Genomic DNA, 288,358 nt, shown 5'->3' with positions numbered 1-288,358 from the left:
CAGTACTATAAAGTCAGCACAGACGGTGTAATGTTTAGTGTTACTGCCTCACAGCAGTGAGCTCATGGGTTCGATACCCACTATGGCCCTAACTGTGTGGAGTTTGTATATTCTCCCTGTGCTTGCGTGGGTTTCCTCCGGGTACTCCGGTTTCCTCCCACACTCCAAAAAAAAATATACTGGTAGGTTAATTGGCTATCCCACAAAATTGACCATAGTGTGTATGTGTGTGAGCATGTGGTAGGGAATATAGATTGTAAGCTCCACTGGGGCAGGGACAGATGTGAATGGTAAGATATTCTCTGTAAAGCGCTGTGGAATATGTGTGCGCTATATAAATAACTGTTAATAAAATAAATAATAAAGTCTATAGGTCAATTATTTTGTATCAGAAATCATTTCATTGTTCCATTAGGATGTGTAATGTTTATTCAGAGCACTTTTACTCCTGGTGACACTCTCCCTTTCTGTAAATGTTGCACCTTGTTTTGTCAGGATTTGGAAAGGGAGCTCATCTACCATAGAGAGGGAACCTACCTACCATAGAGGAATCTGCCCTCTATGTAACAAATGCTATTACTCTTTTCCCAAGCTCTGTTGCTGATCACTAACACCTGCAGCAATTGTCTAAGAACATTGGGGGGAGATGTATTATAGTGGCACAGAGCGGGTGAGTGTCAACTCCCCCCTCCAGCGATCCCTGCCTGAGTACACAGCGCATCAGCCTAGTCATCCAAAACAGTTATTGTAAGGAGTAAGCTGTATTTAGACCTGCTGTATGTACCAAACATTGTACTGTGGGTAATGAAGTCTTGTTAGAAAAGGTCCTAATTAAGTTATGCTAAACATATACCTTACATGCATACCTGCCTAATCTTCTAGGGGGCTCCCTAAATTCTGGTGTCACTCCCGACTGCCCGAAACAGTGGATGGGTCACCTGGAGCCATTTGCCACCTGGGTGCAGCCACCTGTAAACTAGGTGAAGTTGATGATACTGTCGACTGATGATGCGATTTGTATTCCTTTGTGTTACCATGGCCTGCCCCCTGCTTCACAATGTCTGTATTTGCGCGTTCTCCAGTGGGGGTGGGGCAACAATGATGTGATCACATTACCATACCCCCAGCACCTCCTATCACTGCTGTGATACTCCCAACCCCACAGTGCCAACCTGGCTGCCTCCTCCCTAAAGGTCGGCAAGTATGCTTACATATTAGATGTTTAATCAGAAGTGTATATTAATTACTGTCCTAGACTCCTCAGTTCCAACAAGAGTAAAATTGTTCTTATTATAGCAGGGAAACCATCTAAGAGAGTCTTTCCCTGACTATCCTATAAAGACAATTCAACAGGCTCCACTGTAAATGGGCTACCCATATGTCAGTGCTCCTGAATTGGTGTTTATTTGTAACTTAGTCACTAAGGAGATGGTTCAGTCTTACAAGAACTTTTTAATTTATTCAATTACACAGTGAAAAGCCAAATGATATCTGACATCTCTTTTATGCTATATGTGAATAATAATAATGTGGTTATATTTAATGTAGAAAAACTTCTGAAGCCCAGAGAGGAGCTTTCCAGGAGACCAGCTCTGAGTGTGGAGAAGACACGTACCCTAGCGCCTGCAAAGACCACCCAAGCACGGCCTAGGTGTACCACACAAGGCACAGTTAGAGCAGGAGGTATGTAAAGTTGGGAGAATGCCTTTCACCTGGCCAGTGGGTGTCTATAGGTCAATTGTTTTGTATCAGAAATCAATTCATTGTTCCATTAGGATGTATAATGTTTATTCAGAACCCTTTTACCCCTGGTGACAGGACCACTAAATGTAAAGGAGATTACACTCTCCCTTTCTGTAAATGTTGAACCATGTTTTGTCAGGCTTTGATACTATTTGATACTTTGAGAGACAGATCTGACCATAGGTGAAGCATTATTTGATGTGTACATCAGGTGACAGCATTGCAGGAAGCGTTTCTGATTATAAATCTAAGAACATTCTTGTCACTTGGTAACACAAGAAGCATTCATGTAATAGCAGCAATTATTGTATCTGTGTGACTGTGGGACATTTCACATGTTTGTGATTAAAAAATACATTATAAATTGTGTTGACTAGTATTTTAGGTTTACTGGTTGTAACCAATGTGAAGCCAAAGTCATCCAAAACAGTTATTGTAAGGAGTAAGCTATAGTTAGGCTTTCTGTATGTACCAAACATTGTACTGTAGGTAATGAAGTCTTGTTAGATAAGGTCCTAATTAAGTTATGCTAAACATATACCGTACATGCACACAAACTTGGACCCTATTACATTCTGCCCTTTAAGTCCTGTAAATTGCCTAATCTCCAAGGGGGCTCCCTAAAATCAGGTGTCACTCCCGATCGTCTGGAAGAGTGGATGGGTCACTTGGAGCCATTTACTACCTGGGTGCGGCCACCTGTATACTAAGTGAAGTTGATGATACTGTCGACTGCTGATGCGATTTGTATTCAATTGTGTTATCATGGCCCCACCCCCTGTTTGACAATGTCTGTAATTGTGCATTATCCAGTGGGGGTGGGGCCGCAATGACATGATCACATCACCATACCCCCAGCACCACCTATGACTGCTGTGATACTCCCCACCCCACAGTGCCAACCTGGTTGCCCCCTCCCTAAAGGTCGGCAATTATGCTTACATATTAGATGTTTAATCAGAAGTGGGTATCAAGTACGGTCCTAGACTGCTGAGTTCCAACAAGAGTAAAATAGTTCTTATTATAGCAGGGAAACCATCTAAGAGAGTCTTTTCCTGACTATCCTATAAGGTAAACTCAACAGGCTCCACTGTAAATGTGTTACCTAGATGTCAGTGCTCCTGAATTGGTGATGTTAATTTGTAATTTGGTCACTAAGGAGATGGTAACGTATCACATAAATTTTTTAATTTATTAAATTACACAGTGAAAAGCCAAATGATATCTGACATCTCTTTTATTCTATACGTGAATAATAATAATGTGATTATATTAATGTAGAGAAACTTCTGAAGCCCAGAGAGGAGCTTTCCAGGAGACCAGCTCTGAATGTGGAGAAGACACGTACCCTAGTGCCTGCAAAGACCACCCAAGCACAGCCTAGGAGTACCACACAAGGCACAGTTAGAGCAGGAGGTGTGTAAAGTTGGGAGTATGCCTTTCACCTGGCCAGTAGGCGACCTATGAAATGGTACATCAGGGCCCAAAAGACAATATCTGTATATCCAGGGTGACTTCATAGCATCAGAACTATAAAGTTCATAGGTCAATTATTTTGTATTAGAAATCATATTCATTATGTTAATTACCAGGGTTTGAACGGACCTCGATAATTAACATTCCCACTTGCCGCGAGCGCCGGTGCAATTTATCATTCAGCTAAACCAAAAATCAATTGTCTCCCTGAATCTTTTTGCTTTTCCTTTTAGAGCAGTGAAACTAGTACACCTAAGTGAACTAGAGTTCACGCAGGCTGCTGGTAGCACCAAATTGGTTGTTACTGATTTATGTTAAGCGCCGTACACACTGTAGGATCTATTTGAATTATATGAACTATAACGATTTCTTTGAGTGATATATCATTAAAATCGTCCAGTGTGTAAGCACTTACCGACAAACGATGCATGCTCCTGCGGGTCGATAACAATATCCCCAGTTGTCTGAACATGCAGTCCAATCTGGGGATATGGTCAGCGATGCCATGGCTGCCGAATGCAGCATGGCCTCGCTCCCCCACTGTTTTTTGTCATTGCCGGCATCGGCAAGTGTGTATGCACTTGCCGATGCTGGCACCTCCACTCGGCCCACTGCATCTGACATCGCTCTGTATACACATCATCCAGTATGTATGGGGCTTTATTCAACCTAGGCTAAGAATACTATTGGATGACTATACCTTGTTAAATGTAATACTACCTAGGCCTTATATACAATGATACTATAGTTTGTCTGTATAACTTCATATTTACATGGGTCAATTATATTGTATTTTTTTTTTGTAATATCTTTTATATTAATAAATTTAAAATTGAAATATAAAAAAAAGGCCCAGCGGTAGGACTTCTTCCCGCGAGCAGGAGCAAATGCCATCTGAAGATGGTGAATACTCCCGCAGTTAATGCTCTGAAAATATTGTATTTCCGGAGCTTGATGAATTCCTGTCCCAATACTAGTGTATGGGAACAGCGGACCACATCAGGAGAAAAAGGTATCTGTGATATCTCATACATTAGCTTTTTGATAAATGGCACGAAAACCTAATTTCTACAAAAGCAGGTGAAAATGCTAATTTTCACCTGCCTTTGTAGAAACTAAGTGATAATGAATAGAGAGCCTGATTCAGGGAGGATCGCAATTGCAAAGCTGGGGCAGCCCAAAGGTCGGCAAGTATGCTTACATGTTAGATGTTTAATCAGAAGTGGGTATCAAATACCGTCTTAGGGCCGTATTCATATAGAGGCGAAAAGCTGTAAGAACTTTTTAATTGATTCAATTACACAGTGAAAAACCAAATGACATCTGACATCTCTTTTATGCTATATGTGAATAATAATAATGTGGTTATGTTTAATGTAGAAAAACTTCTGAAGCCCAGAGAGGAGCTTTCCAGGAGACCAGCTCTGAGTGTGGAGAAGACACGTACCTTAGCACCTGCAAAGACCACCCAAGCACGGCCTAGGAGTACCATACAAGGCACAGTTAGAGCAGGAGGTATGTAAAGTTGGGAGTATGTCTTTCACCTGGCCAGTGGGTGACCTATGAAATGCTACATCAGGGCCCAAACGACAATACCTGTATATCCAGGGTGACTTCATAGCATCAGTACTATAAAGTCTATAGGTCAATTGTTTTGTATCAGAAATCATTTCATTGTCCCATTAGGATGTATAATGTTTATGTAGAGCCCTTTTAACCCTGATGACAGGACCACTAAATGTAAAGGAGATTATACTCTCCCTTTCTGTAAATGTTGAACCTTGTTTTGTCAGGATTTGGAAAAGGAGCTCATCTACCATACAGAGGGAACCTACCTACCATAGGGGGATCTGCCCTCTATGTAACAAATGCTATTACTCTTTTTCCAAGCTCTGTTGCCGATCACTAACACCTGCAGCAATTGTCATTTACATAAAGGAATTCTGTAGAATCACAATAAACTACAATGGGTTTTATATAAAAGAAATACAGTAGTAGTAGCAGTCACACATATATATGGAAATATTTGGAAAACTACTATTTGATACTTTGAGAGACAGATCTGACCATAGGTGAAGCATTATTTGCAGTGTACATCAGGTGACAGCATTGCAGGAAGCGTTTCTGATTATAAATCAGAACATTCTTGTCCCTTGGTAACACAACAAGCATTCATGTAATCGCAGCAATTATTGTATCTGTGTGACTGTGGGACATTTCACATGTTTGTGATAAAAAAATACATTATAAATTGTGTTGACTAGTATTTTAGGTTTACTGGTTGTAACCAATGTGAAGCCAAAGTCATCCAAAACAGTTATTGTAAGGCGTAAGCTATATTTAGACTTTCTGTATGTACCAAACATTGTACTGTGGGTAATGAAGTCTTGTTAGATAAGGTCCTAATTAAGTTATGCTAAACATATACCTTACATGCATATAAACTTGGACCCTATTACATTCTGCCCTTTAAGTCCTGTAAATTGCCTAATCTCCAAGGGGGCTCCCTAAAATCAGGTGTCACTCCCGACCTTCTGGAAGAGTGGATGGGTCACCTGGAGCCATTTGCTACCTGGGTGCGGCCACCTGTATACTAAGTGAAGTTGATGATACTGTCGACTGATGATGCGATTTGCATTCAATTGTGTTATCATGGCCCCACCCCCTGCTTCACAATGTCTGTAATTGTGCATTATCCAGCGGGGGTGGGGCCACAATAACATGATCACATCACCAAACCCCCAGCACCTCCTATCACTGCCGTGATACTCCCCGTCCTGCAGTGCCAACCTGGCTGCCCCCTCCCTAAAGGTCAGCAAGTATGCTTACATATTAGATGTTTAATCAGAAGTGGGTATCAATTACTGTCCTAGACTGCTGAGTTCCAACAAGAGTAAAATAGTTCTTATTATAGCAGGGAAACCATCTAAGAGAGTCTTTTCCTCACTATCCTATAAAGAATACTCAACAGGCTCCACTGTAAATGGGCTACCTAGATGTCAGTGCTCCTGAATTGGTGATGTTAATTTGTAATTTGGTCACTAAGGAGATGGTAAAGTCTCACATGAATTTTTTAAATTTATTAAATTACACAGTGAAAAGCCAAATGATATCTGACATCTCTTTTATTCTATACGTGAATAATAATAATGTGATTATATTAATGTAGAGAAACTTCTGAAGCCCAGAGAGGAGCTTTCCAGGAGACCAGCACTGAATGTGGAGAAGACACGTACCCTAGTGCCTGCAAAGACCACCCAAGCACAGCCTAGGAGTACCACACAAGGCACAGTTAGAGCAGGAGGTATGTAAAGTTGGGAGAATGCCTTCGCTACATCAGGGCCCAAAAGACAATATCTGTATATCCAGGGTGACTTCATAGCATCAGAACTATAAAGTCCAATTATTTTGTATCAGAAATCATATTCAATATGTTAATTACCAGGGTTTGAACGGACCTCGATAATTAACATTCCCACTTGCCGCGAGCGCCGGTGCAATTTATCATTGCTCTGGTGCGGAGACAGCTGAACCAAAAATCAATTGTCTCCCTGAATCTTTTTGCTTTTCCTTTTGGAGCAGTGAAACTAGTGCATCTAAGTGAACTAGAGTTCATTCAGGCTGCTGGTAGCACCAAATTGGTTGTTATTGATTTATGTTAAGCACCGTACACACTGGAGGATCTATTTGAATGATATATCACTCAAAGATATCGTTATAGTTCATATCAATAAAATCGTCCAGTGTGTAAGCACTTACCAACAAACGATGCATGCTCCTGCGGGTCGATAACGATATCCCCAGTTGTCTGAACATGCAGTCCAATCTGGGGATATGGTTAGCGATGCCATGGCTGCCGAATGCAGCATGGCCTCGCCCCCCCACTCTTTTTTGTCGTTGCCGGCATCGTCAAGTGTGTATGCACTTGCCGATGCTGGCACCTCCACTAGGCCCACCGCATCTGACATCGCTCTGTATACACATCATCCAGTATGTATGGGGCTTTATTCAACCTAGGCTAAGAATACTATTGGATGACTATACCTTGTTAAATGTAATACTACCTAGACCTTATATACAATGATATTATAGTTTGTCTGTATAACTTCATATTTACATGGGTCAATTATATTGTATTGTTTTTTGTAATATCTTTTATATTAATAAATTTAAAATTGAAATATAAAAAAATAGGTCCGGCGGTAGGACTTCTTCCCGCGAGCAGGAGCAAATGCCATCTGAAGATGGTGAATACTCCCGCAGTTAATGCTCTGAAAATATTGTATTTCCGGAGCTTGATGAATTCCTGTCCCAATACTAGTGTATGGGAACAGCGGACCACATCAGGAGAAAAAGGCATCTGTGATATCTCATACATTAGCTTTTTGATAAATGGCACGAAAACCTAATTTCTACAAAAGCAGGTGAAAATGTTAATTTTCACCAGCCTTTGTAGAAATTAAGTGATAATGAATAGAGAGCCTGATTCAGGGAGGATCGCAATTGCAAAGGTGGGGGCAGCCCAAAGGTCGGCAAGTATGCTTACATGTTAGATGTTTAATCAGAAGTGGGTATCAAATACCGTCTTAGGGCCGTATTCATATAGAGGCGAAAAGCTGTTGTTGGGAGATAATTTCACCTGAAAATTTATCTCCTTATTCAATTCGTCATATTTGCCTAAGCGAAAAGTCAATATACTGAAATAGGCGAAACATTTTCTCTACAGAATGGCAGGAGAAAAAAAGTGCAAAATCTATATTTTGGGGTGCAGATCTTGGGAAACCACCCAGAACCCTTGGTACACCCCTCCAAAGGACAATTCACCCAAAAAAAGGAAAAAAAGATCCCGGAACACCCGAAAAAACGCCTTAGAAATTTGAGGTGAAAATTAAAAAAACTGGGGGGACAACTTCAAAAACTGGTGAAATAAGCTTCTGGGGGTGCTCTTAGAAGGGGCCAAGTGTTTTTGGGATTGCAGGTGCTTGTATGACGGAGGAATTTCACTTTTCAAAAACTACACTTTAGAGACATAAAAATATGCTAGTACCCATTACAAGCACCCCAAATTTGATGGGACTACTTATTCTCTGCAAAAAACACTGCTTAATGCCATTCTTCACCACTTTTACCTAGACGCTAATAGCAGGGCCGTAACTAGGGTAGTGCGACCTGTGCCGTGGCCCTTTTTTGGGTGCGTTTCTTATGTCCCTATTTGAAAAATATTGGGGACGGGGCGCCAATGCTCTTTCTGGCACAGGGCAACAAAGAGTCTATTTACAGCTCTGGCTAATAGCAAGCAATTACCACCACATAAGTACCCTAACTAGTTCAATTAGGGTTAATACTAAACTACCATAATGATTTCCGGAGTCAGCCCATCTTTTTCTGGGGTACAGAGTGAGTCCCCCAATTCATCCTGCACTTTTCACCTGGTTCACATTCGCCGGGTCCCGTTTTTGTCTGTTTGGGAATTGAATACGGAGTAAATCGGGAGCGCGCACGAAAAGTTTTCGCATCCAAAACAGGCGAAGGCGGCGAAACCTTTCGTAGGCGGAACTTTTTTGCTGAGGCAAAACTAATTTAATATGGCCCTTAGACTGCTTAGTTCCAACAAGAGTAAAACAGCTCTTATTATAGCAGGGAAACTATCTAAGAGAATCTTTCCCTGACTGTCCTATAAGGAAAATTCAACAGGCTCCACTGTAAATTTGCTACCTAGATGTCAGTGCTCCAGAATTGGTGTTTATTTGTAATTTGGTCACTAAGGAGATGGTAAAGTCTCACAAGAACTTTTTAATTGATTCAATTACACAGTGAAAAACCAAATGATATCTGACATATTTTTTATTCTATACATGAATAATAATAATGTGGTTATATTTACTATAGCAAAACTTCTGAAGCCCAGAGAGGAGCTTTCCAGGAGACCAGCTCTGACTGTAGAGAAGACATGTACCCTAGCACCTGCAAAGACCACCCAAGCACGGCCTAGGAGTACCATACAAGGCACAGTTAGAACAGGAGGTATGTAAAGTTGGATGAATGCCTTTCCCCTGGCCTGTGGGTGACATGAGAAATACTACATCAGGGCCCACAGGAGTTCCAACAAGAGTAAAACAGTTCTTATTATAGCAGGGAAACTATCTAATACCCCTTTTACACCAGAGCAAAAACCTGGGTCGCAGCTCAGTGTAAAAGGGTTCCTGAAAAATAACCTGGGTCAAGTGACCCTGCAATCCAACCCAGGTAGCAACCAGGGTTGGACCCAGGATGGACCCAGGTAATGGTGCAGTGTAAACGGTGCAACCCGGGTTATCTGACCTGGATCATGCCTAAAATTAGCGGATTGGTGGTTGTGGAGCATTCACCTCCCACTTTTTATGACCTCACAGGTTTAGCAGGGCAGACCTGAGTTCAGTGTGAACAGGGCTGACCTGGGAGTAACCCAGATCAAAGGTGCAGTGTAAATGGGTCTGACCAGGGTTGGAACCATGTCCAAGAACCCAGGTCGGACCTGGGTTATTGGTAGAAAAGAGGTATTAGAGAGTATTTCCCTGACTATCCTATAAGGAAAACTTAACAGGCTCGACTGTAAATGGGCTACCCAGATGTCAGTGTTCCACAATTAGTGAAGTTTTTTGAAATTTGGACATTAAGGAGAGGGTTCATCTCACAAGAACTTTCTAATTTATTAAATTACACAGCGAAAATACAAAATATATCTGACATCTTTTTTAATCTGTGCATGAATAACATTATTGTGATTATATTTAATATAGAAACACTGCAGAAGCCCAGTGAGGAGCATTCAAAGAAATCAGTTCTGAGTGTGGAGAAGGCAAGTACCGTAGCACCTGCAAAGACCACCCAAGCACAGCCTAGGAGTGTCATACAAGGTGCAGTTAGAGCAGGAACCAGCCGCCACACCAGCTTGCTCCCTCCAAACCAAGCTTCCTCACATAACACCACCTTATGTGCAAACAGGAGCAGTTCCAGTTATAACTGTGAAACTAGAGAGACCAGTGGTAATTGTCCACAGGGCATCTTGGCATCAGGAAATAAATTAGCATTGGCATACCAGATCGTGAAAAAGCCAGACTTGCCAAATCCAACTAGAGACAAGGACCGTGATGTCACTAAGACACCAGCAAAAGACATCTCAGGGAAAGAACAATGTATTTTTAATGCTGTGAAACCAACAAATATTGATCAAGAAAAATCTAGGTTTTTCAAGTCAGCATTCAGGTACAACCCTCAGTTTGAGTATGCCAGTCCTGCATTGCCAGATGTCTTAGCAGAGTACAGCATTGCCTCAGACAGATTTCTTACACAGGTACAGTTTATAGCATTTGTTTTTAGAATTAGTTCTTCTTTCCCCTATAAATTAGCATAAAGATGCATCACTTTAAGACACCAAGGATATGGTGGTTGGGACTGAGTGAATACTTATGTACACGCTCATTAAGGTACCAGTAGTATATATTTTGCTAGACTGTGCATCTAACCAAAGATGAGCTATAATAGGGCTTATATACAGTGGAGTATCTATAATGGGTGCAGGGTGTACAGTGCACACAGGCCCCTAGGTCCAGGGGGCCACACCACACACCCTGCACCCATTTCTTCAGTACTCACCTCTTTGGAGTTCCACATTCACAGCATCATTGCTGCATAAATAACCAGGAACATGGTGCGGTGGGCATTTTCTGTGCCATTTCCCCGTAGACCTGCGCATGCACAGTAGACTGGCACAGCGCCAGAGTCTACTAGTGCTCACTAATGCACTGTCGACTAGAGAGGAGGGGTCCCGGACAGAGACTGTACACTGACCCCCTCCTCTCTTAGTATACCCATCCTTATTTCAATTCTCCTTACTTAAGTATTTCTGTATTAGGAAACTGCAAAGGGCAAGGAAGCCTCCCTAGCCAACCAATTTATGTAACTACCCAAACCTTTGCATCCCAAAGGGTAACATACAGCAAGCTAACCTGCCAATACCCCCCAGGGTACACTCCCCTCCTCCTTCTTACATGCAATCTATATTTCCTGGGTGCACATATATTATTGTGATAAAATAGTCTTCCATTCATTTTTATGGACTTATATTTCAGCTCTCTATAAATAAAGCTTAGACATGTCCATATTTTAAAGTTTCTAAAATAAAAATATAATAAAAATGTATATAAAATATATATTATTTAATTGTTGTCTTCTTGTACAGGCTATTGGTATAATGCAGAGAACACTTATGAAATATGGCAGCTATGACAACTTTGAGAAAACAACAGGAGGCCGGCTGCTGCCAAAGAGTCAGGTTCTGCGCCAAATTCACAGCTACATGGAGAAAGAACGCTGTATGGGTGAGGTAAGTGGCCTAAAGCATTTGTTATTTACCCCTTAATGATCTAGTTACTCTGTAGCTTTCTTATAAGACACATCTTATATGTTTGCTATGTGCTAATTAGAAGACAATCTGTTTTTTTGTTTGTTAGAGAGTAAATTTTATATTGCTTATTTATGACACATTTTATATCTTATTTGTTTGGATTATAAATTAAATGGAGAAAGTAAAAATAATACACATTTTATGATTATGGCCACAATTATTTTCTAACAAATATCGCACCACTAAAAATATGATGTTAAATGATTTCCCTTATTTTGCCCATATAATTTGATAGCACACACACATTATTTCTAGTTTAATGACTAGAAAGGAGTGTATGAAGTTATTGCTATTTTTGTTACATATAATAGATTACTACTTATATTACAATGTCCCATGGTAGGACAGAATAGACCATATAGGTCACTACAGATATTGCTACATCAGCTGTTTATGTGCTACATCTTATATACCGTTCCTGCCCATGTGATTGGGGTACTGTGAACTGTACTCTGTATCCTGTACACATTACACAGCATTCTGTACACTGCACAGAAACAAACAGCAACCGTTCAGAACTGTTATAGGCTGTCTCTCTGGAATCTTAGATGATCATTAATAGTTTGGCTCCAGTTGTGAGGACACATAGCATGTGGCTGCTATTCTTATAAATGCAGAGCATAGATTAAAAAGCCCATTCCCATCAGACCTAAAAAGTACTGGGTAGTTGCTGAATGGTTAATCAGTTGCTTTATCCTCCAATATAGTCACATTTTTCATAGATCTAAATCACATACATTTTGTGATGTCAGTATGGTTATCTCATCAGATTGCACCTCAATGTAACTCTAACAATAACCCTACAAGGCTCTACAGTGTATACATGGCTTCTATTGTCACTCCAGTGGCTGACACCAGAGGTGCCCTGTACTGTATATATACAGTGCATCCAGAAAGTATTCACAGCGTGTCACTTTTTCCACATTTTGTTATGTTACACCCTTATTCCAAAATTGAATAAATTCATTTTTCTCCTCAAACTTCTACACACAATACCCCATAATGATAACGTGTAAAAAGGTTTTAGAGATTTTTGCAAATTTAATAAAAAAAACCACTAAGAAATCACATGTACATAAGTATTCACAACCTTTGTTCAATACTTTGTTGTTGCACCTTTGACAGCAATTACAGCCTCAAGTCTTTTTGAATATGATGCCACAAGCTTGGTACACCTATCTTTGGGCAGTTTTACCCATTCCTCTTTGCAGCACCTCTCAAGCTCCTTCATGTTGGATGGGAAGCGTCGGTGCACAGCCATTTTCAGATCTCTCCAGAGATGTTCAATCGGATTCAAGTCTGGGTTATGGCTGGGCCACTCAAGGACATTCACAGAGTTGTCCTGAAGCCACTCCTTTGATATCTTGGTTGTGTACTTAGGGTCGTTGACCTGCTGAAAGATGAACCGTCGCCCCAGTCTGAGGCCAAGAGCGCTCTGGAACAGGTTTTCATCCAGGACGTCTCTGTACATTGCTGCATTCATCTTTCCCTCTATCCTGGCTAATCTCCCAGTTTCTGCTGCTGAAAACATCCCCACAGCATGATGCTGCCACCACAATGCTTCACTGTAGGGATGGTATTCGCCTGGTGATGAGCAGGGCCGCCAAGAGCCAAGGTGGGCCCCGGTAATAGGGGGCATGGCCTAATCTCAGGAGGCATGGCCACGCCCCCTTGCCGAAAAACCAAAATAATTTTTAAAAAATTGCGCTAAGCGGCGCCGCGCGCCGGGGAGGGGGGCGCTCTGAGCCCTTCAGCCCAGCGCAAAGCCAGGGGGGGCACGATCAGTGTGATCGCTCCCCCGCACAGGCATAGGAGACTGCTGTGGCTGCTGCTCAGCAGCCACGAGCAGTCTCTAACTGCAGCTCAGCACACGCTGTGTGCTGGGCTGCAGTGAGGGAGGGAGGGGCGGCGTCGGACCCGGGCCCCCGCCGGGCCCCTCAGGAAGCCTGGGCCCGGGTAATCTGTACCCGCTCACCCCCCCTCTCGGCACCCCTGGTGATGAGTGATGCCTAGTTTCCTCCAAACATAACGTCTGGCATTCATGCCAAAGAGTTCAATCTTTGGCCCTCATTCAGACCCACTCGCAAGCGGCTGTCCGCTTGCAAGTGGGTCGATGGTCCGCACTGCGCATGTGCACGATGGAGGGAGCTCCGTCGTGCGCATGCGCGAGACCCGACGAGTGAAGGACTTTCCTTCTCTCGGAGTGTCTCATCAAAGGGGGCGTGCTGTCGATGTTGACTGACAGCACACCCCCTTTGGTGGGCGTGTCGGGGGAGTGCCTGCCAGACGGATGCGTTCCCAAGGGAACGCCTTCCGTCTGAAGCCGGCCCCACTGACATCACTAGTGATGTCAGTGGGAGTGATTTTGGCTCTGATAGAGCCAAAATCACTCCTGGCCTTGCGGTTGAAAAACTCAACCGCAGGCTTTTGCTCGCAGTTTCGATGGTCGCGATGGTCAAGACCATCGCGACCATCATCCTGCACGCTCGTATATGCTGTGGGTGGTGACCCACAGCTATACGAGCGTCCAGGAGGATGCTCCATATTAATGGAGGTGGGTCCTGATTCAGAGCAAGCGCTCTGGTCAGAGCGTCCGGCTCTGAATCAGGGCCTTTGTCTCATCAGACCAGAGAATTTTGTCAGGTGCATTTTGGCAAACTCCATGTGCTTTTTACTGAAAAGTGACTTCCGTCTGGCCACACTACCATACAGGCCTGATTGGTGGAATGCTGCAGAGATGGTTGTCTTCGGGAAGGTTCTCCTCTGTCCACAGAAGAATGCTGTAGCTCTGACACAGTGACCATCGGGTTCTTTGTCACCTCCCTGACTAGGGCCCTTCTCCCCTGATCGCTCAGTTTAGATGGCTGACCAACTCTAGGAAGAGTCCTGGTGGTTCCGAACTTCTTACATTTATGGATGATGGAGGCCATTGTGCTCATTGGGACCTTCAAAGGAGCAGATATTTTTCTATACCCTTCCCCAGATTTGTGCCTCGAGAATCCTGTCTCAGAGGTCTGCAGACAATTCCTTGGACTTCATGCTTGGTTTCTGCTCTTACATGCACTGTCAAGTGTGGGACCTTATATAGACAGGTGTATGTCTTTCAAAATCATGTCCAATCAACTGAATTTACCATAGGTAGACTCCAATTAAGCTGTAGGAACATCTCAAGGATGATCGGTGGAAACAGGATGTACCTTCGCTCAATTTTGAGCTTCATAGCAAAGGTTGTGAATACTTATGTACATGTAATTTCTTAGTTTTTTTATTTTTATTAAATTTGCAAAAATCTCAAAAACACTTTTTAAATGTTGTCATTCTGGGGTATTGTGAGTAGAATTTTGAGGACAAAAATGAATTTATTCCATTTTGGAATAAGGCTGTAACATTACAAAATGTGGAAAAAGTGATGCGCTGTGAATACTTTCCGGGTGCACTGTATTTGTTGAGAACATTGTGAGGGAGGATTCCTATGACTGTATCATCTTTCTCCATTGCTTGGTAGGTTATAGCCTGTACTCTTTGCAGCACAGAGCTCACACACATACACTGCCAGGTCTTAGCTCTTATCCTAAGTCACTGAGGTCCCCTCTTGGAGCCATGCTAGCCATAATTGTAGGCAACCAGAACCCAATATTTTATACATGACCCTGATGGCACTGAGGAATGATTTGCCTAATTAATGCATAAGCCGCATCTGTGTGTAATCCTGGTTTGCAATATACTTTGCTTTTCATTGTATGGAAACTGTTCACATACAATTTTTTTATTTATTGCCAATTATCTCTCAATGGTTTGTGGACTCTTTAAAATGCCTTTAATGCAGTAAGGGCCCCACACATTTAAAAAATCAAAACCAATAGTTATTAATGTACAACTTGTGTTGTGTGTGACAAAGTTTGTGCTGCTGCTACCAGCCTTTTATTCCTGCCACATACGGTGACATTGTCCTTCTCCATGTTCCAGATTGCTGTTGACCTTACAAGTGATATTCTGTCACGAGCCTGCATTACTGTGAGCAACGGGCGAGCAACAATGGCCATTAATGTTTCCTCTGCACGGGAACACTGGCTGGAAGGGATTCTCAGACATGAAATAGGTACTGGCTTCTGCTGATTTACATTCACTGTCCTTTTATTTCCATTGTATCAACCTAACAAATGTTTCCACGGGTTCCTTATCAGTATATTGATGTTATAGGCCAATATGGGAAGGGTCATCTTTATCTGTTTTATCTCATTGTATTTTATTTATTTTCATAATGGTCCCTTCAATGCATAGAGCTATGTAATATATTGGTGCTTTATACTGTAAGTAAAATAATACTTGTGAATTTATCCATGCACCAAGTTTCATTTCTATTTTGAAGAATATCTAAAAAGTTGTATTACTTGTGTGATTGCAGGAACCCATTATTACCGTTCAGTCAACAACAAGCAACAGCCATGGTGTAACAGCAATGGGCGTGACAGATATGGTCTAAAACCCGCCAATCTCACTGAAGAAGGCCTGGCAAGCATCCACAGTGTCCTGTATAACAAAGACCCTTTCCTGTGGAGATCTGCACTGCTCTATTACACAGTCTACCAAGCCAGCCGCATGTCATTCTGTGAACTTTTCCAGGACTTGGGTCAGTTTGTGGAAGACCCTAACACACGCTGGGACTACTGTATGCGAGCAAAGAGGGGCTGCTCTGACACATCCCAGCCAGGTAACTACGAACTTTCTGTTCCATAAACCATTGTTGTGGTGAAGTAACCAAGCAGCGAACTTTCAAAACAGACAATATTCAATGGGTTTGCCTGCAGGATTTAGCATGATAAAAATATACGTAAAAAACACAGACGATTTTGCATTTAATATTATTTTAAATTCCACAGGCAAAACCACTGAAGATTTGCTGTTTGAAAACCCACCGCTTAGTAAATATACCCCTATGAGCTTAGAAGGGAATGTGCTCCATCATTATGCACAGTGTAAGCAAAATGTCCCCGCACAGGAGCAATACTGACTTGCTGCAGTAATTAAGTATCCACCACTGCAACTCACAGCGAGTAGGATACTTAATCACCAAGGGACACCTGGCCCCCAATGATAATTAGGTCCATATAAAAATGAGCAACCATTTCCTATAGACACCTCCTGCTGCATTTGCATTTTGTGGGACGGTATTGTACAGCTGCTTTTGTGTGGCTGTACAATACTGTCCATCTCTAACTCAGTCCCAAAGTCCATAAACATATAGATGTGATGGATTATATATTCCCTGCACACAGCTGTGTAATAGGATGGCACTATAAAATAAAAATACATTGGATGTTGTGATGGACTATAGCCTTGTAAAACTAACATTATACTGTATGCTGACACATAATAATAGGTGTAATTGCACATACATAGATGCACTATAATGTGCGAGTTTGGTCATTAAATTAATTGTGTTGCTTGTTTGAGGTGTGTACAGCGCACATTGCTTTATGTCTCTTCGTGGATATAGCGCAGCAATTCACAAGTGTAACCATCAGTAGCAGCAAAACCTCTTGGCCGGCCTTGATAAGGGCTTAAGCTCAGGAGAGTGTATTTACTAGTATAATAGAGTAGAAAATGTTCTGATGTTGCAGCATTGTACTGTTTATATACTGGTAATATTTGGTCTGATTACTAGTATAATAGAGTAGAATTTGTTCTGATGTTGCAGCATTGTACTGTTTATATACTGGTAATATTTGGTCTGATTACTAGTATAATAGTGTAGAATTTGTTCTGATGTTGCAGCATTGTACTGTTTATATACTGGTAATATTTGATCTGATTACTAGTATAATAGTGTAGAATATGTTCTGATGTTGCAGCATTGTACTGTTTATATACTGGTACTATTTGATCTGATTACTAATATAATAGTGTAGAATATGTTCTGATGTTGCAGCATTGTACTGTTTATATACTGGTAATATTTGATCTGATTACTAGTATAATAGTGTAGAATATGTTCTGATGTTGTAGCATTGTACTGTTTATATACTGGTACTATTTGATCTGATTACTAGTATAATAGTGTAGAATTTGTTCTGATGTTGCAGCATTGTACTGTTTATATACTGGTACTATTTGATCTGATTACTAGTATAATAGTGTAGAATATGTTCTGATGTTGTAGCATTGTACTGTTTATATACTGGTACTATTTAATCTGATTACTAGTATAATAGAGTAGAATATGTTCTGATGTTGTAGCATTGTACTGTTTATATACTGGTACTATTTGATCTGATTACTAGTATAATAGTGTAGAATTTGTTCTGATGTTGCAGCATTGTACTGTTTATATACTGGTAATATCTGATCTGATTACTAGTATAATAGAGTAGAATTTGTTCTGATGTTGCAGCATTGTACTGTTTATATACTGGTAATATTTGATCTGATTACTAGTATAATAGAGTAGAATTTGTTCTGATGTTGCAGCATTGTACTGTTTATATACTGGTAATATTTATCTGATTACTAGTATAATAGAGTAGAATTTGTTCTGATGTTGCAGCATTGTACTGTTTATATACTGGTAATATTTGATCTGATTACTAGTATAATAGAGTAGAATTTGTTCTGATGTTGCAGCATTGTACTGTTTATATACTGGTAATATTTATCTGATTACTAGTATAATAGTGTAGAATTTGTTCTGATGTTGCAGCATTGTACTGTTTATATACTGGTAATATTTGATCTGATTACTAATGAAACTGTGCATCATTGTATTGTATACTGGTCAAATGGGATCATATGTGGAAGGTGCAGCTTTATATACTGGCCAAATGAGGTTTCACAAGTGGATGTGGCCTAAACAATAGCTCTGTATAACGTAATACACTGGATTTATCACAGTGCTGCTGTCTTATATCCTCTTATACAGCTACCAGAGCTTTATCTGTGAGGAACCACTGCTGTAATGTACAGCAGGATGGTTGCCATTCTGCTTATCTGTATATATCACTACACCTTTGCATGTTTACTATAGTTGCTCCCTCCCCCCTGCCACACACATACACATTTAATATTTGTGTTTTTCCCTTTCTGTAAATAGGATAATAACTATTGTGAAAAAATCTATAAGTGCCAGCAACAGGTTTTATAATGAGATTTTAGGCTACAGATTTATAGTATAGTGCTGGGGTCATTTGTATGCTAATGTTTCTTTTTATCCTCATAGGTTGCTTTAATAAAGATCAAGTTTACCTTAATGGGATTCTACATCTTCTAAGACACAGAGACACCATAGACTTCTGCCTGCTAACATGCATGGGCAAGGTATATTTTATTATCAGTATGTCTTTCAGTAATGTAATAATAGGAAAGTGACACAATCATGATCATTGTGCTTAATTTATATTCATACACTGCTCACATGGTAACACAATGCACAATCACTGTAACAAGGTAGGAAGGAATCATTAAATGATGCCTGTCCCCACTGGCATATCTATTATGGCGGTGCACACAGCACACCCTGCACCCATTACTTCAATACTTACCTCTCCGGAGGACTGCGCTGCACAAATCATATGGCGCAGCTGCCATTTTCCTGGTGTTTTGCACATTTGCAGTAGGAAAATCACAGGGAAAATGACTGCTGCACAGTAGACTCTGGCACAGCGCTAGAGTTTGCTAGTACTCATAGTCTAATGCACTGCCGCATAGAGAGGAAGGGGCCTCGGATGGAGACTGCACACAGGACCAAACGTAGACTGCACATGGGCCCCCTCCTCTCTTAATATGCACCTGTCTGTCCCTATTACTGTATAGAAGGAAACATAACTGTCTGACCTCATCATATTGGACAGGAGCTGGAGGTAACAGGCTGCAGTATGGAATTCCATGTCTTGCTGTAGATGGAGATGGCTTCTGATAGGATATAATGTGCTGATAACATTATTTATGAGTCTCTTTTTACTGGCTTACTGTTGGTAAAGTTATATGTTAGTGCTGCCATTGTTATGCTTGTAGCTACTCTTCCCTAATTAAAACATTCAAATGTACAATAAAAAATATATCAAATACAGCAGCTAATTATTTCTCAGATGTTAGTGTCATGTCAAGCCTGACGCATTATCATCATGTTTTCAGTTGTAAGCCGACACTGTTAAACTTCTTTAAATCGCATTATTAACAGGTCAGCATTACAGTTTCCACCTGGCACTTTCCCTGTTCTGAGTGTTGACATTTTAATTGTTTAACACTCATATCAAACCCACAGGACCCAAATGACAATTCTACCTGTACATGGTGATAGCATTGCAAGGTAGTCAGCATCAGTGCCATAGCAGAACAGTAATGCATCCTGGGCACATTTGAAGTGGGACCAAGACTATGACAGCCAGGCGCCTCCTAGGGAAGCGCGGGCATCACTCAGGTGGATCTCCTGGCTGCAAGGTGCATTTCCAGGCACCCTGTAAGCCAAATGCCCTGTATACCCAAAAAAATATTTTTAAAATTGTGTCAGCTAATTATGCTTAATGAAGTATTGAATAGCACAACAGAGGTTATTTATCGTGTAAGTTCTACTAGTAACCATTGCACCTCTAGCATATAATTATATAACTACATATATGCTAATTGTACGCACCATTAATGATACATAACAACATGTAATAGAGACATTCCAAAAAAGAGGGTACTGCTATGTAAACAATATATGATTGGCAACTTTGTATTTGTCAGACTTTTTATGTACTGGTATGCAGTACTGAAATCTTAAAAAGAACTGGTGGAGACTATACCGAGAGTTAAATTATCAAATGATTTATTATTTTGATAAAGTCAGCATGGGGTAATAAATGGAGATGTGATACTATGCAGCAAAGTAATCTATCCCAAACTGAATGTATGATATTGAAACAAAGTATGCATTTTGTATACAAATTATTTTGTTCTGAATATAGGAGGATTATGAGTCCAACAGTTGGGTCTTTGGTTATATAATGTTTCACTTTTTATTTTATTATACCTTGTACAATTAAGAAAATGTATATATAAATCTGGCATTTTGCCAAACCAACAGGTATATACACACAACAGAGCTTTTTTATTATTGTAGAAGACAACCTTGTTAGATTGTCTCTATTTTGAAAAATACCGCAGCAGGATAATTGTCTCTAAACTGACTGCGGGTACATATTTGTGTGTTGTATTAATGTATGTTCTTTGTTTGCATTATGGAATCCATAGAAAATATTATCTTATGTATTTATTAAAAGTTATGTTTTAGACAATTTTTTTTTAAAAATGAGTGCACCTCTAAGGGAAATTCTTTGCTTTGGAATCACTCTTGTATGATTCTGCACATAATATATATGTATATTGACTTTTTCCCATGGTGCACCACCAGCCGCAAGGAAATTGATTAGGGTGTCTTTAATTAGACAATGATTATATTTATAATGGGCTGGGAATAAATAATATACTTACTATTCTCTATATTCCTGTGTGGATTCAATAAAAATCCCCCTTTTTATGTGTAATTACAGATAAGTCACTAGCACCAAGTATTGATACAGAGGTTGAATATTTATGTATTATCTGCTTCACTTGTAATTAGGAAATCATTTAGAGGGGAGGTTATTACATTACATAATACTTTTTGTTGGTTAGTGATAAGAATCCCAGAGTAAATTAATTTTAATTTCATGATGTAAATTTCTAGTCACTCCATATGTAGTCTTACTGTATATTTATCTAATACAATATTGTGATTCTTCTACAAGGTGTCTTATGAGGATGTAACTCGGCTGAAGCGATTTGCCATCTGTCACACTTCCAGAATCCCTCTGTTCCTCAGAGATCGGGGACGTTATATGAAACGTCTGGAGCACATCATGGAAGTGAATGGCCTGACGGACAAGAAGCTGAGGAAGCTGATCGTGTGACCACAGCACTGTCACTAATTGTCTACTCTCCTACTAACAGCTAACCCCAGGGGTCCCAATCCAAATCTACAGGACCCCAGTGACATGACACAGCCCACCAGGAGAATGTGGACACATTTGTTTTTTCTTAAAGATCTGGCAACCAATATCTTGCCAACAAATCATTATACTATTCAGTATTACATGATTAATATAACAACAGAAATGCAGAGTTTGTTCCTTTATAATTGTTGTAAACTGATGTGAATTAACTTTTAACTTTGAATTTCTATATCATGGTCAGTAATCATAGTGTAGGAATATATAGTGTGGGCAGGATGTACTTATGATGGCTCTGGTGTGAAGTACGGCAAGGTAGAGGGGCCATTCAGTGACTGGTATAAGTGCTGATGTGCATCACACTCTTTGATAACCACCCATGCAGATGCTGTGTATGGCAATTTACAGACTGAGATTCTGTAGAATTATTTATTATATACTACCTGTTATTTATATAGCGCGCACAGTATTCTGCAGTACTTTACAGCATATGAACTTTGTGGATCTCATAGTATAATGTTTGTGCAATGTCACCTATTTACAGTCCCTGTTAATAATGCCCATGCCGGCAAAAGTAAAAATGTCACTAAAAGTGTTATCTACTATTATTTTGGATCATCCTACTGTTTATTTTCCTAAAATGCAGCTTGTTTAATTTATGTCTTAATTGAACATAAGTAGAAAATCTTCATGTCCAATAAAACTAAACCTTCCAAAAATGCTCAGCCGCCTCCCTTTGAAAATACATTCCTGCCCGGAAGAGTGGGCAAATCTCCTGGCTGGCGCAACCTGACCACTCCCCCCACACCATCACTGCATCAATGAGTGTACCTAGAAGAATTGAAGAATTGATGCTGTTTTGAAGGCAAAGGGTGGTCACACCAAATATTGATTTGATATAGTTTATTTTCTGTTAAATCACTTTGCATTTTGTTAATTGATATAAATAATCTATTAACACTTATCCTTTTGAAAGTATTCTTACTTTGCAGCATTTTTTTCACACCTGTCTAAAACATTTGCACAGTACCGTATATATATAATTTATATATATGATATATATATATATATATGATATATATATATATATATATGATATAATTTATATCTGATATATATATATATATATATCTCATATATTTATATTACTTTTCATATATATCATATATAAATATGTAAGGGGATGTGGCCATATTGGAAGGAGGCAAGGCCCTGGGGCTAGGGGGTGTGGCTACACTGGAAGGAGGTGTGGACTCACGGGAAGGGGGCATGGCCTTGCAGCCTGAACACCCATGGTCCTGTGCTTATTAATGGAGGGGCCTGGGGTGGGGGTGCAGGAGGTGCATAGTCGAACTGCCCTGTGTGCAGTGTCGGCTCCCTCACAGTGTCAGGAGCCGAGTGCTGCACTTAATACTACAGTGCAGCATTCGGCTACTGTCATTGAGGGGGAGTCTGCACCTTGGTGACAACCGGGTGCGGCCTGCACCCACCTTGTGACGCCACTGCTCACCATACTTAGGCTCAATTCTTAAGCCTTTATTTCTCCAACATATCAGGAAATGGCATCAATAAAATCATCAATGTTTCATTCTGAACTCAGACCTTTATCAAGATGCCTCAGTTAATCAAATACATAATTCCAATACTTCTTTATAGAATCACAATGACAGGAACAACATGGTTTAATTTCTGTTTTGTTTTTTTATTTTTTTTAGGTAATTGCTATTTTCTATTTATTGCACCTCTGAACATTATTATAATGAATGAGATCAGCAGATAGAAGGGGAGTGACATTATGTAAATATGCACGTCCCTTCTGTAGTTATTTTATATAGCAAGCACCACTATAATATAGTAGTATACAGCATTATGGGCCTGTTCCTGATTCAGACGCAGCGGTGATGTTGGACGCAGTGGAGTAGTGTTTTTGTCTGAGTGGCACCGCGCGTATACACCGATGGATGTGCAGTAAAGGTTCAGACACACGCACAGGGCTGATTCGAGGCATGTTTGAACAGTGCGGTTGAACAGGGATGCCACCCCATAGAGGACGCACCCCTCGCACCCATTCCCGATTTCAGCAGGACAGTCCCATTTTTCAGGCACAGCTACGTTGTTCCACCCGCAGTACAAAGTGTTCCGAGGGTGTTGGGGATGTTGGGCACCTCCACTGCCGCAGCTAGGAATTCACCCAACTGTAATGCTCTCACAATATTGGTGACATTGTCAGAAATCACAAATCCTGAGGAGAGTCCAAGTGGGGTAAGTCATTTTGCAATGACTTCTCTGAGTTTTTCTAAAAGGTTGCCAGTGGTATGCCTCTTAGTGAAACCAGTGATAACAGAGAAGCCTGCTTCAGAATGATCTGCTGTGCCTTAGATGCTATGTTGCTGTTGGTGCCACTAAAAGCAATACACCCACCCAGTGGGCTGTGACAGTCATGTAATCTTGCGTTTGATCTATTCAGCGAGTCCACATAACTGTGGACAGTGAGTTCATTGGCATTTTGGAGGCCACTAAATAAGTTTTTTTTTTTAAACTAAATAAGTTTTTTTTTAAAGTTGGTGAATATTGGATGCACATCTAATACCAGCATAGATGTTATGGTGTCAGTGATCTGCTGTGCAACTAGGTGACTGCTGTCATGTTTTCTCCCCCTTGCAAAAGATTGTTTAACTGTCAATTGTTTTTTAAAGTACTACTAGTAGTCTTCCTGGTCCCTTCTGTGATGAAAATCCACTCCTAGCATCAGGAGCAGGCATAGCGCTCAAGGATTCTTCTTGGGCAAGGACTGATGTGAATGCTTTAAATATTTTTTGTAAATACCTCCCCTCCTCTCTCATAAATTTGCTTCGGAATCAAAAAAATTAATTAAATATATTACTAATCAAATCTTCCTTTCCCTGCCTTCAACTTCACACATACTCCAACTCCCTCAGGCCTCTTGAATAATAAAAACATTTATTTCCTGATGTGCCATGTTGGAAGTTCAACTGCCACAGCTGCTGCAATCTTTGACATGCAGTTGCTGATTTCCAAAAATGTCCAGAAATGTTTATGGCCACAGACATCATCTCCTGCATTCCCCTTTAATTTTTAAAAATATTCTGAACCACCAAGTTGATTTTGTGGGCAAAACATGCAACATATTGTTCACCCATGCTCTCCCCTCCTCCCTCATAAATTTGCTTTGGAAAAAAAAATTACATTAAATTTACTACCAATCAACCTTTCTTGTCCCTGCCTTCAATTACATACATACTCCATCTTCCTCAGGCCTCTTGATTAATTAAAACATATGTTTCCTTATGTGCCATGTTGGAAGTTGAACTGCCACATGTTTGTGCTGCCCACTGCTGCCGCTTAGCTTAGTCAGCCAGCTAGCTTGGAGCAAATTTGGGGACTAAACCAGATGAAAACAATATTGTGAGCTGTGAGGTGGTCAAAATTGACTGGAAACAAGTGGAAATTGGGTTAATAATACTGTAGGAACAAAAAAAGCCCAAATTATGTGATTTTAGCAGTATTTATAAATAAATTAAAAAAATCCAGGTCCAAAACCAAATCACGCAAGGGCAGTTTTGGCAAAACCAAATCCAGATCCAAAACACGAAGGAGATACAAATCCAAAACCAAGACACAGGGGTTGGCGCACATCCCTAATAAAAACACAGTGTTTTTATATCACAACACTCGAGCATGACATGGTCTATGATAGGAGAGGGAGTATGAGAGGAGAGGCTCTTCCTCCCCTGCCTACCCTGACTGCTCGCCTCTGCTTTATAGGGATAATCATTTACATCAGTCCCTGCCACATAAATGATGTTTAGTGAGTGCATAGTACAGTGTTGCATTATTCATAGCATCCACTATCTACGTGTGTGCAGCTTCTTCCCAAAATAATAAGATTTACACATAATTTGTGCCTTAGACAAAGTTTATGTACATTAAACCATCAAAAATCAAAGGTTTCATTATCTCAGTCATGCTGAAAATATTTCGTATTTCGGAATATTCCGTATTTCGGAATATTTGGATATGGGTGACTCAACCTGTAATAATAATAATAACAATAATAATAATTCACTCCAATTTGCCTACAAGTTTTGACTTTGCAGATCTCTACAATCTTCAGGAAAAATGACAAAACCCCCAGCTTGACACAAATACAAAGCAATAAACATGAGACTTTATTTATTTGAAGGAAAAAGTACCCCACCACACCCAAACACACACACACCCACACACATACACCCTGCCATAGGGCCCGCCGTACTGTCAGTTGGACACTGGCGAACTCAGTGCAGCCTGCCCTCTGAACCCTACCTGTCACTGCCTGCTGTGCGGTGAGGTAAATGGCTTGGGAGGCACTGGCTAGTATCAGAGCCAGATTTACAGACACATATAGCAACCCGAGGGTTCATGTGGGCATTATACAAAGGTGCAGCACTATACTGTGCTGGAAATGTTGTGTGTTTTGATCAGGGATGTGCAGGAATGGTAGACAGGGGAGGCAGTGCCTCAACAGGCCTTCCACTTTTTACTCCATAGTTTTGACTATAAAAATGATTAGAATAATGCAAAGAAGATATTTATTATATTTCCTTTAATTGTTTCTTATAACTTTTATAGTTAAAACTGTGGCATATACCTAAGTATAACAGGAAGGGCTCTGCCTCACCTTCCTCACCTCACCGTACATCACTGCTGCCCTCTGCATTCTGTCTGTCACAGCCTGCACTCTGACCCATATATTTGTCCTGATGGGTCAATGTGTTTTATTTTTTTCCTGCAGGAGACAATATTTTTTTTTTTTTCTGTGGGGGACAATATGCTTTATTTTTTTCCTTTATTATTATTATCATCATCATTATTATTATTATTATTATTATTATTATTAATAATAATTATTATTATTATTATTGTGTATGTATATATATATATATATAATGTATTGTAGGGGTGCACTCACCAGACTTCAATCAATATGTTCAATGTAGTCGCTTTATTCCATGGTAAAACAATCCATGGAATAAAGCTGGTGGTCTGTGAATTTTACCTAGACCAAAGTTTGATGTTGCACCCCAGCGACTGTATTCCATTAAAGTGAGTGCGGATTAGTCAGAGAAATATATATATATGGGTGCTAAAATTAAATTATATCTTGTCACCCCCCAACCTATTAACATTCTGGCGCCCCCACCCGGCAACCACGCTTGCACCCTATGTGGCCACCAGTGAAAGAGAAAATATTTATTCAACACACGACAGAAAAATAAAACACAACATTTAGGGAGCATTGCCGTAACTAGGGTGGTGTGACCAGGGGGCGCTGTTTGGGCCTGTCACTGTTCCTGTTTATTTTCATTTGTAGCTTCGTTTTCTTTTATCCCTAACCTCCCCTATCTCTTCCCAGGCCCTTCCCCATGTCCCTTTTTCAGGTGCACTATCTTATGTTCCTATTTAAAAAATTGTAGGGGGGGGCGCCACTGCTCTCTCTGGGACAGGGCACCAAAAAGTCCTTCTGCATTCTAATTGGCTCACACCTAAACATAACAACGTTTGTTAGTCCATTACAACAGGACTCTTCAAGCTTTTACAGCCCTAACCTAAGGTAAATATATTTGCTTTCTGCCCTAGCTTCTTTATAAATGTGGATTTCATATGCCTATATTGGAATGATCCAGTGTTTGCCATACTTGTCGACATTCTGGCTGCCTCCTCCAGGAGGTGGTAGCCAGGTCAGTATAGTGGGGGGCGTGGCACCACATAGGGGGGCATGGTTGGGGATATTACCTGGCATTAGGGATGGAGAAGGGGACGTGACCATGCGATCACATCATCGTGGTCCTGCACCCACTACACAATGCCGAAATTACCGGCATTGTGAAGCAGGGGGCGGGGTCATGATGACGTGATTCAATGCAAATCGCATCATTGGCCCCTCTACTGTGGGGTGTCCTTATTTCGGGTGGCCAGGAGCACCGCCTCATTTTCGGGAGCGTCCCGGCTGTTCCAGGAGAGTGGGCAAGTATGATTTATCATCGTAAGATAAGTACCTTACTTTATGTGACATGAACCTTTTAAACAAGTTCTCGCATCCAAGTACCCGATATCCACTAAACCAGGGATGGCCAACCAGTCAGAGAATATCTGTAGTCAAGTTAAAGAGCCGATAGCATGCACCAAAAATGGGGTGTAACCTAGCTATCACAAAGCCACACCCCATTTTTATGCTCACGCCTTTGGCATGACATTTGTAGAAGCATGACCTTGTGTCACATCCCCGTTTTTAGTCACACTGGGGGCGAGCCCAGCACATTGAAAATACACAATTTACATAATCTTCCCAATATAATTTTTTCACTGTTGAAGTGAAAGAAAACGTCAGAGCAATATAGAAAACATTGAAAAAGCCACGTTCACATAAAATACACAGAAACAAGCCAGATCCACATTAAATACATTTAAAAAAACACATCCACATAAAATACATACTGAAAAAAGCCAGATCCACATAAAATATGTTGCAAAAACCACATCCACATTAAATACAAAGAATAAAGTGTGTCTGGCGCTGAAACACACAGCAAGGGATGATACTTATATCACTTTAATAAACATAAAATGTAACATGAATGATACAATGTAAGCAATGTATAAGTATCACCCCTTGCTGTGTGTTTCAGCGCCACCAACACTTTTTTCTTTGTTCTATTGTTAGAGGTTTGGCAAAGCCTCTAGTTGGTGTGCAGCGGTACACATTAGCAGGGGAGTGAGGGCATTACACCACCACTGGCGCTCAGGCTATTTGTCTTCCACATTAAATACACTTTGAAATCCACAACCACATAAAATACATTGAAAAAGCAAGATTGACATAATACACACTTCAGCTCCTCCATGTGTCACTCCAGCCCCCTCCCTTGCCATTCCAGCCCCCATTCATGTGTCATTGAAATCCCCCCATGCCACTGCAGCGGCCCCTCATGTGTCACTCCATCCTACCCCGAGTTATCTCACCAGCCCCATAAGCATGATAGCAGGCATCATCCCCCCAGCTCTCAGGCTGCCCCCCCTCACTCACTCTCAGGCAGTAGTACCCATTAATGGCAAACATTATCATAGACAACCGCATTACAAAAGATCTCGATTCAATCCTAGAGAACTTACATCCCTCAACTACAACTTGCAAGTATACATCCGGACACCAGCCAGCAGCAGATTGCAGGACCCGGAAGTATCCAGCAAGCGAGGAAGACAACTGCAAGCAGCACAAGCCAGTGAGGGGCAGGAGCGGCACACTGTGCTAGTGAAAGGAAGGTGAGTCTCCCTTTGGAGGGGATGCAAGGTCTCTGGTTCTCCGGAACCTTAACCAGCACATCCCCCACACAGACAGTAGCGGCCTGCGCCGGTGCATGCTGGCGGGGTCAGTCTGTTCATTCGCAGCCGTCAGCGTGCGCGCCCGGCACGGGACCCTCAGTCAGGAGAACGCTGCCCCATCACTCCAGAGCTGTACTCTCTGCCCCAGGAAGACCATCCCGGGCAATGTATTTTCTATAACTTCATTCAACCTGGGCACACAATACCAAGCGGGACGCAAATGTGAGTGTGACCCCAAGTTCCTATAGTGTACTGACTATCCGGATTTTATCAATCAGCATTACCCATTTCCAGTGATTAATACCAGAGAGACTTCTGTAAGATCTGCTTAATTACCCCACTCTCTCACAAAGGGGAGTGCATACCAACCCACAGTGACTAACAGTAGCCTAGCGAGCATTTCTGCTTATATATAGTGGATGCAAACATTCATAGCTGTGTGTACACTACTCGGTATGAGAAGTTCACTTTTAAATTATTTTCTTTTATGATCTTGTGTGATATCTAGAATTAAATACTGTATATTGTGAATATATATCCCATTGTTTTCATTTCAAACATACACGAAGGGCTTTTTTGAGCGCATTTATTTGCCTCATTATAAGTAGTACCCAATATGCTGTGCCCCCTGTAGTTGTGCCCCATATGCAGTGCCCCCCTGTAGTTGTGCCCATTAAGCAATGCCCCAAGTTTTTGTGGCCCTTATGCAATGCCCCCTGTAGCTGTGCCCATTATGTAATGTCCCCACTAGTTGTACCCCTTCTGCAAGGCCCCCAGTAGTTGTGCCCATTAAGCAATGCCCCCAGTAGTTGTGCCCCGCCTGCAATGTCCCCAGTATTGTGCCCATTAAGCAATGCCCCTTGTAGCTGTGCACCTTCTGCATTGCCCCCTGTAGTTGTGCCCATTAACAAATGCACCCAGTAGTTGTGGCCCTTATGCAATGCCTCCTGTAGCTGTGCCCATTATGCAATGCCCAGTGTAGATGTGTCCCTTCTGCAATGCCTCCTGTAGTTGTGCCCATTAAGCAATGCTCCCTGTATTTGTGCCCCATAAGGTAGTGCCCTCTAGTACTAGCTCCCCCTTCCCCGCCCACACCCCTGTGAAGAAACTTACCTGTCTTCATGCTGGCACCGCTCCATGCCGTCAGGGCTCCCGAGTCCCACCATCGCTGTCGCTTCCTGCTGGATCTAACTGGATCCAGCAGGCACGTGGTCTCCTCACATTACAAGTGACGTCATGACGTCACCCGCGCACTGCATCACTGGGAACGCTGTCCTCTGAAGCGATCAGAAGCTTCTTTAGTCTCTGATCGCTTCAGAGACCTGCGTTCTCAATAGCAGTGGGGGTCTGCCGATCCAGGAGCTGCAAGGGAAACACAAAAGAGCAGCATGCGGCTCGAGAGCCGCAGGTTGGCCACCCCTGCACTAAACTGTTTAAGTAAAATTGGTTATACACTCTACTAAAGTTCTTCGATAAAAGTACATTTCACTGATATAAACACATTATTTTCAGAGGTATCTGAAAAAAAATTTTTATGGCACAGTCTATAACTAACAGGTTATTGCAATAAAAAAGTACATGGTTATATGTTTTGTGGTAAACCAGATTGCTATATGAAGATTACTGTGGGGGGCTTTTGTATGCAGATTACTTTTTTTATTGCCAGAACTTTTTTTTATTGCTCAGTTGGGTGAATGTACTGCACATGTGCACAGCTAATTTGCACGTGTGTGTATCATACTTACTGACTTTTAATATCTCCTCTCCGTGAGATGCTTTAATATGGTCCTGCTCTCTCAGTTGCCAAATTTTGGGGTCCATGGTGATTTTCCCACTTTTTCATGTACTTCTCCCAGGTCGTTTTTTTGTAGAAAAGTCGCACAACAACGCCGGGTTACAGCGAATTGGCATTAATAATTGAATCTGGGACTCTTTAATAATAACAATAAGGAAAATGGGCAACTCCATGAATCTTCTGACAGCTGATAATGATTTTTGGTAGAATAAAATACATGCTATTTCATTTGGACTTCAGCTTAGTACGTCTGACGTTTGCAGTGCAACAACAGTGTAACTATAATAAAAAAAGACCACTCTCAGCTCTCACCCATAGCAAACTAAAATCAATAAATAACCTTTACACATTTTAGACTGTAAACTGTTTCACCTACAGTGTATTCGTCAGATATTGGCAGCTTTATTTACAATGTAAATCAGGCTACCATCCTTGTACTGGCCAATCTCTGCTCCACTACATTTAAAATATTGTCGTTATTTAAATAACCAATGACAATAATAAAGTGCTTGAAAAATCGGGAAGGGTGTGTTATGCTGCAGTTTGCCAGAAGAAAACTTGCAGTAGACATCTTTTACAGTAAGCAGGCTTGGGTCCAACAGGAGGAAAATAAGGAGAGTAATGACAGAGTGTAATAGTAGCAGTATGTCATTGTCAGTACACCGGGTTTAGTAGTCTGTTCAATACTGTATGCAGCACTTGTTCATTCACATGTATCCAGTCATGCAGAGCCAGGCTCGGGCACATTCAAACATCTGTCCTATGCCTTCACACTTACATGTGCTCAGCAAAGTACCCTCTACCACCTTGTGCTTCTCCTTACTTTATTTTCATCTACTTCTTACTCCCCACTAGGGCACCTAACACTTGGTGGCTTATGCTCTGTTGCTTATCTGGGTGTTATGGTCTCCAATGTAACAATGTCCTGCAATGTATAGCATTATACTGTAAGTCACTTATTTGTTTATGTACTATGTAAGGCGCTGCGGAACACTTGTGGGGCCATATAAATAAACGATGATAATAATAATAATAATAATTATTATTATTATTATAATAAAGTATTTACATTTTAAATCCATTTTCTAGGTGAAAGCAGGGAACTCTTTTTGTGACTCCAAACATTGATTTGATAACTAATTTTACTTTTGAGTTTGAGTCATACCACGGCTATAATGAGTTACTCACAGTGACACTTTTCTATACCATAGTTTATAGGAATGTGCTATCATTCTGTAATCATCTATATCACATCAAACTACACACATTTTGTAACACTTTAAATAGTTTTTATTAAATCCACATAACATATCTTAAAAAACCAAAACCTAAACTTAGATTCCTTGGATATATTTATTTTCAAATCATGAACAGTGAAAGATGGGAAGAGCTTGGAACACACACACTCACACCCACACACACACACATGTAATATTTACACTTTGTTGTTTTTCTATATACCTATTACAATACATGTACACATATAAACATAGTAGAAATATTTCTGATTGTGTGTTTATTTTCTCTAGAAATAAACTACAGATAGTATCATAGTTGCCAGCAATTTAAAATTGATTTCGGAACACTTAGTAATTACATCAAAGTTTATCATGTACAGTATTGTCTTGGAAGACCGTGAAACACGGCAATACCCATCACATCATATTTACCGAGTTGCATTATACCATACTTTATTCCTCATCAATAAATATTAACTTACAAAGCTCAGAGAATAAGCGATAAATAGAAACATTTTTGTGCACAAAAATAAACATATTATTTAGCAGTTGGTTAAAACTGGAAAATAGGGACATTTCAGAGAAAACATTCCAAGTAAAATACCTGGGTATATCCCCAGACATTAGGTACAGTTGATAATAACTATGTAATAGCTTATTTTATTTTTTTTAATAGGGAGGAAAATGATGTGTTTATTACACCTAAGGGCTCCTGAAATCAGTATAGCAAATGCTTAGAATTCTTTGGATTTTTCTAAGTTTACTTTCTCTTGTAGAATGTATAATATGTGCTAATATATAAGCATTTGCTGCTTATTTACAAAATATACAGAATAATAGCGTATGCTAAATGTCAACTGAGCATCTGTACAAAACATGAAATTACTGAAGGGGGGAGAAGTATCAAGCTTTGGAGAGAAAGGGGTAAATTTATCAAAGGTCGATTTGACTGTCGACTTGAATTTCGATTTAGCTCACCTCAAACCGACTCAAATCGAATTTTGAAAACCTTGTGAATTTGCCAAATTTACTATTGTTCGAATTTGTGTTCGATTTGCAATTCTATTTAGATTTGGTTCGGCTTGGAACAGTGATTTGCAGGTTGATTTGACATGTTCATGTACAAATCTAACGGCAAATCCCACTTCAAACCGAACTGCAAATCCTTGACAGCATAGAACTGCTTCATGCTTTCACTTTCAGCATGAGCAGTTCCTATTGACACAGAAACATGCAGACATCAGTGAGATGCCTGCATGTATCTTACTGTAACAAGCAAATAAAGAGTTAAATGTAGAAAAAAAATGAAGTGAGATCCCCCCCCCAAAACACAACCAGCGTCGGACTTTTGAAAGCCAGTCCTGGTTGTTTAAGTACAGGGAAAAAATGACGTAGGGTTCCACTGTACTTAATACAACCAGCACTGGGCTCTGGAACCAGTCCTGGTTCTGGACTTACTAGGAAAAAATTGCATAGGGTTCCACTGTAAGTTCCAGAACCAGCACCGGACAGAGGGTCCCTGCACCAGGCAGCAGGGACAGAGCTGGTTTTAAATATACGGAGTAAAAAATTTACGTGAGGTTCCCCTGTATATTATCACCAGCCCTGGACCCTTTCTAACGGGGGACTGATGCCACAACCAGGGGAGCCCTACCACCGCCCCCCTAGCCGCAGCATCAGTCTTGACCGCTAGTCAGCCCAGGCTAGGGATCCCTGGGGAGTTAGGGACCCCTCCAATAAAGTATTCCCCCTCTCCAGGGCACCCCTAGCCTAGGCTGATAGCCCGGGGCTATCCCTGCCACCCCTGGACAGTGGGTGGCGGGTTGATTGTGTAAATGTAGTGTAAAATAGAATATGTAAAACATTGTCTTTACAGTAGAACTGCAGGTCCCAGCAAGACTCCCCCGCATGCTGGTACTTGAACTCAATGGCAAGCCACAGGGTAACTAAAGTTTATACTGTGGTTCCCATCATTGAGTTCAATGGAGGGAGCCGTTCATTGGCTGAGAGGCGGGGGCTGACCTTTCTCAGCCAATGAAAGCTCAGACATGGACCTTCAAAGGAGGAAGTTGTGTCTGAGTGCTTTAGTCGGGAAGTAATAACCTGGGAATAAAAGTAAAGCAATTTCATACACTTGCGCTAAAATATACTTAACATCCCCAAATTCAATTGGTATGTATTCAAATATCCTGGAATCTCTCCCTCATAGGACACCAGTCCAGAGAAAACATAAGAGAAGAGGGAAAATATATAGTGAAGTACAGTTTTAATAAGTAAACAACAATGAAAATATAAAACAGATCATGGGGGTACCCTCTAGTGGCTGTAAAGGAGGCAATTACCAGGTGAAGGTGAATACTGCCAACGGACAGTTCTTAGGAGCATGGGATGTTAATATCACTGTGTAGAGTCCGGACACTGCACGTGATGCTCTGCTCCAGTCACTGGGTGTTGAGACCTGTAGATGCCACCTGATGTCCCCCGTACCAGCGCGTTTCGACCCCCGTTCTGGGGTCTTTTTCAAGGTAAGATCCAAAAGCTGCATGCTGTGCCCTCCCACCCATGTCCCTTATAAACTCCAGTAGTCCAATCCTTGCGGCTCCAGCATGGCTGGATCCTTAGACAGAGGCAAACTACAAGTCCCATGATCCTCTGCCTCATCGGGGCCGCTTCCGGCATATATCCTTAAGCAACTTCCGGGTGAATTGGAATAGCGGAGATGTCCCCTTGCCCATCTGTAGTTCTGCGTGGAGTGTTTTTTGGCGTAACATAACTTCCGGTGGTGGGATAGCAAAAATGTCCTGTGTAGTTCTCTGTGGAGTATTTATTTGCATCACACCATATCCTGTAGGTTGTCATGGGAATCAACCAAAGCCATCACTTATCAGCTAATGGATGGAAATACCACAGTATGGGAAACCCGGTATGGATGTAAGTGTCCATGGTAACTTTCATTTGTAACAATATTGCCCAATGAATCTTAATAAAATAAATACATAAAAACGTGCATTAAAAACTGATAATCAAAGCATGTCAACATGGAAGTGTATACTTAAAGTGCAGAATTGCTGTTATGAATCCCAGAGTGCAAAAGGTAAGTAAAAAGTGCAGAGTGCTAAAGTACGACCACGAGTCATATATAGAACATTATAAAAACCATTTCACCTTAAAATCGAGGTTCAAACCACCAAGATGTAAAGTTCCTAATTCAAATATCTGTTTGATTTGGCTTTAGCTAGCTGGGTTGCCAAATCTCTCCGGCACCAGTGTCCTTTAACATTCTGTAAGCCAATGAAATGTAAAATATCGGTTGTGTTACTAATATGGTATTTCTTAAAATGGTTTGATAATGAATGAGTCTCTAGACCTTTTTTGACATTTCTTAAGTGTTCCTCCAGGCTGATTTTTAGGGGTCTTGAGGTACTGCCTATATAAAATAGGTGGCAACTGCATTCAATTGCATAAATGACACTTTTTGTGTTGCACATAATAAAATCTTTTATTACTAATTTTTTGTCATTGATGGTTATTTCACTTCATTTACTATGCCCGTCCCCATTAATACCCCTACATCCTATGCATGTGCCACATCTGAAAAATCCCTTTGATTTGATGCCCATGATATTCTCTTTTTTTGGGAGGGCACTCCTAAGTGAGAATTTATGTTCAGTGTTTTCCTATAATTGCACTTCGGTATTAAAGGGAGATGTTGACCAATCACTGGATCTTTTTTAAGAATTCCCCAGTGTTTTTGAAAGAACTTTTCTACATTCCTATATTGACTATTAAGATGTCACGAAAGCCCACTCAAATAAAGATGATGTATTTTTTTCTTTTATATGATTTTCCAACAGTTGTTCTCTGGGTATATTCTCAATTTTTTTCCTAGTAATATCTATCTTTTTTGGGGAGTGCCTGGAAGCCACAAATTTAGTTTGCATTTATTTTGCCTGTATTTCATATGTGGCGGGGTTTGAACAGTTTTGTTTCATCATCTTAATTGCCCCCCTGGAATTGCATTCACCCAATTGGCATGATGGCAACTCCCCACTTGTATATAAGCATGTGACTCTGTTGGTTTCGAATAATTTAAGGTTTGTAAACAATTATCTTCTATTGTCACTGTTATATCCAAAAAATTAACTGAGTGGGTACTATGGGTAAAAGAAAATTCTATATTTAAAATGTTTTGATTAAGATACATAAAAAACTCCTCTAAAATAGTACATTCACCTTTCCAAATAAAAAAGACGTCATCAATGTATCTTGACCAGTACACCAGGTTTGCTCCGAAGGGGTTATTCGTCCAGATAAAATTGTTTTTCCATTGCCCCATGAAAATATTCGCGTAGCTCAGAGCAAACCTGGTGCCCATAGCTGTCCCAATTTTTCTGTAGATAAAAAACGTAATTAAAAGCAAAGTAGTTATCTGTTAAAATAAAATGTACACTTTCAATTAAGAAATTTTGTAGATTTTGATTAATATTACTAGCCCGCAGGTATTCTGTTACCGCTTTAATGCTGACTTGGTGTTAAGCATAGTTACTACTTAGTGCATGGTTCCCGTTTATCATTTTGTTATTTTAAGAAGACCTTGGATGCCTACTGGACAAGGGGACCACTCCAGGTAATGTAGGTGAGTATGTGTGAGTGTGTATGTATGTATGGATTAAAACTTTACTGTGTACGGTGTGTGTGTGTTTATTTCAGCATTTCTTTACAGGTGAACTACAGGTCCCAGTGGACCCTTAATGCCCCATATGCTGGTACTTGTGGTTCTCCAAGTACCAGCATGTGGGGAGGCTTGCTGGGACCTGCAGTTCTACTGTAAAGACAATGTTTTTTTATATATTCTATTTTTACACTACATTTACACAATCAACCCGCCACCCACTGCCCAGGGGTGGCCGGCATAGCCCCGGGCTATCAGCCTAGGCTAGGGGTGCCCTGGAGAGGGAGACCCTTTTATTGGGAGGTCCCCAACTCCCCAGGGATCCCTAGTCTGGGCTGACTAGCGGTCATGATTGATGCTGTGGCTGGGGGGCCCAGTGATAGGGCTCCCCTGGCTGTGGCATCAGCCCCCATGCTAGAAAGGGTCCGATGCTGGTTCTGGAATGTACAGTGGAACCCTACGCGATTTTTTCCCTGTAAGTCCAGAACCAGGACTGGTTCCCAGAGCCCATTGCTGTTTGTATTAAGTACAGTGGAACCCTACACATTTTTTTCCCTGTACTTAAACAACCAGGACTGGCTTTCAAAAGTCTGGGGATGGTTGTGTTTTGGGAAAGGGGACCTCATGTCCTTTTTTTTAGAATTAAGTATTTGTTTGCTTTTAACAGTCAGATACATGCAGGCAATCTCACTGATGTCTGCATGTATCTGTGTTAATTCGACCTGCTCATGCTCAAGTCAAAAGCATGAAGCAGGTCTATTAATTTGGGGATTTGAATGTCGATTTGAAGGTCGATTTGGTGTGCGAATTGAAATTGAAAAATAGTAAATAAGGTTGCTCTGTGTTGTTCAATGAAAAAGTACCAATGTTTAGCCGATGTTCGATATAGAGTTGGTTTGTTGAGGTATTCGATTTAGTGTTCAAATTTCCATTCGAATTAGGCTTTAATAAATACTTAAAAGCAAAATCGCATACAAATCGCTCAAAATGCCAAATCGACCCTTAGTAAATTTACTCTAAAGTGTAGAAGTAGCCTAGAGCAACCAATCAGCTTCTGTAATTTATCTGGCACAGTCTTTGAAATGACAGTTAGGCTGGGTACACACTGGAGCATTTCCAGTCAGATTGGAACAACATATCATGCGGATCGCACTGTGTGTATGTTCAATTGCGTGCTCTCGTGGGTTGTATACATCCTCTGATCTGCAGTGAAGATATCATGTACAACCCCCATGCTTCTGGAAGCAGCCACTAAATTAAATTTTGCGCAGGTGCATGATATATCTTTCAGTATGTACCACAATGTCATTCCGTCGGTCGCCCTGTCGGCCGGGAAACAATCATTTTAATGTGTACAAACCCTTAGAAGGGTGTGTACACATTAAAATCTGTCTCCACTCTATCACTCTCCAAATCTTGATACATCTTCCCCTGGAACATAATGAAATATATAAAACCGAAGAGTACAGAAGATATGCATGTAGTTGGATATGTAAAGGGCTACTTTGCACTCTAATTATCCCCGCCCCCAGTTATGCTGAGGACAGAACAGTGCAGTGAGTTGAACATGTACTATATAAAATACACCTTCCAGTTTTATTTGGCTTCATATGAATTGGGGATTCTACCATGTGGCATAATAAGGTCATATGTAGTTGAGGTGGTGTAGTTGGGGAGGACTGATGGAGAATATAATGAATTAGGAGGGAGATTAGGAGGGAGATTAGGTGAGACAATATATGGGGGAGATTAGGTGAGACAATATATCGGGGAGATTGGTGAGGACATTGTATCTCTTTATGCTGTACTGCATAATCCCCCATATCCTACTGGTTCAAACAATTACTGTTAAAACCCATTTAAGTCAGTTACAACAGGTCAGGTGGGAGGACAAGGGAGAAAATAAAGTCAGAGTGTAGCAGTATCTTATACATGCTACACCAAGTTCTTATTATGCTGCACTTATTTATTCACATGGATCCAAACATGTACGCTGAAACTGAGATATACACATGCCATGTCATCATACACACAATCAGACAGAAAACCAGATCTTTGTACTGTACATCCAATTCACATAAGATCAATTCACAGCTAATCTTTAATCATTTATATAAAAATCTAGGTAAATAAAGGTTAATTTGGTGTACAAAGAAAGTATCTAAAGATCTTCTGATCAGCTTGCATTTATACAATCATGACATTAAAAAAAATTGTGACTTTCAGTATAAGGAGTAGGAATCAAATATTACACCAAAGTTTCTCTAGAGTGGCTGTTACCAGGGAGGGATCCATCTCCCGATAAATTGTGCAATATGTAGCATTAACCCGGGCTGGCAACAGAAATCTTGGAGCCCGGTACGCTCATGTTTTTATATCCTCTCCCAGTAGGTACATGCAGATCGGCCATTGGCTCATCCCCAACTGTCTCTCCAGCCTCATCCCCAACTGTGGATCTCAACCTTATTCCACCGTGTCTCTCCAGCATCATCCTTTCCTGTGTTGCACCAGCCTCAAACCTCATCTCTCCAACACCATTCATGTGTCTCCCACCTCTTCCCCCTATGTATCTCCATCTCCATCACCAGCCATCTCCTCAGTGTCACTCAGCATCATTATACCCCCAACCATGTCACTCAGCTTCATTCCTCACCCGTGTCTCTCAGCTTCATTCCCCACCACTCTCTCAGCTTCATCCTTCCACCCTGTGTCTCTCAGCTTCATTCCCCAGCTCGTTTCTCTGAGATTCAATCCCCAGCCTGTGTGTTTTTCAGCTTCATTCACCAGCCCATGTTTTTCAGCTTTATTCCCCAGCCTGTGTCTCTCAGTTTCATTCCCCAGTCCCTGTGTCTCTCAGCCTCAAACCTAGCCCATGCCTCAAACTCACCCCCAGTGTCTCTGAACCTCAAACCGTGCCCCTGCTGATGCGATATGTCTGTAATTTACGTCTTTCACAAACATATCATTGGTACACACCTGCCGATACGCTCATAATATATAGGCCATTCGATTGAACCAACATTAGGCTACAATAGCTAACGCCATAGCTATTGCAATCAATAATAGGGAAATACATTCAGGGGATAATTACATTTAGTTAGTTTTTGGGAGATTTTCCAGAAAATGTGCATAATAAATATGTCCCTAAATATTAATTGTAACATGTAACTGACTAACATTCATGAAGAAGACTAAGGGGTAAATTTACAAAGATGGGAGTTCTATTAAGAAGTAATGTTGCCCATAGCAACCAATCAGATTCTACTTCTCATTTATCTAGCACCTTCTAGAAGATAATAACTGGAATCTGGTTGCTATGGGCAACATCACTTCTTAATAGAACTCCCATCTTAGTAAATTTACCCCTAAGAGTGAGGATCTACTTACCAACCTGGCTGAAGCTGTGTATGGAGGGCAAGGTGTACCCGGTGGGAAATGGGAAGAGGGGTGGGGGTACAGTGAAGGGGGTGTTGGGTGTGTCATGGGGGGTTCAAGTGTGCTGCAGAGGGGGGTTGGGTGTTGCAAGGGGGGTCTGGGGTGCTAAGAATTGGGGAAGCATTTGGTCCTAGGGGAGAGAAAGTATGACGGGGGGAGCTGAAGGGGAAGATTGATGAAATATATTAAGTAGGAGTGGAGAAGGGAACAGAGCTGGTCCCAGAGGAGGGACCAGCCCTAAGTTACTAGCCACTGTAGGAGTTGGTGCCCGACCCCATGGTAACCATGCTCCCCGAGACCCAGTACATATACTGGTGCCTCTCAAATGATTTGGGGGTCGAGTCACCCCTTTGCCCCCTGTTCCGGCGCCTATGGTTGTTGGCACTTTACCTCTCTTCAATTTTTCTGTCCTGGGAATCTGCGAGAACACCTTGAAATTTGAGAGTCACCCAACATTCAGACAGGGGTGAAGGAGTAGTTTCACTGTTCAACTGCTGGGAAAGCAGCTGGATGCCATAAAATGCATCGAAACTTAAGTGAGATTTTTATCTATTTTTTATGCTTTATTTTTAGGTATATCAATTATTATGTCTTAATTTTTCATGTGATATTGTTTTACATTTATTTGGTTTTAAATTTTATTTGAAATAGTTGTCATCAATTATTGGCTGCACTAGAGAAAAACGTTATACAATTCGTTAATCTAAAACAGTAGTTGTATGTTTTTTGTTGCTATTAATAAATAAAAAATTACTATTTATTTAGATTTATATTTAGTCACACTCTTTTTGTCATTCCTACTTTTTAATAAAGCTCCCTGTGTGAGTAAAAGGTTGATCATTATATTGGTTAAAGCTGAGACAATTATGAGGACACTTCCAGATCGCTAGCTCTCCTTTTAGGAGAGTAAGGGACAGTCTATTCACAGCACTGTGGGGTAGATGTCTGAAGTGGTTGGGTACAGGATGCCGGCGCTCAGGATCCTGGCAGTCAGAGTCCCGACGCCGACATTCCAACCAGGTTAGAGTGCCGATGCCCCCAGATAAGTAAGACTAACTCCTAACCCTAGCCCTAACCCTCCCTCCCTGATGCCTAAACCTAACCTCCCCCTAGTGCCTAAACCTAACCCTCTCTCCCTGCAGCCTAAGCCTAACCTCCCCCCCTGCAGCCTAACCCTCTCCCTAGTGCCTAATCCTAACCCCTCCCCCTAACCCCTCCCCCTAACCCCTAAATACTTACCTTCGGCATTCCGGCGGTCGGGATGCCGGTGTCAGTAATCTGACAAGTGTCAGGACCACCGGAATCCCAGCAGTCGGCATTCTGACTGCATTCTGTATGAAGGGGCGGCTAACAGACATTTAATGCTTGGACGTGCTTTAATGCTTTGGACGTGTCTGAATCAAGCAGGTTCAGACACCGCCCGCATGTATCATCTCCATGTTTGCCATAGAGGGAGAGTGCTAAATCACCTGGCTGCCATATTCCCTTTTTCGGCTTCTCTGATCGACGCTTGCAGTGAGCCTGAGCATGGGCCGGTCAGAAATTCTCAGCGACACCCATGGAAATTAGAAAAAAAATGTAATTGTTTTTTGTATGCACAATCCCTGGCTGTTGCAACCGACATGACATCGCTGTGTGGTGCGGCACTGACAGCTGCATGTTGATCATACATTGCCTCCTCACTTTGGTGCCGTATCTAGGGATAACGGCGCTGATAATGACAGGGGCAGATATCGCCCTGTCATTCTGCTCACTTCCCTGCATTACTGCATGTAGGGAAGAGCTAACTGCAGCACTTAACATGCTCAGTTACCGTTTTCCCCTCTATATCCCCTTCATACATTGTATCAGTTTATAACCATGATTGTTGCTATACCCTCCTCCAGCACCGAAAATTTTCCTCTTTTTTCCAAGTAGTCATAAAGCAAATCATTTATATCAGTGTTTCTCAACCTTGTCCTCATGACCTCTAATGTTTCACATTTTCTACACCACCTAGCAGGGGCACAGGTGTATTACCAACTGTCACATTTTCTACCCCACCTAGCAGGGGCTCAGGTGTATTACCAACTGTCACATTTTCTCCACCATCTAGCAGGGACACAGGTGTATTATTACCACCTGTCACATTTTCTATGCCACCTAGCAGGGGCACATGTGTATTACCAACTGTCACATTTTCTACACCACCTAGCAGAGGCACAGGTTTATTACCAACTGTCACATTTTCTACACATCTATCGGGGGCACAGGTGTATTACCAACTGTCACATTTTCTACACCATCTAGCAGGGGCACAGGTGTATTAGCCACTGTCACATTTTCTACACCACCTAGCAGGGGCACAGGTATATTACCAACCATCACATTTTCTACACCACCTAGCAGGGGCACAGGTGTATTACCAACTGTCACATTTTCTACACCACCTAGCAGGGGCACAGGTGTTTGACCAATTTTAAAGAACCATAGGTGACCTGAAAGGGATTCAGCAGCATGGTCAACAGTGACCATGTCAATAATCATAATGTCAACATTATGAATATTGACATGGTTACTGTTGACATGCTGAACCATGTCAACAGGCACCATGTCAACATCCTCAGACTGTCGACATGTTCACAATTCTGCATGTCGACATTTTGACTATATCGACATTCTCATGTCGATACCTCTCCGCCTCTTTGGACTCAGATAATCAGGATAGTGCCATAATATTCATGATTATTGGTGAGTAGGGAATAGTAGGGAGTCAGGTGTAGTATTTCTTGTATGAGCAGTGCTCTGCAACTGCCTCCATCGTCAGTGCATACAGGTAAGCTGAGAAGGCGGTCTCTAGGGCATGCAGGATCTTGAAGAGATGACTAAACCTCTGACATGCGCTACTGCACATGTGCTGTGTCTCAGTGCATCTTTCTCCCTGTATTCATGCCGGCTAGATGTGACTCCAAGCCATAGACGAAACTAGACATTTGGTAATGGATGGTCCCAGTTCCAACCCCTCACCAGAACTTATGTTACCTTCAGTGGTGGAAGTAGAAAGAAATTTTTATATGTAGTATTGGCACACATCCAAACAATAGGCATGGCCACATGTTATGAGGGGAGTGGTTACTGGATATGGGGGCATGACATCATGAAACTCCACCCATTTCTCATCACTCTGGGAACATTCCTCTCAATTCCGTTTCAAATATAACTTACCTATATGGTGGTTTCTCTGCAACGTGGAACCTCTGAAGAACCTGATCCTCCCTGAGAAGTAATAAACTTCTCCACGGTAACTTGCTCCATGAATTGCACAAAGCAGAGAAAAGCCCTGGTCAACCCATCTGAAGTGCAGCACATCGGATGGGATGACATCGCTGACAATGCACATGAACGCAGGATGAGGGTACACACTGAGTCAGTGCCATAACTAGGGGTCCCTAGGGCAGCGGTGTGCATGTCTAAAGCATCCTAAGGATGTCCCATCCTGGCTGCCTACACCCTGCCTTTCCAGGCACCCTGCTAGCCAGAGGCAGGAGCTGTGGGTGAGCAGCGGTGCCACCCACAGATCTCTGCGCTTTGTGCAGTGGCACTGCTCGCACACCCCAAGTTACGGTCCTGCACTGAGCTATATGGATGATATGTCGTTACAATTTGCCTCAAAACAACATACCGTTCAATATATCTCCTGATGTGTACCCGGCCTAAATCAGGAAAGTTGGCAGGTATTTATTATCAGATAGATGAAGACAAATTATTTTATAGTCAGCCAATCTGTTATAGTGAGCCAGTTTATCTGCAATATCACTACAGATATTGCTGTGTGTGTGGCCAGGTAGTTTGTATGTGTATATGTACTAAGCCTTTGGGGCTCTTTTATCATTTATGGTTGCATTTGCAATGCAATCTGGGCGCAATATTAGCACCCATAAGCGAATTTCAGGATGCGATCATACCGCCCGGATATAGGAAAAAGCACCCGCAGGGACAGGGATTCCGAAAGAAGCCCATTCCTGCTATGTGCTGGCAGTGAAGTGACCCCGGTCTCTTCACTCCTCTGTGGAACTCCAGCGCATACGAGGTCTACTGACCATGTATGCACCGCAGCCATAGCCGGGGAGGGTTCCTATGGAACCCTCTACCAGTAGTTTTTGCGTGGTGTAGTCCATAGCCTACAACAGACTACCGGTAGCTGCATGGGCCAATCCCCAGAATCCCGTCCGCAGCGCACCTTATGCTGCTTCCCTATGGGGACCCTTTCGGATCCCTCCGCCTCTGCCCGGGTCCTTCTGCCGGATGCCAAAGCTTTGTGCTCCTGCATGAACTCGCAGGCGCAGGTGCACTAGCACTGCCGAGTCAACTCGGCAGTAAAGCCGTTTTGGGGAGACAGCTGATTTTCAGATCAGTCTTCGCACTGGAGCAATGATGAGTTGCTTCGCCACTCGCGGCAAGTTAATATGTTGAGCGGACCCCGATAATTAATATAATGAATAGACCCCATCAGGGGCGTCTTAAGAGAGGAGGCGGCCCGTGTGCACTCCCCGTGCGGTGCCCCATCCTCTTTCCCCGGGGGCCGGCAGCCGACTGACGCGGCTGGCCAGCCACCAAAGCCTTAGTAGACTCCGGGCACTAGAGTGTGCCCGGAGTCAACTGTGCATGTGCAGAACGTCGTAAAAATGGCCGTGGCGGCCATTCTCCAGTGTTCTGAGCAGCGCTGACACCCGACGCGGGACCACGGACAGGTAAGTTTAAAATAAAATAGGTGCAGTGTGTGCGGTGCGGGGCCCGTGTGCCCCGCACACACTGCACCCATTATAGATAACCCACTGGACCCCACTGTAACTTACAGCAATGACAGTATTATAACTGTTCTCACAAAATTCTAGTTGTATGCTCTGCTTCACTCTTATTGTGCTTCTCTTTCTTTCTGCTATAGTTGCAGGGCTGTGTACCCAGTAATTCATCACGTAGATATAAACTGGCAATCTAATCTCAACAGGTGCCCACAACACATGCAACTCAGAATCTCCAGCTGGAAGTAGAGAACTGCAGATAAAAGATAAAATCATGGATATTATGTAGATGAAGAAGAAGGGCACAGTGAATGGCTACAGAGAATAATTGCCACGAGAGAGAGAGAGAGAGAGAGAGAGAGAGAGAGAGAGAGAGAGAGAGAGAGAGAGAGAGAGAGAGAGAGAGAGAGAGAGAGAAAATTGCCACGAGAGAGAGAGAATTGCCACGAGAGAGAGAGAGAGAGAGAGAGAGAGAGAGAGAGAGAGAGAGAATTGCCACGAGAGAGAGAGAGAGAGAGAGAGAGAGAGAGAGAGAGAGAGAGAGAGAGAGAGAGAGAGAGAGAGAGAGAGAGAGAGAGAGATTTGTTACAACACATCCGCATTGTCATTATTTCAGTAACACTTTACTTTACCTGTACTGTATTTTCCATGAATGCACTATATTGCACGCCCTGGCAGCAGTACTTGGAAGGTGAGATCGCAATGACCTGTCAGTAAGGAGTATATGAGAACAATTAGTGATTTCCAGTCATTCTCCAATGACCATAAGGTGGCAGTGCTGACAGCAGTACTATAATACAGTGCATTGGGTTCCATGCTCCAGTCTGCAGGGAGGATTTGGGAAGGGGTTAGTGGAATGGGACACACCTCTCTGTGACATCACAGGCCAGGCATGCCTGAGTCTCCTAGTATTGTGCATAGACTGGGAGACACAGACCTGGCTGACACTGTCAAAAGTTTTGCAACTCCTGGACTGTGCCGTGGAAATAAAAGAAGCAACTTCTCGCTTCCCAGACACGTTTCCATTTCAGTGATTAGGGAGGATATTACCAGAAAGTGTTATTATCACTGCTTCCCAACACAGAGATCTGATGGATTGTAGACAGCTACTGGGATGTATACTATGGGTATAATTGTACACTGACTGGCATAGTGAAGGCTTGGATTCTTTTATTTTCACTCATTTAACCAAAAGGTGTTGGGTAAAAGGAACACAAGAAAAAGGAGATTTACCCCCGTGGGGAGTCCGAATTATCTGTTTTATCTGAGACAACTTGAAAATGAGGGTGACTGCATGTGGATGGGACCTGGCACTGAGAGAGGCTTCCTTACTCCTGATCGCCCTCCTCCTGATCCTCCACCAGCAGCCGTGTAATTCCCAGGACGAGAAGACCGGTAACGGTAAGGACGTGTGATCTGTCTGTGATCCGTGTGTGTACCTGTATATGCACCTACCTGTATGTGTACCTGTGTGTGCACAGGTGCGGACGGTCTATCTGCACGTGTCCCTATACTGACCTGCACATTAGCGCTGTTGCCTTCTCATCACCCCTCTGTGTCCTATGCGGTCCTGGCCAGGAACAGGAGGTGATCATTTTACTGTCAATGACGGTCTATCCTAAAGGTTCCCATTGCAGGAGACTGTACAAATGAATTACCAGAAGTACTCTTTCTCAGAGGCATTACATATTACATGACAAAAGGTTCCTTTAGTGGATGTGCGTCTTGCAATAAGCATTTTTTTATTTACTATTACAAAGTAGTCCTGAAAAAGTAGACAGAGAAAGCTAACCTGTGGCTGCAAGTTCGTGTACCTATCATGGAGTGTATTTGTATATTCTACATATAACTTTAGTCCAGTGAAACTCAATTGTGGATGCGTGTGTTCGATGTATGTACTGTAAGTGTGATAATGAGGTCTGAACAGCTGGTTTGTGTTATTACCTGCATGTGTAGTAAGTACTAACTAACCTGGCCGTCTCATTTGCAGCCCTGTTTATGGACATAAACACTGAAAGGAACCATTGTAATTATGCTCAGTGGCTTTATTTTTGCCACCGGTATTATTAGTTGTTTACCTTAGGTTATATATAATATGATGATGATGATGATAATAATAATACATATGTGGATATTACTGCATTAGTAGCTGGGTTAGACCTTTTTGGCTGTTGCTTTATTTCCGAGTACAGTAATGTACAGCACTATCCTACTGTAGTTTATTACAGTGCCTTGAAAACACATTATATACTGCAATCGGCATAGCCTGGTTTAATAGAAATACTTAATCTCGGAGACTAGGAAGGGTTACAGTGTATTGCACAGTGCTGCTATAGGACATACTGACTTATTCAAGCTAAATTATAGGGCAGCAGGCAACATCCCACTCCTAGTAGATAAGTGGCATTTCTTATTGTATAATTTGCCTTCTAAATATTCCTTTTAAAACAAATTGTTAGCCTTTTTTCAATTGTTGTATACTAAATGTTTTACATGTGTGCTTCTTGTATATTGTATGTATACACCTAAAGGGCCCCATACATGGTGCGATATGTACCTTGCAATGCGACGGCCGATCCGACGGCCAACATACTTGGCGGTCCCCACACACGGAGCAATCCGGTGGCCGACTGTGGCCGATCATGCCCACACACTGAACAATATATATAGTGATATAGCCGCTATATCGTTCCATGTGTGGGGGCTTTAACATTTAGAATTTGGATTGAATGAGAAATTCTTCACACTAGCTGTGATCATTTTTGGCTATGAAAGTTACAATATATCTGGCATGGAATTATAGGTGCTGGGCTGAAAAAGCAGTGGTGACACCACTGAGCAAGTGCTGCTTTTGACCTGCTGCTATGTGGCTGTGGAGGAATGTCCTAATACCTTACATATCAGTGCAGAATACCTGTGTTGACATTTTTTTTTATCCTTAAGGGGAAGTGATTAACCCTTTGTGTCCCACACATTTTTCAGATAGGAATATCTCTTTTTCTTACATTAACAGATAAGCACACATGCGTGAATATACTTTTAAAAACAAATAATAACAATATATAGATATATAGGTCCAGAAGTGAGTCCATAAGAATGTATCAGTTAACCATTTAATGAGATCAGCCAACCTGTTATTGGTTCTCAGTTACATAAGGATCTCTTTCTTTCTCCCTTTATTGTCTGGCACTCCTGAGAGTCTTGAACTTTGCCAGTAGAAGCTTGGCTGAATGCCAGGGGCTGAGCAAGTCTGTACTACCCTACCTATGTGTGCACTAGAAGATTGCAAAGCTCCAACATATCCCTTCTGTGACTTTGCATGTTTTAAACATACTAGCAGGAAGCACACCTCTGATTGCTAAACTCACGTTCCAGGTTTACATGTTCCTACCTGCTTCCCTACTTTTTAAGGCAGTGGTTCCCAAACTTTTTCAAATCACGGCGCCCTAAAGAATCAGCATTGTTTTCAAGGCACCCTATTTATCAAGCAGTGAAAAGTGTGGAGAAGTAAACCAGTGGAGAAGTTGCCCATAGCAACCAATCAGCTTCTACCTATTATCTTATAGACTGTACTTGATAAATGCTACTTGAAAGCTGATTGGTTGCTATGGGCAACCACTAGTTGCCCATAGCAACAACAACTTCTCCACTAGTTCACTTCTCCACACTTTTCACTGCTTGATAAATAGACCCTTAGCTGTCATTTTTCAAACACAGCCTGTGAGATGACAGTTGGGAGCTGATTGGCTGGCACCTTATCACTTTTCACTCTGTCTCCAAACACTGCTTAGTAAATAGACCCCTAAGTGTGTTATTGAGAAATTCAGACAAAAATTAAATTAAGTAGTAAAGTGAAGTAAATTGTGCTTATCTGTCATCCTTAGGCCCAGTTATGTGATGGGGACAGGTCTGCACTTCTGTTTGTCCACATATTTATATTACATTGGCCATAAATAATTTGATTTAGTGCTGGACCACCAAACTGAGGCACTCCTGCAAGTGTCCTGAGGCACCCCAGACGGCGCACAGTTTGGGAACCACTGTTCTAAGGGTTGACTTAAGCTTTTTGTTGTACTGGCTCAGAGACAAAACCGAGGGAATCATTTCTTACACAGTGTAATATTATTATTATTATTATTATTATTATTATTATTATTATTATTATTATTATTATTATATAATTTGTCAGTACAGAGCTGTTTTGCATTAGTTATATATTTTTTTGTTTTTGCTTTGGCTGTGCTTATTTGTAGTAGGTTAACAAACCAATCATGGCAGGTAAACCGCAGATAAATAAGATAAAGTGAAGTCTCTATGCATAGTACCCTGTTGACAAAGTAAATATGCTAGAGGACAGTATATTTTGTATATAGCTTGGAATAACTTTAGTGGACTTTACTTTTGTCTTTTTGCTAATACTGTTGTTTATATTACCCTCATAATCTGCTGCTGCCAGTCGGCTTGTATTTGCCCCATAAGATGATATAAGTAAAAAACATAAAAAACATGACTTTTCTGTACCTGTAAGAAAATAAATAAAAAGCCTTGAAGTGTATCAGGTTGTCACCACTAGTTATTATTATCATAACAGAGGCAGCATGCATTTTGTACCACATAGGACAGATAAACCTTACAGCAGTGCATGCATCTATGGTACATATACCCCTAAATAGTTCACTGCGCTCCACTCGCTGGGCTGTAGACTGCAATGCAATATAGTCAGTGTTGTAAAGTATTGAGGTCAGTGTTCCACAATTTCCACATACAGATTGCCACCCTTTTTCCTTCCTATAATTATAAGGCAGATTTAAGAACATACAGTGTATTTATTTATTAACATTCATGTAATGCCTACATAGTTTGCAGCACTTTACAGAGAATGTGAAGTAATTCATATCAATCCCTGCCCCAATTAAGTTAAAACTCTATATTCCCTGCCACCAGGGCCGCAGAGAGGGGGAGGGAGCAGGTACAAATTACCCCTAAGGGGCCTGGCGGGGGCCCGGGTCCGGCGCCGCCCCCCCTCTCTTCTCTCACTCTCGCAGCAGCCTAGCACACAGTGTGTGCTGAGCTGCAGTGGGAGACTGCTCATGGCTGCTAAGCAGCAGCCACAGCAGTCTCTTTGCCTTTGGGGGGGGGAGTGATCACACTGATCGCGCCCCCCCTGGCTTCGCGCCTAGGGGCTTACAGCGCCCCCCCTCCCTGGCGCGCAGGCTCAAGGGGGCATGGCCACACCTCCCACGATTAGGCCAAGCCCCCTCTGTACCTGGGCCCACCAGGGCTCTCTACGGCCCTGCCTGCCACATATATACTCACACATACAGTAGGTATTATGCTTTGTCAGAAACCTACCGGTATGTTTTTGGATTGTGGGAGGCAATCAGAGTAACTGGAGGAAACCCAGGTAAACATAGGGAGAACATAATAACCCCACACAGATATGGCCTTTGCTGTATGGCAATAATGCTAACCACTACTCCAGAACCACTACCAATATGTCCCAGATACAGGGGATAAGTAATATTTTGCTTGTCACTTTCACTCAAAAATATCACTGAGGCTGTTGCCGACCTTACTGGCCTGGAGCAGTATGTTAACTTAACGCTTTGCAGGTCCAGTTTACTTAGATGTGAGCATATCTGACTAATGGGGCCCATACATCTAGCCTGTATCGGGGCAATTCCCCGTCCTGTCGATGCCGGGGCCAGCATGTTGGACATTCTGAATTCCCTGATTCTGACCCAAAATGGTTGGAATCAATGAGTCAGGATTTTTAACATGTTGAATTTCCCAAATTTCCCAATGGGTCGCCAATCATCAATGTACGCTAATCAGTGTTTTCTGATCAGCGGATCGCATCAGCAGAACTGGGAATTGGACTGTAGATGTATGGACCGCATAGGCTTGCAGACTCAAACACAGATAAACTGAAAGCCCAGGTTTAGGTTAAGGCTCCTCTAATTAAAAAAGCTATGATATATCTTAAACAAAATAATTCTAAATAGTATTGCATTAGGAATAAGGCTTTTTTATGTATTTGCTCTTTTATCACTATACTGAGATGGAGACACCTGAACAAGGATTGTGGCAATCCAAGTACTGTTGCCAAATATGTTTAATAGGTTCCCCGCACTAGGGGGTCTATTCAGCAATGATTTTTTTACATAAAAAATGCGGAAATCTTAATTTCCAAATTTTTTCTGTAACTCCACTATTTAGCAATGGGATAATGGAGAAGATAACGCAGTTATCTTCTCCATTAATTCCCATATCGCACAGTACCGCACTGTAAGGATCAGCCAATCTCTACAGTGCTTTAACGTTTTTTGCTATTCAGAAAAAAGCAAAAAGTACTAAATTACTAGAAAAATTATTTCTTTATATAAGGCCATCTCAGAATGGTTTTATACGAAGAACATACATTAAATTTCCCGAAAGCTGCAGGGACAGAGGGAAATTTTCCCATAAGTCCCTGCAGCATCATGTAACTCCGCCCAGTCTCCATGCCTGGTTTGCTATGACCACCGAGGGTAAGTACATCTCCAACCTGTCAAACCTGCCTAAATAGATTGACATGTGTACACAGGCTTTAGATTAGCCTGTATACATGTATGTTTATGTGCTATTAGACTTAACATTTATATATACTGTAAATTTTAACTATAAAAGCACATAAATATACATGTATACAAACTAATATAAACCCTGTGTACACATGCCAATCAATTTGGACAGGCTGTATTTGGACTTACCCGTCGGCGGTCACCTCAAAGCAGGGACGGTGACTGTTCCCGAGCACATAACTGAGCATGCGCAGAAGCAGAAACAGAAGGTATTGTTTTCGGAAACCGATAACGATGCCTCCTGTAATATCGCAGTGACAGCGTGTTACCGCAACCGCTGTCCCTGCAGAAAATATTGCTGAATAGCAGCCATCAAAAATGACCAAAGGGCCAGCAACAGGGATCTACGCCTTTTGATAACTATGCTTAACAGTCCCAGTTTCTCAGCCATTAATATAAAAAATGCTTAAATATGACAAACTGAGCTCCATTTAGCCTAATATGAATTTGGAAAGCAATGTACAATTGCTTAATACAACATTTGTAAATCAAAGCTGCTACTCTATTGTATAGACTGATTTGATCACTATTCAAGGATGTACCAGAGACAGAGAGCAAACTAGTCTGAATGTGCCCTGCAGCATAGCACATTCCTTTCTGCAACATACTGTACTATGTCAAGTGGGATGGCCCCTCTACAAAGGTTCTGTGTAAAAGTACTATAACAGCGTTAATTTTTTAATGTTGGTGGCTATTCCTGGGGCAAAAAGAATGTGATCTTTAAAAAGAGATTCATAAGAATCTATGTTAATTAGATAAGATAAGAGTGGATCAGTCTCCCTGATAGAGACGACTGAATGACCTAGGTGTGGAAATCCTATTTTCTGGCTTCAGATCTCTTTTTCGTCTCTGTAATGCTGCATACACACGGTCAGAATTTCTTAAAGATATGAACGATAAGGATTGTAAAAATCGTTCATATCTTTGACATGTTGGGTATGTATCGACCAACGATGCGCGTTCCCGCAAGCCAGATAACGATATCTGGCATCGACTGTGTTTGCAGTAAGATTAAAGTGCATTATGCAATTGCCAGGTGATCCCCTGCAGCAAACCTCAAATACTCCCATTTGTCAGGAGGTCAATCTGCTGGTGCATTGTTTACATGCCAAAAACGGCAGACTTATTGCACATTAGCTGTGCCTAAGCAAGCGTATGCTCATTTCTTGCAGCAGTTCAAAAAGCTCAAAAGTAACATGTTGGTGCTTCTGTATATGTATAGTCTGCTGATCTAAAGCCAAAATGTTACTATCTCACACTCCAATGGCTTGCCATGGCTCCCTTTTACAGAAGCTACCATCCTTTTATCTGGTAGCAGAGACATTTCTCTAGTTGTATACGTCTGTGCAAAACATATCTTACTATAAAAATCCCAATTAGATTATTTAAATGAGCAATAAGTTACATACTGTTTTGTTGTTGTGCATTTCTTAACACAGTTATTGAGATGATAATAATAATAATATTGACAATAAATGATTTAGGTGGTGCAGATGTGCAGTAATCTTTAGCACGTAAACATTTGCTATCATAACTTCAAGGAATGGGCATATTTGTTTTATGTGTAACATTGTACTCTGCACGTAGAGCACACATATTTAGATACAAAACACTTTCCTATGCAGTACTCTTTATGGGGTATATTTACTAAAGTGTTGGTTTTTAGAAGTGGAGATGTTGCCCATAGCAACCAATCATATTTTAGCTATTATCTTCTAGTTGGTGCTAGATAAATCATAAGAACAATCAGATTGGTTGCTATGGGCACAACTCCACTTCTAAAAACCTGCACTTTAGTAAATATACCCCTATGTGTATAAACAGGATTAAAATAAAAAAGATAATTTCCCAAGTTGCGTTGCATACAGTAGGATCACACAAGGGCAGATACATAGGCATCTTTATAATGGGTGCAAGGTATGTGATGCACATCGCCCCTGGGTCCAGGGGGGATAAAACCTCACAAACTCAGTTGGAAAAAGGCGGTGGCATGAAGCCAGCATCTACAGCGCTTAGTGTGCTGACAGAGACGAGGGGGGCCCAAATGGAGGCTGCACACGGGCCCCCTCCTCTCTTAAAACGCCCCTGGACAGATATGTCCATGTGAATAAGCCCTAACTCATACTAGACTCATCTGCATTTATTACTAAATAGTTGCTATGAGTTACTGCACATTTGTCTTTTTTTCAATTGATTACTAGCTGCCAACAAGATTGAAAGAGAGACAAATTAACTATTAATTAAAGCTTTCCCAGTATCTTTTGTATCCAAGCTGCTCTATTTATGAAGCTAATGAATTATTCATGAGACCGACCACCGTGGTACTACCTATATTAACATGGTAGACTAAAAGTGCTTAAATACTGTAACAAATCCTGTACTTTAGAATGATTGTTCAAGGTTTTCTGTAAGAAGTGAAAGAATAACTTTGTTATCTGTGACTTAAGGTTATTTGGAGGCTATAATGTACTTTGCTGTGGTTCGCTGAAATTGTTTTCATAGAAAAGTGCTTCTTTCAATACATTGTGAATATAGTATCCGCACAGAGCATATCTGCATTTACACTGTATATACTGTTTACATCCAGTAGTCGTAACATGCATAAATGAACAGACAAACCAGGGTTACAGTGCTATTCTCTGCACTGAATACAATGCAGAGAAATATGTTACCTTCACATAACCAGTTGGCTGTTTCACATGACCACCCACAAAGTTAAATTATTAAACTTGTCCTTTTCTGTTTGCATAAATAGCAACCCATTAGACATTCTGCCATCAAGTTATTTTATACAGTGGGGTTCACCACATTATAAATCCAATAGCAAGGATACATATTATTTATCCTTTCACTAAACATCACCAGTTTGTCGGTGAAGATTCAGCTAATGTTGAAGGCAGATATTTAATGGCACACATAAAACAGCCAGTTTATGTTCACAGAATACTTTGAAGTAGACAATGATCTCAATAAGCAAAAGTAGTAGTTTACGGCACAAAAACTTAAGATAATATAGATTAAACCAAATCAAAGTTTGCAATAACTTATATACCGTCATCCCTGACATCCTCAAAAGACTGAAAAGGTGGCTATATACGGCACGATATACGTGCCGATCCGACGGATCGACACGATATAGGTGCTATATTGTGCCGTGTATGGGCACGATATCTTAACTGATATCATGCTGTGCGCTCCCGCGGGAACGTAAATTGCATCCTCAGATCTTACCGTAGGTTCATATGATCTGGGATGCGTTGTACGATCCCATTCAGATGGTGGAGGGGGGGGCCGGCATATCGTGCAGTCAGCGGGGACCACGCGATTGTCAGCACGAACCGTCTGCCTACGGATTGGCACTCTCCCTACACAGTTCATCGCACAGTGTATGACCACCATTACAATTCATCAGATCAGCCTTGTTTGCCATTGTACAGGTGAGGCTAATCATTTGGAGTGTGTTGCTCAACCCCCTACATTGTGTACACGGTCATTGTGTACTGTATCAATTCCTAACCACTACTCACCAGGGCATGCTCCTGCTAACTTCAGCAAGTTGTCCTACCCTTGCCCCTGTATTGCTCCTTACCTGTCTGTAGTGTAGTATATTGTATTTATGCACTGACACTCTTGTGGAAACATTTTGTTACCCTATACAGCGTTGTGGACACTTTATGAGCCTGGTATATAAAAATGATTAATAAAGGGGTAGTTACTGCATGCCTCCAAACACTAGAGAGATCCCCTCACTCCCATACCTGCTATCATCCCCTCATGCTTTTATATATCACAAACAATAGTTTGTTAAAAGATACATAAGAAACCCTTTTGACCAGGGACAGCACGCTGCCAACATTGTGAGCTGCCAGCACTTATCACATGCCAAATATCAGGGTCCTTTCTAATATCATGAATTATGGACTCGGGTAAACTTTTTGATGTAGGTATAGCTTTGGATATTGCATCCTGAACTGAATATTATATTGTAGATAACAGTAAATATTAACTATTTTTTAATTCTAGCTTGCACTAATATTAGTATAGACTATCCTGTGCATCAGGTGCTGAAACATTTGCAATGTGCACTCTCTTACAAAGTCTGTCTTATTATACTGCAGATGTCCCTATAATAAGAGCTGACATTTTTAGTCCTTGTGTTGAGCACTCACACAGCAGAGAGAAAATAACTTGCAAAGCGCAAGTTACGACAGAACCTGTACTTAAAGATCACAGTTAATAATTTTCATTGTTCCAGACTTCAGTCTTCTACCCTTGTGTTTTTAGAACAAAAGCATGTTACCATGGATACTCCACATTACAGGATTAGAAGCTGGTTTGGGTCTCTGATGAAGAGCAAAAATGGCTTAATGTTCTTAATTAGACATAGTATTATGCTTCCAGCGATCATTTCATTGCCTTAGTTAACCGCCCCTTGCCAATTGGATCTCACTAGTTTCTATATATTTAGACATACTTCTAGAACTCCCTTAATTTTGAAATGAAAAAGAGGCACTTATCTGAACTTTGTTCATTCCAAAAAATCCACCCCAAATAAGGTATAACACTTGCAGAAACATATAAGTTATCTTAGTTTGTTTGCATCAGGAGTGTGTTCTGCAACCAGATTAAAGTTGGCCACACAATTGAAAATGACCTGTTGATTCTATTGATGAAATAGTTGGTTGACATTTGTAGGCTTCTTGGAAACTCCCCCATATCTAGGCAATGAAGGCTTCTTCATCATTAAGTACAGTCAGGTGCATAAATATTGGGACATTGACAGAATTTTCATATTTTGGCCTCTATTCACCACCACAATGGCTTTGAAATGAAACAAACAAGATGTGCTTCAACTGCAGACTTTCAGATTTAATTTGAGGGTAATTACATCCAAATCAGGTGAACGGTGTAGGAATTACAATGGTTTCTATATGTGTCTCCCACTTTTTAAGGGGACAAAAGTAATGGGACAAACTAAACAATCCTAAATCTAACTTTCACTTTTTAATACTTTGTTGCAAATCCTTTGCAGGTAATTACAGCCTGAAGTCTGGAACGCATAGACATCACCAGACGCTGGGTTTCATCCCTGGTGATGCTCTGCCAGGCCTCTACTGCAAATGTCTCCAGTTCCTGCTTGTTCTTGGGGAATTTTCCTTTCAGTTTTGTCTTCATCAAGTGAAATGCATGCTCAATTGGATTCAGGTCAGGGGATTGACTTGGCCATTACATAACATTCCACTTTTTAGCCTTAAAAAACTCTTTGGTTGCTTTTGCAGTATGCTTTGGTTCATTGTCCATCTGCACTGCAAAGCGCCGTCCAATGAGTTCTGAAGCATTTGACTGAATATGAGCATATAATATTGCCCAAAACACTTCAGAATTCATTCTGCTGCTTTTGTCAGCAGTCACATCATCAATAAATACAAGGGAACCAGTTCCATTGGCAGCCATACATGTCCACGCCATGACACTGCCACCATCATGCTTCACTGATGAGGTGGTATGTTTTGGATCATGAGCAGTTCCTTTCCTTCTCCAAACTCTTCTCTTCCCATCACTCTGGTACAAGTTGATCTTTGTCTCATCTGTCCATAGGATGTTGTTCCAGAACTGTAATGGCTTTTTTAGATTTTGTTTGGCAAACTCTAATCTGGTCTTCCTGTTTTTGTCGCTCACCAATGGTTTACATTTTCTGCTGAACCCTTTATATTCACTCTTGTGAAGTCTTCTCTTGATTGTTGACTTTGACACATATACACCAACCTCCTGGAGAGTGTTCTTGATTTGGCCAACTGTTGTGAAGGAGTTTTTCTTCACCAGAGAAATAATGCTTCTGTCATCCACAACAGTTGTTTTCCGTGGTCTTCCGGGTCTTTTGGTGTTGCTGAGCTCTCCGGTGCGTTCTTTCTTTTTAAGAATGTTCCAAACAGTTGATTTGGCCGCACCTAATGGTTTTGCTATCTCTCTGATGGGTTTGTTTTGATTTTTCAGCCTAATGATGGCTTGCTTCACTGATAGTGACAGCTCTTTGGATCTCATATTGAGAGTCGACAGCAACTGATTCCAAATGCAAATGTCACACCTAGAATCAACTCCAGACCTTTTACCTGCTTAATTGATAATGAAATAACATGGGAATAGCCCACACCTGTCCATGAAATAGCTTTTGAGTTGATAGTCGCATTACTTTTGGCCCCTTAAAAAGTGGGAGGCACATATAGAAACCTACACCGTTCACCTGATTTGGATGTAATTACCCTCAAATTAAATCTGAAAGTCTGCAGTTAAAGCACATCTTGTTTGTTTCATTTCAAAGCCATTGTGGTGGTGAATAGAGGCAAAAATATGAAAATTCTGTCAATGTCCCAATATTTGTGCACCTGACTGTATGTGTGGCACTGCTATTTTTGATGTTTGCTTCTCCCCCATATCTGGGGCTCAGAGTGAGTATGCTGCAGGGATACTGAGAACACTGGATAAGTGACATTAGTGTTTCACCTAGCAATAGAGGTTTTGTCTGTATATGGCAGTTCAGCTGGAGCATTTCTAAAGAGGAGGGGGCCCCGCGTGCAGTCTCAGACATGGGACCCCTCCTCTTCGCCCGACTGCCGGCAGCGCACTGAGCTGTGCGCGGCCAGCACCAGAGTTATAGACTCTGGGCACTAGAGTGTGCCCAGAGTCTATAGTGTATGCACAGGGCACCGGGAAAGTGGTCGCTTGCACTGTGCATACGCAAATGATGGGAAAATGGCCACTGCGGCCATTTTCCAGTCGTTTAACAGCGCCGGACCCCCGCGCCGATGTAGGACTCCGGAGAGGTAAGTAAGATTATGGGTGCAGGGTGTGCGGTGCCGGGCTCCCCTGGACCCATTGTAGTTACGCCCCAGGGGCCCGTGTTTTCCGCACACCCTGCACCCATTATAGATACGCCCCTGGTTCAGCTAATGTTGGAAAACTCTATAGCTTGGGATATATGCAACTTGCAGGGTTTGTTCCATCTTTATGTTCAGTGTAACAGGAAGCATCTTACATGAAGGGCTACATGAGCTGATTGTGCATGTGGTAGAGAGTCTTAATTCATCACATAATATTGGTATCAGTCCAAACAGAGAAATCAGTTAACTGGCTTAGAGTAGAAAGATTTATCTCTTCTTTTTATTAAACAACAACAAAAAAAAGTATTTGATATATACCTATGAATGTAATATGTGTTATAAAACCTAATATAAAGTAAAAGGTGTGTCAGTTTAATCCTTTGATTGCTACATCAGTGAAGCCTTTATCCTTATGTAAGAAAATGTAAATCACCTGAATAAACTCCTTCTCTGTTTTTAGTGTGTGCAATGGTGTAAGCAAATAATAGCTTTATGTGTGTGCGCATATATACAATAATCTGTTATATAATTACATTATGTCCACCATCTCCAGATTCATTCATCACCTTTAATGTTAACAATGACTGGTTTGTGCAACGTGATCGTCATAAACCCCTTTTTATTCTACATGATCCAACTTGCAGCAGCAGTATCAGTCAGCCACCAATGAGGGTGTCTTGATTCAAAAAGAAACAGCTTGTTTCGGGCACTTTGGGAGTGTAGCAATAGATAGAGAACATGTTTGGCTAAAAGGAAAGAGAGTTTTTAATAAAAAAAATTGTTCTTTTAGTCAGATTGTCACATTTCTAGGAAGTAGGAAATGTATTCTGCAAAAAAGTATCACTTGTTGTCATCAGTGTTATCTGTGAGATGTGCATTGGAAAGAAGGCTTATCTCATCATACTGCACAGTATCTATTGGGAATGATATATTGCAGCCTTGCATTGTGTCTTTCTGATAGTGTTTTTTTAACCCCTTATACAACACTCATTTCAATGTCACAGTCAGTAATTCTGAGATAGTAGAAAGGTTAAACCAACATCCTGTAATACATCTCATTTTAGCATGTATTTCCTAAAAGCTGGGTAAACATTAAACGGTTTGCAAACGATGCGATATCGTCAACGGTTTTCCTTGAATTCCCTGGAACTCCCGGGCTAACAATATAGTGCATAATAACCAACGACCAAACAATATATTGTGCATCATTAACGATTTCCAAATTGTTAGATCGTTAACGATATATTGGGGTCTGTTTACTAAGCAGTGTTAGGAGACAGAGTGAAAAGTGATAAGGTGCCAGCCAATCAGCTCCCAACTGCAATCTCGCAGGCTGTGTTTGAAAAATGACAGTTGGGAGCTGATTGGCTGGCACCTTATCACTTTTCACTCTGTCTCCTAACACTGCTTAGTAAATAGACCCCATTGTTTGCTGTCCCAAACAACAGACAACCATCTTAAAGATTTCCTGAAAATTTATATAGGGGGCTGTACTATTGACACAGATGCTTGCACAGATCAGTGAGATCCATGCATGCATCTGTGTGTAAAAAGCATGTTTGTAAAAAAAAATATATAATAAAAATATATATATGCCAGGGGGAAGGGGGGGAGGGTTAGGAGGGGGTTGCCCTAAAAGCACAACCAGTCCAGACTTTTCAGAGCCAGTCTTGGTTGTGAAAATACGGGGAACAAAATACCAGGGCGCCAGAGGTACTGGGGATAGCCTGGGCTATCAGCCCAGGCCTGAGGTGTGCTGGAGAGGGGGACCCATTTATTGGGGGGTCACCACCTCCCCAGAGATCCCCAGCCTGGGCTGACTAGCGGTCAGGTGTAATGCTTGGGCCGGGGGACACAGTGAAAGGATTTACCTGGCTGGGGCATTACACCCCTGCTAGAAAGAGTTCGGTGCTGGTTATGGAAAATACAGGGGACCCCAACTCATTTTGTCCCCTGTATTTCCAAAACCAGGACCTTCTCGCTGAGCCCAGTGCTGGTTGTGCTAAATACAGGGGACCCCTACGTCTGGGGCTGGTTGTGTTTGTAGGTGAGGGCCCCGCATAATTAATTTTTTTTTTTTTTTTTACTTGACAAGCCTTTTTTAACACAGATGCATGCACAGATCTCACTGATCTGTGCATACATCTGTGTCAAGGGAAATGCATGTCAAGTGATGTCCACATCGTTCGGGTCGGAACGACATATTGTTCGCTAGTGTGTACACACTGAATTATATGACGCAAATCGTTAACGAGATCGACAGATCTTCCTGAATGTACAAGAGATCTGAAGATATGACCAAAGACTGGTGGGAGCATGCATCATGGTTGTGATCAAGCGTACACACTGGACAATATGAACAATTTGTCGTTACGATGCATCGGATTTGGCCAAATCAGTCACGATATTGTCTAGTGTGTAGGGGCCTTTTGTCCCTAAACACTGCTCTTTTTACTGTACTACGGATGCCGAAAAAGTGATTTTAGGGTATATTACCTAACATGGGCATAGCTATAGTGGGTGCAAAGATTGCCATTGCTAAGGGGCCCAGATGCTGAGGGTCATATAGTTGCCGACCAGGTTCCCAGAATTGCCCGCTAAGCAATTTGTTCTGACCTGTTTCCAAGCCTACATTGGGTGACATTCCATTTTTAGTGAATGCTGTGTAGAGTGGATTTATAATGTTAAATGTATAATGTTAAAAGGAGCTTGTATGGTGGCGGAAATCAAAACTGGGCACTGTAATATGGTATAATATGAACTGGAGGGCACTGTAATATGGCACAATATGAAATGGAGGCACTATAGTGTATGGCATAATATGAACAAGTGGCACTGTAATGTGGAATAATATGAATTAACTGGGAGCACTGTGATGTGGGATAATATAAATTGGGCACACTGTATGAATTGTGGGCACTACAGTGTGGCATAATATGAAAAGGGGGCACTACAATGTGTGATAAATATGAACTGGAGGCAGCACAATGTGGCATTATGAACTGAGGACACTGTATGGCATACTGTGAATTGGGGGCACTGTGTAATGTTTATTGGCAACACTACAATGTGGCATATTGTGAACAAGGGCACTACTATGGGACATACAATGAACTAGGGCAATACTATGGGCAGGGGTGTAACTAGGTATTTGTAGGCCCCACAGCAAAAGATTGAAAGGGCCCCTATGTACCACCCAATGGTGGAAAATGTATATAACAAATGTAACTTTGACATGGAAGATGGACCCCTTAGCAGCTGCACCCCTTGCACCTATGGTAGTTATGCCCATGACTATGGGTAATAACATTAACTAGGTGTAAATGCAATAAGGCAGCACTCCAGTACTTGAATAAAGATGGCCTCCTTAGGTCCCAGCCCAGAGCACAACACATATCACAGAAGGCGGCACTTAGGGACTTAAATCAGATAACAGCAGGTTGCATCAACTTTTCAAAGTTTATTACATCTTCATCAGGATATAAATATATATATATATATATATATATATATATAATCAGAACTTAAGCACTAAAATAAAAACAGTACAGAATTGTTCCCAGTTCATGGCATGAATGTATGAGCCAGACGTTGTAGCATGCAGGTCTCTGCTATACCCCAACAGTGACTCCACCGCCAACAACAGTATCAATAAGAACACACTAACTGCTTGCTGGAAAAACATTTAGTTTTTCATATTAGAAAATACAATAATATATCAGGAACAATTATAAATATTTAAAGATCAATAAAAAGAAATGATCAAGTATGCACAGTTCTATCTTCTTCATAGCCTTATATGGTCCCCACATGCTCCCTCCTCACCAGTCTGCCCCCCCCCCATGTATATGTGACTGTGTGAATATATATATATATATATATATATATATATATGCACTATATACAGTACATACATACATATCCACACACATTTCAGTTGAGCCATGTGTCCCAAGCTTGTTTTGTAGCAAAGCTCTATCTCTATCTGGTAGTAACATGCATTTCATACAGCTTTCCAAATGGAATGCATTAGGGATAAATGGATTAATAGGGTGGAATATATGACTAAAAATTATTTAAGAATTCAACATAAATGGGTAGAGAAGAATCTGCATAGAGGATACACCTCATTACAAGTGCGTTACTTACTACTGCAAAAACAACAGACATTCATATAACAGTAGCATTTTGTTGGTGTTTATCATAATGGGTGCAAGTAGGTTTGTTTTACAACTTATTATCTAGACAGAACCTAATAAATCTTCCTCTATATTGTAATACTTTTCCGTTTCAAAGTTGCATTTAGTTTATATTTTGTATAACTAATTCTTAAAAACTGGCAATGGCCTCAAAATTGGAGACAAAATGTGTCTGCTTACCATCTGCATCTACCATAATGTATTTCACTTAGACACAGGCTGTCATTTGTGTGCATGAGAACGTGTGCCTCGTAGGGGAATTCAGTTGTCAGAGAAGGCTGTTGCCGCAGCGTTTAAATGCTGGCCTGTCTCGCACCCTTTGCCCGGCCAGCCTAATGTCCGATTCACATAAAAGTGCACGCTTCCCTATGTCGTAGCGAACACTTTTGTGCGAGATCCCGTTGCCGTAAAGCAGATTCGGCCATGCAAATGTATTCGCCCTTAATTGAATTGCCCCGATAGTGTCTTTTCCTCTTGCAATGTCACTACGTCCTTTTAAATGAGTAAATAAAAAAGTTGGCCTAAGCAATGTGTAGCCAACAGGCACTAATTAATGTCATGCCCATACATACATATAATCTGTTAAAATAATGTATTTTGGGATAATTTCTTATTAAGTAATAGGGGCCTGATTCTGAGTTGGGAGCAAAGCATATAAAAAAACTTCACCATGGCAAAACCATGTTGCACTGCATGTGGGGCAGAGAGATTTAGAAGTGAGAGTGGCATGTTCAAAATCAAATCTAAAAAGTTGCAGTGTACAACAAAAAACTGTACAGTATTTGTGGGTGACATGCAAAATCAGTGAGTACTTACCGTACATGCATAAAGGTATATGCACCCATTCAGGGGCATCTTTAGAGAGGAGGGGGCCCATATGCATTCCCCGTCCGGGGCCTCATCCTCTCTTCCCAGCAGCCGACTAACGCGGCTGCCTAGCCATCGGAGCTTTAGGAGACACTGGGCACTAGAGTGTGCCCGGAGTCTAGGGGAAAATGGTTGCGGCGGCCATTTCTCCGGCTTTTTGTACAGCGCTGAAACCCAGTCCGGGACCTTGGAGACGTGAGTTTTAAGTAATATGGGTGCAGTGTGTGCGGTGAGGCCCCCCCCTGGACCCGGGGGCCCGTGTGCACTGCACACCCTGCGCCCATTATAGATACGCCCCTGCACCCCTTGCATTGCAACCTGGTTAGTTTAGGTGCAAAGTTACTTGCTTTTTGGCTTTGCTCTCATCTTAGAACCAGCCCCTAGGTTCCCAAACTGGGTGCCTCAAGGCACTTGCAGGGGTGCCTCGGGTTTGTGATGTATTATTTATGATCAGTGTGATAGGCAAACCCAGTGCTTGTGGCTTCCAAATCAAAAAATGTGTACAAACAGAAGCACAACCCTGTCCATCACCCCTTAACTGAACCTTAGGATGATAGATAAGCACAATTTACTTCATTTAATATTTTCTTCTGAATTTCTCAGTAAGAAACTTTTGGCCCAGAGGTGCCGTGAAAAAAATGCTGACGCCAAACTCTAGGACGCCATGATTCGAGAAAGTTTAGGAAACAACTGCCCTAGACTGATTAATCTCAAAAGTGCTACAATTGTCAGACAATAGACAACTAAGGGTGGCAGTACCCTTTACAAATACACCTGGAGTCACATTGCAAACACTAGACTAAGCATCAGCTGGTGTGTTAGTATGGTTTACGCTTACTGTATTACATTTCCTACACGGTGTCTGTCATTTCACTTGCACATCTGGAGTTACACAAAGTCACTACTACAGTCACAGCTACGTTATCTCAATATTTCAGCTATAAATATTGAGTACCCTAGTGTTGGATATAACCTTGTATGCTGCTTGGAAATAGTATTAATTTGTTAAAGAAATGATTCTTAATATAAGTATACAGGGGCACATTGGGATGGGACACCAGGGGGTGGAGTATGAAGAGGGGCAGTGTCTGATGGCATATCTATATTGGTCTGATGGTATATAAGTGGCATGTGGAAGGATTTGATGGCATATAAGAGGCATGGTCTGATGGCATATACAGTAAGAGGCATTTGGGTGGTCTGATGGCATATAAGAGGCATTTGGGTGGTCTGATGGCATAAGCAATTGATAAAAAGGGAGGCAAGGGGTGGGAGTACCTTTGTCCTGGGTGACAGAAGCATAGCCTCACCCCTGGGTTTAGAGCCACTGATGGCAAAATAGAACTAAGAGGAGATAATGGTGCAGGTAAAGTACATGAGGGAAAGGTTTGGGTACAGGATCCTGACAGTCACATCAGAATACCGACAACCGCATCCCCAATCCTAACCCTAATCATCCCATGCCACAGTCTAACCCAACCGCCCCCTCCCACAGTCTAACAGTAACCCTCCCAGTAGTGTCTAATCCTAACCCTAATACTCACTGTCGGCATCTGTCAGGATTGTGACCATTGGCATTCTAACCCTCGGGATCCTAACTACATCCCTGAGGGAAGAGGGCACAGTTTATGAGAGCTTACAATCTATAGGGGAGGGGTTGTCAAACAGAGCTGACACAGAATGGGGAGTCAATTTGCTGGGGCATAAATTATGTGTTAGGGGAAGTCAAAATTATTATTCATCACTAATAAAGCCAGAGATGGTGTAATGCCTATGCCTCCTCCACTGCTTTGTGGTCAATATTGTAATTACCCACCCCTCCATTTTATTATTCACAATAGTACTATCACTCAATGTTACTCGGGCCCTCCACATAATTTTAATTTTAATTTCTAACAAAGATAAGTTCACATCACTCTTATATTTCCTCCAGCTATAAGTAACTAGCATAATGCTGATGTGAGAGGCTACGTGTCCCTTCTCCTAACAATACATTGAACTCTACAGCCCTGTGACCCACATACCCCCCTCCCATCTACCCCAAAACTCCTTCCTATGCACTTTGCATCTACTTTACAGTTCTGGTGACTGTTCCCTTCCAGCTCTTCTACACTGACATCTGCCAATGCTGCAACACTGTACTGTATGTACAGGGACGAGCTGGGTGCATCTCAAATTTGTCCATGATTGCTCCAGCTATGCCCCAATAGGGAGAGACGGCACCCACCCAAGCCATGGCACCCTAGGCTGCAGTCTGATCTCCCTAATGCTTGATTAGTTACAGATCATCCTCTTCCCTCACACTGTGGCCACATCCTCTCCTCTATCATTCTCCTCCTTCCCTCACAGCCCAGCTCCATCCTCTTCTCCATCACCCTGCTCTTTCCCTCATACTCCGGCCATATCCTTTCCCCCTTCACCCTGCCCTTTCCTCACACCCTAACTTCAATCCTCTCATCCATCATACTGCTCCTTCCCTCACACTCCATCCCCTCCTCTCCTCCATCATACTTCTTCCTTTCTATTCACGGCTCAGTAAATGTGAGAGAGAGCCAATCAGCAGGGTTGCAGCCGTTCCTCCTCACGTGCCTCCATTCTTGCCCCCTTTACCACTGCAGCCAGCATGATCATTGTGTAGAACACTGAGCCTGCCGCATGCTGCCTGTCTAGCCCAGCTCAGAGTCAGTGCCCTGAGTACGGCCACAGCGTTGTCACTATGTGACAGCGACTGCCGATCTGAACGGTGGCGGGGGCACAGGGAACATGCCACCGGTGTCTCCCTTTTAATCTGGAACTATGCTGGTGAGAGATGCGTCCGCCACAACATGAAGTGCCCCATTCTCCCGGTGGCCCAATCTGCCCCTGTAAGTATATATTTTAGTCTGTAGAATTTTAGTCTGTAGAATTTTAGAGTATACCGATTATCCAATTAATGAATTAATGGTTGTCAACACACAACTAAACCTGAGTAGTGAGACAGGATCATTGTCCGATTTGGACACAGTATTATTATCAATATTTGTCATTCACACCAGTCCCTGCCACACTGGGTCTAAGGGGTCTATTCATCATCACTTAATTTCTACAAAAGCAGGTAAAAATGAACATTTTCACCTGCAATTGTAGAATTTAAGTTATTGGGCTATTCATCTCAGATATCTCCTGCTTACCTTCATCTGGCGGAATGAGTTTGGTCCCCGATAATTAACATAATGAATAGACCCTTAGAGTCTTCCCTAACACCCATACTAGGGTACATTTTAGTCAGCAGTCTATTACCTGCCATTAGGATTTTGGAGAATGAGAGACAATTTGGAGTACCCAGACGAAATCCAGCAAGCAAACTTCACACAGATAGCACACTGCCAAATGCTTTTAGACAACAATGCTAACCTCCGTGCCACCATTTAGGTGGACAGACGGGATGAAAGGTGGCTGTTTAAGGCACATGCTAATGACTGATCTCTTCTAGTGGCTGGTGGTACTGGATTATGTCAATGTAGTCATATCAGATTTGTATTCTAAGTGCTGAAAACAGATTGCTTTGGGGATATCTCTATAAATAACCATAGAATTTCAAAGATTTGTTTCCTGGTCTGTTTTCTTCATTTTCAGCTCCTCCTGCAGACTAATGTAATTATATTGATTCATCTCTGATCCACTACCATTTTTTCTGTTTGTTTCCTGTCCCTATATTTGTATATATTAGGCCTTCCTCTTGTGAATATGCAGAACACCAAATTTACAGGCGCCAGCTTATGATACCTGATAGAAAAATAAGTACAATTATTTTGTATACTTCAATTAGCTGCAGCAGCCTAATGTGAGTATGTGAACGCTCAATACAAGCTTTCAATTAAGAAAGAGAACAATAATAATTGGCAAAAGGCAGTGCACTATTAAAAAAAACAGATAGTGGGGCTGATTCAGAGGTAAATGCAGCGGCTGTGCTAAAATATGAATATGCAAAGGAGGCGTCTGATCCGCTGCTGCATCTGAAGACACAGCATCGGATCAAACTACGTGAACATCGGACATCTAAGTAACCCTCAGGTTACTTAGGATGTCCAGTGAAATCATGCTGGCGAAGCAAGCGAAACTGCATCCGAGAACGCAGCCACTGGCATCAGCACGGCCAGGAAATGAAGCCTCTGTTTTCTGAGATGCTTTCTGTTGCCACCTCGTCACCGTCTCCATACGCCAGCATGTCATCTAATGCATTTCGCCTCTGGACTGAGGCTTTATCACTCTTCAATAAAGCCACCACAAAGAGGCAAAACGCGTCAGTTGACATATCCGCCGCTTACAACCTATCGTTTGACAGTCTCATTGTGCTCTAAGATCCAGCCATCAGTCTACTGTCCTTTGTACAGATTACAGCAGCTGCTCCAGGGACATGTATGTAAGCTCAGATCAGGACCTGACATGATATACTTCAATCTGCATTCCACACAGATCCTTCTAAGGCACACCTATCTTCATGCCGGACTTATACTGGTAAATAGGATTCCATAAATACAAATAAGTTGGACCATTAATGATGTTGTGCAGCTTTAGGACTCTAGTAAGTCCTTATATATGGACTAATTTGGGCAGTATTTATTATGCTCGTAGACAGAGCATACTTGCCTACTTTGCTGCCCCATCATCCAAGTGGCATGGCGGCAGGAAAAGTGGGCGGTGCAGGGGGCATGGCAGTATGATTGCATCATCATTGGCCCCCGGTATACAGTGCCAAGAAAACAGGGGGGGGGGTGCTGGCGATGGAGGGAGGTCCGGGAGACTTGCCTACATTTCCAGGTGAATCTGAAATGCTTCATACAAACAACTATGGACAGAAAACTACTGTATACATCCAACATGATGTGATTATAACATAATTCTATTGTTTATTAGCACACACTTCAAAACTTTGTTCTGTGACATACAATAAAACGAATGATAGCGTGTTACTGCAGTCAGTATTTTATATGATCATGAACAGCAACAAATCTTTTTTAAAAATAGATCTATCCCAAGCAGTAAGCAACTATATAACATCCACATATACAATATGCAATATGTGGACAATATAATACACCAAGCCAGAGGTTCCCAATCTCCGCCATTACAGTGTACGTTATAAGGATATGCATGTTTGAGCACAGGTGACTTAATTAATACCTCAGTCAATTTGATTTAACCATCTGGACTCAAGTATGGATATCCTTAAAACCTGGACTGTAATGGTGGAGTTTGGGAACCCTGCACTAAGCAGTTATAGACTTAACTGCAGCACTACATTTATATTGGTTTTACCACAGTTTCAGTGGAATTGAATATTGCACTTCTAGTCTTTTTAGCCTAACCCGTACACCTAATAAAACATATATATCTTAATTGCAAATTACACAAAAGGGTTCCCTGTTGAAATTGTTTTAGTTTATTGCAACTGTAGTTAATCTTTTGTAAGCGGGACCAATGTTTTAATTAGCTTAATTAGAATGTAACATATCCATTGCCGCTCTGTTGTTGACTTGGTAAACATGAACCTTTACACGTATGTTTGTTCAGTATCTGCAGGTGATGTTTGCTGAGCTTGTAAAACAGACTGTCTTCTTCCCAAATTGATGTCATTTATGGAATGTAAATATGGATAGAATGAGTTAACATTTTAACTCTAGGTTATTACATTATGGGTCACATGTCCTAGGACTGGGCACAGGCACACTTACTTAAAAGAAAATGTTGTAGAAAGTCCTATAAGTCTCTTAATATTTAGCAGGAACATTTATTGCTTAGCTGGTGCATGTAAGTATGTTATGCGTGTCAATGTCTAAGCGGATGGGTAACCTGCACACAGGCACCGGCATTACATACAGCTGCTGTGTGAGACAGAAACACTAACATTGTTGTTTGCCAGGAACCCAGGAGATGTATTAAAGCATGGAGAGAGATAAAGTGGAGAGAGATAAAGTACCAACCAATCAGCTCCTAACTCATTTTTCAAACGCAGCCTGTAAAGTGGCAGTTAGGAGCTGATTGGCTGACACTTTATCTCTCCTTCCTTGTTAGCTGAAATAGAGGGCTAGCGTCCTGTGAGGTCTGACCATTGTGCTACAATATAAAGCTAGACTGAAGTGCTACAGGTAGCTTGTAGTGTGCACTGCAGGGAAGACATGTGTGAGGCCTAGCTCCCCAATACATGTAAAGGTGTGGACCATTTTGTATATGTGGATGGGGCGGGACTGTTAAAGAAGTGATTGTCCAAAAGTGGACAACTATAATAACTGCTGTTCAAGGTTCTCTCAGAACTATAATTGGAATACACAACACTAAAAGAGGGAGAAAGACATTAACTGCACATTACTCTATATTTAAAAGGGTTGGGTATGAGATCCCGGTGGTATGGATGCCGCTGGTCAGAATACCGACAGCAGAGTCCCGACACCTATAAGGAAAGAAGGTAAAACTAACCCTTAACCCTACCCCTAACCCTCCCTCCCCAGTGCCTAACCCTAACCTCCCCCCTAATGCCTAAACACACACCATAACCCTCCCCCTAACGCCCTATACTTACCTATGGGATGGTGGCGGTCGGGATTCTGGTGCCGGGATCCCGACGCTGTCGGGAATTCGGCACCGGTATATTGCCAATTAGCATCCCGCAAGCTGGGATGCTAACTACATCCCATTTTAACTTATATTACACAATAACATATTTTCATTAATAGTGTCACTTTAAATAAGTGTTGACCAGTGACTTATACATAGGAAAGTGATACAGTACTGCTAAACAAAAGCAGTGCTGAATGTCAAAGGCAAGAACCTGATACAATGACTTTGGGAACCAGAGAATCTATAGTTTAAACAGACAGACCAGCAGGGACACTCCTTACGTCAGGTTTGTTGATGATATTTTAGCAATGGACAAAGTGTGCTGTATATGTAATCAGTCCTAAGTAGCATCCATGTGAGAGAGAGCACAATCAATGATAAATTTAAATAATTGAAAATAAAGCTCCATTACCAGCTAGAGTTACTTGGCTCCTCCTCCTAAGGATGGGACACCAATGTTTTGCAACTATTGATGTTTTGAGGTTGCTGTCTGATGTTTTTCCATCCTGTTGAAGAATGGCTCTAACAGCAGGACCAATCAGAAGCTGCAATGTTAGGCTTGTTATATAATTCCTTTAATTCGGGACACGTGAATTACACAGGTTCTGTGGCTGAATAAAACCAGGTGAAATGGAGATTTGAAGTCAGTAAGGCAAAGAATCTGTTTAATTAATTTATGTCCCGAATTAAAGGGATGATATGACAAGCCTAACATTGCAGCTTCTGATTGGTCCTCCTGTTCTAGACATTTTTCTGCCAGTTTAGGCCGTCATGGTAATGAAAATTCAGTTTTGGTTGGAATATCAGAAGTTAAACACCAAATTAACTGAGAGATGGTATTCACAGAGGACCTGATTCACTACGGATTGCAATATAGCGTACACATGCAGTTCAGTATGATTGTAAGATAATCTATTGCGATCGCAATGCCGCGGCAGCACTACATAAGGACGACCACATTACCTTACACGCACATCCGTAATGGTTAGCAAGACTGCGAAAACATTGGTACAATCGAGTACCATCGGACTCATACGCACAGTTAAGGCAGGTCAGACCTCACTCAGGAATTGTTTACTTCAGCGCACGCTATGAGGCCTCACACTGCGTATTGTATCGCAGTGGCTAATTTATGCATGCCCCTGCAATGCCGTTGAAACACACTGGCACGCCTGCGTTCCCCCAACCCCCCCCCCCCCCCGTTACCACCCACAAACTGCACTTCCTGTCAGTCACTTTGCGATGGGTCTGTGTTGCCACTGCAGTCTTTAGGATCGCAGCGGCTGGTTCGTGCACACACACTGCGATGCATGCGCAGTGTGAAACAATTGACCGATTTTGTGCGTATTGGCAACTGTGATCCAAGCTGAATCAGGCCCAGAGTTCAGTGCAACAATAGAGAAATAACAGTGCTCAATTATAATTAAAGGAAGGTAATAATTTTAATAACTCGTACAATGCATATAATAATAACAATAAGAAATAGTAAAATTAGAAAAAATAAAATAAATAAATTGTATATAAAACAATCCAATCCACCAATCACATAATTGTCCTGTGGGTGCTCGGAGGCTCAAATTGTAATCCAGTGGTAATGAACATATAGAGTTTTGAGTGTCAGTCTAGACTTAATAATTACCAGATCCAGTGTCCAGTTTAAATAAGGGGTCCTAATTAGCAGTGCTGGCAGGCTTCCGCAAGAGTTCGGTCCCCTGGGCAGAGGTTCGGCTGTCCGTTGGTATTGCTGGGTAGGCACATTGGTGTAGCATAAATTGACACCCCTTTGGTGGATAGATGGTGGAAGAAGGCAACTAATCTCAGACGCATTTCGCTGTGTTGTACCCACAGCTGTTTTACTATTCCTTGAGGACTGACTATCCTCTTTTATACAGCTGCTCTACATTGACACTATCATTTTGTTATTACTGTGCCCTGCTAGCGCTTCTACAGTTTAATACTGTGTTCTTCCAGAGTTCAGTGCTGTTGTAGAACTATTATTATTGCAATCTTGTTTCATGTCAGTCTGCAAGAAAACCAGTTCCGTGAACTGAAAATTCCCTGCAGTTCTGACATAAAACTCATTTAAGAAGAGCGAGTCTTCCACAGGTAAGTGTGTTTAAGGAAATCTCTAAAATGGTATTAGCTCTTTTGATATTACAGGTTTGACAGCTGACATTTATACAGTGATCAAATAGAAACCCTGTTTTTCTGCTTTTAGTGCTTCTATGGGGAAATCTCAGTTCTTGGAAATGGAATGAGGATAGAGAGCAGAGTTCAAGGAAGTAGCACAAGAATATTCTTACCTAATCTTTCTAACATAGAATTTAATCTTTGGGTCTTTAGGCCATCCAGCACTGCAGAGGTTAACGGAAGTAATATCAAGCCTAATAAACCGATAAGGACTTTGCCGTGTTTCTATTTCACAATGCCCTTTACAAGGAGCTAGGATTAGAAGGGTGATTCATTAAACATAGTATTTCCCTTTCACATTTTGTTGGTGGCAATTTTATGCCTGAAAAAGATGTTTTCTCAACTCCAAACCTAAAATGGAAAAGCTTGGAGGCCAGTGATTATAATTCATCTTGAAGAGGTTGCTAACAGCACGCACGGTTTCCACACAGAGGGGATTTGTTCAGTATGCTGTTTACAAACAGGTTAAAGCATGGCGCTGACGTGTATCTCTGATTCAGCTGCTCTGTGATTTCATTGTGTTGTCATAAACAGGCAGTAGCCTATTAAAACAATGCCAGAGGAAGTGTGTGACAGGATTACAAAGGCTGATATTTTTAAAATAATTGAAAAAAAATCTAATAATTTGCCCATAGTTTTTATGTACATTTAGAATAACATATGTACAAAGGTTAAAATACTTCCCTTGTAGTTCTACCAGTTGGAAGAGGCTTGGTTATTGGGGAGATTTTACATTTGTTTTAGAATGTACACCCCAATACATAAATTCTCATAAAACTATTTTTATTAAGGCATACCATCCTTGATTGGATTCAGCAATATTTTTGCCCCTGTAAAGGCCTATTCTTTCATTTTTCTTGGCTTAAGTACGTAAGTGCTCAGTAGGATAGCCATGCTTAGGTATGTGGAAGATGGGGTTTATCATCTTCGGAGGAAGCGAGGCTTTCTTTACTGTTCTGACTTGGAGGACAGTTACAGTGAATCAATGATGGAAAAAACCTTAATAAATTTTGGAACCTCTGTTGTTAGCTACAGTTTACCAAAGTAGTTACCTGAATAAGGTTTTATTCTGTAGTTTATATAAACTGTCCTATGTGGAAGGCTACACATTAGGGGCATAGTCATCAAATTGCCCCTAAAGTGCCCCAATACTTTGGTCCATCTTGCTGCAAATTGCAGCATCTGAAGCCATATTACTGAGCAATTCAATATTGCTCCAGCACAGAGACAGCTTCTCTGAAAACCAGCTACCTCCGCAAACCCTAAAACTGCTGATTCTGTGATTATTACTTGCAGTGGAACTTTGCACAGCAGTGTTAGTTAGTGTGCATGCATCAACTTAGATCACGCATGCGCATTGCTACAGAGCAAGCAGTGTAGAGGGGGGTCAGAGGGATCCCTCTTCACAACCCAGACCTCCTGTCAATAGGAAGGGGCAGGGATCCAGACACCGTCCACACACATTTGAAGAACGGGCCTATCATTGGTGATGAATAGGCCCCTTTTTCTTACAAATCTATGGTTTATATAAAGTCCAGCTAGAGAAGGGGCATTTTTTACATACACCACACCTTGATGAAGTTCTACTTTAAATAATTCTAATAATGCCAATGTAGCTAAATCCCCTGCTTTCCTGATTACACTAGGGATGATGTGCCTTTGTCAATTATTTTATAGAAGCAACAGCAGCAGCTTGTATAATAGCAAGAAAGTTGCAGTTCTGTTAGAAAATGTTAATGTAATGGAAGTTTATTGTTCTCGGGCAGTGGAAGAAAATGCATATCTTTCTTCAATTCTTGTGCTTCATTTTGATTATGACAAATATTTGTCTTCCATATTCTTTCATATCAAAAGATTATGGGGTAGATTTACTGAAGCTTCTAAACATGAAAAGTGGAGGTGCTGCCCATAGTAACCAATCAAATTCTGTCTAACAATTTCTAGGATGCAATATAGAAATGATAGCTGTAATCTGATTGGTTGGGACAAGACCACCAATTTTAATTTTTAGAAGCTTTAGTAAAAAATCTATCCTATATGACTTGTGTTTGGCACTCCACCACCCTTTAAAACCCTTTAAAGCTGCATTACCACCTAATGTTACCATTTCAGGTCACCACTGAGGGTGAGTAACCAATCGGGAACCAATCAGAAGCCACGATCACTGTGCTTTGCACAGCAATTAATAATATTATTATTATTATTATTATTATTATTATTAACATAAATAATAATAAATAATAATAATAATTTATTTACCCTATCTGTGAGTTATACCTATTATATTTGTTATTTAAAGGATATTTTATTTTATTTATGCTGGGCATGAGAGCATAATGTGGCTATAGATAAAGTGGCAGGGTAAGTACTTTTTATTTATCAGTGGGGTAAATAATGGAGTAAAAAAGACTTCATGTAAATAAGCTTTTGCAGGATCAGAGTTCTCTTAAAAATGGCACCAAGGTCTGGTAAAAATTATGCAATATATTGAATGATATATAGTTCTGACGCGGATCGGAATGATATATAGTCCATATCGCTCAGTGTGTACCCTAAATTGCACATTATTAGTACGAAAATGGCTCTTTACAAAAGGGGACTTATAATGATCATTATAATCATTTTGCAACTAGAAAAACTTTTCCGCATGAAATTTACTGTACATTGCTTCAGGGCCAGATTAAGGGGGGGCAGCGGGGACGGCCATCCCGTGGTCCCCACACCCACACACAGAGGGGCCCCCACAACAAGCGCATGCAGGAGGGGTTTCTGAGTACTTAGAACGGACAAATCCCCTTTTACAGCGGGCGAAGTGGGGCGGAGCCAGTAGGGCATGCTTCGCCCCATATTACCCGCGAATAGCAGCATTGCAGCATTAGGGGGCGGCACCTAATGATCTGAGGTGCCCGTCCCCATTACCAACCTGCAGCATAAAAATTTAAGTGTATGTGTTGTGTACTGGTTTATTGTGTATATATGTGTATGTATGTATGTGTTTGTGTGTACATTGTGTATGTGTTATGGTGTGCATACTGTGGATGTGTTAGTATATATGTGTATGTATGTGTTCATTAGTATATATAGGTTAGTGTGTGTATACTGTGTATGTATATGTCTTATTGTGTATGTGTGGACACTATATATGTGTGAGTTAGCGTGTATGTACTATATATGCTTGCTACATATATATATGTGTGTCTTCATGTTTAACATATATATATATATATATGTATATATATATACAAAACAAGTTTGCACTCCCTTCAAAAGTCCGCAACAAACGAGGTGCTCACTCCAAAATTGCCAGCCTAGGACTAAACTGGCTCTTAGATAATTTCCAAAAACCAGAGGGCACTCCCTTTCAAAAATAGAAAAACTTTTATTATACTACATGAACTTAGTTCACATTTCTTCAGCAATGATATTTCCAATGTGATCAATCACTTCATCACCACCCAATACATAAAAATCGGCTTAAGCCTCCTGCATAACTGAATGTGGCAGCCATCAGGCTGTTCCATAGTCACCCACGTTTAGTGTATAGTCGCATATATACTGGATGTCATATACTGGATGTCTCAAACCTCCGGACCTTTAAAAGACCAACATCAAAACATCGTCAGGAGGCTTAAGCCGATTTTTTTGTATTGGGTGGTGATGAAGAAGTGATTGATCACATTGGAAATATCATTGCTGAAGAAATGTGAACTAAGTTCATGTAGTATAATAAAAGTTTTTCTATTTTTGAAAGGGAGTGTCCTCTGGTTTTTGGAAATTATATATATATATATTATATATATATATATATTAGAATCCCTGCCCGTGTAGCTTGGTGGGGACCCCCACAGTTTAGTTTCCCCATGGCCCCCACAAGCCTTAATCCAGCCCTGCATTGCTTTACATAAAAATAGTCAGAGTGTTGCTTTACCCCCATAATAAAAAAAAAGTCTGCATCTAGGACTAGGACTGAGCTAAGAACTTATTGGATTTTCAGACATACTGGTTGGTGACATCCGTTTTGCCTAGCAGAGTGTCTTTGACAGTGACACTGCTTCCAGAAAAGCTTAAAAAAATATGAATTAAAAAATTCAATCTGTAATCTATCATAGCAAAACTACGGAATGGGTATGTAATGCCGGCTGTCAAGATGCCTACTGTCAAAATACTGACAGCGGCATCCCGATGGTTGGGGAAGGTATACTTACCTTCCCCCCTTCTCCCCCTAACCCTCCCTTATTGTAGCCTAACCCTAACCCTTCCCACCCCAGACCCTGACACCCTCCCCGTTAGTGCCTTAACCTAAGTTTCCCCCCTTGGTGACTAACCCCCCCCCCCCCCGGTGGTGCCTGACCCTAACCCTCCCCCCTAGGGGTGCCTAACCCTAACCTCCCCCCAAAACCTAACGATAACCCCGCTAAGCTTCCTACACCTAACCCTCCCTTCCTCCCCCCCCCCCCTCCCGCGGCTACCACTAAGAGCGCCCAGCTTAACTTCATTCAGGCTGTCATCCTTCTGGATTCCGATGTCGGTATTAGGATAGGCATCAGTATTTCGAAGCCTATCTTAAGTCCCTTGTCAGGCTTCCAGCGTCAGGATTGAGACCGGCAGCATTGCGGCCGCCGGTCTCATAACTACATGCCCAAAACTACAACTGTATAAAGTGTATAATGTACACACTTAAAGAAAAAAATCTGCAGAGTGCATCCTGGGCTGTGTTCTCTTCTACTCAAATACAACATTTTGTGTACACTGTTACCTGATACCCCATCTCCTCCCAAACCGCTCCTCTCCCAACTCTTATTATTGGATGATGTTGTTAAATGCAGATTTTAACACACAATTGTAATTTGACATTCTTTATTATGATAGTTAGTTGCCAGTGATTTGATACTGACTGCGTTAATCAGTGTTATAAGATTTTTGTGCTGCTTTCAACATGCTTTTGTATTTGATTAATTTATACTTCTGTTGCTTTATTGCTCTATTTTGTCTACTGTTTACAACTGTCTAAAGGTGCATATCCACTACACGAGAGTGTAACGACTGTACGATTAGAGCATTGTAATCGTGCCATCGTTCTTCATCCTGCGCAGTGGATAATGTGCCCACACTGAATGATATGTCGTTCAGTGCAGGCACCCTCCCTCATCCCTGAACATGCAAAGCCTGTCGTTATCGGCAGGTTGGCTGCATGTGCAGGCGATGATAGATGTCGAAAATGACCAGCGGGAGCGCACTGGTCGTTTTCAACATTTTACTGCACGATTTATGAACAAATAATAAGTTATGGAACGATGTCATAATCGTTCAACCGCTTATTGTAATCGTCTAGTGGATACGCACCTTAACATTTGTATGCTACCTTCATAGATAAAGAGGTTTAAAAGGTAAAAAAAAGTATTATTAGGCATTTAAAATGTGCTAACTACTACAAAGTAGCATAACAGGTACACATTCAAATTGTTTGAGATTTCAATGAACTGTGACAATGAGTGATATCCAGGTGATAGTCTTCTCTCTGTCCAAGAGTTACTCAGCACTTCTTAATAACATCTATTCATTTGATCCCTGGTTGCTATTGATTAAATAGTACAGTATTATGTGACCCATTACTAGTGACTTAACCAATCCTTTGTGTTACAAAGTAATTTCATTTTAACAAAAATAAACCATACAAGAGAGCACTGCAGGTCTTTCCAAGCAAAATTATATGTGTTAAATAACCTGTAGCTGATCTTCTAGATAAGAATGATTTAGGCTAAACAACAATGGTACGGTATTACTGTATAATAATATTACCATGTGATTTGCTGCAGTAAAGGGACAAATAACTATATATACACTTGTCTCTGTAATTGTGTCAAACAATGCAGCTAGGTAACTTGTTATCAAACAGTTTGGAGTTTGCAAGTATTTGTATTTGGTTCCTTAGCAATGGGGTATGTATACAAAAATATAGAAAAATTAAAGGAAGCGTGAAATACAGCAATTCAATTTTTTTGGCAGAATGGCAAATGAAAGATGTCCCTCCCCAAATTGCTATGAATTTGTAAAATCCATTCCTCACCCAACTTAATAGTCAGATTTTTCCAAAGAAAAATGCCAATTATACCCCTTTCAGACTGACTCCCTGGGAAATACACGGATTTATCAACCCCTGAATTTCCCGGATCTCACTCCCCGTCCCTGGTACAGAGCAGGGTTGTTCACCCGGGACTTTGACCGGGTTGTTTGGCCCCCGATGATGAAGTATTCACCTCGCCATGTAGGAAACGGAGCAATTCAGCATTGCTCTGGTGCAAGGACAGCTGCACGAAAAGCAGATGTCCCCAGGATTTGTAACACTGCAACAGAAATAGCAGCATTACTTACCTCCTCCCGTGGCCGGCTTCTGCACATGTCTGACCTGAGGTCACGCATGTGCAAAGCAGTCGGGGAGTCAGTGAGGAGGCAGCAGAGGGCACTGCTTGGATCCTTCTTCGCATTCCCGTAACTCCTTCCCACAGGAAGGAGTGGGGCTACGAGAACAAGAGCCACCTGAAGACAAAGTTTGTTCTCCTAGGCAAACTTAGAAAACTAAGTTTTCCGAGTTTGCTGAATATAAGGTGGTCCTGTTCAGACCCCTCATGATGAATGGCCCGTTACCTTAAATATGCAGAAACTAGCAGTTCCGCCTGGATAATGGGCCATTTAAGTAATGATGAATAGGCCTCATAGTGTGAAAGGGGGTTTAGTAATTGAGTATCTACGTTGAGGGATACAGTATGATCCAATGTGCTTTGGAGGAGTAAGTAGGATGTTTGATGTTAAGTACAGAGCTGCTACTGGACTTTTTGGTGCCCTGTACCAGAAAGAGCATTGGTGCCCCCCCCCCCCCCTCTGTTTTTTAAATAGGAACATAATAGGGGTTGTGGCTTCATGGGGAAGGGGAATGACAAATCTGATTAGTCCTGTACAATGATCAAAAGGTACTGATCCGTTGTACCACTGTATTCCAGGTGTCACTGCTAAATACAGTGTCAATACAATGGCTGCAGTGATGATACACAATAATTTTACAGTATAACTCACCAGCTCTAGGTGTAGGAGAGCGCTGGTGAATTATTTGTCCATCAGAAAAGCCGTGCAGCTGAACTCACCGGCAAAGGTGCTGGTAACACCTGGGACGGGTGTTCAGGGCTGCCACCTGAACTTGTTGGGCAGGCAGCTCCCTGTGTAAGGTGTCTGACTGCCATGTGAGAGGTGATAGGTTTGAGTTCCAGGTATGACAGTATTTTGAAATAAGTGTGTGTTAAATAAAAGAGAATGTGACTGATGGTGCTTGGGGAGGTGGCCAGACAGAGGGGGAGGCGGCCAAGGAGGAGATAGGAGATGCCAGGTATAAAAGAAGATGAAGCTACAATTGAGAATGATTATAAACAGAAAATTGACAGGCTCAAGCAGTGCCCCCTGCCCTGTGGTGCTCTGTGCTGTGGTACATGTTGCACCGCCCTAGTTATGGTACTGGTTAAGTATACTGTCTTAAAATGGATCGTATTTCTGCATGCACTTTATAACCTTCGCTGTTTTTTTAGGCTAGCAGAAAATTATTTAAAGTATGCTCAACAGAAACCGCAATAGTGATAAACTGTAACTGGCAACTTATGTTTTTTAACTAGAATTATCCTGGTATAGTCTTTGGCAAGTACTAGCAGCTACATGTCTATGTCTTTGATAAATATTTACTAATAGTGCCATGTGGCGAGATGTGTTACTTGGCAAACTGCGAGAATTTCACTTTAAAGTTTTTTTATTCTCATTTGCAAATACAAAGTTAACTCTGGCTACACTTTTATTCTACTTCTGTCTTTTTTATTAAAAACAAATTCTTTGGAAGGTGTGCAGTTATTAATCTAAACTAAAACTGTTTATAAAGACACAGAACTGAGTATAACCTCTACTTGTAGCCAACTGAAGCATATCAGTGTTCATGGGCATGCATAAATTATCCATTGTGATCTACTTCGTAGCATGAGAGCTCTCTGCATGTCAGGAGAGATGCTGTGTTTGAGGCAGGTCAGACTTGACTTACAAGCCGCATGACTGCCTGGTCTGCGATGTTACCGATGTTTGCGCTGTTGCACGTCGTTGGACGGATATGAGAAGGCAGCAGTGGGCATCCCTATGCTTAGCTAAACTTTGGAAGGCATTAGAATATTTCAGCAACTGCGATCTGTAAGTTGGGATTGCATTAGCGTAACTCAGTATCAAGCCCTCAGTTCATGCATGTGCTTTAGTCATACCAGGCGGTGCAAAGTTTCACTGCTGCCAAAGTATTAGTGCTAGAGATCACAAGGACAGTTGATTTTCGGTTCAGCTGTCCCCGCCCTGCACTGGAGCAGTGTAGAATTGCTTCTGCTTCAGAATTTTAGTATTCACCGCTGCAGCTCACCATGATTTGTATACTAAATTAGCACTGAAGCTCTGCAATGCATGTTGAATAGACCCATTTTTCTTTGTGTAGGTGTAATAAAAATAAAGTTTAGGGAATGGAACATATAGGAAATTAGGAAAAAGTGGGATTGGTGGAGGCAACGTGGTTGTAAATTAACATACAAAAAACACCAGGACGTAGCATTACACAATAAGTTGGAATTTGTTTATGCAGCATAATTTAGTTCATAGATTTATTACTTGTTGTGGATCTATTTGCTTTAGTGTTTTATGAGGTTGTGAACAGAAATCCAACACCACCATGAATGCTAGTTCTTCTTACTCTGGCACTTAGTAGTGCAGAACTCCTTCATCTGGGATGACTGTAGAAATGATTACTAATAGTCAGTGTTTTTTTCAGCACCTCCCTGCTACCAGTCTGCAATTAGAATATGATGCATAATATAATGTAACTTTGACTGTGCTGAAGAAAATCTGTTCCCGATGTGAGTATTAATCTTAAAAAAATAAGGAATTCCTCAATTTTATTGCAATTGTAACTGTTTCCGTTTTTAGAATCTGATGAATTTGAGATTATGTATCCCTAGCTTGATGCCATCACCCAGGGCCAGCAGGAAGGTGATTCAATTAAGAGCGAGGTGTATAACGCCGGGCAGTTGGTCCCGAAGCTATTAAATTCACCTCACAGTTTAATCTGACTACAATCACTTAATTCAGAGGATGCCGGTTTGTGAGCGGCACTTTAGTAGGAGAATGTCAGTTATCGCGACTAAACACTCAGTTTTATTCGCGGGAACTTGCATTCTCCGACTAAAGCCGGCTGTGAGGTTGTTAGCAATATACTAAGCCGGAAAACTGCCTCGCGGCCAGCACTTTAGTCGGATTTCCTTTAGTCGCCCTAACAGCACGCTGAATTGAATAGCTCCAGAAGCACCCTCCCAGCGTTATCAACAATGTGTTTAATTGAATCAGCCCCTATATTTGTAACAGCTAACTGACTGACCTAATTGGTGAAGATGTCCTCCTAGATAGGTCCCACTTGCCTCAGGACACTTTGGGAATGTGGAATCTTTCTGGATCTGATTCAAAGGAAGTGCATGCTATAGTTTCTCCTGCTAGCACAAAATGATTTAATGTCCCTTAAGTAATTTGCAATGCGATACTGAAAATCACAATTTATAGATCTAAGCACACCTTTCCATTCAATTTCAATCACTAACTGTATGCTACAGGTATACCCATGTAAAGAACAAATGCAAGCATATTTGCATAAACCCAGGTACAGCAGTAGTTTACACAAAATACCAAATTCAATGGGCGTGGTTTAAAAGATCTACAGTGTCTAGATAGACAGTTAGGTCGACACCAGATGGTTCACAGAGTCAAATGGTCAACGTGGTCAGAAGGCCAACAAAGAAATGGTCGACACCGAAAAGGTTGCCATATGTTTTTTTATGTTATTTTAAACCTAATCCTTACCTAAACCCTCCTCTGGTGCCTAACTCTCCCCCTAGTGCCTAACCCTAACTGTCCTTTTCTGCAGCCAAACCCTAAAAATCATGAAAAACAATGTGGCAACATTTTCTGTGTCGACACTTTGTGTGTTGACCTTTTGTCCATGTCGACATTTTCACCCTGTCGCACTTAGTCCAACCTACATTTTAACTGTCGACCATTTGAATGTTGACATCTTGTGTCAATTGACGATACTGTAGATCTTCCATCCGGATACCAAATTCATCATACAAAACATACGTAGATTAATGTATATACTAAATTTACATGCATTTTTCATCTGTGTAAATTGCAAAATGTTAGATTAAAAATGTGTTAATCTGGTTATTTACCTTTTCGCATGTATGTACACAAATTAGGAGAGTTGACGAAGCTGCATGAAGTATATTTGGAATTATACGTTATGTGCTCTGCTCTGCTGTAATCTTTAGCACATGCTACTGTTTTCACCCTGCAAGCTCCCTTCAGTATTAAAGGCACACCCAGGTTATTAAACATGAAGGCTTTCGTGCAAGTGACATCTTTCCAATCCATAATTACACCCTCCCATGTAACTTGTGTTTACAAAGGAATTGTAATGCAGTGAGACACAGATATCTGGCTCCAGACTATTCAGAAAGCATTTCAATTTATTACAATGTTATTGCTTTCTGACACTGTAAAATAATTAGGTTTGTTCGTTCACACAATTTGAAGTAGTTCTTTTATAAACTGAGATTTTGTTTTCTTTACTGTGTATGATAAGCTAAATATTTCAATACTGTATGGGTATAATATACCGGTCATTGCTAGGCAATAAAATACTGGTCATTACCAGGTTTAATATATTATATATTACTCACAAATAATATGTTTTTCATTGCTGATTATACCATGGCAAAATATCTGCTTCACATTACTCCAGAATAGTAAAAGTAGAGAAAGCAATAAATCAAATAATGCAATCTTACATTTTATGAATAAGTTCATTACTACAATATGGGGCATATGTATCAAAGCTTGATGTGAGATAAAATTGTGAGATACTGTATATATCACCAACCAATCACATTTTGCAGGCTGTGTTTAAGAAATGATAGTTTGGAGTATGATTGGTTGGTGATATATATTTCACAATTTTATCTCACATCAAGCTTTGATACATATGCCCCTATAGACTATTGTACATTTCAGAGAGGTCAGATTTATTTATACTCTTCACCAACAACTACAAGCACTTGTATATTTTCTTGTAAAAATAAATACTTTTTTTTTCTCTCTTGCAAAACTGATTCTGAACGTACCCTAATTGTTTCTTCTTTTTAGATTTCTAAATACAATGGGCATGAGCTGTGCAATATCATTGTATTCAAATTAGGGGTGTGCACCGGCCACTTTTCGTGTTTTGTGTTTTGGTTTTGGATCTGGATCTTTCTTCGTGTTTTGGATCTGGATTGGTTTTGCCAAAACCACCCTTCCGTGTTTTGGGTTCTGGGTTTTGTGTTTTGGATCTGTATTTTTTTTAAAAAAAGCATAAAAACAGCTAAAATCACAGAATTTGTAGGTTTTTCTGCTCCTATGCTATTATTAACCTCAATAACCTTAATTTCCACTCATTTCCAGTCTATTCTGAACACCTCACACCTCACAATAGTGTTTTTATGTCCAAAACGTTGCACCGAGGTAGCTGGATGACTATGCTAAGCGACACGAGTGGGCGGCACAAACACGTGACCCATCTAGGCGTGAAACTGCAGTGGCAGACAGGATGGCAGTTTGAAAAACTAGGCCCCAAACTGTACATAATGCAAAGAAAAAAAAGAGGTGCAAGATGGAATTGTCCTTGGGCCCTCCCACCCACCCTTATGTTGTATAAACAGGACATGCACACTTTAACAAACCAATCATTTCAGCGCCAGGGTCTGCCACACAACTGTGGCTGAAATGATTGGTTCGTTTGGGCCCCCACAAAACAAGCTGGCAATTAATGTGTCCCTGCACAAACTGGCTCTATGGAGGCAAGATGTCATCCTCATCCTCCTCATCCACCGATTCCTCACCCTCTTCAGTGTGTACATCCTCATCCTCACAAAGTATTAACTCGTCCCCACTTGAATCCACCACCACAGGTCCCTCTGTACCTTCTGGAGGCTGGTCTCCCTGGAAGAGCTGATAATTCATTTTGATGAACATCATCTTCTCCACATTCTGTGGAAGCAACCTCCTACGCCTTTCGCTGACAAGGTTCCCGGCTGCACTAAACACTCTTTCGGAGTACACACTGGAGGGGGGGCAACTCAGGTAAAATAGAGCCAGTTTGTACAGGGGCCTCCAAATTGCCTCTTTTTCCTGCCAGTACAGGTATGGACTGTCTGCCATGCCTACTTGGATGCTGTCACCGATGTAATCCTCCACCATTCTGTCAATGGTGACAGTATCATATGCAGTGACAGTAGACATGTCAGAAATTGTTGCCAGGTCCTTCAGTCCGGACCAGATGTCCAAACTTGGTCCTGCCTGCCCTGCATCACCGCCAGCGGGTTGCTTAGGATACCTAAGTTTTTTCCTGGCAGCCCCAGTTGCAGGAGAAAATGAAGAAGGAGCCGTTGACGTGTCACGTTCCGCTTCAGCTGACAGTGTGTTCACCAGCAGGTCTTTGCACCTCTGCAGGCTTGTGTCGGCCGGAAAGAGAGACACCACATAGGCTTTAAACCTAGGATCGAGCACGGTGGCCAAAACGTAGTGGTCTGATTTCAACAGATTGACCACCCTGGAATCCTGGCAAAGCGAATGAAGGGCTTCATCCACAAGTCCCACATGCCGAGCGGAATCGCTCCGTCTTAGCTCCTCCTTCACTTTCTCCAGCTGCTTCTGCAAAAGCCTGATGAGGGGAATGACCTGACTCAAGCTGGCAGTGTCTGAACTGACTTCACGTGTGGCAAGTTCGAAGGGCTGGAGAACCTTGCACAACACGGAAATCATTCTCCACTGCGCTTGAGTCAGGTGCATACCCCCTCCTTTGCCTATGTCATAGGTGGATGTATAGGCTTGTATGGCCTTTTGCTGCTCCTCCATCCTCTGAAGCATATAGAGGGTTGAGTTCCACCGCGTCACAACCTCTTGCTTCAGGTGATGGCGGGGCAGGTTCAAGAGTGTTTGCTGGCGCTCCAGTCTTCGGCACGCAGTCGCTGAATGGCGAAAGTGGCCAGAAATTTTTCGGGCCACCCAAAGCGTCTCCTGCACGCCCCTGTCGCTTTTCAGAAAATTCTGCACCACCAAGTTTATTGTGTGAGCAAAACATGGGACGTGCTGGAATTTGCCCAGATGTAATGCCCGCACAATATTGGTGGCGTTGTCAGATATCACAAATCCCCAGGAGAGTCTAAGTGGGGTAAGCCACTGGGCGATGATTTCCCTCAGTTTCTCTAAGAGGTTGTCGGCGGTGTGCCTCTTACTGAAACCGGTGATACACAGCGTAGCCTGCCTTGTAACGAGCTGGCATTTCTGAGATGCTGCTACTGGTGACGCTGCTGCTGTTGCTGCGTAAGGTGATACATCTACCCAGTGGGCTGTCACAGTCATATAGTCCTTAGTCTGCCCTGTTCCACTTGTCCACATGTCCGTGGTTAAGTGGACATTGTGTACAACGGCATTTTTCAGGACACTGAGGACACTTTTTCTGATGTTTCTGTACAGTCTCGGTATCGCCTGCCTAGTGAAGTGGAATCTAGACGGGATTTGGAACCGGGGACACACTACCTCCATCAATTGTCTAAATCCCACTGCACTAATGGCGGATACCGGACGCACGTCTAACACCAACATAGCAGTCAAGGCCTCAGTTATACGTTTTGCTTCAGGATGACTGCTGTCGTACTTCATCCTCCTCGCTAAGGACTGTTGGAGGGTCAATTGTTTAGTAAAAGTAGTGGTGTTCCTACTTCCTCTCTGGGATGATGAACGACTCCCAGCAGCAGCAACAGCAGCAGCGGCAGCAGTAGGCGTAGCAATGCAGGATCCTCCGGAGGAATCCCGGATAGGAGAGTCAGTCATGCCAGTGACATGGCCTGCAGGACTACTTCCGATCCTAACTAAGGAGGAAATTGACGAGGAGGGAGTTGACGGTGTGGTTTGCAGGCGCTTGGATACAACAGGACAACGGGATTTAGGTGTCCCTGGACTGCTTACGGTCTTAGCCAAAGTTTCTGAACTTGACAGTAACTTGACAGTAACTTTTTATGAACGCGCTGCAGGTGCCGTATAAGGGAGGATGTTCCTAGGTGGTTGACGTCCCTACCCCTACTTATTTCACCTTTACATATGGTACATATGGCAAGACAGTTGTTGTCCGGATTTGGATAGAAATATTGCCAGACCAAAGAGGTGGAATGTTTGGTCTTCTGCCCAGGCATGACCGTGATGGGCTTTTTCATCCCACGGACAACAACTGTCTCCCCCGGAGCCTGATTTAAACAAACCACATCACCATCAGAATCCTCCTCGCCAACTTCCTCCTCAGCGCCAGCTACACCAGTATCCTCATCCTGTTGTACTTCAACAGTGACATCTTCAATTTGCATATCAGCAAGTGGACTGTGGGTGCTCCTTTCAGCACTTGCAGGGGGCGTGCAAATGGTGGAAAGAGCCACCTCTTCCCGTCCAGTGCTGGGAAGGTCAGGCATCGCAACCACCACCACACTTGGACTCTCCTTGGGGATTTGTGATATCTTCTTAGAAAGCACAGTTCTTCGCTGTGCTTTTGCCAGCTTAACTCTTTTGATTTTTTTAGTGGGAGGAGGGCTTCCATCGTCATGTGAAGCTGAACCACTAGTCATGAACATACTAGGGATCGACCTTAGCCGTTCCTTGCCACTCCGTGTCGTAAATGGCATATTGGCAAGTTTACGTTTCTCTTCAGCTGATTTAAATGTCTTTTTCAAGGTCATTTTCCTGAACTTTGCCATTTGGGATTGTATGTGCCCTCTACTATGACATTGGGCATCGGCCTTGGCAGACGACGTTGATGGCATGTTATCGTCTATGTCATGACTAGTGGCAGCAGCTTCAGCACTAGGAGGAAGTGGTTCTTGATCTTTCTCTATTTTATTTTTATCGGAGAAAGTTTGGTCCTCCATTTATGTTATATCGATTTGATATATACGTGCGGCTAAACACAGAAAATAATTTTTTTTTGGGTTTGGACTAGAGTGTACTTTGTGGGTTACAGCACCCTTTAACGGTCAAGCCAGCCGGCCCTTTACTTATGACACAGGCGCACGCTTGGCACTACTTTGTTGATGCACGTGCGGCTACTGCGCACACAATTCACAAACACAGAAAATAATTTTTTTTTAGGTTTGGACTGGAGTGTACTTTGGGGGTTACAGCACCCTTTAACGGTCAAGCCAGCCGGCCCTTTACTTATGACACAGGCGCACGCTTGGCACTACTTTGTTGATGCACGTGCGGCTACTGCGCACACAATTCACAAACACAGAAAATAATTTTTTTTTTGGTTTGGACTGGAGTGTACTTTCGGGGGTTACAGCACCCTTAACGGTCAAGCCAGCCGGCCCTTTACTTATGACACAGGCGCACGCTTGGCACTACTTTGTTGATGCACGTGCGGCTACTGCGCACACAATTCACAAACACAGAAAATAATTTTTTTTTTGGTTTGGACTGGAGTGTACTTTGGGGGTTACAGCACCCTTTAACGGTCAAGCCAGCCGGCCCTTTACTTATGACACAGGCGCACGCTTGGCACTACTTTGTTGATGCACGTGCGGCTACTGCGCACACAATTCACAAACACAGAAAATAATTTTTTTTTTGGTTTGGACTGGAGTGTACTTTCGGGGGTTACAGCACCCTTAACGGTCAAGCCAGCCGGCCCTTTACTTATGACACAGGCGCACGCTTGGCACTACTTTGTTGATGCACGTGCGGCTACTGCGCACACAATTCACAAACACAGAAAATAATTTTTTTTTGGTTTGGACTGGAGTGTACTTTCGGGGGTTACAGCACTTTTTAACGGTCAAGCCAGCCGGCCCTTTACTTATGACACAGGCGCACGCTTGGCACTACTTTGTTGATGCACGTGCGGCTACTGCGCACACAATTCACAAACACAGAAAATAATTTTTTTTTTGGTTTGGACTGGAGTGTACTTTCGGGGGTTACAGCACCCTTTAACGGTCAAGCCAGCCGGCCCTTTACTTATGACACAGGCGCACGCTTGGCACTACTTTGTTGATGCACGTGCGGCTACTGCGCACACAATTCACAAACACAGAAAATAATTTTTTTTTTGGTTTGGACTGGAGTGTACTTTGGGGGTTACAGCACCCTTTAACGGTCAAGCCAGCCGGCCCTTTACTTATGACACAGGCGCACGCTTGGCACTACTTTGTTGATGCACGTGCGGCTACTGCGCACACAATTCACAAACACAGAAAATAATTTTTTTTTTGGTTTGGACTGGAGTGTACTTTCGGGGGTTACAGCACCCTTAACGGTCAAGCCAGCCGGCCCTTTACTTATGACACAGGCGCACGCTTGGCACTACTTTGTTGATGCACGTGCGGCTACTGCGCACACAATTCACAAACACAGAAAATAATTTTTTTTTTGGTTTGGACTGGAGTGTACTTTCGGGGGTTACAGCACCCTTAACGGTCAAGCCAGCCGGCCCTTTACTTATGACACAGGCGCACGCTTGGCACTACTTTGTTGATGCACGTGCGGCTACTGCGCACACAATTCACAAACACAGAAAATAATTTTTTTTTTGGTTTGGACTGGAGTGTACTTTCGGGGGTTACAGCACCCTTAACGGTCAAGCCAGCCGGCCCTTTACTTATGACACAGGTGCACGCTTGGCACTACTTTGTTGATGCACGTGCGGCTACTGCGCACACAATTCACAAACACAGAAAATAATTTTTTTTTTGGTTTGGACTGGAGTGTACTTTCGGGGGTTACAGCACCCTTAACGGTCAAGCCAGTCGGCCCTTTACTTATGACACAGGCGCACGCTTGGCACTACTTTGTTGATGCACGTGCGGCTACTGCGCACACAATTCACAAACACAGAAAATAATTTTTTTTTTGGTTTGGACTGGAGTGTACTTTCGGGGGTTACAGCACCCTTAACGGTCAAGCCAGCCGGCCCTTTACTTATGACACAGGCGCACGCTTGGCACTACTTTGTTGATGCACGTGCGGCTACTGCGCACACAATTCACAAACACAGAAAATAATTTTTTTTTGGTTTGGACTGGAGTGTACTTTCGGGGGTTACAGCACCCTTTAACGGTCAAGCCAGCCGGCCCTTTACTTATGACACAGGCGCACGCTTGGCACTACTTTGTTGATGCACGTGCGGCTACTGCGCACACAATTCACAAACACAGAAAATATATTATTTTTTTAGCACTTGGGGGGAGCACCCCTGATGGACAGAGCACCCCCTGGACAACACTACAGCACTCCTTTAGGACTGGGACACTGCACAGGACTTTGGAGTGGACACAGCCCCTATGGAGAACTGACTGCACAACACAGTCCAGCCAGCCCCTATGGACTTTGAAGTAGTGGACACAGCCCCTATTAACAACAGCAGCACAGCACAACACAGCCAGCCCCTATGGACTTTGAAGTAGTGGACAACAGCAGCACTACACTACACTACACTACACTACACTACACAGCCCTAACTCCCACCCTCCCTCTTCACTGTCCACAGCCGAGTGAGAAAATGGCGCCGACGCGGGTACCTTATATAGGATCCAAAATCCGCGAGACTCGGAAGGCGGGATGATGACGTTTTGCCTCGATTTCAGATCCGAGTCAGGCGGGAAAAGTCGAGCCTGACTCGGATCGGACTCGGATCGGGGGGGCTCGGGGGGGTTCGGATTTCAGAAATCCGAACCCGCTCACCCCTAATTCAAATAAATTCCCATCTTTATTATTTCTCTTTAAACCTTATAGTTTAAGGAATGTAACAGCATGCATGCTATAAATTGCACATTGTTCCTGCTCAGAAGCTCGCACTTTATGATGTTAAAGTACCATCACCAGCCATATATCTGTTATGTACATGGAAATATAGTTATCAGAATATCTCTGAAATCGCTATGCTAGTGCTCTCCAGGATGGATCCCTTGAGCTGGCTGCTCTGCAATGTTAGATTAGTTTAGATGTCTTTCACCAGATTTGTACATGTGGCAGAGTTCCTAGTTTCCCAAATACATGATGAAGTTTCACTGATTAATTGGAGTAAAATCCTGTGCAACTTATTGCACCATCCCTCAGAAACAATACCCTCACAAAGAAATAGTTGTATTCAGTGCAACATTAATGATACAGAAACAGAAGCATCATAATCCAGATAATAGACCATACAAATAACCCAATTCTGGGCCAGGCTTTTATGATTTAATTTTTTATCTTATTTTCTTGCATGTGCAATAGTCTTATTGGTATAATGACTTTTGGAAAAATGCTGAATTTATATGTATTTAGTTTACATTGATATCTTATCCACACAGACATCAGCCTAGTGCAATTTACAAAGATATATCCTGATATCATTGACGCACATAGGAAGGAATAAATCCATTCTTGGAAAAAGCTGTTGCCATGGGGGTTTGCAGGTCTGTACACAGAATCTGGTGTAGTCATTGTGGTGCACATACTGCTTAGTGATAAACGTGACCGTGCTCTCTGATTTGCTTCATTTCACATTTATAGTACCCCAAAGAAAGGATTCATTTCAGGAAGAGTTATTTCCAGACATAATGCAGAAAACAGGGTTCCTTTCATGTACGTGAAGTTTGTTGATTTATTAAATCTGTTGTATAGCAATATAAATAAAACAACCTAAAGCAGCAAGTGAAGGAAGGTGACACATACTATTAAAGTAAGACGCTTTTATATAAAGCAGCTGTATCTGACTCCAGACGAGGGGAAAGAGCAGAGAGGAGTAAACTTTGCAAAACTGTTCCACAGAAGATTTGGCTTATTCTGTATTTGATTGTAAAATTTCCCATTTCGTTGGTGGAGTTTGGCTTTTAGTGTTAGTTCTACCACAACCACACCACAAAGAAAAATCAATTGGACAACCTTGGGCTAGCTCTATTCTTACAAATGATAAATTCTGTGAGATGCAAATGGACGCTTACGTTTCTGCAAATCAGCATTTTTTGCCACGTAGTGGAATTTGTGTAAATTTTCGTTGTAGCTTTGGTCATCTCTGTGCAGCAGCTTTCCATGTCTTTACATCCAGCAGTGAGCCTGGTCTTAGTGGTCTATTTAGTCAACTAAACTAAGGCTTTTCTCCAGCATGCACTTCGCTTAATGTGTGTCCTCAAGGGGGATAAACCGGAAGGCTGCTTTCCCCCATACTGCATTGCGCCCCACCGGCCTTTTCAACTGGGAGACGCTTGCACGCAGTGCACATGCCGTATTTCGCCTCTGCAATTGACGGCAGGTACTGGCAATAGGTTACAAATATCTCCTAGCCGGGACAGACCATTACCGCTAGGTCAGTACCAGCACATAAAAAAATATAAATATGGAGATAAAAAGAAAGAGAAAAGCGGCAGTGCTTTTAAGCTGCTTTTCTCTTTCCTTTTTAAATAGAGCCCTTAGTTTGAGTACTATTTATTATACTCTACCAGTCACACAGTGGCAAAATCTCTGCTAATGTCACTGTTGTGCCTGTGATAACAAACTGGTAGACACCCAGTGGTTGTAACTAAGCAGTAGTATTTTTTGCATGAATAGAGTTCACTTGAGATACAGATGTCCAGGATGTATAAAGTCAAGCTAAACCATTTTGTAACTGTAAAAAGTTTAGATGTTCTGCTGAGAGGAATAAACATTTTTTTACAAGAACTCTGTTCTTGCTTGGGTATACATCTATACATCTATACATTAGTTGGGCCGTTCTTTCAATTTCGACCCGTTCTTTTGATATCAAAAGAGTGTGTATGCACCTTCCAGAATGTTTTGTGGGATGAAAACTCATTGAATTGAGGGATCGCATCTTATGTGCAGGTTAATATTCATCCGATTCAAACGGACCCGATCGGACCAAAAGTGTAGTGTGTTTGCACCTTCCACCGTTGAGATTCAACACCAATGGCAGCGCCACCTGTGGGTGGTACAATCATTTTCTACTATATTTTGGCAGTTGGGAATCGAAGGTCGCAAGTATGATTGTATACTGTAGATGTGTACGCACGTATCGGCACTGAGGTCGTGACTTCTGATTGCGCACTATTTATAACTACCGTCTTTATGTACAAAGATATAGTTTGGACAAAGATTTCAAAATACTTATAATCTGTAAATAATGCAAGGCAAAATATTTCTAGAGCATTTGTACTTTATGTAGTCTGTGTGGTGTCTATGTATATAGTCCCTGTATATCTGCATGGTGATGTGACGTTTGAACCCTTTTATCGATACAAATATAGCCTATTTGGCTAAAAAGTGATTGAAGCAGTTGTAGTCTCAATTAGTCATGTACAATATTTTGGGATTCAAATACAAACTAAATTGACTTCAAGGGTTCTATTTATCAAGATCATTTGCAACTGGAGGTACTGTTTATTTTATTTTGTTTTGCACCTTGCAGCAATACAAATGTGGATACCATGGGTATTTATCAATACTTCTCTTCCTGGGGAGCCTTAGCAGTATCTCCCTGCTTGGTCTTCTTCTCTTCTCAGTAGCGCAAGTGCAGCAGATATTACATTTGTTTAAGCCTCTTTGGCTTTGCTGGTCCACATTGCCAGGTATAGGTAACGCCACCCAAAGTCCAAGATGAAATTACCTAGTAGAGAAAAGATGCCTGTTAGCTAAAAAATGGGTTAAGGCCAGAGAAAGCTATAATTTTTTGTCCGTTAACCCTTTGATAAACGGCACAGAGCAGTGAAGAACCTATTATCTGTCGGTTTCACCGTGATATGGGCTCTTTACTGCTTCATAAATAGAGCACTAAAGCATTGTGCATATGTAATGACATGCTCCGCTGATTCCATATAACATTTGCCCATTCACAGAATGTGCCAACTAGATGGGCAAAGAAGTACCCTGTGGTGTAAAACCAGGAGCAAATACCACAAAAAACGCAGGAGAACTTAGGAGAGGATAACTTTAGCATTAGTAAATACCCTCAGTGTATGTGGGAAGTCTTGTTATCCCATGCAAAGTTTGCTTCCATGTGCTATGAATTTATTATTATTTATTACCAGTTATGTAGCGCACACATATTCTGCAGCGCTTTACAGAGAATATTTTGTCCATTCACATCAGTCCCTGTCCCAGTGGAGCTTACAATCTATATTCCCTACCACATGTACATACACATACTTACACACTAGGGCAGAAGTTCCAAAACCATGGATATCTCTAAAACTTGGACTGTTGGGGAGCCTTGAGGATCGTGTTTGGGAAGCTCTGCACTAGGGTTAATTTTTGTCAGGAGCCAATTAACGTATCAGTATATTTTTGGAGTGTGGGAGGAAACCGGAGTACCCAGAGGAAACCCACACAAGCACAGGGAGAATATACAAACTCCACACAGTTAGGACTGTAGTGGGAATCTAATCCAGAACCTCAGTGCTGTGAGGCAGTAATGCTAACTGTGCTGCCCCAGAATGAACCATAAATGCTGTTTTACCATGAACTGTAAGTAATGTCCCTATTCAGCCACTGAATAGATATATAAAATATGCATGTTGTGAGCCCCTCCTGTGCCAGATTGTGCATGCTTGGTCATGTGTATTCTTGCTGCCTACTATTACTTCTTCCTTCACACGAAACACAATCCTTCTGTAAACCAGCCTTTCTGCCTCAGGTATTATTCTGTGTTACATTTATCTGCCAACAAAAACACATACATGAGGCAGCAATACTGAAATGCTTCCATGTTCCAAAACAGTAAACACACTCTGTTACACATTGCACTATGCTCTTCATACATTAGGGGAGATGTACTAAGCCTTGAAAAGAGATAAAGTACCAACAAATCAGCTCCTAACTGTCATGTTACAGGCTGTGTATGAAAAATGACAGTAGCTGATTGGTTGGCACTTTATCACTCTCCACTTTATCTGTCTACAAGGCTTAGTGCATCTCTATATTAATTATCAGAATTGAAAATGTTTTCATTTATATCACTATAGCTCTACTGTACATTGTTTTACACTCTCTTTCTGCTGTGCATTTTTGGTATGTACCAAGAAAGGTAACATAGAAATCATGGAAGATATGCACACTGATTATTTTCATGCACTGTAGACTCTTACCATAAACTAATCACCCTGTGGAGAACTATATAATAAGACAGTGTTGGACTGGGGCAATAAGGGCCCACCAGTGAATGCAGTGTTAGGGGTCCAATCTTAAGGGTTGTGGCCAGCCACCTGAGGGGGTGTGGCCAACTACCACAGAGGGACTTGGCCAGCCATTACAGAACACATGCAAAGAAAAGAGCCCCTTTATAAATGAGGAGATAGGGCTATGTCAGGAACCCACTTTGATTGGCAGGAGGGCTAATCTTGGTGTAGATTACATACAAACAAACCAAGCACCCAAGTTCATCCATTCTCCTTCTCCATCAAGTTACTAAGCCCTAGAGAGGGGGCAGGGGCACTCTAAGCAATGGGGGATTTCCACTGTACAGCTGTGGGCCAGTCTGACCCTGTAATAAGATAGTAGGTGGCAGAAACCTGGTACCCAGATCTTCTCCATCAGTGTTTCAGGTATGTTTCAGGTATGTCTCATGTCTGACAAAAGAGATGAGCTTTTGAATTTTTTGTTAGTACACTGCAAGATTAAGAAGTAACATTATTTTGCTTTGGAGCTATTTGCCACTATTTGCAGTGATAAGAGATGAAACTTTGGGGCAATTTGTCAAGAACTCCATCCAGGATAGTGCATCCAATTAGAAGCTGTCCTGGCAAAGAGTATAGTGATAGCTTTCGCTATTACTATACTGCATGGTTTTCACCTGGCCATAAAACTGCAGTTTTCACAGGATTTATGACTTACTTCTCCTAAATAAATAGAGCCTATAGCCTCCTGTCACAGAGTGTGGCGATATACTGTATACTGTAAGTCAAACAAAAAAATTATTAAATGGTGGTCAGAATTTGGAGGGTGTGTATTTTAAAAAATGAATGAGTTGATAATGCTGTTTAAGCCAAAATGCTGGCTTGATAGGTCTTGTTGTGTGTAGTGATACACTTGGGATGAAGGGAAAGCTGTGTGTTCTCACACACAATCTGTGTAAGTGATGTGTTCCTGCTGAGCACCATGATACCTGAGCTCATGGTAGTTTGAATCTACCTCCAGTTTATCGCTTGTTAAGGAAATATAAATACTGATTTACCAAGGCAAAGTCAGTCCCAATGGGATCCCTAGCCCAGTCCGTGCAAGCCATTCAAAATGTTTCCAACAAAATACACTAGTCAGCCCAGGAAGGCACACTTTCTGACAAAGCCCCAATCATTTCCCGTAAAGCCTTCCCCTTTTCAAGTCTGCGAGTTGGGATTACCTGGCTGCAGCCAGGGCAGTTGGCTGGTATGCAAATGTCACTGAACTCTTAGGGCTCTATTTACTACAATCCGCATATTGACTGCAGATTGTAGTGTGATATTATCGACTGAATTCGCATTGCGAGAAAGCTCTCTCCCTGCGAATCCCATCTGAACACTAGTCACGTTATTTTCACAAAAAAATACCGTGACTAGTGCCCCGCGCATGCGCCGGCCGCCGCAGCTACCCCCCCTGGCGCTAAGCCCCGTCCCCGTCATTAAGCCCTGCCCTCCGCGATCGCGGACCCCCTCTCCCTTAATTACACTTACCTGCATGATCCGGGCTCCGGTGATGTCTTCCATGTCCTCTGGTCAGGTGATATCCCATACTGCACTGGGACCCAATCACCTGATGACCAGGCTGCAGTGCAGCAGGGGAGACCAGCTGACCAGAGGGGAGACATCACTGGAGCCCCGACCACCGGTCCCTGGAGTCAGGTAAGTTAATTTTTTTTTTTTACCTTTTTTTACACTGTATCAGCGTGTGGTCTGTTTAGACCACACAGCTGATTATTGGGGCCGGCTCCAGGCTCTGCTCTGCCCGTCAGAGCGGAGCAGGAGTCCGGTAACCATGGGAGACCCTGGATAACGCCACCTCCAGGTGGCGTTATTATCACAGGGCTTTCGCCGGTATTTTTTTACAATTTATTTTTAGTAACTTTTGTCTGATCACATTTCCCATTACAATTATGGGAAATGCGATCTGATTACTAAAAATAAGTGATACTTATGGGTTGGAGTAGAATTTTACGAATTCTACTCCAGTTGCTCTGTAATAACTATAGGTGATACTAAAATAATGTGAAAAGGGTGTGAAAACATCCTTTTTCACTTTATTTTAGTAAAAATAGTGTTAATAAATAGAGCCTTTAGTACCAGCCCTTAGTGATCTGTACATACAAATTTGGTACATAATGCAACTATAAAAGTCATGAAATGCACTATTTTTGCAGCCTTCAGAGATCACCCTTTGCTGCACAGCTGTACATTGTCTTGTGTATAGAGTGGTGTAAATCTTGCATGTTTATAAAGATGGATGGCATCCATTGTAAATGTATCAACACAGCCCTTAATAGTACAGTGTGAGATAATGAATAGTCTCTGAGCTAGTGACACACATCTGGCAAGGTAAAACAGAAATACAGGTATCACATGTTTATCTGGGGCGTTTCCTCGTAGATCTTGTATTGCAGGGTACTTAAGTGACAAACTTGCAAACGGCAATTTGTTTTAAGCCGTTGCTATTATACTATGGAGCACCTTACGTTCATTTGTTAGGAATTGGATTATTAAAAGTTTGAGGTTTTTTATTAGTTTAGTCTTAAGACCTAGAAGTTCTAAACTAAGATTTTAGTAACAGTCTCAAAAAAACATTTTAGCAAATTATATGAAAATACACGTGATACTAGAAAGATAAGTAATTAAGCATACTTGCTTACTCTATTGGACTGTCTGGGAGTTTCCTGAGTCTTAGGCAGTTCTACCAGACTGTAAGGAAAGAAGACCAGCCTCCCAGTTCATTAGGGAAGTGACTGTGAGTGGTCTACGGGTTTAACGACATGATTTGCAGTGTGTCATGGCCTCGCCCCCATTGCTCAATGTGGTCAATGAACAGCAGGAGGCGGATCTGAGATCAGCCAAGTATGATGTTAGGGATGGTTCAGGAGACAAGAAAAGCCTTTAATGGCCACATTCAGTCTGTGTTCCATCTCCACCTGGGTAGCCCTAGTATAAGGTATTAAGCCTCAAGATGGATGGCATATTTGAATAAAGCAATGTAGTACACAAGTGATGTATATATATATATATATATATATATATATATATATATATATAATTTTATATATATATATTTGCTGATGTAATGACTTAGAATTCTAAGTAATGATGCACCTACACAGTAATTATACAACAGTTTAATAAGAAGACTGCCTTGAAGGTTTTGTGTTGTATGCAAAAGTTCTTGGACCTTTATATGGTCACTGGCTTGCAATAATATCTTTATACAGTATATGGTACATTATCCTTATTGGTGTAATTTTCCCCCTTAACTTGAATGCACATTAGCACGAGTTATCAAAAGTGTGGTATCATGTATATAAATCATACTGAATACTCTTCTGCAATGTGACTCTTGGGAGAGTAGGCCAATTTTCCAGTAGTTAGTGGGAGGTCCATGGGCTTGATGATATGATTTGCAGCGAATGGTATCATTGTGACCCGCCCCCGCTGCTCAGTGCCATGGATAACATCATTGTACAGATGGGATGGGGGCCACAATCTCCTAGAGGCAACATCATAAAAGTTGTCAAGTATTAATATAATCATATAGGAAATCATAGAATAGTCTGTGTTGGCATAAAGCAGTGTGGTGCTATAAGCTGGGCAAGAGACTCACATATTTTAGGACTTTTACAGCAACTGGGCACAGTAACATTCACGTCCTCTGTATTGCTTAAAGTGAAACCCTGACCAAGCGTTTTCTATATAGGATTAAATGCAGTAATTGCTTTATTAACTGTTGGCATGTAGAAATAATTTAAAAAAGCCTGTTTACATTTGCAACAAGTAAAAACAACTGCATTTCCCAGCAAACACCAAATTAAAAAGTGGAGGACAAAATTATATTGTGTGTATATGTAACTTGCATCATGATGTTGTTTTGATTGTTATTGCAGTTCTGCTAGGGATGGGCTTTAATTGGCTTTTTATGTTAACATTTTGCTAAAGTAAGAGCCAGCTCATTTTATCAGACCACACAACAATATCTGCCGCTGGTTGAATAGGAAACAAATGCCACTCTGTAGAGTAAGTGCAGTAGTACAGACAGTACAGACTTTTCACATTAATAATGTTTCAGAGGGAAAAAAACATAAACTTATTAACTATTATATGTCAGTGGTAGTCACTAAAAACAAGATGGTATATTTTACTAACGCTGAAAATAACCCGGCAGTGTCGTAACCCAAAACAATCAACTGGAAAAGTGAAAGACTGAAAGGCAATGCCTGGCCTCAGTGTGTTACTTACAGCATATTTGTAGCCGTAAAAAAGAAATGCTACAGGATATTTTCTTATTTTTGTTATGAACCCATTTTCCAAATAAAATAGTGTCAGTTCCCTACAGTTCAGGACATAATCATGCTGGTCAGTGTCTGTGACTGATGCGTCTCATGCAATACAGCCTGGAGAAGTTTTGGAATGTCCATCCCTCCAAACTGTCCCAATCAGCAGGAGTTACAGGTTCCTGAAATATTTGGAAAATTACTTTAGAAACCTTCAAAAATGATGTTTAGGTTTGGATGCGGATGACCTTATTCTCATTTGTCTCATTTGTTTCCTTGAAATCTGCTCCTTTTCCTAACATTTGTCATTCTTGCAAATCACCTGGATATATATTATCTTGAAAACACATTAACAGTATGTAATATTTGACAATACAAAAGTATACCTGGCTTTAATGAAAATGTGTATTTATTCCCAAAGACATATTACTACCCATATCCACTGGGATTCAATACGTCTTTACTTGTATATTTTAACACTAGTATAATGTGCATAAACAAGTCTGACACTGAAACTCGTTTCCAATGTTGCCTTACAGACTATCAAGAAAGTAAAACAGCTAGTTAATAACCGCATGCCGAAATGTTTGCATTAAACATACACCGTTTCACTGGCAATTGAACCTGCATTTTTTAGTGCAAATCAAACACGAGTGGGTGTAAGGCCTAAGGGTTATGTTTGCAAAACTAACCTCCTGTTTATAATAGTATCCACAACTTACAAATGTTATTTGTTCATACGGAGAGTTTCAGACACGCGTTTCCCCATTGCTGCATTATTTGCTGACGTCAGCAGTTCGTAATCTTAAAAGATGTGATTGTTAGCAAATTATATTACGATGAGACCCCCTGTGAACAGACAAAATAGACATTTCCATTAAATTTCGCTGGGGTGCTATTAATTCTGATCCTGCTAGTTACACTTCAAATAGATATACATATTCCAATCTAGGCAAAGAGATATACATTTTCCAATCTAGGTAATGAGATATACATATTCCAATCTACGCAAAGAGATATAAATATTCCAATCTAGGCAAAGAGATATACATATTCCAATCTAGGCAAACAGATATACATATTCCAATCTGGTTAAAGAGATATACATATTCCAATCTAGGCAAAGAGCTATACATATTCCATTCTAGGCAAAGAGATATACATATTCCAATCTGGTTAAAGAGATATACATATTCCAATCTAGGCAAAGATATATACATATTCCAATCTAAGTAATGAGATATACATATTCCAATCTAGGAAAAAAATATACATATTCCAATCTAGGCAAATAGATATACATATTCCAATCTATCTAGGTAATGAGATATACATATTCCAATCTAGGCAAAGAGATATGCATATTCCAATCTAGGTAAAGAGATATACATATTCCATTCTAGGCAAAGACATATACATATTGCAATCTAGGCAAAGAGATATACATATTCCAATCTAGGCAAAGAGATATACATATTCCAATCTAGGCAAAGATATATACATATTCCAAGATAGGCAAATAAATATACATGTTCCAATCTATCTAGGTAATGAGATATACATATTCCAATCTAGGCAAAGAGATATACATATTCCATTCTAGGCAAAGAGATATACATATTCCAATCTGGTTAAAGAGATATACACATTCCAATCTAGGTAAAGAGATATACATATTCCATTCTGGGCAAAGATATATACATATTCCAATCTGGTTAAAGAGATATACATATTCCAATCTAGGCAAATAGATATACATATTCCAATCTGGTTAAAGACATACACATATTCCAATCTAGGCAAAGAGATATACATATTCCAATCTGGTTAAAGATATATACATATTCCAATCTAGGCAAAGAGATAAACATATTCCAATCTGGTTAAAGAGATATACATATTCCAATCTAGGCAAAGAGATATACATATTCCAATCTAGGCAAAGAGATATACATAATCCAATCTGGTTAAAGAGATATACATATTCCAATCTAGGCAAAGAGATATAAGTATTCCAATCTGGTTAGAGATATACATATTCCAATCTAGGCAGAGAGATATAAATATTCCAATCTGGGCAAAGAGATATACATATTCCAATCTGGTTAAAGAGATATACATATTCCAATCTGGTTAAAGAGATATACATATTCCAATCTGGTTAAAGAGATATACAAATTCCAATCTAGGCAAAGAGATATACATATTCCAATCTAGGCAAAGAGATATACATATTCCATTCTAGGTTATTTCCTCCACACTATCCTTGTAATACTTAAAAATATATCACAGCACAAAGGTCAGTGGTGTAAGAACATATCACAATCATCACACATGGACTGATGGAAGTGTTTGTGAGTGAAGGTGTGATTACAAGTGTGGGTGCTGTTTTAATCTGCTTTGTTGAGATAAGAAACATTTTAACATACCATTATGAAGCACTAGAAAGTTTTGAAGAATAGTTAAAAGTTGAATATACATGCTAGCGCATTCTTAGGGATTTATTTTATTACATTGTAAATGATGTAATGCTTACTTAGCTAGTAGTTTTTACCGTGATGTAAATAATGTTTTTTTTATTTATAGGTTAATCTGTTTTGTGGCCTTTAAGATGCAGCCTATGCTCTCAATAGGAATCAACAATAAGACGTTTTGAAGTCTGGATATAGTGAGGCTAATGCGGAGTTGAACACAAGTCGGCAGTAGTTGCTCCCGCATTGCGTGCACAAAACTCAGTTTGTATATCCGCCCCTAAGCAGAGTTATATGTAGCTCTATGAACAGATCGCCCCTACATGTTTGCTTAGCTTCATCATTATCAATGAGAACTTGCACCACTCCCTATTACTGGTGCAAAAGATATGTCTGAAAACGTGTATATGCGCATGAAATTGGCACTAAGTTAAACCCCTTCATCCACATTTGTACATGAGACTGAGGGCCTGAGTCAGACAGAGATGCACGCAGTGGAGTGATTTTCTGCTACTGCACATGAGCCAAAGCCGCACAAGTCACGGGCAGCGACTGGTCAGTGGTCTCAGAGAGGACCTACTTGCAAAGTGAGTGATAGGTGGTCAGTGTTGGGGGGAGGTAACGGGGGTTTACTAGAAAGACGCAGGCGTGTAGGGACCATTTTCTGTGCGTGCACGAGCGAGCCTTTGTGAATTCATACACAGCTGGATAGGCCCCAGCGTCATAGGTCATTCTGAGACAGGATAGGCTTGCTCAGTGGTTCAATGTGCGACCAATGTTTCTGATTTTGTACGTAAGTGGCGAATGTCAGACCCCAGAGATGTGCAGCCCTTTGAACAAGATGGCGGCCGAGTCATTAGCATATTTTCGCAAGTCCGCTGCATATGGAATTGCAGCAGCAACGTGCATCACGTGCACCTTTGAATAAGGTCCTGAGCTGTATACACCTCCGTGTTGCCCGTTTTTCCTTTGGAGCGAATACAAAACTGACTTGCGTTCAACACCATGCATCAGCCCCAGTGTGTCAGTGATGTCAGTGTCTCTTACTGATTTAGTGGAGACTGGTTGTCTTTTATGAGCATTTGTTCAGCCCACAAAATAGCTACCTCCAGTTTGTGTAGGCGACAGGCGCACTGTCTGTAACACACCAACCTTAATAACCATACCAAACTAGAAATGTAGAGTCAGTCTCATTTTATTTTTAAATTGCTGTAAAGTCACTTTTCTGGTTTAAAAGCAAATTGAACTATAACTGCTAACAATTGCCTACTATCTTATACAACATGATAAATGTCTTCTTTTTTCACAGCCCCACTAATATATTCAGAGAATACAAATATTTGACATAACTAATACACATGAAAACATAATAAGCTTTTGCCTTTATTCTAAAGGTAAACTCCCTTGTCAGATGTTTACATGCTATTCTGCTTTAAATGTGCCACTGCCCATGTGTTGAATGTAATCGGGTGTGCGTGCCTGTGCCACTGTGCTGTCTTCATCATGTTGTTGAAAAAAATGTTATCATCCAATTATACAAGTTGCAGTGCGAGTTTAAAAAAAGGACAAATAAAGAATACAATCTATATGCCTAAGAACACCTAAAAGAAACTACTCTAGCATGCACTTTACTGTGATAACACAAGCTTTTCCATGCACACTAACAAAGTTTACCTTTAAATGAGCACACATTAAATGACAACTACTGTATCTAACCATGTCCAGCTTAACACAAGGCCATCACCATATTTTGTAAAAGCACTTTTTGCTAGCAACAATCAGAACAGAATCCCCCACAATGGAACTGGTGTGCTTAATGAAAAGGGTAAAGGTCATAGTTATATACTGTAATCATATCAGGATATCTAGTCAATCAAATGGTAGGTGTGGGGAAAGGTGATTGAGGGGCCTATTCATCAAACGATACATGGCCCGGTAATCATGCGGAAACGGTAGTTTCCGCATATTTAAGTTACCGGCCATTCATCACCCCCCTTGGTAATCAGCAAACTCCGAAAACTAAAAGTTTTCTCAGAAAATATAGTACAATAAACTCATCACAAGTCCTCTATCCCAAAGTGACCTTGCCCTTATGCTTTAAGCTAAACAAGTCAGACTTCACATAGACTGGCAGCAATACGGATCTCAAAGGGAATTTGTTTTCACAAGTTACTGGAACTAAGCACCTTCTTATTGAATATTGTTTGTCTTCATGCAAGTTGCCTTTATATAGTTTCCATAGCGGCACCATGTCACCAGTGTTCTCAGGGATATTTCCCAGGCAATGTCAATCAGTCTGACCAAGATCAGCAGCATTCTGGGTTCTCTGATTTTTTTTTTAAGTCTTGTCAACGTTTAGTTTCTAGGTTTGTAGAAGTAGATAAAACACACCTACTGGGAAAACAAAGGCTAGTTGTGCAATGTTATAGTAAACAATCTTAAAAGAACAGAATACAAATTACATCACTTTCAGAGATTGCTTCACTATATTAGCATACTTACTCTGGTTACCTTGCGCTGATTGTTTCTGTGAGACTAGACAAATGAAATCACAGGACGTACTGCCCCAGTTAGGTAATTAAAACTGGCTGATGCTGCACTACATTTCCACAATGCTCATCACATGAATCTAAAGACATATTATGAAAATGATACTTTAGGAACTGTATACCCACCAAATAGTCCCAATAGAACAGTCCCGTCACCCAAAAGTGGTCAGGGGTTGATTTTTTTTTTTTGCCCAGGATTGTTACAAAGTACCCAACAGTCATATTTTGCTTTACTATACCTCTTCTTATTTTGTGGGTATTGACAGAGGAAGAAATACACAATTATATGTAAGTAGATATATGGAGCTCAGCCATAACTGCCTCTTGTTTAAATATCTATTTAATGTGTATTTTCTTCTTCTTACATTATTTGAGTCAGGTTGTTAAATAGTAAAAGCATACAATATTTACCAATAAATGTACTCCGTGGCCATTTAATCAGGTATTTCTATCTAGTAATGGGTGGAACAACCCTTTGCACTTAGAACAGTCTGAATTTTCCATGGCACGGGTTCAACAATGTCCTGGAACCATCCTTAAAGATTCTGGTCCATGCTGACATGGGGCCTCATATATAGATCTATGCAAACCCCAAGGTTTGCGTACATCTCCAATGGTGGAAGGACTGCACTCACAGTGCCCCCAAAGCCAAAGCATTGACATGCTGCAGCCATTTGGGGGCTGGAAGGGGGCCCGGGGTGGCGACAAGGACCTTTTTACAAAACGTGGGCGGTGGGCGTCATCCAGATTTTGTAGGCGAGCCAAGGCCAGGGTCTACGTCTATTGATGCAGATTTCCTGTCCCAGACTGAGCAGCTCTGTGGCCTATTCTGAGTGAGCTTAAGCTTACTCAGATGGGCGATGGTGATCAGATGTTGCGTCTGCGGATGCAGAACTTGGATCTGCAATGCCTGCAGGTGGTGTCTTTTGTCATCAGGCACTCCCTGTTGCATTAGCATATTAGCAAACAAAACTATATCAACTGTGTGATGCGATCATGGATCTGATTCAGAGATGGACGCTGTTAGCATCGCTGCTGAGTCTTTGGATCTCCGCCATAGATGGCAAAACCATCGGCCATTGGTGGTTAAACATCGATGGTTGTTAACCATCAATGGTAAAAGGCCATCCGTACCGGAAATGCTGGGCTACCCCTAGAGACTCTCCCCACACTGCTGGCTCCTCCTCAGTGGCTGGGAACTGGGCACTGCACAATAACGTCACAATGCAGTGCCCAGGACAGTGAGGAGAAGACAGCATTTTTGTGTCACCCCTTGGATTGTGACACCTGGTGCGGTCCGCACCCTTATAATGACACCACTGGATCATATAACCCTCTAAAATAGGACCATGAGTTTGCTTTTGCTTTTCTTTTAAACATGCTTTTCAACACTAATTGTCTTGCATAACAATACAATGTGCATGTAGTGAAGGTGAGCTTTGCAGATATGTTATCATGAGGGTTCTGAGTTCAATTGAACAAATTTGTTAATACAAAACCAGCCTTAATTAACTTTTAAGAATGTTTTTGTCATGTTTTTCCTACAAGCCTATTGTAAATAATACACAAACATGGTGGACATAGAAAGATCATAAAATGGTAACAGGATGGCATTGCTACAGCATTATGGTGGGTTAAAAACTACTACAGCTTTTCCTAACCACATACATACTACTGCAGGCAATTGCCATGGCCAATTGTACAATTGTGCACCTGCATGGCTATACAACCAACAGTGGGCATGCTTTTTGTAGAGTACCTGTGTTTCTCCAGCAGGGCTTCTCTGTAATGGGAAATGTGATCTGCCTGAGATTTACTAAAAATATATAGTAAAAAAATAAGTGGGAAAGCCCTGTGATAATAATGCCATCTTCAGATGGCGTTATCAGGGCTTTCTCCCCGGTACCCTGCCTCCTGCACTACTCTGACAGGCAGAGCCGGCCCGTGTGATCAGCATTTGAAATGCGGATTGTAGTAAATAGGGCCCTAAATCAGAAATATTAAGGGCCCTATTTACAACAACCCACATTTCAAATGCGGTTGTAGTATGGTATGTATTTTAGCAAAAATACAGTGAGAAGTTGTCCGTACATGCGCTGCCGACTCACCAACCTCTCTGCTCCCCGCCCTCCTACAACACTCGATCACTTACATTTATCTTGGTGATCGGTGCTCCGGTAAAGTCCTCCCACTGGGGCTTCGGTCAGCTGGTCTCCCGGCTCCTGCACTGTGATCCCAGTCAACTGCTCTACACAGCAGCTGACCAGGGTCACAGTGCAGGAGCCCGGAGACCAGCTGACCTGAGCCCTAGAAGACATCACCAGAGTACTGATCTCCGGTTCCTGAAACCAGGTAAGTGAATTTTGGTTTTTAACAATTTTTTTTTTTTTAAGTGATCGGTTTGTGGCCTATTTAGCTGATGACAGTGGCCGGCTCCCGACACTGCTCTGCCTGACAGAGCAGAGCAGGAGTCGGGGAACCTGATAACGCCATTTGAAGGTGGCATTATTATCACAGGGCTTTCACACTTATTTTTTTTACAATTTATTTTTAGTAAATCTCAGGCAGATCACATTTCCCATGACAAGTATGGGAAATGCGATCTGCATACTAAAAATATGCGAATTAAAGGGCACAGAGTAGTTTTTCATGAAAACTACTTTAATTGCCCTTTAATAAATTTGTGATTCTAAAATCATTTTTTTAGTAAAAATGATATTGATAATAGACCCGTAAATCATAATAAGAAATCCTCAATATAGAGATAATGTACAGTTGTCCCGAACTAATAATGTTCTACACACTAAGCTCATACCAATCAAAATGGCATAACTACTGCAAATTCAAGTGTGAAAATATCACTAGTACCGATGAACAGCATGTTGTATTTCTATGTGCAGTTTTTGTGTGGTGCGCAGCAAATTAGCAAATGCTGGGACATCTGCTACATTGGTATACATGTTACATTATAGCTTACATTAGCGAGAGGGAACTTGCGGAGTGAGTTTATCTCTGTAACATATCAATTATTAATGTCAGCAGCAGGGCAGACCTATATACACAACACATGAGCACTTGGTGAAGCTGCAGCCTCATGCACTGATGGTTACACAACAAGATAAACACCCATTTTAAATTATATTGAACAAACAATCATGCTTAAAGGCAAATCATCAAAAGGTCAATCAATAAAAATGTGACTCCCTTTTTTAATAGCATTTGTTGTTAACCCCATTAATGACAATAAGACCAGGCTAGAATGATATTACACTGTTATGTGATCTTACACACACACCTGTGGTTGCTAAGTTTTCTTGGTAATAATTCTGATCTTCCTCACTTGATGCTGATGTTATTAAGAAGGCAGACATAACAGAGTCCCATTTGTACTGGGCAGGTGACATCACTACTTATAGCCCAGGGAAGCTGTTACAACATGATGAATTAGTATCCGCATCATTGGTCAAGTCCATTTTGATTGCTGATCTATATACATGATGTTTGCTGACACAGACGTTTATTATAAAGAACAACTTAAAAAGTGCTTGAGGCCCCCAGGCTTATGTGTGCTAAGACCATTAATGTTAGATAAAACCATTTGATATGTATTTATTATTGATTCTGTGAAACCAAATGTAAAATGTAACAACACTACTTGCATTGACTGTAGAGTACATTTAGAGGTCACAAAATATAAGGAATATTATGCATTGCGCCACATAGAAAGGTCTCTGTTAGGCCTGGCAATGCCGGTCTGTCACCTTGGTCGGCATTAGGCTTTTCTGAGCATGTGGGGTACTGAGCCTGGGCAATGACGCCCAGAGTGGGCTTTCCATTTTAGAATAGAAAACCCAAACAGGGCTTTACTGTACATGTGCAGGTCCAACACATGCTTAGTCCAATGTGCCGCCTTCACCGATCACGTATCACTGCCCCATAGCCAAGTAACCCTGCAACCGCAGTAATTCCCTCACTGCTGACAACCCTTACTTAGCTTTTTTGTCCATACAATCACCTCTGTATATAATACTGTTGCCTTCTTTTTTCTGAGCCCCTTGGGCAATGAGGGAATGAAGCTTCAGGACTAGATTTAAAAAGTTTTCTATGGGGGTCTGCACTTGTAGTGACAGTGACTTGGGTTTCTGTGGCTCCTGTCCCATCAGGTGAGCTTTCAGTGCAACATTTTATGTTTTACCTAATGTCCCTGCTCCTCTGTCCCCTTAGCAGTTAGGAAATGCACATGTCTGCAGGGGAGTTGTTTAGAAAGAAGGCACAGGTACTTGCACCATGCTCTGGTATTGTAGTGGACCTATCCTCTTTTTTACTAAGTAAAATTATTTTATATAGGTCATACATTTACCTGGAAATAATGTGCACTGGTTTAACATTTTCAATTTTTACATTGTTAAATTAATGAATGGTAAGCAGGGTCAATAAAACTGGTAGTGCCGAGTATTTAGGTTTAACAGTGCTAGAAATATTTGTCTTAATCCCTGCCAATCATCAACGGATTCTAAAGGATTATCTTCCATTGCTGTACACTGAAAAGCGTCTTCTCCATACAAAAGTCTATGTAATTTTTCGGCCTTGCTTTTCTCTTCTGTCTTGTCAATATATAATAAAAAATACAAGGGCCATCTTTTTTAAAAACTCACGAGTAGTTCTAGTATCACAGTATCAAAATTAGTAAAAGCGATGAAAAGGATGCTGGGGACTGGAGAGAACACTGGGGGGCTGGAAAGACACTGGAGTGCTGGAGAAACAGGGGGGGGGCTGGAGAGACACTGGGGAACTGGAGAGACAGAATGTGCTGGCTGGAGCAGGAGAGACACTGGGGGGCTGGAGTTGGAGAAACAAATTGAGGCTGGAGAGACACAAGGGAGTAAGTGGCTGGAGATTATCCACAATTAACAGGATTACTGGCACATTACTTTCTCCTTTGCCCCCTCAGTTGTGCTACTGCGCTAGCTGGAGCCACCGGGAGGGGGAACCACTGTCTATTTTGCCCCCTGTCGCCTGTTATGAACTTAAGCCCTTTCTGATTGTGTGTACTTACTATATATACCAGGTTTGTTTGCAAGCTGCGTTACCAAGTTTACAAGCACGTACTGACAACAATCATCTCCTACTGGCACAGTATTTTGTAATAAAATAAAACGTCTTTGAAATGACATATAATAGTAAATTTAGGCTTTATAGCATATATCGTTTTGAGGGAATTTGGGATATTTTAGATTATACCTCCTCCCCGGCTAGACCACGTTATGATTGGCCATACAACACCTTCAAATCATAAAGTCACACCTCCAAATCATAAAGCCACACCTTCAAATCATAAAGCCATGCCCTAGATTAATGAAGCCTCGTCCGTAGGAATGGACATCGGAAGCCCGGCATTGAACTAACCATCACATCTCAAATATTCAATATTATAACCATCGCAATGATTATACTACCATCCAAAAAGGGGCGGAGCCTGTATGAAAGGGGGTGGAGCCTTGCTGCATCCCCCGTCTGCGCCACTGTGGGGCCGCGCCTAGCACTCTCCAAGATGCTAGGCTGCCCCCAGGCTCCCCCTACACTGATAATAGATGCTGTGCAGAGCAGCGGTGTGTGCTCCCCCTCCACAGCCAGCCATCGGATGGGCATTGGAAAGCTGCATCCGATGGCTAGTGACCATCGAATTTCCATTATTCAATGGAAAAAGTACTTCCATCAAATTGGAAACATCGATGGTTTCTAACCGTCGGCTTCCGATGTCCATCCCTACTCATCCCTTTAATTAGCACTGTTGGACAGTATAACTACTGTGTTTAATAGTAACTCCGATATGAACACTTTGCTATGGTGCTTGTTGTTGTTGCATAATACTGACAAGAGTTCCTCATTAACTGTCCTGTATTCATTTTTTTTTAACTAACAAATTAAACTATGACATTGAATTTTAATTGACTGACAGAAAATAGGGTGGAGAATTTCCACATCCAGTGAAACTGAAATTAATTGAGCTATAAGAATCCATCAGGGAAGCATTGAGCGCTGTGTTATATAAAAGGCAGACAGCTGGAATTATTTTACTCACAGAAGTGATGTCTGAGTTCTCTGTGTTGGAATGTCATCTTTGGTTCCTCTACAGAGCAGCTGAGACGTTTTTAGTATCGTTCCAGTTATGAATTATAAGCTTCACACATGTAAACACGTCTTTTGCACATACAAATACAGCTAGGGAACAAGATGGCAGTCTAAGACATATCTGTCAGTTTTGAAAGGTGCTATCGGAAACAGTATTTTGTCTGGACGTGTATTGGGTATGTCACGTTAAGTGAATGAAAGACAAATTTGTTTAGTTGCTTCATTCATCATATTTTGTATGGTAATTCTATTCAATTTACTGCAAAACAAATAGCTGTGTCATCTGCCAAATCAGTGGTATTGACACATGATAAGCCCTGATGTGTCAAAAGCTCTGGAACTCAAAATTCTACTGCCAGCTGCAGCTAGAGGATTAGTGCTGGCAAAATGTAGTATCTTCTATATGCCAGTGGTACTGGACAACGGATACTTGCTTCTCTGCCATTTGGGCATTGACATACAGGGCTCTATTTACTACAATCAGCATATTGAATGCAGATTGTAGTGTGATATTATCGACTGAATTCGCATTGCGAATTCAGGCAATATCACAGGGATTTACTACAAATCCCTTGCAGGGACAGAGCTTGTGAGAAAGCTCTGTCCCAGCGAATCCCCTCTGCACACTAGTCACGGTATTTTCGCTAAAAATACTGTGGCAAAGTGCCCGCGCATGCGCCGACCGGTTGCCGCTGCTACCCCCACCCGGTGCTAAGCCCCGCCCCCTGCAATCGCAATCGTAACTTTGGCCAGATCACATTTTCTATTACAATTATGGGAAATGCGACCTGATTACTAAAATTAAGTGATACTTAGGGGTTGGAGTAGAATTTTACTCCAATTGCCCTGTAATAACTATAGGTGATACTAAAATAATGTGAAAAGGGTGTGAAAACACCCTTTTTCACTTTATTTTAGTAAAAATAATGTTGATAAATAGAGCCCACAGTGTATTATTTAATTTATGAGAACATCCTGTAACTTCATTCAATTGACACAGGATGATGTCCCTACAGAACAGCAGAATAGCTATTTTCTGCTTTACTGCCAGATTTGTTTTTTTGCTTTTATAGCTTATAACATTTGCTTAAAATGCCTGCTGAAATGTCACTACGAATAGGTGTCTGTCTTTGATTAAATGTATTGTTATTGAGACTGAGTACTCAGCAACACTTTGGGGGCAATTAAATTGTTTTCAGGCGTGCTAATTAAAAGGTGTCCAATGTTGCAATTCAATTGTTTTCGGGCATACGCTTGTCACGACAAATTTGACCGGGTTTAGCTGCATAAAGCTGCTAAACCCATCAGTCCCAGTAAGAGCGCCCAAACCAAAGACTTTTCGCACATTTCTGCTCGCTCCTCAAGAGGGTGTGAGCAGAAATACCGGCAATGGTGGCAGTTTGCGCCGAAACAAAGCAACAATTGAAATGCCCCCTTTGAAGGTCCAAGGGCTGCCCAATGCAGCTCCTGAAGTATATCAGGTTGCCTATCACTGATCTAATCTATGTGATATTTCAGGGCTTTTTTTTCTCATATCTTTACAAGAAATATATCTTTTGTCTTTTTTTGCATGAGATAAATTAAGAGTGATGAGAAGACAACCATTTTTATCTTGTGTTACCAAAGTGCTTTAAAAACAACATCTGTTTAGGGAACAAGGAAGCCTTTCATAGACGTTTGGACATAATCCAAATATGAGTTTATTACATTATTATTGTTTGATGTATTAAAGTTTAAAAAATAAATACTAAGAATTACATGGTATATTTCATATTGTATAGTGAAATGATTAGGTCATGGCTACTGTTAGATGTCCCAAGAGTTAGGTCACCTGTAATTAAAGAAGATTAAAAATGTAATAAAAAAATCGTAAAAAGAAGAGAATGGGGAATAATTGTGTGCTGGTGCTGGCATTTAGAATAACAATGTAACATAAACCAGAATAATTCATGGCCTTGTAGGGTTGGTCAACTTGTAATGTTACAAAAATTAGCAAAAAGTACTTTTTTTCAAATCTTAACACAGGTAAATGTGAATGTGCACACTTAATATAAGTATATATGTTCTATGGGTATGATTTAAGAAAACTATTTTATATATGTTGTTTTAAATCTTTACAATTGCTGGAAAAGTGTCATTTGTCCCAAGTATCTCTGTTTTGTTCTATGCCATAAAACTGTATATTGTTTAAAAATAATAGATGGCGAAGTATCTGATAAAAGTGCTATTAAAAGACTGCTACTCTAAAACATCAGACAGTCCCGCATGGGACTTGCCGATGTCTTAAAGCTGCAGCCTATTACATTTGCCCCCAGGTCTTTTTTTTCAATACCTTACTGCTTGGTATCTTAGCATATAATTGCTTTCAGCTTCTTATGCTGGGTATATATTGGCTGATATATTGGCTGATCAATTGATCGGCTAAGATATATTGTATACCTGTCGGCCAGTGTATCAGCGATATGTCTGTGAACGATGTTGTTCACAGATGTTGTGTTGGCTGTGCTGTACAGCTGATGGCAGATATATCTGTCCATGCTCTGTGTACGGACAATTTCTGATCGCCCGTACACTTGCTGCGGCAGCCGCAGGGAGGGGGTCAGCGGGACCCGCAGACAGATAGAAGATGATGGTTGTTCAGTGTGTATGAACAACCATCATCTGCAGATCACTCAATCTAAAGATATATCTGTTCAGTGTATACCCAGCTTTACACTTGCACTGCATTGATCATTTGATCTGGTTTCCACCAGTCTCCATTCTATTATTAGTTTTTTAAGTTTTAGACTGCAGCGTTAATCACTGTAAAACACCTAATTTAACAAATGATATGAAATATGTACAGATGTGTCAGAGGAGGCGGCCCATTCAGCTGTGGGCCATGTAGCAACTGTCTCAGAGATCCCAATTACCAAGAGACTGCCACCGGGAGACTTTTGTACTCTGAGAGCTGGATCCTGCTCTATTAGCATGGCTATACACAGTTGACTTATTACAGTGATGCGTTGTTATATAAATGCAAAAGTTACAGGTCCTATTTTAATGTAAAAATGTAAATATAAATATATAAATAAAAGAATAAATCAGGACAGACAAGTACTACTCCACAAGGGTTAACCTTTTCCAGCCATGAACCTTAGACCACATGTATAGTGAAGGGGTCAGAATTGATGAGGAAAAGGGCAATCAAAGATCAAAGATAAGAAATAGAAATATGGTATGATTATGGGCCACATGGGCCTGGGGCTGAAAATGTTCAAATGCCTATACTGAGAAGGGGAGGAGCTGTAACCAGTGCTTTGTGTGTGTGGCCAGAGCCACATGGGTGGGTGCACCCCCTACACTATCAGCCCCACTGTCTCCCTAAATTCATACAAATAGACAAAATTACATAATTTTATGAGAACTTACATGCTTTTTACTCTCCTCTCCACAGGTCCTCCTCCACTTTGCTACCCTTCCCCCTCTCCCCCCCAATTATTGGTCCCCTTTTTGTTACAGCCTCCTCTCCATGGGCCTCATTCGTCCTCCTTTGTCTTTTCTGCCTCTGAATCCTTTTTTTCTTTTATCATCTAATTCATCAATTGCATCTTTTTTCCCAAGCTACCAGCACCATCTCCAGTGTACTAAGATTTTTTTGGTGGTTTAGGGGACATGGAGCAATTCAAGTGTGGACGTTGAGAGAGCGTGTTTAGCACTAGAGCCTAATTTTTATCAACAAGTTTTATCATTCACAAGGAGTGATAATACTTGCGTATAATAAATGGTGCTCCAGCCAACCAGCTCCCAACTGTCATCTGTTTGAAATTTAATTTCACTGAACCAATGAATATAATTTCCTGGCCAATTATCAGTTGATGTTTCTGAAATAAGAATAGTACTCATCCGCAAACTTCTTAAAGTACTGTATAGTGCTCCATTTAACATAAAAACTACAATGGACTATATACACCAGTGCTAGTTAAGAGGACTTACCAATGCTCTCCTGTCTGGTGAGGTTCATTGGTGTCCCCCCTCTTCTGCATAGTCCTCTCATGTGTTGGAATGGCATTGCTGGGTCCCTATTGTGGCAATGGGGACTTTATTGGCAATGCAATCTATAGATGACATTTTTAAAATGACATGTAAAAAATACTATTTCTGTTTAGGTAGAACAGTGGAGGTTACTGCTTCTGACTGAATACATCATTTTATTTGGAAGCAATTATCAAAACATAGAAACTGATTTCAAATGTTAAATCTGTTTCAAATCCTGTGCAACATGCAAAGGCGTCTGCAGTATCTAAGCGCTTCCCATCATGCCTGCCTATGGAAGACTCTGGCTCCATTTTCCCAGTGATATCTCTATTGTATGCAATCCTATCCCTGTGAAAATAGCACTGTTGCCATTTTCCTGGAGGTCTCTTCTCAGGTGGCTAGAGCCATCATACAGAGTAAGTATATTGAATCGTGCAGGGTGTGCAGTATGGGCCCCACTGGATGGTTTTGGTATAAAAGATCTACATGAAAAAGATAGACAATGTCTAGGGAGACCCCCCATTTGGTAGACATTCAATAAGTTGACAGGGACAAAAGGTCAACAAGGTCAAAAGGTTGACACAAACATGGTTGACACTTTTTTTGTTTTCTAACCCTAACCTTCACTCTAACTCTAACCCTCCCCTTGGTGCCTAACCATAACCGTCGGGGTAAGTGCCTAACCCTAGCCGTTTTGCCTTCCTAAGCTGGTGCTAGCAGGGACAGTCAGCAGAAAGATTGCTTTATATATCTAGGCCAGAATTGTAAGGTAGCGGAGCATCCCACAGCTGCCCTGACAAACTTCCTATTAAATGGTGACATATTAGTATATATACATGTTAAACTAAAACAAATGATTTCCTCCCATCACATTTAAGAAAAAAAGCTAATATGTATAGAGCCACAGGCAATAAACAGATTACATTTAGTTTAAGTTGAAATGTATTGCACAATTCTGCAGAACTGAACAAACACTGTACCTGCAGAATAGATATTGCATGACGCTACAGGTTTTTTTTCTACCTTTTCCCTTACAGACAGGCTTTCTGCATGTGTTAAATCTACCTACTGTAGCTTAGTCATACCACAGATCCATCACATACCTTGGCTTTGTATTCAGCACAGGAAGTTGTGCAGTGCAAGAATAAGGAACAGCGATTTGTCATGCTTACGTACACCTGACTCTGCAAACCTTGCAAGACTGTGCCCAATGTACTCATTCTGTGTCACAGCCTCTCTAGCTACAACCTGCAACATGTATTCATTTAATAAATGACAAAAGCATACAGCTCTGAGAAGGTCACTGAGGACGAATGAGGCATATTTGAAATTGAAAGACAAGCAAATTTAAAAATGTATTTAAAATACAGTATTTCTGTGCTTCTGTAAGTAGTGAGATTCCTGTTTGTTTGTACATTTCTTAATTTAAAATATTAGCTTGTGTCCCCCACAAAATAAACAAGCGTTCATTTACCATCTTTTCCACTAGATTGTAAGCTCTGTTTGCAAGCAAGCTTCTCCTAGCCTTTAGTTTTCATGTTTGCATTTATTTTGTCTGCCTTTTTACTTCCTATTTAATGTATGCTCTGTTCCTCCACTGTTGAGCACGGAGGCTCCTTATAAATATAAATGACAATAATAATAATAATAATACATATCATAATTCTGATAAGCAATTTGCAGTAAAAACAAACAGTTAATATAACATTGACTAGCACTACTAGGACCAAAAGGTAACCACATGAAAATGTTTTGTTTAAATTTCAGACCTTTGGTCAAAAAGTAAATTTTAAAGGACTTTTTAGAAAACGTTACAGCAAATCAGTGGAATCAACAAATTTATGATCTTTCATTTTTTTTTATTAGTTATGCTAATGTGTACAAAGTGACAAAAGTGGCATTCATTTGGTAAAGAATAGATGATCTTATAAGCTTTTAGACTATAAAATGCCTTCCTAATAGTCACAATTTTGGCAACAAAAATTCTAGTTTTTTTGGAGGTGCTGTTTGGATGGCTAAGGATGCAGACTAGCTGGGTTGGACGTGGTCTAAAATATTGGGCGATATTCTGTATCATGGGTGATACCGCAATGCTATCTTCACACAAATCCTGTTTTTGTTCAAGGACTATAGTATAAATCATTAAGTATCCAGCTGGTTTTGAAATGGAAATCGCATAGCTGTATTATGACATGAGTTGATACTTCCCTTGATAGTTTTTATTTAGCCTGAAAAAAGCCCTTAGAATTTTTTAAATATCAAATTTAGAACATAGCACAATAAAATCATCTGTGTACCAAATCAGCCATGGGAATGCTGGCATGCATGAAAACACATGCTGCATATTCAGTGACAAAGCTATTGTGGGTGCAGTGAATGTGGCTGCAACAGGGCCCAGAGGTGAGGCGTGGCACTCACCAATTATTAATTTATTCATTTCAATGTGGATGTTTTGTGATGATACAGATTTTTAACATGAAAACTTGAAAAAGTAACTGTTCCTTTTCAGTAGTGGTGTATGTATGCATGTTTTTACATTATTGTATAAGGTTTTTTGTGTACAATTTTGATATCATCATTCAGACGTCTCAAAAAAAAAAAAGATTATCCTTCTTTTTCCCTTGAAGTCTACATGTTTTTACACATTATAAAATCCCACAACTTTCATAGCAATTATCCTCCTTAGTTGGGTCCTCATTAATAATATGCGGTGACTGTCTTGGACTGCCAGCTGAGAGTACACAGAAATAAGCCTTATAGTACATTGCCATGCTCGAAAGGTCAAAATCAAGAAATACAACAACGTAATATACACAGTAAATGGATACTTTTGGATATTGTGATTCCTAATGGCAGGAAAAGAAACAATGTTACAAAAGGCAGGCTGTATATAGAGAGTGATAGACTTGTTGAGAGCTGGCATCTCCTAGGAGAATGTGTCATTGCACAAAGTTTATCTTTATTCCATGGCAACCTGGGTTCTTGTCTGTAGAAATAATTAAGAGCAGGTGTGCGCTGTGCCAGCAAATGGGGGGAAAGAGGAAACAAAGGGAGAGACGGTGAGAATCTGGCAAACTTACGTCAATTTGCTAAGTGAACAAGAACAGGAGTAGACTTGAACTTGGCAAATATCTCAAACATTCTCAACTTAAAATGAAATGAAGCTGATTATTATAAAAACAATACACTGTTCTTATTTGTCATTTAGACCAGTAAAAGGATATGTGTACCAAACATATTCATACCTGCTATAAAAGAAAGTGATAAACACAACATTATTTATTATTCTTTATCTATCTTGGAACTTCTCACCTGGAAATTTCAGAGGCTGGATATACAAAGTAAACCACAGTAACCTTTCTGGGTTGGAATGTAGGTATTTCAATCACAAGTTTAGCCCCTGACAGACAGTTAGTGGGCCACATACTCATCTGTCCTTCCCAACAGAGGCATCTCTAATATGTGATTATCCGGTTCAGTAGAAAGTGCACCTGAGATCCCAGAAACACCTGATCTGTGAATATTTCTAGGTTGGAAGAAGCATTTTCACAGTATTGAAAATACCTTAATGGCAGGTTTAAAAACTGTACAATGCCTGAACCTGTTACTAATAATTATTATATTATATATTCAGTTACCATCAGCCATACTGTGTATCTGAAGAAGAGATGAAAATTACAGAGAACATTCTAAGCAAAAGGTAATGCTATAGATAATCACAAGATAAGAATAGTGGTTGGATATCCCAGAGAGCACTCCTCGATTACTTCTGAGGAAATGAAAGCTGCACCATACCACCCAGGCACTGTCTGGACAAGGTCATTCCTAAAAGTTAGCATCAGCAAGAAGAAGACTTGTGAGATAAGCCACAGAGAGGCCATCTATCACTTTGAAGGAGCTACAGAGTTTAGTTACTGGGACTGGAGCAATGGTGTACCAGTCTTCCAAATGAAGAGCACTGCATAGAGCTGGGCTGTATGGCCTGTATGAGAGGGAGGGTAGAAAGAAGCCATTACTGATGAAAAACCGCAACAAAGCATATCTGGAGTTTGTCGAAAATATCAGAGTGACCACTTAAATGAGGGATAAGGTTTTGTGGTCAGATGAGACAAAATTGGAGCTTTTTGTCTTCAATTGAAAATGTTATGTATGGCATAAACCTCACACTGCTCACTCCTTAGTAAACATCATTCCTTCAATCAAGTATGGGGATGGCAGCATCATGGTGTGGGATGCTTTTCCTCAATTGGGACTGGACATCTTGATAAAATTGAAGGACCAATGGATGTTGCAAAATACAGGGTGCTCCTGCAACACAGCCTGCTTCAGTCTGCTAGAGCTTGTAAGAAAGTTCACCTTTCAGCAGGAGTCAGACAATGATCCCAAGGCCAAAACAACATGTTTTGGTGTAGATGAAAAAGTGTTCTACAATGGCCAAGTCAAAGTCCAAATCTCAATCCACTTTAGAATCTTTAGTACACAAGCATCAGCCACCCAACCTGAACAACCTAAGGCAAATCTGCAAGGAGAAATGGGCAAAAATTACAACCAAACAGTGTACAAATCTTTTAGAAATTCACCCCAACACCTCCAATACTACCTAAAGCTCAAAATGCCTAAAACCGATCCTGTCATCTTCCTCCCTCTCAAAGTGACCACCTTCCCTGAAATCTCCATAAACAACATCACTCTCAAGCCTGCTATCTTGGTGTTACACTGTACTCTACCAAATGTTTTATTCCTCACACCAAAAGTGCCAGAATGAATGAGCCCTCCATTTTACCTAAGATCCTTCAAAAACTCTTGTCCCCTCTCTCATCTACCACTTTACTCCTGCAACTTCTGCCTATCTAGAGCATTAGTTTTATTTATATATCTAAATATATATATATATATATATATAATGACAATTCGGACGGCACTCTCAAGACGGTATGCAGTTGGGAAGCAGGTGGACCTAATCCCGACAGCCGGCTTCCTGACTGCTTAATCTCGGCGAGGGTTAAATGACAGACGTCTAAATCTAGGGTTCCCGGGGGGGACTTAGGGTTAGGCACCCCCCCAGGATGTTAGGTTTAGGCTAGGGGAGGGAGGGTTAGAGTTAGGGACCCCCGGGGGAAGGGTAGGGTTAGGCATCTCCCCGGGGGACTTAGGTATAGGTGGCAGGGAAGGGGGGGTTAGGTTTAGGCACTTAGAGGGGGGAATAGGGTTAGGCACTGGGGGGAAGGTTAGGGTTAGGTACCCCTAAGGAAGAGTTAGGGGGTAGAATTAGGTGAGAGAATACTTACCTTGGACAATCGAGATTTCCTCCTCTGCCGGGATGCCGCTGTCGGCTTTCATACCGATTCCCTCAAAACTTATATCGTGTGAACAATGACCTCAATACCAGCCAGTATAGTGGCTGGTATTGAGGTCATTATTCACGCGATATAAGTCTTGAGAATGCCGTCCGAATTGCCATCATCTATACATGTTGTTTGTGGAAGGGCACCAAAGCAGCTGCATATTACTAGGATTGCCGAACTTCTGGGCTATATATATATATATATATATATATATATATATATATATACAAGGCTATTTTTCTGGAAAAATAGGTTCAGGAAATGTGGGTGGAGCTACTGGTATTATATATATTATTTATACATAGTATTTAGAATGGAAGGGACATTTTGGTTCAGGACATTATGTCATACTTAATGACAGGTTTAGGAACAGAGTTTCTGCTTCTTCTGCTCAAAAATAACACTATGTATATATATATATATATATATATATATATATATATATATATACATATATATGTGTGTGTGTGTGTGCTACTTGTCTGTCTTCCACCATTTCATGGTGCGGCATTCCGTCTCTATATATGTTCCATTGGCTTCTAAAGGATTATTGGTATAAACTTTAAACGGAAAACAGAGTCTCCATTGAAATATAAAATGTGAAGGCAGGTTATTCTACGAGTACAGACAGGTAGGCTTTCAGCTTGAGCTCAGCATGTTCTCAGATTCACTGTAAAAATAAATTGTCTTGAGACTGTCCATCATCAGTTTAAATCATGTGTAGGTAATACAGTCAAGGGAGAAACTCGTCCAGACAGCTTTTTATAATATTCAATTTACTGATGACTCTTGGATGCTTATACAGATTGTAAAGAAAACCAAACTGTCTCAGTGCCTTCCACATGTCTAGGGTACATAGTATTTCTTCTGTTAACATGTTACCTCTGAAACCATGTCCTCCTGGATGGTACTCCTGCAGCTCAAACATAACATGTCTAAAACTAAGGGGTCTATGTCCTACGCCTTGGAGAGAGATAAAGAGGACGGGGATAAAGTACCAACCAATCAGCTCCTGTCACTTTACAGGCTGTGTTTGAAAATTGACAGTTAGGTGCTGATAGGTTGGTACTTTTTTCTCCATTGCAATCTACACAGAATTCTGCAGCAATAATCAGTGCATGTTCTTCTGTGTGACTGTAAAGTCAAGCATCACGTATAAAGAGCTGTTACTTACCTCCCAGGCCTGCCACTGGTTTTCTCCTCTTATATTTCTGCTTCAATTTCTCATTTTGCATAGCACTATACTATAATTATATGTGCTGTTTCTTGTACCACAGTGTCTAAGCAATGGTTGGTTGGTCGTATGAGTCTGCTTTATTGAATCACATGGGTATTCTAAAGCCACGCAATATTGTATTGTATTATTCTGAAAGCATTAGTATTGTATCACTTAGGTCATAAGAACATTGATCTCATTGTCACAGGATGAATTGTCCACTTTTGTGAACTACTAATGTTATTTATGGGCTTCTTCGTTAGGCTTTGCCTAATAAATTTTATTTTTGAGACTAAAACTGCAAAATTGGAATATACCAAGTGCCAAGTCACAGAATGACTAATGATTTGTCACAAATCAACTAAAGGCATTAGGTGTATAAATAGAAGGGCAGATATACTGAATAAACCTGGTATTGTTTCCAAACATGTTCCTATAACACACAAATCCACAGGTTCTGGTTAATTGGAGAAGACATGAAGACATTTCAGCTGTAATATATGTGAATGTTTTAAAGAGAATAATACAATTAAATGTATGTTGTAGGATCTGATATAATTAATTTAACACCAAATAAGCTATAATGGCTCTAGGAAAACTTCTATTTTCCAGGGAACATAAATTAGTGATTTTGAACTTCACATGTTCCTTAAAAAGAGATTTAAATCAAAATAAAATACAGTATAAAATAATAATAAAATAAACAGAAAACCATTTCTATAATACCATCTCAGAATCGGAGTCTTATCTGTTTATAAACCATAGTCTCTTTGTAGTTTATGCATTATGGTTACTCTTTGCCTACATTGGAGGGTCAGTGAGCTTTTTGTTCTGCTCTAGTGCTCTCCAGTGACACTTACTGGCCACAGCAGAGAGACAAGGTGCAGCAGCTGTAACTGGAAAGAAAATAACATCAGCTCTGTTTTCAGGGTTGATACATAACACAATCTATTCCTGTGATTTCAGCATAATGTTTTTACCAGAACAGTATTCTATCGGCCTGGCCAGTAAAACTATGACTATGAACCAATGCTAATAATAGGGTAAAAACATATCGGCGATAGGCAGGTTGATACTTTTTTTTCCAGGAAAGGTGGGAATCCTATTTGTGCATAACTAAAATATGGTCTCAGAGACCTTTCTCTCCACACACTATTCAATTGTTTATATCGCTTCTATTTGAACTAATCCATTTGGCTAACAAAATGCAAATACTGCACAATTATGTTATGTAGTTGTCAATGTAAACAGCTTGCAGTGCATTTCACACTGTGCACAAGGAAGCCGTAGACAGGGGAAGCTGCTGAAGATGAAAGTATAATGAGCCTTTTGTTTGTGAACATCTTCAAGTTCATTTTTCTGGCTTACTGACTTTGCTGCCTTTTGAAGCTGGTTTCAGATCCCACTTTTGGGTGACTTTGGCAAAGTGGCCACAATTGACCTACGCTGATAGCACTCTATTTTGATTTATGTAAACTGATAAAAAATTGGACGTGGTCTATGCTTTAAAATGGCACAATTTATTTTCTGAAATATCTACAAGCCACTTGTTTAGTCTGATGATCTATATGCCTTAGTCAAAACTAAATAGAGCTATGGCACATTATGACCCAATGCAGTCAGGGATTACACTGTGCCAACCACACCCACTCCATATTGCTAACATGGGCACACAGTCGCAAGGAGATGGCTCTATCAATGCAACTATCAATGCTTTCAGACATGCCATTAGAACTCATTAAATGTGACCCAATACTTTACATGGATATGACTCAAAATAAAGGTTCCATTCTTTTTTTTGTTAGTACCTTAGCAATATTCGATGATAGCACAAATTATTGTACCTGTGTACTTCTTATGTTCATGTGCCATTATAACAAACTAGTGAAGTATGGGATGATACATTTTTTTTTTTAAATTGTCACTGATGAAACTATTTAGGATTTTATTTATCATCACAGAATAATCCCTAATGCTCAAACTACAATCCTAGTGCCAAGAAAGCACCTCGCCAACCCTCGATTTTAATTGGACAGTTTCTTGCTACCACTACCGTATATTACAAATGTCTGATGAGAGAGACTGGCTAATTGTTTCTACTATTATAAAATTAGCAGTCGGCATTGAAAAGAATAACACCAATCATATAATTTAGATAAGTATATAGAAGTATTTATAATAGTTTTGTTGATCTCTCAAGTGCACTTTCAACAAAACCCATTGAAGTTGCAGCGGTAGAGGCCTTTACTGTGTTAATCTATGATAAAAGCAGAGACAATTATTTGATGTTGAAATAAAACACCTTTAACATGAATGGATTAACAAATCCTGGATTACTGTAGTTTGAAATAAGTAGGAAGACCTATAGCAAACAATCAAGCATAAGGTAAAAATGACTTATGTGTTGAGAGTAGGGGTGAGCGGGTTCGGATTTCTGAAATCCGAACCCCCCCGAGCCCCCCCGATCCGAGTCCGATCCGAGTCAGGCTCGACTTTTCCCGCCTGACTCGGATCTGACATCGAGGCAAAACGTCATCATCCCGCCTTCCGAGTCTCGCGGGTTTTGGATCCTATATAAGGTACCCGCGTCGGCGCCATTTTCTCACTCGGCTGTGGACAGTGAAGAGGGAGGGTGGGAGTTAGTGCTGTGTAGTGTAGTGTAGTGTAGTGCTGCTGTTGTCCACTACTTCAAAGTCCATAGGGGCTGGCTGTGTTGTGCTGTGCTGCTGTTGTTAATAGGGGCTGTGTCCACTACTTCAAAGTCCATAGGGGCTGGCTGGACTGTGTTGTGCAGTCAGTTCTCCATAGGGGCTGTGTCCACTCCAAAGTCCTGTGCAGTGTCCCAGTCCTAAAGGGGTGCTGTAGTGTTGTCCAGGGGGTGCTCTGTCCATCAGGGGTGCTCCCCCCAAGTGCTAAAAAAATAATATATTTTCTGTGTTTGTGAATTGTGTGCGCAGTAGCCGCACGTGCATCAACAAAGTAGTGCCAAGCGTGCGCCTGTGTCATAAGTAAAGGGCCGGCTGGCTTGACCGTTAAAGGGTGCTGTAACCCCCGAAAGTACACTCCAGTCCAAACCAAAAAAAAATTATTTTCTGTTTGTGAATTGTGTGCGCAGTAGCCGCACGTGCATCAACAAAGTAGTGCCAAGCGTGCGCCTGTGTCATAAGTAAAGGGCCGGCTGGCTTGATCGTTAAGGGTGCTGTAACCCCCGAAAGTACACTCCAGTCCAAACCAAAAAAAAAATTATTTTCTGTGTTTGTGAATTGTGTGCGCAGTAGCCGCACGTGCATCAACAAAGTAGTGCCAAACGTGCGCCTGTGTCATAAGTAAAGGGCCGGCTGGCTTGACCGTTAAGGGTGCTGTAACCCCCGAAAGTACACTCCAGTCCAAACCAAAAAAAAAATTATTTTCTGTGTTTGTGAATTGTGTGCGCAGTAGCCGCACGTGCATCAACAAAGTAGTGCCAAACGTGCGCCTGTGTCATAAGTAAAGGGCCGGCTGGCTTGACCGTTAAGGGTGCTGTAACCCCCGAAAGTACACTCCAGTCCAAACCCCAAAAAAAATTATTTTCTGTGTTTGTGAATTGTGTGCGCAGTAGCCGCACGTGCATCAACAAAGTAGTGCCAAGCGTGCGCCTGTGTCATAAGTAAAGGGCCGGCTGGCTTGACCGTTAAGGGTGCTGTAACCCCCGAAAGTACACTCCAGTCCAAACCAAAAAAAAAATTATTTTCTGTGTTTGTGAATTGTGTGCGCAGTAGCCGCACGTGCATCAACAAAGTAGTGCCAAGCGTGCGCCTGTGTCATAAGTAAAGGGCCGGCTGGCTTGACCGTTAAGGGTGCTGTAACCCCCGAAAGTACACTCCAGTCCAAACCTAAAAAAAAATTATTTTCTGTGTTTGTGAATTGTGTGCGCAGTAGCCGCATGTGCATCAACAAAGTAGTGCCAAGCGTGCGCCTGTGTCATAAGTAAAGGGCCAGCTGGCTTGACCGTTAAAGCGTGCTGTAACCCCCGAAAGTACACTCCAGTCCAAACCAAAAAAAAATTATTTTCTGTGTTTGTGAATTGTGTGCGCAGTAGCCGCACGTGCATCAACAAAGTAGTGCCAAGCGTGCGCCTGTGTCATAAGTAAAGGGCCGGCTGGCTTGACCGTTAAGGGTGCTGTAACCCCTGAAAGTACACTCCAGTCCAAACCTAAAAAAAAATTATTTTCTGTTTGTGAATTGTGTGCGCAGTAGCCGCACGTGCATCAACAAAGTAGTGCCAAGCGTGCGCCTGTGTCATAAGTAAAGGGCCGGCTGGCTTGACCGTTAAGGGTGCTGTAACCCCCGAAAGTACACTCCAGTCCAAACCAAAAAAAAAATTATTTTCTGTGTTTGTGAATTGTGTGCGCAGTAGCCGCACGTGCATCAACAAAGTAGTGCCAAGCGTGCGCCTGTGTCATAAGTAAAGGGCCGGCTGGCTTGACCGTTAAAGGGTGCTGTAACCCCCGAAAGTACACTCCAGTCCAAACCAAAAAAAAATTATTTTCTGTGTTTGTGAATTGTGTGCGCAGTAGCCGCACGTGCATCAACAAAGTAGTGCCAAGCGTGCGCCTGTGTCATAAGTAAAGGGCCGGCTGGCTTGACCGTTAAAGGGTGCTGTAACCCCCAAAGTACACTCCAGTCCAAACCAAAAAAAAATTATTTTCTGTGTTTGTGAATTGTGTGCGCAGTAGCCGCACGTGCATCAACAAAGTAGTGCCAAGAGTGCGCCTGTGTCATAAGTAAAGGGCCGGCTGGCTTGACCGTTAAAGGGTGCTGTAACCCACAAAGTACACTCCAGTCCAAACCAAAAAAAAAATTATTTTCTGTGTTTAGCCGCACGTATATATCAAATCGATATAACATAAATGGAGGACCAAACTTTCTCCGATAAAAATAAAATAGAGAAAGATCAAGAACCACTTCCTCCTAGTGCTGAAGCTGCTGCCACTAGTCATGACATAGACGATAACATGCCATCAACGTCGTCTGCCAAGGCCGATGCCCAATGTCATAGTAGAGGGCACATACAATCCCAAATGGCAAAGTTCAGGAAAATGACCTTGAAAAAGACATTTAAATCAGCTGAAGAGAAACGTAAACTTGCCAATATGCCATTTACGACACGGAGTGGCAAGGAACGGCTAAGGTCGATCCCTAGTATGTTCATGACTAGTGGTTCAGCTTCACATGACGATGGAAGCACTCCTCCCACTAAAAAAATCAAAAGAGTTAAGCTGGCAAAAGCACAGCGAAGAACTGTGCTTTCTAAGAAGATATCACAAATCCCCAAGGAGAGTCCAAGTGTGGTGGTGGTTGCGATGCCTGACCTTCCCAGCACTGGACGGGAAGAGGTGGCTCTTTCCACCATTTGCACGCCCCCTGCAAGTGCTGAAAGGAGCACCCACAGTCCACTTGCTGATATGCAAATTGAAGATGTCACTGTTGAAGTACAACAGGATGAGGATACTGGTGTAGCTGGCGCTGAGGAGGAAGTTGGCGAGGAGGATTCTGATGGTGATGTGGTTTGTTTAAATCAGGCTCCGGGGGAGACAGTTGTTGTCCGTGGGATGAAAAAGCCCATCACGGTCATGCCTGGGCAGAAGACCAAACATTCCACCTCTTTGGTCTGGCAATATTTCTATCCAAATCCGGACAACAACTGTCTTGCCATATGTACCATATGTAAAGGTGAAATAAGTAGGGGTAGGGACGTCAACCACCTAGGAACATCCTCCCTTATACGGCACCTGCAGCGCGTTCATAAAAAGTTACTGTCAAGTTCAGAAACTTTGGCTCAGACCGTAAGCAGTCCAGGGACACCTAAATCCCGTTGTCCTGTTGTATCCAAGCGCCTGCAAACCACACCGTCAACTCCCTCCTCGTCAATTTCCTCCTTAGTCAGGATCGGAAGTAGTCCTGCAGGCCATATCACTGGCATGACTGACTCTCCTATCCGGGATTCCTCCGGAGGATCCTGCATTGCTACGCCTACTGCTGCCGCTGCTGCTGTTGCTGCTGCTGCTGGGAGTCGTTCATCATCCCAGAGAGGAAGTAGGAACACCACTACTTTTACTAAACAATTGACCCTCCAACAGTCCTTAGCGAGGAGGATGAAGTACGACAGCAGTCATCCTGAAGCAAAACGTATAACTGAGGCCTTGACTGCTATGTTGGTGTTAGACGTGCGTCCGGTATCCGCCATTAGTGCAGTGGGATTTAGACAATTGATGGAGGTAGTGTGTCCCCGGTTCCAAATCCCGTCTAGATTCCACTTCACTAGGCAGGCGATACCGAGACTGTACAGAAACGTCAGAAAAAGTGTCCTCAGTGTCCTGAAAAATGCCGTTGTACACAATGTCCACTTAACCACGGACATGTGGACAAGTGGAACAGGGCAGACTAAGGACTATATGACTGTGACAGCCCACTGGGTAGATGTATCACCTTACGCAGCAACAGCAGCAGCGTCACCAGTAGCAGCATCTCAGAAACGCCAGCTCGTTACAAGGCAGGCTACGCTGTGTATCACCGGTTTCAGTAAGAGGCACACCGCCGACAACCTCTTAGAGAAACTGAGGGAAATCATCGCCCAGTGGCTTACCCCACTTAGACTCTCCTGGGGATTTGTGATATCTGACAACGCCACCAATATTGTGCGGGCATTACATCTGGGCAAATTCCAGCACGTCCCATGTTTTGCTCACACAATAAACTTGGTGGTGCAGAATTTTCTGAAAAGCGACAGGGGCGTGCAGGAGACGCTTTGGGTGGCCCGAAAAATTTCTGGCCACTTTCGCCATTCAGCGACTGCGTGCCGAAGACTGGAGCGCCAGCAAACACTCTTGAACCTGCCCCGCCATCACCTGAAGCAAGAGGTTGTGACGCGGTGGAACTCAACCCTCTATATGCTTCAGAGGATGGAGGAGCAGCAAAAGGCCATACAAGCCTATACATCCACCTATGACATAGGCAAAGGAGGGGGTATGCACCTGACTCAAGCGCAGTGGAGAATGATTTCCGTGTTGTGCAAGGTTCTTCAGCCCTTCGAACTTGCCACACGTGAAGTCAGTTCAGACACTGCCAGCTTGAGTCAGGTCATTCCCCTCATCAGGCTTTTGCAGAAGCAGCTGGAGAAAGTGAAGGAGGAGCTAAGACGGAGCGATTCCGCTCGGCATGTGGGACTTGTGGATGAAGCCCTTCATTCGCTTTGCCAGGATTCCAGGGTGGTCAATCTGTTGAAATCAGACCACTACATTTTGGCCACCGTGCTCGATCCTAGGTTTAAAGCCTATGTGGTGTCTCTCTTTCCGGCCGACACAAGCCTGCAGAGGTGCAAAGACCTGCTGGTGAACACACTGTCAGCTGAAGCGGAACGTGACACGTCAACGGCTCCTTCTTCATTTTCTCCCGCAACTGGGGCTGCCAGGAAAAAACTTAGGTATCCTAAGCAACCCGCTGGCGGTGATGCAGGGCAGGCAGGACCAAGTTTGGACATCTGGTCCGGACTGAAGGACCTGGCAACAATTTCTGACATGTCTACTGTCACTGCATATGATACTGTCACCATTGACAGAATGGTGGAGGATTACATCGGTGACAGCATCCAAGTAGGCATGTCAGACAGTCCATACCTGTACTGGCAGGAAAAAGAGGCAATTTGGAGGCCCCTGTACAAACTGGCTCTATTTTACCTGAGTTGCCCCCCCTCCAGTGTGTACTCCGAAAGAGTGTTTAGTGCAGCCGGGAACCTTGTCAGCGAAAGGCGTAGGAGGTTGCTTCCACAGAATGTGGAGAAGATGATGTTCATCAAAATGAATTATCAGCTCTTCCAGGGAGACCAGCCTCCAGAACGTACAGAGGGACCTGTGGTGGTGGATTCAAGTGGGGACGAGTTAATACTTTGTGAGGATGAGGATGTACACACTGAAGAGGGTGAGGAATCGGTGGATGAGGAGGATGAGGATGACATCTTGCCTCCGTAGAGCCAGTTTGTGCAGGGACACATTAATTGCCAGCTTGTTTTGTGGGGGCCCAAACGAACCAATCATTTCAGCCACAGTTGTGTGGCAGACCCTGGCGCTGAAATGATTGATTTGTTAAAGTGTGCATGTCCTGTTTATACAACATAAGGGTGGGTGGGAGGGCCCAAGGACAATTCCATCTTGCACCTCTTTTTTTCTTTGCATTATGTACAGTTTGGGGCCTAGTTTTTCTAACTGCCATCCTGTCTGCCACTGCAGTGTCACTCCTAGATGGGTCACGTGTTTGTGCCGCCCACTCGTGTCGCTTAGCATAGTCATCCAGCTACCTCGGTGCAACCTTTTGGACATAAAAACACTATTGTGAGGTGTGAGGTGTTCAGAATAGACTGGAAATGAGTGGAAATTAAGGTTATTGAGGTTAATAATAGCATAGGAGCAGAAAAACCTACAAATTCTGTGATTTTAGCTGTTTTTATGCTTTTTTTCAAAAAAATACAGATCCAAAACACAAAACCCAGAACCCAAAACACGGAAGGGTGGTTTTGGCAAAACCAATCCAGATCCAAAACACGAAGAAAGATCCAGATCCAAAACCAAAACACAAAACACGAAAAGTGGCCGGTGCACACCCCTAGTTGAGAGGTAATTTATGTAAAAGCACCTTTTATGCTGGGTACACACGGGACGATCTCTTCAGCGAACGATATCGCTGAATGATCTCCCTTGAAACTCCTGGTGTGCTGGATGAACGATATTGTTCATCCACACACCAACGATTTCACCAACGATGAATGACCAACGATTGTTCTCCCATATAGAAAATTAACGATATCATCCAGATTGGCCTGAATGCATGCCCGATGGACGATATCGTTATCGTCCAGCGGGAGCGCGCATCGTTGGTCGTTCATTGCATGCAAACGGGACGATATGAATGATATATCGTTGAACGATATAATTATCGTTCATATCGTAATGATATATCGTTCCGTGTGTATGCACCTTAATTGAGACATTCGGCCCAATCTAAAGATATGGACTATGCACCAGATTGTGGTGCACTTTTACCACTCTCTCCATTGTATAACGCTGGACGTAGGGTATGGCTAGAGGTGAAATCGCTCATCTAAAAGAGATCTGTTCTATCTTTACAAGTGGACACTCCTTGGAGTTTCATCTGCAAATTATCATAATAGAAAACTGTCTTTTTACTGAGCTACAGTACAAATCCTGCAAAGCAGGGAGTACAAAGTATGAGAAGTTGTTATACATATTGGAGGAAAAACACCTACAGTACGTTTGGGAAGAAAAATTGTATTACAAGGTTTGCATCTGAAAGAGGTGTATTTGGAAAGTATAGTTAAAATGATGCCCTATATTGGCTAACTATACCACATTCTGATTGCCAGTAAATGTTGGTAATTATATTACAGTTTGATTTCCGCTTTTTTCTTATGTCTAAATTTCCTGTTTTAGACATAAGTTACCTCTGGGTGAGCTTCACTTACTTCTACACTGTCACTCATGCAGAATTTAGGGGCAGCCTTTAAATTCAAGTACTGAACATCATTTATATTATCTTGTGGCGACAATCAATTCTCTCAAAATGATTTCAATTTTTTTACTTCTTCTTGTATTATCTGTTAAAGACCTAATCCGTGGCTGCCTCCTGTTGCTGGAGATTTTTATTCCTAAACCGGTTTTATGTTTTATACTCCTTAACATGTACTAACTTGACTGTGTGAAAACCCCATGGAAACCGACGGTGTTTGCTGGTTAAAGAAGACAATTCAATTAGACATGGCTGCTTTTATAAGCACAACAGCATTGTTATATATCCCTGTAAAATGTGCCTTTTATACATGCTAGTAAGCACGTTCCATATAAGTGCATTAGAATTAAGCTTGGATTAAAGAAGAAATAGAAATTGTTGGGGGGGTTTTTGTTTATTTAATATACTTCTTTGATCCCTCCAAAACTAACAAAATACGATTGTTTATTATTATTGCTTTAACTACATCATTCTAATTTCTCTATTCGCGATTAGCAACAAATCTAACTATATTTTAAATGGCAAATAGAGAACATTATATTTAAAAATAAAATATGTGTCTCTTGGCATCACATAAAGCAGCTTACTGTACTCATCTACAAACATCAAATAAAACCTCAAGAGCTATATTTATCAATATGCGGCGCTGGCAGTAGTCTTGCTGCTTTGCCGGCCAGTCCTGATCCCCTGCCCACACATGACCTTACACATGCGCACTGCATGAAGAAGAGCATTTGGAAGATGAACTACCACCAAGTGTTGGAACGTCATACCATCCATAGAGCTCCCCAAATACTGGATTTATAGTCTGTTAGAGAATAAATTATCATATTCATTTATCTGATAGTAAGACAGCTAAGATGGGAGGAGTGTGATGTTTGTAGTACTATACAGTAGTTGCTGACATAGAGGGAGATGTATAAAGCCTATGAGAAAGATAAAGTGGAGAAGTAGCCCAGAGCAACCAATCAGCTTCTAATTGCCGTTTATCTAGCACAGTCTTTGAAATGACAGAAGCTGATTGGTTGCTTTGGGTAACTACTCTACTTTCTCTCTCTGATACATCTCCCCCCATAAAGTGAGGGTTGTGCTCGAGCTTGAAATTGGTGCATAGTCCCTAGTGTAGGATTCCCTGTCTGTGTTTGATGCTATGTGATTTTAGTTTTCCGTTTTGTCCGTTCTTCAGTTGCTGCACTGTAAAGAGCTGTGAAAACAGATCGGAGTCTCCTCCAATTTAACATAGGTTACAAATATATGAATTACAGTACTATACAACTTACATTTATAATGCTCCCTGCTGCCTTTGATGTTCACATGGGAACACATCCAATTACACCCCATTTTGTAACATATTCACTGTATCCCAACTCTAGTGATCAGCACAAGCAGGTCTCAGTGAGTATTAGTAAATGAGGAAGGGGCAAGAGCATTGGGATGGCAGGTAGTACGTGCAGGAGAGAATGACATACAGGGGTGATGGCAAGGAACTCTCTCAGCTGTAAAAGATGCAGGTATCTTTACTATAAGGCTTTATAGCTTAGTTATTTTTTTTTTCAGAAACCAATCAACCTATGATTTTTGAATGTGGGAGGAGATTGAAGCACCCTTATGGAGAAAACCTATGCAAACATGGAGAGGACACATAAACTCCACACAGATAGCATTTTGGTCAATAATTGAACTCATGCCCTGTGGTCTGTGAGGCAGTAATGCTAACTAATATAGCATTCCATTCTGCCCATTTCTATTCTATTCCTTAAAGATATCAGGAGCTGCAGCTCCATCAGCCCTATAACCTTGGCTCTGGTAGGAGGAGCAGAGATACAGAGGGAGGGATGATATGGTTTGGCTGTCTGGGACAGAAGTGACACAGACTCAGGGAAGTTAGCATATGGCTATGAGTGTACAACGTTTGTTCTGGAGTAAAAAGGCATTGAATATAGGTTTGCAATGGCTTGCCATGATTGTTACTTCCAAATGCAGAATCATGTAAGCACCAAATAGATTAACAGTCTTAACCCCAAACCATTTTAGGGAAAAAAAATAATGGGTTAAATGGGAATTTTAATAAATAATTAACAAAAAATATAAAATTGACTAATAATGACTGAGTCCTGTCCCAAATTATAGTTCAATCTTGAGTCAGTGTTTTTGGTATCTTTCCCTTGTGCCAGATTTGAAGCCAAGTCAGTGTTTTTTGTGTTCCACAGTTTTACAACCTTGGCAACAGATCTGTATGCCGTGGGCTATAATTTGGCAGAGTCAATTTAAGCCCCAGAGTGTATTTAATTTTAGATGGTACGTTTCAGCACAGTCCAGTCAGTAAATTCTGAGCACAAAATAAACAAAAATAGATTTAATTGAGATTTATTTTTTTAATTCAGGTTGCCCAGGATATTTATAGGGAGCTGCTGGAAGTAGAAAAACTATTTTGAATTTATAAAAAAATAAAGCAATATTTATCCAATAAGATATTATTTTCTGAATCATCAAAAAATATTTGTATATGGTTGATTACAGCTGAACAAACTGTATTGTATATGGACATTACATATAAAGTAATACATTGGTTATTATATAAATGTCCTTGCTGATAAAAACCAGGTGTCAGTGTAACCAGGTGCTGTGTGATATGCAATATAGCAAGAGGGCTGCTCTCTCACTGTTTCTGCTGTGCAACCATCATACCCCATTCATTTATAAAAGTGATGAAGCCCATATGCTGTATGTATGTACGTATGTATGGAGATGTAATCATTAGGTTAACATTTACAGTGACGACATTACAATGGGCCACCATGGATGATATGTCAATATTCTAACATGTCAACATTTTATCAGTGTCTACGTGATGAACGTAAACATGGTCATTGTCGACATTAGGACTGTCGACATTATGACATAACCTATCCCTCCCTATGTATGTAGCACAAGATGGTATTGCAAACTGATGCCATTTAAGTGCGGAGAGCAAAGCAGGCGGCTGACTGAGCGCTTCAGCACAGTCGCAGTTAAATCATCAGTCGCCCTCCAGCCGACACCCATTGTGACTGGCTAATAGGATACTTTTGGTGTCTCTGACATAACTTCATATGACTGCGAGCAATTGTATTGACATGGGACCCCACAAACCTTAATCTGATCCTGCAAGAATTCCATGAGATTTATGTTACGCACATATATTTATTATAAACACAAATATGCAAGAACAACTTTGTATGGAAGGTTCCTCGTAGTTGTGTTATAATACTTTGGCTGTAAATAATTAGCTTCTAAAATATTTATATTCAATTGGTATTGATAGTATATAAATGTATATGAATTATATATTAATATTTTTAATGAAGATAATGGCTCATATGGGGCTTGATGCAGAGTTGAATGCAAAACTACATTTGCTCCCACATTGCATGCACGGATTGCACAATGGCACGCATCTTAGCAGTCCACCTGCTCGCTATCCATACACTTAGGGCCTGATTCTTAGTCAGACGCAGCCACTTCCTTGTCTGCATCCTCTGCCACAGTCGCATCTGCAACTTTATGCGTCCACCATGGAATGCACCATCGAAACTTGCACCAGCCCTAAGGCAGGTGCAGATCATCCGTCTGAGTATGGCTTCCTATGCAGTGATGTATCTATAATGGGTGAGTCCAGGAGGGCCCACACCGCAGATACTGCACTCATTTCTTCAATACTCAACTCTCTGGAGTCCCTGGTCGGTGGCAGCAACGCTCCACAAATCACTGGGAACTGCATGTGCAGTAGGCGAATCGCTAGGAGAATGGCCAACGCCCATGCGCAATGGAGACTGTGCTCCTAGTGCTCAGAGTCTACTGTGCTGCTGGCTCGAAGGGTGAGGACCACACAGACCTCCTCCTCTCTTAATATGCCGCTGCTTCTATGTGATCGAATTTGTGTGGAACCACTATCGGCAACCCATTTCTGTGCATCTGTTTAGTCACCCCCATTACCTCCCAATCGCAGTCCAGAAACGGCCCTTATATTTCTGCTACTGTGCGTCTATATTTGTACTGCCACTCTGTACGAACAAAATCGATACACATGCGTGGCGCAGCTCAGGTGCATGCACAGGAGTGTAAGCCATCGCTCCACTGTGGCCAACATCGCTGCTGCTTCCACCTCAGAATCAGGCCCTTCATCATCAATGCACACATGTACCAGCCTATACCTGGTGCAAAAGATACACCTGGAAACAGACGTCCAATGCTGCAGTACCATGCCTTCCCTAAATTTTGCCTACATGAAATGGGGATGCACTCGAAATGTGCACGACTGGAGCGTGCAGAGTGAGAAAACATGCAAGATACGCTTAACCAACAGGCATAGGTACAACTTTGCCTACACCCCATGATGTGTACATTTATTTCATTAGTAATGGGGGGGGGGAGTACACACAGTTTTCATTATGCTTCATATTATCGTATACCTTCTCTTTAGTCTGCTAAGTTTTTAATAACATGTAGCAGTAAACTGTAGCTGCAGATTGTTCCTACTGACAATTAAGTTTTTTTGTAGTGTTGAGGTGTAAGTGAGAGGATAACATTATGTAGCGCCTATAAGATATTGCACTTTAATATATGTTGGTATTGTCAGTATTTGCCTTTAGTGTTACATAGCATCTGCTCAAACTTTATACTTACAAAGAAAACAAAGTAACAATCCAGACACAGCATGATGTCCAAAACGTATTTTTCTTTATGCTGTTTTTGGCAATAAGGCAATATTAGCTGTGCTTTGTAAGAGTTTCAAGTTCCAGATATACTGCAATTTCATTCCAAAAAACACCTCTCATTTAAAAACTATTTTTCTTCTCCACATTTTCAGCAGAGTTCATTTATTTTCATTACATCGAAAAAATAATTCTACTTAAGGGATTCAACTTAACAATTCTGGTTTTAGCTGTGCAAAGCACATTTAAAGCCTGATACATAGGCAATATGGGTTACGGACAAATTTAAAGACAAATGGTACACAGTATTAATAAATGAGTTATTACTCTACAAAAGCCTTCATTCCTTCTTAGATTAAATAATGCAGGTTTAGTAAAAAGTAAGTGCTTTTGAAAATGGATTTTCGTCTTCGGTCACATGACTATTGCTACACTTGAGGCATGCCAAGAAATACAGGATGTTAATTAAACCTTTGAATGGTGATGATATTTTAGTCATTGGTTACAGGGTCTATATATAATTTTTGTGTTTTTATTCAACATTTAGCTGGACACCGGTTAGTGGCCTTATGATAGCTAGCCACAATAATCATTATGCAGCTCCCCCCCGTAAATCATGGTAAGGGATTATATATTACAGTAATTGTCTTTTCCCAATTTATGGTGACAAATATTGATTTAGTAATAGAAATAAAAAGTTTAAAAAGGTAATATATTTATTTCTTCTATAATAATAATAATAATAATAATAATAATAATCACCAGTCGCACGACAGTTGCACGCCTAACCTTCTTCAATTAGTGTTTCCCAACTCCAATAATCTCTACACTACAACAGTTGTAATATACCAGTAATAAAACAGATAAACAGTTTGTAATATTCTATTATTAAAAAAGAAAGGATAATTGAACAAGAAAACAAGTTATATCTATTTTAAGAGAATAAATGAAACAAATACTGGTGGGGAGATTCAATTTACCCTCAGCTAAGCAATGCATCAGTCGTAATTTGATCTCAAATTAGTAATTATATCCAACATTATTTCAAACTTACAAAACTTTGTTGATTCTGATTCCTAGTCCATGCCTCGATACCATTAAACATAAAAAAATCTGATATATTTTGTTACATTTTATATTCACAATTAAATTATTTATGTTTCCTCTTTATTCACCCAGAGGGACTAAAAATTGCATTTGCACTTCTATCCTTTTCTCAGAGATTCCGTTATTCACTGCAGCGTATCTGCTGGGGAATTTACACTTGTTTTTACATTATTTATATCAAATTTATTTAATTTGTATCTTTGACCAAATGTATTATTTTGTGTTTTTTTACTTCCAATCTACTTTTTGTTTTCATTGAAGTGTTTACACATTTATCATTTAAGCTGTTTTAAGAATGTTTTAACCTCCTCACATCACCAAATACAACTCAAGGGGATTACATGTTGTGTATGTAAAAAGCTGAGATGTTTTCGCACTGAAGAAAATATGAATAAAATAGCACTATTTTTAGTAAGATTATTTTTTTCCCTGCTTCTGTTATTTTAGATGACTGCATTCTAGTGACTTATGTTAAGATTGGCTTTCATTGTCCAGGGTTTATACAGGGGAGTCAAAATAAGTAAAATTAACTTTGTGCGTAGGCGAAATGGTTGAAAGATAACATAGATTCAAACAAGTGTATTGCAGAGTATTTTTTGTATATTTTTTTATCGTGCATCTAGGCATCGAGACATAATGCATAATGTGACTAGCCTAGGTAATTCCATGCCAGGTTATAGGTGTGTAACATAGTTAAATTGGGCAGGAATAGAACAACATGAAGCATGACAACACACACACCCATTCATATGACAAAAAAAATGCAATTCATACATACAAGTAGTGGTTAAGACAGTATAAACATTGGGGTGCTCAATGGATCATTAAGGGCCCACCAGGGAAATGTAGGGGCCCACTGAAGAGATGTGACAAGCTATTGGGTAGGGGTGTTGCCATTCCACAAAGGACACGGAATAATATTATACAGCCTCTGATTCCTGTGCCCAATTTAGTCTAATAAATGTTATCTGTGCCCTATTCAGTCTAATAGCAATGAGATGTGGCGGCTTTCACAGTTACTAATATGAGCCACCTTTAGTCTAGTAATATTATCTGTACCCCATTTTAGTCTGCTAAACTAATGTTCCCCATTCAGTAGAATAATATGTGCCTCTTTAATAGAATAGTAATCATATGTGCTCCCTTTCATTTTTGAATGTGACCCCATCAGTATAATATGTAAAAAATATAATATTCCTTTACTATATATTTTGAATACAACAAACCAGATATGTAACCAGTGCCGTAACTAGGGGTCCCGGTGCAACTCACGCCCCCTTCATGTGATGTCATATGGAAAGAGGGGGCAGGTATCACAGGAAATTACAGCAATGCCCGGAGCATACTCGTGGTTGTTTGGGGGGTCTGTAAGGGCAGCAGTGTGCACATCAGAAGCGCCCTAAGGACACTCTGGGTGGCACTGCTGCAGAGATTCTGGCTGCACGGTGCCTTTCCAGGCACCCTGCTAGCCAAATGCAGGGACCGTGAACAGTGGTGTTACAAGGGGGGTGCGGTCCACACCTGGGTGTCACCCACCGAGGGGTGACACCAAGGTGCAGACTCCCCCTCAGTAACAGGAGCCAGGTGCTGCACTGTATAATAAGTGTAGCACTCGGCTCCTGACAACTCTGAGGGAGCCGGCCGGCACTGCACACAGGGCAGTCCGCACCTCCAGCACCCCCCTGCCCCCCAGTAATAACGGGACCAAGGAGGTTTGTCCATGAGACCATGCCCCCTCCCCGCATGGCTATGCCCCTGTCTGTTAGGCTACGCCCCCTTCCCGCATGACCAAGCCCCTATCTGTGAGGCCACGCCCCTTTTTGATGGTAGCGCCGTGTGCATATTGTCCCTCCAACACCAGGTAACACCACGGGGAGGGACACCACTGATCGTTATGGCCGTGCATGTAACACACCCTTGTGTTCGGTAAGTGGGCTGATCAGGGGGTGTGGGGGGTTGCGGACAGGTAGGGGCCGGCTCTGCGAGACTTGCCCACTCTTCTGGGTAGCCGGGAATGCCACCCGATTGTCAGGAGAGTGACAAGTATGCACTGAGCACAGCAAAACAGGTAGCACTAAAGGACATTGCACTGATACCAGTATGACTACATAACATAACTCCTAGGGCTGCAGCACATTGCACCCACACCGGTATGACTGCAGGACATTACTTCCAGAGCAGCAGGAGATTGCATTCACACCAGTATGACTGCAGGACATTACAACCAGGGCTGTAGGACCAGTGGCGTAATTCATTCCAGACGCCCGGAGGCAAGTTATAATTTGTTCCCTGCCTCCCCCATCACAGCCGCTGTCACTGTAATGAAGCAATTCGCATGCAGACAGGCTATAGATAGACAAAGGCAGCAGCTGATGGTCTGACATGGAGCTCTCCACTAGTGTACGGTGGCTTCTCAGGTGCCAGGAAGGGGTGCCATGTATTGGGCGGCCGTGACGGTACACTTCGGGTACATAGTTACAGCCCTAAGTGGGGTGAATATGTTGTGGACAATGGAGGAGGTGCCCCTTCAGAGCTGGAGCCCGGCGGCAGGCGCCTCCATTGTCTCCCAAAGTTCTGCCTCTGTATAGGACATTGCACTCACTCATTATTGGAGCTGTTCCAGTACACAGTGTGAATCTCCCCAGACACCACTTAGGAGTAGCACAGCTCCATCTCTGTTCTGGCCAGCTTACCCCATTCACAGCAGCAGAGCAGTATAGGATAGGAGCATATTTGTGTTCCGATTGGCTGAGTGACTGTGTGTGATGTGACATTTAACCAATCGGAGCACAGCTGAGCAGACAATGCTGAGGACGGAGTCTCCTGAGTTCCTCCACCCTCCTCAGCATTACAGGCACACAGCAGCAGCTGTATTAACTGAAAGGTGACCCATGTAGTATGGCCAATGACAGTACTATAGGAACCAGACAACTCCTGTATGCCCCCCCCCTTCCCCCGCCATGGCTGAGCTCTTAAGCAGAGGGGCTCACCAGGGATTTACCCAGCCACCCGGCAAACCAGTCTGACCCTGGCTGGCTCCTATGTCCATGGGAAAGCAGGTTTTACAGGTTTCAGGTAGGATGGAGAAAGTAAGTAAAAGAGTTGATCTATGAACTTAATTTTCATATCTATTCTAATTTGCCGCATGCAAATATTTTTTTAATGCAAACTTTTGAAATGTTGCTTATTGACATTTAATAGCAATATATTACATTTACAAGAATTAAAACATTAGGGGTCTAGGCGGTCTGGGGCTTCCCATAGATATTTTGCTGCAACACAATTGAGTCATATCTGCATGCCATGCTATGACTACTATCTTTCCAAATACATGTTACCTCAGCTGGAATCTTTAGCTTACAAATACATAGCCATACCCCTTCTTTGTCTGATTTGGGAAGATAATCTTTGATTGCAGATTCTACCATCTACTTAGATTTCAGGACATGTTAAGGCGGTTTTACCACATATCCAGACGGGTTGGGTACAGGATGCCGGCGTTTAGGATCCCAGAGGTCAGAATCCCGATGCCAGCATCCCGACAGGGTTAGGATACCGACACTTAACCCTCCTCCTCTCCCTACCCTAACCTTCCCTCTAGTGCCTAATCCCAACCTCCCCCTCCCCGCACCCTAAACCTAACCCGCCCCCCTTAGTGCCTAACCCTCCCTCTAGTGACTAACACTAACCCTCCCCCTAACCCTTCTACTTATTTTTGGGATGCCGACACGGGTATCTGGATTGCGGCGGCGGCATTCTGACCACCGGAATCCCCGCGGTCGGAATCATGACCACATCATGTCCAGACTTTATCCAGATATCCTTCCTTGCAAGGTTGGACGATATTACAGATGGATACAATTTTCAAAACCATTCCCCATTTGGCCACAGTCTGTTGCAAACTTCACCGGTCTTGCCAATTCTACTCCAACCACACCACACATCATAAGGAATTGACTGTAATCCTTCCAGCACTATTCATAGACTAAGAATTATGCTAAATGCAAATATACATATACATTGTGAAATGGTCTTCCCCAGAATGGCAAAACAAAAATAGAAAGTTTTTATCTTTGTAACTTTACACCCCTGTAAAACAACAGCCTTCCCCACCATGAGACGTAACTGAAAATCTACCAAGAAATTCCACTAGAATTGAGATTGTCATCTCTGGTAGATATATATAATGCTGGCCATGCACGCTACAATTATCGGGGAGATCCGCCTGATATCCACGGATCGCCCCGATAATTGTAGCGTGTGTGCGGGCGACTGGGGGTTAAATGTTGCACTTTCGGGCATGCCGGATTGTCCAACATGCCCGTCCGAGGCGATATTTTTGAGTTAAACTGTCGACCGCGTCGGGCAGTGTATGCCCAGCCACAGCCGACAGACAGACATTTACTGGGTTGCTTCCCATGAAAGGAACAGGGAAATGTCTCCTCCCCCGGGGGCGGAGCGCAGATGTAGGAGCTAATACACTGTGAGATATCATCACAGTGTATGCCGCGGACATCTGCGGGCTGGCGTGTTGCCAGATAATATGTCTGACAGGCATTTTATCTGGACGTGTATGCCCAGCTTAAGTCCCAGGCAGGTTACTAGGAGGCAGCAGAAAGGTTAATGACAATTAAATATGATTTAAAATATGTTGTAAATGTAGCGCTAGTCAGTTAAAAGCTTAAACAAAAAGTGCTGTTTAATCATTCACTGTAATATCATGAAAAGGAGTGTGAGAATATTATTGTTCTTATATTTGTTTCCTCATTTAATGTCTACTGCAAGTCTGATGTCACTTTAGGATAAGATTACATTCCTGGCATGCAGGCAATAAGTCAGGCAGGATGTCTAATTGCACTACAGGTAGTGTCTGCTGACAGTTCTGCAAGTGTTGATGGACTGTGGGAAAACAGATGGAACAAGGCATCTCAGAAAGCATGCAGGACATGTAGGAGCAGGGAAACAGCAGCTATTTATATTTCAAAGCTTACCGTTGCCATGCATATGGGTCCTTGATTTACATCCTTATTCATAGATTTGATTTTTCCAGAACAATGATATAGCCGAAACATTTTATTTGTAGCAATAGGTATTTTTTCCCTAAGCATCATATAAAAAAGTTAAAAGAAAACGACATAAAAATGCTATGATTTCTGTAACTAGTTTATTGCTAAAGAGTAGTGTGATGAGAACACACTAATACAGGTTCCATTTATATATCTGTGCAATAGTGAGAGACTGCATTCATTCACTGGCATTACAAAGCTTTGTGAGCAGGGAGACCACTGGAACTAGTTTTACTTTCTACTGTAGTTACAATTTATTAGTTTATATATACACTTTTTGCTTTTTGTGATTACTCTGAGTGCCGATCTTCTTTGTTTACTATATATATATATATATATATATATATATATATATATATATATATATATTGTACAGATTTCTAATTAAAATGTAAGGGCCTGTACCTACTGGCATTATGTTAAACACCAATAACACTGTTTATCAGTGCATGTTAAAGGTAAAGGATTTGACTTGCACTAGCTAATGATCTCTTGCCGACAGGGAGATGTGTGAGTAGAGGACAAATAAAGGGAACAGCAGCATTAATACAAAAGGGCCAACATGCAAATCTCAAAACTCAAATTCCAAACATTATTGGGTATGGTATGGACTGGGGCGTCTTAAGAGAGTAGGGGGCCCGTGTGCACTCCCTGTGCGGGGCCCCCTCCTCTCTCCCCGGTGGCCGGCAGCTGACTGACGCGGCTAGCCAGCCATCGGAGCCTTAGTAGACTAGCCAGCCACCGGAGCCTTAGTAGACTCCGGGCACTAGAGTGTGCCCGGAGTCTACTGCGCATGCGCAGAACACCGGGAAAATGGCCGCAGCAGCCATTTTCCGGTGTTCTTGGCAGCGCAGACACGCGACGTGGGACTACAGACAGGTAAATCTAAAATAATATGGGTGCAGTGTGTGCAGTGCGGGGCCCTCCTGGACACACTGCACCCATTATAGATACGCCACTGGGTATGGATCACGTTGCTTTCACTACTTCTGTGGAGATAAGTACTATAGCAATGTGGGGAGAGGCATGAGGTTATGTCAGTGATTTTCAGCCTCTTTCAACTTGCAGCACACCGAACAAGATTTTAAAATTGCTAAGGCACACGATTAGTCCTTTAAGAGAAAAAAACAAACACATTGGCCCCCGTGGGGGACACATTGTTTTCAGTGGGGGGACAATGTGTGTGTGTACACATTGTCCCCCACTAAAAACAAATAAAACACATTGGGCCACACAGAAAAAAATATATAAAACAAAATACTCCCCACAGAAAGAAAAAAAACACACACATTGGACCCCATAGGAAAAACATTCACATTGGTTGACTCCCACAGAAAAAAAACAATCACATTGCTCTGCATAGGAAAAAAAAACACACAGAAAAACTAACAGAAAACCCCACAGAAAAACTAAAAACTATAGCAATGTGGGGAGAGGCATGAGGTTATGTCAGTGATTTTCAACCTTTTTCAACTCATGGCACACCGAACAAGATTTTAAAATTGCTAAGGCACACGATTAGTCCTTTACGGGAAACAAACACATATTGGCCCCTGTGGTGGACACATTGTTTTCAGTGGGGGGACAATGTGTGTGTACACATTGTCCCCCACTAAAAACAAATAAAACACATTGGGCCACACAGAAAAAAATATATAAAACAAAATACTCCCCACAGAAAGAAAAAAAACACGCACATTGGACCCCATAGGAAAAACATTCACATTGGTTGACTCCCACAGAAAAAAAACAATCACATTGCTCCGCATAAGAAAAAAAACACATTGGTCCCCACAGAAAAACTAAAAACTATAGCAATGTGGGGAGAGGCATGAGGTTATGTCAGTGATTTTCAACCTTTTTCAAGTCACAGCACACCGAACAAGATTTTAAAATTGCTAAGGCACACGATTAGTCCTTTACGGGAAAAAAACACACATTGGCCCCTGTGGGGGACACATTGTTTTCAGTGGGGGGACAATGTGTGTGTGTACACATTGTCACCCACTAAAAACAAATAAAACACATTGGGCCACACAGAAAAAAATATATAAAACAAAATACTCCCCACAGAAAGAAAAAAAACACACACATTGGACCCCATAGGAAAAACATGCACATTGGTTGACTCCCACAGAAAAAAAACAATCACATTGCTCCGCATAAGAAAAAAAAACACATTGGCCCCCACAGAAAAACTAAAATAACCAGCTGGGAAGGCTCACTGTCATCCCTATCCTTACCCTCATCGGTTGGGGTTGCTCACTCACGCTCAGTGACTGAGCACACAGTGCAGAGCTGGGAGCAGTGTGCAGGCGGGCATGCAACACGGCATGCGTGACCTTTGTCTTGCCACCAAGTTTCCATAGGTCACAGCTTGGGCGCACCTGAGCCTCCCTGAAGAGCCCAATACTGCCTGGGCCAGCAGTACAAGTAAAGTCATCTCTGACTTCGCGGCACACTTGACAACCGCTCACGGCACACTAGTATTCCATGGCACAGTGGTTGAAAAACACTGGGTTATGTCATAGTTCTATATGTTTCCAAAAACTTTAAAAGTCTAGTGAGGATACATGGGGGTGTTGAAGGTACATAGGGCACCATGACGATGTGGCAATTATGTAGTTGTATGCAGGGCATATGAAGAAATTGTTGGTTTGGGGGTACATGGAAATTCTTTTGTTATTCCTTGACACGGAAATATGGATGAAGTATTTTTCTTAACACAGAAATTTTGTGACACACAGTCCTAAAGAAACAGCAGCATGGTACGCACATAGCTTGGTGAACACAGCACAATCTCACTGTACAACAATTATCAAATTTGGCAGATCTGGTAAAGCTTCATTTGTTTATTTCATAATTGGAGACGCAAACACCTGTTTTCTTTAATGAGATCTCACTTTTAAAAATATGCCATTCTTTTAAGGGGAAAAATACTTGACTGCTTGTGTTATTTAAAGTGTCAAAACATTATTATCTTCCCAGTAACAGTGAGGTAAGAAAACCACAAACTAATGACTCAGCAATTATTGTTTTATGTATTCAGGAATATTTGTGTCTAAAAACTACAGCTGGATTTACACATAATTTGGAAGGTTTTGTATGTTTATTGGACATGACAATGGTAACAGCTATGTTGTGCGCGGTAGGTGTGATAATCTCATACTGACCAGTGTCCAACTTTCTTGAAAGAATAACATACAGCTCTCTTAAGGTGGGTACACACTTAACAGATATATCTGCAGATCGAGTGATCTGCAGATATATCTGAAGATGATGGTCGTACATACAAACTGAACGATCATCATCTTGCAGGCAGCCTCGGGTCCCAGTGGCCGGGAGGCAAGTCGAGGGCGGGGCCGCCCCCCTCCCCGCGGCTGCTGCTGTGTGTACAGGCAATCAGCTGATTGCCCGTACACACTTGCCGATGGACAGATATGTCTGCCGATGTATGTGGTGTTAAAGGTGGTAACTCACAATTGTTATACTGTAGATACTGCTTTGGCTATATGAGTTTCCCATCTATATTTTGAAGGTAATAGACTTAGGGCCTGATTCAGCAAAGATCACAATTGCAAAGCTGCATGCAGGCTATAGATATATGATGTATGCACGCAGGCTATAGATATATGATGTATGCGTGCAGGCAGCTTTGCAATTGCTATTCTTGCAGATATGGTAATGCAGCAGGAGGCATCACTCCTCCTGTGCATTACTTATCCATGCTGCGCTGTCCAAAGCATAATTGGATAATCTGCGTAACATCAGCCGGCTAAGGTGACCCATGGAGTCACGCAGCCAGCCGCCACATTTGAGAGGAAAAGGCCAGGAAATTTCCATCAGCCAGCGGAGATCCTGGCCTCTTCCCTCCCTCCCAATGGCAGCTACACGCCTCCTTTTCAGGAAACGGAGGGCATTGCCGCCCCCTCCCTGCCCACAAATGGCCACAGACTGTAAATCACTGACAGTCTGCTGCCATTCTGCGAGTGGGATCGCATACCCGCTCTGCACATGTGCAGAATGGGTCATGTGTAATATGCAGGACAATTGAAATATTGATCATTGCCGATTGTAGGTGTGATGGGGGCGGGGTCATGCAATCGCGTCATTTTGGCCCCGTCCACGCTACACAATGCAATCACGTCACCGCCCCCCCCCCCCCCGCTGCAGGGGTTTAACAGTTAATCGCGGAGGGGTCGGGGGCTTGCCTGTCTTTCCGGGGGGGGACAGGAGCTATCCCCGATTATCGGGAGGCTCCCAGCTGAATCGCGAGGGTAGGCAACCCTGCACCAAACCCATTTAGGGCCTGATTCAGAGCTGCACACAATGCCAATGTTCATGTAGTTGAGAGATTATTTGCAACTGCCCATGCGCAAAAAAAAACCCCATTACATTGCATGCAGGAGTGCCAAGAGGTGGGGGGGGGAGCTGATACTAATTACCTGGGCCCAGGCTTGTTGGAGGGGGGGAGCTATTGCACTGATCTCCCCTGGATCTTTCCCTGGCTGAGGGGTCACGTCTCTATGATTAAGCCATGCCTCCTACAGAACCTGGGCCCAGCCCAGCTCTCTATGGCCCTAGACGCATGCGTTACACACAGTGTACGCACAAAGATGCTGTTGTGATTGGGACATAAATGGTCATGTGTCAGAAATGGGGCGGCAAAGGGATGAGCGTTCCTGGGCGGTGACTGGGAGGGGGCCAGGAGTGAACGCAGAAAAATGTCTGTTTCATGGATGTGTTATGGGAGTGTTGTGGACGTGCCAGTGAAAGCAGCTGAGCTCCCAAATGCACAGCCTCAGCCACAGAGGCCATGTTCAGTCAGAGAAACTGCACCTGCCATAGGACTGGTGCAAGTGTCGATGGTGCACGCAATGGTGGCTTCTAAAGAATCACTGGTTGTATTACAGTGTGCAGAGACGCTGAAAGTGGGCATGTCAGTGCTGGCTCAGTCAGACGCAGGCTAGAGGAAGGCTGACACTAGCAATTGCATATTCTGGCAACAGACACACAAGCGGGCACAGCAGCGCCCACCTCTTATCCAGGCCCTTAACGTGTAGTCAATAATTTTTACTGGTACGGTCACCCACAAGGGGCGTGGCCTTGAGGGAACTTATAACTCACTTATGTTCCAAATACCACCAGTAAAATACATATCACTATAGTACAGTAATATAGGCTACAAAGATGTTTTACAAAATGAAATAGAAATTACCTTACCTTTACATTGTGCCTCTATTGTAAAGCTGCTGCTTAATGTTCAACCTACAGTAAAGGTGAAAAACTGAATACCCAGCTAAATCCATAAAGATAGAAAGAAATGATTTAATAAAAGCAGACCTGATCCCTTTATTTAGTACATATACACAGATGGACATAGCTGGTAAGTACAAAACTGTACTTTGTTTTTTTTTGCCTTTTGCAAAACTTATTTCTGTTATTACATTGAAAACACTAATGGTTAAATTTACTAAGATTCGAGATGGTCCCGATTTTCAAAGTGATTTATCACGCTGGTACTCGTCAAAATTCGGGTGATTTAATCCCATTTTTTTTAACCAAATTTACCAACAGGCAATTTGAGGCTAAACGAGTTTGCCGATGGTGAAGCAGAACGAGATACCTCTCCCGAGTAACTCGTTTTGCAGGAGATTACTCACCCAAGATTGCAGTGTTTTCTCTCTGCAAATCTCTCCCGAGCTAGCAGCCTGCACATATCAGTGAGATATATGCTTGCTGCTTGTGTGTTAAGACTTGTAAAAAATAGACAAATGTTTTTTTAAAAAATTATGTGAGCCCCCTCCCCAAAACACTAACCAGCCCCGGGTTTACCAGCCTGTCCTGGTTCTTAATTTACAGGGAAAAAAATGTGTAGGTTCCACTGTAAATTACGAACCAGCAACAGGCAGCAGGGACAGAGCTGGTTTTAAATATACGGAGAAAAAAATTGATGTGAGGTCCCCCGTATAATTAAAACCAGACCTGGACCCTTTCTAACGTGGAACTGATGCCACAGCCAGGGGTGCCCTTTCACCGGGCCCCCCCAGCTGCAGCATCAGCCCTGACCGTTAGTCAGCCCGGGCCAGGGATCCCTGGGGAGTTGGGGACCCCCCAATAAAGGGGTCACCCTCTCCAGGGCACCCCTGGCCTAGGCTAATAGCCCGGGGCTATCCCTGCCACCCCTGGGTGGTGGGTGGCGGGTTGATAGTGTTAGGTGTAGTGTTAAAATTTGAATTTTCATCATTGTCTTTACAGGGGAACTACAGGTTCCAGCAAGCCTTCCCCGCATGCTGGTACTTGGAAAACCACAAGTACCAGCATGCGGGGCATTAAGGGCCCACTGGCCACTGGTACCTGTAGTTCACATGTAAAGTAATGGTTAATTAAAGACACCACACACCGTGAAAATAAAGCTTTATTGCATCCATAAACACACTTACACATACTCACCTGTTTCCAAATGTTCATGTCCCCTTTTCAACGTCAAGTATCCCACCGAATTACCTGTTAAAAAAGATCCAATACTCACCTTTATGTCCTCTGATGTTCTCCGCAGAAATCCAATACATGCCCCGGATACAGTGTAACAACATGTTTCTGCATGCTGTTACACTGTGCTAATGTCTGTTCGTGGTAACGAGTTGATATCAGTGCCGGGCTGCCTGCCATTCAGCGTCGGCTAACATTAGCGGCCGCTCATTGGCTTGGACCCACGTGGGCTTAGCTAATGAGCGGCTCCTCCACATGGGTCCCAGCCAATGAGCGGCCGCTAATGTTAGCCACCGCTGATTGGCCGGCGGCCCGGGACTGATGTCAACTCGTTCCCACGAGCAGACATTAGCACAGTGTAACAGCTTGCAGAAGCATGTTGTTACACTGTATCCGGGGCACGTATTGGATTTCTGCGGAGAACATTGTGGGACATAAAGGTGAGTAGTGGATCTTTTTTAACAGGTAATTTGATGGGATACTTTACATTGACAAGGGGACATGAACATCTGGAAACAGGTGAGTATGTGTAAGTGTTTTTATGGATGCAATAAAGCTTTATTGTGTGTCTTATTAACCATTTCTTTACAGGTGAACTACAGGTACCAGTGGGCCCTTAATGCCCAGCATGCTGGTACTTGTTGTTCTCCAAGAACCAGCATGCGGGGGGGGGGCTTGCTGGGACCTGTAGTTCCACTGTAAAGACAATGATGAAAATTCTAATTTTTACACAGGCTGGCAAGCCCGAGGCTGGTTAGTTTTTTGGGGGGGATACGTCACGTAATTTTTTTTACAAATTTATCCCTATTTGAACCATTTACAGAAAGAAACATAGACACATCACAATGATTTGTGTATGTTTCTGACCATCTCGCAGCTCAGGGGGTTGAGAGTTTGAAAAGTGATCTTGACAGAGAGTTTGCTCTTATCTCCCCCGAGCTTGTCATCCCGATTTTTGGTAAATTTGAGAGATGTATGTTTTAGGTGAAAAGTACTTCCAATTTTGCCCGATGGTGATTTGATTCGAGATTGCTATCTCACCCAAGTTGTACGAGTGAGATGAGAGAAATCTCTGTCTATAACTCACTGACTTTACCTTTAGTGAATTTGCAAGCAGGAAAAAAATCAATAAATCACCCGAGATGGTCATCTCGACCTATCTCGATTCTTAGTAAATTTACCCCTAATAATAACATTTCTTTCAGTGAATTGTTTTTTGTCCAGAGTTGTAGAACATGATTTATCTGGTCTCCGTTTTGAAAAAGTGGTTGCGCCGTGTTACATGGCAGAGAGGTAGCAGAACATAAACCTCGAGAAACATTCTGAGTGACGCAGTGCCGGGCTGACCAATACTCACAGTATGCTGGCATGTATGGCGCCATGCTCCCTGCACAGAGCAGTACATAAATCTCCAACCACCTGCCCTCCCTTTGGGCCGCTCTGGAGTGAGAGGGTGGAGGAGCTTACCTGATGTTATCAGGTCTGTCTGCCCCTGCCGTGACGCCAAGACATTTAGGGGGAGATTAATCAAATTTTGGAGATAAAGCGGAGAGAGATACAATCAGATACTGTCATTTTTCAAACACAACCTCTCCAAGGTTTAATACATCTCCCCCTAAGTACCAACCAATCAGCTTCTAACTGTCATTTTACAGGCTGTGTTAGAAAAATAACAGATAAAAGCTGATTGGTTGCTATGGACATCTCTATCCAGGATTTCATTAATATTCCCCTTAATCCCAAAATAAATGTAATCAAAATGGTTAGGGATAATCCAAGGCATTACTAGATCTTTGAAGGTTCCATGGCACATTTTTGAAAGGGATCTCTAGGTTTCTGCCCACCCACTCATCATATTCCTTAACAAGCCAGGCTGCCTCTTATATGCCCACTCTGCACCTAACTTCCTGCTCAGAGAGGAAGTGAACACCTTGCATTTTCATTGGTCACTTAGCTCCCTGTGGGCCGCAGACCTACTGTACTGGTCAGGACCAGGAGTAGCACGGGTGGCATCTACATACAGCACAGCAGCTGAGGAGCCTTGATGGGAAACATCAGCTACCAAGCCCTGATAATGGCTACTAATTAATTAATTAGTACTGGGGTCAGCTCATGCAGAAAATGACACCAAGTAAAGTAGCTAGTCAGCCTATAGAAGAGAAACACACTTCTTTAAATTCATTCGTATGCTTGGTAATTATGGTATTTGATTTACTGGTTGCAGCTACCTATTTTGCTCACCTAAAAACTTCTTGTTGCACAACTCTACTACATAGTTAATTTTGAACCTGATGCCCCACAGATAGGATACAGTCAAATTGCAGACAGCCGGGAAGCCGCCTGACTAAATGCCGGTGTCTAAATACCGACGCGGGACTAAAGACAGGCGTCGAAATCCCGACGCCCGTCTATTTCCCGACGCCGGAATCTAGACAGACGGCTTCCCGAATGAAGGTAAGTCTGGCAGTGTTAGCGTTTAGCCACGGGGGGAGGGTTAGGTTTTGGGACTCCCAGGGGGACTTCGTGTTGGGCACCACCCCGGGAGGGTTAGGTTTATGGAGCGGGGAGGGGGGATTATTTCTACGTCACCCCTGGAGGGGAGGTTAGGGTTAGGCACCACCCCAGGAGGGTTAGGTTTAGGGCGTGGGGAGGGAGGGTTAGGTTTAGGCACCCCTCGGGAATAGGTTAGGGTTAGGCACCACAGGGGGGAGATTAGAGTTAGGCACCACTAAGGGAGGGTTAGGGTACTTACCAGCCCCAGTCGGGCTCTTCAGCGTTCGGGCTTGCGGCGTCAGGATTTAGTGAGACGGCTTCCCGGGCGTCGGCATTTCATACCCAACCACCCACAGACATCACTGCTCCCCTGTAAATTATTATGCTGCATTCCCAGGAATATTAGTTCAGTCAACAAAATGATAACATCCATGATATATATTTTTCAATCATCCAATTATTAGATAAATTGTATTATCATTCGGTTTTAAAATACAATTCATCTAATAGCAACATTAGTGGTTCAGATATCTAGGAACTTTCTGGAGCTGTTTTTCCATGTGCAGTAGCGTGTTCCCTGGCTCTGTGCACTGTCTTGGCAGCTTTCCTTCCTTTACTAGTGCTGGCAGTAAGAGGGCTGGAATGCATCTCGCTGCAGCTGGGGAATGCTGGAGCAGCTGGTGAGTTGTGCAGGAATGATGTGTGAAATGTGTGGGTTTCATGCCCCCACAATGGAAAGCTCACTATTATTTTCCTGGCGAAGTTACACAAGAGTCTTGTGCTTTGGAAGACAAGAGGGAGCTGCCACCTCAATCAGCACTAGCCCCACTTCCCTTCCTGGAGGCAGCAGCAGTGAAATCCCATCTGAGTCTCTATTTGTATTTGAGTTATTCAGGAAGTCTTCATATGTAATAATGTCCCTCATATCTGCTGTCCAGAGTTTATTTAGACTATCACAGCTTCCGCTCCATGCTGAGGACAGAGACTAGAAATTCCATAAGAGCTTATGCAGACAGACACAACTTAGGGGGTGATTCAGAGAAGGACGGGCATGTACAGCATCTATATACGCAGCGGCTGTTCTAATGTCTGCAAAGGCCGCAGGAGGTGTCTTAAGTAAAAAGACGACCACTGCGGGCTATCGGACATGTGAGTAACCGTCAGGTCAATCTGGATGTCCAGTGTAATCACGCTGCTGGGGCCAGTGAACCTATGTCCAAGGATGCAGCCACTGTCTTTGTCACGCCAAGAAAACAGGACCGACAGCCCCCCATTTTTTGGAATGCTGTCTGTCCCCCCCCCCATCACTGCCCCAAATGCCAGGAGCGTGTCAGTCATTCGCAAGCTATTGTGGCACTGTGAGCGACATAGCAGGACACATCTGCACGTGTGTGAATACCTTTTTTTTAAATGACTTTTATTATATACTTATCATTTCTTCTGATTAAAGTGTTAAGTTATTGGTTTACTAGATTAAATAATTAGCATACATGTCTGTCTGTTTAAATGTGTTTACAATGTATTAGACCTGTGGTATATATGGGCAAAGTAGATGGACCTATCAGTACAGTGCTAGTGCTAGGAGGCAGACATGAGCGTCATTGTAGCTCATTCTAAGGCCCCGATGTATTAACAAACCTATAATGGTATGAAAATTTTCATTTGTTTTCCCTTCCATTGATGAATGAAGTGCCTCGTTGGTGTGATTAAGTCGGCGCATGCGCAGTTTAATTTCCTGGATGCCGATTTCTGACTGAACAGAAGTTATCTTAAAGTCTTGTTCATTTGTTTAGTTTACTGTGGGGGGAGGGGAGTTGGCTACAGATGTGCTGGTCCCTGGGTCTTCACATATATAGGGCCCCCACACAGCGGGGAACCACTGGATGACGTGTCTACACGTTGAAAGTCCTGCAGCACCAGCTATCAGTCAGCAGTTTCTTTGCTAACCTCCCCAATAGCTACATCACTGACCTGCTGTGGCCAGAGGGGTCTATTTACTAAGCAGTGTTAGGAGAGTGAAAAGTGATAAGAAAGTGATAAGGTACCAGCCAATCAGCTCCCACCTGCCATCTCACCTGCTGTGTTTGAAAATGACAGTTGGGAGCTGATTGGCTGGCACCTTATCACTTTTCACTCTGTCTCCTAACACTGCTTAGTAAATAGACCCTGAGCCTCTTTAGCCGCCATTTGCTAACGAGCCAGACCACAGGCAGGACGTACAGCTGTCCGGGAGTTTCTTCTCCTCCATCATTAACGTGGTGGAATAGACCGCCGCCTTGACCGGCCTGGTGGAGTAGAGTGTGGGGGGCCCTGGGTGAATATACCACATCCTGCAGATCATTTTTGACCTATACACCAGTTGGTGAGTCCTTTAAATTACATCTATTATACTCACACATTAGTTCACATTATATTACCTTTGTGTGTATATACAGTATATATATATATTTATATATATATACTAACTAATAAGGAACAATAATACATTTTCACAGATTACAGTACTTTTTATTTTGACAACACATAGGAATATATATATTTCTAAATATTTAGGAAACCACTTTAAACAGCCAACACACTAAGCCAAAGAACAACACTGCCTCCGATCACAACAGCTTCACTGGAAAAGAAAAATTCCTGGATCTGGTTGCCAAGGAGATGGAGGTGACGCAAAGAATTATAGGAGGCAGCACGAAAGCCGCTGACTACCCGCCGGGACTTCAACGCTCGCCACCGCAAAATAAAAGCAGTCTGATCCAGTGAGTCCACATAAAAGAATCGAGAAAGAAAAGAATAATACAGCTTGTTAAATATAGGTATCAATATATCTAAACGGGGAAAACGGAACAAAAAAAAAAGATAAATAGAGGAGGCACAAATGCCATTAATAACGAGTGTTAAAATGCTTTACACTTGTTAATAAATCTGGGCCTTAACATGTATATCACTAGCTCATATCACCATATATACCATAGTGAAGTCCATTAAGGTCTTCGAGGAGATAAAGGGGAGGTGTATCAAATTTATGAGCCGTATTCAATTTGAGCCGAGCCGCGTTAAGTTAACGCGGCCCGGACTTAACACCAACTTCGCCTGTTTTGGAGGCGAAAAAGTATTGCGCACGTGCACGCTTTACCCCATATTCAATTTGAAAGTATGTGTAAACGGGACCCGGCGATGCTTTAACAAGCGGAAAGTACTTTCAGTTTTGGGGAAATCAACCAGACACCCCCCAAATGATGCTCTGACATGGGGGTTCACTATGGTACCCCCCGATTTGGCTTGCTGAAGGTATCTTTTGTTTTTAAATGGGCTAAATTGCTGCTAAATAGCGTTTTTCTATACCTGATGCAGAATAGTATTTAGGAGTATTTTTTCCAGAAAATAAGTTATCCCAGCAAATTTTGGGTACTTGAAAATGGGGGTCATCATATTTAAAGTTGAAAAAGTGAAGTTGAAAAAAGCGTGAAAAATTCACCTGCCGCAAACACCTGCAATCAAAAAAACACCTGGGGCATACTTGGGGACCCCCCCCAGAGTCAAGTTTGCTAGTTTTTAACTTTGTACCCCAACTTTTTATTTTATTGCCCCCTTTTTCAAAGTAATTTTTTGGGGTGTCCTTAAGTGTTTTTTAAAATTTTTTGACACAGTTTACCTTTGGGGGACTGTCTGAAGGCTGCACGGGGGTTCCCACAACGTTGCACCCCAAAACCCCAATTCTGCACTTTTTTCCGCCTGCCATTCATAGGCGATACTTTACCACCTATTACATGCATTGACTTTCCGCCTAGGCGAAAAGTCTTTCAAATTGAATACGGGGTAAAACCAAAACAGGCGATAATTACGTCATCGGCGGAAACTTAACGCGGATCCGGACTTAACGCTTAAAATTGAATACGGGCCTATATCTCTTAAAAAGAGATAAAATGGAGGGAGATAAAGTACCAACCAGTACGCTTCAACTGTCATTTTTCTAGCACAGGCTGTAAAGTGACAGGAGCTAATTGGTTGGTACTTTATCTCTCTCCACTTTATCGCTTTCCAAGGTTTAATAAATCTCCCCCAAAAATATCATAACCATGATTATCTTGCTGGAGGAAACAATTTCAGGAACTTTGTGTTTAGCTACCTATATATTTCTAACCTGTTCTGCCAGAGCCAACAGCCCAAAGTCCACCTATTCATTTACTGCCTCTATGGAAAAAAAACATCTGAAAGTATCTGTTTATGGGGCTTATTCATCCTCACTAATTTTTCACAAAAGTATGTGAAAATTAACATTTTCACATACTATTTAAAAAAATAAGTGTCAGGGCTATTTATCAAGTTCCGAAAAAGCATTTTATTCGGAACTTGATGGTGTTACTGAACGCCATCCCTGATAATATTCACAGGCTGCTGTTTACACGGTAGCCTGTGAAGAAATACCTGCCAGCCACAGCAGTGGGATCTATTAAGATTCCTCCCTGCTGTGTCTGCATTGCAGAGCCCTGAAGCTGAGAACTCCGGGGCACTGCAGACATGTGGCCACACTCACTGGGCGAAGACAACGAAGATGGAAGAAGTGAGAGGGAGAAGAGGGATGCAGCGGGGGAGAGGAAGATCGGACATCTGCGCGGGGGAGCATCAGACACCCGAGCGGGTGGGTGGGAGGGGGACCGGATCGAACACCGGAGGCGCCGCGGGGGGGAGGAAGTGAGACACAGTTGGGGCTGGGGAATAGAGAGTGACGTAGGGGGAGAGAGACATGCAGCAGTGAGGAAATCCTTATGGATACCTCAACTTCATGGGGAAAATGATCACTTTTCCGATAGCTGACTCCGCAAAAAAAGCAACTTTTCGGAAGTGATACTTTTATTAGGGAGGCATGATGAATGCCTCCAAAACATCTTTTAAACTCGCAGCGAGTTTAAAACATAATTATCACTAGTTATTAACTAAAGTTATTATAGCATCCACAATATGTATATAAATATGGGTTTTATCATGTTAAGCTGTTCTGTTGTGTATTGCAGTCTGGATTGATTCAGAGTTGCACTATAGTCTATTTTCTGGAAGTATCTTAGAATTCTTCGCACTGCATGTAACTTTGAGCAACTAAAGGTGCCCACACACATACCGATCTGCACACGATCAGCCAATGTGTACGATTTGTGTACGATTTCCCTTGAAACTCTCCCCGGCAGCTCTGCACATGATCTCCACACGATTTGGTGTCCAATCTTCAAACGATCTCTCCTGCATCCAAACTTTCACAGTGCATCCTGTCCTAGATTGTCAGATCTGCCCTACTGCACGGCAGATCTGAAGTTGCGATGTGCGACCAGCGGGGACGCGCATTGCATCGTGATAGTGTGTGGGGACTCACGACTTCCTCTCGATTTGGCCATATTTTACACGATCTGTCGTTCCAATGCGTTGGAATCGGCCAGATCGTGTAAAATATCGCTATGTGTGTGGGCACCTTAAGTTTTCCACATTAAAATTTCCTGGATCACCTCTTTTTATCAGTACATAGCTAGTTCATGATTCCATATATGGCTGCTTTCAATCAGTAGGCTAATACATTTACACTATATTTTGAATATCAAGTATAGCAACTTACATATGTATTTACAGATTTCACAAGATTCTTTTTATGTTGAATAACTTTTAAGCTTGTGTTTGGTGTTTAGCTGTTTTTGTTAATTAAGTTATTGTGTGTGCGATGGTGAGCTATTTGTAGGCAGAATGCACACATTCGGATTATAGTCTCTTTAATGTATATGCTGTATGACAGCTGCCAGTGGATGAACAGAGGCAGTCTGGAAAGTCTTCTCATTTTGCAGCATTTGTTGTCAACTGAGCCTTTAGTCCTATAGATAATTTATAAATCATACCTTTATATATTATCTTTACAAATAGCATTACACTGAGCTATCAAACTAAGGGGCCTATTCATCAACACTAAAATAACGTTTTTAAGGACATTTTCCTTAAATAAAGTTATTTTGGTATTCATGTAGCCACTTAGCACAGGAGATATCACAGATATCTCCTTGCTAAGTTCCCCTGCGTTAATTTCCACACTCCCCATACATTAGTATGGGGATGTGGAAATTATGGTATTCATCAAATTCCGAAAATTATAAATTTTTGGAATTTGATGCAGTTACTATTCGCCACTGTGAGGTGGCGAATAGCAGGTGAAACTTACCTGTATCCGCGTGTGCAGGTCCCCCGACGAGTCCCTCCAGCGCTCTGCTCCGTCCTCAGGCTCCGGAGGCTGGTCGGACATGTGTGCTCCCCAGCAGAGCACAAGAAAGTTTAGACAAAAAAAAAAAAGTTTTTTTTTTTTTCTAATCTGTCATGTGGTCTGCTGGGAAACCACATGACAGACCAGCAGGACGGAGCCGGAGGCTGCTGCGCGGACAGGTAAGTTGGGGGGGGGGATCGGGGGGGGTACGAAACTTAACGCATCTGTAGGCAGTGCTGCGCATGCGCTGGTTTTACAGATGTAACAGCGCATGCGCAGCAGTGTTTCCAGATGCGATAAGGTAGTGTAGGCAGGGAAAAGTATCTATTTCCCGAAAAGCTGTCATCGCAAAAATGACAGCTTTTCGGAATAGATACTTATGGAGAGGTGGAATGATGAATTCCACCTATAATTAGCTAGAACTCCATGAGAGTTCTAAAGCTAATTATCTCCAGAGATTTTTTACGTTTAATGAATAGGCCCCTAAGGGGCATATGTATCAAAGCTTGATGTGAGATAAAATTGTGAAATATATATCACCAACCAATTTCTTAAACACAGCATGCAAAATATAAGTTAGAAGCTGATTGGTTGGTGATATATATCTCACAATTTTATCTCACATCAAGCTTTGATACATATGCCCATAAAATTGTTCTCCAAATTTTACCCTTTACTTGTTTTTCACGATTAGATGAATAGAGCTTGGTTTTAAATAGGGGACAAAGTAATTGGAAGTTTTTCCCACAGTTGTGAACTGTCTCCCCTTTCCTATGACAATCCCAAGCTTTAAACATTTGTTGATGGAAATTCGCCTCCCAGAAAATGTCCCTAATATTTATTATTGCTATTGCTAGGCATATAATATACAGGGGTCTATTTACTAAGCAGTATTAGGAGACAGAGTGAAAAGTGATAAGGTACCAGCCAATCACCTCCCAACTGCCATCTCACAGGCTGTGTTTGAAAAATGACAGTTGGGAGCTGGCACCTTAACACTTTTCACTGTCTCCTAACACTGCTTAGTAAATAGACCCCACAGTCATCTGTCAGACATCAGTCCAATCTGGCTGGTTGGAATGAAAACCTGGTAATGTATGGGAGCAAATGACATTCAACCATACGGTCCCAAACACTGGAAAACAGATAATTGTATGTGTATTCCCAGCATTACTTGCGTATGACATTTCTTGTTTTGTACATTGATTCAAATTCTGCATTCTTTTATAGGATATATACATTGCTAATTACTGACAAACAATGTTTAAAATACAAACATGAAGCTACAACTAAGTCCAGTAAACCCATCATAATGGAAACTGCAGGTCACCAAGGTCTGTCTAGACTGCAACACACAAATAATGTTCTTATATGATCCTGGCAGCAATAAAATCCACTTGGAAATGACTTAATGCTAGCAACTATGTATTCCATAGACCAATCTACAAAACGGGCATGTTTCCTAGCAATCATAAGCAGATAGCACAGTACCATGGGGTGTTCATTTTGTTAAGGTTTTTTTATTATTTAGACATGCCTGTTTTGTGACTCAAATATTAATAGTACTCACAATCTAAGATGAACTGATGTAAATGACCGACTAAACTTCTATTATGTCTTTTAGTAGTCTATCAATTACCATAGCTAGTTGTTTAACACACCAATGCCATCAGAAGCTATTCATCTTAATAAGGTGTTTTTAGATAAGTTACATTTCATATTATGCTTAGGCTATTGCCACACAATCTTAACAAAATAATTGTTTACTCTGTTAGTATAGTGTAAGTGCACACAAAATAATCAGACAGGGAATGTATTTAACATTATCAGATACTATGTAAGTGGTACTGGGCGGGATGTACTAAGCATCGGTTCCGCGATGCAGCTCATCACGCCTCTCTTCGGGTACATACCGCAGTTGATTACATGTACCTAGAAATGTAATTTACATCGCAAAGGACAGCTCTCCCGATGAGAACTGTCCTATGCGATGCCCCCAGATAAAAGGACTTCCGGGTTTAATAGCCAAAAGTTCCTCTGGCGTCCTTCTGCACGTGTGCAGAAGGACGCCTGCCGCGGAGGGTAATAGGAGGGATCCAATCGGATTCCACTCAGGGTAAGCGTCCCAGTAAGAAGCCTATAGGTTCCTCTGGGACGAAGCACCAGTACATATGGAAAATGCGGTAAAGCCCCGTTTCTGGGGTTTTACAGCATTTTTAGCTTTAGTACATCCCAGCCACTGTGTTAAAAACAAAAATGTTGTAGATATATGGAGTCTAGGAACTATTGATGAATCTGGCAGCACAATATGCTCTGGTTACTTTGGTGATTTATAAGTGGCGGTAAGCTGTGTTTCTGGTTCTACTATGTGAGATATTTTAATACCAGTGGAGAAACTTTTGTAGTATTCTCTTTAATTTTTTTGTTTGTTTGTTTTACTCTTCATCTCTCCCCCCTCTATTACAACAATACATCATTACCCTTTCCTGTCTTATTTGTATGTTCGGATGGAATATTGTATACAGGAATCTGCCGCAGTCCATCTCCGGATTTCCGGTGGGGTATAGTACTACTACCATGGGCGTAGCTATAGTGGATGCAGGGGGTGTCATTGCTATGGGGCCCAGAGGCTTAGGGAACCAGCGTATATAGTAGTCTATCAAGTTCCAGAAATTGCCTGCTAAGAAATTGGGTCTAGCCCATTACCCGGCCCTGAAAAGTGGACTCGTAAGTAATGATCTCTGTCTCTCCCTCTACACTGATATGACCCATCTCCCACACTCCTGTTTAATGCTCACAGACACTAGAGCTAATCAGTAAGCCCAGCACTGTCAGAGAGTAGGCTTCTCCTTGTGCATAGTCTTTGTGACGTTGGGGGGTTGGAAGAACTGAGCGCTGAGATTAGTGTACAAGAACAATCACTGTCCTTACTGAGAAGGGAGTGATAAGGTTTGTATACTGTCACATACTCATCTAGTCTGCGCTACTCCTTAGCTAAATATTAACAGTTTCACTTTGTAACTCCTAAGCATAAGTGCTTTAGGTGTCCAATGTTTTCCTTTTGTTCCACAAAGAACCATTTCAAAGTTTGTTTTGCTTTACTGAGGTTTAAACCTGTATTTTATCATATTGACACTACTACCGTTATCACACGGTACACATGGTTTGAGTGAAGCATGAGGTCAAAGAACTGAGTATACTAGTAGAAGAGCTACTATGAAAAACATTGTAGATTCATTATGTTGAGTACTTTGTCTATGGGGGGGGGAGAAGATTGTGGAGAATTGTGGGTATCTGCCTTTCCTGCTTCTATACATTGTAGATGAGTGACATTAGGGATTGCATGACAGAGAAGGAGATACATACAAGTGAGATAACTGTAGGTGCTCTTGGCAATTAGAAAGCTTTGCCTGTGATTAGTGTGTGAATTTTAGTGGCACCTATCTACAGTATCTATAAATATAGGCACAGATTCACATGTGATGTTAAATGTTATATTATGTATTTATCCAGCATCTTTCTGTTTAAAATGTGATTGTCTTGTTCAGATATAAATATTAATATATGAGAGTTTAAAAGTAACATAAATATCAAACATTTTTGTAGGAAAGACAATGTGAAAAAAATCATAGTCAGTAGTCGAGGTCCAAAGGGAACTTTAGAGGTGCGTACACACTATAGACGATTTTTTAAACTATTTACCCGAATCCGACGGATCGAAAATGCAAATAGTTAAAATCTTTAAGTGTGTGCGCACTACGTCGTGCGGTGTGCGCCACCGTGGTGTCGTCAGCCCCATCGTCAGATCGGCCCTACATGCAGCTCAACTTGACAATACGGCGGAATGCATGCATGCAGCGGGATGCATCAGGGGCAGACATATCGGGCGGTCGGGCACAGATCGTCTTGTATGTACTGGCCGCCTGATATGTCGGCCCATCGGTGGGGGGTTGCTGGTCGCATCGCTGGGTACACACATCATTTAGTGTGTACCCAGCTTTAGGCTATGATCGAAATATTCCAAACTGTTCCACAAACCATTCATTCTGCATTTGGCCATGAAATGTTGCTCATTTCTTACTGCAGAATTTGTGTTCCCAGTCTTACCCTTTCCAGATTATACATCAGAATATATAGATATCATTGCTGTTTTATTCACATACTTTATACTATGTAGGTTTCAAATACAATTAAAAAAGGTCATTCTTCAAAATTATGAAACAAAAGAGGAGCACTAGGTCTGTATCACTGTAACTGTGCATTGAGGCCTATTCCGCCACAAAACACGCTTTTCATGAAATTGTCTCCCTGTCTCTCTCTTCCTATCTGGTAATGTAACATGACATCCAGTTATCACATTTATTTGATGAATTGGAACTTTGACAAACATGTTGCAATTTTGAAGTTTTTTAATATGTTTGTCAACATTCTATGCAATTATCTTTGACAAATTTAATAGAATATCTATCATCTTTTAAAATATCAAAATGTGTAAATCATTCTGACATGTTGTTGACAAAGATTATTCATAGACTACACATGACTCCAGATAAATTACTTAAGATATGGCTGAAAAGTTTTGCAAGAGAGGCTGTGGCTAGATCGGAAGTCTCATATGTTCTGGAGAAACGTTGGAACAAGGTCTTCAGCAATTTGGCAATTAAAGCTTCTGTCCCCTGCTCTACGGAACCGGCTCTACTATATCATTATTACTTACAACTACATGTCATCTTCCTCTTGGATAAAACGTTTTCAATGGCACTGGGGCACGCTGCCATATCTGGCAGATCTCGATACAGAGGGTGTTGAAGCCAAGTGAGTGCGTGGCCATATCTTGTCAGGTAGCCCTTGTAGAATGTCAATGCTCACCTAGGGGGTTATGGTCGTGCTGTCTTGGGAGCAGTGGTTGTGCCTCCCCAGAGAGACCCAGGTACTATGTACCCCCACTCTGTTCATATGTACGTATTATACAGAACCAGGGCCGTAGCTAGAGTAATGCGGCCGGTGCCATCGTACAGAGCACCACAGGTCAGGGGGCGCTGTTTGGGCCTGTCAAATTTCTGTTTGTTATCATTCTCGCTTGTAGCTTCCTATTATTTCATCTCCAGCATCTCCTGGCCTCTCCTATCTCTACACTGGCCCTTCCCCATGAAGCCATGGCCCCTTTTTGGGTGCATTATGTCCCTTTGAAAAATGCTCTTTCTGGCACAGGGCACCAAAAAGTCTAGTTACGGCTCTGTACAGAACACCTTGCCCTGCCATAGCCTTCTCTTTACTTTTACAAGTATGTGATGTTTACTTGTTTCACACTTACTCGTCCCACTTTTTTATGTTTTATGTTTATTGTTTGTAGATCACATCACCATTTACATTGTAATCTCTTGGCTGTTGTGCTGTGGTTTATTTTGTCCTTCTTTGCGCTTTTCACAGTTTTCTCCCACTTATAAATTATTCCTTATTTTATATTGTTCATATGTTTCACAATACTGAAAACTTGTTAGTAAAATTCTATTGTAAAAAAACGTAAAGTTACTGCAAAATTATTATTATAATGTTATCACTCTACTTGGTATGTTTTATAAAAATGTCCTATTGTTTTAAATCAATTGATTTTCAAATTTAAATAATTATATCAGTTTAAATTACTGCAACAGACTGAGAACCAGGCGTGACTACAGATTACACTGCTATATATCATGCCAAACTTTCTATATCAGGAGAGAGTTCAAGGTCCTTTTAATCATTAGAAATATATTACAATAAGTTATTCTAGTAAATATAGATACTTTACATTCAGACATAGATTGACACATTAATCACTGAGATAAAGTAAGAGCTGCAGGTCACTGCTGATACGATTATAAGCCTTTGTTGCACACAGTGCTTGTTTTAAGGAAGATAAACACATAATCAAACTGATTCTTGCACAGTTTGATACTTGCTTCCAATCCAATAAAAAGTGCCATATTTATAGAGCAAGCTGTCATGAATGAATGGAATGCATTGCTTTGTCTTATGTTACATCTCTTGGCAAAAGGGGGCTACTAAAATGCATATGGCTAATCCAGTCAGGATTTACTTTCTATATCACTTAAAAGGATACTGCCACTATTTACAGTATCTTAAATATTATTTATTTGTAATGGCCATTGTATTACTATATGTTACATTATTCCCAGTGTTCACTATTTATTGGCTATCAGTTGGGTACACACTGAAAGATATATTGGCCGATCAATTGATCATTGGCCAATTGATCATCGGCCACTGCCCATCGGCCAGTGTGTACCAGCGATATGTCTGTGAACGACGTCGTTCACAGACATATCGCGTCGGCTGTGCTGCACCGCTGATGGCAGATATAACTGGCCATCGGGCAGTGTGTGCGGGCGGTCTTCCGACCGCCCATACACTTACCTTACAGCTGAGGCCGGGGGAGGGAGGCGGGACACAGAAGCAGATGATGGTCATTCAGTGTGTATGAACGACCATCATCTGCAGATATACAGTGAGGTGCATAGATATTGGGACATTGACAGAATTTTCATATTTTGGCCTCTATTCACCACCACAATGGCTTTGAAATGAAACAAACAAGATGTGCTTTAACTGCAGACTTTCAGATTTAATTTGAGGGTAATTACATCCAAATCAGGTGAACGGTGTAGGAATTACAACAGTTTCTATATGTGCCTCCCACTTTTTAAGGGGCCAAAAGTAATGGGATTATCAACTCAAAAGCTATTTCATGGACAGGTGTGGGCTATTCCCTCGTTATTTCATTATCAATTAAGCAGGTAAAAGGTCTGGAGTTGATTCTAGGTGACACATTTGCATTTGAAATCAGTTGCTGTCGACTCTCAATATGAGATCCAAAGAGCTGTCACTATCAGTGAAGCAAGCCATCATTAGGCTGAAAAATCAAAACAAACCCATCAGAGAGATAGCAAAAACATTAGGTGTGGCCAAATCAACTGTTTGGAACATTCTTAAAAAGAAAGAACACAACGGAGAGCTCAGCAACACCAAAAGACCTGGAAGACCACGGAAAACAACTGTGGTGGATGACAGAAGAATTATTTCCCTGGTGAAGAAAAACCCCTTCACAACAGTTGGCCAAATGAAGAACACTCTCCAGGAGGTAGGTGTATATGTGTCAAAGTCAACAATCAAGAGAAGACTTCACAAGACTGAATATAGAGGGTTCACCACAAGATGTACACCATTGGTGAGCCACAAAAACAGGAAGATCAGATTAGAGTTTGCCAAACAACATGTAAAAAAACCATTACAGTTCTGGAACAACATCCTATGGACAGATGAGACAAATATCAACTTGTACCAGAGTGATGGGAAGAGAAGAGTATGGAGAAGGAAAGGAACTGCTCATGATCCAAAACATACCACCTCATCAGTGAAGCATGGTGGTGGTAGTGTCATGGTGTGGGCATGTATGGCTGCCAATGGAACTGGTTCCCTTGTATTTATTGATGATGTGACTGCTGACAAAAGCAGCAGAATGAATTCTGAAGTGTTTCGGACAATATTATATGCTCATATTCAGTCAAATGCTTCAGAACTCATTGGACGGCGCTTCACAGTGCAGATGGACAATGACCCGAAACATACTGCAAAAGCAACCAAAGTGTTTTTTAAGGCTAAAAAGTGGAATGTTATGCAATGGCCAAGTCAATCCCCTGACCTGAATCCGATTGAGCATGCATTTCACTTCATGAAGACAAAACTGAGGGGAAAATGCCCCAAGAACAAGCAGGAACTGAAGACATTTGCAGTAGAGGCCTGGCAGAGCATCACCAGGGATGAAACCCAGCGTCTGGTGATGGCTATGCGTTCCAGACTTCAGGCTGTAATTACCTGCAAAGGATTTGCAACAAAGTATTAAAAAGTGAAAGTTAGATTTAGGATTGTTTAGTTTGTCCCATTACTTTTGGCCCCTTAAAAAGTGGGAGGCATATATAGAAACCGTTGTAATTCCTACACCGTTCACCTGATTTGGATGTATTTACCCTCAAATTAATCTGAAAGTCTGCAGTTAAAGCACATCTTGTTTGTTTCATTTCAAAGCCATTGTGGTGGTGAGTAGAGGCCAAAATATGAAAATTCTGTCAATGTCCCAATATTTATGCACCTGACTGTATCTGTGCAGTGTGTACCCACCTTAAAAGAGATATAATTGGTAACCTTACAGACCTTCACTAATCATTTCTGAATGTGAATCATGTACAGATGTAGACTAACAATGCCTCCTGAAGTGAGAATGATGTGCCGGTCCATGCTATGGTCCTCCAGACCACTTCACAGTTGTAGCATGTTTGGCTGTCTAGACAGGCACCTGACCATGCTGCTCTCTGAATTACATGTTTGCCATCTCTACCATAAGTCCCCGATGGTCCCAGTTTTTGTTGTTTTGAGTTATGATATCCTGTAGGCACTAATTAATGCAGACATATTACCCCTACATATATATCTGTATCTCCATTATTCTGCAGAAGAGACTTAACACAGAACCTATGTGCATTCTGTTTAGGAGGGAGGGTTAGGCACATACCGAAGGGTTAGGAGGATTAGGCACTAGAAGGGACATTAGGCACTTACCAGAGGGTTAGGGTTAGGCACATCTAAAATTGTCCCCTAGTATAATTTTAGATTAAATTAGTGCTTTGAAAGCTGTGTTGCTCCAGAATTTACTGTTCAATTTAAAAAAACAAAATGTGATTTTTATATAGAAACCTTTTTTACATTTACAAAGTGGCCATGTGTTTGTGATTTACATGGACACAGATTTGAAAATGTATCAATGGCTGTTCTCCTTTGTAGAGATGAAGGAAGTTGTGGTGAAATTCTGTATGAAATGAGTTCTGCGGTGGAACAGGTCGTTTCATAGAGGTGCAAAGTTCTATTTCTTTTGCTTACGAAATACGCATTCATTAGCAGGCATCAATAAAAATAAAAAAACCTCTGAAATAGTGCAAACAACTCTCCATCTCATGTATTAGAAAATAAATTGTTAAAACATACACACAAAAGTATAATATATTTAATCAACTATAAATAGTCCCTAAAAGTTATCATGGATATTTGCAAATCTGGGTTTTATAGATTTCTGTCTAGTTCACAAAGCAAGCACTAATTTTATGGCTCCATAAAACTTGCATCATTCAAGTTTTTATATTAATTGCATAAACCATAACATGATGTCATCTTTCAACATTACATTGCTTTGACTTTTTTATTGTCCTCCCAGGAGGAAGTGAATTCTTATTCTAGATTTGGTAACTAACTCACATTGGCCATAGGTACTTACTGCACAAGAAAAAAAAACAATTGAATAACTAACAATATATTACAGTATATTACATGTAACAAAATAAAAAAGTAAATTATAGAGTGGATTACCCGATAAATTACTGAGAATTCTGATACTGAGATTTTTGTTTTCCGGCTTAAGTTTAGCTCCACCTAGTAAAGGAATGTACATGTAGCACTTTCCTTAGAATATTTGTCAAACACTGTTTTTTTAAAAATAGTGGAATTTTAACATTTTATTTAGGATTTATTTTAACAGGTTTGAGTTAAAACTTTTTTTCTCCATGGTGCTCTCAGACCTGGGCAGGAACACAGTCATTCGGCCAGTGTATAGATAGTAAATGCAAGCAAAATATGAATAGAATGAACTTTTGCTGCCGAGTAGCCCACTTTGTAAAGCTTTAAAGTTCTCTAGTAATACAGTCTTTGAGTTCCCCTTTTACCTCACCATTCTGTGGAATGGCCACTGCACACTGTGGGGTCTATTCACTAAGCCTTGGAGCGAGATAAAGTACCAACCAATCAGCTCCTAACTTACATGTTTCAAACACAGCCTGTAAAGTGACAGTTAGGAGCTGATTGGTTTGGGCTTTCTCTCTCTCCACTTTATTTCTCTCCAAGGCTCAATTCATGTTTCTGTGCTAGTGAATGACTGAAAACAATTAAAGCCAAATTCAACAAATGAAACTTTGTGCCCAAATGAGGTGAAAATTCTGCATAATTATATTAAAAATGTCACTCCTCTCTTCCTTGGTTCAGAAGATTGCATTGTTTATTTAGAGCAAAGACTAGTTTTTTAATATTATGTTTCTATCCTTTCTTGAACTTCACTTTATCTCCGGTCAGAGCTGGATCATGCTGCAATAAGACGTGACCTTGCTGCGTACTGTGAGCACACAGAGGAATAGAATGTACAGATACAATGCATAAAGCCATGACGTTTTATAATATGTCAGTGGTAGAAACCAAGCCTCACTTTCTATTGGTCTTCTTGGGTTTATTTAATTAAAATAACATATTTAATTAAAAAAAAAACTATTTTCAAAATAGTTTACACAAAAAAAGAGAAGAGAGTGGGGTATTGTAAATGGTGCACAGTTAAGAATCCCTTAAGAATATTACTGTGCACCATTTACAATACCCCACTTTCTTCTCTTTTTTTGTGTAAAGTATTAGCTATAGGGGTAGAGGTAGCACCTCATGTGAGATTTTCCTGTAGAAATACAGGACTAGATTATCACTGTCCAATAACAGTTATATCTGATTGTAGGAATAGGGGACATTGATAATTATATTTACATTGAGATAGAATCCCACAGGATAAAAATACAATATAGGACTGGTGCGGGATTAATATAGTCCTATGATATTTTCAAAATAGGCAAATTTTAGTTTTAAATTCCTTATTCTTTAATTTATTTCACTTAATGGTAAGGGCAAATTGCTGTAAATTGTTTGCCAGGAAACATGTTTAAACTCAAAGGTACCCCTTTACTTCATATATGACTACTTTTCCCAGGGGCGGATTGGGATGAAAAACCAGCCCGGGGAATTTCTGGAAGCAGCCCTAATTGGGGCGTGGTCTGATGAGGGGGTTGGTACTATCGAGGGGGGCGGGATTCCTCCTCATACAGCCTGATTCTGAGTTGGACGCAACTATTATATATTCTAAAATCAAAGCACAAGACGGGGGCTCCACATTGTGCATCAAAGAGTCAAATAATTTATTGCAATCGTAAAACACTGAAAAACGGTATGCATACCAATATTGGCAGTTCAAAACACAACTAGTATAGTAAATTCACACAGAGGGGATGTAGTAGACATCCCAGGGGGTCATGATGCCGGCGCTCATAAAACCGCCACAATCCCGACGGTTTTAGGTTTAGTGGGAGGGACAGTTTTAAGGTTAGGCACTGGGGAAAGTTAGTGTTAGGCTGCAGGGGGGAGGGTTAAGATTAGGCTGTGGGGGGGGAGGCTGGTATTCAGTTGGGTACACACTAGACAATATCTAAAGTGATTTGGCTGATTCCACCTCATCGGAACAACAAACCATTCATATCGTCCAGTGTGACCGCACAATGCCAAAGGACTTAACCTGAAAAGCAAGGGGCTGGTATTACTTCTTTTGCATGCATATATATATATATATATATATATATAATACTGCGCTTCCTAACCCCAACCCAATCCCACACTGTGCTCCCTAACCCCAGTCCAATACTGTGCCCCCTAACCCCAACCCCACACTGTTCTCCCTATCTCACACTATGCTCCCTAACACAAACCCCACACTGTGCTCCCTATCTCACACTGTGCTCCCTAACACAAACCCCACACTGTGCTCCCTATCTCACACTGTGCTCCCTAACACAAACCGCACACTGTGCTCCCTATCTCACACTGTGCTCCCTAACACAAACCCCACACGGTGCTCCCTAACACAAACCCCACACTGTACTCCCTATCTCACACTGTGCTCCCTATCTCACACTGTGCTCCCTATCTCACACTATGCTCCCTATCTCACACTATGCTCCCTAACACAAACCCCACACTGTGCTCCCTATCTCACACTGTGCTCCCTAACACAAACCCCACACTGTGCTCCCTAACACAAACCCCACACTGTACTCCCTATCTCACACTGTGCTCCCTATCTCACACTATGCTCCCTAACACAAACCGCACACTGTGCTCCCTATCTCACACTATGCTCCCTAACACAAACCCCACACTGTGCTCCCTATCTCACACTGTGCTCCCTAACACAAACCGCACACTGTGCTCCCTATCTCACACTGTGCTCCCTAACACAAACCCCACACGGTGCTCCCTAACACAAACCCCACACTGTACTCCCTATCTCACACTGTGCTCCCTATCTCACACTGTGCTCCCTATCTCACACTATGCTCCCTATCTCACACTATGCTCCCTAACACAAACCCCACACTGTGCTCCCTATCTCACACTGTGCTCCCTAACACAAACCCCACACTGTGCTCCCTAACACAAACCCCACACTGTACTCCCTATCTCACACTGTGCTCCCTATCTCACACTATGCTCCCTAACACAAACCGCACACTGTGCTCCCTATCTCACACTATGCTCCCTAACACAAACCCCACACTGTGCTCCCTATCTCACACTGTGCTCCCTAACACAAACCCCACACTGTACTCCCTATCTCACACTGTGCTCCCTATCTCACACTGTGCTCCCTAACACAAACCGCACACTGTGCTCCCTATCTCACACTGTGCTCCCTATCTCACACTATGCTCCCTAACACAAACCCCACACGGTGCTCCCTAACACAAACCCCACACTGTACTCCCTATCTCACACTGTGCTCCCTATCTCACACTATGCTCCCTATCTCACACTATGCTCCCTAACACAAACCCCACACTGTGCTCCCTATCTCACACTATGCTCCCTAACACAAACCCCACACTGTGCTCCCTATCTCACACTATGCTCCCTAACACAAACCCCACACTGCTCCCTAACACAAACCCCACACTGTACTCCCTATCTCACACTATGCTCCCTAACACAAACCCCACACTATGCTCCCTAACACAAACCCCACACTGTGCTCCTTATCTCACACTATGCTCCCTAACACAAACCCCACACTGTACTCCCTATTTCACACTATGCTCCCTAACACAAACCCCACACTGTACTCCCTATCTCACACTGTGCTCCCTATCTCACACTATGCTCCCTAACACAAACCCCACACTGTGCTCCCTATCTCACACTGTGCTCCCTAACACAAACCCCACACTGTACTCCCTATCTCACACTGTGCTCCCTAACACAAACCCCACACTGTGCTCCCTATCCTCAACCCCACACTGTGCTCCCTATCCTCAACCCCACACTGTGCTCCCTAACCCACACTATGCTCCCTAACCCAAACTATGCTCCCTAACCCCAACCTTATTCCACATTTTGTAACCCTCTATCACACAAATGGAAAGGGAAAGCCCAGGACCACCTTTTTCAAGTTTACCTGGCTCCTCTGAGTCTGATGACTGCGGTGCTGCTGCCTGTGTCACTCTTCTTCACTGCAGCGCAGTACAGGGCCAGGCAGCTACTGCTGGGCGGGAGTCGATGAGAGGATGAGCAGCAGTGAGCAGTGCACTGGGGTGGGGGCGGGGCTGCTGTCTGACGACTCCTCGGAAGTCTCAGACAGTGATCTGAGGAGTCTGTGCTCATCAGACAGCAGCCCTGCCCCCACCCCCACTGCACAGCCTCTCCTGTCCCTGGGAGCAGTTAAGGTATGCTGATGCTGGCCGGTTTCAGAGGTCACTTATGCCCAGGGCCAGCCCTGCATGTTCATGCAGCGTGCGGCCCCCCAGTGCTTCAATTGTAACAGCCCGGTGGGCAGATGGCTGTGGGGAGCTGCTGCGGCTCGGCATACACAGCAGCCCTCCCACAGCCAATTCATTGCTGAATGAGCTTCTGCGCATGCGCAGAAGCTCATTCATTACCGCTGCCCGTTCGGAGCTTAGCTCCAATCATGGTAGCGGCCGTTAGAGCCGTCAGCTGCTCAGTCTGAGTAAAGCAACCCAGCAGGTGGGGAGAGGGGACCGGCCCAGCGGGAACCTTCCCGCAGTCCCGGCGGCCCAATCCGCCCCTGCCTAACTTCCATCCCTAGTGCCTAACTCTAACCCTCCCCCCTAGTGCCTAACTCTAACCCTCCCCCCTAGTGCCTAACCGTAACCATCCACCTATTGCCTAACCCTCCCCCTACCCTACTACTTACCATCAGGATGCCGGCGGTTGGGATGCCAGCGGTGGGATTCTGCTGGTGTCTAAATAGTATAGCAACAAAATGTACTGACAGGTAAAATGTACTTTCAGAACACTGTTTAGGCGGCAATGGCTCAGCGGTGGAAAAACAAAATTGCCACCATGGTCCGACATTTGAGATGGAGACGTTGGGTATGCTGTGATCTACTACGGCCTTTTCAATTATGAAATGGCTTAATATGTACTGTATGGATATGATTCTGGGGGAGAGAATTCTTCAGCTCACCAGACACCTATTCCATCAGATGCTTAACCATGTACTCTCATTGAATTATCACATTTATCCCAATTTTAAAGCTCTCGCTTATTCTGGAAATATTTGCAATTTTATTGACCTAGCATAGCAGACAATTTAAAAGAGATATTTCAGTGGTGTATTGTGTCTATTACCCATCATGTACCCAATCCTACCCTTCCCTTCTGAATTTCAACACTCTCCTCATCTTTCTTTTTTTCTGTACCACTTACCACCCACGTTTATATATTTTTTCTTTATAGGAGTTAAATATATGAAAAATACTGATGGAAAAAAAAAACAAAAAAACAATACAGGTGACACAAAGTGGTTTATTGCTTTGCTGATGCAACCGAAGGCTATGGCAGGACGTTTCAAGGATGACCTCAGTTATTCTCTTATCAGTCAGCAAAGAACAAATATTAACTGTTCTCTGCTCTGTCCTAGCTTCAACCCAAAGTGGGGACTGCCACAAGATATATTGAATGAACGCCATGACTGGCTGCTTGGAGAAGGATTTAAAGGCCGCCTGACAAAGTATAGTGCACAATAGCTAAATATCCTGAGGTGCTGTAAATGACAGATGGTTTTCAGGATCCCGCTACTATTAAGAGTCAGGGATATGAAGACATGAATAGCATCATCACATCCCTGTCATGCAGTTTACTGAGGTGGGTGGGACATGAAGTAACAATTTCTCAGCTCAACTTGACGGAGAGAACTGTGTCATCAAGCCACGCCCACCACGCCCTCATCTCCCTAAAGCTGAGTAGGAAAAGTCAGGGGCGGATTGGGCCGCCGGGACTGCGGGAAGGTTCCCGCTGGGCCGGTCCCCTCTCCCCACCTGCTGGGTTGCTTTACTCAGACTGAGCAGCTGACGGCTCTAACGGCCGCTACCATGATTGGAGCTAAGCTCCGAACGGGCAGCGGTAATGAATGAGCTTCTGCGCATGCGCAGAAGCTCATTCAGCAATGAATTGGCTGTGGGAGGGCTGCTGTGTATGCCGAGCCGCAGCAGCTCCCCACAGCCATCTGCCCACCGGGCTGTTACAATTGAAGCACTGGGGGGCCGCACGCTGCATGAACATGCAGGGCTGGCCCTGGGCATAAGTGACCTCTGAAACCGGCCAGCATCAGCATACCTTAACTGCTCCCAGGGACAGGAGAGGCTGTGCAGTGGGGGTGGGGGCAGGGCTGCTGTCTGATGAGCACAGACTCCTCAGATCACTGTCTGAGACTTCCGAGGAGTCGTCAGACAGCAGCCCCGCCCCCACCCCAGTGCACTGCTCACTGCTGCTCATCCTCTCATCGACTCCCGCCCAGCAGTAGCTGCCTGGCCCTGTACTGCGCTGCAGTGAAGAAGAGTGACACAGGCAGCAGCACCGCAGTCATCAGACTCAGAGGAGCCAGGTAAACTTGCAAAAGGTGGTCCTGGGCTTTCCCTTTCCATTTGTGTGATAGAGGGTTACAAAATGTGGAATAAGGTTGGGGTTAGGGAGCATAGTTTGGGTTAGGGAGCATAGTGTGGGTTAGGGAGCACAGTGTGGGGTTGAGGATAGGGAGCACAGTGTGGGGTTGAGGATAGGGAGCACAGTGTGGGGTTTGTGTTAGGGAGCACAGTGTGAGATAGGGAGTACAGTGTGGGGTTTGTGTTAGGGAGCACAGTGTGAGATAGGGAGCACAGTGTGGGGTTTGTGTTAGGGAGCATAGTGTGAGATAGGGAGCACAGTGTGAGATAGGGAGTACAGTGTGGGGTTTGTGTTAGGGAGCATAGTGTGAAATAGGGAGTACAGTGTGGGGTTTGTGTTAGGGAGCATAGTGTGAGATAGGGAGCACAGTGTGGAGTTTGTGTTAGGGAGCATAGTGTGGGGTTTGTGTTAGGGAGCATAGTGTGAGATAGGGAGTACAGTGTGGGGTTTGTGTTAGGGAGCACAGTGTGGGGTTTGTGTTAGGGAGCATTGGGCCTGATTCAGACCCACTCGCGAGCGGCTGTCCGCTCGCAAGTGGGTCGATGTTATGCACTGAGCATGCGCACGACGGAGGGAGCTCCGTCGTGCGCATGCGCCTGACGCGACGAGCGAAGGAAAGTCCTTCGCTCGTTGTGTCCGATCAAAGGGGGCGTGCTGTCAATGTTGATTGACAGCACGCCCCCTTTGGTGGGCGTGCCGGGGGCGTGCCTCCCTGACGGGGGCGTTCCCACGGGAACGCCTCCCGTCAGAAGCCGGCCCACTGACATCACTAGTGATGTCAGTGGGAGTGATTTTGGTTCTGATAGAGCCAAAATCACTCCGGAGCTTGCGGTTGAAAACCTCAACCGTAGGCTCCGGCTCGCAATTTCGATGGTCGCGATCGTCTCGACCATCGCGGCCATCAAAAAGCACGCTCGTATAGCCTGTGGGTGGTGACCCACAGCTATACGAGCGTCCAGGAGGACGCTCCATGAAAATGGAGCCCGGCCCTCATTCAGAGCGTGCGCTCTGCTCAGAGCGTACGGCTCTGAATGAGGGCCATAGTGTGAGATAGGGAGCACAGTGTGGGGTTTGTGTTAGGGAGCACAGTGTGAGATAGGGAGCACAGTGTGAGATAGGGAGTACAGTGTGGGGTTTGTGTTAGGGAGCACAGTGTGAGATAGGGAGCACAGTGTGGGGTTTGTGTTAGGGAGCATAGTGTGAGATAGGGAGCACAGTGTGCGGTTTGTGTTAGGGAGCATAGTGTGAGATAGGGAGCACAGTGTGAGATAGGGAGTACAGTGTGGGGTTTGTGTTAGGGAGCACAGTGTGGGGTTTGTGTTAGGGAGCACAGTGTGAGATAGGGAGCACAGTGTGGGGTTTGTATTAGGGAGCATAGTGTGAGATAGGGAGCATAGTGTGAGATAGGGAGCATAGTGTGAGATAGGGAGCACAGTGTGAGATAGGGAGCACAGTGTGAGATAAGGAGTACAGTGTGGGGTTTGTGTTAGGGAGCACAGTGTGGGGTTTGTGTTAGGGAGCATAGTGTGAGATAGGGAGCACAGTGTGAGATAGGGAGCACAGTGTGCGGTTTGTGTTAGGGAGCACAGTGTGAGATAGGGAGCACAGTGTGGGGTTTGTGTTAGGGAGCACAGTGTGAGATAGGGAGCACAGTGTGGGGTTTGTGTTAGGGAGCATAGTGTGAGATAGGGAGAACAGTGTGGGGTTGGGGTTAGGGGGCACAGTATTGGACTGGGGTTAGGGAGCACAGTGTGGGATTGGGTTGGGGTTAGGAAGCGCAGTATTATATATATATATATATATATATATATATATATATGCATGCAAAAGAAGTAATACCAGCCCCTTGCTTTTCAGGTTAAGTCCTTTGGCATTGTGCGTTCACACTGGACGATATGAATGGTTTGTTGTTCCGATGAGGTGGAATCAGCCAAATCACTTTAGATATTGTTTAGTGTGTACCCAACTGAATACCAGCCTCCCCCCCACAGCCTAATCTTAACCCTCCCCCCTGCAGCCTAACACTAACTTTCCCCAGTGCCTAACCTTAAAACTGTCCCTCCCACTAAACCTAAAACCGTCGGGATTGTGGCGGTTTTATGAGCGCCGCCATCATGACCCCCTGGGATGTCTACTACATCCCCTCTGTGTGAATTTACTATACTAGTTGTGTTTTCAACTGCCAATATTGGTATGCATGCCGTTTTTCAGTGTTTTACGATTGCAATAAATTATTTGACTCTTTGATGCACAATGTGGAGCCCCCGTCTTGTGCTTTGATTTTAGAATATATAATAGTTGCGTCCAACTCAGAATCAGGCTGTATGAGGAGGAATCCCGCCCCCCTCGATAGTACCAACCCCCTCATCAGACCACGCCCCAATTAGGGATGCTTCCAGAAATTCCCCGGGCTGGTTTTTCATCCCAATCCGCCCCTGAAGTTAGGTATAGGGTGCAGGGAGGGAGGGTTAGAGTTAGGCACTAGGGGGGTTACAGTTAGGCACTAGGGGGGAGGGTTAGAGTTAGGCACTAGGGGGGAGGGTTAGGTTTAAGCTCTAGGGATGGAAGTTAGGTATAGGGTGCAGGGAGGGAGGGTTAGAGTTAGGCACTTAGGGGGGAGGGTTAGGTTTAAGCACTAGGGATGGAAGTTAGGCATAGGGTTCAGGGAGGGAGGGTTAGGTTTAAGCACTAGGGATGGAAGTTAGGTATAGGGTGCTGGGAGGGAGGGTTAGAGTTAAGCACTAGGGGGGGAGGGTTATGTTTAAGCACTAGGGATGGAAGTTAGGCATAGGGTGCAGGGAGGGAGGGTTAGAGTTAGGCACTAGGGGGGAGGGTTAGAGTTAGGCACTAGGGGGGGTTAGAGTTAGGCACTAGGGGGAGTGTTAGAGTTAGGCACTAGAGGGGAGGGTTAGGTTTAAGCACTAGGGATGGAAGTTAGGTATAGGGTGCAGGGAGGGAGGGTTAGAGTTAGGCACTAGGGGGGGTTAGAGTTAGGCACTAGGGGGAGAGTTAGAGTTAGGCACTAGGGGGAGGGTTAGGTTTAAGCACTAGGGATGGAAGTTAGGCATAGGGTGCAGGGAGGGAGGGTTAGAGTTAGGCACTAGGGGGGAGGATTAGGTTTAAGCACTAGGGATGGAAGTTAGGTATAGGGTGCAGGGAGGGAGGGTTAGGTTTAAGCACTAGGGATGGAAGTTAGGTATAGGGTGCAGGAAGGGAGGGTTAGAGTTAGGCACTAGGGGGGGAGGGTTAGCTTTAAGCACTAGGGATGGAAGTTAGGCATAGGGTGCAGGGAGGGAGGGTTAGAGTTAGGCACTAGGGGGGAGGATTAGGTTTAAGCACTAGGGATGGAAGTTAGGTATAGGGTGCAGGGAGGGAGGGTTAGAGTTAGGCACTAGGGGGCAGGCTTAGAGTTAGGCACTAGGGGGGAGAGTTAGAGTTAGGCACTAGGGGGGGAGGGTTAGGTTTAAGCATTAGGGATGGAAGTTAGGTATAGGGTGCAAGGAGGGAGGGTTAGGTTTAGAGTTAGGGTTAGGAAACTTACTGACAGGTGTTGGCATCTTAACCCTATCGGGATGCCGGTGCCGGGATTCTGACTACCGGGATCCCGGGTGCCAGCATCCCGTTCCCAACCTGCTAAAAGAATAGGGAGAATAGTTTTAAGTATTTGTGCTGTAAAATTATTTGTGATTCAATCAACTCCACCAAAATAAGATGAAAAAAAAAAACATTATGGGACAAAATAAGTCACACTTACAATTAACTACACATCTTACTATCAAGGCCAGATCCAACCATCTAACCAGCCACACCTCCTTTCCCACCTGCTCACATGCCCATGCCTTTATTAGTGTTCAAAAATCAGGACTGTTCCCTCAGCAGGAAAAGTAACAGCATTTCTTTCCAAATACATGTGAGTATAATATTTACCTGCACATTTGCCTACACATCACATAAAGCCAAAGTGACTCTATCACTTTCTTTTCTTACTCCTTGCATTGAAAAGTAGCTGCGTTTTTGTCATCGCATTTGTTTATAATTAGACTATTAAAATTCTTTACCAGTATCTTAAGGATACTTCACCTCCCCTGTAATAAAATATTCCCCATAGTACAAGCTGGATGTAGTCGACATCACAGCGGTCGGGATGCCGATACTAGGAATACCCGCGCTGGAATCTCAACACCAATCAGAATCCCGGCGCCAGCATTCTGACTACTAGCATCCCGACAGTAAGTATTGGAGTTAGGGTTAGAGATTAGGGTTAGGCTGCGTGGGGGGAATGTTAGGTTTAGGCTGTGGGGAGGGAGGGTTAGGTTTAGGGGTAGGGTTAAGGTACTTGCCGACCAGTGTTTATTAACCCAGTCAGGATGTCGGCATCGAGATTCTCAGCTCCGGGATCCTGAGCGCTACCATCCTGTACTGGCTGCTTGACATTGGGCATTGGACAGCTCCCAACTGTCATTTTTCTAACAGTTGACAGTTGGGAGCTGATTGGCTGGAGCACCATTATCATACACAGTGACATTTATCACTCGTTTTGGTGATAAAACTCGTTAGTAAATGAGGCCTATTGTGTCCTATATTTTATGGAATGACCCTGCTGTTTTCTTTGTGGCCTGGGCTCTCTAGTGTGCAGTCATGGTGATCATTACCTATTGTTGGGGCAACAGGAACAATCCCCTTGTAAATTCTTCTCTATTTTGCTTTATATGTAGACTAAATAATGTTGTTATTTTAACCCTACTAAAAGTCTGTAGTTACTCTTATGTTACATTTAGGTAAATGTAATCATTTGGAAAATTGTACTAATTACTTCTTCTACCTTTAGTCATTACAATATAGATATATATATTTTATTACTTGGATTAATGAATGGTTCTAAAGTATTAGGTTGCATAATGGGTAAAACTTTCACAGACTTTAAGTCTCCAGTTTGAATTATTGAGTAAAGGTGCAATAGATTATAGGTGCGGTATTTATATATTTTATACCTCATATGGAAATAGAAAGTGAAGCCAAGTACGAAATGTTGCCATCATAGTCATCAGATTGACAGCGTGAGTCATTGAACTTAAGGTTCAAAGTATCAAAGTAATATTTACCATTGTGCAATTCCATATACCTGTCCAAAGAGAGGTGTGTGTGTGTGCGTGTGTGTGTATGTGCGCGTGCGTGCGTGTGTCTCCACCTGAAGTTACAATTGCATTCACTAATTATTTAAAAGTGTTTTTTAAAAATATGGATGATTTTTCAAAACATATTTGCTTATGATACAGATGTCTTCCTGTGAGGCCAAAGCTCTCTTTAAAGATGCTGTAAATCTTTCTATAAAAGACATATTGTCTACAGTGCATTAATCCATACATAAAAGTATAATGGGACCTTTTATACAAAACTATGCACATCTTTGCACTCATACATTTCGTATCATGGTGCAAAGTTTACTTTGTTTTGAAAGAAAGAAGTTTTAGAAATTTCCCTGTTCATCTAACAAAAATATCCGTGGGGCATATAAATCACCTGTGTGTGTGTTTTATATGTACAGTATGTAATATACATATATATAGTTTTAAAAATTATCTTTATTAATGCTAAAATACAGCCAATAAACTTGTACCAGATAAAGCATTTATCGCACTGCATGAGGTGTCTGGTGTCCGTATATTAGCACTATCCAGAACTTGACCAGGCATAATTTCTTGTCTTATATCTTACAGGAGATTGCATCTATCTGCATCTATTGAACTCTATCCCTATATGTGTCACAATAATTCATGGGGCACAGTCAAAACTTTTGAAACAAGCTGACCCTGAGATCATTTACATAATGACATATCTTAAAAGAAATGTTAATAGTTTATTTTCACCTGTAATCATTGGAATTAATAATGCTTTAATTCTATCTATAAAAAAGTCACACAGGCAATTCAATCAGGTATTTAGTTTTTGTTTTAAAATACGATAGCCACTAGTGTGTAAGTTGTGCAGACAATAATTGCAAAACCTAGCATAAGTCACACTAACAGTAGAGAGCTGGTGACAAAATAAAGTGCCTGACCCTAGGATTCTGTATATGCACGCCAATCCTGGCATGCACTTGGACATCTTGGGTCTTGAATCCAAAATCTTCCTGGAATGAATGAGTCTATATTAATGTCAGATACAGCATGAACATTAGAAGCCAACCTAGAGTTATATTTTGAGTTTTGAAACAGGGATATACAGTATTATAGGTAAAAAAAACAGTCACCGACTTTTGAAAATAAATTTGCCGACAGATTGCCTTAAATATATGTGCTTGGATTTAAATTGCCATCATTCATGTAATTCTCATTGGCAAATGAATGCTTATTGTTATCCTTGATCGTATTTAGTGAATAAATGGCCATACTGTTCAATTAATTCATCATATTATAATTTTCTTTGTACAATTGCTCAGCATTTGTTGGAGACCTGAGTAACAAACACACAGCTGCATCATTCCATTCCACTGAGATAGTAAAGAGGGAAAAAAGCAATATACACCCCCAGGGATGGAGGGCTACATATTGTCTTTGGAAATGAGAACAGAATGACTAAAGCGACGACAAGAACAACCAGACACAGCTGCAAAGGACCAGAAAAAATGAGCAAACAAATACAAGAACCAAACTTATAGTTGGAAAAATGCCACAAAACTGTGGACAATTATCTAATTATATTTGGTGCATGTAAAGTCTACAGCCATCACAGCTTGCAATCTATATGTAAGTGGGTATGTACACCCAGTGCAGGCTCTACCATTAGGCAGCTATAAGCAGCTGCCTAGGGCGCCATAATCTAGGGCACCACTGAACCTGTCTAACACAAAATTAAGTATGTCTCTGCAAGAGACATCTTTGTTGAATTTAATGGAGGAGGCGGCTGTGGAACTTATAAGACGCACTTTCACCTGAGGGGCTGGAAAGTATGTATTGGTGGTAGCTGGAGTCAGTCGGCTGAAGTTTTGCCTAGGGTGCCGAGAAACCTTGCTCAGACCCTAATATTTGTACACCTAATATTTGGCTGTGAACTGAAGCAACTTACATAGCAATAAATCAGATATATACACATCCACAATGGTTGCACAGTGACAAAAAATATACTCATATATATGGGGGCTGATTGAAAAGTAATGAGACCGCCTCAGTTTTTCTGTCCCATAGATAGATGTGGCAACGCTATGCTGGTTATTGTGAAGTTCATACATCGATGTGTCTGAACCTGCGGTTGGATTGCCGTAGTCTTCTTTGTTTGATCACAGTGAGTGTTTGATCTTTATACGTTTCGTCATGGCGGATGAGGAAGACAAGTCTGTGTGATAACGTCAGAGATATGTGACTGAATTTTGTATTAAACTTTGAAAAAGCGAAAATGAAAATGCATTGAATGTGTGCCATGTGGGTACCCAGAAATCTCACAGAAGCGCAGATGCGACGAAGAGTTGAATCGTTCGAATGTCACAGAGGACACCCGATTTCCTGACATCGATTGTGTCCTGTGATGAATCGTGGCTTCATCATTATGATCCGGAATTCAAACAGTCCAGTGTATGGAGACACGCAAATTTGTCTCTGCCCAAAAACGCTTCTGCTGTTCTTTGATGCACACAGTATGATCCTACAGCATTGGGTTCCCCGTGGACAGACAATTAATGGTGACTACTATGCAAACGTCCTGAAAACTCATTTGCATGGAGCCATAAGGAAGAAAAGACCACATTTGCTGAAGAAACAGTGGTTGCATTGGCAGTTGGTAGCACTGACTAAAATTAATGGGACAGCACTGGAACTCCCTCCATATAGCCCAGACTTAGTGCCCTGTGATTTCTGCGTATCCCCAACCTTTAAAAAAAAACAACTGCGAGGAAAGAAATTCTCAACAGATCATGAAGTGAAAAATGCCACAGCTGCAACACTAAAAGTGATGTCACAAAACAGTCTTCTGCACATCTTTGAATCGTTGTTGAAACGCAGCAAAAATGTATTGAATGTGAAGGTTGCTACTTTGAAAAAGAAAAATGTTCAGATGCTGTGGAGTCACCTAATTCTGAATTAAAAAGTTGGTCTCATTACATATATATATATATATATATATATATATATAGATAAATATAGATAGATAGATAGATAGATAGATAGATAGATAGATAGATAGATAGATAGATACAGTCAGGTGCAGAAATATTGGGACATTGACAGAATTTTCATATTTTGGCCTCTATTCATCACCACAATGGCTTTGAAATGAAACAAACAAGATGTGCTTTAACTGCAGACTTTCAGATTTAATTTGAGGGTAATTACATCCAAATCAGGTGAACGGTGTAGGAATTACAACGGTTTCTATATGTGCCTTCCACTTTTTAAGGGGCCAAAAGTAATGGGACAAACTAAACAATCCTAAATCAAACTTTCACTTTTTAATACTTTGTTGCAAATCATTTGCAGGCAATTACAGCCTGAAGTCTGGAACGCATAGACATCACCAGATGCTGGGTTTCATCCCTGGTGATACTGTGCCAGGCCTCTACTGCAAATGTCTTCAGTTCCTGCTTGTTCTTGGGGCATTTTCCCTTCAGTTTTGTCTTCATCAAGTGAAATGCATGCTCAATCGGATTCAGGTCAAGGAATTGACTTGGCCATTGCATAATATTCCACTTTTTAGCTTAAAAAAACTCTTTGGTTGCTTTTGCAGTATGCTTCGGTTCATTGTCCATCTGCACTGTGAAGCGCCATCCAAGGAGTTCTGAAGCATTTGACTGAATATGAGCATACAATATTGCCCGAAACACTTCAGAATTCATTCTGCTGCTTTTGTCAGCAGTGACATCATCAACATAAACATAAAATATGTATATATATATAGTATATGTATATATATATATCTTCAAACCCATTAGTTCATGACGCGCGGTGATGGCAATGGCTGAGGAGGTACACATGAAGATGAGTCTGACTGCTCACTGTAACTCTCCCCTCAATACACTAAGCTTCAGTGTCTATTGCTTTTCTAACCTGCATCACTGTCTTATTTTGCTCTGGGAGATTGAGAGGTCTATTTACTATGCTGTGTTAGGAGATAAAGTGAATGGTTATAAGGTACCAGCCAATCAGCTCCTAACTGCCATGTCAAAGGCTGTGTTTGAAAAATGGTAGTTAGGAGCTGATTGGCTGGTACCTTATAACCATTCACTTTATCTCCTAACACAGCTTAGTAAATAGACCCCTGAGCTTTGATCTCTAAACACTGCAGTGCACTTCCTGGTCACATGATACCTCCAAGGTGTCCATCAGTGCTCAAGACACTCAACCTATACTCAGAGGTATGCCTCTATTATTCTATCTCTGTGCAGCTTACTGCCTGTGGTGTGGCCCCAATCCCAGCTCTGCAAGCAGTGTCTGACTATACAGAAGTGAGGCTGAGCTGTTGTTGCCTCATCTCTTGTCTCCCTGCAGTCCCAGGGAGCTCCACAAAACTGGTGAGTGTTAACTATAAAAATGACTACAATAATCAAAGAATATGTTTAAAAGTTATAAATATCTTCTTTGTATTATTATAATAATTTTTATATCAAATCTCAGGAGTATGACAAGCGAGGCTATGTCTAAGTAAACAATGAATAATTATAGTTATTATAATTCAGTTGACCCATTGCTATTAGGAGAAATATACTTTTATCTTTTCCATTCCACTAATTTAAGCTACACAGATTGATTGAATTAATTAATGTATTTTTCAACATATTTGAAAAGCCGTGTCACATATTGATAGTTTTACGAGATAAAATGCATTTTGTATAAAATATTTTTTTTTAATGTACCATTTACTCATTAATTCGGATGATAGGTCCTGTTTTAAAGGGTAGGAAATTGTTATTTTTATATCGCTTCCATTAGAAAATATTTCAGATCTGAAGTAAACAAAGATAAATATGAAGCATATCTGGAAATGATCCAAAATTCCAGGCATTTGCAGACCAGATATATAGGTGCATATAAAATTTCACAGCAAGTTTTGTTTTATTTTTTTTTAAACATCTTTAATCCTCTTTGAGTGGAAAAGCAGTATTGTATTCAGTTTTATCTTTCCGCAGCGCTTTGCTCTAATGATTAATAAATGTAGATCTGTTTTACATGGAAAGCAGATTACAACTGTTCATTTAAATCAATTAAACCATTCGGAGTATCAAAGAGTACAGACTGCACTAACCCCCTGCTTTGTGCATTATAGCCTTACTGTGACGCAGTCCAGATATATGTGGAGTCATATGGTTTATCCCATGTCAACACTCCCATTATGTTTTTTGGAAATCAGAGCACCCCCCATAAATTTGCAAGGTTAGGAAAACATATTCTGTATTAGATTACAAGGGAGGCAGAAGTCAGTCCGTCTGTTATCTCCATTTCCTCTTGCGGAGGTGCAATCAGGTCCTTACATTACAGGCCAATTGTGTTTTAGTGGCCTGGATTCCTCATCAGGGCACAGTATTAGGGAATGCACTGCTGTATAATGTTTGTTTCCTGTCAGAGCCATTAACTCTGGTAGAAGAAGCCATAAATATGTGTGGGATCAGTCTTCCTTGTCTGTGTCCACAATTCTTTTCGGAAAATGAAAGCCTTTGTTCATTAATTATTGCTCAGCGTGAATATATTTTGTTATAGCTATAGTTATCCAGTGTGGTAACAGGAGAGTCATCCAGTCCATGACAGAAAAGGAGCTGGATAATATTGTCTGACGGTGTGGTGATGGCACTCTGCTGTGGCTCTTGGTGACAGGCACCCTCCATTGTTTACTTATTGCTGAATGTGTTTACTGGACAAATCTTCCTTATTGCTTCTGGAATATATACTATAATAGTGTGGCTGAGGGCAGGCAATGAAGCAGTCTGGCAGGTTTAGTTTACTCTCTCTCTTTACAGCTTCTCTCTACCTGAGCTGAGGTTAATGACGCCCAAAGTTCATTCCATGCCTAGAGGCAGAATTAGGAGCAAAACAGTTACACATACTGTATCTCTCACATTCACCCAATTATTACTGTACACCAGTGGTGTTTAATAAATGAGGAGTCCCATGTGCATGTGTTTGCGTGGGCCGCCTCCTCTAGGGAAAATAGTTGCGGCACAATACCAGAGTCCTTGCTATCATCTGCGCATGCACCAAATTTACAGCGATTGTTTCAGAAATCAAGTGAAAAATCTCGCTGACCTCAGCCTGGGATGTAGTTGAAATCCCGGCGGTCGGGATGCTGGCGCTCAGAATACCGGCGCCGGAATCCCAACAGCAGTTGGAATCCCAGAGCCAGAATCCCAACCGCCTGCCTCCTGATGGTAAGTATTAGGGTTAGGGGGAGGGTTAGGGGTTAGGCACTATGGGGAGGGTTAGGGTTATGTTGCAGGGGTGGGGGTTAGGATTAGGTCTGCGGGGGGGAAGGTTAAGATGCGGGAGAGGGAGAGTTAGGGTTAGGCTGCAGGAAAGGTGGGTTAGGGGGAGGGTTAGGCTACTTTCCTTTAGGCGTCGGGATTCTGATTGTCTGAAACCCACTGTCGGTATTCTGACCACCCTACACCCATTATGGGTATGCACCTGCTGTATTCTGCCCCCTCTCTAAGCAGTAAGGTACAGGAATCTCTAAATTCATATAGAAGACCAATTATGTCCAGTAGACAATAACAAATACCATAATAGTGTATATATAGTGTGTTGTGTACTACTACTGCTGAGGGCGAATTTTGCAACTGAAGCTTGTAAGAGGGGCTCCGCAGGAGCCCAGGTCAGCTGCTGAGGGGGATATTTTTTGGGGGGAGAGATTGTGCTCACGCTTCCGGATTTGGCCAAGCCCCCCAATACCCGGGCCCCGTTCAGCTCTCGGTGGCCACGGTCAGCTCTCTCTTGAGAAGGTCTGATTTTAGGTGCATTTAGTTTCCATTTAATTCTTAGCAGCTTGTATTCGGGTGTAGAAATAGTGAGTGATAAAATTACCTGGGTCCAGGCCTTCCTTGGGAGCTGGCAGTAGTGGCAGAGCTTCCTCTCATTGGCCTGCTTGTACTGTGTTTTCAATAAGGTTATTTTTTTTCATAGAATGTCCATGTGTATACATCATGTGACTGGGTTCGAAGAAGATACTTTTTTTCTTAAATTTAAGTCTTTAGTGGAGCTGTTAAGCAAGCACATCCTGATTCACAGGTACATGCTGTTGTGTCTGCTGGTGCATCTGTTGTCGGAGTCACTGCTACTATAATATGCAAATATTGGTATCAGCCGTCTCCCGGTGCAATGGGCTGCATCAGAATGTGCAAGCACTGAAATGCCTATTTGCAGCGTCTCTGCATGCTGTAACACCGCCGGTGATTCCTAACATCCCACCATCGGTGCACCACCACCATGTGCTCCATCGACACTTGCACTAGCCCTATGGCAGATGTTACATATCCATCTGAACATGGCCTCTGTGACTGCGGTTGTGTGTTCAAGAACACATCCGTTTTCACTGACATGCACAATACGCCCACAAAACATATTTAGTTCACTACAGGACACCTCCCAATCACCACCCAGCAACAACCATCAATTTGCCATCCTATTTCTGATACCGTGTTTCCCGACTGCAAAAGAATAGTTGGGCGTACACTTTGTGTAACGCATGCACTGTAGGGGTTTTTAAATCTTTTATGCTCTATGGCAAATAATTACTCATCTATGTGAACATAACATAGGCAGTGCGTTAGAATTGAGTACACGTCTGAAGCAGGCCCTTTGTATGTCTGGTTACAAAAAAACAGATGGTAATCTGTAAGGTAAAATGAGAGAGGAAAGAAAATAAACTATATATGAAGTGCCAATTATACAGCACTAATATGAATTACATGAGATTTGTTCTAGCCTAGAACAAAACCAGATGTATTTCTCATTTAGTGGTGGAAGCAGGTAAATACTTTATCCTTCAGGTGGGACTGTAGACCATTTTTACAGAGGAAGTTCACAGGAAATACTTTAGCCCTGCACAGCAGCACAGAAAGCTCCTGGGTATTTTACATTGTTGCCATAATCTAAACAATATATATATATATATATATATATATATATATACATATATATATATATATATAATATATATACTCACTTCTCCTTCATGATTCTCATTATACTTTCAGTGTGTTAAAGTCAGATTTACTTCTGAGAGATTCTAGTTTCAATACAAGTCCAAAGCCTAAGTTAGTTTATTTTAACATGAGACTTTTTAAGTTTTACTGTTAAAACATGCATGTTTCCATTAATTATTTTCTGATTCATCAGTACTTGTCACTTGTCTTCCCCCCTCCCCAACATTTGTTTCAGATAATAATTGAATAATAATAATAATAATAATAATAATAATAATAATTTTTATTCATATTTTTCTCATCTTGTCACTGTCTCCTATGCTGGTAGCTTCTCCTTAATGCCTCTTTTTATGGTAGCTCCTTCCTAATGCTTCCTATACTTGTACCTCCTCCCTAATAACTCCTGTACTGGTAGCTCCTCCCTGATGACTCCTGAATTGGTAGCTCCTCCCTAATGCCTCCTGTGCTGGTAGCACCTCCCTAATGCCTCCTGTGCAGCAACTCCTCCCTAATGCCTCCTGTGCTGGTAGCTCCTGCCTGATGCCTCCTGTACTGGTTGCTCCTGCCTGATGCCTCCTGTACTGGTTGCTCCTGCCTAATGTCACCTGTACTGGTTGCTCCTGTCTGATGACTCCTGTACTGGTAGCTTCTCCCTGATGCCTCCTGTGCTGGTAGCTCCTCCCTAATGCCTCCTGTGCTGGTAGCTCCCCCCTAATACCTCGTGTACTGGTCGCTCCTCCTTAATGCCTCCTGTGCTGGTAGCTCCTCCTTAATGCCTCCTGTGCTGGTAGCTTCTCCCTGATGCCTCCTGTGCTGGTATCTCGTCCCTAATGCCTCCTGTGCTGGTAGCTCCTGCTTACTTGCTCCTTTGCTGGTAGCTCCTAATGCCTTTTGTGCAGGTAGCTCTTCCATAATGCCTCCTTATGTGCTTTTAGCGCCTCCCTAATGCTGTTAGCACTGGTATTCCATGTAGAAGGAAGATAAACAGATATTCTACAGGTTTTGGAGTATTAAAAAGTTAATTGTAATATAAGTTATAACATGCACATTGTATTTTATATAACTCCTAAGCAATATTAAGTACTATTGGCTATTGCCTTTTGTATTTTAGCAGTTTATTTTTTTATATTTACCAGTATTTTCTGCAATTAAATTACTTTTATTAAAAAAAAAACAGGTTTGTTGATTTTTTAGCTGAATAAACATTATGAAAATATGTAATTCAGTATGTTACTGAAGTATGTGTCTTAAAAGTTTTCCTTAGACTGAGCCCCAATTTAACACTTAGTTTACACCAGAAAAATTCCTGGATCACGTTTCTATTGGAGTCTATTATGCGGCGTAATATGTCTTATTATCTTCTGTGTTTGAGCTTGCGAGTCACATTTCTCCTATAGGGAATGAAATGTCTGTTTTTTCAGGTGGTCAGACTCCTATGCATCCATTCCTTGCTGCCATAACTAATAAATGGAGAAAAGGAAACCAAACCGTTGTACTGTTAAAAAATAGTATTTTTTTTTTTTTTATCATTTCTTACTCTGTGCATTTGCTTCAGCAAAATATGTTATTTGATCCTTGTAACCAGATATGCAAAGTGCAAGGTACTGATGACATTTGAGAACAACGCAAATTAATAGAAATAGGAAACTTTTAGCATCAAGCTCAACTGCTAATTCTCTAACCCACAGGTTCTCAAACTCGGTCCTCAGGATGCCAAACAGTGCATGTTTTCCATGTCTCCTCACAGAATCAAAAGTGAAATAATTAGCTCCATCTGTGGATCTTTTAAAATGTGTCAGTGAGTAATGACTACACCTGTGCACCAGCTCGGTGACCTGGAAAACGTGACCTGTGTGGGGTCCTGAGGACAGAGTTTGAGAGCCACTGCTCTAACCCATACTTGCCTACTTTTGAAAAAGCATTTTAGGGAGATTGTGAAAGTAACACCTATGAGCTTGGTGGTAAAGTGGACGTGTACTGCTACATCTGCTGAGAGGTGTGTCATAAAATTGACTTACATATGTAAACGAGACCAAAAGCAGTTAGTAAGATCTATTTTTTTATGAAAACACACTGATATATTACAGAAAATACATGCAGCCATAGGGATCATTGTGCCTTATAACCAATGCAGGGAAATGATACTAATGATCCCATTCAAATGTAACTATGGGGTCTATTTACTAAGCTGTGTTAGGAGACAGAGTGAAAAGTAATAAGGTGCCAGCCAATCAGCTCCCAACTATCATTTTTCAAACACAGACTGTGAGATGGCAGTTGGGAGCTGATTGGCTGGCACCTTATCACTTTTCACTCTGTCTCCTAACACTATTTAGTAAATAGACCCCCAAGTCTGTTTATTTTATATATAACATATTCATAATGGGGGATAATGGAAAACCAAGCTAGGCTCTAGGGAAGAGATTGCTACTGTTTCAGGGAGTATCCCTGACAATCAGGGAGACTTGGCAAGTATGCTCTTACCACCACATTGGCTAGAATCAATAGTGGTTCCAGCAGGGACCCCACTGTGTCCTATATACGTGGGTTTAGAGCTGATGAGTTTTCACCCACTCTGCCACCACAGTAGCACCAGCTGTACACCCCTGTGAGATTTCAGGACTAAAAAGTTTCCAATGCAAAGCGGCTGGCTGGCAAATATTAGCCTGGGTGGCAAGTACAAGGCGCTGGCCCAAGAGCAAGCAGTTCATCCTTAAAAGGTACAAGGTATAAAGTACTTCATCAGGTGGGTGCAGACCAGTGGCGTAACTAGGGTATTTGGAGCCCAGGGCAAATTTGAAAAGGGAGCCCCCACCCCCCCATGTGCGCGTGCGGAAAAAAATGGGCGTGGTCACTTAAAAATGGGGCGTGTCAACATGACACACCCCTTTATTTTTCAAACTGAACATTCCTATCCATATGCACCTTAACCCCAGTAGTACCCCTTATACAGTACCCACAGTATGCAGTTGTGGTCCCTCTCATGCAGGCCCATAGTAGTGCCCCTTATACAGTATCCCCAGTAGTGGTCCCTCTTATACAGCCCCCAATTAGTTCCCCTTACTCAGTACCCCCAGTAGTGGCCCCCCCAAATGCAGTGCCCCACGTAGTGTTCCCCCTTATGCAGTGCCCCCAGTAGCAGTCCCCACAATGCAGTGCGCCCAGTAGCGGTATCCCCTTATGCAGTGCCCTTTTATATAGTGCGGTGCCCCCAGCAGTAGTCCCCCCATGCAGTTTTCCCAGTAGTGGTCCCCTTATGCAGGCACCCTGTAGTGATCCCCCCTATCTAGTGCCCCCTGTAGTGGTCCCTGCAGTGCCCCTAGCAGTTAGCCCCTTATATAGTGCCCCCAGCAGTAGTGTCCCCCCCTCCCATGCAGTGCCCCCAGTAGTGGTCCCCCTGATGCAGGCTCCCAGTAGTGACCCCCCCCTATCCAGTGGTCCCTGTAGTGGCCCTTCCTATTATTGCCCCCAGTAGTGGTCCCCCGAGTGCAGTGCCTCTAGTAATACTAGGCCCCTTTTAGAATGCCCCCAGTGGTAGTCCCCCCCCCAAGTAGTAGTCCCCAGTAGAGTAGCCCCCCCCCCCAGTAGAGGTCCTCCCAATGGCACCCCCAGTAGATGTCCCCCCCAGTAGTAGCCAACCCCTCCCCCGTTGTGCAGATAGGTTTAAAAATAAATAAATGTATATAAAAATATACTTACCTGATTCCACGCTGCTCCTGTCCGCGATGCCGCTTCCGCCCTCCAGTCCGCCCGGGCTGGCGCGCTCAGCATTATGGGACTGACGTCATGACGTCAGTCCCATTACCCACTGCAGGAGCCGGACGAAAGTCCGGCTCTTGCAGTGGGTGCTGCAGCAGTCAATGAGAGTCTATCTGACTCTCATTGGCTGCTGTTTAACACACGCATCGCCGCCAGCGCTGGCGGCGATGCGTGTGTTATGCACAGCCTGAGCCCGCCTCCTGGCGCTATTGGGCAAGCGCTCAGGGGGTGGGAACGGGCTCAGGCGTGCAGCACAGGACCGGCGCTGGAAGCCTAGCGCCGGTCCTGTGCAAATGTGTAGCGCTGACCGCACTCATTGTGGTCGGCGCTACACTGGCTATCTAGGGCGGGCGGGCCGGTACCGTGGCCGGCGGCGCCCCCCCGCGCCGCCGGTCCAACGGCGCCCAGGGCACGAACCCCGCTCGCCCTGCCCTAGTTACGCCACTGGTGCAGACTACCTGAAAACTGCCCAACTACCTGTGGTTCCACCCTCGCCCCATCTCGCCCATAAGAGTAATAGGCTGGTACTCTGATGATGATAAATAAGAGCACACCAAGCGTACCAACTGCAAAGATGCCTCTGCAACCAGGCATATATAACTTTTTTTTCCATGTACACAATAAAGTAGCACATATGGGTGATTTGCGTTTTATCCCAGCATCAGGCCCTTAAAAGCATTTTTGTTTTTCTTTTTAATTCATTCTCTTTACACAGCATAAGAAATATATATCCAAATAGTTTGATAAAAAAAAGAAATCAAACAGGAGTTTTAATTGTAAGCTATGCAGAGCTCCATTGACTTCCCAGTACACAGGTTCTCTGATGCTCCTTTGTGCTTAGCACCTGAATGCAGAATCACTGTATGTGGTCTCCCTGGCATGGAGTCCTCTCTAGTGATTACATGGGCATGGGCCTCCTCTGCAGACCAGAGACATGCAGTCAAGGTAGGCAGGGGAGGCAGAGACTCCCCTGTCATACTCCTGAGATTTGATATAAAAATGATTAGAATTATACAAAGAATATATTTATAACTTATAAACAAAAATGATTAGAATTATACAAAGAAGATATTTATAACTTATAAACATCTTCTTTGTTTATTGTAATAGTTTTTATAGTTAACACTCACCAGCTTTGTGGAGCTCCCTGGGACTGCAGGGAGATGAGAGATGAGGCAGCAACAGCTTAGCCTTGCTTCTGTATAGTCAGACGCTGCTTGCAGGTCTGGGGGAAGGGCTACACCATGGGCAGTAAGCTGCACAGAAAGAGCTAATAGAGGCATGCCTCTGAGTATGGGTGGGGCATGCCTTGAGATCTGATGGACACCTTGGATGTGTTATGTGACCAGGAAGTGTAGTGCAGTGTTTAGAGATCGGAATTCAGTCAGCAGCAGCAAGAGAAGACACAGTGATGCAAGTAGGAGAATCAATGGACACTGAAGCTTAGTGTAGTGAGAGGAGAGTTACAGTGAGTAGGGGTTGAGACTGGCTCCCAGCACTCAGACCCATCTCCGTGTGTGCCTCCCCAGCCATTGACCTCACCACACGTCACTGCTGCAGACACGCCATTTTCATATGTAGTGCTGCTACACTGTAGCTATACTACGTCACACTTAGAACTCAACCTCCTTATTTACCATTGGTTGCAGCTCAACTAAAAATCTATTTCAGTAATGCCGTAGCTGCGTCGCTGACCAATAAGGCAGACAGGTTAGATGTCAACCTAAATCACTCAACATAGGGCCCCCCGTCCCAGCCTGCCCCTACCAATACATAGTTGACTGCTATCACAGAATGTCAAGTAGGCACCTGAATTAGAGGAGGATATCCTGGGTTCATAAGAAAAAAGACAAATGTTCCAAAGAGTACTTACTTACCTTAAGGTGCATCGGTGTATGAAGCAAATTACATCATCAAGCCATGCCCAATGCAGCAAGGATAATGCAGCTGGGGTGTGATGACCATCATCTTTATGACCCTGTGCTTTACGGTCCCATTTACTATCTATGGCTGGTAACAGAGAATTTCTATTGCCGCTTATAGCATTGCCGCTATTAAACCTTTCTATTTCCACTTTTATAAACTTTTTAAACTTTTTTAAACCGTATTGACTTAAAAAAATGTAGTCAGGCAGCTGAGTGATATCCAGCTCCCTGGAGGCTGGCAAATGGTAAAAGTCACTTAACACTTCGCTAACCAGTCCTGGAAGCCTTTAGGAACTGTGCTGATGATGTTACAGATACATTTAAATATGCAATGAGCTGGTATTAAGTTTAGTGTGCATTTAATGCTGTTATTTGCCAATATTTAGACTGTATAGCCTTTCTGACTTCAATAGTAAATAAATGCATTAAATGCCCTGGATGTTTCAATAATAGCTGTACATAACTACTAACTGGTGGGATTGAAAGCTTTGAAATTATAGCATGCCTAATAATAGTGTACCTGTTCACATATTACTTCAGTTATATTAAAGATCTTCTGTAATAAGAACCAGCAGCTCCCTGCCGCAAATAAAGAGATAGAAAACGATGAGTAAATGTTCACGCTGAAACTACACCTACTCATTGTTTTTACTTTTTGTCTTATTGGTTTTACAACTGTGGAAATTGAAGTCTTTCTCCAGCTCACCCAAGAAAATTACTAGAAAATCCTTCTACATAGTAATTTTAATGTCAGTCCAAAAAAGTAGTGGGTGGATAGAAAACAATTCCAGTGAAACCATCTTATAGCAAGCTGGGAAAACAACTGCGAGCTCGTCAACCACAATGTCACCACCAGCTTTTTTGTAGACATGGGGAAATTTTCATTTGCAAGTGAAAGTACAGAAACCAAGACCTGGTAACAATTTCAGTCATAAAGACCTGACCTCGTACAAGCTCTGCTATCTTATCTCCTGCTGTTTGCAAAACCAAAAGTACATTCAGTAACTAATCAGAAGACAGTTGGCACCAGAGCCCCAGGAGATCACCAAGTTTGCACATGATAGTTTGGAAGGTTCTGTAGTTAAAGTGCACTTATTGCCAACTTGTAATGGAATACGTTTTCACACGATTTAGGGCTTCTGTCTAATTAGCAAAGTCCCCTTACTGCTGATGACTATCACGAGCAGTGGCCTTCTTTGGGGACCTCTTGCTGTGCTTCTCCATGTTAAGCATTGGTGAAGTCTATTTATCATGGCTATATTTGTACGGCTGCTATCCTAATACCATTGCAGGATTACTAAAATAAAACTTTGTTTCTGAGGGCGGTTATTTTTATGGAATCTGGAATTGGGAGCCCGAGGCCAGGCTTCCAGTTCCAGGATACATTCGGAAGCTGTGTAACCAGCTCAGTCAGGGTGGGATATCATGCATCGCATTTTTAATGCCATACTTCTCGCCCCTTATCGCATATTTACATTTATTAATGCTGTATGCATGACTAATTGTTGTATGCAAGGGATAGCTCTTCCAATTTGAACTGTCCCTTGGGGAGAGAGGACTTCTGGGTTTATGACCCGGGTGTCATATTGCACATGCGCGGACACAGGCCAGCTCAAGCCATGGGGGAACTGAGAGGGATCTTTCTGCTTCCTCTCAGGGAAATTCTATGGTAAGAAGCCCATAGGCTTCTATATCAATGCCATTTATAGATGGCATTGCCTATCAGGCACAAGTAAGTTTTGTTTCCAGAGCTTGGCATGTAGCCTATCACCTAACTAACTTGCTAGGAACAAGGAATGTAACCGGTTCCTAATAAATTGATAGGCCTCTATCTTCCTAGTCATCACTATCAGTGTGCACTTACCTCAGTCATTGCAGGTGCAAAAGTTCTACACTCTAAACAGGTGCAATTGTGAATATTTGAAACTCTGCATTGCACTTATTTCTGACACCTAGCCTCACAGGATTTTGCCTAAGGTCAAATTCAACACTGTTATGCCTCTTGAGGCGCAAGTTGAACTGTGTACAAAATGGCTACAACTCCTTATAGCAGCATTTGCATGTGTTCATTTTTTGAACATTAGTGAGTAACCACGTAAGATATGCTCTACAAATGGGAATACGTTCCACTCTGAATCAGCTCCTTAGAGTTGTTGTTGTTGTTGTTTGCCCACATAACTTATAACGGGCTGTTATATTTAGTAATGCACTTAAGTGTCTCTTCACGGTGCACCAATAATGAGTAATCTGGCCTGGTTCTGCAAGCTAAACTTTCCCATTTCGGTGAGCAGCCTCCACATGTGTACTCTGATCATGTTGAGGTTCCAGTAGCAGCCGCCACTCTGATCAGGGCCGTAGCTAGGGTAGTGCGGCTGGTGCCAAAAAGTCTAGTTACGGCTTTGACTCTGATAATACTTTTCCAAACATAGTTGGTTTTGGAAGCGTTGTGTAATTCTTGTACTTCTGTGGAGGCGACTATGTGAGATGTTAGAGACCTAGATCCCCCTGGGGGCCACTATCCATACCTGTATCCTTCATCGCCATGCCACTGATATCACCCTATTTGGCATGGGAGAATACCACCATTAGATAAAGACTTTTTTTTATCAAAAAGACCATATAAATCAATTTTAATTGATAACTATAGTATTAATGAAATGTAATCCTGGTTCATATATGTACATTACAGGGGCAGAACTATGGTAGACAATGGAGGCGCCTGCCGCCGGGCTCCAGCTCTGAAGGGGCACCTCCTCCATTGTCCACAACATATTCACCCCACTTAGGGCTGTAACTATGTACCCGGAGTGTACCATCACGGCCACCCAATACATGGCACCTCTTCCCGGCACCTGAGAAGTCACCGTACACTAGTGGAGAGCTCCATGTCAGACCATCAGCTGCTGCCTTCGTCTATCTACAGTATAGCCTGTCTGTATGTGAATTGCTACATTACAGTGTCGGCGGCTGTGACGGGGGGGCACCAAATTATAACTTGCCTCCGGGCGTCTGGGATGAACTTAAGCCACTGGGAGGTACAGTATAATTGGTGCACGTCATGTCATAAAGAATAATATTAATCTGGTTACATAAATGTTTAGTGTTTTGAATATTTTTAAGCAGTTTTTACTCTTTCTCTTCAGTTTTTATTTCTTCCTTAAGAAATGTTGAGGTTTTGGCTTTCAGTTGTCAGGATGCCATCAGCTATTTTGCACAGCAGTCATACTCAGACCACATCTTACTCAGCACATTTTGGTGCTTGTTCCTAACCCCCAGAAATGTAACGTCTAATTGCAAACAGGGTGAACGATGAATTTATTTAAGAAAGAAGTTGACAAGGTAAAAACATTTGTATTAAAAAAAAAAAAAAAAAGTACTATTTTAATACTCTATCTTACAGTGGCAGTCCTTTCTTGGACTCCTATAGTTTACACACTTTACTAGCCTATAAAAATTGCCACCTTGAATCCTTAATCCAAAATAGTATGAGGTTAGTGTTTGTGGTGTGTGCAGCTTTAAATAGTAACACGGGCTTTATATTAGTGTTGTTCCAAGATGTCTATAGTGTTCTGTGCACAAGCCCATGTTTTTTCAATTGGTTTTTATGCATTCATATTCTAGTGAGATGTCCCTATATATCATTTGCATGTGGTGGCAAGGAAAGGGTTACTGTGAGGATTGCATTTGAAAACAACACAACATAGCTCTTCCACTTTGCCCCATGGACCAACATGTACATTTGTACTATCTCCTCAGTTCTGTTTACCAATAAATATTTGCTCTTTGTGGAACGTTAACAAATGTTAATGATTAACAAGAGAATAGCAGGTACCAAAATTGTGAGCTGACCCTCAATGAAGACAACAGAGAATGTGCGTCTGAGATGGGTGATCCAGAAGGTAGAGGCAGGGTCATGCTGATAGGCTCGTCTGCCAGGCCTGGTAATGGCTTTATAATGTTTGCCCGTGGAAATTAAGTGTTAAAATTGAGCACACCTGTATCATAAATGTGCAATGTAATGTAAAGTAGGCCTTTCAGCACTAAATGGGCTAGCCCACACATGACTAGGTAGTGATGCAAGTGAGTACGTAGAGTTAGGGAGGTGCAAGGATGCTGTGTGTTTGAGGAAATGAGTCACAGATAACAATTATAAACACGTAAATGCATCATCACTGCTGACGCTCAACTGAAGTTTGAAGTAGGGGAAAATTTGTATATTTATGATGATATCACTGTGTAGACAAAAATGCATATTATTAATTATGGCTGTAGTTGGCAGTAGTGGTGCTATGTGTTTAATCAAGGAGCATAAGATAAAGCAAGTACACAGAGGGATTGGCTGCTTTAGACAACACCTTCTTTAACTAAACCCTGCCTACTACAGCTTGGTACACATAGGGTAAAGTTTGTTTAATATTGGACATTTAATTTAAAGATAGCCAGACATACAGCAAACTGGATGGCCAATTGTAGGTAATTTTCTATCAAATTGGTCCCAAATGGCTGATTTGATTGGCCCAAAAGTCTGGCTTATCCAATCAACATCTGATTGGGACCTTTAGATGTTAGTGGGAAATGTAGTAGATCCCAGTGAGTGGTAGGCTGCGCTAATTGGGCTTTAATCACACATATGGGACCAAATTGGTCACACACCTGATCACTCAACACTCAGGCCAAGTATCCTGGGAATCCGAATGTCTGGGAATCCGAATCAGTGGAACTAATTTCATGTAAATCAAATAAAAGGCAGGTGATGGTGTTACTGATGCTCTTGACATAATGGTAAACTCACAGTAGAGGAACAGCAACAAGAATGCTGATGGAGTCAATGTAAAGGAGAGCAGAGATGGACTTTTTCAATGCTTCTGGAACCTCACCACATCACCCCAGGACAATGGAACATCTAGTTGTAGATTAATATGTCAAATTCAACCTAATACTACATATTAAATTTTAGGTGGGAAGGGTCCACTTTAATGGATGAATTTCTGTCACTAGAGAGAAATGATTGAAGCAATGGGCTCTTCATGTGCTATTCTATATGGAAACATTGAATATGGGGAGCAAAGGACAGCGAGCGCACGTTGTGGGGTTTATCATGCTGTCAGTAGAGATAACAGGTCGGTAGCTTCCATTGGCTGGTGAGGATATTATTAGCACTGTTTTTGAAAGATGGAGTTTGAGATAGCGAGAGTACAATGACATGAGGCTTCTTCATAGGGCTACCTCTCATCGCCCTGGCACCTTTCTTTTCTATCTCTCTTCTATAATTACCTGCTAGGCCACAATTGATTATTGTCTTATTCTAATGTTAATTAACAACCATTCCCATTTGGGATAAAATAATATATTGAAATTCAACAAAGACCTTTTTTATTATTCTCAGAATGTTTTCACTCTCATGGCAGTGAACGGGTGGGAAAAAACAGGTCCTTTCCAGCTGTGATTTTCCTTCTTTAGTTGTGCCAGGTCAAGAACGGAGTCTCTATATACACACATTCAACTGTAAACTTCCTGTGTAGTCCAAGCAGCTGTGCAATACACGCATTGCTGCTGGGGAACACAAGCTTAATAGCATGAACACTGCAAATACTTTGCTAAATGCCCTCTATGTGATATGCTCTGCATGTAATGGAGATATTCTTTGTGGTAGGTCATTACTAGTAGTGACGATCATATTGCGTAGGGCTGTTTCTTTTAGGAATGGACAAATCACACACTCGTAACCATAGACAGAAGTACAGATGTTGGGCATGACTTTGTTTTCATACCAACTACCCATATTTGAAAGAATGTAAAAGTACATTGATGTTATTATTTACTTTTAATCACTTCAGGTTAAGAATCATTTCTCGGTGTCTGGGGCAGTTTGTAGGATGAGCATGCTAACCTATTTATATATAACATCCTCATACTTGGAGAAAGAGAGGATCTTTCTATAACACACTGTGGTTCTTTCAATCTTAAAACGAACCTTATCATTTATACTGTTACGCTTAGGAATGATATTATAGTTACTGTTCTGTCCCTCACTATGTGTCTGACAAATTTGGAGCAGACAGCATAACCAATACTCTATCTTCCAATAATCCAGTCAGATGTGATCTGAAGAACGGAATTTATTATTTAATAGAGGAACTTGTATGAATGTACACAGATACGTGTGTATGAACGAGTTGCGCGGTAAAACTGTAAATGTAAACAATAAAAGGCAATTACAATATGTACATGGAAATGCAAGGCAAACATATACAGTACATGGAATATGCAAACAGCATGAAATATACAGTATGCAAAGTATAGGCTGCAGTGTGACATAGTACAGCTCCTTTAGCCCAGAATGCATTGCTAGACTGCTAAGGCATGTTAGGAGGGACAAAATAGATCCGATTTAAACTGCTACTGTCCTGACCACTAGGTGGGGCTGCTAATATGAATTAATGTAACATAACAAACCCTATGCTGAATGCATGACAGTTACATTCAGGGCTGTGCTATGGAATAAAGATGAGGTTTAAATTAGCCTCCTGAATATCAACTAAAGCTGGCCACACACTAGACCAACTTACATACAACCAGCCAACTTGTTGATTGGTTGGAATGAAAATCTGTTAAGGAATGGGAGTAAATGATGATCAGCAATTTGCTCCTAAATGCCAGAAAACAGATGAAAATGGTCGTCAGACATGTTTGCTAAATGTTTGATCTAAACAATTTGTTCAAACAACAGTTTTTGTTCATTTTCCTGCGTTTGGGAGCAAATTGCTGATTGTCATTTGCTTTCATTCCTTACCAGATTTTCATTCCAACCAATCAACAAGTTGGCTGGTTGGATGTAAGTTGGTCTAGTGTGTGGCCAGCTTTAGGCTTTAATTAGTCATAAGCTAACTGATATTTGGCCGATATAATATAAACATTGTGAGTACTGCATCAGAGTACAGAATGCTAGAAGCAAGGCTTGATAGTAAATATTACAGTGTAGTGGAAAACGCTTCACATGCTAATACCCAAGTACATGGTTTCTCAAATTGGTTGTCAAGCTTCACCTAGAGCTTGTTGGTATCCGCTGGCAAGATCGTTTCTCAAAGTGGCTTAAGTATAGTACACCATGCAATGATCATATACAATACAAGTGGGCGGACCAAGGGAAGCCGATGCCGCGATTTGCTCTGAATCGTGTCATCGCGACCCCGCCTCCTGCTGCACAGTGCTGGTAATCTCTGCATTGTATAGCAGGGGCGCGATGACGTGATCGTGCAGTCATGCCCTCCCCCGGTCCGCCCCCAAACATGCGTATATTGTGATAGTGCTTGTGCACAGCATGGGTCCCTGGAGAATATTAGCTAACATATAACATAGAGTGGAAAGGTGGCAGGTGTATAGAATAAAAAAGTTTACATGACCCATGACCTTCTTGACTATTGACTTTTATTAATTCTGCATATATACAGTACATATAAACACACACACACCATAAAATAGTAGCAGTCCCTGAAGAGTCCAGCAATCACCCTGATTTCATCTTACCCCCATTATGTAGCTGTTATATATAATAAAAACAGAGATAGATATATTCAAATTGGATCATTAGTACAATTTCCCTGCATTGGTTATAAGGCACAGTGATCCCTATGGCTACATGCATTTTCTAAAAAGTATCAGTGTGTTTCCATCAACAAATGGATCTTACTAACTGCTTTTGGGCTCATTTACATTTGTATATAAGTCAATTATAAGGCACGTCTCTCAGATGTAGTAGTACACGCCCACTTTACCGCCGCGCTCTAGGTGCTGCTTTCACAATCTCCCTGAATTGCTTTTTCTTTTTTTTATAAATTTCTATTTATTTGTGGAAGCAAAAGCACCATATACATAATTTGTCGCATCTGCATTACCAAATATTTTCGTACCAATTATCGTACAGAAAAATATTCAATATAATAAACTTTTCTGGCACATCATATAACCAAAAATAAAATTGTTATAAACATATACATTTCAAAATCTGATCAAAATTATGAACACTTATTCAACAATAGAATACAGATCAGAATAAAAAAAAAATCTAGAAATTTGAAATGCTTTTTCAAAAGTAGGCAAGTATGACACATACACATATATGTATTTATTTATTCTGTCTATGTATAAAGTATATACAGACATAAAGATCCATGTATGTATGTAATGTATGCATGTACTGTATGTGTATCTTATGCTTTGCCACTTACATAAACTATTATCAACAAGTGCTCAGTATCTCGCACAATGATCTTGGGTTACAGCTCACTCTGCAGGCAATCTTCACCGTTAGAGATCTCTAGTATTAATAATGCATTGGCTATTGTCATGCCTCTAATCCAATTATTGTTTCACTCTGTTCAACACTTAAAGATCGCTCTCTGTCAAGTCAGAATGATGATTAGTAGAGGAAGAGCTCTCTGTCTAAATAATTTAATGCTCTACACCCAGTGGCCTCTAGTCATTTGGACCTGGTGCAAGTTTTGCTTTGCACACAGAAGACCACATACTGTATATACGTACATCAACAGTACAAGAGAGGATTTCCTTCTTAATATTTACATTCTAGAAATACTTCTTAAACGATCTCATTAAATAATATATTAAAATAACTTATTTGCACGTGATGCCACTGCAACATATTTAGTTGGATGTTACGTATTGTACCATATTTTTCTTATTCAAATACTGTACATTTAAAAATATTTTTTATTATTCAGATACATTTAAAAATGTCTGTTGAACAAATTCAATATTCAATTCCCACTCACTCCCTGCTGTAAATAAAACATTTGTAAAGTAGCTTGGTGCTTATTTTCCCCACTGGGCATTGCTGTATCTATAATAAGTCCAGAGGGGTCCACACCACCTATGTTTAAAACTTACCTCTCAGGGGTCCCATGTTGGTGCAGCAGCACAAATCACCGGAAAAGTGGTGCGAGTGACATTTTTTCAGAGGTTTGTGTATGCACAGTAGAGAAGATTCCGGGACCATGATGTGGGCGCAATGTTACCGGAGACCTTTTAGGAGTAATTCCACTCATAACGTACAATGTTTTGAGTGACATTATTAAAATGAATTCTGTATTTTACTTGTGATGCACTGTATGTATAATAACCCTCCAGCAGTCCTATGGTGCTCTGCTATGTACAATTTCTGCTTGCCTGGCAGTAACGAGCAGAGTTGTTGTCTAGTGCAAGTATTTTTCGGTGTACTGGGAGTACACTGGGAGGGGCATCAACTGTAGCTATACTTGTTTCAATCAAATTAATGGCTACTACTATTTCGCAGACCTGGTGGATCAAGCAAACTGTCCCTTAGACATAAAGTTTTAGTGGTAAATGTACTAAGCCTAGGTGAGAGATAAAGTACCAACCAATCAGTTCCTAAGTGTCATTTTTCAAACACAGCCTGTAAGTGACAGTTAGGAGCTGATTGGTTGGCGTATATACTAAGAGACGTGGTACTGAACATAAAGAAGTGGTATGGGGACAGCATCATTCAGTTACCAAACTCTGGGGGAGATGTACGAAGTCTTGGAGAGAGATAAAGTGGAGAGAGATAAAGTGCCAACCAATCAGCTCCTAACTGTTACTTTACAGGCTGTTTTTGAAAAATGACAGGTGCTGATTGGTTTGTACTTTATCTCCATCCACTTTGTCTTTCTCCAAGGCTTAGTACATATACCCCTCTATCCCTGGAAATAAGGAACAGGGACAGTATAGAGCTGTTCATGTCAACTGTGTAATTGCATTTGTGTCATTGTTGAGAAAAAATATTGTTTTTAGTTTTTTTTAGTCAGGTCAAATCTGATAAATGAAAAGGAGAAATACTGTTTTACTTCCATGACAAATATGGTGCACAGAATAATTATAGAAAAGTCAAACAATGGAATGAAATGATTCCATAAGTTAAATCTCAGTTACAATAAAAACCCCATTACATTTCCAAATTCAGTTTAAAGCAAATATGACTCCATGCAACTTAAATTGGATGGGCCGGCAGTTACAGCAAATTAGTACGCATGCAATGTTTGTTGTTGTGGGTTTCTTTGCTTTTTTATTTATTTATTTTTTCATTTCAATTTTACATTTCCCTTTACCAAACAAGAGAATATTATATTTGAGTTACAAGTCTAGTATGTTTTAAGGTTGAACCAGCTCAAACTTATCACAAAGAGGATATTTTATGATGGAGAACTGTTAATGCCATTTACCAAATAAATGCATTTAAATTGGAAATCTAAATATTAATATAAATTAAGATGTTAGGAATGTCAAATTCACTATATAACTATTGTATAGACTATAAGTATATAAAATCTCATTATTCTCTTACAGTATGTCTTGGCACTGAGAACAAGTTCACCCAGCTAGTGACAGCGGAAGAACACTACAACAGTATGAAGAGAATGTACAATGGCTGCGAGATTGTACTTGGAAATCTGGAAATCACCCACCTGCAGGGGGATAATGACACTTCTTTCCTGAAGGTACAGTATATACATAGCATCTGTATAATTTAGCATCTAAGGATTAGGCTCAACATTATGACTGCATATTACATACAGGAATGCAGATAAGCGGGGAGAATGGCTGTGTGGTCCAATAGCTTACTATTGGCATACCTGGTTGCACCATTTTAATTCTAGATATGCAAAACTTCTTTCTTTCACCATAATCATATCTTTTAACACAAGGTGAATGCTTAAAATACACTATGATGGTTGCATAGAAACATGCTTTCTGGTTGTGCACCTGATAAGTGATAGTAAACAATTTGATATATTTCTCCTATAATAATCAAGGAATATAAATCAATAATCAAGGAATATTAATTATTTGTTTATCATGGATTTCATGATCTCATTTGTCGTATACTGCATGTTTGGATGAGAGTGTGTGTATTTGTAATACAAACACAATAGTAATTGTAATAATAGAGAACTGATCATTTGTTACAGCACAAAAAGCACATAGCGCAAAAAGCACGGCTACATTATCCACACTGCCTAGTTCATATAGTCATATTACAATGAGCACCCTGATGTTGGCACACCCCCTTTGGGAGATGGTCATTAGAGTCTCAGTGCTTCTGATCCTGCAGTGGTAGGAATAACTACCATCTACTTAATTGTAGAGATATGCAGTTCAATTTTCCTGAAAAACAAAAACACCCGAACTTAGAGGTTCCAAGTTGAATACACAGTTCAGAATCTCTTAGGGGTTCCGAGGAGAGCCAAGTCCCAGCTCGGATCTGCTGTAAGTTCAGAACTCTGATTTAAAAACCGAACTTAGGTTTTGGATTGCATGTGTAAACAGTTTCAAATTACATGATTTTTGCTGTTTTTAACGATTTTTTAATGATTTTAAAGGAATCCAAAGTCAAACCAAAATCAAATCCAAACCAAAACACTTGAGGGTGTTTTTGCCAAAACCAAAACCAAAATATGTATGATGATGAATTAGAACCAAAACCAAAACACGGGGTCCACACACATCTCTTCTAAATTGGAAGACAATAAAAATATAACTCATTCAGTATATACTTTGTAATTATTTACTGTGATAAACCAGTCATTTCAGTGTGTCTATCAATTATTTACTGTGTATTGTAATAAATAATTATGCATAATTACCAATAAATAAACTAATATTTGTTTCATTCCAGGACATTCGAGAAGTGGGAGGTTACGTTATCATCGGTTTTAATTCAGTTAAATCCATCCCCCTGGTAAACCTTCAGATTATCCGAGGGAACACTCTGTATAGAAATTCTGCACTGTCCATTTTGCATAATTTTGATCAAGAAGATGAAAAGCAAGGTCTGCAGGAGCTACCTTTGAGGAAATTAAAAGGTATATGAAATAAGAGTAAAATGCCCATGCAAATAACCAGGTGTTTTATACAGGAAACAGAATTCTGTACTAATTTGTAATATTCTTATTACTGTACTTAAGAGTAAGTAACCTGTTAATTTTAATACATGCACATTAATAATATATGCTATTTACTGATTATTTATCTCTATATCTCTCTATCATGTGGATAATTTTATCACCTACAGTTACAGGTTGATAGATTTAGATTTATAGTAATTTCCACACACACACTTGCTATATTTTTTAATGATTTTACTGATTTCTTCCTGTTTCCAGATCTACCTATAGGAATTACAAATTATATTTAAAGAAAACTTTTTAATACTGAGAATACTTGTATAATGACAACCATAATACATTTAAGGTAGCTCATATAGGCGCCTGTTTTGGGGGGATACCTGTAAATGTTAAGTATTCCCCGAATGTATCTACTGGGGACCGCAGCAATTTTCGACTGAAAAAGCAGCCCCCATAGGTTTCTATAGGGTCTGCTTTATTGCAGAATTTACCAAGCTCTGGAAGGGTTTGGTATAAAAGAGCTACAGTAAAAAGATAGTCAATGTCAGATAGACCCCTAAATGGTAGACAGAGACAAAAGGTCGACACTCAAAAGGTCGACATGGCTGAAGATAGACAGGTACAAAAGGTCCATAGGGTCAAAAGGTTGATATTGAAATGGTCGACACAAAAATGATTGACAACTGTTTTATTTCTAACCCTAATCTTCGCCTGAACCCTAACCCTCTTTTTTGTGCCTAACCCTAACCCTACCTCGGTCAGGGTAAGTGCCTAAACCTAACTGTCCCTCCTAGTGCCTAACCCTCCTGTAAGTGCATAACCTAACCATCTCTCCTAGTGCCTAACCGTCGAGGTAAGTGCCTAACCCTAACCGTCTCTCCGAGAGCCTGACCCTCTGGTAAATGCCTATCCCTAAAAAAAAAAAAAAGAACATGTGTTGACCATTTGTTTGTGTTGACCATTTCAATGTCGACCTTTTGAACCTGTGGACCGTGTGTACCTGTCTATCTTCATCCATGTTGACCTTTTGTGTATCTGTTGACCTTTTGTGTATCGACCCAATGTCCCTGTCTACCTATTGCTGTCTTATCACTTGGGGTCTATCTAGAGGTGGTCAACCTTTTTAGTGTAGATTTATTGACTGGAACCCGCTCTAGAATGCATCTGAAGATGGCGTTAGCCATTGTAGGCTATAAACTGTTGACCATAAAAATAACCAAATTCACGTATGTGCGGTAAGCAGACTGCACGTGCGTAATAACGCAGCCCCCAGAAACTGAAAGCATAGTGAGCCCCTGTCCCTGCATGTGTTTTATGATACATGCCAACAGGAACTGAATTTTTTATTGCTGCCAATAGCGGCATTAAGAAATGATTATCGTGTCAAAAACACAATAATTAAGAAATGGGCCCCTAAGGACTATGCCCATTCAAAGCTGCCTTTCACAGGTAGTATACAACTCATTTAGACTCAAGTTTGCTGTACTGTACATATTGTAGGCACTCAGCAAGTAGCATATTGTGACCAGTACAAATTCTCAATCTATAGTGCAATCACTGTCAGTTTAAGCATAATATACTTCATCATAGGGTCAAATGGGATGCAAAACAGGCATTGTTGTGTCAATCACAATCCTTTCTCATGGTCTACACTTTCACTTGCTATAGATCAGGGTCTTCAAACTTGGCCCTCCAGATGCTGTGGAACTACACATCCCAGCATGCACTGCCATAGTTTTAGCATTCTGTTATATCAAAAAGGTGGCAGTGCATGCTGGGATGTGTAGTTCTACAGCAGCTGGAGGGCCAAGTTTGAAGACCCCTGCTATAGATGATCTGAATATTATAATTACTGTACTTTGGGTGTGGAAGTTTTGACCATAAAGTTAGCAAATAGCGCTCATTGGCAAATGACATTGCACTTAACTCTTCAAATAACACCAAGCAGGAATATGGCTCCAGTCTCCAGTTGTACCTTACCTGGGAACAACATACGCTATTAATGCTAATAATTTCCCATAGTTAGTACTAATCAGATCTACTGTACATAGTGTAGTATTGCGCAGCTAAACAGTGTTTGTGTACTTATTGTGTAAATTATACACAGATTAGCCACAAAATTAAACCACTGACAGGTGAAGTGAATAACATTGATTATCTTGTCACAATGGCACCTGTCAAGAGGTGGGATATATTAGGCAAAAAGTGAACACTCAATTCGTGAAACTGATTTGTTGGGAGCAGTGAATATGGGCAAGTGTAAGGATCTGAGCCAAATTCTGATGGCTAGATGACCAGGTCAGAGCATCTCCAAAATGGCAGGTCTTGTGGGGTGTTCCCAGTATGCAGTGGTTAGTACCTATAAAAGTGGTCCAACAAAGAACAAGTGATGAATCTGCACCAGGGTCATGGGTGCCCAAAGTTCATTGATCCACTAGGGAAGCGAAGGCTAGCCCATCTGGTCTGATCCCACAGAAGAGCTAAAGTACCGTAGCACAACTTGCTGAAATAGTTAATGCTGGCTATGATAGAAAGGTGTTAGAACACAGTGCATTGCACCTCATACCCGTAGACCGGTCAGAGTGACCATGCCGGCCAAAAAGCAGGATGTAGTTTATATGCTGGCGGAAATACCGACGCCGGAATCCCGACGCCCGGCAAAATGCCGACGCCAGTATCCTGAAGGAGATCAGGATACCGACATCATCATAGCGGCTAACGGAATCCGGAAAGAAGGATCCGGGTAAGTATCTGCGGGTTAGCCGGGGATGGGGGGTTAGGTTTATGGACCCCGGGGGGAAATTAGGGTTAGGAACTCCCCCCCCGAGGGAGGATTAGGGTTAGGCTACGGGGACGGGGGGGGTTAGGATTAGGCACCACCAGTGGTAGGTTGGTTAGGGTTAGGTACCCCCCCCCCGAGAGGTTTCGGGTGTTGGAAGGGGGGGTTAGGGTTAGGCACCACCGGGGGGAAATTAGCAATAGGCACCCCCCAGGGAGGTTAGCGTTAGGCACCACTAAGGGAGGGTTAGGGGGGGGAGAGGGGAGGCATAGGGTACTTACCAGCCTCCGTCGGGATCTTCAATAGTCGGGCTATTCAGCCCCAACCTGCCAAAAGGGCCTACAATTGAGTAATAGAACAAGGTGGACTCGTCTGATGAATCACATTTCCTTCATCATGTGGATGGCAGGGTGTGTGTGTGCATCATTTACCTGGGGCAGAGATGGCACCAGAATGCACTATGGGAAGGAAGCAAGCCGACAAAGAAAGTGTGATGCTCTGGAGAATGTACTGCTGGGAAAAATCTTGGGTCCTGGCATTCATATGGACATTACTTTGACACATACCACCTACCTAAACATTGTTGGAGAGCAAGTACACCTCCCCTTGGCAACGGTATTCCCTAATGGCAGTGGCCTCTTTCAGTAGGATAATGTGCCCTGCCACACTGTAAACATTGCTCAAGAATGGTTTGAGGAATATGGCAAAGAGTTCAAGGTGTTGACTTGGCCTCCAAATTCCCCAAATCTCAATCCGAGCATCTGTGGGATGTGCTGGAAAAACAAGTCCTCGACATGGAGGCCCCTCCTTGCAACTTACAGAACTTAAAGGATCTGCTACCAACATCTTCGTGCCACAGATACCACAGGACACCTTCAGAGGTCTTGTGGAGTCTATTCCTCAATGGTTCAGAACTGTCTTGGTGGCACGAGGGGGACCTACACAGTATTAGGCAGATGGTTTTAATGTTATGCCTGATTGGTATATGTCTCAAGTATATATCTGAATTCTCTGCATCTTCTTTTCACAGAAATCCTCATTGGCGGAGTTAACATCACACAAAATCCCTATCTTTGCAACTTGGAGACAATCAAGTGGAAAGACATTGTTCACTCAAACAATATCATTAATTTGGAAAAGAAATTTTATCAACGATGTAAGTATCTTGACTATAGAAGTAAACAGGTTTTGTTCCAAATTTTTGAATGTTTCCACTTGGTAATCCGAATCCATGTCCTGAGCCAGATTTATGGTCTAGGGTGCAATAGACTGTCTCTCTCTCTTTTTCTCACTTTTCCTCTCTCTCCCTATCTCACCTATTCACTAACGGTGGGTGATAACCCAGACTTTCTATTAACACTTAGATTAAAAAACAAACAAAAACAATCTGATTTATTCACCGGGGCAGCTGAGCGACAATCACCTAGCTGCGGGTGACATATTTTCCTGGGGGGGCTGCAGCCCCTAGGTAGAATCCGCCATTGGTTACAATGTTATATATTTATAATGTTAATTGACAAAAACAGCCAGGTAACTTAAGGGATTGCTCCTTGATTTCAACTATGGAACATCCTATTTTCCTGCTGTTACAACAAAGCTGAGGAGTAGGCATGTACTGGCATATGATATGAGCAGGGCTATTTTTCAGCAGGAATAAGCAGGAACTCAGTTCCTGAACCTCTCATTAACTATGACGTAATGTCCTGGTCCAAACTGCATTTCACATAAGAAAAGTTTTATTTTAAAGTCCCTTTTGAGTGCCTTAATTTCTCAATACTACAGTATATATATTTATATAAACTATATATAAATTTATATATAATATATATATATAATTGTTTTTTTAAGCTCCTCCCACAGTTCCTGAACGTATTTTTCCAGAAAAATAGCGCTGGATAAGACCATCACCTAGAGGGGGTCTTCATTGCCCAGAGTCAATTCCACATTCTGTATTATTACTGGTTTTTGCAGGTGACTTTTAGTGACATGGAAAACCTGCACCAATTAAGATGCAGAAGAGGAGACAGATTTTTAAAGAAGGAGGTTTTAGGATAGGGGTTAGGGGTTAATTCAAATAAATTGGGAACAACCTAATGGGTTCAAATGATTGATGTCTGATTTGAGATTAAAGTGTATTCACTTTCTATACATTGGCAGATATTGTGAGTGGAACTTATATTGTGTCCGTTCTGACTCCAGGATTTCACTTTGTATTAATGAATTAATAAGCCACATTTATCCTGGTTTACAGTACTTTTTTCTATTAAAAAGTATTCAGAGGCTGTTTTTTTTATTAATTAAATTTTTCTTTATTGATGTCTTTCAGTTTCCAGGACTTGTTATAAGAATTATGCAAATTAAATGATGCTACTTTCCATCTGAGAAAAAGCTTACAATCTATGGGCCTGATTCAGTGTTGTATGCAAACCTGGTGGTTTGCATACAACACTGATTGTGAGAGACCAGCGTATGTTCAGGTCTCCCTCTGCAAGATCGCTCACAGTTTCCCCAAGCTGCAGCCTGATGGACAGGCTGTGGTTGTGTGGGGGCGGGGTATGGGCAAGGTTGGCCTCAGTTCCAGACCCCGTTTTCTGGGAGTGCCAAGGCCAGGATCTGCATCTTCCAATGACTTCCTGGCCTCAGCTACGGAGCTGTGACGGGCAAACTCAGGGTTACTCAGATTGCCAATGGTATCACAGAAGATCTGAAACTGCATCTTAGGACGCAGCACTCGGATCTGCGATGCAGTCAGGATGTGTCTATTTACACCAGATGTCTCCTGCTACATTTGCATATGAGTTGTACGGTATTGCACAGCCGGTCCCTGCAACTGTGCAATTCGTACAACACTGAGTCACACCCAATATTCTTACCACATATTCACTAGGTTTATTTTTTTTTGTTAGAATCCAGTTAACCTACTGTATCAGTATATTTTTGGATTGTGGGAAGAGCACCCATGGGAAACCTCACGTAAACACGGGACTCTTCCTAAATTGTATGGAAAAATCATTCTTCATCTTCTTAGGAAGCAAAATTGTGGGGGTTCACAAATGAGCCCCTTCATGCATATCTCTACTATGTGCCGTCAACACAAAAGTGCACTTAGCAACTGTTCTTTAAAATTGCAGGTCCTAAATGTAACGTGGAATGCAATGAGTCATGCTGGGGTCCGGGTCCAGAGAACTGTCAGATACGTAAGTATATAGTTATAGTGCTTGTCTATATAGTTTTTTCGTTGCTGCCTCATTTGCACCTTCAAACATTATTATGTATCAATGGCCAATTATTTCCATATATTTCTGTTTATTGCTCACTGATGCAGTAAGGGGTGGAACCATAGAGAGCCAAGAAGCAGGAAGAGTGTGAGAAATAGGGGAGTGGGTAGGTGTTACAACTGAGGGATACATTTACTAAAGGTTGATTTTAATCATATCTATTAAAAATCGATCCAAATCAGTCAACAATGATGTGTTTTATGGGCTAAAGCACACATTTACTAACACTTAAAATTAGATATGAAAAAAATCATCTGTTAGTGAAACACATCGATGTTGATCTATTTATAATGATTTTTAATCGATTAAAATTGACCTTTAATAATTTTACCTGAGTCTTAAATGGTTACAGTACATATGCCCGTGCACATTCTACACTATGCAGCTATTTTATACGGAAGAAGATGGTATGTCCTGTCACCTACAGATAGCAGTAGCAGCCATGTGAATAGAAACAAGGGCCCTGATTCAGACCCACTCGCGAGCGGCTGTCCGCTCGCAAGTGGGTCGATGTTCTGCACTGAGCATGCGCACGACGGAGGGAGCTCCATCGTGCGCATGCGCCAGACGCGACGAGCGAAGGAAAGTCCTTCGCTCGTTGTGTCTGATCAAAGGGGGCGTGCTGTCGATGTTGATTGACAGCATGCCCCCTTTGGTGGGTGTGCCGGGGGCGTGCCTCCCTGACGGGGGCGTTCCCATGGGAACGCCTCCCGTCAGAAGCCGGCCCACTGACATCACTAGTGATGTCAGTGGGAGTGATTTTGGCTCTGATAGAGCCAAAATCACTCCGGAGCTTGCGGTTGAAAACCTCAACCGCAGGCTCCGGCTCGCAGTTTCGATGGTCGCGATGGTCAAGACCATTGCGGCCATCAAACTGCACGCTCGTATAGGCTGTGGGTGGTGACCCACAACTATACGAGCGTCCAGGAGGACGCTCCATTTTTATGGAGGGCGGCCCTCATTCAGAGCGTGCGCTCTGCTCAGAGCGTACGGCTCTGAATGAGGGCCAAGATTCATTTAAATTCAGCCCATTAATGTGCTTAGGCCCAGTGACATAACTGAAAACAGAGTTACTTTGTGTCATTAATACTTACTTAATCAATACCCAGTAATACTGCTACCCAGAAGATGTAGCCTCGACTATGTGTACAGTTTAATGTCTCTTTTGTGTCTTTTTGCATGCAGTAAATTTAGATTTATTTTATTATTATTATTACATATGTGTAATAATTGTCTGAAAAAAAAATTCTAAAGCCCCATTTTCTGTCATGAATATAACTTCCTCGCTTGTTTCCTAACTTAACCCTGTATGTAACTCATTTTATCATTGTTCTTTTAGTGTCAAAACTCAACTGTGCCCAGCAGTGTTCTGGCCGGTGCAGGGGCCCAATGCCCAGTGACTGCTGTCACAGTCAGTGTGCTGCAGGCTGCACAGGGCCCAAAGAAAAAGATTGCCTGGTAAGGCCTATAACATTTCATACTTCATCATAATATATACACAGAGACTTCTTTTATACTATATAAATCCATATAATATGATCCATCTTGTTTTTTTTATAAAGGCATGTCGCAAGTTTCGTGATGGGGACACATGTAAGGAAAGCTGCCCTCCATTGCTAGTGTACAACCCAACTACATACATAATGGAAGTAAACATTGAAGGAAAATACAGCTTTGGGGCTGCATGTGTGGCAAGCTGTCCACGTAAGTAAATCTCTTTCAAAATGTTTCCCCATTTTCTTTTAAAACATTTCGTTATGAAATGGACACATTATTGTGCACATGGGCTTTGCTTGTCTGTTGCAGAGCAACTGCAAAAAATAGTTTAGCAATCTTCCTCACAGTGACTGTAAAGGTGCATATCCACTTGCAGATCTTGGAACGACAGTACAATTACAGCATAATCGTACAGTCGTTCCTCATCCCCTGTAGTGCCTACACTGGACGATATGTCGTTCACTGCAGGCACCCTCCCTCATCCCCGAACATGCCCAATCTGTCGTTATCGGCAGAGTGACCGGCATGTTCAGGCGATGATGTCGAAAATGACCAATGGGAGCACGCATCGCTGGTCATTTCCGACATTGTAGTGTATGATTTGTGCATGATTAATGAGCGATTGAACAATAACGATGTCGTTATCGTTCAATCGCTCTGTTTAATCGGCAAGTGTATACGCGGCTTAAGAGGAGGCATGTAGGACTTTATGTAGAGTTAGGCGTACTACAATGCTCATGCATGTTGGACACAAATATACTTGGTGGTCCTGAAAGGTACTGCCTTTTTTTTATGGAAACTGGAAGTTCATATTCTGTCATTACAAGTGTATTTAGTGTATTTTAACACTGATCCCTGAAACGTGTAACACCAGACTACTCCAGATCAGCTACTTAAAGGTCTAGGGAGACAATAACCTGGCCACAGCGCAATCAGCAGTTTAGGAAAGTAATGGTACCTTTTTTCATATGACTGGCACCTTTTTCTATGAAATAAAAGCACTTTTCTTAACCAAGTCCGGATAAAGGTACGTGGAGGCCTCTGGCAACCAACTTGCGGAGTCCCCCACCAACAAAAAATGTACTTTGAAGCCCCCCTCCCGTGCTTTCCCCTGAAGTTAACTGACCTTTACAGCCCATCCTCTGGGTCTGGAGTCTGCACAGATGCTTTATTCTGACTCCAGAGTTCGCACCGCTGCCTGTCTTCTGGTTCTGGAGTTTGCACCGCTTTTCTCCACCGTGTCAATCGCATTGCATTGTAATTCCATCTTGTCCATGATGCGGCCAAACCCAGGACACACTGACGGCAGCATCATTAACCAGGAACTGAAATAGACCTGATGGGTCCTCTTGGAGGACTTCCCCGGACACCTTGTCTATAGTCTAACTCTGCTCCTAACTCTATTTGAGGCCCTTAATGATCATGGGGATTCATTAAAGCAAGAAGGTGTAAACTGGCCCATGGTAAAACTGTATTGCACTGCAAGGTGGGTAGGGCGTAAGTTAAAATGTGCAGACAGATTTAATGCATACCGTCCTATTTCCCGTAATGTCCAAAAAACTCCCAAATTCTAGGAAAGGTCTCCAAGGATAGTAGTCCAACCTCCTGGATCTCGCCCACTTCTAGCCCTGGAGCTAGAAGAACTGCATTATTGTGCTTCAGCTCCCATGTAGTGCAATGGCACGAATTGGGGCATTGTGTAGTAAGGCAGCTATAACATGAATCATACATTATTACCATGTCCTCTGGGTATCCCACTTATGTGGTATATTGGGGTCCTTGCAAAATTGTTGTGTAGTGTGTTTAAATATGTTTAAATTTGTAAATGTGACAAAAAAATTTGAATAACAATTTGTGCAGTCGATATACTAATGTGTATTGTGCAACATTAAGTTGCAAATTCAAGTAAACTAAACTAATTTTTTATTTTTTTATTTAATAGATAATTACATAGTTACAGATCTTGGCTCTTGTGTTCGGACATGTCCACCAAATACATATGAGGTAGTGGAGCATGGTGTTCAAAGCTGTAAAAGGTGTGATGGACCATGTACTAAGGGTAAATACATTTTACCTCTATTAACTATACTTACAAATTATACTGTAGTGTAACTCCTACATCTAAGCTGTCCCAATGTTGATGTGAGAGTACTGATTTTAGTGGACTGAGTGGCAGCTGGTACAGTATGTTACGTATTAACTTCTCATCACTATGAGTGCATGCAGGATGGTTGTAATGAGGAATGACAGTGGAAGGTGGATACATATAGCAGTCAGCTATCCATGACTGCCCTTCACCATTTTTCGCATTAAGCAAATAAAACAGAGCAGCAACATATATATTGTAATATTTGGAGTAAATGCTGTAATGTACCTAAAGCAGAGTATAAATATCTGTGTACTGAATTAAAAGTAAAGAGAACTTCTTAGCTACCAGATTCCACCCGGACAGAATACAGATTCCACCCGGACAGTCCCTGTCATGTAACATCTAAGTTGCTAAATATACTATAAATCACGATCAGCCTGTTCCCAGATACATCGGTTTGAAAACACTGTCAGTGACGTTGGTCAAGCAGCACTCACTTGAGCCTTGCACGGTGGTCTCTTATTATAGAGTTAATCAAAGTATCCTCCTGGTCTGTTACACAATAAATACACTTTCGCTGCATAATTTACCCCTCATGATTAATATCACAAATCTCTCTGCCACCACTGAGGGTTTATTCCAGAGTATTTCACTCCACTTGGTAGCCGTTGAGATCTACCTGCACACAGTTATCACAATTATTATTATTCAAACAATAATTTCACACAGATCTGTAGCATGTACCTTGGCACTTCACAGGCTTATGGATTAGTTTAAAGAACACAGAGACCAGGCTAAAATGATCACAATCTAATGCTTAAGGTTACCAAATAATTATACAAAATAACACACAGATATATGCAAATAGATTCTTATCAAATTAAAAAGAAATAATAAAAATAGAAAAAGAATCACTTACATCAACAATGTTATGAAACTGGTGTGAAGAGGTCACAAGAGATTATTTGGAACAATCTAGCATGTAACATGCCACCTTATGAAATGAATAATGCATTGACTTTGTCCCTGTGTCTTATGCTGCAAATGGGTGTGGGTAAGGACTGTTATACAGAAAATACTGGGATGCTAAACGATTTCTGGAGTATATTTTAACCTCACAAGCTTCAATTTAAAGCAGTGTTTCCCAAACTGGACGTCCTGGCTTAGGCATGTGACATCATAATGGCATAGAAACGGTGTCTAGGAGCATAAAGCCCCTCCAGGCAGCACATAAGCTGGAGATCAGTGCCCTCAGAGCAGCAACTGTGTAGCCCCCTTGGCCTAGCATCTTGGACCGCGCCACTAGTCACACAACACTTGGTATGGCCTTGCTGTGGCCCATTGGATAGTAGTGATCATTTAGCTAACAGACTTTCTACTGTAATTTCTTATGGTTGAGTTGAACAATTGTATATTTTGGAAAGCAAGCTGAAAATACAGAATAAGTTTTACCAATCCTCAACAGACTACGAACACTGGTATGTGTGTGGTAGGAATTCACTCACAGTTCTTTCTCTCACTTTAAAAGTTATAGGGGGAGATGTACTAAGCCTTTGAGATAGATGAAGTGGAGAGAGATAAAGTACCAACCAATCAGCTCTTAACTGTCACTTTACAGACTGTGTTTGAAAAATGACAGTTAGAAGCTGATTGGTTGGTACTTTATCTCTCTCCAAGGCTTTCAAAAGTATATTTCATTTAGCGCTAACAGGGCTAATGAAATATGTATTTCCATTTGATGACTGAATGTAAATAAACTATTTTTCTTTTTCAGATGTAACTTGTGAAGGGATTGGAGTTGGACACCTTGCATCTGTGTTATCAATAAACGCTTCAAACATTGATTCTTTTCAAAACTGTACCAAGGTACAAGGAAGTATAAGCATCCTGTTGGTAGCAGGAAGGGGGTATGTTATCTGTTCTGTCATTTTGAACTAACATAAATACATTTGTTGGACTAAGCAAAATTTAAAAAAAAAACATACTACTAAAAATGTACTACTGTTGAAATCAAATATTATTGTATGGTAAAGCCAATATACTGTAATATACAGCCATTTTCATGATTCTTTTGGCAACCTTCGCTATGCCAAGTCTTTGTTGCACAGGCAGCTGGTCAGGACCATAAGTAAGTTGCATTATAGTTGTATTTTGTTTATTTGGATTTTTTAATAAAAAAAAAACCATATGTTGCAAATTATGGGTTTTTAATAATTCTCCATTTGGAATTACCATCTAGTTCAAAATTCAATGTTTCAGCCTTTGCCTGCGGAAAACTACTTTTGAAAGGAAATAGGAGTGGGAACAGTAAAATGAGTATTGTGAGATATTAATGCTAAATGCTCTCTCAGGGGTAAATTTACTAAGAATCGTGTCTGGTTGAGATGTCAATCATGGGTGTATTTGGCCATTTTTTTTCCAATCGCAAATTTAGTAACAAGCCAACTTACCCTGGACCACAGACAGTGAAGAGATGTATGATTTTCCACATACATCTCTTCCCCGGCAAATGACCTCATAGGTTCCGTCACTTGCCAGGCCGCCAGCCAATCAGAGGCCACTCTAGAGTAAGCGGCCCCTGACTGGTTGCGAGTCACCTGGCTGTTGATTTATAGAGTCAGTGGCCACTGATTGACTGGATTCCTGGCAAGTGACGAAACCCACGAGGTCTGCGTTATTTGCCAGGGGAAACATGTAAGCACATACATCTCTCCACTGTCCGTGGTCCGGGATAAGTCGTTTTTTTATTTTTGTATAGCCGGGATTCTACTGGAGAAGATGACTGACCTGCGCCAGGAGGTAGGTGAGTAATTTTTTTTTTTTTAGGGATAACTGTGGATTACTACTGGAGAAGGGGACTGATCACCGGGAACAAGGTGAGTATGTATGTGTGTGTTTTGTGTGTAATAAATGTATACTTTACACAGTGTGTGTGTACTGTCATTTATTTTACTATTTTTTACACAGTGGGGGTACCGGTGCTGGCTGGCTGCTGGCACTTGTAGTTCTACAAGTGCCAAAGGGCAGGCACGCTAGTACCTGTAGTCCCACTGTGAAAAACAATAATAGCCATTTATTCTTATCACTATTGCTCCTGCACCCACTAGCCAGGCCGGGCTTCAGCACAGGCCTTGGGTGTTCCAGTTTGGGGGAACTCCTTTATTTGGGGAATCTCCACCTCCCCTGTGATTCCCAGCCTGGACTGACTAGTTTGGGGTGTTAATGCTTTGGCCAGGGGAGTCGGTGAAAGGATCCCTTGGCTGTGGTATTACACTGCGGCTAGTTTGAGCCCGGTGCTGGATTTAAAAATACGGGGAACCTCACGCACTTTTTTCCCCCATATTTTTAAAACCAGGATCGGCTCACAGAGCCCAGTGTTCGTTCATAAAATACGGAGGACCCCTACACCTTTTTTTCACATATTTTTTTAACAGAATACACACATTTAACCTGCACGTCTCACTGAAATGTGCAGGCTGCATTTTTGGGTGTGTTTGGCTGCGGTCAGACATAGGGAACTTGGAGAGAAACACAAACACCTACATCATCGAAAAACACAATTCAGCAAAACACAATTCTTGGTAGATTTGAGTGTTTTCCACTGTCAAAAGTCTCCTGTGTTTCAGCGATGCTGTGAGTGTTTCAACTCGGACCAGACACAATTCTTAGTAAATTTACCAATCTTATCTAAAAATAGTATGATATAGGCTAACAGTTACAGATACTATAAGTGGAGGTTTGTGCGCACTGAAGTAATATAGGGGAAGATGTATCAAATCTTGGAGAGAGATACAGTACCAACCAGTCAGTTCCTATATTTTATTTTTCAAACACAGCCTGTAGCATGACAGTTAGAAGCTGATTGGTTGTTTTTTTTTATCTTTCTCCTTTTTATCTCTCTCCAGGGCTTAGTACATCTTCCCCATAGCCATGAGTAGGTGATATGTATAATAACCCAAGAATAGTTCAAATGCTCTCTCCTTGTAGCTCCTTGCATGCATAATTCTAAATACTCAATCAAATTACACAGTATTTAAATTGTTGATATCTATACATTCACATACGGACTGGCCATCTGTCAACTGTGGCAAATGCCAGAAGGGATGATGGGCTAATGGGCCAATCTGGCCGTCTGGAGACCTGGCTGAGCATCTGCTGGAGCAACATGACAACATACTAAAAATGGCGTAGCCACTCAAAGATGGGGCATAATTAGAGGCCACATCTCTGTGACACTTGACATGCCCCTGTGACTCATAGCCACGCCCCTATTTTCTGTGCACGCGTTTCTAAGATGTGCGCTCTGAATGAATGACGAGTCCTTCTGGCCGGCCCCAGTACGTCTAGGAAGAATTTAAAGTGAAATACCATTATGTTATCCTTCAAGTTTATTATTAAGAGAAATGAAATAACTAACAAATACGCATTGTTAATTAGCTCATATTAGGAGCTAAAGTGTAAATTGTTTTCTATTTTTAGTGACCGTTTCACCAAAACACCAAAGCTGGATCCGACAAAATTGAGCATCTTTAAAACAGTTCGTGAAATCGAAGGTCAGTTCACAGGGAATTGTTCACATGGATCTCTAATTCCAGTTGTATTTCCTATTATAAAGTGTATACTTACCCAAAAGTATCATCATTGCATTTAAAACTGTTACTTGCTGTGCTTTCATAACACTGGTACTGTACAACATGTAGCACCCAGGTAATAAATGATGTCATTATACTGGGTTTTTAGCAAATCATATGACCTTATCATTGGGATATAGGGCCTGATTCAGCAAGGATCTCAGTTGCTAATACGTAAGCAATCGGCCGATAGATGCGTTCTGCGCACGTGTAAGCATTAGAGTGCACGAGCCGGCCACTGCAATCAGGACTGCGATCACAATAACTACACAGACCCATCACAGAGTGATTGAGAGGAAGTGCCATTTGTGGGTGGTGGGGGGGGGTGGTCGGAGAAACGCAGACGTGCCAGGGCATTTGAATGCCGTTGCATGGACGTGCACAAATTATCCACTGCGATGCCCTATGCAGCCTGAGGCTTAATAGCGTGCGCTGAAGTTAGCAATTTCTGTGTAAGGTCTGACCTTGTGCAAGTATGCATGAGGCTGTGATGGTACTCGGTTATACCGATGTTTTCGTAGTCTTGCTTAACATATTACAGATGTGTAGATTTTATAATATACTTAAGAACTGAAGTACTTCTATTGAATTAGGCATGTTCATTTATCACGGCACAAGTCCAAAAAGTGATAGTATGAAAAAAAATTAAAACTCAAATCTCATTTGCTGGTGGTTTATCCCTACAACGTTGCTTGTTTCCCTTAAATAGCTGCCTGTAAAATATGATTATTCTAAAACTATAACATTGTGTTTCTTACAGGGTTTTTATTAATTCAGTGGTGGCCAGAAAATTTCACTGACCTGAGCTTTTTGGAAAACCTTGAAATAATCAGAGGCAGAAGAAAACACCTGTAAGTACATTTGAGTTATATACAGGGTGAGTCTCCCATATCCAAATATTCCGAAATACGGAATATTCCGAAATACAGATTTTTTTATTTTACCATGACTGAGATAGTAGAACCTTTGTTTTTTGATGGTTTAATGTACACAACTTTGTTTAAAGCACAAAATAATTAAAAATATTGCATAAAATGACCTTCAGGCTTAGTGTATATGGCGTATATGAAACATAAACAAATTTCATGTATGTGCACAAACTTTGTTTTGAGCCACAAAATTATTGAAAATATTGTATAAAATTACCTGCAAGCAATGTGTAAAAGGTTTATATAAAACATAAATGCATTCTGTGTTTAGATTTGGGTCCCATTCCCAATATATTTCATTATGATATGCAAATATTCCAAAATACGGAATATTCCGATATCCAAAATATTCCTGGTCCCAAGCATTTTGGCTATGGGAGACTCAACCTGTATTCTTACAATTAGTGACATATAAGTAAATTCTGTATTATAAATGAGTTCACCCAACTTTTATACTTTACACAGTCAGGCCATAACAGGGTTTGATGTACAGTTGCATATATTTTACATAAAAAATGCTTTTGTAAAATTCCCACCCAAAAAGCCGTATTTTACGCAGTAGGCTATCAAGATGTGTCTAGCATATGTTGCATATTTACCCTCGGAGATAACAGTAGCATAGGCACTTGTTTTATGCCAGGGACTGTGGCTTCATAGTGTTAGCAGTAGATGCTAAAGTTACCGTACGAACAGGCTTTGATGAAGTATCATAAACATGACAGTTTTTCTAGATCTGGACATTGTGAGATAGGACGACATAAAGAAACAAAATCAAAGTAAAAGTACTAACTTAAGTTCACACTAATAATTTATATACTATCAGTGGAAGGGACCAAGATTTATCAGCCAATCAGAAATGGCTGCGATCATCATCATTGAGTATTTTGCACCAGGGATCAATCACTTGCATGATGATATACAGCCATATGCATGTGTGTTGAGATCTGGCAAAAGGGGCCAATACACTAGCGACGGATCACAGCGTTTCTGTGATCCTGCAACCCGGCATCTCTGGACGATGAAATCCAACAGGTTGGATTTCACTGATTTGCCAATCATGATCAAAATATGATCATGATTTGCAAATCGGTGAAATTTAAAATGGAGAATTTCACCGATCCCCTGACGGATCACTGAACATCGATGGCCGCTGGTTGGCATTGCCGACGGGCGGATTGGCTTTTCCGATCCCATCGCAGGATCCGGCAATCTGTCGTATAGTGTATGGGGGGCCTTAAGTTGCATTTATGAGACCACTGTACTTGGTCTAAGCATTCACATCTCCGACATGCCATCTCTCTCAGCATAAAGAGTCGTAAGAGCAAGATACGATTGAATCTGCGTACGGCACTGCAGGTGGAGCAGATAGAAAATGTGCAGAGAGATTTAGATTTGGGAGGGGTGTGTCCAAACTCAGATCTAAATTGCAGTTTAAAAATACAAGCTGCATACACACAATACAAATGTAACTATTCTGGAAATGCTATCGCTTGAATGAAGAGAAAATACAATAAATCTGTTTCATCTGCTGGCCTTGTGTGTACCAGCCGCAGATAAGCTATTACAGGTTTAAATTTCCCTGTTCTATTTCTAATTAAAGCATTGTTTGACTATACATGATGCAAATGATTATACATTCCCCTGATAACATTCTATTTCTTTCTATTGTTCTAGTGGGAGATATGCTCTCGGTGTAGTGGACCTACCGATAAAATCACTGGGATTACGATCCCTCAAAGAAATTAGTGATGGTGATATAACACTTCGGATGAATAAAAATCTTTGCTATGTTGACTCCCTAAACTGGACAAATATCTTCAGGGCAAACCAGCAAAAGAAAATTGATAGTAACACTAGCCCAGAAGAATGTGGTAAGTCCTCTGTCATGATTCATTGGTGGAATTAAAAGCTGCATCCCAAGGTAGGGTGAGAAACTTCCCTCTTCTGCTGCACCCTTCAGCAGTGTCCTGGGAAATATGGCTGCAATGAGCAGCTCCTGTAGCTATGGTGAAGGGAGCAGTAGGAAGGGTGACATTTTTAAAAAAAAAATGTAATAAATAAATAAAATTTTCAGTCAGCATTATATGGTTCTACGGATGGCGGTTTGGGCGCTTTGATTTATACAAGGGCGAAACGGAACTTGCAGCTTCTTAATGGTGTTCCTGCCCACTCAGAAGCCATTTTAAAATGGTGACTGCTGATAACTCCACTGTTAACTGGAAGTGTGGCTTTAATGAATTGTATTTTGAAATATACAGAAGCAAATGGCTTGAATACCCCCATTTTTCACAGTTCAATACAATGGACATCTGTCACAAATAATATATATAATACACTAAATCAGAGGTTCTCAAATTCCGCTATTGCAGTCCAGGTTTTAAGGATATCCATGCTTGAGTCCAGATGGTTAATTCAAATTGACTAATGTACTAATGAAGTCACCTGTGCTCAAGCATGAATATCCTTAAACCTCTGCACTAACTCCTTAGCCATGGTGCACCATTCAGTGTATTAAACTCTGCTCCATCTTAGTGAACCTGTATATTATACAATTAAATTAATTATTATTACATTTTAAGAATTCTTGATCATAACATGTCATTTATTTCTTTTCTAGCTGCCAGTGGAAGAGTTTGTCATCCCTTATGTTCCGACCAAGGTTGCTGGGGCCCTGGGTCTTCTCAGTGCTTCTCCTGTCTTGCATTTAGTCGTGGAAAGGAATGTGTCTCATATTGTAACATACTTGCAGGGTAACTATTGCTATATTTATTTTAAAAGCCCATTTCTGTCTACTTTTAGCGTTATTACCCACTGCCATTGTCTTAAATGCCAGTCTTACCATACGTCAAAAATGAGTGTGATTCATATGTGGTGGTTAACAACAAGCACTTGCAGTTGGGAGATCAGTAGAGTATAATGAACACAAGTAAATGGAGTAGGCAGCATCAGCGCTGCAGTACAATCCCTGCCATCAGCAAGTGTAAATGCATTTGGAAAGCAGTGATTTAAGGGGACTTAGATGCATCTTGCCACATCTTGCTTGATCCATTGGTGTGGTTCTATGGACTTCACAAGCAGAACTTGCCATTTTACAGAACTTCACTCTGTATGAAAATGTGCTCAGTGATGGAACACATGAGTGACTAATACCCCTTTTACACTGATTTAAAAATCACGTGAACACGCATCAACCCGGGATTTTTGCCAGTGTAAACAGATCAACCCGGGTCTAGTGACCCGGGGATCCGACCCAGCTATCTTGCAGGGCTGAGCACGGGTCGTTCCTGTGTCACCCTGCAGTGGAAATGGCGCAACCCAGGTCACGATGACCCGGGTCGTGCTGCATGCTAGCTTATTGGCCGGCTCCAGCGGCACTTGGAGATTACATCATCTCCAAGTGTCCACTGCAACACCTGAAGACCCGGGTCACTGCAGACCCGGGTCCTGGGTCTGATCCGGGTTGGAAACGTGTTCCAAACCCTGGGTCAAACCGGGGACTTTTGGTATAATAGGGGTATAAGAGAATAAACTAAATACTGAGGATCACCTGAAATAACCAAATTGGGGCTGATTCTGAGTTGGGAGCAAAGCAAAAACGCAAGCAACATTGCACCTTGGTAAAACCATGCCACATTGCAGGTGGGGCAGATGTAAACTGTGCAGATAGATTTAGATTTTGGAGAGGTGTGTCCTAGCTCACATCTAAATTGCAGTGTAAAAATAAAGATGCCTAGCATTTGTGGGTTACATGCAAAAGCAGCCAGTATTAATCCTTTATGCAAAAAATAAATGTACTTACACCCCTTGCATTGCAGCATGGTTTGTCCAGGTGCAAAGTTACCTTTTTTTTTTTTTTGCTTTGCTCTCACCAACACAGAATCAGCCCATTGTATTTATTCAAATTAAATAAATGTGACCATTCAGAAGATGACTTTGGGTTTAAAATAAAAATGTTTGGGCCATAATCCTACCTCCTCTTCTCTAGCTTGTAGCTGTTTCCTTATGAAGAGCACTTGCTGATTACTTGGAAATCAGTCAGTTCAATGTAAAGATTTCAGAATAAGAGTTGCAGGAAGTGGATAAAGGACCGTATTTGTCACAATCCACATTAAAAATGTACAAGTGATAAAATAATTTTACCTAAATTAGCAACGTGAAAATGAACATTTCAGGTGAATTTAGCAATATACTCTTGTCGGGACATGGTCTCTGATTACAGCCCCTCCCGGCGAACAGCTGGAAGCAGAGTGCCACTCTACTTCCTGGTTCGGGTCCACCGCAGGTACTGCACATGCTTAATTAGGGGCAGACGGAGAATGATCTGGGGGATTCATATAACCATGCAAATCACATTTGTTAATCTTTTTGTGTGCTTGCGACATGGCAATGACAGGTTTTGTGTGTATATACAGTATACATAGCTGCTAAACACATGTGTGCATCATCTGAAGGTTTCTGTATCACAAGTGGTGTTAGAAGTGGGATGCTTAGGAAAGCTAGTTTCAGATTTCATACACATCAACAAAACAAAATGGAAGATCTCTTGCAAGTTCTTTATATGTAGTGGCTGGGCATTCAAAACAGCAGGTACATGTGTTGTGCCTTGCTGAACACCTGGCAGTTGGCAGCTTACCTGAATGGAGAGGCTCGGTGAGCCTATGTCTACATAGAGGAGGAGCAGGGTAAATGATGATTTTAGCCTGCATCAATGTTATTGGCATGCAGCCAGGCAAGGCTGAGCGGTTCCATGCATTTTGGTTTGCTAAGGAAAAATGGACCCACTTATATAGTGATAATCTTCTCTCCTGGGTGAATGGTGGATATCTCCACAACAGACCATTGTGTACGAAGTCTTAACCAAAGATACAGCTGTTGTGCAAAAATATTCATCTATGAAACAGGCCCTAAGTCCAGTACTATAGCTAAAGAGCTATTCCTGTTACAGTCAGGTGCATAAATATTGGGACATTGACATAAATTTCATATTTTGGCCTCTATTCACCACCACAATGGCTTTGAAATGAAACAAACAAGATCTGCTTTAACTGCAGACTTTCAGATTTAATTTGAGGGTAATTACATCCAAATCAGGTGAATGGTGTAGGAATTACAACGGTTTCTATATGTGCCTCCCACTTTTAAGGGGCCAAAAGTAATGGGACAAACTAAACAATCCTAAATCTAACTTTCACTTTTTAATACTTTGTTGCAAATCCTTTGCAGGCAATTACAGCTTGAAATCTGGAACGCATAGACATCACCAGACGCTGGGTTTCATCCCTGGTGATGCTCTGCCAGGCCTCTACTGCAAATGTCTTCAGTTCCTGCTTGTTCTTGGGGCATTTTCCCTTCAGTTTTGTCTTCATCAAGTGAAATGCATGCTCAATCGGATTCAGGTCAGGGGATTGACTTAGCCATTGCATAACATTCCACTTTTTAGCCTTAAAAAACTCTTTGGTTGCTTTTGCAGTATGCTTCGGGTCATTGTCCATCTGCACTGTGAAGCGCCGTCCAATGAATTCTGAAGCATTTGACTGAATATGAGCATATAATATTGCCTGAAACACTTCAGAATTCATTCTGCTGCTTCTGTCAGCAGTCACATCATCAATAAATACAAGGGAACCAGTTCCATTGGCAACCATACATGCCCACGCCATGACATTACCACCACCATGCTTCACTGATGAGGTGGTATGTTTTGGATCATGAGCAGTTTCTTTCCTTCTCCATACTGTTCTCTTCCCATCACTCTGGTACAAGTTGATCTTTGTCTCATCTGTCCATAGGATGTTGTTCCAGAACTGTAACGGCTTTTTTAGATGTTGTTTGGCAAACTCTAATCTGGTCTTCCTGTTTTTGTGGCTCACCAATGGTTTACATCTTGTGGTGAAACCTCTATATTCACTCTTGTGAAGTGTTCTCTTGATTGTTGACTTTGACACATATACACCTACCTCCTGGAGAGTGTTCTTTATTTGGCCAACTGTTGTGAAGGGGTTTTTCTTCACCAAGGAAATAATTCTTCTGTCATCCACCACAGTTTTTTTCCGTGGTCTTCCGGATCTTTTGGTGTTGCTGAGCTCTCCGGTGCGTTCTTTCTTTTTAAGAATGTTCCAAACAGTTGATTTGGCCACACCTAATGTTTTTGCTATCTCTCTGATGGGTTTGTTTTGATTTTTCAGCCTAATGATGGCTTGCTTCACTGATAGTGACAGCTCTTTGGATCTCATATTGAGAGTCGACAGCAACTGATTCCAAATGCAAATGTCACACCTAGAATCAACTCCAGACCTTTTACCTGCTTAATTGATAATGGAATAAGGAGGGAACAGCCTGTCCACAAAATAGCTTTTAAGTTGATAGTCCCATTACTTTTGGCCCCTTAAAAAGTGGGAGGCACATATGGAAACCGTTCCAGATTTCAAGCTGTAATTGCCTGCAAAGGATTTGCAACAAAGTATTAAAAAGTGAAAGTTAGATTTAGGATTGTTTAGTTTGTCCCATTACTTTTGGCCCCTTAAAAGTGGGAGGCACATATAGAAACCGTTGTAATTCCTACACCATTCACCTGATTTGGATGTAATTACCCTCAAATTAAATCTGAAAGTTTGCAGTTAAAGCACATCTTGTTTGTTTCATTTCAAAGCCATTGTGGTGGTGAATAGAGGCCAAAATATGAAAATTCTGTCAATGTACCAATATTTATGCACCTGACTGTATATACATAAAGAAATCCTCACTGATCAGGGTACTCTCTTCATCTCCTTGGTAACAGATCATGCGCCATTGTGTTGGATGCACACAAATTGTAAGGTAAATGCCATTTTACTGACAATACAACCGTTCAAACACCTTGATAAAAAATATAAGTTTCGCTTCCCGTAAAATCCAGGCCGCCATATTTAGCATCACGAGGGGGAGGGATATGCTAGCAGGCAAAACAACCATAGCACTTGATCTAATCAGCTTTATGTAGATAACAAGAAAGCTGTTGAGAAAACATGGGTTTAATTTGAGTCAGAGCTGGGGTGAAGTTCAGGGGAATATAAACTAGCTGGTTGCTGTGGGCGGCTGATCGATGCCGAACCTGTCAGCTGGTGACTAGTGAGGTGAACTCTAGATTGCAAGATCTCATGGGACCTCTTCACTCATGTGCTTTGCCTTCCATCACTTATACCTTCATCCCCATCACATGGCACCAAACCTCTGGATTCAGTCGACACTGCTTTTGTAGATATTATGACAGCATATGCAGCAGGTCACTGATGGGGTGGGGCCGGCACTTTGCCTCATTAGGCCCCCATCCCCTTGTGGCGTAATGCTGTGATTCGCAGGTCTATGCTGAGGGGGCAGGTTCAAAATTGTGATTCTCATAGAAACACATCATATTGGTATTGCCGCATCACCATAGATCCCAAATCACAGCATTAAGCCATGAAGGGTATTATATCCTACTTAATACCTCTATGCAATCCTGCCTACAACCTCTAAGGAATCCTGCCTATAACCTCTAAACCTTAGATGACGCTAATTAGCGTTGCGAATAGTCGCACACAGAAATAAATACCTTCTGACTCAGATTGTGGTTCCGAAGCACAAAAAGTTATTATTTAGGCATAAAAGAAAAAGGTACGTTATTGCACATGATCTAGGCACTACGTGCAAAGGTTACCATAACTATGGTACAATCAATACATACGCAGGCGCTCTGAATCCAGATTCCGGCATCAACATGAAACCTCCATCACAGGAACAAGAAATATGACTAGCTAACTAGGGTCAGACAGCCTGGTTATGTTCCCGAACAGAGATAAGCAATACAATAGGCATGAGCTGGCATCTTCACATTGGTTCTTCTTCTTTGGTCTTCTGTTACAACATAGTTTATTGGTCTGTATGTACTTGAGAAGTTCAGCCTCCCAATGGCTCTTTGTGTACTTTTTCCTGCCGCATAACTAAGCAATGAACACTTCATACATTGTACATTCTATCACCTAATTCCCTATAGTTCATAACTTGCAGATGCTTGTAGCGATTTCCCCACCGATAGAACCGGAGATCTGCAAATACACAGCAGATCAGAATGGCACCAAACATGATCTACTTATTATGCACTAACCCATAAATATCATATAACATACATTTCACAGTATTGCAAATATAAATAAAACTTCGGGTAATAACCTTTATTACTGCGGAAACTTTTCATGTAGTTGTGTGTATATTTGCACGCATTGTGAATACACATGCGATTGTCTATGTGCATGCATGTATTTATCATGAATTTTATATATATATATATATATATATATATATATATATATATATTTTTATTTATTTTTTTTCTCTTCTTTACTTGGTTTTGATATTACTGGGCTTACAACAATGACAGGCAATGTGTTTACACATGTGATCAAGCGAGGCTTGATGAGATCACACAGGTAAGGCTAATTTGCTTAAGCCTCAGACTTAAAGACAATGGCTTATTTAGCTTAACCCCATATGATACCATGCCTACAATGGCTAACGATAGCTTAAATCCCTAACAATTGTTTTCAAATTCACTCTGTCTGAGTATATCAGTGTTTTTGTGTATTCTTGATCATTTGTTAAAGACAAATCTACAAAAACCTTTCTTGTCATCACTGAATATTTTAATGTAAGGATTATTTTAGTTGTAAAAATGGCATTTTGCGATCAGTCGCAAAATGGCGTCTTGCAGATCTTGATTTTAAACAGATTCTGTCTTAGCCAATCATCTGGCTTTGACAAGGGGAAGGGCTCCAAACGTGGCCACGGACAGTGTTATGTTGCGTCATTAGGGTTACATGCTTTTGCAGCAGCACATGCAGGTGGGGTTTCTGAGGACCCAGACCCATACTTGCCTACTTTTGAAAAAGCATTTCAGGGAGATTGGGAAAGCAGCACCTATGAGCGCGTGTTACAGTGGGCGTGTACTGATAAATCTGAAAGGCGTGTCCTAAACCTGACTTACATCCAAATGTAAACCAGCACAAAAGCAGTTAGTAAGATCTGTTTGTTGATGAAAACACACTAATACTTTTCCGAAATTCATAGGGATCATTATAATAACCAATGCAAGCAAATGACACTAATGATCCCATTTGAATGTATATATCTCTGTTTTTTAATATAACAGCTTCATAATGGGGGTAAGGATGAAATGAGGGAGATTGCTAGACTCTTCAGGGAGACAGGGAGATTGCTACTATTTCAGAGAGTCTCCCTGACAATGAGGGAGAGTTGGCAAGTATGCCCAGACCCCACCCTGAGGGGTCAAATAATTTTTTCTGAGGAGACACATATAATAAAATCTGTTCATTTAATTACTGAGTAAGTTACACAAGTCACTTTTAACATATATTCAGATTTAATAAAATACCTATATAATACTATAATCTTAGTTTTTTTTTATTTCATCAAAGCATGTCATTTGGTTAATAAGATGGCTCAGGGTCTCAAACGGCAAGGGTTTCTATTGTGTATTTAGTTTTTCCTATTGAATCATGTGCCATAAAGAGTGCCACAGACCTCCTCAACAGACATTATAATTAGATCACTAATGGTGGATTTTGTAACACCTGGCCAATGTTTCCGAAAGGTGCTGTGGATTTAGCTCTGAAATACACAGAAAGCTCTAAATGAATTGAACAAATAACTCTTGATTGCCTTAATTCTGCCTTTAATCTTGGTCTTTATCCTGTCTTTTATCTTGCTTGGAAATCTAGCTTCAGCAAGATTTATTAAATGCATAGAAGTATAATTAGAGAGCAGGTTTTATATTTCATATTAGCTTATATTTCCTACTGATTTCTTGTTGTGTTTTTTCCATTTTCATTTAACACATTTCCTTTGACAATTTTTACCAGGCTTCTTAAATTTATTTAAAATCTTTTGACTAGATGTTTATTAATTTTAGCTTGTTTTTTTTTATATAGTTACTAAAAGCATTTACTGCATGTAGATCTTGGCTGAATCTTGGTGTAGACAGCATTTCAACTGTGACACCTGCTAGCTCTAATAAGTGAAACATTATTTAACATATTTGTACTTTTTTACAGTTTACCCAGTGCTTACTGCTTACACACAGTGGTAGTCATTTATTGGCTTCATAAATATTCATAATAATAAATATTGTTATAAGTACTGTTAAATTAAATAAATGAAGCTCATCAATTCATCGCTATTTATAATTCATCGCTATTCTCATGAATACATTGTTGGCTGAGGTCAAAAAATGCATGTTATTGTAAATATTTAACCATCAGCTATCTTTATGTTTTTAAAAGAGGTCAACAGAAATGTCATCTATTTTAACCCTTGAAGTTAAAATCTCAAACTAATGATTTCTCCATTCTGAGAAGCTGCATTTACAATCTGCATGAATTTTCCTACACAAATGAGCCAGGACCATTGTTTGCTCACTTCTCCTGTCCATAATTGCTTACTCCCCCTGGAAAATTGGGTGGCACTCACTCAAAAGTGGACAAGGCTCCCGGAGGCTGGGGCAACCCGGCCACGACCGCCCACCTCCCCAGTAAAGTGGACGGCACAGGTTGCCACTGATGCAATTACAATATTGAAGCTCCAGCCCCCGCTCCACACTGCCGACAGGGCTACAATGACGTGACTGCATCGTCACGCCCCCCAGACCCACCAAACGCCACCCATCGTCACACCCAGACCTGCCTATCTCCGCCGAGCCCACATCCAGATCTGTCCACCTCCGCTGAGCCCCGTTCCCGCAATGCCGACCTGGCTGCCTCCTCCCGGAGGAGGCTGCCTAGAGGTCGGCAACTAAGCTTCTGTCTGATACAGGCAGTGCTCAATCTGATCACAGGCACCACTACAACTTGAGAATTGTGATTGCAGTACTAGGGAACATAAGATGTGTACTGCTGCATGTAGCAAGGACTCCAATGGTCAGTAGAAATTTAACTCTGTTTTGAATATTGTCTCCCCCCACCTGAGGAGAACTGGGATCATCCAATTTAGTATTTTTTTTTTCTTTTAAAAAAGGAGACCCAAACAAGGATATTGGCTAGAGCCCCTTGGGGTCTTAATCTGCTCTTTACTTAGGTACAAAAACAAATTATAAGATTAAGAATAAAAAATTAGAAACATCAGAAAAGTTCAGGCTGGAATAGTAACAAAAATGAGACCAAAAAATAAGCATGTAATGTAGAGCATAAAGTAGGTCTGTGTGTTCTCTAATGAGTGCTCAACAGCAAGGTTTCATATCCATGACACCGACATATGGCTTTTACTGTTCTTTGTTTTTTTCTCGGGAACGTTCTTTTCCAGGTGACCAAAGCCTCCAATTTATTACACATCTCCAGGTTTAGCTTCTGGGTTTGTATTACTAATTAAAAATAATTGAACAGCTGTGTTGCCACCCAACATAAGTAACCTGAGAAGTAACAAACATCTTCAACTGATTCACAATATTTCCAGTGACGTTTTCTCAGCTACTAAAAATGTCCTTTAATCTTGAGTCTCTTCAAGTACCAATGTGACATTTAGCTGCTGATGAGCACCTAACACCATCTTTGCGGTGCTACCAGAAATTAGAGAAGTCATGGTATAAAACTCTTATGAAAACTGATAAGTGAAAGGTAATGCAATCAATAGCAAATGGTTTGAATTGAAAGCAAGTGCCGGATTGGGTGCTATGGGTTACAGAACCTTATTTCTTCAAATGAGAAAAAAACAAACAAAACCAAAACCCAGTCCCCTATATAGGAAGAGAGGCCAGGGGAGTGCCAGTGGTGTTAGCAGTTATTTTGGAGGTAGCTCACAAGCAAATTTTATAACATAGACCACCTAAACCAGGATCTCTTATAGAGGTGGACCTCCTAATCTTCTCTGCCAGGGGCTCAATAGCTACCACGAACAGCAAAGGGAACAACCCTGTCGACTACCATTAGAAATATAAAAGGCTGAGGAGAGAATACCATTTGTGAAAATTTTAGCAGAGGGGGCGGAGTAAATCGCTAATATAGAAGAAAGGGCTCTATTCCACACTCCAACTTGGCTCCAAACGACACATAAGCATCCCCAATGTAATCTATCGAATTACTTTTTGGCATCTAAAGAAAGCAGCAGCAACGGATCCCCAGATGCAGCAAAGGCCTCTGCAATATGAAACACCCAGGGGGTATTGTCCGAGGATTGCCTACCAAGGACAAATCCAGCTTGGTCCAGGTGGATCAAATGGGGTATCACAGGGTTCAGTCTGGTTGCAATTAATTTAGCATACATTTTTACAAAAGTGTTTAAAAAGGCAATCAGTCTATAGTAAGTAACCAGAGAGGGGTCTTTCCTGGATTTAGGAACAGCCACGACTTGGGCTTCCCCCATCTCCTTAGGAAAAAGGCCCTTGTCGGAGGCTTCATTAAATAGAGGTGTAAGAACGGGTACCAACGTGTCTTTAAAATATTTATAGAAGGCATTAATATAGGCGTCTGAACACGGGGCCTTATCCAAGGATTGAAAATACTCTTTTAATATAATCTCTGGATTATTATTAATACAATTGAAATAAACAGAAATATTTTCTTGTTGCATTCCTTGGAATACAGTATACAGCAAACACCAAATTTATGCTATGTCGCACTTTTCCACTGAGTTTGAATGAGGAAGAACTGGACCTACTTACTGCCAAGAGCAACTGCCTTAAAAGACCCAGGGGGAGATTTGTCAAATGGATAGAGATAAAGTGGAGAGATAAAGTACCAACCAATCAGCTCCCAACTGCCATCTCACAGGCTGTGTTTGAAAAATAACAGTTGGGAGCTGATTGGCTGGCACCTTATCACAGACTTATCACTTTTCACTCTGTCTCATAACACTGCTTAGTAAATATAAATAGACCCCTTAGTGACTTAGGCCACGCATGCACAACGCTGCTGGGGAGGCAGTGAGAAAGCGGTAGAGGGATCTACATGGATCTCTCCTCGCATCCCCGGAACTTCTTCCCATAGGAATAAGAGAGGATCCAACAACATGCACCATCTGAAGATGGCTTTTGTTCTCGAGAGACAAACGCCGAAACTTTTGCTGAATATTGGGTGGTCCTATCGGTCCCATAATGATGAATGGCTCGTTACCTTAAATATGTGGAAACTAGCATTTCACAATGTGTATCGGGCCATTCAGGGATGATGAATGGACCCCTTGGGGAACTGGAGCAATTTTGTACCTGCACTATAGTCACTTAAACATATTTAACAAATTGCAAAAAACCTCCCACAAAACAAGCTTACAGAGAAGTGAAGGTCAGCACATATTGCTTAGGGCCAGCATGCACATAAAGATCTTCAATTATGTGTTTGTACGTCATCTCTACAACTGAAAACTTGCTAGAAGTTTGTGTTTAGCCTTGGGCTCTAGTTGCAATTAGATACAAGCATAACAGTTGCCACTATGAAAAGTTCAATTACTGTACCTTCTTCACTTTCCAAAAGTTTTAGTTAATACATACGCTTTACTTTTTTTTTTACTGTAACAATGACAAGAAATGTATTTGTTTATCTAAATCAGTGGCACAGCATGAGTTTTGTTAATAGCTGTCTATTGTATATAACAACTCAATACAGCATTTTGTTTATTTCTTTTTTCCTTCTTTTGCAGCGAGCCACGGGAATTTGTTGAAAATGGCATGTGTACTTTGTGTCACCCAGAGTGTTTGACACAGAATACTACTGTTACCTGCAAAGGACCTGTAAGTACAGTACACTAAATGCATCAATATAGCACATTTTATTACTCATTTATGATGCACTTTATTACTCGTAACATAATTATGTTGAATAATTTTACATGCAATATCAACAACAACTCAAAGACAAGTCTCTAACACAAATGGAACCTAGACAGTTGTCTAGAGAATCAAGGTTTAGGGGATGTCTAAAGCACTGAGGGCCTGATTAAGCAAGCAATGCAATGCTGCGTTCGCACACACTCGGCCGCTGTGAGTATATGCTAATCGGTGCACACGCACGGTAATCGCAGCAGAAGATACAAACACCCACCAAAACACAATGCCGCTCACCTCCCTCTACTTACAGCCTGAGTAGTCCGCAAGATAGCGGAAACATCGGTAACATTGCGAACCACCGGAATCATATGCACAATAGTGGTTGACTTGACCCTCCCGCAGACTTTGCTATGCAGTGGGAGCTCAGGCTGCGTAGGGTTTCTCAATGCCTAATTTATGCACGCCCCTGCAACGGCATTGCAACGCACTGGTACGCCTGCGTTTGCACGACCACCCCCCCGTCACCACCCACAAACGGGCTTTCTGTCAATTACTCTGGTTTGGGTCTGTGTAGCCTCTGCTAACGCAGTTCCCATCGCACTTATTGGTTTGCGCACTGCGAAGCATGCGCAGTGTGACAACATTGGCCAAGTGTGTGCGCCTCTCCTTTGTGTTGCTTGCTGAATCAGGCTCTGAATAAGAAACATGTCATTCATTCATTCAAAGGCTGATGTATTCTCTATTCAAACGGGGTGTAGTCATTAGGTCGACATTTACAATGTCAACATGTTGATGCCAGTTTTGATAGGGACATTGTGAAAATATTGTCAGGCAACGTATCTACAGTCTCAGGGTTGGGCTGCGGTTGGGTGGGCTAGGATTAGGCTACTGGGGGAGGTTAGGGTTAGGCTGTGGGGGAGGGGGGGTTTGGGGGGTTAGGGTTTGCACTAGAGCTGGGGTGGGCAATAAGCGACCCTCCAGCTGCTGTAGAACTACACATCCCAGCATGCACCGCCACAGTTTTGCTATTTGGCCATACTAAAACTGTTACAGGGCATGCTGGGATGGTCATTATTGCCCACCCCTGCACTAGAGGGAGGGATATATGACGAATACTTACAGAAACGCTAGAGGATCAGAGGTTGCCTTGAAAGAGACAGTCACATGACTGTTGGTATCCGGAAGCCACACTGGAGCTGCTGCAACCATCAGGAGCAGGTAAGTTACTGCTGGGCAACCAGGGACATGACCAAGGAAAATTCACACTGTAATAAATAGAAGTGATAGGCTGGATCACTGTCTTTCTTATTGAGGCTTCCAGCAGTAAACAAGAAGAGGAACCCTTGCTTGTTCTACAAATGCCAGTAGGCTCACCAGGGAACTATTGCTGGGTGTAGCTTATAGGCTTCAATAGCCAACTGAAAATTGCTTGTTTCAGGGGCGGAAACAATACAAGCTCACAGAACAGCCATGTCTTGTGGGAGAGTCATCGGAGTGCCATGGGCCTGTATCTAAAGCTCCATGTGATTCTGCATCGTGTATGTATGGGGAAGGGAAGCCTGATTCTGACGGATCTCTTGCACCTAGCATGGAGCTGGTACAAGTGCAGATGCTAATGATGATGGTTTTGGCGGCTGGCATAAAATCAGTGGGTGGCACAGCTTTCCGCTTGCAAATGCACGGACCCTGTGAGATTTCACTGCAACCTTTAATTCTACATATTACTTAGAAACAGCTCACATGGAACAAAATACATATAGTCATACATCTAACGCACTCCTAAAATAATAACACACAAATACATACTCTAAGCCTCTGTAGGTATTCGTAACTTTACATAAGATTCTTCTACACAGCGTGTTTAGTGGACTTGGTAATGAGATGCTTTAGAGAAAGTGGCAGAGGGGAACAAAAATAAGTGAAACTTCTTGGAAACCAAACTTCCTGTCTTGTGGGAAGAGATAGAGGCAGGAGACAGAGTAACAGGATGGATAACTGTTCTTCATGGCTTTTATTTTCTTTGCAAATATTATTGCACATCTGGCCTCAATGGGCCTGAGCTAAAGGAAATACATTGTGGTAGCATCAATCAGAGACTTATAACGACACCAGTGCCCTTTACAAAGCACACATTACAGAATCTAGGCTTGGGGATTTCCAACGCACGATTGTCTAGCAGGATTTCATTTAATTTTTAACTTGTTTTGTTTAACTGAACAAAAACAATTAATGAGATAAATAAAGGTTGAGCAATATCAATTTCTCATAGCAGTTGTGGGAAAGAAGAATAACTGGGAGTCGTATGTGTGTGAGGAAAAGACTTTGCCTTTGATTCATTTATCACTTACAGATTATAGTGATGGGTAAAAATGTATAAAGGATTCCTCTAACTCAAACCATATTAGTCTGTGTCTCTGATTATTTCTCTCACGGTGTGGTAGGATAAAGCTGTTTGCATTTCCTAGCAAGATGGGAACAGACTTTGGAGTGGAAACCTGAGATAATGTTAGTTGGGCTTACAGTGCAGTCGATAGGCATCTTTAATTCTCTCCCCTCCTGCTCTGTATTTGCTTACCTCACACCCACATAGTCCCAGTTTCTAAAATAGGGCAAACCTTCAAGCATTCCCTGAAATATCACTTTTTAGGCAAGCCTATCAAATTCCCAAATAACCTTCTTAACCTCTGTAAAATATTCTACCCAGTTAACATTCCTCTACACCAGTTCTCAAACTTGGTCCTCGGGACCCCACACAGTTCACGTTTTGCAGGTCACCTAGCAGGTGCACAGGTATAATCATTACTCACTGACACATTTTAAAAGGTCCACAGGTGGAGCTAATTATTTCACTTGATTCAGTGTGGTGACATGGAAAACATGCACTGTTTGGGGTCCTGAGGACCGAGTTTGAGAACCTGTGCTCTACACAGCTCACACAAAACTTACATTTATTTTCTTTCTATATTTAAACAACCTCCTGACAAGAAAAATAAATCTTGCTGCGTGACTGGTTCATACAGCCCAATTAGGCAGGTTTTCTGATTGCACTTTGGCTAATCTAATGTGCGGACTGTGGCACTTGTCCTATTTTCCTATAGATTACAAGCTTGCCAGCAGTGCCCTCTTACCGCCACTTCTATTTGCTAATAACCTGTTTTGTTATATTACAATTTACACATTGTAAAACACTGCAGAAAACAGTGATTCTAAATACAAAATAAGCTTTAATAAAACCAACATTAAAAATAAAGGATATACTCTCTAATAAGACTTTCAGACCTATCCTAGCCCTAGCAAATTATAAATGCAATCTAGTGCAGCTAAATGTTATTATAGGGGCACTTATAATTTATTTTACCGGCAAAATAGACACTGAGGTCTTAAGATTAGGTTAGGCTTTTACGGGCTAATACAAAGTTGCACGCAAGTCGGCCACAATTACACAGCATGCACTGGACTAGTTGCATATATTGGTCCATATGCTGACTTATGGCCTATGTGATCACACCCCCACTATCCATGCGCATGGTTTTATAGGCACCATCACTATCAGCGCACACTTACACCATCCCTTTCCTTGGTGAAAGAGGTCTCTCTGGAAACAGATGGATCTCTGTGTGCACAAAACTCAGCATTGCCCACAGTTCCAACTACATGCTCTCACTAAACCTACGCATGAACTTCCCATTTCCACCCAGTTACACCCAGTCTGCCGCAAATGGAGATACGTACAACACGGGATAACCAGTAGATGCATGCGGTCTGCTACAGAGTATATACAGTGCTAACAAATCGCAAGCTCGATCTGCAGAACCACAATTGCATACAGCCCTGATTTGGCACCTTATTGTCTTTAGTGTCAGTTTCATATAATTGTCAGTTGTTACATTGCATTTTAGGTTTTTGCTTGTAACTTATATACAGTAATAGAAGGTGGATTGTCTTAGAGTAACTTTGAGTGGGCAATTGGGCACTACCATATACAGTATGCATAGCATTCTGCTGGTTATTAAAGGCTCTATTCAAATATGTTATTTTATAATGCCAAGACAATCATTGTGGTAAAAAGGAGAAAAGGAGTCTGCTCTGGGCTCTCTTTGACATCTTTCGCATTTGAGAAATACTGTATTGGATTTTCCTCGCCCACTGCATGCGCAGAATGGACGCCAAAGGAGCACAAAGCACTGGCTCCTCCTGCTTTTCTGCAGTGCGAGTACACATAACGCCATCTGCGGATGGCTCTATGGACCTGATTCAGACCCGCTTGCTAGATGCGATTGCTGGCATCCAGCGTATGCAAATTTGTCAAAGTAACGACATGGGAAGCGGTAGCTCACCAAGGCATAAGCACACCCACTTTGGCTATGTGAGCGATCGCTCTGTGTATGCAGACACCCATAAGCATATGTTGAGGCGCCCACTAGCGCACGTCATCTCCAGGAAGTGTATTAAAACATTGGTACATCGAGCACCATCGGAAGCTAACGCAGCGCTTGTGGTTGCCTTACCCTGCCGCAAGCACTGCGTGGACTTCAGTGTAAAAAACAGGCATGTGACGTGTACTATGACGCTGCCTGTTAATTATGCACGCCTTAAAAACGGCGTTGAAACACTGAGGCACGCCTGTGTTTCAACGCCCCACACCTCCACACCCCCGTTATTAGTGACCTGCCCCTGTTACCACCCACAAACGGACTCTCCTGTCACTCATTTCACTGGGCTGTCTTTGCTGGGCGAGCGAGCGGGATGCGATCGACCAGAGTAGTTCGAGCACGCGCAGAACAAAGCGTGCACATGTACATACGCAAACCATCGGGCCGCTTGCGAGCGCACAGCGCTAGCAAGTGGGTCTGAATGAGGTCCTATATTTTTTACAATAGTTTTGCATTACTGAATTTATCCTGTATTAATGTATATTATCCATGTCCTTGTCCTGCATTGTATTGCACTGTAAGTCACTTTTTTGGTTATGTACTTTGTAAGGCGCTGCGGAACACTTGTGGCACCATATAAATAAACGATAATACTACTAATAATAATAATTACAAAAGTGTTGTTTCTTCTTTAAATTGGGCGAGTGCCTGCACCCCAGTGTTACCTAGCGCAGTACGAAGCAAAACAACTGAACTTTTTTAAAATAGTACAAATCTTTTTCTCCTGCTAAAAATCAGTAGAAAATGTCTTTATTCCTTTTGTAAGTAGAGCCCTAAATCTATTTAGACAGCAATAGTAGTAAAATACCCTGATTTGATTTTTACATGTAGCATCAGAAGAAAAATTGTATTTTGTTAATACTCTTCAATGCTTGTATGTATTGTTTCTTGCATTCACATGATTGTAGATTCTCCTGTAAGTAGTCTGCCAATTGCTTTTTATTTGTTTTCTCAGACGTTGATAAGACTGTACTGCTCATCAATGGGAAGTATTAAATCAGGACAGGAACTGGATAGTATTACATATTGCTTTAAATATAGCTCAATGCTGGAACATAATGCTGAAGACAAACATCTGGACAAATGTGAAATACCAGATGCCTGAAGCATTATCTGTATCACTGTGTCAGACTACGGTCAAAAGTATTAACCACTTAAGGGTTTACGTATCATAATTTTATGATAGGAATTAAGATTTTCCAAGTTCCTAATCATGTCAACTGATAGACAATATTATTACATGCAATAGATTGGTTTGGCATTGGGACTGTAATCATTTCTTGTCTATAAATACAGTATGATATAATCCAAACACAAATTACAATTTGGAACAAACTTAAGTTGAGTACACACTACACAGCATGTGTACCCAGCGACCACACGATATATCGCTGTAATTCATTGTATCGTCCCATCAGCTGAGCTGCGATGAATGACCGCTGTGCACGCGCAATTGGCCGTATACACTATATGATCTGCACAATATATTGTTCCTATCCGAATCGGAACAATATATAATATGTACTCCGCTTTAGACAACATCAACTAAAATTATTATTATTAATACTACTACTACTACTACTACTACTACTAATAATAATAATAATAATAATAAACATTTCTATAAAAGTAACATAATGATAAAAGACAAAACGTTATGGGGGTACTACTTGGGAATACATGAGATAAATGGCTCAGATTGCATACTGGTCCTCATTATGAAATGCCTATTTTTCTATAGACTGTAATCTTGCGAGCAGGGACTTCGTACCTCATCTATGTAAATAACCAGCCATGTTTTATTATATGTTATGCTATTTTGAGATAAATTGGTTTCAATTGATGTTGGCTTTAGTTGATTTTGCCTGTATGTTACCATTACCTGTTCTGTGTCCGTTGTAACAACAAAGCTCTCTTGTGAACATAAACCAAAGCTCATAGACTGTCCACTAAACAAGTAACTGTTGGACCTGCCTGTTTTACGTGGACTAGATAGTCTGCCAGTCTTGTCATTGAGAAGAACTTTTTACTATAGGGCTTCAGTTCGTGTCTGTTAATAATGAAAAAGGTTACACTATGGCAATGTAAAGGACTGTGATTTTGCTCTAAAAATTAGGACACTGGTCACATTGGGGGCGATTCAATTCAGTGCACTGTGAATATCCCCGGGAAGGAGTTCCTGGAGCAATTCAATTCAGCACGCTGTTAAGTCTGACTAGTCCCACTTAAGTCAGAGAATGGCGGTTAATGCGACTAAAGCTGGGTGTTTAGCCGCGCTAACCGGCATTCTTTGACTAAAGTGCCGACCACAAGGCTAATAGCACCGCGCTAATCTGGAAAATAACCTCGTGGCCGGCACTTTAGTCGTATTTCTGCCTGCACACGCAGGAGGCTGCGAGAAGAAATTCTTTAGTCAGCGCTATCAGCAGCGCGCTGAACTCAATCGCCCCCATTGAGTGGCACATACGGTGGTCACCATTTGCACACACTTGTCCAACTAACAGCATACAGTACAAGAGGTTGCCTGGAGTCGTCCACTTCAAATATGTAACAATGTTGTGTCTTCTGCTTCACCTTTATATTTTGGGGGAGACGTATTAAATCTTGGAAAGAGATGAAGTGGAGAAACTGCCCAAAGCAACCAATCACTGTCTAACTGTCATATCAAAGACTGTGCTAGATAAATGACAGTCAGAAGCTGATCAGTTGCTTTGGCAACGTCTCCAATTTATCACTCTCCAAGATTTGATAACTCTCCCCTTTAGCCTTTTATGCTCTTTCTTTGTCATCCTCTGCTTATAATGAGATACATACTAAAAGTATTTAATGAACATCAGTTCATTTAAAAAGCAGAAATCGCTCTATACTGTATGCATACCTCCCAACATGACCCTCTCCAGGAGGGACACAATGCTCTGGTCCTGGATTTCCCTAGTAATTTCTGATTGGTGGCAGCTCCAGAGGCGGGGCTGCAGTACAGTCCATAATTCAAATAGGGGAGTCACACCAACTGCCAGTGAGTCCCAGCCAGTGATGTTTGGCAGCGTGTGAAATGACAGTTGGTGTGGCTTCCCTATTTGACTTTTGAACTGTGCTGCAGCCCCACCAGGGAAGTCCAGGACCAGAGCAATGTGTCCCTCCTGGAGAGGGTCATGTTGGGAGGTATGCTGTATGTACAATCATTACTTTCAGTATGCACTCATGCCAGTACACCTCTTACAATACATGGTAGTGCCCACATCCTGGTAGACCACACCAACACCAGCTGTAGATGTAACACCATCAGGAAAATTTGAAACATTTATGCTAAAATTTGGTAGAAGATCACAAAGCGGCAGTAGAAATGTACCCCAAGGTAACAGGTAACCTCTTTGATTATCAGTGACATATCAGTGGTAGCAACAGCCTCCCCTCGGGTACCTAGGTGAACCCAATTTTCACAATGTAAAGTCTGGCAAGGTATTCCATGGATGCAAATAAGTCTTGTGAGTAATAAAGTTAGGATTCCAGCGACAAGGAGTGGTGCATAAATAACTAAGCAAGGTAACAATCTGTAACTAATAGAAGTTGATATGTAATAGCCGCTGGGATTAGTGAGTTAGAGGAGTAATTAGCCAATGCAAGGGTCAGAGAGCTGCACTCACAAACAAGGAATCAGAAGTCAGAGGATCACTGGATCAAAGCAGATAAGCACAAAAATCTGACCATTTGTGAAACTAACTGCTAGACGTATAAACCACCAGGATGCATAGGCTGGTATGGGGATCTGAGCCTGCTCCAAGCAAATGCATAGTAATGCACAGTGCACCTGAGCAAGGGATGATAAACAGCTGCTGCTGTGACTCTCCAGGAAGAACCACTCCTTACAGGACCAGGTCCTGTCTGCACTGTTCCTCTCAGAAAACCAGCATCCATCATTATAGCAGCACATCACCCAAAGGCTCAGTGTTACTTGTTCTTCCCTTCTCTTTGTAACCGCAGAAGTGAATGCATAAACGTAGCCATTATTGGAGGACTTCTAAATATGTGTATGCTATTATTCAGAACTACAGTAGATCCCAATGTCCGCAAACAGGTTGACCTGGTGCTTTCACGTGTCCAAGGTCCCCAATACCAAAGTGGTGAGGACAGTCCATAGTCCCCTTTGTAAATAAATAGAGCAAGCCACATCCAAAAAAAAGTATAGTGTTCAGGAGTTGGAAAAGGTTCCATACTCAAACCCATGTACATGCTTTTATCAGTGCTGAAATAAACAAATGTAAAAGAGTTCTTTTTATTATTATTGGGTAAGGGCCTCAATGTTTAGGGACTTGTTTCAAAGATATCAGTGTATTTTATGTGTGTTTTATGTTTTTAACTGCTTGCGGATTTTTTGTTGAAAAACTTGTCTTCCCAATTTATAAAGACTGTTGGACTCAATGCTCTATTTACTACAATCCGCATATTGAATGCGGATTGTAGTGTGATATTACCGAGTGAATTCGCATTGCGAATTCAGGCAATATCACAGAGATTTACTATAAATCCCTTGCAGGGACAGAGCTTGCGATAAAGCTCTGTCCCTGCGGATCCCATCCGCACTCTAGTTGCTGTATTTTCGGAAAAAATACCGCGACTAAGAGCCAGCACATGCCCCGATTCACCTTCGCTGCTACTCCCCACCGACGCTAAGCCCCGCCCCCGGTGCTAAGCCCCGCCCCCGCGATTGCGGACCCCCGGCGACCCCCCCCCCTCCCTTCATTACACTTACCTGCATCCTCCTGGCCTCCGGTGATCTTCTCCGGGCTTCCCGATCAGGTGATCTCCCATACTGCACTGGGACCCGATCACCTGATGACCGGGCAGCAGTGCACTGTGGGAGACCAGCTGACCGGAGAGGAGCCATCACCGGAGGCCCGATCACCGGTCCCTGGATTCAGGTAAGTAACAAAAAAATGTTTCATTTTTTTTTTTTTTTTTTTTACAGCAATCAGCTTACGGTCTATTTAGACCACATAGTTGATTACTGGTACCGGCTCCCGCCTCTGCTCTCCCCGTTAGAGCAGAGTGGGAGCCCGGTAAACGGGGGAGACCCTGGATAACGCCACCTCCAGGTGGCGTTATTATCACAGGGCTTCCCCCGGTATTTTTTTACAATTTATTTTTAGTAACTATGGTCGGATCACATTTCCCATTACAATTATGGGAAATGTGATCTGCTTTACTAAAAATAAGTGATAATTAGGGGTTGGAGTAGAATTTTACTAATTCTACTCCAATTGCCCTATAGTAACTACAGGTGAAACTAAAATAATGTGAAAAGGGTGTGAAAACACCCTTTTTCACTTTATTTTAGTAAAAATAATGTTAATAAATAGAGCCCAATGTGAGAAACAGAATTATCTATAAATAATCTTATAATCTTATGCCTGCAGTCTCTTGTGATACACTTTATGCAAGAACAAATGAAGTAGATGAAAATTTTCCATTTAGAAGAAACTGATATATTTACAGTTAATGATAAATGTGACATGAATTGGACATAACACTTTTATCAATAAAATATATAGACTACCAACCTTTAAAATAACATTGTTACTATGATCCCTAGATCATAACACCTTCATCTATTAAAAAAATTATTTTTCAGAAAACTGATGCATAACACCTTCATCCACTCACCTCTTAAATTATTATTACTATTATTATTATTATTATTATTAATAATAATAATAATAATAATAATAAGGCTTCCTGGTTTCTTCTTATTGAAAACGTAAATGTGATTTCCAGGGTCGCTCGGCTGCTTGCCAGATGCACCTATTCAAGTTTTGCCTGGTGCAGTCCAAGACCGGCAATCCTAACACAACATTGACAGAGTCAATTTTGAAGGTCAAGCCCAAGACAGACTTAATTTAAGATCTGTCCCTTTCATAACCTATGCAAATCTCTGTCATCTTATTATTATAGATGACAGTGAATCTGCATTCCGATGCTGGTAAATCACTCTTCCACTAAACTTTGTTATGCCCCGTAGTATCCGTGATCACTGATCATACGAAGTTCTAAGGTGTTTTAATAATAAACATTGATAAGTTTAATAAGTGGCTGTAGTAAGAAATACAAGGAAGCCACAGGAAAGTAATTGGCTCAGTGGTTAAGAACAATGGATATAAAGCAATAACACCAATTTATCGTTTCATAGCCTCTCTTTAACTCAGATGTACAAAATCATTTGCAGCTGGTAGTATTCATTAATATGGGTCTCTGTTTGAGACCTGGTGTCCTATGACATAATAAGGTGTCCTATGACATACTGTAAGTCACAGATATTACTTTTCATCACAGTACATTTAGATCTATGCTATACTTTATACATGATAAATGATCCATAAAAGACTTGTTATTCAAGCTTTAATGTTTCTGCCTCTGCTATGCTATATTTGCTTTTCCACTTTCTCTTCCCTTTTGTCAAAGCAATCCATGGTCTGATCTTCCCTATACAGCATATCATCTGCTGAAGAGAAAAACCCCACCTAGGGGGCTCCGTTTAAAAACAAGTCATAACCTCTTTAGCACTCATTTCTAATGCTAAAAGGGTTCTGACATAATTTCATAGTTAGCAAACATTAGTAAGATTAGCTTACTGCTGTTTATGAAGAAATATTCCATCTATAGAGGACGTATGGGGTATAACCCAGCTAAACCTTTCCGGCTTCAGTGAAGCCTTCTAGGCTTTGCTAAATCCCCACCAGGCTGAAGCGCTATATGCATGCACAAATGTCCATCCATCGCACAAGTGCATTTGTCAGTAACCCGTCACCGGTAGCGTTAGGCTGCCTGCAACATAGCAGAGTACCCTGCGGAGGAGGGAGACAGTGCTGGGTACTCCTACCAGCTAGGTAAGTCATGTTAGCAATATTAGTAAGTATCATTGCAAGATGCAGTGATACTAAACAAAATAGTATCAGTGTTACATGGGGGTAGATGTATTATAGCGGCACTTAACGTGCCGCTATAACGCTTCCCGCTTCGCCTCTTTACCGAGGCGAAGCAGGAAGCACTACCGATGAGATGTATAAACATCTCATCGGCCGGAGAGGGGGAGCGTTAACTCCCCCCTCCGGCGCTACCCGCTAGAGACAGCAGCGCATCAGCCTAGTGCTGATGCGCTGTGTCTCTCTCCCGGCCGGCTCCACTGAACATGCGCGGGATCTCGCAAGTATCGCGAGATCCCTGCGTGGAGCCCTGGAGCCGGCAGCCGCCGCAGCAGCGCACAGCGCCCCTGTCAACTACCGCCCAGACCCCCGATCATACATCGGGGAGAAGCGGTATCAGCGCACATAACGTGCGCTGATACCGTTTCTGGGCTTCGTACATCTCCCCCCATGGAGTCCTATATGGTCGCCATCTCTTACGTTAGTGGGCATATGCAAAAAAAAATGTGGTAAGGTGATGAAAAGTGGGAATAATGGCACCCCTTCCATTCTGTCACATGTGCTGGTCTGGGTGATATATCGGGCGGTTAATTAAACAGCCAATATAATGCAATGTCGGCGGATGTTTATGTCCATAAAAATTGATAAGTTTAATAAGTGGCTGAAGTAAGAAAGACAAGGAAGCTACAGCAAAGTAATTGGCTCAGTGACAGATACAGTAAGTCACAGATATTACTGTACATTTAGATCTATGCTATACTTCGTGCCTGATAAATGAGTCATAAAATACTTGCATTTCAAGCTTTAATGCCTCCGCTATGCTTTATTTGCTTTCCCCTGCTGTGTGTACGTGTACGGACGGTCCGCTGACCACCCGTACATTTGCTGCAGGGACTGCTGTCAGAGCTGGGAGGTTAAATTCAAATGCCTGCCCAGCTGTGACGTCAGGATGACACGTCAGGCTGCCAATTGGTATGCTCGGTCAGTGCGGTGGCCAGTTGGCCGTCAAGTCGACCCAGTGTGTACCCAGCTTTAGAGCCCATTACTGTTTGGCCTTATCGCTAATCTGGATTTAGAGACTCTCTGGGTTTTCAAGTACAGTCTTGTTTGTTCTTGTCGTTGTAAAACAATCTTCATGTGGCTGTGAGAGAGACCGGTTACATGCAGCAATCATTTTAAAGCTCTGAGAGAGACCAGTTACAGTATATGCAATGTTCTTCATGAGGCTGTTAGTCAGGTTACATGTAGGGGGGAAGTCAATTACAGTAGGAGTAATGTTCTCGCCTCCCGCAAGTAAGTGCGGCACTTATGGTTCCGCTGGCTTTGCAGATTTTTGTTTGCAGCCCCATAGAATCCGCTGAGAGTCTCTGCCGCAGGAGGGATGATTTGCAATGCCGTTGCAATTGAAACTCCCCTTGCGTGCAGGGGCATACATTAATTTCTCCTCGTAGTGTTCATCATGAGGCTGTGAGAGAGACAGGTTATATGCAGCACGAGCAAATTGGCCACCTGGCAAATGCCAGAAGGGCAGATGATCTGATGGGATGGTCCAGCCACCTGGATGCGTCTCTATCTTGCTCGGCCGTCATTCTGTGTTCCGCAAGGCCACACCCCTTGACTCAATCATGCCCCCTATTTCCTGTGCATGCATGCTGCTGCCACATGCAGGAAAGGATGCCAGGGCCTATACTCAGCCCCAGTCTGTCCCTGATATGCAGTGTTCATCATTAGGCTGTGAGAGAGTCAAGTTATATGCAGTATTCATCAAGAGGCTGTGGGAGAGTCAGGTCACAGACAGCAAGGAGAGAGGTGGAAATGAATTTAGGGGCTCATGAATAAGCTCTTAAAAAATAATGGATTAAAATAGCTAATTTATGCCCAAATGTAACTTGGAGGGAGTCATCACCAGCTCTGCACCAATTGCACATGTTTCAGGTTTATTTACACCCAGATACATTTCCTTACAACCAGGTCATAGATAAGCACAAGAAAAATTTAACATTCGTTTAGACAGCAAAAAAACATATAAACCATTAGTTTTGATTTAAATTACAAAAATCTGTCAGGTAATGTGTATTTAATTTACCATTTAATCTAATTTTTGGTAGGAAATGAAAATAAATATGATGGAGGGTATCACTAAAGCTCAACATGATTAGAAAAGTACAGAAATGTTAAGAAAAAAAATGACTGCAGTGAGATTCAATGAATTTGAATTTTGCAGTGGAAAAGGTTGTTTGCAAAAGTGTGAAGTTTCAGTGATCTTTAAGTTCCATTATTGATCACCATTCTGTGCTGTATTTGTAAATTTGGCTTAAGGAGACTGTATAGTCTTTGATACAACAAGAAATATGAGTCAATGCAAGGAAGGAAAAATAGAGTAAATATATGCAGGGAAAACATGCAAAACATTACAGAAAAAGGCAATACTGCTGGATGATACTGGAGTAAATAGAAAGTCACAAGAAAACAATATTAAATGATAGTCTACAAAAAAGTTATGCGTAATAAAGGAAATTCAAGGGCCATATTCATTACGGATCGCAACTGCGATTGCAATACCAAGTACGCACACAATCTCACTGTGATCATATGCTAATCCACTGCGATCGCTATGCCACCACATTATAAGAATTCCCGCCTTACCTTACACACATCGGAATCGGTATGCGGCCGGCAGTTCGATTCCCGGCAGCGGCAGCCCGACACTGGAACAGATCCCGGCAGTGGCAGCCCGACAGCCCTGGAAATCCCGATCGTCCCTAGGTAAGTATTAACTAACCTAACCCCCTAACCCTCCCTTAGGGGTGCCTAACCCTAACCTCCCCCCCAAGTGCCTAACCCTAATCCCCCCTATAAGTGCCTAAACCTAAGTTCCCCGTGGGGGTGCCTAACCCTAACCTCCCCACTGGGGTGCCTAACACTAACCGTCCCTCCCCCTAGCCTAACCCTAACCTCCCGGGTGGGTGCCTAACCCTAAGTCCCCCCCGGGAGCCCTAAACCTAACCCTCCCCCCCGCGCGGCTGTCCGCTCGTGGTGCCCGGCATCCCTTCGATCAGGATGCCGAGCGTCGGTCTCCCGGTGTCTGGGAAATGTGCGGCGTCTACATCTAGACGCTGGGCATTTCACCCTCGCCAGGATATGACAGTCGGGAAGCCGGCTGTCGGTAAAATGTCAGCCGGCTTCCGGATTGCATCCCCACACATCCATAATACCTAGCAAGACTGCAAAACCATTGGTAGCGTTGAGTACCATTGCAGCCTCACGCACACTTACACAAGGTCAGACCTTACTCAGAGATTGCTAACCTTCCGGTACGCAGTGAGAGCTCAGGCTGCGTATGGCATCGCAGTTAATAATTTATGCATGCCCCTGCAACGGCGTTCAAATGCACTAGCACGTCTGCGTTTTCCCGACCACCCCCCCATAACCACCCCCAAATGGTACTTCCTGTCAATCACTCTGCGATAGCTCTGCTTAGCCCCTGCTATCGCAGTCCCGATCGCAGTGGCTGGTTCGCGCACGCGCACTGCGATGCATGCGCAGAACGCAACAATCAGCAGATTGCGATCCTTGCTGAATGAGGCCCTAAGGCTGGAATGAAGTCACACTGATGCACTCTCCAGGGCCACAGGAACCCAAGAAGGCAACATTTTGCAGCATTTGGTAGAAAAATACTTAATGAGAGGAATATTTTGCAGAACAATTTTAAACATTTTGCTCATGTCTGTTGAAAATGTTTATGCTTCTAACAAACTTCCAACAGATCTCATAGGAAAGACCACAGTACGGGAATTTAAACATTCATACAAGTTTTGTCTTGTAAATAAGTATTGATGGATTCAAGGGGTAAAAGTAGTTATTAATTGCTGATGACATTGTGAAAATTTTAAAAGAGACATTACTTCTTTCTGAAAAAGAGACATTACTTCTTTCTGAAAAAGAGACAATTTTCAAATTAAAACTTTAGTTATAGTTATATTTATAATTATAATGTAGTCTTATGTTATTGATGTTACATGAAATCAATTTTTATAATTATTCTCAGGGCTCAGATGAATGCACTAAATGTGCCCATTTTATTGATGATGAGAGCTGTGTCGGCACTTGCCCTCCTGCCTTTTATGATGAAAATACGGCCATATTCTCAAAGTATGCTGATAAATCTGGAGTCTGTCAGCTCTGCAGCCCAGAATGCAAGACAGGGTGAGTATAAATACTAATTCTGAAAAGAGCAACAATATGAAATGCAGTAATATTTGGTATCCAGTCTGTAACGGAACACTTTCACAATACCTGACGACAGTCCTGATATTTCCTGAAAAGTCCTGATTTTCGGAGAAAGAAGTGTCCGAGAGGGAGTGTGGTTTGTGTGTTTTGGGTGGGTTAAGGGGAATATAGCTGGGAGAAATTAGAGGTGTGGCCTATTATGTTTTACATTTTAAATCAAGAATGTTCTCAGCTATGTTGTGTTATGATGTTCTACTGCAAAGGCCTCACTGATTTGCATTACACATCAGGCAAAAGTCCTTGGAGGTAAATTTACTAAACAATGGTTTGTTTTGCCTTAAATATCATTGCCGTTGGTAATTAAATGCGCTGGGAAGCAGCAGCTTAGTAAATTTATCCCTAGGCTGTCTTCGTCTTGAATATCTAATACCTACATAAGTTATTAATTCTTATATTTGGTCCACATACTTTAAAACAAAAAAATTAAAAACACTGGAAATGCAACCTTGATTTCTATTACTGCTGTACATTATGGTAATTATAAAAAATATAAGACAAAAGTTATCTCTGTGTAGCCTATTTTATATTAACACATTACTGTGATAGTCACGAATAGCATTTTTTCTTGGTGCTGTGATAAAACAAACAAAACCCCAATTTATTAGCAAATTATGAAATGTTTTCCCTGTTTTATTTACTAATGGGGCAAAATAATCCCATTTTATTTCAAAATGATTTACTCTGAGTCCTGGTAATTTGTTTAGAATCTAAACTTTAGATAGTTAGCTGATATTCTTTCTATTGGGTAGTGCTGCCATCTAGTGGCAGTTTTACAACAAGCAACAAGTAGCAATGTTTTGGTGATGGGTATAATTAAATTGGCACTGAATGAGATTGTCAGTGTGTAATGATGGATTGGAAGGAATGTTGGAATAGCCAAAACATTTACAAGGGAAATATAATTTGTTTGTTGTTTCTACAGATGTACAGGTCCTGGTGTTGAAGGTTGTAAACCACCTGGGTAAGCCAATATAATTTAAATAATTTACAATAATTTTATAAAAATACTTTATTTAGAATATACATATATATATATATATATATACACAAATATAAATATATATATATATATATATATTTGTCCATTTTTAGTATCTAGTATCTATGCTCTCTCAAGGAAATATACCATATTTTTATATTTTCTTCAAAAAGGATAATTTCCATTCTGATTTTTTATATTATTATGTTTTATTGTTGCTTTATCACATCCACACCCGCTTTTTTACATCTAAGTATAAGAGGGATTGGAAGTGGTGATGAGGTGTTGCTAAATTACAGAATATGGAGTGCAAAGAAGGGATATTTTGCAGACAAATTATGTCAAAAGTTCCATTTCTTTTCTTTTATACAGAGATTCATCTGGCCAGTTTGGTAGCTATAGACCATGTAGAACATAAATCATAAGCATTTGAGTCCAAATCACCTGTCACTCCTAATCAATAAATGACCAGTTTCGATCATACGTTGAATGGGACTGTCAGTAAATGCGTCCAGGTAATGACTTCAATGTGACAGTAAACAGCCGACTGCACTAAATTTGTCCCATAAGGCTAAATGGGAAATAGATCAGAGCAACGGGATTGGTTATTATATACATCTTAACACAATAGTTAATTGGAGATAAAATGATATATAAACATTAAAAATTAAGTTAATAACCCTCCAAACCATTTTTATTTAATAGGGGGAAAAAAAAATCTCATAAACTAACATTCTGCTATTGGTACCATTAAAAATTGTTCATTGACCTCAATGACAACATAGCTATATAGAAGGAGCCACAAATGACATCAGATTGTTGTGCACAATCTACCATATATTAAGATGGACATGGTGATTGATCCTGGGATTCCCTTGAACATTCCATGGCAAGTTGTTGTACAGTGAATGCAAGGAGGCTCCGATCACTTTTGGGGTTTCCGAGTAGAACCAAGTCCTGGCTCAGGTCTGCCGTAAATTCAGAGCTCGGATTTAAAAACCAAATCTCGGGTTTTGGATTGCATGTAAACATGTCCAAATTACATGATTTTAGGTGTTTTTATTAATTTTAAAGAAAAGCAAAACAGAAAAGAACCAAAACACTTGAAGGTGGTTTTGCCAAAACATTAACATTTGAGGGTGTTTTTGCCTAAATCAAAAAAATGGGGGTCCGCGCACATGTCTAATATGAATATAGTAAAGTAAACTAATGTTTGCAGCCTCTATTTATCAGTTATTCTTGTCTTTTAGGTCCGTGGCATACATTGCTGCTGGTGTAGTTGGAGGCATCCTTGCAGCTGTTGTGTTGGCACTTGTTGCATTCTTCTTTATCCGTAGAAATCGCATTAACAGAAAGCGCACACTGAGAAGGTTACTGCAGGAAAGAGAGGTACGTGGAAGAACATTGCTGAAGAGTGCTAACATATTTATATTGCCATTTTGTAACTCCAGAAGCTTTTCATTTCAACTAAAACAAGCAAACAAAACAAAACAAAAGTAATGTAAATATAGACACAACAAACCTAAAGAAACAGTAAAATGGATTCTAAGGGGTCAAACCTATTAAGTGCGAAGGGTGCGAGTTGCTGTTGCAACGGCATTAAAACGCCGGCAGCGGGTTGGCACCTTGCACCATTCGCGGCCCAACCCGAGCCCTAATTCGCTGAATTTTGCTCGGAGCCCAATAGGGCAGCGAGCAAAATTGAGCAAATCCAGTCTGCCATAAAGTGCGGCCATTGCCACGATGACTCACATCGGCGAGATCATTGCGGCTAATAGGATTGACCCCTAAAACTCTCCATATTGAAGTTTCAAATTTAGAGCTCCCTGGCCAACAAGTCTCATGTTGATTGAGCAATGAACAAACACTAAGGGCCTGATTCAGAGCCGGTCGCTATTTGCGGTCGTTCGTTCTGGAAAAAGGGGTGGCTATTCAAATGAACCGTTCGCTCTTTGCGGTCTGTTCACGCCTCTAAGTCTGAACGAGCGAGCAAAACTTGCGGTCGTAATTTTAAAAAAGACGCCCCCTGGCCGCTCGCACCATACGTCATGTCCGCTATTTATTAGATTAATCGAGTACATCGAACAGCGTATGAACTGCTCGCTATTCTTGTGGTTGGTTTTTCCAACCGCTATTTTGCGAGCAGTTTTGCCTTTAAAAAAACCAAGTGACGTGGTCAATGATGCTGTTGTTTTAATTAAGCACACCCATAAAACGCCCGTTTTGACCTTTAAGCACGCCTGCGTTGTGAATTCCACTCCCCGTTTTCAAGCACCTTTCCCTGTTACCACCCACGTACGCCTCCTCATGTCACTCAAAATAGCAGGCATTCGCTATTTAGAGAACAAACGATTTTCGGCCGCACTGACTGGTTCGCGCATGCGTATTAAAATCCGTATGCATGCACAGATGTGCAAACATCGGTCAGAACGAACGAGCGGACGTTTACGAGCGGCTCTGAATCAGGCCCTAAGTCATTCTATTAGAATTAATTAAAACATTTTCTCTCTATGATATATTGTGATGTTATTACATATCAATTTGCAATATCAGATTCTTTTATTAAATAACGTTCCCTGTACAGTATATTTTATGGACATTAACAGAACATAGTTTTAGAAGAAACCATCATTTTGGTACCCTGGATTCATACTAACCGTCATGGTGACTTTTTTCAGCCACATTGTTTTTATTGGTATATTATTAAATATCTATATAAAAATTACATAAAAAACATGTATTGCTGTAAATAATAATTGTATGTATACCTCATAATAATACATAGAAAGTAACTTGTAATGATATTAACAGATATTCAATAGTCCCATGGCCATAAAAAGCACAGTACAATTTTACTTTAGGCAGTCATGTTACACTGGTCAATGAAATTCAAGATTAAATTTCAAGTTACATAATGTGTCATTTTGTGTGTAATATAAAGTTAATTGTTATATACTCTGGGAAATTGCCACATACCTAGGGGACAGAAGTTACTGGGAAATGTGGAAGTCTGCTAATAGATGCATTGCTATATTGCCGCGCACCGTAGAGGCTTGCCTCCTTGTAGGATCAGTAGATGTCATGGAGGAGCCAGATGTAGGTTCAGCAAAGTGGTGTGGCACAGGGGTTTCTTTGTGCAAGGTACTGATGGCAGTGTGATGCTCTGTACAAACTAATTAGGGAAATAACCCTCGTATACAGTACTGTACTGTACCTCTCCAAGGACTGTAGCCACTGTATATGACTTTATTTTACCATTGCACACTTGCCAGCTATTCACTTTTATGCTGCAGAAAGTACATATGTGTTTGCCAATCTATGTGTTGTGGAAATGACATACTAACGCCTAAGAAGACTTTATGCAGAAAAATAATTTAACAAATGAATTTAACATTTTTATTTTGTTCTGAAGTGCATGATTTGCTGTGACCCCCTTTAAGCCAATGTGGTAGAAAGAAGGTGGCGTGGTCAGTATTTAGAGTTTTGGGTTTATTTTTCATAAAAAGTAATCTTTTGTCATGCTTATTTAAAATAAGTAAAATAATATAACAGATGTGAAATTGGTATTGTAATGTCACTGTGTCCCATTATAGTTGGTGGAACCAATCACACCCAGCGGTGAGGCGCCCAACCAAGCTCTGCTTCGAATCCTGAAAGAGACAGAGTTTAAGAAGATCAAGGTTCTGGGCTCTGGTGCATTTGGTACAGTGTATCAGGTAAGATCAAGCACAGCACTGTGATCCACAAACCACTTTTTGATATATAATTGTATCACTGCAAGTGCTATATCACAATAGGCTTTGGGACTGATTCTGAGTTGGACGTATTGCCTATGTTCACAGAACTGAGTGTTTCTCTGCTACTGCGCAAAAATCCCTAAAAACTTGTATGGTGCATGCATTACACTGTGTATGGGGGCAGGATGTAGCGTAGTGGTGGGACTGGTACGTGGGACATGGGACTGAGCGGGGGGGGGGGGCATTACAGTTCAAGTGGGCTGAGCTGGACAGATTAATTTTACCTGCTTTAAAAAAGAAAACCCTTACTTATTAACGCCATTGTGGTTGTCCAGCTGGTGGCTGGTTGTCCAGCTGGTCGTTGCAACACTTTTAGGGTCTATATAATGTACTTGGGTTTATTTTACAACATGGGATGATTCATGACAATGGGACGATGTTCACGTAGATGAGCAATTATTTGCAACTGTGCATGTGCACAACCATTCACACAGGAGGCTTTACTGTATCTGCCATGGGGCTGGTGCAAGTTTCGATGGTGCGACTAAGGATGCACCAATCTGTATTACCGCATGCATGCACACTAAAAGTGGGCGACTCAGTCCTTGTACATTTGGCCCAACAGTTGTACACAAGGGAAAGAGTCTGTAGGGCATTTGCATTAGGTTGCAGACGGGCGACCGCCAATAGACACTTCTGCATGCTCTTCTGCTTCCACCTCTGAATCAGGACCTCTATGTGCAAGGTCACTGTACAGAATCCAGCTATACAGACTCAGGGACACTTGACATTTATGTCATTACTCCTGTGTATGCAGCCAATTATATAACCAGCTCCTTTGCAAGTTATCAATATTTGTGAACGAGAGTTTATCAGGAAGGTTATCAGGCCTTTATAGCTTTCACTAGAAATAGCAGACATGCCTTGTAAATGAGTACTCTGCTGGCCAAAGTTGAAGGCACTCTTTTCATGTAGCTTTTTCTATAGATCACAGTCTTAATTTTTTTGAGCTGTTAGTGGTAAAAATGTGAACTTACCGAATTGCTGTGCGGGTCTCTAGTGATATGTGCATGCGAGCAAGGCCGAAACTAGGATTTTTGTCACCCGGGGCAAGACAGTAATTTGGCGCCCCCTCCCTCTCGGGTGATGATATTTAAAATGTCTTAGGGCAGCTTGATACCTCCCTATTTTGGGAAAAAAAATTATACATAGAAACTTTTACATAGAGATTTATTAAAACTAGTTTATGCAATAAACTTGTACTTTAGGTTTAATGCCCATTTTATATCTGTATTTTTCTATACTGTATACGGTACGTCATGTCTAATATACACATTACATTTACAACTTTCTTTTTGATGAATTGGTGCCCTACAAATGGCACTTGCTGTGTAACATGACTAACCATTACTTGTGCTGTGTGATGTGCCGGTAATGAATGGGCTTTAGGAGCAGTGTAGCTGTAATCAGAGATGCAGAGCTGCCGGTGTGTTCGAGGCCCCACATCACCTGCTCACATCCACACACCCCCTTCGTGCTGCTGAGCCACAGCCAGCAACAGCCCTGTGTCCTGCGCATGCTGCACTGCTTCCTTGTCTGCAGAGACTCCGTCACTTCCCTCTTTCGTCACGTCACCCCCTCAGACCCGGTGCCCGGGGCACATGCCCTCCCTTAGTTGCGGCCCTGATGCAAGATTCAACAAGCTGGTCCATACATGTACTATGCAACGGCAAGCCCTGATATGGCAATAACAGAAGAATGATTGTGGTGGAATGACCCTTGTTAAATAGTTTCTCAAAAAGAAAGTAGAGAGTAGGGAGTTGCCTGTATGCAGGGAGCGTGGCTGGAACATCCTTTGGACGCAGTACTGCAGCAGTGCTACTGGCTGCAGGGTCACGTTCCAGGCACCCTGCTAGTCAGATGCAAAGCAATGATGCTGCCACCAGGGGACTGTGCCCTGGACAATGGCACCTGTGTCTCCATAATAAGCCTGTATTCAGAAAATAGTGTAATACAAACATTACTGAATTTGCTCCTAGACCATCCTCTTGCCTAAGTTGTTTAGTATATAATAGAGCAAATGAGCAGTAAAAGGGTCTGTTACTAAGGGCTAAGTGATTTCATGTTTTGGAAACCATCGATGCAAACCGAGCGACCACCGAGCGATCGCAAGGGCTAATTTATGCCTTTGCTTCCAGCTCTGAATCAGGCCCAGTAATTGTTATCAAAGCTGAAGTGACCTACTACAGACAAGCAAAGTGCGAAAATAAGCATCTAATTTTATTCTTTTATGACAGCTTATTCAAATATGTTTCCACCAACTCATTATACAGCCCAGGGCCGGATTAAGGCTTGTGGGGGCCCCAGGGCAACTAAGTTGCAGGGGGCCCCTTCAAGCCACACAGAGTCGAGCCCAGCCCAGCCGTGCCCCCAGTAGCAGTAATCCTCCCAGGAGTACCCCTAGTAGTAATCCCCCTCTATACTGTGTCCCCCAGTAGTGGTCCCACCAGTGTGCAGTCCCCCTAGTAGTAATCCCCCTCTATGCTGTGTCCCCCAGTAGCTGTCTGCCCCAGCAGTGTCCCCAGTAGCAGTCCCCCCTCAACAGTAATCCCCCCAGGAGTACCCCTAGTAGTAATCCCCCTCTATGCTGTGTCCCCCAGTAGTGGTCCCACCAGTGTGCAGTTCCCCTAGTAGTCCCCCCAGCAGTGCCACCAGGTGTGTCCCCAGCAGTGCCCCTAGTAGTCCCCCCCAGCAGTGCCCCTAGTAGTCCCCCCCAGAAGTGCCCCTAGTAGTCCCCCCCAGCAGTGCCCCAAGTAGTACCCCCTGCAGTGCCCCGAGTAGTACCCCCTGCAGTGCCCCTTGTAGTAGTACCCCCCAGCAGTGCTCCTTATAGTACCCCCTGCAGTGCCCCTAGTAGTAGTAGTACCCCCCCAGCAGTGCCCCTTGTAGTACCCCCTGCAGTGCCCGTAGTAGTAGTACCCCCAGCAGTGCCCCTTGTAGTACCCCCTGCAGTGCCCCTAGTAGTAGTAGTACCCCCCTGCAGTGCCCCTAGTAGTAGTAGTACCTCCCCCCAGCAGTGCCCCTAGTAGTAGTAGTACCCCCACCAGACACACACAAAATAACAACTTCCACTTACCTTAATCCCTCTCCGTCGTCTGCTCCTCCGTCCGGTCGGCTCTGCATGATGGGAGATCTCCCATCAGCCACTGCGGGAGCCGGAAGATGGAGGCCTACGGCAGTGGGAGCAGCAGCCAATGAGAGTCTGACTGACTCTCATCGGCTGCTAAAACAAACACACAGCTGCCGGTGCCGGCGGCTGTGTGTTAGTGCTGTGTAGTGCGGACGGCACTTATGTGCCGTCCGCACTACCGCCCTGCCCCAAGCTGATGCAGCAGCACTGACTGTGCTGCTGCATGCAGCTGCAGAGCGCCCTCCTCCCGGGAACAGGTGCCGCCTGCACCTGTTATCGGCAGGGTCACATCGACCCTGTGTGGGGGCCCTCTGTGTGTGGGGGCCCAGGGACGACCGCCCCTGTCGCCCCCCCCTTAATCCGGCCCTGATACAGCCGCTTGGTTCTGATGTTATCATTATCATGATTCGGAGTGGCATCGAAAGCTTGAATTTGAGTTTTATTCAAATGTCAGGTTTGGTCATTTTTAAGCCTTTTAACTACAATAATGGGTATCTACAAAGCCACTATCTGTAATATGTGTATAGACACAATTAGCACAACGACATCACAAAACTTCAAAATAATCTTTTCCTACTGCACTGCAATTCTTTTGTCTGCTGTAATTGACCGTCATTATTGTCCATATTTGCTTGATGCTGATGTTTGTGCTTAAAGCTTTAAACAATCAATACAGTTCAAAAACTATTTTAGAGTGATTAGCACCCAGTACACCACATATCCACAGATAGAATCTATGGAGGGTTAGATGGATAGTTACAGATATATATATATATATATATATATATATATATATATATTAGGGGTGAGCGGGTTCGGATTTCTGAAATCCGAACCCCCCCGAGCCCCCCCGATCCGAGTCCGATCCGAGTCAGGCTCGACTTTTCCCGCCTGACTCGGATTCTGAAATCGAGGCAAAACGTCATCTTCCCGCCTTCCGAGTCTCGCGGGTTTTGGATCCTATATAAGGTACCCACGTCGGCGCCATTTTCTCACTCGGCTGTGGACAGTGAAGAGGGAGGGTGGGAGTTAGGGCTGTGTAGTGTAGTGTAGTGTAGTGCTGCTGTTGTCCACTACTTCAAAGTCCATAGGGGCTGGCTGTGTTGTGCTGTGCTGCTGTTGTTAATAGGGGCTGTGTCCACTACTTCAAAGTCCATAGGGGCTGGCTGGACTGTGTTGTGCAGTCAGTTCTCCATAGGGGCTGTGTCCACTCCAAAGTCCTGTGCAGTGTCCCAGTCCTAAAGAGGTGCTGTAGTGTTGTCCAGGGGGTGCTCTGTCCATCAGGGGTGCTCCCCCCAAGTGCTAAAAAAATAATATATTTTCTGTGTTTGTGAATTGTGTGCGCAGTAGCCGCACGTGCATCAACAAAGTAGTGCCAAGCGTGCGCCTGTGTCATAAGTAAAGGGCCGGCTGGCTTGACCGTTAAAGGGTGCTGTAACCCCCGAAAGTACACTCCAGTCCAAACCAAAAAAAAATTATTTTCTGTGTTTGTGAATTGTGTGCGCAGTAGCCGCACGTGCATCAACAAAGTAGTGCCAAGCGTGCGCCTGTGTCATAAGTAAAGGGCCGGCTGGCTTGACCGTTAAGGGTGCTGTAACCCCCGAAAGTACACTCCAGTCCAAACCAAAAAAAAAATTATTTTCTGTGTTTGTGAATTGTGTGCGCAGTAGCCGCACGTGCATCAACAAAGTAGTGCCAAGCGTGCGCCTGTGTCATAAGTAAAGGGCCGGCTGGCTTGACCGTTAAAGGGTGCTGTAACCCCCAAAGTACACTCCAGTCCAAACCCCCAAAAAAATTATTTTCTGTGTTTGTGAATTGTGTGCGCAGTAGCCGCATGTGCATCAACAAAGTAGTGCCAAGCGTGCGCCTGTGTCATAAGTAAAGGGCCAGCTGGCTTGACCGTTAAAGGGTGCTGTAACCCCCAAAGTACACTCCAGTCCAAACCAAAAAAAAATTTATTTTCTGTGTTTGTGAATTGTGTGCGCAGTAGCCGCACGTGCATCAACAAAGTAGTGCCAAGCGTGCGCCTGTGTCATAAGTAAAGGGCCGGCTGGCTTGACCGTTAAAGGGTGCTGTAACCCCCGAAAGTACACTCCAATCCAAACCAAAAAAAAAATTATTTTCTGTGTTTGTGAATTGTGTGCGCAGTAGCCGCACGTGCATCAACAAAGTAGTGCCAAGCGTGCGCCTGTGTCATAAGTAAAGGGCCGGCTGGCTTGACCGTTAAGGGTGCTGTAACCCCCGAAAGTACACTCCAGTCCAAACCAAAAAAAAAATTATTTTCTGTGTTTGTGAATTGTGTGCGCAGTAGCCGCACGTGCATCAACAAAGTAGTGCCAAGCGTGCGCCTGTGTCATAAGTAAAGGGCCGGCTGGCTTGACCGTTAAAGGGTTCTGTAACCCCCAAAGTACACTCCAAACCAAAAAAATATATATTTTCTGTGTTTGTGACTTGTGTGCTGTAACCCCCAAAGTACACTCCAGTCCAAACCGAAAAAAAATTATTTTCTGTGTTTGTGAATTGTGTGCGCAGTAGCCGCACGTGCATCAACAAAGTAGTGCCAAGCGTGCGCCTGTGTCATAAGTAAAGGGCCGGCTGGCTTGACCGTTAAAGGGTGCTGTAACCCCCGAAAGTACACTCCAGTCCAAACCAAAAAAAAAATTATTTTCTGTGTTTGTGAATTGTGTGCGCAGTAGCCGCACGTGCATCAACAAAGTAGTGCCAAGCGTGCGCCTGTGTCATAAGTAAAGGGCCGGCTGGCTTGACCGTTAAGGGTGCTGTAACCCCCGAAAGTACACTCCAGTCCAAACCAAAAAAAAAATTATTTTCTGTGTTTGTGAATTGTGTGCGCAGTAGCCGCACGTGCATCAACAAAGTAGTGCCAAGCGTGCGCCTGTGTCATAAGTAAAGGGCCGGCTGGCTTGACCGTTAAAGGGTGCTGTAACCCCCAAAGTACACTCCAGTCCAAACCCCAAAAAAAATTATTTTCTGTGTTTGTGAATTGTGTGCGCAGTAGCCGCATGTGCATCAACAAAGTAGTGCCAAGCGTGCGCCTGTGTCATAAGTAAAGGGCCAGCTGGCTTGACCGTTAAAGGGTGCTGTAACCCCCAAAGTACACTCCAGTCCAAACCAAAAAAAAATTTATTTTCTGTGTTTGTGAATTGTGTGCGCAGTAGCCGCACGTGCATCAACAAAGTAGTGCCAAGCGTGCGCCTGTGTCATAAGTAAAGGGCCGGCTGGCTTGACCGTTAAAGGGTGCTGTAACCCCCGAAAGTACACTCCAATCCAAACCAAAAAAAAAATTATTTTCTGTGTTTGTGAATTGTGTGCGCAGTAGCCGCACGTGCATCAACAAAGTAGTGCCAAGCGTGCGCCTGTGTCATAAGTAAAGGGCCGGCTGGCTTGACCGTTAAAGGGTGCTGTAACCCCCAAAGTACACTCCAGTCCAAACCGAAAAAAAATTATTTTCTGTGTTTGTGAATTGTGTGCGCAGTAGCCGCACGTGCATCAACAAAGTAGTGCCAAGCGTGCGCCTGTGTCATAAGTAAAGGGCCGGCTGGCTTGACCGTTAAGGGTGCTGTAACCCCCGAAAGTACACTCCAGTCCAAACCAAAAAAAAAATTATTTTCTGTGTTTGTGAATTGTGTGCGCAGTAGCCGCACGTGCATCAACAAAGTAGTGCCAAGCGTGCGCCTGTGTCATAAGTAAAGGGCCGGCTGGCTTGACCGTTAAAGGGTTCTGTAACCCCCAAAGTACACTCCAAACCAAAAAAATATATATTTTCTGTGTTTGTGACTTGTGTGCTGTAACCCCCAAAGTACACTCCAGTCCAAACCGAAAAAAAATTATTTTCTGTGTTTGTGAATTGTGTGCGCAGTAGCCGCACGTGCATCAACAAAGTAGTGCCAAGCGTGCGCCTGTGTCATAAGTAAAGGGCCGGCTGGCTTGACCGTTAAAGGGTGCTGTAACCCCCGAAAGTACACTCCAGTCCAAACCAAAAAAAAAATTATTTTCTGTGTTTGTGAATTGTGTGCGCAGTAGCCGCACGTGCATCAACAAAGTAGTGCCAAGCGTGCGCCTGTGTCATAAGTAAAGGGCCGGCTGGCTTGACCGTTAAAGGGTTCTGTAACCCCCAAAGTACACTCCAAACCAAAAAAATATATATTTTCTGTGTTTGTGACTTGTGTGCACTGTGGCTGCACGTGCATCAACAAAGGAGCAGCGCCAAGCGTGCGCCTGTGTCCCATAAGTAAAGAGCCGGCTGGCTCATTTCTTAAAGGGTGGTGTAACCCACAAAGTGCACTACTCTCCAGCAAAAATAAAAAAATATTTTCTGTGTTTGTGTGCGCTTTAGCCGCACGTATATATATCAATATAACATAAATGGAGGACCAAACTTTCTCTGATAAAAATAAAATAGGGAAAGATCAAGAACCACTTCCTACTAGTGCTGTTGCTGCTGCTGGGAGTTGTTCATCATCCCAGAGAGGAAGTAGGAACATCACTACTTTTACTAAACAATTGACCCTCCAACAGTCCCTAGCGATGAGGATGAAGTACGACAGCAGTCATCCTGAAGCAAAACGTATAACTGAGGCCTTGACTGCTATGTTGGTGTTAGACGTGCGTCCGGTATCCGACATTAGTGCAGTGGGATTTAGACAATTGATGGAGGTAGTGTGTCCTCGGTTCCAAATCCCGTCTAGATTCCACCTGCATCCTCAAAGCAGCAGCGACAAGCGTGCGTCTGTCTGTTAAAGGGTGGTGACACCCTCAAAGTGTGCTACACAAACAATTAAAATATTGTTCTTTTTTTTTCTGTCTTTGTGAAATGTGTGGGCTGTAGCCGCACCTGCATCCTTAAAGCAGCAGCGACAAGCGTGCGTCTGTCTGTTAAAGGGTGGTGACACCCTCAAAGTGTGCTACACAAACAATTAAAATATTGTTCTTTTTTTTTCTGTCTTTGTGAATTGTGTGGGCTGTAGCCGCACTTGCATCCTCAAAGCAGCAGCGACAAGCGTGCGTCTGTCTGTTAAAGGGTGTTGTAACTCTCAAAGTGCTCCAAAAAATCAAAAATATTTTTTTAATGTGTTTGTGACTTGTGTGCGATGTAGCCACACTTGCATCCTCAAAGCAGCAGCGACAAGCGTGCGTCTGTCTGTTAAAGGGTGGTGACACCCTCAAAGTGTGCTACACAAACAATAAAAATATTCTTCTTCTTTTTTCTGTCTTTGTGAATTGTGTGGGCTGTAGCCGCACCTGCATCCTTAAAGCAGCAGCGACAAGCGTGCGTCTGTCTGTTAAAGGGTGGTGTAACTCACGAAGTGCTCCAAAAAATAAAAAACTATTTTTTTAATGTGTTTGTGACTTGTGTGCGATGTAGCCGCACTTGCATCCTCAAAGCAGCAGCGACAAGCGTGCGTCTTTCTGTTAAAGGGTGGTGACACCCTCAAAGTGTGCTACACAAACAATTAAAATATTGTTCTTTTTTCTGTCTTTGTGAATTGTGTGGGCTGTAGCCGCACCTGCATCCTTAAAGCAGCAGCGACAAGCGTGCGTCTGTCTGTTAAAGGGTGGTGACACCCTCAAAGTGTTCTACACAAACAATTAAAATATTGTTCTTTTTTTCGGTCTTTGTGAAATGTGTGGGCTGTAGCCGCACCTGCATCCTTAAAGCAGCAGCGACAAGCGTGCGTCTGTCTGTTAAAGGGTGGTGTAACTCTCAAAGTGCTCCAAAAAATAAAAAACTATTTTTTTTATGTGTTTGTGACTTGTGTGCGATGTAGCCGCACTTGCATCCTCAAAGCAGCAGCGACAAGCGTGCGTCTGTCTGTTAAAGGGTGGTGACACCCTCAAAGTGTGCTACACAAACAATAAAAATATTCTTCTTTTTTCTGTCTTTGTGAATTGTGTGGGCTGTAGCCGCACCTGCATCCTTAAAGCAGCAGCGACAAGCGTGCGTCTGTCTGTTAAAGGGTGGTGACACCCTCAAAGTGTGCTACACAAACAATTAAAATATTGTTCTTTTTTTTTCGGTCTTTGTGAAATGTGTGGGCTGTAGCCGCACCTGCATCCTTAAAGCAGCAGCGACAAGCGTGCGTCTGTCTGTTAAAGGGTGGTGACACCCTCAAAGTGTGCTACACAAAGAATAAAAATATTCTTCTTTTTTCTGTCTTTGTGAATTGTGTGGGCTGTAGCCGCACTTGCATCCTCAAAGCAGCAGCGACAAGCGTGCGTCTGTCTGTTAGAGGGTGGTGTAACCCTCAAAGTGTGCTCCACAAACAATAAAAATATTCTTTTTTTTTTTCTGTCTTTGTGAATTGTGTGGGCTGTAGCCGCACTTGAATCCTCAAAGCAGCAGCGACAAGCGTGCGTCTGTCTGTTAAAGGATTACATCGGTGACAGCATCCAAGTAGGCATGTCAGACAGTCCGTACCTGTACTGGCAGGAAAAAGAAGCAATTTGGAGGTCCCTGTACAAACTGGCTCTATTTTACCTGAGTTGCCCCCCCTCCAGTGTGTACTCCGAAAGAGTGTTTAGTGCAGCCGGGAACCTTGTTAGCGAAAGGCGTAGGAGGTTGCTTCCACAAAATGTGGAGAAGATGATGTTCATAAAATGAATGATCAACTCTTCCAGGGAGACCAGCCTCCAGAACGTACAGAGGGACCTGTGGTTCCAGCAGGGACGAATTAATACTCTGTGAGGATGAGGATGTACATAACACTGAAGAGGGTGAGGAATCTGTGGATGAGGAGGATGAGGACGACTTCTTGCCTCCGTAGAGCCAGTTTGTGCAGGGACAGATTAATTGCCAGCTTGTTTTGTGGGGGCCCAAACGAACAAATCATTTCAGCCACAGTTGTGTGGCAGACCCTGGCGCTGAAATGATTGGTTTGTTAAAGTGTGCATGTCCTGTTTATACAACATAAGGGTGGGTGGGAGGGCCCAAGGACAATTCCATCTTGCACCTCTTTTTTTTCTTTGCATTATGTACAGTTTGGGGCCTAGTTTTTCAATGCCATCCAGTCTGCCACTGCAGTTTCACGCCTAGATGGGTCACGTGTTTGTGCCGCCCACTCGTGTCGCTTAGCATAGTCATCCAGCTACCTCGGTGCAACCTTTTGGACATAAAAACACTATTGTGAGGTGTGAGGTGTTCAGAATAGACTGGAAATGAGTGGAAATTAAGGTTATTGAGGTTAATAATAGCATAGGAGCAGAAAAACCTACAAATTCTGTGATTTTAGCTGTTTTTATGCTTTTTTTCAAAAAAATACAGATCCAAAACACAAAACCCAGAACCCAAAACACGGAAGGGTGGTTTTGGCAAAACCAATCCAGATCCAAAACACGAAGAAAGATCCAGATCCAAAACCAAAACACAAAACACGAAAAGTGGCCGGTGCACACCCCTAATATATATATACTGTATATATAAAATTCATACACGTTGCAAACTTTAGGGATACATAAATCACAGATGTATACTTTGTTGTTAAAGGCTACATCATATACAAACTAATTTAGGGGTATATTTATTAAACTAATTTTGCAGGAAATCCCTCAAATTCTAAACATCCCCAGGATGTATGTAGGGTGTACCACAGAAGAGCTTCCAATCGCAAAAGAAACCCCCATACATTTCTATGGGAGCTGCTATGTTGTGAGATTTAATAAGCCCCTTTAGATACCGTAAGTCAATGTACTATAGACTATATGCTACAGATTGCACAATGTACCAATAGAGGGAACAGACGATTTTTCCAGCAAAACCGGTCAAAAATTGCCTGGTCCGCAGGAAAGTCCGGGTACTCAGAAAAGATCCGTTCTGCACATGTGTAGAACCAATTTTCTCTTCAAAAACACAGCCGAGGGGTGAGGTTGCACCTTGTCAGCTGAAGTACAGCTGGCTTCATTTGCATCAAAACCGACCACGTCAGTTAAGTGGTTAATGGGACTCCTCCCTGGTATTGGCCTCTTTCAGATATCGCGGTCTGATGGCTGTGCATGCACAGGGTCCTGAAGCAGAACATTGCAGGGACGGGCTCATATTGGAGCCCTTGTCCCTGTGTTATTTATTTAACCTTGTGGTACACAGGGCCTCATTTACTAAAGAGTTGTATCAGCAAAACGAGCGATAAATGTCACTGTGTATGATAATGGTGCTCCAGCCTATCAGCTCCCAACTGTCAACTGTCAACATTTATCACTCGTTTTGATGATAAAACTCGTTAGTAAATGGGGGCCATAATTTCTTATTGCCGCGACAAGTGGCAATAAAATATTCTATTTATTGGGTCTAAAACTTATAGGCTCCTTAGCCTTTTATGGTATAATTTAGATATCATTTGAATGTAATTTTTATTTTCACCACTATGCAAATAAGTTTTCCAAACAAAAGATAGGATGTATAAATATAAGACAATCTATTTTTATTACAAAATTGCTAATGTGAAAGGATTTTTACCTGCATTAACCTTTTCAGATAGAATTAATTGTGAATACATTTTGCCTGGACTTAGCAGTATTATTCATCAAACTGTACCTCTTATGTGCATAAAGTGAAAAAAGATGCTTTTTGTGATGAACCTAGAGAACTGAGAGGCTGCATGCTCATGCACATTGTGTCAGTCCACAAAATGGCTGCCTCTGATGTGTGTAGGTGATAGAGGCACTGTATTTCAAGGCAGATGTCAGTTACTAAGATGTAATGGAAATATATGATAAGACAGAAATGTTGGTTTAATGCTGTTTTTATATGAACCAGTAACTTAAAGCTGCACTACCACCTAAGAACATTTAAATTTGACACTTTAAAATTGCTATGGGGGGAAGGGGCAAGGAGCAGGGCCAGATTAAGAGCCACATGAGCCTGGGGCTGAAAATGTTCAAAGGCCTATACTGAGAAGGGGAGAAGCTGTGACCAGTACTGTGTGGGTGTGACCAGTGCCACATGGGTGTGTACACCCCCTACACTATCAGCCCAAATGTCTCTCTAAATATGTAAACGTATAAAAATGTGATAATTCTGCAAAGGAAATAGAAATACAATTTTAATACCTATGATTTATGGCCGTGTGGTCAGCTGGGTGGCTAGTCATCATCATGCTGTTATGATGTTGGGCCTATATCATACTTACCGAAATGGTCGGGACCCTCCCGAAAATCTGGTGTTGCTCCTGGCCCCCCGGAAGAGTGGGCATGCCTCCCAGCCGGCACCACGCGCTCGCACCCCCGCCGGCATCCACTCTCACCTTGCAATAGATGACCGGGTATGGGGGGAACTGATGACGCGATTTGCGCTGATTCGCGTCATCATGGCCCCACCCACGGCTACACAGTGCCGGTAATATCGGTAATGTGTAGCGGGGGCGGGGCCATGATGACGCAATCGTGCAGTCACGCCCCTGCCCACAAAACAGTTTCACGCCCCCCTTGCTGTGCCGAGCTGGCTGCCTCTCCAAGATGAGGCAGCCAGATTGTTGGCAAGCTTGGCCTATATTTATGTGAAGGCCTGGAGCTGTAGCTCCATCCACACCATTGTTAATATGGCCCTGGCGGGGAGGATGAGGGCCAGTTAGAACCCACTATTTCCGTGAATGCAACATCATAATAATCCTTCCTCTCACTCACCCCCTCTGCACTGGATCACAGAAAAAACAGGCCTGTTAAAGAAACCGCAGATTCCCAGGAAAAATAGCTGCAAAGATCAGCCCTTGGGGCTATAGAAAGTAGAGTGATTTAAGAAAAGCTACACATCACTGACAAAATCAAGGGATCTTTTGGATTTTGATATTGCTCAGCTACAAAGCCTATGTATGATAAAAGTGTTTTCATATCTTAAATGGATTAATCACAGTAATTAATTTGTGTAATTAGGGACTCTGGGTTCCAGAAGGTGAGAACCTAAAGATTCCTGTCGCAATTAAGGAGCTGCGCGAGGCCACGTCGCCTAAAGCCAACAAGGAAATCTTAGATGTGAGTATTCAACTGCAAAGGATTCTATTTCTTTCTCTCATTGTGGTCAGTATATTTTAGTTCACACTAAATCCAAGTTCTGTTGTCTGGTTGTATTCATTAGCCAACATAATTAATTTAGATTAATTTATGAAAAAACAGGTTTAGTGAAGTCTGCTATGTTTTGTTAAACTGAGGGTATGGCACAGTGTTACATGAAAAAAAGCTTCCAAATATATAAGGATTCAAATAGAATTCTTCATTCATATAATGTCTGGTGTGATGACAAATAAAACACTTCTCGGTTCCCACCATGTAGCATTTGCTAACCGCAATTCCCAGATCTTGTTTTTGGGAAGGGCATTTTGCAGTGGATTGCAACCAAATACCAGGCATACTTTTATTAGATCACAATGTACCTCCGCCATCTCCAAGATAAACAGTTGCAAACAAGACTTCGTTGTGTTCTATTTTCTGGAAATCTGTAAAGTGTGATGAAGGTGCAAACGGTATGTTTTCAGTGGTGGAGGCTTGGTGGCATGAATCCATGTAATACGTAAGCCCTGCTACACAATGCTACTGAGAATGAAAGACTCTTTGTTTAGGGCTTGCATTTAGTAACTACTTTGTGTATATTATAAAATACTTAATTATTATCTATGATATTATCATTTCTATTTTATACAAAGGCAGTAAAAGAGCTGTTCAATAAATTAAAGCAGTGTGGGATTAAGAAATGTAGGAGACCCCTGCCATAATGTTTCCTGGGGGTTTGGCGCCGTCCTATTGGTTGATACAATCACACCCCACCTTCCCTATTTTGACAGACAACTAATGTTGCCTCTGTTGCCGAGCCTATAATCTAGCTAACCCACTTGTATTATGCTCGCACTTGTCCCCCCACTTGTATTATTCTCACCTGACTGTCACCCACTGCTACCCTCAATGAGAAAGCCCGAAGCTGTCAGGAGTTGGTGGGACATACTTTAGAGGTGTTTCAGTCGGTTTGCATGCTCTACTCCAGATATCACTGCTAATAATGAAAAAAAATTAAAAAAAAAGGGCATATTCTTGTTGCCACTATAACATTAGTAGATTAGTTGCTGGTGATAGATTGTACTGAATAAACGCACGTTTCTTAAGGTGCATATCCACTACACGAGAGTGGAACCACTGTACGATTACAACATTGTAATCGTTCATTTGTTCACCATCCTGTGCAGTGGATAATGTGCCCACACTGAATGATATGTCGTTCAGTGCAGACACCCTCCCTCATCCCCGAACATGCACAACCTGACGATCTCGTCAGGTTGGCCTGCATGTTCAGGCGATGACAAATGGCGACAACGACCAGTGCAAACGTGCATCACTGGTCGTTGCCGGCATTTTACTGCACGATTAATGAACGATTGAACGAGAATGTTCAACCGCTCATTTTTCTCATCTAGTGGATACGCACCTTTACAGTCCAAAAGAGTAAAAATAAAGCCCCTGAGGATAGGATTATGTCTGTACAAGTACCAATTAAGAAGAATAACCGTTTTAGTTCCAGGCAGTAAAATGGTACGATACAGCCCTGCCATATCCATTCCCATTTGTTGCATTAAATAGGAGCTGGCCACATCAACCATAATTGCTTTATAGAATGAGCATAAAGCTAGTTATTCTTACTGACTCCACAGAACCACCCATTGTGCAGCCTGTCCCTGTGCAAATAATGGCATGCCATCACTTTCGGTCATGTGACTCTAAAGTAGGGTACAAACTGATAGATATATTACCCATGCCATTGAACGGGCGACAGATCTATAGTGCATCTGCTAATGTGTACAGCGGATATGTCTGTGTACGACATCGTTCACAGACATATTCCGATCTGCTGTGCAGCACAGCAGATGAAGATATATCTTGCTGATCTATCGTTTCATCTGCTGGTGTATACGGGCAATCAACTGATCTTATGTACACATGCTGCCGGGACCTGGCAGTGAGTGACAGCTCAACTGGGCGGGCAAACTTAAAAGTCAGCCCAGTTGTGACGTCAGACCCGGCACATCAGGTGGACGATTGGTAAGGGTGTATACACTTACCAATCATTAGATAGGTTGGTGAGTGTAACCAGCTTAAGGAACGAAATGAATTGGTTCATACATCTAAACTATTCACTGAGTTGGGGGGGACGGAGGTGACATTGGAAATATTGGATTTAGGCACATAAATACACATCTGAAGAGACCCACAGAAGATATGTTAATGATATTGTGTACTCATATCATATAAGGTGCTAACTATAAAAGTATTGCATGTAAGAATAATTGTTTATCAGTGTATGCCACGAGGAGCTGTATGATAGGTACAGTGTAGTACACACACAGACATAAGGGCTAGAGAACGTTTCTCTGGAATGTATCCTGGTGCCAGCCCAGCCTAGAGCTCCACAGATGTCTGAGTGTCATGCAAATAATTCACGACTTTAAGAAAAGTGCAAAAAGATCAGTGGCACCACAGGACTGCTCCACCATATAGCATTATTAGCATTTATGTATATAGGGGCAGCACTTTAAAATTAGCTTATAATTATGTACATATATCTTTAATATGGTGAAACCAACTAGAAGAAAATAGAATGCAATCATTTCAAAAATTCCCTATCCAACAATGTCAGAATAGGCTTTGCTAATTTTAATTACTATAATACAAAATTTTCAGTGACTTTCATGGACACATGACATTGTATTATGCTCAAAGATGTTTATAATAATAATCTTTATAAGTGTGATCTGGAACAGTTACGAAAACTGTTGACCAAGAAAAAGACATTGTGGGCCGACAGCAACCAATGTGCTTTTTGCTTTTATTTATAAGCTACTACAAGAAAAGTTACAGAATCACATTGGTTGCTTTCTTGTGCACCATCTTTCATAAATGTCTCTGAACACTTGCACAAATCGTGCTGACCTACTAATCTAAATAATTTCGGCATGTGATTTTAGAGTCCCTTTTCGGTTTTCTTATAGTATTATGTGTGCACCTGCGAAGCAATATAAAATGTAATTTTACTTATGGAGCATAATCGCATCCCACTAAGCTTGTCTGAATGGGCTCCCCATTATTACTGTTGAATGTTGTACAATGTACACAGCTGGCTATATCAGTGAACCCTCTTACCTTTATGTCCAAATAAGTGTTGTGCAAGTGAATGTAATAGAACAGAGCATCATTACAATCCATGTGTTTGCACTTGGATGTGCTTACTCTGCTGCTAGTAAATATCGCTATGTTCATTTGTATAAAATTCAGTCATTTTATTAAAATACATGCTTTATCGGGCTGTTCTGCAGCATGTCTTATCACAATGAAATGAAATGTATTATGTTATTCCCATAATCATGCCACACAAATGGTCATTGCCGATCGATGTGTGACTATGCACTGATAGATGGATGGAGAAGCACAATATACATTTATCCTCTAAAAACATAAACTACAGTATATGACTCATTCTGAACTGTGTCTTGTATCTTCATGCCAGGAAGCATATGTTATGGCCAGTGTGGAAAATCCCCATGTTTGCCGTTTGCTGGGAATCTGCCTAACCTCCACTGTCCAGCTGGTCACACAACTCATGCCCTATGGCTGCCTTCTAGACTATGTTCGAGAACATAAAGACAATATTGGCTCTCGCCATCTTCTCAACTGGTGTGTGCAGATTGCCAAGGTAAAGTAGCTACTAATACGGCTATGTCCTCTAATCAGCGTCATATAGCAAAAGTGGTTAATGCAGTCACATTAGCAGATGCCATGCTACAAATCCACATTTCTAAATGACATGTGCCAACAGCAGCCAGAACCATGTGCAGGTTCTGTGGCATGAACAGAAACCACTTGATCTGATCCCTTTTTGTCTGATCTCTGTAACACAGTGCTTGGTGAGCTCAATGCATTTAAAAACAGGCAGAGATCTATCTATCGAGTTGTTATCTATCAAGTTATTAACGTACAGAGCAACCTTGTCATAGTGTCTGACATTCACTAAACAGTACATGAAGTTCCAGAATACGAGATATTTGTGACTCTAAGGGAGATTGTGGTAACTTGCTAAGGTGAAAATGATAAAAGAGCACTATAAAAATGAAGAACATTGTTTCCTTATGCACATTATACTGGTGTAAATCGTCTATATAACTCTGATAATTACCATATAAACTTTGTAACTGTATATTTTGTGCACACAGACTTCTCTTTGTACAAGGTTCATGCTTTATAGTTGACAACTAAATTGTCTAATACTATACAGCATTTGCATACTTGATTGCGGTTAGGGGAGCGGGTCCATTGCTGTGGGATTTACATACTGTCAGGGTTTAAAATCTCTGCGTCCCTTTTCTACTTTTGCTGTTCCACTTCCCCTTCCATCATCATATTCATGGCCCCAAAACCCATTAGTTTGAAATACAAAGCACATTAAGAATTGAATAACATGTAAAACATGTATGCCTTTTTGCCCTATACACAAAATCTGGTTCATATCCTTTGTTCTGTTTAATACATAATGGTGCATGCAGATTGCTTGGCTTTATTACAATTTATAAATTGTTAGTTTTTAACTCTGTTAATGTTTGTACTTTCAAAGGGAATGAATTACCTTGAAGAACGCCGCTTGGTCCACCGAGATTTGGCTGCCCGTAATGTCCTTGTGAAAGCTCCCCAACATGTCAAGATCACAGATTTTGGATTGGCCAAACTTTTGGGAGCAGATGAAAAAGAATATCATGCGGAAGGTGGAAAAGTGAGAACGAAGACAAAGAAATGATATAAACATTACTAAAGTTTTGATATTGTCCCAATAGGGTATGTAGTTATGTGTCACAATCCCGACAGCAGAAAGCCGGCTAGGGATATATGATAGGCATCGAGATACCGACGCCTATCATAATCCCGATGCCGGAATCCAGGACGAAGCGGACCAAACGAGGTAAGTCTGGGGCGCCCGTCCTCTTAGCCGTGGGGGTGGAGGGTTAGGATACCCCGGGGGGATTGAGGGTTAGGCAACCCCCGGGGAAGGTTAGGGTTAGGCACCACGGGGAGGGTTAGGTTTAGGGTGCAGAGAGGGGGGTTAGGTATAGGCACCCCTGGGAGGAGGTTAGGGTTAGGAACTAGGGGGGGAGGTTATGGTTAGGCACCCCTAAGGGAGGGTTAGGGGGGGGAGAGGGGAGGGTTAGGTTACTTACCTGCCGCTGTCGGTACTTCCTCCCTTCGGGCAGACACTGTCGGGATTTGAACTGCCGGCATTTCAATCCCATTCCCTGGATAGATAAAGTGTTTTTATTTTCTTGGGTTCATCTAATTCATAAACCAGAACTAAATGTTTCTGACCTTCTTCTGCACATGAACTCATATACTAATACCAAGGGGTAGATGGTTTTCAAAGCCGCTGATGATCAGTGGCTTTGACCGATGAATTTTAAACATTAACAGAAATAAATGCTAAAACAGTCTGGCTTAGCATTAATTTATATTGCCACTTTAAATGCCAATCATTTGCAGCCTTGAAAAACTGACACATAGTAAATCTGCTCCCTGGTGTTCAGTCTAATGTTGGGTACACACTCACCAGATGAAATGGCCAAACAGGCGTCATGCCGACCGAGCGGCCAATTAGGTAAGCTATACATACAATTGGCAGCTCGATATGTCTGGCCTGACAACACAACTGGGTGGGCATTTAAACTTGCCTGCCCAGTTGTGATGTCAGTGTTGGCGTGTCCCTGCAGCCAGTGTACGGGTAGTTGGCGGGTCGCCCATACACACAGCCAGACATACAGATATATATATATTGAGGTATATTCATCCTGAGGACAGGGCTCTGCGCAGCCCAGAAACATTGATGCACAAACTAAGATAAAATATTTCTAAAAAAATCCTGGAGTGCCAGGTTTGATTTGTACGTGCGTAGTACTACCTAAGGACTTGTGTATATATATATATATATATATATATGAGCAGCTACCAACATGCATTGCTATACAGATATACAGTATATGCATCAGCTATGCTGCAGAGCCAAAGTGATATATCTGTGAACAACATCGTTCACAGACATATCGGATGTACACACCCGCCGATCCGCTACGATATATATTTCACTGTTCAAACTAACGATATATCTACAAGTGTGTACCCAGCTTTAGAGCACTTCCTGTGAAATCTCTACAGATGAGCAGCAGTTACAGGTGTGTCCATGGTGACCCGTTTTTTGTGTCTTGATCTATCCGGTAGGGCCAAGGCTATAGACCTTCTCTTTAGTCCATCAAACCCATACAGTACCATGCATACAGTTAAGTTGGATATCATATTAGCAGCTTCTAATGTTTCCTAATTCATGTGGCTTCATTTTTATTGGTTATCTGAGAATACACTTTTGGCTAAGTAGTCTTCTCTTTTCCCTAGGTGCCCATTAAATGGATGGCTTTAGAATCCATTCTGCACAGAATATATACCCATCAAAGTGATGTGTGGAGTTACGGTGAGTATTGTAAATAGAATTTACACTACGTAATAAAAACACATTTATCAATCTACATTTACACCTTACAGTTCAACGCATGATTTATGTTTAATTCAGATGTGATGTTTATCAGTTGTTCCATGTCCCCTACAGGTGTAACCGTATGGGAATTAATGACCTTTGGGTCTAAACCTTATGATGGAATTCCAGCCAGTGACATTTCAACCATTTTAGAAAAAGGAGAACGTCTTCCTCAGCCTCCCATATGTACCATTGATGTGTACATGATTATGGTGAAATGTAAGTTAATAATCCAAACACCCGCATAAATTGATTTGTCCATGGGTAAGCTAAAAATATAGCAATCTTTTTTTCTTTTCTATTTTTTTTTCTCGGGAGTTTGTACAGACATACGCCCAATGTACTGTGTAATGTATTGTGCCATATAAATCAAGCAGTGTAAGCAGTCCATTAGTCATCTGTAATATATGGTACATATATAAAACAAGATCATGGCCAGGCATCTCCTGTGTAAACAGTCTTATACACAAAAATGTTACTGCAGAAATGTGTTTTCTTTAACCATTTGGCTTCTTTAATTAAACAGGAATATGAGTCCAACATGCAGCTTCTGCTGTATTTCCAAACACTTTTTCTGTTGCATACCGGAGCAGGCCCAGCTCTGTAAAATACTCAATGTTTAGTAAAAACCTTTCTTCGCCACTGCAGGTTGGATGATAGATGCTGAGAGTCGTCCCAAATTCCGTGAATTAAGTGCTGAATTTACCAAGATGGCTCGTGACCCGACACGTTACCTTGTAATACAGGTAAGATGTTTCATATATTTGCTGTCTCTCAGCCCATGCAGGGAGTTTTATTGTGAGTGGGATGTAAAATTTGTCCTAAGCGTACTGTATACTGATATATATATTATTAGTTAAATTATGGAGATATAATGTAATATACATTTTTTTAGGGAGATGAGAGAATGCACTTACCCAGCCCTGTGGAGTCTAAGTTCCATCGCACAATGGAAGAAGATATGGGTGATATTGTCGATGCTGAAGAATATTTGATTCCACATCATGGATTCTTTACTAGTCCTTCTACATCACGGACACCACTTTTAACGGTACCAATGGATTATACTTATTGTAGTGATATTTTACTACAAGTTAGTTAGTAAAATGTTAGTCAGATTTTGGATGATTAGGCAAACTGGCAGAAATGTGCAGACTGTGTTTATTGCCATACATTGGCTGCATTATTGCCATACATTGGCTGCATTATTGCCATACATTGGCTGCATGTGCTGACAGATTGTGAATTGTATTTACTCAAGCAACAATCCACCCTTTATTTGCATCACTCAATATATATATATATATATATAGCACATTTCTACAATATGTATTTTGATTATATTGTTACATTAGTCAAAATATGTCTAGAAATGCACTTTCCCACAGAAGTGTGCCCTGAAGGTGCAAAGTACATCCCTTTCAAAGTATAGGTAAAGACCTGGTAGTGAAGTGCCTTTGTAGGGGAAAAAGGCTATAGCCTTCTAACACAGCAGAGAAATGTATATCTTGTTTTGGCATATTACTGCAAAACCAGATATCTCATGTATCCAGTCCATATACAGGAAGCAATTCTCAACTAATCCTTGTTGGAGTACAGCAACAACTAAAGGCTAGGTATTACTTGAGTGTCTATAAGGGACATTAGTTAGTGTTGTATCTTCAACTATCTGTACAGTTTCTCTTCATTGTTAGTGTACTCTCTTATTCTTTCTTCTTGCTAATCCTAATGTTATGAGCAGTGTTTTCCCCATGCAGTGAGCAGTGGTTTTTCCTGTTTTCAAGACATTTGACCATGATGTGAGCAGTGTTTTGTACCCTTTTACAGGGAAATGTTACCATGATCAGGAGTAGTGTTTCCACTTACAGATGTGTCGTCTTGTATCTTGCCTGATCGCGCTACAAATGTGCGTGCGAATCGCGCCATGCGACTTGCCGCGTCTGCGTGCGCTACACTATGCCATGCCGCGTGCTGCGTTTGCAATCCTATGGAGTCGTGGGTGCGACTGCAGCGTGTGTTCCCACTCACGGGTACGCATCTCTCCCCATGCATGGCACGATTTACCGTGAAAGTGACAAAGATGCAAGAGGGCACATCTGTATTGAGAATTTTCCTGATTGATTCTGAACAAAATTTCATTAAAATCAAATAAATTAACTTTTCAGCTTTTCTTTTTCTGTGCTTGGTTCTATTAGCTTTCATAGAGAAATATAATAGATGGAATAACTCCATCTAGCTGCAGCTCAGTCCCCACTCACAGGAGCACCAATTCATTGAACAGCATACAGTATATATCTAACAATAAGAGTAGTCCACAAGCGCTGCTAGGTTTGATGTAGATGTCTTATTGTTAGTTATTAGTTATGTACTGTATGTATCATGGCATTTTAAGTGCACATTTTGACAGGGAAATTTAGAAGGAATTTTGACCAGGACCAAACAGCTAAAGGAAAACTGGAATGTAAAAGTGGAAACAGTGGTTATGAGTGTCCTCTACTGGTCACAGTAAAGTTATCACACAATTGTCCCTGCATGGCCATGCTTGACCAAAATAGCATATTGTTCAACACTCTTATAGGCCTGCTCAATCATTAGTGCCCCTCAAGCAGTAGCATTACAAGGGGGGTGCGGGCCGCACCCGGGTGTCACCTGCCAAGGGGTGACACCAAGGTGCAGGCTCCCCCTCAGTGACAGTAGCCGGGTGCTGCACTGTAGAATTAAGTGCAGCACTCGGCTCCTGTCACAGTGTGGGGGCCGGCACTGCCCGCACCTCCGGCACCCCCCACTACCCCATTGTTAAGTTACTTTATCCACAGGCCGGGGACCGGATTTGGGTTCCACTTCCCGTTGGCCACGTTTGGTATACTTAACAAGAACCAATTAAAATAATATGTTATTTTTTTCCTACTCCAACAGGGGCCATCTGTCAGAGAAGACAGCTTTATTCAAAGATACAGTACAGACCCAACAGTCATTTTAAATAATAGCATGGATGAGGATTTCCATCCTGTGCCAGGTTGGTAGCTGTGTTATATACATAAAAATAAATATATGAAAACATGTAGCATGATGATAAACAGCTGGGATTATATGTATCAATCTGCACATGTATAGAATTTAAACAAATTAATTTGTGCTCTGTTTATAGTACAGTAGCTGGCTTCTGCTGTAACACTATAGTGTACAGTATACAGTCAGAATTGTACCCCAGCCTTGTGCAATCACTGACGTACCTGCAAAAGAGCTCTTTAACTTTGAAGTGGTCAGGAATATTTGGCCTAATGCTAAGCAGATTTATCCCACGTAGTAGGTCATACATTTATTGTCCCTTTATAAACAGAATAGAAGTGAACAATCCTGTCACACAAAAATGGATGTGTTTCATTTATACAATTTTAAGCTGTATGGGCCATTCAAAAAGTATACTTTCATTGGTCAAATTTACACTTTTACTTTAATTTCAAGAGTAATTCTACCTTCCAATGACATTAATTTGTTGGCTTCTTCCAGCTATTACTACTATATACAGTACATTAATATTTTCCTCCTCGTTTCTTTGTATTATTCCTTGTATTGTTTATATCATTGCCTGTGGACACAACACAATTGTGATATATTTATACAATTGCTCTGCCTGGTGATATAAGTACATGGCTAAAAAGCACAAAACGATATTAGAAGGTAAAAACATAATTTCTTTACTTTGCATGAGTGGCAACCAATAAGGTCATCTGAAGATGGATAGTGTCATAATAGGACGCCATGACTACCACATTTTCCTGTTTTAATGAAATGGCAGTATTCATTTTAATTCACCCCACCACCCACAGTGGCCATTTGCATCTCCCCTCGGTGAACATGTGTGCTTATATACAAAGTGGTATATTTACTGAAGTGCAGGTTTTTATAAGTGGAGATGTTGCCCATGGCAACCAATCAGATTCTACTTTACATTTGTCTAGCACCTTCTAGAAGATAATAGCTAGAATCTGATTGGATTCTATGGGCAACATCTCCAGTGGCATCACAAGGGGGGTGCGGGCCGCACCCGGGTGTCACCCGCTGAGGGATGACCCCAAGGTGCAGACTGACACTCCCCCACAGTGACAGGAGCCAGGTGCTGCACTGTAGTAGTAAGTGCAGCACCCGGCTCCTGACACTGTGAGGGAGCCGGCACTGCAACACAATGCAGTCAGCACCCCCTGCACCCCCTCCCAATAATATAAAAAAACGAGACGAGAGGGATCGGGCCGTGAGGCCACGCCCCTGTACCACGAGGCCACGCCCCTTCGCACAAGGCCATGCCCCATTTTGGGGGGGGCTCCCCACACCAGGTGACACCGCGGGGAGGGACGCCACTGAACATCTCCACTTGTAAAACCCCTCACTTTAGTAAATATACCACAAAGAATAGTTCAGATATGAGTGCACCATAGGGCAATGTGTACATATGGCTATAGGGGTGTGATCTGCTCTAGTTAACATCTTAAAATTTGTTGCTATGGTTATAGCAACTTTGTTCATATTGCACCATTTTATTAACTAAGTGACATTTATTGCTTCCAAAATGATTCACTATTTTTTGTGTGTTCCTTTTCTTACATTAGTAATGTAACTGCTTTACATGAAATACTTCAGTCTTCCTATTATTTAGCTTGTTATTACATGACTATATTTCTATACTTCAGAATATGTCAATCAAATGAAACCAGAGTCCGAGATCTTGACGACAAATGTTTACCATAATGTACTTTCACCAGCGAATACAAAGCATCACAATGGTAATTACCAGAATTCCAATGGCAACAGTGTGAACAATCCAGAGTACCTGAACTCAGGTCATACCTTCATTACCCAAGTGGAGAATGACTATCCTTTCATCTGGGAGCAAAAAGTAAACCAGCAAATAAGCCTGGATAATCCTGATTACCAACAGGACTTTTTCCCAAAAGACACAAAAATCAATGGAATTTTTAAGATTCCTACAGCAGAAAATCCTGATTATTTGCCACTGGCACCAAATAATGACTATATTGAAGCCTCAGCATGACTACAATTTGATGGTAACATTCCTGACATTCTGCCTATTGGAGCACAGCTCAGTTCAAGGGATAATTGTGTAAAATGGACCCTGATAAAATAAGCATACACTACAGTACTTATGAACTTTTACCTGAACCTTGAAATATATTGGGATGTACAGTATAGTCCTCATTGAATCATGCTGTAAATTGTTCTCTTCTGTTTTGTTCCTAATAACAAAACACATAACACTTTAATATATATATATATATATATATATACATACATATATATATATATATATATATATATATATATATATATATATATATATATAGACAATTTTTTAAATCTGCAACAAATACTTTTCAATTCCTGTGGGTTATATTTTTTATAATGTGTAAATTTTGTTGCACCTTTTTGTTTTACGTGTGTTTGTCCAACTTGAATGATATTTGTGGAAAGAAAACCTACTTAATACAGAAAATGCTGTAATTATTGCATGGAATCTGGTGTAAAAAGCTTAGTTTAATGTGAAGCTTAGATTCATGTTTAATACACTTGTACAGGGAATGGATTAGGTGAAATATAAAGTCTTAAATTCATAATCAATTGGGAGTATATATTTTCCAATGACATTTCATAGATCTGTGTTTAGGAGCTGACTGACTTATTGGGCAGTATACGTATACTTCAATATGAAAATTGTGTAAAATGGTTAATGTACGTCATGGAAATGGGTTGTGTGCAGTGGCGGCTCCAAAGGTGGGGCTGCAGCGCAGTTCAAAATCCGAATATGGGAGCGTCACCAACTGGCAGTGAGTCCCAGCCAGCGATAATGGGCAGCAGTTGGGGTGACAGCTGGTTTGGCTCCCCTATTTGAATTTTGGACTGCGCTGCAGCCCCATCCCTGGAGCCGCCACTGGTAGAGAGACTCAGGGGTGGCAGACGTTGGTGCTATTCACACCGAGCTGCAGGTAAGAAATGTGTTTCCATGACAGCTTATTATTCAATTCTAAAAGTTTCATCTAATCATTGTAATTTTTTAAGCTACATATAATGTTCTGTACTAAATTTGTATATTGCTTTCCATGATAAACATAGCTCATCTACAGTATTTCCTAAAGTATACATGTATAGGTCTGCGCATGTCTTTATTTTGTGCCAGCCATTTGTCATTCGATTCCATTTTTATATAACATACTTATACATACGTGCATATAGTACCTTTTATGTTATTTGGTTTCTACGTAATGTCCAATGAGTCTATGTGCTCCTTACTTTTCCATGACCATCTTGGGGGATAGTTTGTAAAATGGAGTAGTGCAAAAATGGTGTTAAAAAGTTTGTCTTTAAATTACATTAAAGTTTAATACAGTATGTTGTAGTAATCTTCCAGTAAGTGTAAGTGTTTTTGTTTTCTTTTTTACTCATACTGTATTTTTACAGTTGGATTGTTGAATGTATTTTATTTTGTCCAATTCACATTTATTTAATAAATAATGACTGTTTGCTGCTTGTATAAGTTAATCCCAACTTTAAAAAGCATGTTTATGATGTGTATGCATTTAAAAAAAAAAATATATATATATATATATATATATATATATATATATATATATATATATATATATACAATCACAGAGGGAAAGCGCTACCGTGAGAATAGTGAAAAAAAACCCACAATGTTTAATAAAATCTGCTCACAAACATCCAAGTTAGAAGTTTCACGTGTGATCTGGTGGGTCTGTAAACTTAGCCAGACATCTTCCATACTCAGCGACCAGCTGCACACCGCACTGCCTCTGGAAGTAGCCCAACTAGTTTAGTCAGAGACTTCATCAAGGGGTGACCTTGATGAAGTCTCTGACTAAACTAGTTGGGCGTGGCCAGGAATTGTGAGACTGTGGAACAGTCAACTGTCTACTTCCAGAGGCAGTGCGGTGTGCGGCTGGTCGTTGAGTACGGAAGATGTCCGGCTAAGTTTACAGACCCACCAGATCACACGTGAAACTTCTAACTTTGATGTATGTGAGCAGATTTTATTAAACATTGTGGTTTTTTTTACTATTCTCACGGTTACACTTTCCCTCTGTGATTGCATTCTAGTCTGTGTATACCTTCTTCAAGCATAAGGAGGACTGGGATTAAGCAGCAATACATCTTAAGATAAAAGGAAGAAAAAGTCTGGATTTTACAGGACACCATTGGGCAGAGTGTGGACATTTGTACTGATATATATATATATATATATATATATATATTTACAGAACTTGAAACAACAACAGTTTTAACACCATCTTGCCTGGCTTCATTTAATCTTTCAGACTCACAGGGCAAGTATTGTTTGTAATTGTGGACCCATACCTTATATTCTGCACTTATTTGCTTGCCCACAGTTTATTGTATCTGTGTAATGTGTTGTTTATAATGTTCTTGCTACATATGTAAATTGATACACTTTTATACAGAATCCAATCACACAACTATAAAATATAGGTCAGTTCAACTGTGTTTGCTATAGCTAAATAATTGACTCAGTACTTACATTAAGGGGGTTATGTAATAGGTTCCGATTTCACTCAGTCGTCTGTTTTTACTTTTTACGTGAGATTGCAGCTTAATTTAAAGAAGCAATCAGTTATAATGCTGGTTCAGCCTTATAAATTATGTCTTCTTTAAATTTAATTGCAATCTCGGAGAAAAACAGATGGTTCCGTGAAATTGACACCTATTACATTCTCTCATAAATCTTAAATAACACCTTTTAAAACTCCACTAAACTCCACAGGAAATTAATTATGAACAAAATTTACAATTATTTCCTTTTAAAAATATCATTGCTGTCATAATGAATTACATAATTTTAATCTGTTTCAATGTATTTACCATTCCAAAGACATCAACCATTGCTCATGCTATTTGGGATAACTATTCCTTCCTGATTATTGCTGTTCCCCTCATGGTGTAAAAAGTAAAAAGGGGAAAAAAATAATAATGAGAACAATTGCTTCAAATCATGTTTTTGTTAATAAAGGGCCTGATTTATAGTTATTCGCTGATGCTGGCACAGCTGCGATTTTTGTAGCTGTGGGTGTGTGAAAATATGCTAATGCAGCAACACCCGGGACTTGTACTGAGACACCCACCTGAGCCATGGCAGCTGTCCGCAACTGTGTACATATACACAGCATCAGACGCAGATCATGCAAACATCGACTCCTTAAGTGAGTCTTTGCTTACTCAGAATGAAACGGCAGGGCCATGTTTCCTGCATGCAGGATCGCAGATACAAGATGTGACACGCCCCCTGAGATATGCAAGATGTGACACGCCCCCTTAGATATGCAAGATGTGACAAGCCCCCTGAGATATGCAAGATGTGATACACCCTTTGAGAAGTGCAAAATGTGACACACCCCCTGAGATATGCAAGATGTGACACGCCCCCTGAGATGTGCAAGATGTTACACGCCCTCTGAGATGTGCAAGATGTGACACGCCCTCTGAGATGTGCAAGATGTGACACGCCCTCTGAGATGTGCAAGATGTGACACGCCATCTGAGATGTGCAAGATGTGACACGCCCCCTGGGATGTGCAAGATGTGACATGCCCCTTGGGTCAAGACACACCTGGATTTTTAGCTGACACTCCCCATTGCCTACCCCAAATGCTCCCTGCCTGCCAATCACACTGTGAATAAAGACTTGCAGTGTGCAACTACGGTATTGTACCTTGATGTTTGCGCAGTGCGACTCGGATGCATGTGCAGTAGAAAAAAATTGCTCTATTTGCAAAAACATCGGCATAGCGTACAACTCTGAATCTGGCCTAAAATGGGCATGGTTGTTCTCACTGGAGATGCATTGTGCCTTAGGTAGTCCTGTTTTGTTGGCTGAACCGATATTAAAAAGAGTCCCCTCTATGTATTTATTAAGAATAAGGTACATTTGGATGGCTGCATCAAACTTATCATGTGTAAATGTCACTCTCAGAATACATCTGTAGAGTATTTCCCCCATTGTTTCTCTCTGAGGACAGCTGTGTTTTCCTTTCTGGAAGTACAGCTCTCATACAAGTAGCAGCTGGATGCAGGAAACGTGGCTCGTGTCTGCTTTGATGAAGATTACTTCAATATATAATTTTTTTAATGTTCACAAATAATTAACAGCTTAGTTTTAGTTAGTCTCAGTTAGAATGGACTAAAATGTGTTAGACTGAACTTTTAAAGCAAATAATTTATCCCTATGCCCTATGCAGTTACAGTAATGGTGGCAATGTGGGTGGTTGTAATTATTCTGTGATTAATGCACATAAAAAGCCAAAAAATAAAAGCCACCATTCTGCTCCTATATTTATCACCAGAAGGTCTGCGTCACAAATCGATATAGCACTAACTGGTATATTCTTTCCATGATCTGGAGAACTTTTCATTTATATTGGATGTCAGTGTTGAAAAGATGGCAGCTGTCTAAACACTGCAGTAAAAGAAAGAAAATCAACATGCACATAATAAAGATTTTCATGTAGTGATTTGTTTGCTTTCTTTAGTGACAACTGACATGGTATGGACCTGTCTGTGCTGAGTAAATGCGTGCAGTACCGTGTTTTTAAAGGAGATGTTACTACCACAAAAGCAACTCCATTAGAAAGTGTAAAACAATAATTTCAACAGGAATGCATTAAAGTTAATGCTAATACTTGAATGTCTAACACAAGCACACGTTGGTCTCCATTTATGATAAGGAGTAGTAGCTGGTAGTTTGAAGGGCACTGCATCCAGGCTCCTATGTCATACAATCGCTGGTAACAGAACAATACCTTGAATGCAAGGTACACGATATCAAACATCTCAAAAACTGTGACAGTGTGGAAACAGTTTTAGCTTAAACCAGGTAGAAAACACCCAGCCCCAAAGCAATCCTTATGATCAGACAGGAGGCTTGGCTACAATGGGAAATTCCCATCTGAAGGGGGCGTGGTGGTGGGGTAGGATGACAGCAGATCTCACGTGCAATTCTGGAATGCCTCCAGGGCAATCAAGATAAATATTGTAATTTGCTTCCATCATCTATAGCAGTGATTCCCAACCTCGGTCCTCAAGGCACACTAAATCCACTTGTAGATATACAAACGAGAGCACGATTACGACATTGTATATCTAATGATGTGCCTAGACTGAACGTTCACTCGTTCAGTCCCGGCACATCCCTCATCCCCGCACATGCTGAACCTGACGAGATCGTCAGGTTGACATGCATGAACGGACGATGTCGGATGTCAGAAGCGACCAGCGGGCACGTGCATCGCTGGTCGCTTCTGACCAAAACATGCATGATGCATGCGCGATTTGCAAGTGATTGCACAATAACGATGTCGTTATCATGCAATCGCTTGGCTAAATTGCTAAGTGGATACCCCCCACAACAGTCCTGTTTTTAGTGATATCCATGTTTCTGCACAGGTGGTTAAATCAAAATAACAGGTACTAATTGAGTCACCTGTGGTCAAGTATGGCTATCCTTAAAACATGGACTGTTAGTGTGCCTTGAGGACCATGATTGGGAACCACTGATCTATAGGTTTCAAGGTGACGTGTATATTTGGTTTGATAGTCTCTTCAGAGTATTTTCTGTTTAATGGGTTCAGCTTAATTCGATTCACTATAGATCACCAATAAAACAGCCATGTCTAGATAGTGTTATAGAATATATATGTAGATATGACAAGTAATTGATATTATAGCTCTTTTTTTTACTGTTTATGAATTTCAAGTCTAATAAAAGCTTCTTCAATGTTGTATTTTTTTTTATCAGACTCTTATCATTAGTGGAACAGTCTATACACTAGGGGAATATTTACTAAAGTGAGAGTTTTTAGAAGTGGAGATATTGCCCATAAAATTTAACTAGCACCTTCTAGAAGATAATTGCTAGAATCTGATTGGTTGCTATGGGCAAAGGGCCTGATTCAGACCCGCTCGCAAGCGCACAGCGCTCGCAAGCAGGTCGATGGTCCCCAACTGTGCATGCGCTGCCTCCGGCGTGCGCATGCACAAGACCCATACTGTGACGGCAGCTCCGTCGCAACGGGTCTTGCTACCGGACGGGGCGGCTGTCGATGTTGATTGACAGCTCGCCCTGTTTTGTGGGCGGGGAGGGGGGTGGCTGCACAAACGTAGGCGTTCCCTTAGGAACGCCTGGTGTTTGTGTGCGGCCCTACTGACATCACTCGTGATGTCAGTAGTGGACTTCCTGCTCTGTTAGAGCAGGAAGTCCACTCGGGCTTGCGGGAGCCGTGACCCTACCACAGGATCTCATCGCAAGCCCGATGGTCGCGATAATTGCTACCATCACCAGGCCGCTCGCACAAGCTGTGGGTGGTCACCCACAGCTTTGCAATCGGCCTGGAGGCCGAAAAAAAAACCCCAAAAACGCCCTGATTCAGAGCGAGCGCTCGCAAACAGCAAGCGGCTCTGAATCAGGTCCAAAATCTCCACTTCTAAAAACTCTCACTTTAGTAAATATTCTTCCTCACGAACAATTACTGATGGATGGACAGTTGTAATTAAATGGGTATCACATACAAATCAAAACTGGCAACTATATTCTCTGTAGCTGAGGTGCTTTTGATACCGAATATGTACCAAACATTTTGTTAGTTATATTGATATTAAACTGCAAATATTTACATAAGTTATATTTGTGCAAGAACGATTTGTGTAAAATCAAGGTGACTTTTGTATGCTTTACTACAGTATTAATTGCAACATATGCTAATTATCTGTATATCAAGAAGAATAGAAGAATGCAATGAAAATACAATGTAATTTATTTTGTTCTTTTCTGGGTTTTTTTTTCTAAAGAACCTTTATTGTAAGTAAACTGTAATGTGTAAAAAATAATTAAACTTCTTTTGTCTTGTAAGGTTATAAAAATAGTTATTTTTTATTGTGAAATTGGGGTATTAATAGTGTAGAAAAAGCACAGAACAGACTTCTCCACGACACAACTTAATGCAGGTAGAAAGGTTTGTTTTCTATCATTTGGATTTGGAGCAAAGTTTGTAATTAACTACAGGAACCAATCAGCAATTACCATTTTACTGTTTAGTGCAAGTTAGATGAATAAAAGCAAATATTGCAACTGAATACAATGAGGGAGATGTATCAAACCTTGGAGAGTGATAAACTGCAGAGAAAGTACTGACCAATCAGCTCCTAACTGTCATTTTTCAAACACAGGGCCTGATTCAGACCCGCTCACAAGCGGGTCGATGGTGGGGCACTGCGCACGCTTCCCGCATGCCGTGCGCGTGCGCAAGCCCCGTAGCGAGAGAGAAATTCTCTTGCTCCAGGGCTCGCTACAAACGGGGCGGCTGTCGATGTTGATCAACAGCTCGCCCCGTTTTGTAGGTAGGGTGGGGGGGTGGCTGGACAAACGGAGGTGTTCCTGAAGGAATGCCTGCCGTTTGCGGGTGGCCCTATTGAGCGTCCTGCTCTATTAGAGCAGGAAGCTCACTGGGGCTTGCGGGAACGAGACCCTACCACAAGGGTCTCGTCGCAAGCCCGATGGTCGCGATGGTCACGACCATCGCAACCATCATCTGGTGGTCACCCACAGCTTAGCGAGTGGCCAGGAGGCCGGGTTTTATTAAAAAAGCGGCCGCCATTATTCAGAGCGAGCACTCGCTTCTTGCGAGCACCTCTGAATCAGGCCCACAGCCTGTAAAATGACAGTTAGATGCTCATTGGTTTGTACTTTATCTCTCTCCATTTTATCTATTTCCAAGCTTTGATACATCTCCTCCAATGTTTTTAAATGAGTCCAATGGTCAAGGAGGATCCAAGACATGGTATAATACAGCATACAACCATGGTCATATCTATAATAAGTGCAAGGTGCACATAGCTCCTGGATCCAAGAGGGCCCACACAACACACCCTGCACTACAAAAATCACTGGGAAAATAGCACATGGTGCTGGGATCAACATATGCACAGTAGGGCGCGTACCCCCGGGACAAAGGGCGAGTACCCCCGGGACCCCCTCTCTCAATGGCCCCCAGCCTTTTATAAATGAAATTATAATAAGGGGAGAGGAGGGTGTTGCAGATGCTGCGCTGCCACTACACTGGCACAGATAACAGCAGGGGAGGTCTATCCCTGCAGCTCCATCATCTACAGACTAAGGGGTCTCTGTACTAAGCCTTGGAGAGAGATAAAGTGGATGGAGATATAGGGGTCTATTTACTAAGCCTTGGAGAGAGATAAAGTGGATGAAGATAAAGTACCAACCAGTCAACTCTTAACTGTCATTTTTCAAACACAGCCTTAAAGGGACAGGAGCTGATTGGTTGGAACTTTATTTCAATCCTCTTTATCTCTCTCCAAAGCTTAGTACATAGACCCCAGAAAGCAGAGGTCATCCTAGATCAGTCTGAGCTGCATCAGGGGTCAGGGGAGCTGAGCCCTGATTGAAGGAGTACTTCACATGCTCCTCTATAGCTTGAATCATAACTAAGATTGCCAACTAAGCTTATTACGGAATAAATACACTACTGTTCATACATCAGTTTAGAAGATATACACAAGATTATGAAAAATACAGTATTGCACTAAGCTTGTCCCTACAATGAATGTAAACAGAGTTTGTGGATGCTATAAGATAAGTTTCTCTGTATAATTTTGCTTCATATAGTTACCTAGGGGGTCTACAATTTAGTAAATACTAGCAACCAACCCCACACGCGCACGGGAGCAATTTCATTTCACCACAGCCGCCCTGCATCTCATAACAACCTACTCCATGTCACCACAGTTCCCTGCATCTCATAACAATCTCTGCCATGTCACCACAGTCCCATGCATCTCATAACAACCTACACCATGTCACCACAGTTCCCTGCATCTCATAACAACCTATGCCATGTCACCACAGCCCCATGCATCTCATAACAACCTACTCCATGTCACCACAGCACTCTGCATCTCATAACAACCTACTCCATGTCACCACAGCCCTCTGCATCTCATAACAACCTACGCAATGTCACCACAGTCCCCTGTATCTCATAACAAACTACGCCATGTCACCACAGCCCCCTGCATCTCATAACAACCTACGCCATGTCACCACAGCCCCATGCATCTCATAACAAACTACACCATGTCAACACAGTCCCCTGCATCTCATAACAACCTACACCATGTCACCACAGTCCCTTGTATCTCATAACAACCTAAACCATGTCACCACAGCACTCTGCATCTCATAACAACCTACTCCATGTCACCACAGTCCCCTGCATCTCATAACAACCTACTCCATGTCACCACAGTCCCCTGCATCTCACAACAACCTACGCCATATCACCACAGTCCCCTGCATCTCAAAACAACCTACGCCATGTCACCACAGTCCCCTGCATCTCATAACAACCTACTCAATGTCACCACAGTCCCCTGCATCTCATAACAACCTACACCATGTCACCACAGCCCTCTGCATCTCATAACAACCTACGCAATGTCACCACAGTCCCCTGTATCTCATAACAAACTACGCCATGTCACCACAGCCCCCTGCATCTCATAACAACCTATGCCATGTCACCACAGCCCCATGCATCTCATAACAAACTACACCATGTCAACACAGTCCCCTGCATCTCATAACAACCTACACCATGTCACCACAGTCCCTTGTATCTCATAACAACCTAAACCATGTCACCACAGCACTCTGCATCTCATAACAACCTACTCCATGTCACCACAGTCCCCTGCATCTCATAACAACCTACTCCATGTCACCACAGTCCCCTGCATCTCACAACAACCTACGCCATGTCACCACAGTCCCCTGCATCTCATAACAACCTACTCAATGTCACCACAGTCCCCTGCATCTCATAACAACCTACACCATGTCACCACAGCCCCCTGCAACTCATAACAACCTACGCCATGTTAGCACAGCACTCTGCATCTCATAACCTACTCCATGTCACCACAGTCCCCGGCATCTCATAACTTACTCCATGTCACAATAGTCCCCTGCATCACATAACCTACTCCATGTCACCATAGCCCCCTGCATCTCATAACCTACACCATGTCACCACAGTCCCCTGCATCTCATAACAACCTATCCATGTCACCAAAGCCTCCTGCATCTCATAACCTACACCATATCACCACAGTCCCCTGCATCTCAAAACAACCTACGCCATGTCACCACAGTCCCCTGCATCTCATAACAACCTACTCATGTCACCACAGCCCCCTGCATCTCATAACAACCTACTCCATGTCACCACAGCCCCCTGCATCTCATAACAACCTACTCCATGTCACCACAGCCCCCTGCATCTCATAACAACCTACTCCATGTCACCACAGCCCCCTGCATCTCATAACAACCTACTCCATGTCACTACAGTCCCCTGCATCTCATAACAACCTACTCCATGTCACCACAGCCTCCTGCATCTCATAACAACCTACGCCATGTTACCACAGCACTCTGCATCTCATAACCTACTCCATGTCACCACAGTCCCCTGCATCTCATAACCTACTTCATGTCACCATAGCCCCCTGCATCTCATAACCTACTCCATGTCACCATAGCCCCCTGCATCTCATAACCTACACCATGTCGCCACAGTCCCCTGCATCTCATAACAACCTACGCCATGTCGCCACAGCCTCCTGCATCTCATAACAACCTACACCATGTCACCACAGTCCCCTGCATCTCATAACAACCTACTCATTTCACCAAAGCCGCCTCCATCTCACAACAACCTAAGCCATGTCACCAAAGCCCCATGCATCTCATAACAACCTACTCCATGTCACCACAGCCCCCTGCATCTCATAACTACCTACTCCATGTCACCATAGCCCCCTGCATCTCATAACCTAGGCCATGTCACCAAAGCCACCTGCATCTAATAACCTACACCATGTCACCACAGTCCCCTGCATCTCATAACAACCTACGCCATGTCACCACAGCCCCATGCATCTCATAACAAACTACACCATGTCACCACAGTCCCCTGCATCTCAGAACAACATACACCATGTCACCACAGTCCCCTGCATCTCATAACAACCTACGCCATGTCACCACAGTCCCCTGCATCTCATAACAACCTACTCCATGTCACCACAGCACTCTGCATCTCATAACAACCTACTCCATGTCACCACAGCCCCCTGCATCTCATAACAACCTACGCCAAGTCACCACAGCCACCTGCATCTAATAACAACCTACACCATGTCACCACAGTCCCCTGCATCTCATAACAAGCTACGCCATGTCACCAAAGCCTCCTGCATCTCATAACCTACACCATATCACCACAGTCCCCTGCATCTCATAACA

General features: G+C 41.9%; 1 protein-coding gene across 1 annotated transcript; it reads left to right on the top strand.

The window, feature by feature from the left end:
• Nucleotides 1-45,870: 45,870 nt before the first annotated feature.
• On the top strand, nt 45,871-277,198 carry EGFR (epidermal growth factor receptor). The gene is made up of 27 exons (XM_088476057.1): nt 45,871-46,335; nt 201,296-201,447; nt 202,626-202,812; nt 206,664-206,789; nt 208,765-208,830; nt 210,251-210,369; nt 210,474-210,615; nt 212,351-212,467; nt 214,272-214,404; nt 216,977-217,050; nt 217,889-217,979; nt 219,732-219,928; nt 220,675-220,807; nt 231,714-231,804; nt 247,239-247,396; nt 248,403-248,441; nt 249,710-249,848; nt 252,053-252,175; nt 265,266-265,364; nt 268,879-269,064; nt 269,980-270,135; nt 271,797-271,872; nt 272,008-272,154; nt 272,584-272,681; nt 272,831-272,986; nt 274,852-274,951; nt 276,624-277,198. The coding sequence occupies exons 1-27, from the start codon at nt 46,215-46,217 to the stop codon at nt 276,983-276,985; spliced, it is 3,588 nt and encodes a 1,195-aa protein (XP_088332183.1). The 5' UTR covers nt 45,871-46,214; the 3' UTR covers nt 276,986-277,198.
• Nucleotides 277,199-288,358: the final 11,160 nt, after the last annotated feature.

Source organism: Taudactylus pleione, unplaced genomic scaffold, assembly GCF_031769625.1.
Source record: "Taudactylus pleione unplaced genomic scaffold, aTauple2 ptg000181l, whole genome shotgun sequence".
Classification (NCBI taxonomy): Eukaryota; Metazoa; Chordata; class Amphibia; order Anura; family Myobatrachidae; genus Taudactylus; species Taudactylus pleione.
Note: the sequence above shows the minus strand (reverse complement) of the source record. Positions and strands in the feature narration are given on the sequence as shown.

Excerpts from the sequence above, each read along its gene's own strand:
- EGFR (XM_088476057.1), top strand. The coding sequence starts at position 46,215 with ATGAGGGTGACTGCATGTGGATGGGACCTGGCACTGAGAGAGGCTTCC. Across the intron at positions 208,831-210,250 it reads TCCAGAGAACTGTCAGATAC|TGTCAAAACTCAACTGTGCC; the intron begins GTAAGTATATAG and ends TTGTTCTTTTAG. Across the intron at positions 272,682-272,830 it reads CACGTTACCTTGTAATACAG|GGAGATGAGAGAATGCACTT; the intron begins GTAAGATGTTTC and ends ACATTTTTTTAG.